The sequence below is a fragment of the Heptranchias perlo genome, chromosome 2, assembly GCF_035084215.1.
Source record: "Heptranchias perlo isolate sHepPer1 chromosome 2, sHepPer1.hap1, whole genome shotgun sequence".
Classification (NCBI taxonomy): Eukaryota; Metazoa; Chordata; class Chondrichthyes; order Hexanchiformes; family Hexanchidae; genus Heptranchias; species Heptranchias perlo.
In genome coordinates, this window is record NC_090326.1 from 73,418,205 (window position 1) to 73,663,278 (window position 245,074).

The 245,074-nt window shown below is 42.7% G+C and overlaps 3 protein-coding genes across 9 annotated transcripts; 2 read left to right on the top strand and 1 right to left on the bottom strand.

Moving 5' to 3' along the window:
* Positions 1–5,045: 5,045 nt before the first annotated feature.
* oxsm (3-oxoacyl-ACP synthase, mitochondrial) lies at positions 5,046–21,344 on the bottom strand. 5 transcript variants are annotated; one of them, XM_068002874.1, is made up of 4 exons: positions 21,249–21,344; positions 20,458–20,535; positions 16,346–17,415; positions 5,046–5,722 (listed from the first exon to the last, which is right to left on the bottom strand). In XM_068002874.1, exons 3-4 carry the CDS (start codon positions 17,326–17,328, stop codon positions 5,320–5,322), a joined length of 1,386 nt encoding a protein of 461 aa, XP_067858975.1. In that variant the 5' UTR covers positions 17,329–17,415; positions 20,458–20,535; positions 21,249–21,344; the 3' UTR covers positions 5,046–5,319. The 5 variants fall into 5 exon arrangements, with proteins under 5 accessions (XP_067858975.1, XP_067858982.1, XP_067858960.1 ...); XM_068002881.1 differs by having other exon boundaries at positions 21,236–21,343; XM_068002859.1 differs by lacking the exon at positions 20,458–20,535 and having other exon boundaries at positions 21,249–21,343.
* Positions 21,345–21,415: 71 nt separating this feature from the next.
* Positions 21,416–65,469, top strand: ngly1 (N-glycanase 1). 2 transcript variants are annotated; one of them, XM_068002839.1, is made up of 12 exons: positions 21,416–21,864; positions 22,688–22,802; positions 25,845–26,087; positions 28,491–28,653; positions 42,320–42,539; positions 46,441–46,562; positions 48,649–48,794; positions 57,659–57,769; positions 59,443–59,616; positions 60,487–60,672; positions 64,751–64,928; positions 65,034–65,469. In XM_068002839.1, exons 1-12 carry the CDS (start codon positions 21,767–21,769, stop codon positions 65,207–65,209), a joined length of 1,932 nt encoding a protein of 643 aa, XP_067858940.1. In that variant the 5' UTR covers positions 21,416–21,766; the 3' UTR covers positions 65,210–65,469. The 2 variants fall into 2 exon arrangements, with proteins under 2 accessions (XP_067858940.1, XP_067858947.1); XM_068002846.1 differs by lacking the exon at positions 21,416–21,864 and adding an exon at positions 22,148–22,509.
* Positions 65,470–69,970: 4,501 nt separating this feature from the next.
* On the top strand, positions 69,971–229,142 carry top2b (DNA topoisomerase II beta). Of its 2 annotated transcripts, none has more exons than XM_068002898.1 (37): positions 69,971–70,058; positions 70,240–70,759; positions 103,266–103,454; positions 104,840–104,930; positions 110,465–110,528; positions 111,504–111,649; positions 111,765–111,862; positions 123,953–124,165; positions 128,160–128,333; positions 128,490–128,591; positions 128,694–128,831; positions 130,493–130,631; positions 130,890–131,047; positions 134,490–134,615; positions 149,177–149,287; positions 149,400–149,505; positions 149,753–149,862; positions 150,265–150,357; positions 150,443–150,557; positions 155,600–155,721; positions 160,552–160,700; positions 161,147–161,378; positions 162,780–162,914; positions 163,628–163,828; positions 163,929–164,124; positions 166,198–166,289; positions 173,553–173,705; positions 173,789–173,872; positions 174,995–175,195; positions 178,878–179,016; positions 180,129–180,287; positions 187,977–188,163; positions 193,662–193,753; positions 204,578–204,697; positions 213,742–213,972; positions 214,072–214,163; positions 228,633–229,142. In XM_068002898.1, the coding sequence occupies exons 2-37, from the start codon at positions 70,718–70,720 to the stop codon at positions 228,810–228,812; spliced, it is 4,980 nt and encodes a 1,659-aa protein (XP_067858999.1). In that variant the 5' UTR covers positions 69,971–70,058; positions 70,240–70,717; the 3' UTR covers positions 228,813–229,142. The 2 variants fall into 2 exon arrangements, with proteins under 2 accessions (XP_067858999.1, XP_067859007.1); XM_068002906.1 differs by having other exon boundaries at positions 69,983–70,054.
* Positions 229,143–245,074: the final 15,932 nt, after the last annotated feature.

The window sequence follows — 245,074 nt, forward strand, 5'->3', positions numbered from 1 at the left end:
TGAGGGCAATGCAGTTGATGTGGTGTATATGGACTTTCAAAAGACGTTTGATAAAGTGCCACATGGTGGGCTTATCATCAAGATTACGGCCCATGGAATCAAGGGGACAGTAGCAACATGGTTACAGAAGTGGCTACGGGACAGAAAACAGAGAGTAGTGGTGAACGGTTGTTTTTCGGACTGGAGGGAGGTGTACAGTGGTGTGCCCCAGGGGTCAGTGCTGGGACTACTGCTTTTCTTGATATATATTAATGACTTGGACTTGGGTGTACAGGGCACAATTTCCAAATTTGCAGATGACAAATTTGGAAGGGTGGTAAACAGTGAGGACGATAATGATAGACTTCAAGAGGATATAGACGGGCTGGTGGTATGGGCGGACACATGGCAGATTAAATTTAATGCAGAAAAATGCAAATTGATACATTTTGGTAGGAAGAACGAGGAGAGGCAATATAAACTAGAGGGCACAACTCTAAAAGGGGCACAGGAACAGAGAGATCTGGGGCTGTATTTGCACAAATCGTTGAAGGTGAAAGAGCAGGTTGAGAAAGTGGCTAAAAAAGCATACGGGATCCTGGGCTTTATAAATAGAGGAATAGAGTACAAAAGCAAGGAAGTCATGATGAACCTTTACAAAACACTTGTTTGGCCCCAACTGGAGTATTGTGACCAGTTCTGGGCGCTGCACTTTAGGAAAGATGTGCAGAAGAGATTTACCAGAATGATTCCAGGGATGAGGGACTTTAGTTACATGGATAGACTGGAGAAGCTGGGGTTGTTCTCCTTGGAACAGAGTTGGTTGTGAGGAGATTTGATAGAGGTATTCAAAATCACAAAGGGTCTAGACAGAGTAGATAGAGAGAAACTGTTCCCATTGGCGGAAGGGTCAAGAACCAGAGGACATAGATTCCAGGTGATTGGCAAAAGAACCAAAGATGAAATGAGGAAAAACTTTTTTATACAGCAAGTGGTTAGGATCCCGAGGGGGTGGTGGAGGCAGATTCAATCATGGCCTTCAAAAGGGAACTGGATAAGTACATGAAAGGAAAAAAATTGCAGGGGTACGGGGAAAGGGCGGGGGAGTGGGACTAGCTGGATTGATCTTGCATAGAGCCGGCGCAGACTCTTTTTTTTAAATTTATCCGTTCATGGGATGTGGACGTCGCTAGCGACGCCAGCATTTATTGCCCATCCCTAATTGCCCTTGAGAAGGTGGTGGTGAGCCGCCTTCTTGAACTGCTGTAGTCCGTGTGGTGACAGTTCTCCCACAGTGCTGTTAGGAAGGGAGCTCCAGGATTTTGACCCAGCGATGATGAAGGAACGGCGATATATTTCAAAGTCGGGATGGTGTGTGACTTGGAGGGGAACGTGCAGGTGGTGTTGTTCCCATATGCCTGCTGCTCTTGTCCTTCTAGGTGGTAGAGGTCGCGGGTTTGGGAGGTGCTGTCGAAGAAGCCTTGGCGAGTTGCTGCAGTGCATCCTGTGGATGGTACACACTGCAGCCACAGTGCGCCAGTGGTGAAGGGAGTGAATGTTAAGGGTGGTGGATGGGGTGCCAATCAAGCGGGCTGCTTTATCTTGGATGGTGTCGAGCTTCTTGAGTGTTGTTGGAGCTGCACTCATCCAAGCAAGTGGAGAGTATTCCATCACACTCCTGACTTGTGCCTTGTAGATGGTGGAAAGTCTTTGGGGAGTCAGGAGGTGAGTCACTCGCCGCAGAATACCCAGCCTCTGACCTGCTCTTGTAGCCACAGTATTTATATGGCTGGTCCAGTTAAGTTTCTGGTCAATGGTGACCCCCAGGATGTTGATGGTGGGGGATTCGGTGATGGTAATGCCGTTGAATGTCAAGGGGAGGTGCTTAGATTCTCTCTTGTTGGAGATGGTCATTGCCTGGCACTTGTCTGGCGCGAATGTTACTTGCCACTTATGAGCCCAAGCCTGGATGTTGTCCAGGTCTTGCTGCGTGCGGGCTCGGACTGCTTCATTATTTGAGGGGTTGCGAATGGAACTGAACACTGTGCAATCATCAGCGAACATCCCCATTTATGACCTTATGATGGAGGGAAGGTCATTGATGAAGCAGCTGAAGATGGTTGGGCCTAGGACACTGCCTTGAGGAACTCCTGCAGCAATGTCCTGGGGCTGAGAAGATTGGCCTCCAACAACCACTACCAGCTTCCTTTGTGCTAGGTATGACTCCAGCCACTGGAGAGTTTTCCCCCTGATTCCCATTGACTTCAATTTTACTAGGGCTCCTTGGTGCCACACTCGGTCAAATGCTGCCTTGATGTCAAGGGCAGTCACTCTCACCTCACCTCTGGAATTCAGCTCTTTTGTCCATGTTTGGACCAAGGCTGTAATGAGGTCTGGAGCCGCGTGGTCCTGGCGGAACCCAAACTGAGCATCGGTGAGCAGGTTATTGGTGAGTAAGTGCTGCTTGAAAGCACTGTCGACGACACCTTCCATCACTTTGCTAATGATTGAGAGTAGACTGATGGGGCGGTAATTGGCCGGATTGTATTTGTCCTGCTTTTTGTGGACAGGACATACCTGGGCAATTTTCCACACTGTCGGGTAGATGCCAGTGTTGTAGCTGTACTGGAACAGCTTGGCTAGAGGTGCAGCTAGTTCTGGAGCACAAGTCTTCAGCACTACAGCTGGGATGTTGTCGGGGCCCATAGCCTTTGCTGTATCCAGTGCACTCAGCCGTTTCTTGATATCACGTGGAGTGAATCAAATTGGCTGAAGACTGGCATCTGTTATGGTGGGGATATTGGGAGGAGGCCAAGATGGATCATCCACTCGGCACTTCTGGCTGAAGATGGTTGCAAACGCTTCAGCCTTGTCTTTTGCACTCAAGTGCTGGACTCCGCCATCATTGAGGATGGGGATGTTTGCAGAGCCTCCTCCTCCTGTTAGTTGTTTAATTGTCCACCACCATTCACGACTGGATGTGGCAGGACTGCAGAGCTTTGATCTGATCCGTTGGTTGTGGAATCGCTTAGCTCTGTCTATAGCATGTTGCTTCCGCTGTTTAGCACGTATGTAGTCCTGAGTTGTAGCTTCACCAGGTTGGCACCTCATTTTTAGGTACGCCTGGTGCTGCTCTTGGCATGCTCTTTTGCACTCCTCATTGAACCAGGGTTGATCTCCTGGCTTGTTGGTAATGATAGAGTGAGGAACATGCCGGGCCATGAGGTTACAGATTGTGCTGGAATACAAATCTGCTGCTGCTGATGGCTCACAGCACCTCGTGGATGCCCAGTTTTGAGCTGCCAGATCTGTTCTGAATCTATCCCATTTAGCACGGTGGTAGTGCCACACAACACGTTGGATGGTCTCCTCAGTGCAAAGACGGGACTTTGTCTCCACGAGGACTGTGCGGTGGTCACTCCTACCAATACTGTCATGGACAGATGCTTTTGCGACAGGTAGATTGGTGAGGACGAGGTCAAGTAAGTTTTTCCCTCGTGTTGGTTCGCTCACCACCTGCTGCAGGCCCAGTCTGGCAGCTATGTCCTTCAGGACTCGGCCAGCTCAGTCAGTAGTGGTGCTACCGAGCCACCCTTGGTGATGGACATTGAAGTCCCCCATCCAGAATACGTTTTGTGCCCTTGCTACCCTCAGTGCTTCCTCCAAGTGGTGCTCAACATGGAGGAGGACTGATTCATCAGCTGAGGGAGGACAGTAGGTGGTAATCAGCAGGAGGTTTCCTTGCCTCGATGGGCTGAATGACCTCCTTCTGTGCTGTAACCTTTCTATGATTCTCTAAGTGTCCGAAAGGTTCAAAGTTGGCTCCAGCAATGCATTGTGAGGTGTTCAATACAGCCCAGGGAAGTCTCTGGTAGCTGATCTCAGACACAACAGCACTAAAGGCCCTAGTAGAGACTAGGGAAGCGAAAATATCTACAAGGGTTTGTGATCATAATTGCTGATCGGTGACTCTTCCGGGAAGCAGACACTTGGATGAGGACAGGATTGTACTTGGTTGTAATGTCCCTACAATCAAACCATCCTAATGGAAAGGGTAAGTATTCATGGGCCTGATAGATTTTACTTAGTATAAATAAGATTGTTCAAAAAATACAACTTCTGAAAAATAAAATAAGATAGTTTATTATTTGATGCACATTATCCCCTCTACTTACTCAATAGCATCTGCCTGACACCTGGCACTTGCTGGCAGTGGGACACATTGACTTATATCCAGCCTCAGTGGTGATGGAAAGAAATTGTCATTTACCAGCATCAGAAGCTGAGTGTGGAGTTATCCATAACTGCCATCTACAGAATTCTTTTTGATATTTTCTCTTAAATTTCATCCTGTTCAACCTGGAGAGTTTTGTGTACTTCTGGATGGGTCCCTGTCCTGCTGCTCTAGGAACAGCTATCATTATTCTATAAAAGTAAAAAGAAAATATTTGTAGGAAATGCAGTGAAGTTTTTATAGAGTGAAGCTTCTTACTGTTCCCCAGTCTGCTGCTGCAGAATGCAGGCTGAACTGTCTTTGCAGGCTGAACGAGTTTCCATTTTGTTCAGCTGCTTACACTGGTTACACCAATATCAGCACCAATGGGAATGCAAATGAGCTCACCCAGGAAACCTGTGTGACTACCAATGTAGGTGGATGCAATTATTTTTTTTAAGTTCAACAGTGTCATAACTCACTGAGGAAATTCTAGACCAAAGGATCTAATGTGAAATGAGTTTAGGCAATCATAACTAACTTCTAAATGGGTGTATTCCTACAGCACAAAACAACCCCTAATTTGGTACAAAATTGGTAATCTTACTCAAAGACGTTACATGATGGCTGGTGTGGGAATTGAAGTGTACTGAACTAGTGCGAGAAGGAGTGCTTTTGAGTTTGAAGAAGAGGCACATTGCTGTGCCTGTAGATGTGATATTCCTGACTTGAAAGCGCTTGATAGCTTGAGTTAAGAAAGTGTTCCATTTCTCAGACATCTCTCACTCTCATGACAACAAAACATAATGTTGGAAAAAAAAGTTTTTAAAAAACTACAAATTTCACCCAGTGCTTTTTAAAAAGTACTTTTAATGAACACAAAGCATGAGCATCATTTTTAGCAACTCTTCGTTCATAGATGAAGGTCTCTGATGTTACCAATGAGAAAGTAAATTAAGCTATACAGAATAGGATTGCTCATCAGTGCCATTAACATGTCCTTCTGTCATGATGGTGGAGTTCCTTTGGTACAAAGACACTTTTGTGCTGACACTTGCAGATTTTCCTGATGTCATGTGCTTCCCCAAATGCACAGCCAGACAAAACAAGCCTTCAATTATTTATTATTAAACACTCCCCAAGCAAAGTGCTGCATTAGTGCCTCCAAATCCAAATGAATTAGTCAGTGCAATACGTCTTTTTGAAGTTTTCCACTCTTGAGCTGTAATAGGGACATAATTCAAGTCAAAATCAGGGTCTGTCTTGTCAAGATTCACAGTAGGAGGTAAGATGCCGTGAAAGCAGGCCAGTGCTGTGAATGCAGTTTCTATGGCTCCAGCTGCCCCCAGGAGGTGGCCAGTAGCTCCTTTTGTGGAAGAAACAGCAAGGGAGTGTGAATGTTCTTTAAACAGTCTTTTGATGGCTTGGTTCTCAGCTGCATCCCCTAGTGGTGTGGATGTGGCATGTGCATTAATGTATGTAACATCTTCTGGTATTACCCCAGCATCATTCATTGCAGCAGACATACACCTGAATAAATCACAGATAATGCAAAATTATAGTCTCTCTGACTGACAGACAAATAACAATCTGAAGCAACATGCTATAAACAACTATTAAGAAGTAAAATTAAATAGCAAGAGCAAATACAGATTTCACAAAATGACAGTAAAATACTGCACCCAGTTTCAAAAATAAGCATCTCACAATTTTGAACACACATATCATAGTAGGTACGGCACAAGGAGGCCATTCGCCCATTGTGCCTGTGCCGGCTCTTTGAAAGAGCTATCTAATTAGTCCCATTCCCCTGTAAATATATTCCCTTCAAGTATTTATCCAATTCACTTTTGAAAGTTACTGTTGAATCTGCTTCCACCATCCCTTCAGGCAGTGCATTCCAGATCATCACAATTTGCTGCGTAAAACAATGTTTCCTCGTGTCCCCTCTGGCTCTTTTGCCGATCGCCTTAAATCTGTGTCCTCTGGTTACCGACCCTTCTGCCACTGGGAACAGTTTCTCCTTATTTACTCTGTCAAAACCGTTCATGATTTTGAACACCTCTATCAAATCTCCCCTTAACCTTCTCTGTTCGAAGGAGAACAACCCCAGCTTCACCACATAACTGAAGTCCCTCATCCCAGGTACCATTCTTGTAAATCTCGTCTGCACCCTCTCTCAGGCCTTGACAGCCTTCATAAAATGTAGTGCCCAGAAGTGAACACAACACTCCAGCTGAGGCCTGAAAAGTGTTTTTTTTAAAAAAAGCTTTAGCATAGCTTCCTTGCTTTTATACTCTATGCCTCTATTAAAAAAGCCCAGGATCCCATATGCTTTTTTAACAGCCTTCTCAACTTGTCCTGCCATCTTCAAAGATTTGTGTATGTGCATCCCCAGGTCTCTCTGTTCCTGCATCCCCTTTAAAATTGTACCATTTAGTTGATATTGCCTCTCCTCATTCTCCCTACCAAAATGTATCTCTTCACACTTCTCTGCGTTAAATTTCATCTGCCATGTATCTGCCTATTTCACCAGTCTGTCTATGTCCTCTGAAGTCTGTTACTATCCTGCACACTGTTTACTACATTTCCGAGCTTCGTGTTGTCTACAAACTTTGAAATTATGCCCTGTATACCCAAGTCCAGGACATTCACATTTATCAAAAAGATCAATGGTCCTAATACTGACCCCTGGGGGACACCACTATCTGAAAAACAATCGTTCACCACTACTCTCTCTGTCCCATAGCCAATTTCGTATCCACGCGACCACTGTCCCTTCAATCCCATGGGCTTTAATTATGCTAACAAGTCTATTATATGGTACTTTATCAAATGTCTTTTGAACGTCCATATACACATCAACCACTCTACCCTCATCAACCTTCTCCATTACTTCATCAAAGAACTCAATCAAGTTAGTCAAACACGATTTTCCTTTAACAAATCCATGCTGACTTTCATTTATTAGCCCATACTTTTCCAAGTGCCAATTAATTTTGTCCCGGATTATTGTCTCTAAAAGCCCCCCCCCCACCCCAACGTTATGCTGACTGGCCTGTAATTGCCAGGTTTATCCCCCTCCCCTTTTTTGAACAGGAGTGTAACATCTGCAATCCTCCAGCATCGTCCCCATATTTAAGGAGGATGGGAAGATTGTGACCAGAGTCTCCGCAATTTCCACCCTTACTTCCCTCAATAACCAAGGATGCATCCCATCTGGACCAGGTGACTTTTCTACTTTGAGTACTGCCAATCTTTTAAGTACCTCTTTATTTTTATCCTGTCCAATATCGCTACTACCTCCTCCTTTACTACTATAATGGCAGCATCCTCTTCTCTCGTGAAGACAGATGCAAAGTATTTATTTAGTTCCTCAGCCATGCCTTCTACCTCCACAAGACGATCTCCTTTTTTGTCCCTAATCGGTCCCACACTTCCTTTGACCACCCTTTTACTATTTATATGTTTATAAAAGACTTTTGGGTTCCCTTTTATGTTAGCTGCTAATCTCTTCTCATACTCTCTCTTTGCCCCTCTTATTCCTTTTTTTAGATCTCCTCTGTACTCAGCCTCGTTCTCTACTGTATTAGGAACCGTACATTAATCATAAGCCTCCTTTTTCTGTTTCATTTTAATCTCTATATCTAAGCTCTAGCTTTGGACGCCCTTCCTTTCCCCCTCATAGGGATGTGTCTACTCTGCACCCCAAATCAACTCCTCATTGAAGGCTTGCTGTTGTTCAATTACTGTTTTGCCTACCAATTTTTGATTCCAATCCACCTGGGCAAGATCCCTTTTTAACTCACTGACACGGACTGCAGCGGTTCAAGAAGGCGGCTCACCACCACCTTCTCGAGGGCAATTAGGGATGGGCAATAAATGCCGGCCTTGCCAGCGACGCCCACATCCCGTGAACGAATAAAAAAAAAAGCCCTCCTCCAGTTAAGTATTTTCACATTTGATTGTTCCTTGTCCTTTTCCATAACTATTCTAAACTTAAACCAAAACCATCTGTGAGGAAAAGCTTATGTGAACTGGGATAATTAGAGTGTTCGAATAAGCCACAGCTCATTCAACTGCCTGGTGATGCAATTTCATTAAAGAAGCCCTGATATGGGGCCCCAATTAAACTGCCTTGTTACTTTAAAGCCCAAACTAGGACAAAGGAAGATCAAAAGGGTGTCTTTCACAATCAGATACAGCTTTCAATCACAATAGGCATCAAAGGCACAGAAATTGTTCGATAAGTCTCTAATACAATATGTGGCTTTTTTCCATCCCTCTCAAGCGACTAGCTGTCTCCTTCTCACAATCTGGTAATCAATACTAATTGTCTCTATCTGAACTTTGTATCTAACACTAGTTAATAACACTAGTCCACCTGGACAGAGGTTATTAATCTTCCTCAGAAGTGGCAGTCTGTATATTCATATGCGTAGACAGGCCGATCTCAGTAAGCAGTAACCAACTTAAAATGGTCACCAGCTCTCCAGCTACCAAAATCTTACAATAAAGAATTAAAAAGAGAGCCTTATATGTTTTGCAACAAGACTGGTCTCCAATCCTTTAACACTTAACATTAGTTGGAATCAAAGCTATTGAATCAGACTTGAACCCATCTGGACGACTCCATATGGAAACTAAACTCCAATAATATAATGACTCCTTTCCATATATTAATCATGAGCTTTTTTTTCTCATGACTGAATATTTTTTCAGCTGTTTCCAATTTTAATCATAGCACTCTGTGCTCACTTACTTAGGTTACCTCAATAAAGGTGATACAGAACTCAAGGAAGAGTTGAACCTAGGAGAACTCTCCACCCCCCCCAGACTCCCGTTCAAACTAATGAATATTTAGAACAGATTCCTAGCAAAGGCAGATGATTCTGAATCAATTATTACTTCAAACAAAAGCTAGATCAATATCAAGTCAGGAATGGGATTGAAGATTATAAACGAGGGTGAATTTCCAGAGGTTCTCCCACTTGGAACAACCGTGGAAACCCCAAAAAAAAGGTGCAAATGGTATTCACACCACTTTTCCAGGATTCCGCTAGTTACAGCAGATGATCGAGAGAACCACCGTGGAAATTCACCCCCAACGTGCGTAAATTACATCCCCACAAGCTCAAAGACCTTAAATTTATACTGTGTAAAGATAAGTGTATGAATGTTTAATGTGCTCGAATTCCTTCACCTGCTATTTTAATTGAGGTCATATTATACTAGGTTATTGCCTGCTAAAATACCAGACAAAGGAATTTAATATGAACACATTAAGAATTCATACATCAATCTTCTCAGTGTATTCTCAAAACCCAATTCTTTCACTGACAACAGCTTTATTACTTAAATGAGAATGAAGCCATTGGGAACGCAGTCTTCCTTGCACATTGACTCTGCAAATGCTTTGCATACTCTGTACTCATCCTTTCACAACAGGCTGCTCAATGGGGTGTATTTCACGTCATATTGAAAGCATCTGTTTTTAAAGGAGAAGGCTGTCCCTGACCATCAAGAGAAAACCCGTGGACCAGTCAATCTGCATCACCTCACTTGCCATGAGGAACTGGTCCTCCTAATTATTGGTGCGGAGGCCTCAGGAGATGGAGGATATGTGGCAGCCCAAGTGTCCTCTTCAAATTTATCTTATTGCTAGCCCTTCAAATTCAAGCAATGAGTCACACCAGCAAATTTGTCCCTGAGCAACATGGCATTGTACGCAAGTAAAATACTGCGGATGGTGGCAATCTGAGATAAAAGCAGAAAATGCTGGAAACACTCAGCAGTTCAGGCAGCATCTGTGGAGAGAGAAACAGAGTTAATGGCTTCAATTTTAACACCCCACCCCCTCCCAACGGGCAGGAGAGGGGGAGTTAAAATATTAGGATCAGGCAACCTGACCCCATTAGATTTAAAAGTGCAGAAATCAGGCCATGGACGAGGCTCCCGCAAAAGGCAGGCGGGGGCCTAATTAACATACCAAATTCACGGCGACTTAAATTTAATAGTAACTGGCGGCGGGGGCGGGGGAGGGGCCCGAGCTGCAAGATTCCTGGCAGCTGATCCAAGGTGGGAGTAAGTGGTGCTTTTAGCACTCCTTGTGGGCCAGGAGGAACAGGAGTGCTTCCCCCCATGCCCCTCAAGGAAGCCTATGGCCTCCCCCTCCCCCCCCCCCCAGAGCTGATGCTCCCTTCCCAATGCCAGGGACCGTCCCCTGCCACCTTCTGCCATTGTTCCCTCCTGCCCGTCAGCCAGGCTGTCCATTTGGCCCTACAAAATGTTAACGAGGCCCTGCCGTTAAGATTCGATTTGGGTCTCCCTGCACCGTTAATATTGGGGCCAATGTTTCAGGACGATTACCTTTTTCATTAATGTCATCGACCTGAATGTTAACTGTTTCCCTCTCCACAGATGCTGCCTGTCCTGCTGAGTGTTTCCAATATTTTCTGTTTTTATTTTAAAGCGTGGTACTGGCCTTGCTACTGTATGCACAGCTATTCACCATATGCCCTAAGCTAACACATGATACCTCTCCATTTATGTAGGGGTTTCCAAGACGATGTAGCCGGCAACACAGCCAAGCAAGAAGCTTGCCCATTACATTACTAGCAGATGAGTAGCAATAAGAGCGAGGGCTAGAGCCATTCCAGTCTGCCTGATCTTGAAATAGTGCTGGGACCATGAACACAACAGTGCAAAATGAAGGCATTGTGCCTGCTATGGGATATCGCACATTATTCTGGTCCTGTGGTCTGATGCCATCTGTACATTGATGGAAGGAAAGCTTTTCCCATTCATATATATCACTGGGTTGTTAATAGGGGTCTTGGAAGCTACTGGTGTCCTATAAATGAGGCCCTGCACTTTAGGGAAGCCTGCCACCTGTTTCCTCTCATGCAGTTGCCTCCTTTCCATAGGTAAATGACAAAACTGTTCAGACTTCTACGATCTACTTCATACATTGCTGGACTGAAGTCTAATGTGCTAAAGGTCACCGATGGTGGGTTGAAAGGACCTGGTAGTATAAGAGCTCAATGTTGTGGTGACTTTCACACCAACAGGCAGAGCTGTCCCAGTGCTGGATCTTGTCTGTAGGTCAGTCTCCAGCAGACTGCATAACCCTGCCACAATTTCCCTCCTGATGTGGAGATGGTGAAGACAAGTCTCCTCAATCATGGCTAAGTAGGTGTGTCTAGACTGAATGCAGGCAGATGTCAGATACCAGAGGTGCAAGCGCACTTGCCTTTCTTCCCTTTTGCATGAATTCCTCCTCCTCCTCCAAATCCAGTCCAACAATGTAGCAAGTAGATCTCATTTGCCAAATGGAACAGTTTTGCCCATGGAAAGGAGGCAACTGCATGAGAGTTTGGGTTGTAAGTGCAGAGCCTTATTTATAGCACACAAGTAGCCTACAGTGGCAGAACAAATGTAACATCCATGCTGAGTAGTTTGGTTGGAGCTGAGGTTTGCAGTTGTGACAGCAATAAAGCTGAGGCTAGAGGTCTGTGAAGAAAGAGTCCTATATTTCAAAAGTCCAGAAGCAAGTGTATGTGCGCTGCCTGTAAGAAGCCGCTCGCTGAGCAGAACGTTGGAGAATTGGCCTACAGTGTCTTAGGATCTGAATTTGTACTCCAGCGTGAGTTTGATCTTTGTGTTGGTTCTGCGCCTCTGCCAGATTTTCTGCTCCAGGGACAAGGGAGGCTTGCACTGCTCCATAATTTTGAAGCTTGATACAACTGAAATATTTGTCCTCATATGCAGACACTCACCTTTAAGTGCACACAATGCTTTAATTTGGACTGGATAGCCAAAATTTCCACTTGCTGCATTGGGCTGAGTCCCAGCACTGGGCAACGCTGTGCAAACAACTAGGTACAATTACTCTAATGTCACACAAATTTCAGAGCAGTCTGTGCACTTCTGCATTAGACTGCACAGCCTATTGTTTTAAGAGTGCAATTTCAGGCCCTTAATGCCTACTTTACAAATTTTGAATGTTAAATCATTGGGGTCGATTTTAACCCCCTCTGGGCAGGAACGCTGCATGGGTGGGGATAAAACCAGCCGAGTCTACTTATCAGCCCTAGGTCGCACCATTCCGCTACAGGCAAGCGGGAGCCTAATTAAAATGTAAAAGTCATGGCCTGATGATCTCATGGGTGCCGCAATGCTATTTTTCCTGCAACTTGGAGGGAGGCCCACCTGGTGGCAAAGCCCCCCGAGAAACCTAGCGGGAGGCAGCACAGTGGCCAGAGGAGGCCACGTTAAATTTTAGTTTTTGCTGTTTGTTCAGATTCCTTGGGGACCTAGAGGGGCACTCCGGCTCCTCCGGGTACTGGCAGGAATCCTTGGACCTCCCCTGCTCCCATCCCCTCTCCATCCTCAAATCAGGGGTGTATATAGTGTCTCCAGCACTTAGCTTATGCCGGAGATTATGCCTTTGGGTACCCCATAGTATCTGGCTGCCGCCCACCGGCTCTGACATCATTACCAGCAGCTTCAGGCGGGAAACAGATTGAAAAATTTAAAATGAGGCCGAGCAGTTAAAATCATCCGGGCCTTGCTTCCACCAGTGTTCCTGCCCGGAGGGGGTTAAAATCGACCCCAATGATTTCCAGGTCCCTCCCCCCCCCCACCACTGCGGGCATCCTACGTACCAATCCCACCTCGAGTGAGTGCAAAAGACAAGGCTGAAGCGTTTGCAACCATCTTCAGCCAGAAGTACCGAGTGGATGATCCATCTTGGTCTCCTCCCGATATCCCCACCATCACAGAAGCCAGTCTTCAGCCAATTCGATTCACTCCGTGATATCAAGAAACGGCTGAGTGCACTGGATACAGCAAAGGCTATGGGCCCCGACAACATCCCGGCTGTAGTGCTGAAGACTTGTGCTCCAGAACTAGCTGCGCCTCTAGCCAAGCTGTTCCAGTACAGCTACAACACTGGCATCTACCCGACAATGTGGAAAATTGCCCGGGTATGTCCTGTCCACAAAAATCAGGACAAATCCGATCCGGCCAATTACCGCCCCATCAGTCTACTCTCAATCATCAGAAAAGTGATGGAAGGTGTCGTCGACAGTGCTATCAAGCGGCACTTACTCACCAATAACCTGCTCACCGATGCTCAGTTTGGGTTCCGCCAGGACCACGCGGCTCCAGACCTCATTACAGCCTTGGTCCAAACATGGACAAAAGAGCTGAATTCCAGAGGTGAGGTGAGAGTGACTGCCCTTGACATCAAGGCAGCATTTGACCGAGTGTGGCACCAAGGAGCCCTAGTAAAATTGAAGTCAATGGGAATCAGGGGGAAAACTCTCCAATGGCTGGAGTCATACATAGGACAAAGATGGTAGTGGTTGTTGGAGGCCAATCATCTCAGACCCAGGGCATTGCTGCAGGAGTTCCTCAGGGCAGTGTCCTAGGCCCAACCAGCTTCAGCTGCTTCATCAATGACCTTCCCTCCATCATAAGGTCAGAAATGGGGATGTTCGCTGATGAATGCACATTGTTCAGTTCCATTCGCAATCCCTCAAATAATGAAGCAGTCCGAGCCCGCATGCAGCAAGACCTGGACAACATCCAGGCTTGGGCTCATAAGTGGCAAGTAACATTCGTGCCAGACAAGTGCCAGGCAATGACCATCTCCAACAAGAGGCTAACCACCTCCCCTTGACATTCAACGGCATTACCATCATCGAATCCCCCACCATCAACATCCTGGGGGTCACCATTGACCAGAAACTTAACTGGACCAGCCAAATAAATACTGTGGCTACAAGAGCAGGTCAGAGGCTGGGTATTCTGCGGCGAGTGACTCACCTCCTGACTCCCCAAAGCCTTTCCACCATCTACAAGGCACAAGACAGGAGTGTGATGGAATACTCTCCACTTGCCTGGATGAGTGCAGCTCCAACAACACTCAAGAAGCTCGACACCATCCAGGACAAAGCAGCCCGCTTGATTGGCATCCCATCCACCACCCTAAACATTCACTCCCTTCACCACCGGCACACCGTGGCTGCAGTGTGTACCATCCACAGGATGCACTGCAGCAACTCGCCAAGGCTTCTTTGACAGCACCTCCCAAACCAGTGACCTCTACCACCTAGAAAGACAAGAGCAGCAAGTACATGGGAACAAAACCACCTGCACGTTCCCCTCCAAGTCACACACCATCCCAACTTGGAAATATATCGCCGTTCCTTCAACGTCGCTGAGTCAAAATCCTGGAACCCCCTTCCTAACAGCACTGTGGGAGAACCTTCACCACATGGACTGCAGCGGTTCAAGAAGGCGGCTCACCACCACCTTCTCAAGGGCAATTAGGGATGGGCAATAAATTCCGGCCTCGCCAGCGACGCCCACATCCCATGAACGAATAAAAAAAGTTACAATCGATCCCATTGTGTCGGCTCCAGCTAAAGGCAAAATATTTACCAGCTGAATAAGGTACTGACCTGAAACTTGCAATAACAGTTATTGCACTTCAAAAATAATTTATTACATGAAGTGCTTGGAGATGTTGGCGTGGTAAGGTGCTATATAAATGCAAGTATTTTATTTATCCATCATGTGTTTGGAAATGACTGATTCAGATCCTCAGATTTGGAATGCTTCAAACTATAACTGTACAATTGGAAAATGTGTAGGGCCCCAAAATGTTGGTGTTGAGCCCTGGATGTTTCCCACAGCACTGTAAATAGAATGGAGTGATCACATGCATGTCATCAACAACTTGCACGTATTGGTGTATGCAGGTAATAATGATGACATCCATGTTACATGTAACAACTGAAGCCTATTTTACAGGAAAAAAGCCAATAGGTCATATTCAGAGGTTCTAAAACTCCTGTTAGGATTTCCTAGAGGATCATATCCAGAAACTCTCACCACAGGTGAGGAATCCCTTCCATATATACGCTGACCACACTCAACTTTACCTCTCCACCATTCTTGATTACCGCTGTTCTATCCGACATCAACTTGTGAACGATTCACAATTTTCTCCAGCTCAACTGGTAGCAGAACTGTCAGCCATTATGCTCCTGGAATTTTCCTTCTAAATCTCCCCCCAATGTGCTACATCTCTCCCCACCTTCAACAGCCTCAACACCTACCTCTTTGATCATGCCATCATTCATCCCCTGAATTCTCTCCTCTTCCTACTTGGGTCCTCGGCTCCCTTTCCAGTGTCTTTGGATATTTTGTGAGGAGGAAAGATGCTATAAAAATGGAAGTAGTAGTTGTTGTAGAAAAGGATCATAATCCAGAGATCCAAATCTTAGATAAGGAATCACAAGATAGAGATGAGGAAGGCCATGTGGCCCATCTTAATTTGTCCACCTGGAAAGATCCTACAGTTATCTATCATGGTGCCCAACTGTTTTTTAAATTATTCCAGGGTTTTTGCCTCTATTACCCAATCCAAAAGTCCATTCCACCAGTTGATCCTTGTATGAAGAAGAACTTCCTGACATAGGTCCTAAATTTCCTTTTACGACTTTGAACCTGGGTCCCCTTGACTTTCTGTCATGGATTAGTTTGAAGTAATGTTCTGGATTTATCTTTTCTATACCATTTACTATCTTATGTACACCTATTAGATCACCTTTCAGATGCCAAATTTCAAGACTGAAAAGCCCAGGTTTCTCCAGTCTTTCCGCATAATGCAATCCTCTGAAGCCACCATAGGGGATCATACTGGAATCCCCAAACATGCATTGTAGAAGCTCTAAGGGAACAGGGTGGATTTCCGCTGGGGTTCTCCTGATCGTCCACATTATTTTAAGCAACAACGGTGTTTCTGTGATCCTATGCTGAAGTTACGACGAGCAAGCAGGAGAACCCCTACAGAAATTTACCCCCCCCCCATATTTAGGGCCACTGATTCAAAGTAATTGAATAAGTCAAATTATGTTTTTATTATATGAGATTCTGAGAATTTTACCAGTATTTTCGGAATCAATTTCCACTACCCCATCCATAAATCAATCTCTTTGATTCATATCCTCCTGCCCTAAACCTCTGGCGAGTAATTTCTGGAAGATGTCAAATCTCCAGTTTCCAAACCTCCAGTTTGGGACCTCTAGTTCCGATCCTAATAAATTTGCTCATATCCCTAATCAGAACATCAAAGTTTACCTAAATGCACCATCTCCATCAGTGCTGGGAGCTGTTATATGACTGGCATCCCCAGAGAGTCCATAACCTAATATTTCTGCATAGATTCGTGCTCCTCTGTCTAGAGCATGTTTATATTCCTCCAGTAGCAGCACTGATGCGCCCTCTCCCATTACAAACCCTTCTCTGTCAGGGTGGAATGGACGTGAAGCCAGTTTGGGGTTTGAATTGCAGCTGGTGCAGAGAGCACGTGCTCTTGCAAAGCCTGCGATAGATAATGGGTTGACAGAAGCCTCGGTTCCACCTGCCAGCATCACCTCTGCGTCTCCATGGAGGATAAATCTTGAAGCATCCCCGATAGCATGCGTTCCTGTGGTACATGCAGTCGATACGGCATGATTTGGGCCTTTAAGTTGATATTTAATACTGATCTGTCCAGCTGCCATATTGGGAAGAATCTTGGGAACAAAAAAGGGACTCACTTTTTTATATCCTTTGGTTGTAAACATCACAGCAGTGTTGCTAATTTCATCAAGTGGGACCATACCCATACCAATTGCTACTCCAGTGGTTACCTGGTCCTTTTCAGACTGTGGGTACCAGTCGGAATCTTTGAACGCAAGATCTGCTGCTCCTATTGCCATTACTGTAGCCTCTGACATAGACTTTGCCTCAGATTTTGAAACAAACTTTTCTTCATTGAACTCTCCCTCCCCATCACCACGAGGCACACAGGCAGCTACCTTACAAGGCAAGTCTCTGTATTTTGATCCATCTAAAGATATAATACCAATCTCTCCTTTCAGGATTCGGTTCCACGTGAGCTGAGTGCCGACTCCAAGTGGAGACACTAAACCAATCCCAGTAATGACAACTCGCCGTTGACGTTTTGGATGGGTTGTGCTAGTGATACATCTTGTGTTCGATTCTGTACTTGTATATTTGGCGTTGAACAGTTGATACTTTAAAATCTTCATGAGCAGCTGCTTCCTTTGTGGCAACATATTACCAGATCTTCACTACTTTAGAAGGAAAAAGCACGTGGTTTTACCTCGAACATTAAAGATGCACAGGAAAATCCCAAAACACACCTGCAAGAAGCAAGCAGATATTCTTCATGAAAAAGTGGCTTTCAAATCTTTGTACTATAACTTTTCTGGAGCACAAAATGTGTACTCACAGCAATAAAGTTTTACTACAAAGACTCACAATATGGTCATTCATTCCATTTAAAACTGTAATTTAACACTTAAAAGAGCCCACAAATTCAGCTAGATGTAGTCTATTATTTAAATAAATCACATTTAAAAACAATCTTACTTCTGGTTGCTATGCATTTATTTTGCTGTTTACTTTTCATTCAACTCTAAATTTCCTGAGATCTGTATATCATCATTCCCAGCAAAAAAAATGGGCAGTCAGATGTCCTGCTCCTGGGCCTCTCAAAACTGCTTTTGAGCCAACTGTTTGGAGATACACAGGCAGCCGAGCAACTTGCCTTTTGACTCTGCCTTCATTATGTGTGGTCAGCACTCTGATCTCTGCTCAGCACCCTATCCTGACAAGATCATGCTACATAGCAGATCAGTGTTGCGAAATGGGCCCTATTATTCCATGACACAACACGTAACATGCTGTGCTACTGACCTTGGATTTAGTTTAAAACTCTCATGTATTGTTACAACGTGCCAGTATCAGATCCATACTGCGCCATTAATATTAATGCAAATCATTCAGGACAGTCCTTCTATTACTCCTGACAATTTGAAATAATTTGTTGTAAACACAAAAAAAGCACTTTCAGCCTGTCCTCCTGCTTCAATTTTCCTTTTCAATTAACCATTTTATCTCTGAAATTAGAACAATGTAAACATATTTTTCAGGATAAACATATCAGTGAGATCGAATAATTCTACCAATACATTATTCATTTTACATCTTTATTAAATTATTTCTTCCATAAATATATTGTAAAACTCTAATTTTAGGAGGAAGGGACCAGTACGACTCAATATTCTCATTTCCCATGAGGTACTCCCATGCCTCTTAGCATCTCATTCTTGAGAGATCACTGGGTGCAACAGTTATGACTTTCCCCTTAATTTTCCTTCTCTCCAAGCAATCCAGCCAAAATTGGGAGCTCAGCAGAGTGGGGATTGAACCTGTGTCTCTCTCTCTCTCCTCAGCCAAATCCTCTGACTACTCTAGGATCATCTGACAGGCAATGACAACCCACAGCCTCTTTTCTCCATCACAAGCCATCTCTTCAAATCCCATTCCCCCATACTTCTACGCTCACCTCCAATTACAAGTGCGATGAGCTTATGCAATTCAACAACTCCCGCTACTCTATCTCCCTCTCCCCATAGAGTCCCACCACCCCATTTCAAATCACTCACGACTGCAGTTTCTCTTCCATCTCCCCCTGCCCACCAAGCTTATCTTTTCCATGAAACCCACCTCCTACTCATTTGATGCCCTCCACACTCAATTACCCCACCTGGTGCTCAAGTTTCCTGACATTGCATATGGCTCTTTACTCAGGCACCATCAAAACCACCCCATTTCTAAACTCTCTGAGGTCGTCAAACACGTCCCAGCTCTCTGAGAATTCCGTGTTTCAATTCCTGCAGCCTGACAAAAGTCACCAGGATCAACCTGGCCAATATCACGAGCGACCTTCCCTGTGACTACAGTGCATTATCCTTCTTTGGATTCTCCATAGCATTCGTTACTGTTGGCCATGACATTCTCCTCTATCGCCCATCCTCCACTGTTTAGCTCCTTGAGACTGTCCTCATGTGGACTCCTACATATCTGAACACATCCAGCACATATCCAGCAACAGCATCTCTTCTTACTCCTGTACCATCATTCCTGGAGTCCCCTAAACATCTTATCCTTGACTCCCTCTCTTCCTCATCAACGTGCTACCCCTCAGCGACATATCTGCAGAGTGGGTCAGCTGGCACATGCATGCTGATGACATCCAGCTCTACCTCTCCACCACTTCCCTCGATTCCATAAACATCTCTGTTCTGACAGACTGCCATCAAGTTGTGGACAATTCAAAATTTCCTCCAGCTGAACATTGGGAAGCCTTATTTTCAGCCCCATCATGAACTCTGCTCCTTTACCAATGAATTCAGCTCTCCATCTGGCCACTTGGTCAAGCTGAAATAGACCATGCATGAGCTCGAGGAACAGCACCTCTTCTTTCGTTTAGGCACTTTACAACCTTCCGGACTCAACACTGATTTCAATAACTTCAGATCATAACCATTAGTCCCATTTTTTCAGACAGCAAGTGCTGGTAATGGTTCGGCTGTTGCCATTTACTGCCACTCCTGACCAATCTTTTGTTTCTTAACCTGTCCCATTACCATCCCCCTTGCCTTGCACCATCAACCCTTTTGTCATTTAATCACTTTTGCCCTCTACGCTATCACAGACCTTCCTTTTTGTTCTTTCCTCCCCTCCCTCCCCCGGCTCTGTACTTGCTTAAAAACTTTAACTCTTTAACATCTTCCAGTTCTGACAAAAGATCTTTGACCTGAAACGTTAACTCTGTTTCTTTCTCCACAGATGCTGCTTGACTTGCTCAGCTTCTTCAGCATTTTCTGTTTTTATTTCAGATTTCCAGCACGCACAGGATTTTGCTTTTGATTTTTTCCATGCAAAACCTTGAAGTCCTGAACTGAGTTTCAATCCTCATCTCTTATTCATTATTAAGACCAATTAATTCAACTTCTGTAAAATCGCCCACCTTCATTCCATCTTACCCCCACTACACTGAAACCCATATCCACATTTTTGTCACCTCTAGGCTCAATTTCTTCAATATCCTCCTTGCTAGCCTCCCCTCTTCCACTCTCCATAAACTCAGCTTCCCATTCACCCATTACTCCCATCCTTGCTGACCTGTAGTGGCTGCTTTGAATGAAGTCCATTGAATTTAAAATGCTCATCCTTGTCTACAAATCCTTCCATGGACTGACTCCTCCCTACCTCTGCAACCTCCTCCATTCTGCATGCTAGCTTGCTTTTCTGAATTTAGATTAATGTGCACTCCCCATCATTCTAGTTCACTATTTTGACAGAACCACCAAACTCTCTCCATTTTCAAAACATACCTTTCTGACCTCACCTTGGGTCACTTCTTCCAGTCTCTGCACAGTATCTGAATTCCCCATCTCCAATCATGAAGCACCCTGGGTTTAGCAATGGTAAATATGTTGTATGACCTCAAGTTGTTGTACAATTAATGTAAATATTATGTTGACACTTCTTTAAAAAACAAGATATCACATATCATTGTGGGTTGGAGGATTTACAAGAACAGGTGTGTTATGCCGAATAGTATTACCAGCAACAGTATTATCAGCATTGGGAGCCCCAGCACCAAGAACTGTGGGAGGAGGGCCTGGAGAACTGCAATACTGGGATAGGGTCTCAAGGTCCAGCAGTATTCTGCGAGTTCCCAGAGCATGGAAGCACTGAAAAGGCTGAGGTTCCCCGGGTTCCGGCAACGCTGGAAAGTTATGTTCTGAGAGTGTTGGAGGCTCTGGGAACATGGTCTAAATGTTTCTGATGTGGAGATGCCGGTGATGGACTGGGGTTGACAATTGTAAACAATTTTACAACACCAAGTTATAGTCCAGCAATTTACCTGACGAAGGAGGTAGCCTCCGAAAGCTTGTGAATTTAAAATAAACTTGCTGGACTATAACTTGGTGTTGTAAAATTGTTTATAAATGTTTCTGAGCATTTTTCATCAGAACCCCTGTTAACACATATTGAAACTTGCTCAAATCAAATAATAGAGTTGGATGGGGACTGGATCACCTTCATTAGTTAGTAAAATAAACAAGACTGAGAAGGAACCGTCCTTTTGATGAAATATAAACTCACAGGAGCTCCTTACCGGGCGGCAGGCTGACGAAGGCCCAGGTCGTTTCAAACTTCCACTCCGCCTACCCGTGACGTCACGAAGTGGGCGGGGGCGGAGTCGGAGGTCAGCCCCCCCCCCGAACGCCAACGAGCACCGAAAAACGGCGTCAAGAGCGGCGCCTTAAAGGTCACCTCAGCGTCATCCATCTTCCGGAGGGTTGTGTAACAAATTTCGTCGCCGGCCACAACCGTCGGGAGACGCGCTGGAGAAATTTCACGTTAGACTGGGAGGGGAAGTCATTGAGTTTCCTTATTTCAGATCCCCGGCCCGTCATTTGAGTTTCGGTTTAGTTTTTCCCCTCCGATTTTTAATTGTGAATTCCACGGTTGAGTCAGCGCAAGTGTGAGAGGGACCGAGGGAGGGGAGTTGGAGACAGGTCCGGGCAGACACGACGCGGCAGGCGGATCCGGGATATCCTTCTCTTACTGCGAATCCGCTGCTCACATTTTGTAGAAAGGGCTGTGACCGGGCGGCAGCCGTCCTGTTCCGCCATGGAGTCGGCGGCTGTGACCGAGCTCAGCGAGAACCCGGAGCCGCTCTTCCTGGCCGCGGCCGAGCTGCTGCTGAAATATGCCGACAACATCCTACGGTAGGGCCCCGGGCCCGGGGGGTGGGGCTCGGGTTAGGTTGATTCAAAAGTGGTTTCCCCGGCCTGCCTCGGTGTCTTCTTTCCCCCCCCCCCAAGGCGTGTCACGGTGTCTTTCCCCATCTTGCTAGTATCCTGTTCATCATAATTTTTTTTTAAAGTACATGAAAACTGAGCACATAGGTAAAGGAACGCATAACAAAGGCTGCTAACTTAGTTTCCATGTATGGAATAGTGGAATTCAGTCTCCTAAAGACTAATTTTATTATAAATACGAGAATGAAAAAAGTTTAATTTATTCAGTCACAATAAATCAGTGGCTCTAATATTCTGTTTTGCATTACATGGCATAACATCTCTATTGCTATAAAACAGGAGAGCAAGTTTGTAGCATCCATCACAATCCGGATGTTATACTTGTATGAAACATCAACAAATCAAAAAAATACAAGACAAAGAACTAGTTGGTTCCTGTTGTTTGCTCTGACCTTGAGATAACTTGTCCCCCTCCCCAAGGAGAGAAGGCAAACTGCTACCAATCCAAAGAAACTGTCAACAATAATAATGAGCATCTAATTGACTTGAGATCTTGACAGCTTCCCCCAGGGAGTACAGTACCTGAGCAGTAGCCTTAAAAAGGCATACCAGGTTAGCAGATAAACATTACAGTCATGCTGCAGACATTGATAAGTAATGCCATGGAAAATCAGTTCCTATGCCAAGAAAATTAATTGCTGTGAGATGTCTTTGAAAAAATCTTTTCAGTCAAATGAGGACCATGTCTGTGTTCAGTACTTTGTCAAGTGATGTTCTCTGTCTTTAACAGGAACCCAAATGAAGACAAATACAAATCAATTAAGATTGGAAATCAAGCCTTTTCAAACAGACTGCTGCCAGTTAAGGGGGCTGTTGAGTGTCTCTTTGAAATGGGATTTCAAGAGGTACAGTAATACTTTTTGATTACTTGAGAAAGGATTACCTTTAATGTGATGCAGTTATTATTTGGGATGCAATAGACTAATTTGAGTGGGGGGTGAGGTCAAGACATTGAAAGTGAGAAATGTAAGACTTTCCCACATTTTGCACCTAATGTTTGCCTCAAACTCTGCAAGCATGTTTACAGGATAAAGTTCCTCCTCCTCTGTCCCAACAATGAGACTTAACCCCAGCCTCAGATAAGTACCCTCAACTTATTAAAATCATTGATATTCAATGATGGGATACTTTCCCTAAATTAATAGAACCCAGCTGTAATAATAACTTCAATTTTTCCCTCCAAATATAAGATATTGGGAGTCTGGTCTAGGCCTATCCACAGATTAACATTTGTTAATGGAAGCTAGGCTACTGGCATATCTGGCTGCATGTAGGCTTCAGCATGATGAATTTCCTTCTGCATGAGTCTTTGTACAGTTTTCCCTGTGGTAACGTGCTGTTTAACAGTTTCAGGCCTACCCATGTCTCTCTTCGATTATTTCTACCTTCCTACTTTTATGCCAGATTCCTCAGTTGCTTCTTCAGAAATGTAACTAATTGTCTCTTAAATACCATCTGCTTCAATGATCTTCCCTAGTAACTTGTTCAAGTCCATTACCCTTTGTGTGAAATTAAAAACTTTGGCTGAATTCCTGTTTAATTTTTCACATTTTTAAATTTTTAACTTGTCTGTTGGTATTTGAATCAGTTCCTTTCATGCTTTCATGACTGTCAAAACTTGAGGTCTCCTTTTTTCCAAAAAACACAAGCCCAACTTCCTTAACTTTTCTTAGTAAATTAAATTTCTGATACGTAGCATCATCTGTACTATTCCATGCATAACTATCATGGGTTGGTGAGAACCTGACATTGCCAAAACATGAACCCAGCCATTACTTTTGTTTAAATTTGACCAATTCCTGAATATTTTTGTTCAGACCAACCCATTCTTTCAGTTTCATTCTTGACCATGATAATCTGGTGGATAGTAGAGTTCCTGAAAGAAGCAAAGCTCAGAACGCTAGCATTTCTTTTCATCATTGATTTGCCAAATTATGTGGACTAACTCTCCAAAATTCAACTTTTACAACATTATGGAGGTGAAAGTAGTCTTTGTGTTGGAGAGTATATGAGTTCAGAAGCTCAGCTCTGGTTCGAATAGGATGCTGAAATTGCGAGTGGTGTGGTTTAGCCTGAGACAATGGCCAGGGAAAGGGACGGAATCGGTGACTAGATTTCCAGATAATGTTGGGGAGGGGTTGCGGGCACTGAGGGCTGAAGGTGATGGCTTCAGTTTTCCCAGTGTTTAACTAGAAGTAAATTGCGGCTCATCCGGGACTGGATATCAGACGAGCAGTCTGACAACAGAAGCAGAGGTGCTGTCGAGAGACTTAATGGAGAGGTACAGCTGGGTGTCATCAGTGTACATGTAGAAGTTGAACACGTATCTGCGGATGACGTCGCCAAGGGGCAGTATATAGATGAGAAAGAGGACGGGGCAAAAGATAGATCTGCGGGGGTGGGAAGAGAAGTCATTTTGGAGTTGGATAGGCAAGAGTGGAACCAAGAGGGCAATTGCACTGAGCTGGACAATGGAAGAGAGGCATGGGAGGATGGTGGTGTGGTTGACTGTGTCAAAGGCTGCAGAGAGGTTGTGAAGGATGAGGAGGGATAACCTACTATTGTCACGGTCACCGAGGATGTAATTTGTGACTGATTAGGGCTGTTTTAGTGCTGTGGCAGGGACAGAAACTTTATTGGAGAGATTCATACAAGAAAGATGGGCACAGATATGGGAGGCGACAGCACGTTCAAGGACTTTGGAGAAGAAAGTGAGTTTGCAGATGGGACAGTAGTATGCAGGGACAGAGTGGTCGACGGTGGGCTTTTTAAGGAGGTAGTGATGGTGGTTTTGAAAGAGAGGAAAGCAGTACCTGAGAAGAGGGAACCATTCACAAAGTCGACTGGAATGGGGGCCAGGAAGGGAAGTTGGGTGGTCAGCAGTTTAGTGGGAATGGAGTCAAGGAAGCAGGAGGTGAATGTCATGGACTGGATGAGCTCAAAGAATGCATGAAGGGACATGGGAGAGAAACTAGTGAAATATGTGGGTTTGGGGCAGCCAGATCTAGATAGCTAAAACAATTGTGTGCCAAATACACTCACTATAATTGCTAACGTGTCTAACCTGGGCCTTAGCATTTTGGAAAACTCTATCAAACCAGCACACACTCTTGAATCTGGTGAATTAAAACAAAATTCTTGCTTTCCTTTCCCACCACCAATGTTTACATACACCAATACTATTTAGAAGGACATAAATGAATTTTGCTCTGTACTAGCCAGGCCTGAAGCATTATATATAATCCCTATAGTCCTTGAGGAACTTTTGTTTTAAAGCAACATCAGCTGGTCCTCTGTCATTACATGTACAAATGAAGTATGGCATATTCCCAATCCATGATGTGAAGAGAATGCTAAATGGAAAGTGTGACATACCAAACCTACTGGGTCAAATTTGGAAGTGGTACAAATCAGGCTAGTAGAGACAGTTCATTTTGCCAATGTAGCCATCACAATATAGGCTGCAAAACGCTGACCACTGTATATATGTGTTCATCGTCTTTGTTGTAAATCGTTGTACCATGTGCTGTGATTTAGAATAATTGAATTAATTTGAGTGATTAAAAGGTTTTGGTAAGCAATGAGGATGATTTTTAAAATTAGTCAATCTTTCAAAATCCATATATAGTAGTAATGTCTAATGCAGCGTCCCATATTTTTATTTAAAAGGGACAACTTAGAGGTAACTTGAAACTTTTTTTTACATGCATGTGTACTCTTGGAGGGTGGTGTGAGTAAACAGGCAAATGCTTAAATTGTATATTCAGTTGTACCAGCATCTTTAGAGTATGAAGTGTAGATTTTACTAATGAAAAGATGATCACAGGTGACTCCTTTTATATTACAATTAGAATTGTATTTATGGTTAAATTTTTTTAAATCTGCAGGAGGAAACCCACCTTGTATTTCCTAAAAATGCTTCAGTAGAAAAGCTGCAAAGAATTAGAGACCTGATTGCTGCTGAAAGGAGTCAGAGGATGACTGCTATTAAATCCGTCCCAATATCTCAACCACTTTCAGCTTCTGCCCAGGCCCAGCCAAGAGAGCCTGAAGCTTCTTTCCGTGCACTGCCATTTTTCGATGAAGCTCCTAGGCAGGCGCCAGCTCAGATATTCAGGCCAGTGACTACGGTAAGATTTTCAAACAAAAGAATTGTTATATGTAGCAGGTAAAGTATTTGTGGAGCAGTTTAAACAGAATAATGGAGTTAATTAAAAACAGTAATTGAAGGGTACGGGAAGGGTCACAAAATAGGCAAAACAGGTTCATAAGCCATCTGAATAATCTGTAAAGTTACCTTACAAAATCTGTTTCTGCTTATGTTTCAGCTGTGTTTGTATTTTTTGACCACTGTAGCTATTGACATTGATCTCAAAGTTCATGCACTCCACAGTCATGGTGCCTGATAACTGTTAAACCTTTCAAGTGGATGTCATCAGAGGTTGCAGAGAGGTAGAGAAAGATGTGGAGGAATAGTGCACCATGCTCACAATCAGAGAATGTCCTTTGTGGCTTTGATTAAGGCCATTTCAGTGCTGTGGCAGGGCAGAAATGACAGAAGTTCAACATAATAACAATATACTTAAGACACTCTTAATTTACTTAAATCAACTGCCTTTTTCCCTAGCCTAAGTAAATGTTCAACATTTTCAAGAAGACTGTCTTCTCTTGAGTCTGAAGCAAAACATATTTATTAGTTACCTAATCTTTAGCGTGTAGACCTGGAGAACAAAAGCTCTTTTATCCAATTTCATGTGACTAAAACTTACATTTTGTTAGGTCGATATGAGGGGTCAAATGTGGGGTACCTTAGTAAGCTGCAGCTTCATTTATTTAAAAAAAAGGGATTCCAGATTTCCTAATGCTTTCAATATAGAATATTTGTCAGTGCATGTATTTTGAACAACAGCAACTTGCATTAAATCGTGCCTTTAACGTAGGAAAAGGTGGTTCACAGGATGGTAATCAGACAAAAATTGATGCCGAGCCAAAGAAGGAGATATTAAGACACGTGACTAAATGGTTGGTCAAAGCGGTAGGTTTTAAGGAGTGTCCTAAAGGAGGAGAGAGAGGTGGAGAGGCAGGGAGGACAAGAGGGAATTCCAGAGCTTGGAGCCTAGACAGCTGAAGACATGGCTGCCAATAGTGGGGGATGCTTAAAAGGCTAGAGTTGAAGGAATGTAATTTTAGGAACAGGGGTAGGCCATTCAGCCCCTTGAGCCTGCTTTGCCATTCAATTAGATCATGACTGATCTGTACCACAACTCCATTTTCCTGCCTTTTCTCCATTTCCCTTGATACCTTACCTAATAAAGATCTATCTGTCTCGATCTTGAAAGCTACAATTGTTCTAGCCTTCAGGAGAGAGAGTTCCAAACTTCTATTACCCTTTTTGTGAAAAAGTGCTTCCTGATTTCACCCCTGAATGGTCTAACACTAATTTTAGGTTATGCCCCCTTGTTTTTGATTCTCCCACCAGAGGAAATAGTTTCTCCATATCTATCCTATCAAATCCTTTTAACATTTTAAACACCTTGATGAGATCACCCCTCAATCTCCTATACTCAACAAATTTGTGCAACCTGTCCTCATAATATAACTCTCTAAGCTCCGGTATCATTCTGGTGAATCTGCATTGCACCCCCTCCAAGGTCATCGTATCCTTCCTGAGATACGATGCCCAAAACTGAATGCAGTACTCCAGATGGAATCTGAGCAAGCCTCTGAACAATTGAAGCATATTATCTTTCCCTTTGTATTCCAGTCCCCTTGAGATAAGGGCCAAGATTCTATTTGTCTTTTTGATTGCTTTCTGTATCTGGCTACTGTCTTTTAATGAAATTAATGATTTGGACTCCCAAATCCCTTTGCTCCTCTACCAATCCTAGTTTCTTATCATTTAGAAAATACTCTGATTTATCTTTCTTAGGTCCAAAGTGGAAGACCTCACGCTTGTCTATTTTCAACTCCATTTATCATAGTTTTGTGACTCACGTTATCTGTCTGTCCCGTTGCAACATCCTGCTCTCATCTGCACTACTTAGTGTCATCTGCAAACTTGGATATACAACTCTCAATTCATTCTGTGAAGCTAGAACTGTTGGATTTTATAAGCCAGTAATTAAACCTTAGGACAAAGGAATGTGGATCTCTTTCAGAAGGCAGTTTCCTCCCCGCTCTGTCCAGGTTTCTTCAATTGTAGCATTAATAACTTGTAATAGTTTGAAGTTTGTTGGAAACTATATGGGGTCTTGATTGGGGATAGCAAAGTTAAGAAGACCTACTTTAATTAGTATTTGTTTAAAATATTGCTTGGTGAAAATGAACATTATTAAGTAGTTACTTTGGTGACTTATCAGCCGGGAATGGTTTTAGTATATGTAATCCATCCCCTTCAATACTTCTGTGACTTATGAAAGGTGGCTAATTACACTGAGGTCATGTATTATCGTATGTTTTTATAGCATTTTGAGTTCAAGGTGTTAATGTGCAGCATCATTGAATTTTGTCAAACTTTTCTTTTACCCTTAAAGCATTCCGAGAGCAGCTTTTTGGCAACTTTAAAAACACATTTTCAGGAAGTCTTGATGTACGAGGACACTACACTTCAACAAAAAGCCCTGGCCCGTGTTCCCATCCAAGAACTGAGTAAAAGAGCTGACGAAAAGCTGTTGTGTGCCACAAAACTGGATTCGGGTATGTTCTTTTTTAAAATTCTAAGTGAATTTTTTCTCCCTTTTTTGTAGGTTCTACCTTGCCATGCACCTTTCTTTGGGCTGCAAGGATGTGTTGGAAAACCTACTTCTGCAAATGCAGCTTAATATCTACTACTGGAAAGGACACATGAAAGTGACCGAAGTACAAGATTTTTATTTTTCTCCATTCCTTTCTTAGTTGGAAAGCGCTAGCTGGTGCATCTCCATGGTGACAAAATTGAGACTACACTTCGGGAGATCAAGGGCACAAACTTGTGTTTTACCATTCCAATCTGCTGTGCCTTGGCAATCCAATGCGCTGCACCAATATGGCAACCGTTAATGCTTGTAATTAGATAAGTGTGTCAGCCACCAAGTGGTAGCTGTCTTCCTCTTTGTCCATGTATAAATGGTGTCTTCCTACCTGAGGTCATTTATTGCAAAGTATATATATTTTTTAGGTTAGGCCTATGAATGGTTGCATTGTGTAAGTCGAATTAAGGTATTTGGCAGTACAGTCTGTTTCCTATCCTGTTACTAATCTGTTTTTTTATGCTCTTATCATTTCTCTGTTAATGTTTTACCAAAACTGGTTATATGCAAGAGAAGTTGTATTTCTATTTTTAGTAATATATTTGTCTACATTGTATGATTTCACAACACAAAGTGATGGTGTGCTTATTTATTGGGTCTGGAATATGTATTTTCAAATAAAGGTGGAAGAAGTTAGCCAAATTGGGATGGAAGCAAGTAGAAACGAATTGCAAAACTGCAAATGGTGAAAATCTGAAATAAAAACAGGAATGCCTAGAAATATTCAATCAGTATTTGTAAAGAGAAAAGACATTTTAATGTTTTGGCTGTAGATCCTTCATCTGAAATAGGTACTGAAAAGCTGGAAAGAGATGAAACTAATAGATGATATGAGAAGATCTTAGAATCATCGAATGATGCAGCACAGAAGGAGGCCATTCATCCCAGCGTGCCGTTCCCTGCCCTATCCCCATAGCCCTCCTAAGTTATCCTCTTCAAGTATTTATCCAATTACCTTTTGAAAGTTGTTATTGAATCTGCTTCCACCACCCTTTCAGGCAGTGCATTCCAGATCATAACAACTCCTAAATTTCTCCTCATCTTGCCAATTACGTAAATCTGTGTCCTCTGGTTGCCGACCCTTCTGCCACTGGAAACAGTTTCTACTTATTTACTCCTATCAAAACCCTTCGTGATTTTGAACACCTCTATTACATTTCCCCTTAACCTTCTCTGCTCTAAAGAGACAACCCCAGGTTCTCTATCCATGTAACTGAAGTCCCACATCCCTGGTACCATTCTAGTAAATCTCCTCTGCACTCTCTCTAAGGCCTTGACATCCTTCATTGGCTTTGGCAGGAAGCAAAGGGTACTGGTCGACGGGTGTTTTTGAGACTGGAAGGCTGTTTCCAGTGGGGTGCCACAGGGCTCGGTACTATGTCCTTTGCTTTTTGTGGTATACATTAACGATTTGGACTTAAACGTAGGGGGCATGATTAAGAAATTTGCGGAGGACACAAAGATAGGCCGTATGGTTGATAGTGAGGAGGAAAGCTGTAGATTACAGGAAGATATCAATGGACTAGTCAGATGGGCAGAAAAGTGGCAAATGGAGTTCAACCTGGAGAAGTGTGAGGTATTGCATTTGGGGAGAGCGAACAAGGCAAGGGAATACACAATAAATGGGAAGATACTGAGAGGTGTAGAGGAAGTGAGGGACCTTGGAGTGCATATCCACAGATCCCTGAAGGTAGCAGGACAGTTAGATAAGGTGATTAAGAAGGCATATGGAATGCTTTCCTTTATTAGCCAAGGCATAGAATATAAAAGCAGGGATGTTATACTGGAACTGTATAAAACACTAGGCCACAGCTTGAGTACTGTGCACAGTTCTGGTCACCACATTACAGGAAGGATGTAATTGCACTAGAGAGGGTGCTGAGGAGATTCATGAGGATGTTGCCAGGATTGGAGAATTTTAGCTATGATGACAGATTGGATAGGCTGGGGTTGTTTTCCATGATAGAGGAGGCTGAGGGGTGATTTGATTGAAGTGTACAAAATTATGAGGGGCCTAGATAGAGTGGATAGGAAGGATCTATTTCCATTAACGGAGGGGTCAATAACCAGCGGGCATAAATTTAAAGTGATTGGTAGAAGGATTAGAGTGGAAATGAGGAAAAATGTTTTCACCCAGAGGGTGGTGGGGGTCTGGAACTCACTGTCTGAGAGGGTGGTAGAGGCAGAAACCCTCAACTCATTTGAAAAAAAAATTCCTGGATGTGCACCTGAGGAGCCGTGACCTACAAGGCTACGGACCAAATGCGGGAAAGTGGGATTAGGTTGGGTGGCTCGTTTCTCAGCCGGCGTGGACACGATGGGCCGAATGGCCTCCTTCTGTGCAGTAAATTTTCTATGATCCTTCCTAAAGTGTGGTGTCTAGGATTGGATACAATACTCCAGCTGGGGCCTAACCAGTGATTTATAAAGATTTAGCATAACTTTCTTGCTTTTGTACTTGATGCCTCTGTTTATAAAGCCAAGGATCCTGTATGCCTCTTTAACAGCCTTCTCAACTTGTCCTGCCACCATCAAAGATTTGTGTACATACACTCCCAGATCTCTCTGCTCCTGCACTCCCATTAAAATTGTACCATTTAATTTATATTGCCTCCTCATTCTTCCAACTAAAATGCATCACTTCATGCTTATCTGTGTTAAATTGCATCTGCCATGTGTCTCCCTGAAGTCTGTTTACTCACTGTTTACAACATTTCCAAATTTGATGTCATTGCAAACTTTGAAATTATGCCCTGTATACCCAAGTCCAGATCATCAATATATATCAAAAAGAGCAGTGGTCCTAATACCGACCCCTGTATACTTTCCTTCAGTCTGAAAAATAACTTTTTACCACTACTCTCTGCTTTCTGTCTCTTAGCTAATTTTGTATCCACGCTGCCACTGTCCCTTTAATCCCAGGGTCTTCAATTTTGCTAACAAGTATTATATGGTACTTTTATCAAATGCCTATTGAAAGTCCATATACACACCATCAACCTTCTTCGTTACTTCATCAAAGAACTCAATCAAGTTAGTCAAACGCGATTTTCCTTTAACAAATCCGTGCTGGCTGTCATTTATTAACCCATGCTTTTCCAAGTGACAATTTTGTGTCTGATTATTGTCTCTGAAAGTTTCCCCACTACCGACATTAAGCTGACTGGCTTGTAGTTGCTGGTTTATCCCTCCTCCTGTTTTGGAACAGGGGTGTAACATTTGCAGTCCTCTGGCACCGCTCCCATATCTAAGGAAGGTATCATCTCAATAAGGCAATGAACAGGCACTAAAAGAACAAAAGGGCATGAAAATAATTAACTATGGTGATTTAAATAATGTTTAAGTATAAATAACATAGTTCTGGAACATTTAATGCTAGAAAATGTTCCCATCACAACTATTTATTGCTAAAATTCTGTACACAGGGGAGGGGTGTCGAAGCCTCGAGGGCTGGAATTTTTCAGGCATCAGTCACAAAGGTGGCAAAGCTCAGAGTTTGTCATCAAGACTGGTGTCAACCTATACCAATGCTGAGCATTGTTATAAAGGCATCTGGGTTCTTGGCCAATGCAACATCGAGCTAGTTAGAGTTTCCTGTGCCAGTGGTACAAGACAACCTTTCTCTTCCACTGCTATCTGTCCAGATCAAGATATTTGACTCCAACGGAGTATCATCTTTCCTTCCATCTAGCAGATTGTGATTTTCCACAGTTGTTGATTTTATATTTGCAAATCTGTAACAGACTCATCTTGTCTCTGGGTTGTTTGCAGGTCATTAGCCTGTCTTTCAAATCCCTACCAGGAGGACCAGTGGACTGCCTTTTTTCTGGCTTCTACCTTTTGACCTAGGGCCACCCAAGCCCCATATCAGGAATTATGTTCTCCCCAACCTAGCTTTCAGAGTCCTAGAAGGATGCAAGCCTTCCCACCACATCAAGATCCTACATCAGGGATAGTGTTGCAAATGCGGGCTTCAGCCTGTTGAAACCTTTGCTTCTGCATCAGTAATTGGATTATAGTTCCAATTAACACTAATAAGATGGTTGCTGGGAACATTTGGCTGACACTTGGTATTGGTCATGCATGTAGTAATGTTGGAGAAGGAATTCAGTGACCCAGACATTTGTGAGAGCCCCTTCGGCCTATGATTATTGTCCCCCTCTTGAAAGAAATGATTGATTTTGTCCAGATGACTTCAGTGCAGCTGTAACATCTGGCTTTGGCACCGGTCCCTTTTGACAATGGCCCGGATTTCTTAAAAACGTGTGTTGTAGTAATAGCTCGTCAATGGTATGCGCCGTTATTCCAGCGTAGAAGTTCCAAAAATAACGACGTAAGTAAGTAATGCCATTATTTACACTGTGCCATAATTTCATTGGACTTCTGATCTGTTCTGCCAACACCCTCAATGAAACTGAGAAAAGTTCATTACCATAGCTCTGCCCACCAATGCAGTCAATGATGATTGTGAATTTCCTGGATTTACGTTCCTTATTATACCTCAGCCATTTAGACTGAAAAGTAATGGTACGTGTAACCTGGTATTGACCTGATTTATGGCCCTCACATGACTCTCAGCCTGAGAGGACAACAAAGGGACTATTAAAGTTGTAGAACCTCATCCCTTCAGTCTGGAAATTGTCCTTAGATTTTCTTTTCTGATTCTCTGTTTTGCCATCCAAAGTCCTGTGAGCATCTGAAGGCAATTCTTTCAGGACCCCCATTCCTCTACATGTTAAGAAGGTGAAAGGATTGCAATGGCCTATCCACTTGGCATTCCCCTGTTATTGATTATCATGGACAACATAGAGGGGGAGAAGCGGGAGGAGGCACGGCACCAGGGCCGGAGACCTCACTGAAGTCTTTTTTTGAGGAAACGCTGAAGTCCGAAAACTCGGAAAGCCCAGAAACTGCTTCTCTTGCCTGTCCTGGTCAGATCATTGTACTTTTTCTGGCACTGGTACCCTGAACGTGGTATCACCAAAGTGGCGCTCGGGGCCTTAGCCACATCCCTCCATGCCACCTGGCTCAACTTGCAGGATCCCTCCCCCTTGATGTCTTCTGTAGCTGAACTTCTCTATGCTCTACTTAATAAGGACCCGCAGGTGCTCAGCCCCATATTCGCCGCCCTTTTCTTTGACTCTTCCTGATCCAGCAACATATCTGTGGAAAAGGGGAATGTGCAGACATTGGATATTACTTTTCAGTGTTTTGCAACAGCTAACCTTCTTAAAAATTGATTTACAGTGGTTTCAGAACAGACAACTCACTTACTTCCTAATGCCAAACTTCACTGAGTTGTGGCATCTGTTCCCATCCTTTTATTGTGGCATGTGGTAGGCCTGCAGAGTAATCCATTGGCTGCGCTGCAGATGAGGTTCCTGATTCGTCAATGAACTTTCTGCGCTGTAGTCTAATCAATATTTTTTTTTCTCCCCCAGGAAATTTTGGCGTATGTATAGTGTGAGAAGAGTGTAACTGCCTGATTTACGGCATGCGTCGTATATCGTGGTGTTCCAGGAAATTAGAGGACAAAGTAATTGTTAGTATTGGTGCTATCGCCATTGTCAATGCACAAAGTCTTAGTCCAACCTGAAGCTGGTTGTCTTTCCTAAGTAGGAGAGTTTGGTCCAGAATTGCTGGACGTTTAAAATAACTTCCCCCAGGATGAAAATAAAATTGTAGGTAGTAAAGCTTTATTTTTGGGGGTGAGGGGTGGGGTGGGGTGTTGGATGGAAGGAAGGAGGGAGAGAGGAGTTTGTGCAGTAATCAAATAGCTGAGATTTTTTAAAAATGCTCATGTTTCACTTGGCAGATTTAATATAGAAAGCTACATGTGTTGTTTCCTCTGTGAATCACAAGTATTGGTAACATTGTGGCTCAGTAGCTTTAATCTTTGCTATGGCTACAACCTGCGCGGCATTGCATAATTACCAAGATTATTTTACCAATCATGATGCTCATGACATTGTGCTGTATAAGCTCAGATAATTGAGGACTTCAAGGTTTCCACCTGAAATGCATAACTGGTTTTTAACTTTCCCTTTTACAGGGGGAAAAAGTTATTTGTGGAAGAAATTATGGCTACCTTTGATTTATAAGTAGCACCACTGTTCCTATCCCCAGGAACACTTCCAAACACCATTCCTCCCTTAAAGGTTCTGTTAAGCCAAGTTAGTTCTTTTCCCGAAACTGCAGATTTGTTCCAGGGATCAAGATGATTGAGCAAAGTCAAACAGCTGGGCTGCACAAGATCATTCATTTCACAATAGTGAATTAGCGGGAAAGGTTTTTAAAGAGGAAGAGCCGGGATGCTTTAGCCTTCTTTAAGTTTAGGAACTGATGACTTCACTTTGAATTTTATCTTTCTATCTCAACAGATATCAACCTGCACCCTTTTAAACTTCGTATATAATTTGTACAAAGTAAAGATTGATGATCAAAGAAGAATTTTAGATTGCTCACTGTAGATGTACTTAGTTTTTCGAATGTATTACAATTTTTACATGTGTAGCTCCTTCCCTGCCTACTCCTCTATTCTGAGATGTTGCTGCAATTTTTCTTGTTGGGAGTAACTGAGAATTTGTTCAGAATAAAACCATTTTCTCCTGATTAGGGAGGGTCCTTTTAATATGCATTAAGATTTAAGGAGATTATGCCTGTATGTCCCTTCCCTCATCCCTTCTTGCCCTGTACAAGTGGATGGGTTATCATATTTGTTTGAGATTAGAACCATAGAAAAGATACAGCACAGAAGGGGGCCATTTGGCCCATCGTGTCTGCGCCGACTCGAAAAACAACCAGGTGCCCATTCTAAACCCACCTTCCAGCACCCGGTCCGTAGCCCTGCAGCTTACAGCACTTTAGGTGCAGATCCAGGTACTTTTTAAAAGAGTTGAGGGTCCCTGCCTGTACCACCAATTCGGGCAGCGAATTCCGTACACCCACCACCCTCTGGATAAAAAAGGTTTTCCTTATGTCCCTGCTAATCCTTCCTCCAATCAACTTAAATCTATGTCCTCTAGTTCTTGAACTCTCCGCTAGGGGAAACAGGTACTTCCTGTCTGTCTGGGCCCCTCATAATTTTATACACCTCAATCAAGTCTCCCCTCAGTCTCCTCTGCTCCAACGAAAACAACCCCCGTTTGTCCAATCTCTCCTCGTAGCTGCAATTTTCAAGCCCTGGCAACATTCTTGTAAATCTTCTCTGCACTCTCTCCAGAGCAATTACGTCCTTTCTGTAATGTGACCAGAACTGCGCACAATATTCCAGCTGTGGCCTTACCAGCGTTTTATACAGTTCCATCATTATATCCCTGCTTTTGTATTCTATACCTCGGCTAACAATGGCGAGCATTCCGTATGCCTTCTTCACAACCTTATCTACCTGTACTGCCACCTTTAGGGACCTGTGCACATGCACTCCAAGGTGTCTCACTTCCTCTATCCCCCTCAATATATTCCCATTTACTGTGTATTCCCTTTTACTGTTTGCCCCTCCCTAAGTGCATTACCTCACACTTCTCCGGGTTGAACTCCATTTGCCACTTTTCCGCCCACTCCACCAACCCATTGATATCTTTTTGGAGTCTACAGCTATCCTCTTCACTATCAACTACATGGCCAATTTTTGTGTCGTCTGCAAATTTGCCAGTCATGCCCCCTACATTCAAGTCCAAATCATTAATATATACCACAAACAGCAAGGGACCCAACACTGAGCCCTGTGGCACACCACTGGAAGCGGATTTCCATTCGCAAAGATATCCATCGATTTTTACCCTTTGTTTCCTGTTACTGAGCCAATTTTGGATCCAATTCGCCACATTTCCCTGTATCCCATGGGCGTTTGCCTTTCTGACCAATCTGCCATGTGGGACCTTGTCAAATGCCTTACTAAAATCCATGTAGACAACATCCACTGCACTACCCTCATCGATCCTCCTTGTCACTTCCTCAAAGAATTCAATCAGATTTGTAAGGCATAACCTTCCCTGAACAAATCCACGCTGAATATCCCTGATTAAACCATGCCTTTCCAAGTGACAGTTTATCCTATCTCTCAGTATTGATTCTAATAGTTTGCCCACCACCGAGGTAAGACTGACCGGCTTATAATTGTTTGGCCTTTCCGTCGTACCCTTTTTAAACAATGGTACTATGTTTGCAGTCCTCCGGTACCTCCCCTGTATCTAGTGAGGATTGGAAAATGATCCTCAGAGCATCCACTATTTCCTCCCTGGCTTCCTTCAATAGTCTAGGAAACAATCCATCCAGCCCTGGTGACTTATCAACTTTCAAGGATTCCAGTCCCTCTCGTACTTCCTCTCTCGTTATGTTTACCTTATCCGATATTTCACACCTCTCCTCTTTACTACGTCCGGATCATCCCTTTCCTTTGTGAATACGGAGACAAAATATTCACTTAAAACCCTATCCACATCCTCTGCTTCTACACACAAGTTACCCTTATCATCCCTGATAGGTCCCACCTTTTCCTTAGCTATCCTCTTGTTCTTAATGTACTGATAAAACATCTTTGGGTTTTCTTTAATCTTACTAGCTAATATTTTTTCATGCCCTCTCTTTGCTTTCCTTATTTCCTTTTTTACATCATCCCTGTACTTCTATACTTCTCTAAGCTTTCTGCAGTATTTAGTTTTCTGTGACCGTCATAAGCTTTCTTTTTCTGCTTTATCTTGCCCTGCATATTTCTCGACAACCAGGGGCTCTAAATTTGGCAGCGCCACCCTTTTTCTTTGCGGGAACGTGTCTGCATTGTACCCGTAGAATTTCACTTTTTAGTACCTCCCACTGGCTTGCCACTGCTTTCTCCAAGTAGTTGTGTCCTGTCCACTTCTGCCAAATCACCTCTTAGTTCTGTAAAATTTGCCTTCCCCCAATTTAAAACATTTACTCCTGATTTAACTGTCCTTTTCCATAATAATGCTAAAACTAACTGAATTGTGGTCACTATCCCCAATATGGTCACCCACTGTCACTTCACCCATTTGCCCATCTTCATTTCCCAGGACTAAATCTAGAATTGCATCCCCTCTTGTTGGGCTTGTCATGTACTGGCTAAAAATGTTCTCCTGGACATCGATCAGAAATTTTGTGCCTTCCGTGCCCCTCACACTGTTTGAATCCCAGTTGATGTTAGGGTAGTTGAAGTCCCCTACTATTATTGCCCTCTTATTTTTGCACTTAGAAATTTGCCTAGATATTTGTTCTTCGATCTCCCTTTCGCTATTCGGGGGTCTATAGTACACACCTTGTAGCGTGACTGCTCCTTTTTTATTTCTTAGCTCAACGCATATGGCCTCGATTGATGATCCATTTAGCATATCATCCCTTCTCACAACTGTAATTGATTCTTTAACCAATAATGCTACCCCCCCCCCTCCTTTTTTTATCACCCACTCTATCCTGCCTGAAAACTCTATATTCAGGGATATTGAGCTGCCAATTATCCTGCTCTTTAAGCCAGGTTTCCATTATAGCAATGATATCATGCTGCCATGTGTCTATCTGTGCCCTTAGCTCATCTGTTTTGTTTGTGATACTCCTTGCATTGAAGTATATACCCTTTAACCCCGTCAAATTCCTGTGCTGAACACTATTTAACCTTTGCTTCTTCTGCCTTTCTGAGTCGCTAACTACATCACTAACTGCTTTTCTACTTCCCGTTTCCTGGTCTGAATTTGTCCTATCTGTACTTGCCCTTTGGTTCCCATCCCCCTGCCATACTAGTTTAAACCCTCCATAACAGAACTAGCAAATACCCCCGCGAGGATATTGGTCCCGGTTCTGCTTGGGTGCAACCCGTCCAGCTTGTACAGGTCCCGCCTTTCCCAGAATCGGTCCCAAAGCCTCAGGAATTTAAACCCCTCCCTCCGACACCATCTCTCAAGCCACGCATCTGGTCTATTCTGCTATTTCTGCTCTCGCTAGCATATGGCACGGGGAGTAATCCTGAGATTACTACCTTGGAGGTCCTGCTTTTTAATTTATTTCCTAACTCCCTATATTCTGCTTTCAGTACCTCATCCCTTTTTTTTAAACCAATGTCGTTGGTACCGATATGGACTACGACCTCTGGCTGTTCACCCTCTCCCTTCAGAATGTCCTGCAGCTGCTCCGTGACATCCTTGACCCTAGCACCAGGGAGGGAACATACCATCCTGGAGTCACATCTGCGGCCGCAGAAACGCCTATCTGTTCCCCTTACGATGGAATCCCCTATCACCATTGCTCTCCCGTTCTTTTTCCTCCCCTCCTGGGACATTGGGACCGGTTCTGGGGAAGGTGGGACCTGTACAAGCGGGACCGATGTCCTCCCGGGGGTGTTTGCTAGTGCTATTGGGAAAGGTTTAAACTAGAATGGCAGGGGGATGGGAACCTGAGCAGGGAGACAGAGGAGGGGGAAACAAGGATAGAAACAAAAGACAGAAAGAGAAGAAGCAATAGTGGAAGGCAGAGAAAATCAGGGCGAAAAACAAATAGGGTCATTGTGCAAAATAAAACTAAGATGACTAGCAATCTTAAAAAGACAAGTCTAAAGGCATTGTGTCTTAATGCGCGGAGCATTCGCAACAAGGTAGATGAATTAACAGCGCAGATAGATATTAACGGGTATGATATAGTTGCGATTACGGAGACATGGCTGCAGGGTGACCAAGGATGGGAACTGAACATCCAGGGGTATTCAATATTTAGGAAGGACAGGCAAAAAGGGAAAGGAGGTGGGGTAGCGTTGCTAGTAAAGGAGGAAATCAATGCAATAGTGAGGAAGGATATTGGCTCGGAAAATCATGATGTGGAATCTCTACGGGTGGAGCTAAGAATCACCAAGGGGCAGAAAACGTTGGGGGTTGTCTATAAGCCCCCAAACAGTAGTGGAGATGTAGGGGAGGGCATTAAACAGGAAATTAGAGACGCATGCAAGAAGGATACAACTATAATCATGGGTGACTTTAATTTACATATAGATTAGTCAAACCAAATTAGCAATAATACTGTGGGGGAGGAATTCCTGGCATGTGTACGTGATGGATTTCTAGACCAATACATTGAGGAACCAACTAGAGAACAGGCGATCCTAGACTGGGTATTGTGCAATGAGAAAGGATTAATTAGCAATGTTGTTGTGCAGGGTCCCTTAGGGCAGAGCGATCATAACATGATAGAATTCCTCACTAAGATGGAGAGTGAAGTAGTTGAATCCGAAACTAGAGTCCTGAATCTAAATAAAGGAAATTACGAAAGTATGAGGTGTGAGTTGGCTAGGATAGATTGGGGAACTTTACTAAAAGGGATGGCGGTGGATAGGCAATGGCTAATATTTAAAGAACGTGTGCAGGAATTACAACAATTATTCATTCCTGTCTGGCGCAAAAATAAAACAGGAAAGGTGGCTGAACCGTGGCTTACAAAAGAAATTAGGGATAGTATTAGATCCAAAGAGGAGACATATAAAATTACCAGAAAAAGTGGCAAGCCTGAGGATTGCGAGCAGTTCAGAATTCAGCAAAGGAGGACAAAGGGATTGATTAAGAGGGGAAAAATAGAGTATGAGAGTAAACTAGCAGGGAACATAAAAACTGACTGTAAAAGTTTCTATGAATATGTCAAGAGAAAAAGATTAGTGAAGACAAATGTTGGTCCCTTACAGTCAGAAATGGGGGAAATTATAATGGGGAACAAAGAAATGGCAGAACAATTAAACACATACTTTGGTTCTGTCTTCACAAAGGAGGACACAAATAACCTCCCGGAAATGTTAGGGAACCAAGGGTCTAGTAAGAGGGAGGAACTGAAGGAAATCAGTATTAGTAAAAAAAATAGTGCTAGGGAAATTAATGGGGATAAAGGCTGACAAATCCCCAGGGCCTGATAATCTACATCCCAGAGTACTAAAGGAAGTGACCCTGGAAATAGTGGATGCATTGGTGGTCATCTTCCAAAATTCTACAGACTCTGGAACAGTTCCTACAGATTGAAGGGTAGCAAATGTAACCCCACTATTTAAAAAAGGAGGGAGAGAAAAAACAGTGAATTACAGACCAGTTAGCCTAACATCAGTAGTGGGGAAGATGCTCGAGTCTATTATAAAGGATGTGATAACAGAACACTTGGAAGGCATTTACGGGATTGGACAAAGTCAGCATAGGTTTATGAAAGGGAAATCATGCTTAACAAATCTACTGGAGTTTTTTGAGAATGTAACTAGTAGAATAGATAGGGGAGAACCAATTGATATGGTGTATTTGGATTTTCAGAAGGCTTTTGATAAGGTCCCACACAAGAGGTTAGTGTGCAAAATTAAAGCACATGGGATTGCGGCAATATACTGGCATGAATTGAGAATTGGTTGACAGACAGGAAACAGAGAGTAGGAATAAACGGGTCTTTTTCCAGGTGGCAGGCAGTGACTAGTGGGGTACCGCAGGGATCAGTGCTTGGGCCCCAGCTATTCACAATATATATCAATGATTTGGATGAGGGAACGGAATGTAACATTTCCAAGTTTGCAGATGACACAAAGCTGGGGTGGAATATGAGCTGTGAGGAGGATGCAAAGAGGCTCCAATGTGATTTCGACAAGTTGGGTGAGTGGGCAAGAACATGGCAGATGCAGTAACATGGATAAACGTGAGGTTATCCACTTTGGTTGTAAAAACAGAAAGGCAGATTATTATCTGAATGGTGATAGATTGGGAAAAGGGGAGGTGCAACGAGACCTGGGTGTCTTTGTACACCAGTCGCTGAAAGGGAGCATTCAGGTGCAGCAAGCAGTTAGGAAGGTGAATGGTATGTTGGCGTTCATTGCAAGAGGATTTGAGTACAGGAACAGGGATGTCTTATTGCAGTTATACAGGACCTTGGTGAGACCACATCTGGAGTATTGTGTGCAGTTTTGGTCTCCTTATCTGAGGAAGGATGTCCTTGCCATGGAGGGAGTGCAACAAAGGTTTACCAGGCTGATTCGTGGGATGGCAGGACTGATGTATGAGGAGAGATTGGGTTGACTAGGCCTATATTCACTAGAGTTTAGAAGAATGAGAGGTGATCTCATCGAAACATATAAAATTCTAACCAGACTAGACAGACTAGATGCAGGGAGGATGTTCCCGATGGCTGGGGAGTCCAGAACCAGGGGTCACAGTCTCAGGATATGGGGTATGCCATTCGGAACCGAGATGAAGAGAAATTTCTTCTCTCAAAGGGTGGTGAACCTGTGGAATTCTCTACCACAGAAGGCAGTGGAGGCCAAGTCATTAGATGTATTCAAGAATGAGATAGATATATTTCTTAATGCTGAAGGGATCAAGGGATATGGGGAAAAGCGGGAGCAGGGTACTGAGTTAGACGATCAGCCATGATCATTTTGAATGGCGGAGCAGGCCTCAAGGACCGAATGGCCTACTCTTGCTCCTATCTTCTATGTTTCTATGAACAAAATCCAACTTTTTTAAAGTTTACGTTGAAATAACATTAAGTACTGAAGCACTTTGAGGTCGTGAGGTTATGAAAGGGGCTATATAAATGTAAGTTTTCTTTCTTTTTAATAGGGGCCACTGTAAACCTAGAGGACTTTTTGTTGTTGGAGCTTCTACGGTGGTTTAAACGAGATTTTTTCCAATGGGTAGATTCTCTTCCCTGTAATAGCTGTGGAGAAGCAACAGAGTCATCGGGTTCACTTCCACCATCCAGTGAAGATTTAAGATGGGGTGCTGAAAGAGTTGAAAATCACCTTTGCAGTAAATGTCATACCAGCAATCGATTTCCAAGGTATGCATCACCGCAAAATGTGGTGTGCAGAATAATATGACTGCATGGAAATTTGTTCTACATGATTCAATTTTTTGGCTTCTGTATTATAATTCTGTAGTTGATTAGTATGTCACTGTGTACTTTATTTAAAGCGACTTTTGAACAGTAATTTAGAAGTTAAGTTGTCAAATACAAAATTGTAATGCGACTGACTCTTCATCAGCTAAAGCAAGTCTACGACAAGATAATTATTAAGACTTGCTCACTAAATAGCGAATCATTGTCAGAAATGAAAATTGAGAACTCCCTATAGTGAATTTTGTGATTTCAGTTTATTTTTGCATTTTACATGTGATACCTAATTTGGTTTGAGTTATTCTGTAGTCCCATGTAAACTGATTCAATTTAAAGAAAAAAAAAATCCAGCACAACTCAGTCATCAACAGGAATTCAGTTAAACTGGTTAAACACCAAAAGCACCAGTTAATTATTGGCTCACTTTAAAGGTATTGAGGACAGAACAGGAAAAAATTTGATGTATTAGTAACACCACCTTATTTCACTGCTTCTACTCAGTCTTAGAAACAATATTGTTAATGTAATTGCAAACAGCTAACAACAATATTCAATTCAATACATGGTATGTTCAGAATTACAGTACTGCAGCCTTAGTTGAGTTCATATCAGTATAACATTGCCATTCAATATTTAAAATTACAATATAGGTGTGGCAAAGTTAATTGAAAGTGTGCACTTCCCCTTTCAAGTCTATATCTTGGACAGTGTTAATGTAAAAACATACAACCTCTCTGCTAAAGTGACAGTAGTTCTCTACAATTCTTTTGCGTCCTGGTTATTAAGTATACTTTTCGTACAACAACTTGCATCAATATGGTGCCTTTAACGTAGGAAAATGCATCAAGGCGCTTCACAAAAGCATAACCAGACAAAAATTGATGACGAGCCAAACGATGAGATATCAGGAGAGGTAACTAAAAGCTTGGTCAAAGAGGTGGGTTTTAAGGAGGGTCTAAAAGGAGGAGAGAAAGAGAGAGAGAGGTGGCGAGGTTTAAGCTGGGAATTGCAGAACTTAGGATCTAGATGGCTGAAGGCACGGCTGCCAATGGTGAGGCGAAAGGAGTGGGGGATGTCTAAGAGGCCAGAGATGGAGGAACACTGAGTTCTAGGGGGGTGTAGGGCTGGAAGAGGTTACAGAAATACGGAGGGGTGAGGCTATTGAGGGATTTGAACACGAGGATGAGGATTTTAAAATCAAGGTGTTGGTGAACTGGGAGCCAATGTATGTCAGAGAATACAGGGGTGATGGGTGAGTGGGAGTTGGTGCGAGTTAGAATAGGGGTAGCAGAGTTTCGAATGAACTCAAGTTTATGGAGGATGAAAGCTAGGAGGCGGGCCAGGAGAGCCTTGGAATAGTCGAGTCTGGAGGTGACAAAATCACGGTTGAGGATTTCAGCACCGGGTGAGGCAGGGGCAGAGACGGGTGATGTTACGGAGGTGGAAGTAGGCGGTCTTTGTGATGGATAGATTATGGGGCAGAAGCTCAGCTCGGAGTCAGATAGGATGCCAAGGTTGTGAATAGTCTGGTTTGGCCAGGGAGGGAGATGGAATCTGTGGTGAAGGAACGGAGTTGATGATGGGGCTGACGACTATGGCTTTGGTCTTCCCTGTGTTTAACTGAAGGAAATTACAGTCCATCCAGTACTGGATGTCGGACAAGCAGACAGACAAAGTAAGGCAGTGAAGGGTAGAAATAGATGGTGGAGAGGTAGAGCTGGGTTTTGACAGCGTACATGTGGAAGCTGACGTCATGTCTTCGGATGATGTCATCGAGGGGTAGCTTATAGATAAGAAATTGGATAGATTCTTGGGGGGACTCCAGAGGTAATGGTGCAGGAAGTGAATTCATTGCAGGAGTTTCTGTGGCTACGATTGGGAGGTATAAATTGAACTAAGTTAGGGCAGTCCCGCTAAGCTGAACAATGGAGGAGAGACGGAGGAGAATGGTGTGGTTGACCATTTTAAAGGTTGCAGAGAGGACAAGGAGGGATAATGCACCATAGTCACAGTCTCAGAGGATGTCATTTGCGATTTTTATAAGGGCCATTTCAGTGCTGTGGAAGGGGCAAAAACTTGATTGACGAGGTTCAAACACAGAGTTGCAGGAAAGATGGGCATGGATTTGGGAGGTGACAACATGTTCAAGGACTTTAGAGAGGAAAGGGAGGTTTGAGATGGAGCAGTAATTTGCATGGACAGAGGGTCAAGGTTGGGTCTTTTGATGAGTGGGTGATGACAGCGTTTTGAAAGGGAGGGGGTCAGTACCTGAGGAGGGAACCAATTATAATATTGGCTAGCATGGGGGCAGGAATGGAAGTTTGGTGGTCAACAGTTTAATGGGAATAGGATCAAGAGAGAAAAAGGTTGATCTCATGGACAAGATGAGCCCAGAGAGGGCATGAGGGAAGATGGGAGTGAAGCTAGAGAAGGACGCGGGTTCAGGACCAGGGCGGCGGGAACTTTGTGGGAAATTTAGCTTGGACAAGGGGAACGTGGAGTTGCGGCAGAGGCAGGGTGGTCTCAATCTTAGTGACAAAGAAATCCTTGTGCTCCTCACACTTGTTATTGGAGGGGCAGGGGAGAGGAGTTTGAGGAAACGATTGGTAGTGGAGAAAAGAAGCCGGGTGTTATCTTTGCATTCTAGGATAATCCTGGAGTTTTTTTTCTAGGGGCGGTCGCAGAAGGAAGTTTGTTTGGAAAGAGGAAGGGGAACGTGAGGAATTGAAGGAAGTGATCAGAGTTGGCCTTTTCTGTGATTGAGATGCTAGGAATAGAGGCCACATAAGATGCCAAGGTTGAGAAGGTAGCAGTTAAGATGGGTAGGAACTTTTATAGGGAGAGAGAGAGGGCAGTGTACATGAGGGAAACTGAGATAAAGGTTAAAATCCACAGGATGAGGAGTTGCTCAATGCAGAGGCTAATGCTACATGCATTATACTGATTTACTCCTTTTGTTTTTCCCAACACATTATTGAATTAAATGTTGATTTACAATAAATTGTAGCAGCTACTATTGTTGGACGACTGTGTACTAAAATAGACACAAACTTGCAGTCTTGCATCTATTTTTTTCAGAGTTTTTCTCCTATTTACTAACTACTTCTTCCTCTTGTTCAAACTTGTAAAAATATAAAGATGCCATATCTCAGAATTCTCCTAATATTGAAAGATGCCAATATCTGAATGAATCTTTGTTTCATCATAATACAGAGATGATTTAACCTCTGTCAACTGCTTATACCTTGCAGATACATGAAACTTGTAAGGGTATATTTTTCAATGATTTCAAAATAATAATAATCTAACAGCAGTGAGCTTTATGTGTACCAATTTCAATTTGTGGTGGGCCTTAAGTATTCACGGTGAGTTCCCTGCCCATTTTGGACCAATGGGGAAGTGAGAGATTGTTCAAGGAAGCCTTTGTATTTCCATGCCAACAACAGAACAATTCAGTAAGTTGTAATAACTCTAACCATGTAAAAATTGTATCTGAAAGTTGAAGTAACAAACTGAAAAATGTTCAGTGTTAACTGAAATTTTAACTGAATTGAAGGCTTGGGCCTGGGCAAACGCTGGGACCCTGGACAATCTCAGGGACTCAATTTATAAGCAAGCTCATGAAACACATCACCTGTTGAGGCTACTCAGTTCCAATTTTTCTTATTGTCAGAAATTCCATAGGAAGTCAACTAGTACTAAATAGCATACACTTTGCCATAGTCTGCTTTTGTGAATTGAAGTCAATCTTTTGAAAGGTCTAGTTTTTTTTCTATATTAAAATTGTTTACACTGAGTTTGGCAGTATATTAAATTTGACATCTTTATGCTCTGCAATATGTAGGTATAATCATGCGGAGAAGCTACTGGAAACCAGGAGGGGACGTTGTGGAGAGTGGGCCAATTGTTTCACGCTTTGCTGCAGAGCTCTGGGGTTTGAAGCAAGATATGTCTGGTGTACAACAGGTAAAATACTGTAAATTTGTATAGAGCACAGCTATGTGTTTATTTTTCTGAATTATACACATTTACACTGATTTCAGGAAATTATATCAAAATAAATGTACAGCATTTCTCCCATGTTGAGCTTGGACAATTCATTGATGGCAAGACAACAGAAGCATTATAATGGTTTTTCGCTTGTCTGCATAACATGCCAATATCTTAATATCTACATTTTTTTTGAAAAAATACACATTTACTACTTGATAAAGTGGAAAATAAAACACTTATGTTTTAGTTTAAAAGAACTAAATTATGCTAATACAGGGAGTTAATGATATGATCATTACAATTATATCACACTCAAAATTTTTTTTTAACTTCCCAAAAAAGAAGCGTTCCTCATTTTGGCAGTGTTGCCACCTGCAGACTGCACTAAATAAATGCAAGTTCTTAACCAATTAACCCTCTTTCCATAGCAATGTGTTGTAAGCATTGGAATGTTTGCATGTATGTTATAGACTTGCTATTGTAACTGCCTGACTTGACCCTGTCCTACACATGTATGTCTAATATCAGTTGTATTATATTCATTCTATGGGCATGGGTTGTTATATATGTTCAGACTTGATTCAGCGGTAACACTCCCGCATCTGAGTCAAAACTATTGATTTAAGCTCCACTCCAGAGACTTGAGCACATAATGTAGGCCAATACTTCAGTGCAGTACTGAAGATGTGCTGCACTGTCGGATGTAACGTTAAACCAAGGCCCTGTTTGCCCTCAGGTGGATGTAAAAGAGCCCATGAAGAAGAGCAAGGAGTTCTTTGGTATCCTGGCAAACATTTATCCCTCAACTGCCATCACAAAACAGATTATCTGGTTATTTATCTGATTGATGTTTGTGGGACCTTGATGTACTCAAATTGGCTTTCATGTTTCCCTACATTACAACAGTGACAATGCTTCAAAAAGTAATTCATTGGCTGTGAAGCATTTTGGGACATCTTTGGATCATAAAAAGCACTATATAAATGCAAGTTCTTTCTTTCTCTCTATGTTCAAAGTAATACACTGATACAATACCAGTTGTTTACAGGTATCTAATACAAAATCTATGTTGTCTGCTTATCTGGCAATCAGTATTAGATGAGCAGAAATTTACTCCAATACTCCAAAGCCATTGTCTTTTATGAAGCACCTTGGGATATTTTACTATATTAAAGACGCTATATAAATGTTGTTAACTGCCTCTTGCTGCAACTCAGTTGTAATGTAAACCCCAAAGTTGACTTTTTAATGTACTTAAGTTTTGTGAATTCGAAAAGCACTATTACTAGGTCTATCTGTTTTTAAAAAAACGGCTGTATTTATTGACCATCCCGAGGTGACTTGAGAGCATTGAGTCAACCACGTAGTGTATAACTGGAGTCACATGTAGTCTAGGCAAGTGGGGGTGGCAGGTTCCCTTCCCTGAAGGGAAGATATTAGTGAACCAGTTGGGTTTTTGTGCCAATCTGACAGCTTTCTGTCACTTTCCACTAGCCCACAAATTACCAGATTTATTGAATTCAATTTCACAACTTGCCATGGCGGATTTGAACTCCTGACAGTTTGGATTGCTGGTCCAGTAGGATAACCGCTTAAGCTACCGTACCAATATTTGAATAACTGGCATATTAAGCAGTTGACTTGAAAAGTTAATTCAGCACTTTGTGTTTTTTTAAAAACGCAATTGACATATTTAAGTGTGGTTCTTGTGATCCTCAAGCCCTGGTGCATTGCAATCCCTGGTATCAGGCTTATGTAAATGAAGCAAACTCTGATTCTACTAAACTATTGCTCAACAGCTAACTTGCAAATACAGTATAAAATTATACTAGATGTGGATGATTAGGTTTCTTTTATCACAATATTGTTCTGCGCCAACTGTACAGGTGAGGTCATCCATAATGTAGATTGATGGGTGTGTAATGTCACATATGTAATGTAACAGAAAAGTGGGAGTGCGTGTTATACTAAAATGGTTTCAGCAAATTAAGATAGTTATTGCTGGTGTAACCAGAAGGCTAGTTTTAATAAAGTAACTGAGTATTGGTTGTCTTTTCAGATCACGTGTGGACAGAGGTGTACTCAAACTCCCAGAAAAGGTGGCTGCATTGTGATCCCTGTGAAAATGTCTGTGACAAGCCACTCCTGTATGAAATTGGATGGGGAAAGAAGCTGTCTTATGTTTTTGCATTTTCGAAGGATGAGGTAAAAATTTGTACTTGTGTAAATTCTAATTGGGCAACAATCCATTGAACAGGTTGCTCAATACTTTAAAGGATTTGTGAATTATGTCCCTCTGGTCTACGGCCAGAGAGGAAATATCATGCTTCAAAACAGAATGCAGATTCTGGGGATGAGTAGTAGACACCCAGCAGCAAAGTGGTAGTAAATATAATTTGAATCAGGTTAGTAACTTTCTATTAACATTAAAATTTAACTATGCAATTTAGTAAAGTACTGGTGCTGCAGAGAATATTGCTTACTTTACTTTTTGTTTTTGTCCTTATTTAAGCCTATTCTGTTCTTGCACCATTTCTAAACTGTTCCTTATGCTGTGCTAAGAGGCCAAAGAACAAGTGTCCAGACTGTAAGGAAGTGGAAAAGTTTTTTTTTATATATATTTGTTCTTGGGATGTGAGTGAAGGTGGCAAGTTTGAACTTCTTGCCCTGAGAAGTTGGTGATGGCCTTTCTTGAACTGTTGCATCCTTGTGTTGATGATCTTACGATGGTGTTGGGTGGGGAATTCCAGGATGTTGACCCAGAGATGATGAAGGAATGGCGATATATCAAGTCAGGATAGTGTGAGACTTGGAAGGGAGCTTGGAGGTGATTGTGTTCCCACAACATTGATGGTCTCGTCCTTCTTAATGATAGAGGTTGCAAGATAGGGAGGTGCTGTCAAAGTGGCTACATTGCATTCTGTAGATGATTCACTGCAGTCAGAGTGTGTCAGTGATGGAGGGTTAGATATTGAGTCCAATGGCAAATGCACCGATCAACGAGTTGCTCTGTTCTGAATGGTTTTGAGCTTCTGGAGTGTTGCAGCTACACCCATCCAGGTGAGTGGTGAGTTTTAAAAAATTTATTCATGGGATGTGGGCGTCGCTGGCAAAGCCAGCATTTGTTGCCCATCCTTAATTGCCCTTGAGAAGGTAGTGGTGAACCACCTTCTTGAACCGCTGCAGTCCGTGTGGTGAAGGTACGCCCACAGTGCTGTTAGGTAGGGAGTTCAGGATTTTGACCCAGCGATAATGAAGGAACGGCGAAATATTTCCAAGTCAGGATGGTGTGTGACTTGGAGGGGAACGTGCAGGTGGCGTTGTTCCCACGCACCTGCTGCCCTTGTCCTTCTAGGTGGTAGTAGTCGTGGGTTTGAGAGGTGCTGTCGAAGAAGCCTTGGCGAGTTGCTGCAGTGCCTGTGGATGGTGCACACTGCAGCACGGTGCGCCGGTGATGAAGGGAGTGCACGTTTAAGGTGGTGGATGGGGTGCCAATCAAGCGGGCTGCTTTGTCCTGGATGATGTCGAGCTTCTTGAGTGTGTTGAAGCTGCACTTGTCCAGGCATGTGGAGAGTATTCCATCACACTCCTGACTTGTGTCTTGTAGATGGTGGAAAGGCTTTGGGGAGTCAGGAGGTGAGTCACTCGCCGCAGAATACACAGCCTCTGACCTGCTCACGTAACCACGGTATTTATGTGGCTGGTCCAGTTAAGTTTCTGGTCAATGATGACCCCCAGGATGTTGATGGTGGAGGATTTGGTGATGGTAATGCCATTGAATGTCAAGGGGATGTGGTTAGACTCTCCCTTATTGGAGATGGTCATTGCCTGGCACTTGTCTGGCGCGAATGTTACTTTCATCACGCTCCTAAATTGAGCCTTGTAAATGGTTGAGAGGCTTTCCAGCGAAGTGAGCCACCTGTTCAAGAGTACCCAGCCTCTGCCCTGCTTTTTGTAACCACCGTGTTGAAGTGGCTGGTCCAGTTAAGCTACTGGTCAATGGGGACCAAGATTCTGATAGTGGAGGATGGTGGTGTCGGGGAAGATGTCTGGGCTTTCTTTTGTTGGAGGTGATCATTACATGTCACTTGTGGAATGAATGTTACCTATTACTTGTCAGTCCAAGCCTAGGTGGTTGTCCAGGTATGGGCTGCTTTATTGTTGGAGTGAATAGAACTGAACAGTGTGTAATCATCAGCGAACAGCCCCACCTCTGACCTTATGATGGAGGGAAGGTCATTGAGGAAGCAGCTGAAGATGGTTGGGCCAAGAACACTTCCCTGAAGAACCCCTGCAGCGATGTCCTGGGGCTGTGATGATTGGCCTCCAACAACCACACCCATCTTCCTTCGTGTCAGGTATGGCTGCAGGCACTGGAGGATTTTCGTTTTGACCCCCATTGACTACAGTTTTTCCTGGCCGAATTTTGCCTTGATGTTGAGGGCAGCTGCTGCCACTTCTCCTCTAGCATTCAGCTTTTAATCCATGTCTGGATTAAGGCTGTGATGGTCCTGGCAGAACTTAAACTGAGTGACAGTGAGCAGGTCATTGGTGAGTAGGTGTCACTTGATGGCACTATTGATGACTCCTTCTATCACTTTACCAATGATCGGGGGAAGTTGAAAAGACAGTAATTAGCCAGGATAGATTTAGCCTGTTTTTGTGGATAGGATTTATCTGGGCAATCTTCCACATTGTTGGGTAGCTGTTAGTGTCATAGCTGTACTAGAATGATTTGTTTCAGATGTTGGGGGAGAGGGGGTGGGAAAAAATCTTTGCAGATACAGAAATGCGACATTTGAATTTTGACCAAAGCCCCCTTGTTTATATCAACTCAAGCAGACCTTATGTCACCATCCAACGTGTTGTGTGGCACTACCACCGTGCTAAATGGGATAGATTCAGAACAGATCTAGCAGCTCAAAACTGGGCATCCATGAGGCGCTGTGGGCCATCAGCAGCAGCAGAATTGTATTCCAGCACAATCTGTAACCTCATGGCCCGGCATATTCCTCACTCTACCATTACCAACAAGCCAGGGGATCAACCCTGGTTCAATGAGGAGTGTAGAAGAGCATGCCAGGAGCAGCACCAGGCGTACCTAAAAATGAGGTGCCAACCTGGTGAAGCTACAACTCAGGACTACATGCATGCTAAACAGCGGAAGCAACATGCTATAGACAGAGCTAAGCGATTCCACAACCAACGGATCAGATCAAAGCTCTGCAGTCCTGCCACATCCAGTCATGAATGGTGGTGGACAATTAAACAACTAACGGGAGGAGGAGGCTCTGCAAACATCCCCATTCTCAATGATGGCGGAGTCCAGCACGTGAGTGCAAAAGACAAGGCTGAAGCGTTTGCAACCATCTTCAGCCAGAAGTGCCGAGTGGATAATCCATCTCAGCCTCCTCCCGATATCCCCACCATCACGGAAGCCAGTCTTCGGCCAATTCGATTCACTCCACGTGATATCAAGAAACGGCTGAGTGCACTGGATACAGCAAAGGCTATGGGCCCCGACAACATCCCAGCTGTAGTGCTGAAGACTTGTGCTCCAGAACTAGCTGCGCCTCTAGCCAAGCTGTTCCAGTACAGCTACAACACTGGCATCCACCCGACAATGTGGAAAATTGCCCAGGTATGTCCTGTCCACAAAAAGCAGGACAAATCCAATCCGGCCAATTACTGCCCCATCAGTCTACTCTCAATCATCAGCAAAGTGATGGAAGGTGTCGTCGACAGTGCTATCAAGCGGCACTTACTCACCAATAACCTGCTCACTGATGCTCAGTTTGGGTTCTGCCAGGACCACTCGGCTCCAGACCTCATTACAGCCTTGGTCCAAACATGGACAAAAGAGCTGAATTCCAGAGGTGAGGTGAGAGTGACTGCCCTTGACGTCAAGGCAGCATTTGACCGAGTGTGGCACCAAGGAGCCCTAGTAAAATTGAAGTCAATGGGAATCAGGGGGAAAACTCTCCAGTGGCTGGAGTCATACCTAGCACAAAGGAAGATGGTAGTGGTTGTTGGAGGCCAAGCATCTCAGCCCCAGGGCATTGTTGTAGGAGTTCCTCAGGGCAGTGTCCTAGGCCCAACCATCTTCAGCTGCTTCATCAATGACCTTCCCTCCATCATAAGGTCAGAAATGGGGATGTTCGCTGATGACTGCACAGTGTTCAGTTCCATTCGCAACCCCTCAGATAATGAAGCAGTCCGAGCCCGCATGCAGCAAGACCTGGACAACATCCAGGCTTGGGCTCATAAGTGGCAAGTAACCTTCGCGGCAGATAAGTGCCAGGCAATGACCATCTCCAACAAGAGAGACTCTAACCACCTCCCCTTGACATTCAACGGCATTACCATCGCCGAATCCCCCACCATCAACATCCTGGGGGTCACCATTGACCAGAAACTTAACTGGACCAGCCATATAAATACTGTGGCTACGAGAGCAGGTCAGAGGCTGGGTATTCTGCGGCGAGTGACTCACCTCCTGACTCCCCAAAGCCTTTCCACCATCTACAAGGCACAAGTCAGGAGTGTGATGGAATACTCTCCACTTGCCTGGATGAGTGCAGCTCCAACAACACTCAAGAAGCTCGACACCATCCAAGATAAAGCAGCCCGCTTGATTGGCACCCCATCCACCACCCTAAACATTCACTCCCTTCACCACCGGCGCACTGTGGCTGCAGTGTGCACCATCCACAGGATGCACTGCAGCAACTCGCCAAGGCTTCTTCGACAGCACCTCCCAAACCCGCGACCTCTACCACCTAGAAGGACAAGGGCAGCAGGCGCATGGGAACAACACCACCTGCACGTTCCCCTCCAAGTCACACACCATCCCGACTTGGAAATATATCGCCGTTCCTTCATTGTCGCTGGGTCAAAATCCTGGAGCTCCCTTCCTAACAGCACTGTGGGAGAACCGTCACCACACGGACTGCAGCGGTTCAAGAAGGCGGCTCACCACCACCTTCTCAAGGGCAATTAGGGATGGGCAATAAATGCCGGCCTTGCCAGCGAAGCCCACATCCCGTGAACGAATAAAAAAAAACCACAAAGCAACATTCCACCCAAAATGGCTGCTCACAGGCTGTAAGCATCGTGGTTATAATACATAAAAAAAACAAGAACAAGGGAAAATTGAGATAACAATTACCAGTCTATTGGAAAAGCAGCACCTGGCTAGGCAGCATTTATGTCAGGTGTGGCAAATTAGAAAACTGAAGTTAGATCAGTGCATTCAACTTCTGCTCATTTGAGCAAGGTACAGAAAGGAGCTCCATTCCCTTCCACTCGTCGCTGAAGCTGAACTGCCAGCATCACCTGTTCAATGATAAGCAGCTGCAGGACTCTAACCTGGGACGAGTATTCAGGCCACATTCTGTGCAGGGGGGAAACAACCCAACGGATGAGGATACCCATTCAACAACAACTTGCATTTATATAGCACCTTTAACGTAGTAAAATGTCCCACGGCGCTTCACAAAGAGTAATCAGACAAAAATTGACACCGAGCCAAAGAAGGAGACATTCGGTCAGGTGACCAAAAGCTTGGTCAAAGAGATAGGTTTTAAGGAGCATCTTAAAGGGGGAAAGAGAGGTGAAGCGTAGAAGTTTAGGGAGGGTATTCCAAAGCTTAGGGCCTAAGCGGTTGAAGGCACAACCGCCAATAGTGGGGTGAAGGAAGTGGGGGATGGACAAGAGGCCAGAATTGGAGGAACGCAGAGATCTCGGAGGGTTATAAGGCTGGAAGAGGTTACAGCGATGGGAAGGGGCGAGGCTCTGGATGGATTTGGACACATGGATGAAAATTTTAAAATCAAGGTGATAGTGGACATGAAGCCAGTGTAGCTCAGTGTGCATGTGGGTGATGGGAGAACGGGATTTGGTAAGAGTTAGGATACAGGCAGCAGAATTTTGCATGAGCTCAAGTTTATGGAGGGTGGAAGATAGGATTTGAGAAATGATTGTTGAAGAATCTGGATTTGGTGGACACAACAGTTCTTGCCAGCTGCAGGGAAAGTCACTGCTGTCCAAAAACAAACAGCTCATTCTACAAAGAACAGATTGGAGCCTCCAGATTCTCGCTCCATTCTTCCTTCCATCTACAACTCCTGCAATGAAAGGCTTGGACTGAGTTAGGCATGAAACCACTTGCAGCAGCCCCACCCCACCCTGACTCATGGGCTAGAACAAGCAGTGTTAAGAATCAGAAGAAAGCTTAAAATGTGAGTCTCATACAATGTACCAAGAAGGGAGGGGGGTTAAAGTTGTTCCCTCGGGAGAAGTTTCATCCAGGAGAATATCGGCAACTCTAAAATGACAAAAGTATTAAAATGCAAGAAAAATAGGATACTTGATTGTCAGACTATTCTATGGTATCTTTGCCCTCTGATGGCGTGACTCGGTGGCCATTCTCTTTCTCCTCTTTCTCCCCCCCCCCCCCCCCCCCAACTATAACTTTGTTGTAATATATGTTAAAATTGTACTTTGAGTTAAATTTAACTCAAGAGGGATTAAATTCACAGGACAGCAGAATCAGATGATTAGATTTCAGACAGGTTGTCTGAACAAGCGTGCTTCAGACAATGAAAGTTACTTGGGACATTTTGGTAATCGTTCACCCCTATTTTGGGTGAGATGACTCAATTTATAAAAACTCATGTTCTGGGTCAGTCAGGTCCAACTAAGTCTGTGAGAAGGCAGGTCTTGACCTGAGCTGGGAATTAAGATATAGCAAGCTGGTTTTCCTAGCCTGTAGCCAACCCAAAAGGAAATATTTTTTAAAAATCCATCCACGATTCAGTATTCAGGATAGAATGAAGTGGTTTTATCTTAAGCTGCTTCAGAAGAATTCCAGCCCCAACCAACAGATCTATCCCTTCATTTTGCATTAGTGAGTCAATTATTAATAATGCTCTGCGCCACTGCGGACCTGTCTTGTTCAGGCATCAGATTATTCAGTCTGTTATAAAGGGGTGATGTAATTCCAAACTTCCATCACAACATCTATCATCTTGGAGACACCTCAACCCTAACTCACTAATGCAAAATGAAGGGGTAGGTCTATCAGTTGGGACTTAGATTCTTCCCATGCAGCTTCAGATAACCCTCAAAATAATACCTGGAATAATAGGGTGGTTATAACTGGATAATTATTGGGGAATTTACCAGTGCTTTGTTCTGGTAAAAGACTTACACTCTCCAGCTCTGGTCTTTCCTCCTAGGTTGGCCCCATCTCCACTCCCTTAAGTCGAAGGGCCGGAGATTTCAACGTATGTGGCGCTGAACTGGCTTAGCCATTCATCGCCAGATCTGGCTGGACCACATCAAGCACTATCAGGCCATGCTCTCCTCTGCCAAAACTGCTTACTACTCAAGGGTCATTCTGGAATGCATTACCTCCTTAAAACTCCTTTTCCCTGCTGCCCCACTCTCACCTCCAACACCTAGTGTGAAGAGCACATGTACTTCTTGTCACTAAGATTAAAACCATTTGTTCAGCTGCCTCTGCTACATCACTCCCTTCCCCTTGCCCAACAAGCCAAATTTCCCCCATTCCTCCCTGTCTTAACCCTGAACCTGCATCTTTCTCTAGTTTCTCCCTTATCTCCCGTAATGCCCTCTCTGAGCTTATCTTGTCCATGCGACCTACCTCCGAATTGCTTGACCCTATTCCCACTAAACTGGTGACCACCCAACTTCTCTTCCTGGCCCTCGTGCTAGCTGACGTTGTAAATAGTTCCCTTTCGTCGGGTACTGTCATCGCCCCTTCCTCAAAAAAAACATCCTTGAGCCCTCTGTCCTTGCAAACTACTACCCAAATCCAACTTCCATTTCCTCTTCAAAGTCGTGCCCATCATTCCCACAACTCTGAGTTTGAACTGCTCCAATCAAGTTTCTGCCCCTGCCACAGCACTGAAACGGCCCTTATCAAAGTCACAAATGACATCCTGTATGACCATGGTGCCTCCTTACCCTTCTCGACCTCTCTGCAGCCTTTGACACGGTCGACATGCCGTCCTCCTCCAATGCCCCTCCATTGTCCAGCTGAGTGGGACTGCCCTCACCTAGTTCCACTCTTACCTATCCACTCATACCCAGAGAATCTACTGCAATGGCTTCTCCTCCTGCCCCCAATTATCTATTCTTGGCCCCCCTCCTATTTCTCATCTACATGTTGCCCCTCGGCGACATCATCCGAAGATGTCAGATTCCAAATGTACGCTGACGACTTTCAGTTCACTCTCACCACCACCTTTCTCAGCTCCTCCGCTGCCTCTGCATAGTCAATCTGCTTGTCCCACATCCACTCCTGGATGAGCTGCAATTTCTTTCAATTAAACATTTTAAGCTATTGTCTTCAGCCCCCACCACAAACTCCGTTTCTCTCACCACCGATTTCGTGCCCCTCCCTGACCGTTGTCTTGGGCTGAACCAGACTGTTTGCAACCTGGCATCCAACGTGACACTGAGCTGAGCTTCCGAATCCGTATCTTCTCCATCTCAAAGATCTCCTACTTCCACTTCTGTAATATTGCCAGTCTCTGCCCCTGCCTAAGCTAATCTGCTACAGAAGTCCTCATCCATGTCTGTTACCTCCAGACTCAACAGTTCCAAGGCTCTGCTGGTCACCCTCCCATCTTCCACTTTCCATAAACTTGAGCTCATCCAAAACTCTGCTGCCTGCATTAAGTCCCGCTCACCCATCACCCCTGTGCTCTCTGGCTCCCAGTCCACCAACACCTTGAATTTAAAATTCTCATCCTTGTGTTCAAATTCCTCCATGGCCTTGCCCCTCCCTATTTCTGAAACATCCTCCAGTCCTACAACCTTTCGAGAACTCTGTGTTCCTCCAGTTCTGGCCTCTTGCGCATCCCCCACTTCCTTTGCCTCACTTTTGGTGACCATGCCTTCAGCTGTCTAAGCCCTAAGTTCTGGAATTCTCTCCCTAAACCTCTCCACCTCCCTCCTTTTTAAGACCCTCATTAAAACTCACCTCTTTGACCATCAGTGGTTGCAAAACGTTTACCATGGTGTTCCAATTATCATTTCAGGTGGTAGATGTTAGCTGGAGATATTCATGCAAGCATGCAGAGCTTGTGACTCGCAGAACCCAACTTAGGGAGGCATTGCTACGAGAAACTATTAATAAATTAAATTCTGAGGTAAGTGTATAATCTTTAGTTTTTAACCTATTTGGAATACTATATGTGAAAACATATGTGCAAATGGCCTTTCTATTGAGAAAGTGAAAGTGTTATAGAAATGATGTATGCAAAAATTAGCGTGCCCACCCACTGGTTCATTGCCTTATTAATATATAAAATCTGCTCTTGCTTCAAAGTCATTTAAATAGAATTACCTGATTTTTATTTTTTGAGCACTAAATTCCTATTTTGCTGTTCCTTAATGCAAATTACTGTATAGTTTGAATTTGGCACAAAAATTGCTTTGAATTATCAGGAGTAGACTGAAGTGTGTAAGAATGTGTAAATGTAATGTTACTCATTTTAACACATTTAAATATTTACTTTGTTTCTGGCATTCTTCTGTTCACCATGGGAAAAATCTCCCCCACTCCCCCCACCAAAGTCCCTTACAACTGCACTCTCAAATCCCTCATCTTTGATGTTCTACTCATCATGACCCCCTGCAGCTGTCAAATATTTTAACTGTTCCTTCACCTCTATTTATGCCCTCGTGTCCAGCAAAACTATCCCTTTCCCTGGTACAATCCCCATCTTTGCTCCCTCAAGTCTGATGGTTACAAACTCAAGCATTCCCAATCTTCCACTTGGCCTTCTCAAACTTCATCTTGTCCATGAGACCCACCTCTCACTCCCTTGGTTTTCGCTTCCCACTCAAATCATAACTATCCAATTCCTCTTTCTGCTCTCCATGCTGGTAGATATTGTCAGTGGTTATGTAATCAATACACACTGTCTTTCTCCCCTTGAAAACTGCTGTTATCACCCCCCTTTTCAAAAAGCCCACCCCTCAAAACCCTGTCATGGGCAACTCCCACACCATCTCTAAACCCTGTTTCTTCTCGAGGTTTGTCACCTCCCAACTTCATGCCCATCTCTTCAGTAGCTCCATGATCAATTATCTCCAGTCCAACTTCTGCCCTTGTGCCACCAAAATGGCCCTAATCAAATTCACAAACAGCATTCCCTATGACCGTGGCGTATTATTCCTCTACAGCCTTTCCACATCATCTGATGTGGTTGACCATACCATCCTCCTCCAACACTACTTCTATGGCATTCAGGTTTTTGGAAGTGGCTTCGTCATTATGATTAATCTGCCCTGTTTATACTGCAGGGTGGATTCAAATGTGACTTCAGTGCTACTTTGGATGTGAAAATTTTGCATGTGTGGAGTTAGTGCAAATTGCATTGATGACATTGGCAGTCTGGCTGTGAAACCTCCCTGATGTCAGAGGAAAGCACGTTAACATGATGAAAACACAGACATTGTTAGATGTAGAGTCGGGTTAATTGCTCAACTGGCCCATGGCTCAAACCTCAAAGGTAGTGGATTCAACCTATGGGTCCCAGCTGAAGCTGCAGTGACATTCTGGTTGGAGGCAGTGAGTTAATTCCAGGAAGGTTTTGCTATCACTGGCAAAACCATCAGGTTATATATACTACAGGGTTGCTGCCATAAAGGGGAGAGCATTAAATTTACTTTTTTATTATTTTTGAAGTGGGACTTAAATGGATATGGACTTGAATTCTAGTATAATATGAATCGAACAGAATGGCTTTAACCAGGTGTACAAACTTGTCTGGTTAAACTGAAACCTGATTTCATACTGATTGTTTTACAATTTCAGAGAAAGCACTTCCTTCCACAAGACAGGAAGCAAGAACTTTTGGAAAGGTACATTGTTGAACTCGTAGAATTCATTTCGCCAAAGACCCCTAATCCAGGAGAATTTGGTGGGAGGACATCAGGCTCTGTAATATGGAGAGTAGCTAGAGGAGAAACTGGAGCCCTTGCTCAGCTGGTATGATCAATTAAACTTGGCTTTTTGGGCACTAACTCCTTTTTCAGCCCATTGTATTCTGATTACTAGAAACTTTCCATTGATTTTAAAGCTCTTTTGTATATTGTGGAATTCAGGATCTCTATCTATAAATTATTTTTTTTTGCATTGTAAATCTTTCATGTTTTAAGTGTGACAAATGAAACATTTCGTCAAGTTTGCAAAAACATGGCTGTCACCTGTCCCAGCTGAAAGCGCAAATTCCTTCAGGGCCATTACATTATAAATTCAGGATGACTCAGTGGTTAAATGTATCATTAGTATGATGTTGTACCACATGGACTAGTAAAATCCTGGATTTGATCCATGCTATGTGCTGAGTTATTTGTTTTCAGCTAGGTTGGAGTTAGGGTTGCTGTAACTGGCCTCAGTGCCCCTGGGCTGTGGAGGGGGAAAAAAAAATCAACAGGGTTCCATTCCTGATTGGCTCCTGCTGGAATGTCCACCTGTGTGGACACCTCCTAACAGGATCAGCCTTGGCTTTGTTGCTCCCTGTCCGCCATGATCAATTAGCCTGCCGCCCTCCTTTTCCAGGGTTGTGCATGAGAAATGAGAGTTGTAGCAGTGCAAATTTTACCCCCCCCCCACCTCCCCTAAACTACAAGTTTCATGGGCTAATATGCTACTTATTTGCATGTGTATTAATTTACCGCATGTAAAACATTTTCAAAAGTTTCTGAGAGACTTATGAAGGCAATTCTCTTTTAGATTTTTCTTTCTGTTCAGTAACTTCTTGAAGTTCCCCCAATAATATCATTAACACTGTTAATACAAGGCTTTTTTTGAGGTATGGGGCATGATTTTTCACCTTGTAGTTTTCTTTCTGCACAGAACACGGGATTCAGTTTTCTAGCTACTCAAAAAGAAAAAGCAACAAAGTTGTTTCATCTCAAATACAATGTAGCAGAAAATCACTATATCCGAGTCTCTAACAACAATGAAATCATTAATGACTGGGAAAAAGGTGTATGGAAAATGGAATCTGTGCATCGAAAAGTGGAAGAAGACTGGAAAATGGTATGCGTTTGCAGCAAGATTTGCTCAGATTTGTACATATCTTCTGTGAAGAGCTATTAAAAAGCCCTCATAGTTCCAGTAGGAATTCTAATAAATTTCCAACGAAAACTGGTTGGAATGGAAAGGGTACATCTTTTTAAAAAAAAAAATAGAAATAAGGTTGCCCCAATGGCTCAGCTAGTTGATGCAGTGGGTAGTTAAGCAGCACAAACCAGAAAGGTCCCGAGCTTGACTGTGATGACTTCTGATCAAATTGGACATTAACTGTCCAGGCTCACATGTGAATAATGGTCACCCATCAAGATATTAAAGGGTGCTTCAGTTGCTAGAAAGAGATCATTAATGAATCTTAGCATGACTTCTGGAAAAGAAGGTCCTGTCTCACCATCTTGGTTAAACATTTTGAGGAAGTTGCAGGATATTGGAAATCTTGATCATCTTGACTTTTTAAAAAGTCTTTAACAAAGTGCTGCACAAAAGGCTACTAAGCAAAGTTGAGTCTTGTGGGATTGGTGGGCAGATTTGTTCTTTTATTTCTATATTAAAATACTCCTGTTTTTTAAATGCTATGTTAAAGAGGAAAAGTAAACTTCAACCTCAACCATAAATGTTTACTTTTATTTACAAGTTCACTATGTGAACGTTACACTGAACTCATTATTCTGATACATAAATCTCAAGTTGAAAGACACTTGACCATTTACAGATGCGCACTGATTTGAGACTTAAATTATCACATTTTTAAGAGGCTGTTTATTTTTTATAACATCTGAATTGGTATAATTGCTGAAATATTGAGGCATATTAAAACAACATAGCAATTTAAAGATTATCTTTGTGTTATAATACAATGCTGCTTGTTCTCAACATTATGAAGCTATTTTTTTTAATCTACTACAGGCCTGTATAAATTTTTAACACAACATCTGCTTGAATGCCAAGAGCCCAACTTGGAAACCTTTGACTTAGCAGAGCTGTATTTGGAACTTTGTTTTCTGTAAATGATCCTTGTGGGTGTACAGCCTTGGCTGGGCTGTAGGAATGCTCGGTAGTTGCAGATGAATCATGATGTGAGCTTATTGTGCAAGAAATTGTTTTTCTAAATCCTTGAGGCACCTCAATGTTCCAATGTAACTAAAAATGAACAATACTTGCTTTATAAAATGGTCGTTTTAAAAGAATACTTGGACCTTTGTGCTCCCAATTGGTGTAGTGTGCTTGATTACTTTGCAATCCTTTGTTGTAGTGGGAACGTTTCAAACATGGAGTAGTTGTGTAATTGTTCTATAATGTGCATAGGGTGTGAACAAGAAAGCAGTTTCGCAGATGAGCCTGGCTGAGATCTGAAATTCATCATTGTGAGGATTGCAATGTGTATCATGTTTTTTTGTAATAGAATGTGTTGTCACACTATTTGTGGAAAGGGGCATATAATTTAGAGACTTAATGAACATTTCTAATGTTAATATAGGAAACCAGTTGTACATTTACCATTTATATTTCCCTTTTAATCCATTTTAAATAATTGTCACTTTCACCAAAGGAGTATCGAAGTTTTCAAATAGCACTTCATGAGAGTGTTGATTAGACCTCCCGTCATTTATAAACAAAAGGCAGTGGCATAGATCAGTGAAAAGATTTTTGAATTATTTGGCCATGCAGATGATGATACTTGTCACTCTAGTGCAGCTGAACGTATCATAGTATGACGAGGAGACGACGATTTGGCCCATCATGCCTGTGCCGGCTCTTTGAAAGAGCTATCCAATTAGTGCCATTTCCCTGCCCTGTAAATTTTTTCCCTTCAAGTATTTATCCAATTCCCTTTTGAAAGTTACTATTGAGTCTGCTTCTACCACCCTTTCAGGCAGTGCATTCCAGACCATTACAATTCGCTTCGTAAAAAAATGTTTCCTCACGTCGCTGCTGGCTCTTTTGCCGATCATCTTACATCTGTCCCCTCCAGTTACTGATCCTCTGCTACTGGGAATAGTTTCTCCTTATTTACTCCATCAAAACCGTTCACGATTTTGAACACCTCTATCAAATCTCCCTTTAACTTTCTCTGTTCTGAGGAGCACTACCCTAGCTTCTCCAGTCTCTCCACATAACTGTGGATCCTTGCATCGCAGGTACCATTCTAGTAAGTCTCTTCTGCACCCTCTTTAAGACCTTGCCATCTTTCCTAAAATGTGGTGCCCAGAATTTAACCAGTGTTTTATAAAGGTTTAGCCTAACTTTCTTGCTTTTCTATTCTATGCTTTTATTAATAAAGCCCATGATCCCATATGTTTTTTAAACTGCCTTCTCAACTTGTCCTGCCACCTTCAAAGATACACACCCAGGTCTCTCTGTTCCTGCACTCTCTTTAAAATTGTACAATTTAGTTTATATTGCCTCTTCTCATTCTTCCTACCAAAATGTATCACTTCACACTTCTCTGTGTTAAATTTCATCTGCCATGTGTCTGCCCATTTCACCAGTCTGTCTATGTCCTCCTGAAGTCTGTTACTATCCTTCACATTGTTTACTACATTTCCGAGTTTCGTGTCATCTGCAAACTTTGAAATTATACCCAAATCCAGGTCATTAAGATATATATCAAAAAGAGCAGTGGTCCTAATACTGACCCTGGGGAACACCACTGTATACTTCCCTCCAGTCTGAAAAACAACCGTTCACCATTACTCTCTGCTTTCTATCCTTTAGCAATTTTGTATCCACGCTGCCACTGTCCCTTTAATCCCATGGGCTTTAATTTTGCTAACAAGTCTATTATGTGGTACTTTATCAAATGCCTTTTGAAAGTCCATATACACAATATCAACCACACTACGCTTATCAACCCTCTGTTATTTCATCAAAGAACTCAATCAAGTTAGTCAAACACGATTTTCCTTTAACAAATCTGTGCTGACTTTCACTTATTAGCTCATACTTTTCCAAGTGCCAATTAATTTTGTCCCGGCTTATTGTCTCAAAGTTTCCCCACCACTGGTGTTATGCTGACTGGCCTGTAATTGCCAGGTTTATCTTTCTCCCCTTTTTTGAACAGGGGTGTAACATTTGCAATCCTCCTGTCCTCTGGCACCATTCCCATATCTAAGGAGGATTGGAAGATTGTGGCCAGAACCTCTGCAATTTCCACCCTTACTTCCCTCAGTAACCTCGGATGCATTCCATCTGGACCGGGTGACATTTCTACTTTGCGCACTGCCAATCTTTTAAGTACCTCTTCTTTTTATGTATTTTTATCCTATCCAATACTGCTACTGCCTCCTTCTTTACTGCTACACTGGCAGCATCCTCTTCTTTAGTGAAGATGAATGCGAAGTATTCATTTAGTACCTCAGCTATGCCCTCTCCCTCCACAAGAAAATCTCCTTTTTTTTAGTCCCTAATCGGTCCCAACCTTCCTCTAATTAACCTTCTACTATTTATATGTTTATAAAAGACTTTTAAGTTCCCTTTTATGTTAGCTGCTAATCTCTTCTCATACTTTCTCTTTGCCCCTTTTATTCCCTTTTTTAGATCTCCTCTGTACTTTTTGTATTCAGCTCGATTGTTCCTTGTCCTTTTCCATAACTATTCTAAACCTAATATTGTGATCACTGTTCCCCAAATGCTGCCCCACTGAAACATGCTCCACCTGCCCCACTTCATTCCCCAGAACTAGATCCAGCACTGCTTCATTCCTTGTTGGGCTAGAAACACATTGATCAAGAAAGTTCTCTTGTACACATTTCAGGAATTCCTCCCCTGCTTTGCCCTTTACACTGTTACTATCTCAGTCTGTATTGGGATAATTGAAGTCCCCCATTGTCACTACTCTATAGTTCTTGCATCTTTCTGTAATTTGCCTGCAAATTTGTTCTTCTACTTCCCACTATTTGGTGGCCTATAGTATACTCCCAGTAGCGTAATTGCTCCTCTATTATTCCTTAATTCTAGCCAAATAGATTCTGTCTTTGACTCCCTAATTTTTTTTTAGAATATAAATATGATCAGATTTGTTGTAGAAAAGTTTTACTGTATACAACTTGATGCAGAATAAGTTTATCATTTTTTTCTTGAATAGGTCTACATTGCTCGCACAGAAGGATCATCATCTGCCAAAGTCAGTTGGAAATTTGAATGTGGTTCAGTGGGTCTAAGGATTGACAATGTTTCCATTCGATCCAGCAGCCAGACATTTCAAACTGGAGAAGTTCGATGGCATCTAAATTCAAACTTAATCAGCGTAGATCTAAATGGAGGTATTATTGAATTTGACAATCTTTTCCCTTGATAAACACATAATTTAGGGATAAAAATCAGTACGTATTATGATCTTAATTATTACACATTTTTCTTTAAATTAGATCAAGACACTCATTCATTCCCTAATTTTAATGGATCCACCGAATTAATTTTGGAAGCTGAGCTAAGTGGTGGACAAGGAGATGTTGCATGGCAGCACACCCAACTCTTCAGACAAAGTTTAAATGATTGTCAGGAGTATCCCATGGAGATCGTAATAACTCTTAAGGACATTTAGATTAAGTGTGAATATCAATAGCATGAACAGAAGTTTTCAAATGACTCAAACCATGTATTTTTTTTATATTAATGTATTCATAGAACAGACATTTGCACTAAATATTTTCAGTACCATACTTTTGGATGCAGTTGAGATTTTCATTGAATCTTTTTTGGAGACTGTGACAGGAGCACTTGTGCACCATGGAGAATATCAGTAAAATATAAGATAGCTTTGCTTTCTTGTACCATATGACAAATAAAGATTGATTACTTGTGCTTTGTACAGTGTTCTCAATGTGTTGCAAAATATTCATTATGTTGTAGAAAGCTTCTCAAACTAAAAATGCCTACAGCATAAATTGGCTGCCACATTTACCCACAAGTGACAACATTTCAAAATTTCACAAGTAATTCGTTGGATGTTGAGTGTGTTTGAATGTCTTCAGAACACGGATTAGGTGCTATATAAAGGCAGGTTTTTAATTAGTCTTATTTTAAATGACTATTAAACTAACATACTTCAATAACTTTTATGGGTTTAAAAATAATAAAAAAGATTGGATAGACTGGGGACCTTAGCAGAGGGGTCAGTGACCAAGGGGCATAAATTTAAAGTAATTGGTAGAAGGATTAGAGGGGAGCTGAGGAGAATTTTTTTTTTACCCAGAGGGTGGTAGGGGTCAGGAACTCACTGCCTGAAAGGGTGGTAGAGGTAGAAGCCATCACCTACAGGGCTACAGACCAAGTGCTGGAAAGTGGGATTAAGCTGGAAACCTCTTTTACGGCCGGCACGGACGAATGGCCTCCTTCTGTGCCGTAACTTTCTATGACTCTAATATAACTAATGCTGGATATTATATTTTTGGGTCTGCTGGATTTTTTTTATGGGTTCAGCATCTCAGAGCCTTTGCTCCATATGACCTGGACTGTACATTTACCTGTCCATTGTCTAGGTAATTTGCAGTAAGACTAGGGGTCAAACAGAAAATCTCCCATGACCTTCCTTCACTTTGGAAGGTGGCAGAATAAACATCTTACTAGACCATGCCTTGGGCTAAATACTGCCAATTTTATTAAACAGTAACTGGATAAGTGTTGCTTTCCCCATTCAGATTTGATGTTTGTGAGTGCTGTAAATATTGTGCTGCATTTATTCCTAATGTGTTAGCTCAATGGCATTCCTGTTTTGCTAACCACAGTGATGTTCAATGATCATTTTGTACCTATTCACTCTTCACTCAGAGGGTGGTGAACCTGTGGAATTCTCTACCACAGAAGGCAGTGGAGGCCAAGTCATTAGATGTATTCAAGAAGGAGATAGATATATTTCTTAATGCTAAAGGGATATGGGGAAAAGCGGGAACAGGGTACTGAGTTAGACGATCAGCCGTGACCATTTTGAATGGCAGAGCAGGGCCGAATGGCCTACTTTTGCTCCTATTTTCTATGTTTCTATGCAGGGCAATACTTCTTTGTAATAGACATGCATTTTAGTCAGAAGTTGAATGCAATCACAATAGGGGATTCGTAGAATCATAGGAATTTATGGTACAGAAAGAGGCCATTTGGCCCATTGTGTCTGTGCCAGTTGAAAAAGAGCTTTCCAGACTAATCCCACTTTTCAGCTCTTGGTCCGTAGCCTTGTAGGTTACGGCACTTCAAGTGCACATCTAAATGCAACGAGGGTTTCTGCCTTACCACCCTTTCAGGCAGTGAGATCCAGAAACCTACCTCCCTTTGGGTGAAAAAAAATGTCCTCAGCTCCCCTCTAATCCTTCTACCAATTACTTTAAATCTATGCCCCCTTGTTATTGACCCCTCTGCTAAGGGCAATAGATCCTTCCTATCCACTCTAGTCAGAATCTAGACAGGATTGTAGTCAGAATACACAAAAAATATAGCCATGTATGAGTGGTTTCTCGGGATAGTAGCCTCCATCTCAAGTAGGCAACTGGGTATTCCTTCTCTCTCCCTCACAAATCATACCCAGAACACTAACTAGGCTGTGCTGCAAATGTTGCAGGATTCATCTAGTGCAAGTGAAAATGCAAGAGAATCTTTTAGCTCAGCTGAGATTCAATGCTGCCAGACAGATCCAGCAAATGACGACAAATTGATGACTCCATTGCAGCTCTCTAATTTTCTGCAGAATCCAGTTTCTGATTTTTGGTTCAAAGTTCTTCAATAAAGTGTCCATAAGTGTCACCACAATGTTTTTCACCACCCCTCCATCTTTTATTGTGCCAGAATCCAAGCAGCTTTGTAACTGGTAAAGATGTATTACGAAGATTAGAGAAATTGTTTCAGAACTGTTTCTTGATTAAAAGTTGATTCCAGTTGAGAAATTTCATGCATTTTTTTCTGCAAACCAATTCTAAACTTTGACAAATTCAGAATGTACATTTTCAAAATGTTTCTTCAAGTTACCCACGTTATTCTCAGCAAATTACTTTGCACAAAAGGCAAAATGACTTCATTTTCCGCAATTGTAAATTGAATTTACGTCCATTCTCGACCCTTTTTGACTCGAGACTCCACTGGCGCATCAGACAGTGCTCCAAAAGAAGAATTCACAGAAATGGTGTTATTTCTCGTTTACTTTATCCAAATCTATAAAATTGTTTATTTTACTTCACAAGGTACACCAGTCCTGCACCTGTACTCCATTCAGATGTGGTTGGATACTGCTTGCCCTTTGCCTTGACTTGGCCTGTTGGAGCTGCTCATTATTGGAATAGCTTGCTTTCTTCTGCTGGCCTGGAGCAGTTATTCCGATTGGTCGAGCTAGCCATGATGACCACTCCCCAATCCATGCAATGGTGCTGGTATTTCCATGGTGCTGAAGTCTGGTGTTCTCACCATGCTGAACATCATTTTAGCAGATAACCAATAAGCAGTAACCAAGGAAGTAAAGCACTGATAACGATCAGAAAACACTCTCACACTGCTTATCATCTTACCATGTTATCAACAAACGCACAAAAAAGTTAAAATTATGCATGCATATTCTGTGCAAATATGAGTATTGCGATTACATGCCCGATGATGGTGTCTATTACTCATTTTTTAATCAAATGCAATTTGTCACATATGGATTCCCAATTCACCCTGTGTGGCTAACATTGTCAACACTGGGATAGGCGAATAAAGTAAAAAGGATGAATGGATATTGGAACAGAGTGGGTAAATGCGATTAGGTCAATTTGGTCGCATACAGCGTAAACGCTGCACAGACTGGTTGGGCTGAATGGTCTGCTTCTGTGTTGTAACTGCTATGTACAACACTTAAACATTTTAAGTATGTTGTATTTCTCCTAACCTGACAGTAGGTAGCAAAGGTTTAAGTGAGATTATGTTTCTCAAAATTGCTAATTTGCATAATTTACAAGCAAAATAGTACAACTTACTTTTCTATAGCACTCTTCATGTAGAGAGACACCTCAAAGCATTTTACAGAGTGAAGGAAAAACAGGAATGGTGTGAAGGGATGGAGCTAAAAGTACAATTGATAAGATGCTTTTGGAAGGTGGCAAGGTCGGGAGATTTAGAGGGGGAATTCTAGAGAATAGAGGCATTACCCTCTTGATAGTAGAGCGGGTGACTGTGAGTAGAGTGGTAACAGAGGGGCAAAACCAAGAAGGGATTTGAAAGTGAGAATGAGAATCTTAAAATCAAATCACTGTGACATAGAGAGCCCTTGGAGTTGGGAAGGACAGTGGGGGCTGACTAGAGAGTGAGGAGTCCAGCCTTGAGGCAGTAACATCTTAGATTTGGATTGGGGAAAGGTAGGCAGTTTTATGAAGGTGAAAGAAAGTGGTCTTGGTAATGGAAAATATGTTGGGAAGGAAACTCGGGTTGGTATCAAGCAGAACTTGGAGGTGGCAGCTGGGGAGGCTGATGGGACACATGACACTTGGGTGCTGCCAGATGAAGAGGAAGTATTTGGATTTTCGCACATTATTACATAGAATCTACAGCACGGAAACAGGCCATTCAGCCCAACTGGTCTATGCTGGCGTTTACGCTCCACACAACTCCTCCCACCCCACCTTCATCTAACCCTATTAGTATATCCTTCTATTCCTTCCTCCAACGTGCTTATGTAGCTTCCCCTTAAATGCGTCTACACTATTCACCTCAACTACTTCTGGTCCCACATTCTAGCCACTCTTTAGGTAAAGATGTTTCTCCTGATTTCCCTATTTGGTTTATTGGTGACTATCTTGTATTTATGGCCCCCTAATTTTGGTCTCTGTAGGTAATTTCAGCTCATCCACATCTGAATGTTGGAGACTGGAGCATGGGATAGATGGGGAAGTGGAGACTAGAGGAGTCTTTGACATAAATGAAGAAACTGGCTTCCTGCTTCCCGATTATATCAATGAAGGGGAGCATATAAATGATGAAAAGGGAGCCAAGGTTAGCGTCCTGAAGTATATGGGAGATGGCTGTATGGGCTCCATTGGAGAAACTGTATAAATGTGCAATATACGTTAAAGATAATCAGTACAAACTCCTAGTATTCTTTGTGGAGGTGCGTTATAAAGAAATAAAGGTGTGAAGGGCCGGCACTCCCCACTAGCAACGCTCAACCAACTCCAGCGCCAATTGCCGCTGCTCTCCACCTCCGTCATCACTCGCGCAGCGGCACTACATTATAAAAAAGAGTCAACGACGTCACACCGGAACGGCCTCCTCGATTGGTGGCTCTGTTAGCCAGTTGAAGACGGAAGCAGGCGATTGGATAAGGCGGCCGGCTGTCCGTCTGCCTGCCTGGAGCCGGACTGAGCGAGCGAGGGACTGACTGAGTGACGGGGACGCGGACTCGGATGTCAGCTTCCTCCCGCTCCTATTGTTTAGGGTCGGTGCGTGAGCGCGCGCGGGCAGCGGCTGAGCGCGAGCCGACCGTTTAAGTATTAAATTAACGGCTGGCCCGCCATGAGATTTTGAACGCTCTTTTAACATTTTATGATACTCCATTTTATTCTGAAGAGGCGGCAGCGGCAGAGTGCTTTAAATACGGGTATTTTGTTTACGTGTTTGTAGATTCTCGGTCTCGGCTCCGGCTCCGAAGACGACGACGAAGAAGAGGGAAAAATAAAGCGGGCCGTTTCCCCTCCATTCCCGCACCTCCCCTGCTGAAAGTCCACATACGACCTCCGGGTTTCTTTAAAACACCAGCGGCGGCGGCGGCGGCACATTGAGGAGGAGACACGCCGCCTCCGGGCCGGATCCCGGCGCAGGCAAACAAACGGGAGGCCGCCCCGGTACAGGAGGAGCCGCCGTCCATCACATTTTATAAATTCTAGTGTTTAAACAGGGGGGGGGGGGGCTTCACGGACCTGCGGGGAGAGCGAGCGGGCGGGCGGCCGGGCGTCATCGATGTGACGGCGGCGGGTTGGAACAGCCGACGGTTTGGAGGAGCCGGTAGCCCCGGAGAGCGAGAGGATTTAAATCACATTTAAACTGCAACTGACACGCGCACCCACCTACCCGCGGCAGAGGGAGGGGAGCCTTCGGAAAGATGTCCAAGGGAGACGGAGAGTCCGGAGGTTTGACCTGGGTGGTAAGTGTCCGGTGTGAGGAAAGGCATTTAACGGGGGGAGGGGGGTCGATCCGTCCGTTCCCCCCCCCCCCCCCCCTGCCCCTGTCGGGAGATGAAGCGGATGTGTGTGTGAAACCACCTGGGTGTTCTCTACCCTAGGTAGCCATCACTGCAAGGCGCAGCCTGCTCATCAGGCCGACCAGTGGTCTTTATTTAAAGTCTGGGACGGATGGATGCAGGGACTGTTTCAAAACCGCTTCTGTGTCAATTTGTCATCACCGTTTTTGTACTCCTGGATTTTAAAAAAAAATTGAACCTTCATAAGTGGGTAAAGTTTCTATGCCGAGTTTGTGATTCTAATGTAGAGTCGAAAGTTATTTTTTTACTGTGTTGAGATCGACACTGTTTCCATCATCCTTATTAGATGAAACTGATTCCCTTCGTGTTAATGAGAGCTTGAAAACGATAGGGGAAGAAGTAAACTTTGATTGCAAAGACCGAACTACTTTTGCAATTCAAGATTTTTTTTATATTTGAGACCTTCAGAAAATGTAGATGACATTAACTTTAAAACCTTCTAAAACAAAAGTTGTATTCTATTAAGTTGCAACATTTTCTTTAGGTTAGTCCCCACTACATTCCTATTTATGCAATATACATCTTGAATTGTGCTATATATGAAATATGGTGCTCCTTTTTCACAACTCTTAATTTCTTTCATGTAATTTCAACTTTACAATCCATTCTTGACTTTTTAGTTTGCAACTTCACTGTATTCAGCAGTCTGGGTGATCATGCTTTTAATTTTCTTTTACATTTTCATATTTAAATTACTGAAGTAATGAATCGGTACTGATATCTAACCTTTATTTGACAGTGGAGTTAGACATGTTCCTTATTTAACAAAAGTGTAGATATTACGAGTCAAGGATTGCAGGTCTCTGGAACTATGGATAAGAGAGAACATGTCGTTGTCTATTAGTTTTTCAGATGACGATCTGGTTACCAGGCTTTAGACAACTTCCATTGCAGATTGAATTTCAATATCCTTCAGTTGCACATTGCCATTGCATAACCCATGGAGGTGCAACTGGTTTTTAAAAAAAAATGACCTAAGTAAGGGACAGGGCAGGAAAAGAGAGGCAAATGTCCATTGCGATGAATACCCCTTTTGTATTATGGAACTACTTCAAGTAGAAATGGCACTAATTGGCAGATGCTTTTGATGGTATGAAGTTTGCACTTTTTATGTTACATGGTGGATGCTACGGCACTGCCAGCAATAAACTGTACAGGTTCATTGCTTAAAAGTTCTGAATGCTGACTTTCATTTTTGGGCATTTATAGGGGACCATAGTATAGTGGTAGTTGTTCCTACTACATCTGGTTCCTCACTGGATTATTGCCTCCAGTTTCCCCATTTTATTTTGGATGCTGTGTACATTGCTGTACAGGCAGTTTAATTAATCTTTAATTCTTTTTACTTTTTTTAACAGTCCTTTTATACTTCTGTTATATAACTGTATTTATTCCTTGACCATTTATGTAATCTTTATTCTGTATCCTGGTCTGACCTTTACACTCATCTCCAGTTTTTTTTTATCCCTAAAATGTTGTGATGCTTCAGAATGACTATTACTCCAAGGTTTTAATTATGCTTCACCCCATTGAAATTAATTTATTGGAAGGAGGCTGTAAATATGAAAAATACACACACAATTGGTAGTCTTTAGAGGTTATTTCTTTTTGCGCACAAAGCACTAGGATCTTAGTTGGTGACCCATCATGTCTCCTTTTATTAGCTCTTTGATAAGAATAAGTGCAGATGAAAAGTAAATTTTACTTTGATATAAAATGCACTCATCTGCCCTATAATGTTGCTACTCAGCTGCAAAATAGTTCACTGAGGACATAGCTCCCAGGTTTAATTCCCAGTCCTTTTTAACTTGTTTTATGGTAGCTGGGATAGCCCTGCCTCCTAATTGCATTCACTGGCCACCTTTTTGCTAGAGAGCAAGAGGAGGCAACAGCTCTGAATATCAACATTCCACAGCTGAGTTGGCTATGCTTGGAGGCCCAAAGGCATATGGAGCAGAAAGTCTACTAAGGATTTGGGAGGGAGGAGAAAGGAGCCCTGACTTGCATAATTGTGTACCACAGATAAATAAATACTCTGCAGCAGGGCTGTTATTGACATTATTCCTGAGTATTTGTTTAAAAAGTACAGATCTGTGTAACTGAGGAATGAGCGAGTTATGGTTGAACTCCTTGTTGGTCCTCATAACACTTCTAAGGTTCAATATTCAAACGTGATTTCAGTGGAAAGCAAAGAGGATGTTAGAAGCAGGTACCAAGACTCATTGTGGATGCCTGTCTTGATCAGGAGGGCACCCGCTAAGTAAATTGTTTTGTTTTTTAAATCCACACCTCATTCTTTCAGACTGCAGTGGCCTTGTATTCAAATATTCATTTTAAAATTAATATTCACAATATGAACAAAACTTACCTCCAATTGTTTTTCTGTTGCACACTTCTTTTCCCCTTCTCCCCCCAAAAAGTTGCACTATGACCTTATCTCTGGAGTGGTGCTTTCAGGCAGTTGTGCCTCTGCTGCCTAATCATCTTTGCTGTTGAGTAAGGAAAGGCAGAGCTTTGTGCATGGAATACTGCTCCAGATTCTTGCCTGCCAGTGAAAAGTCTAATGATGGAACTTAGAGGATTGTCAGCTGTATTCATTTAATGGTGCAGTATGCTACCTGAGCTTTTCTTAAAATGGGAGGAAAGTCTAGGGGATTGCCTCTTGTTCAAAATGCTTCCTCTTTCTGACCAAGATACTCACTTAATGTCTACTCAAAGAAAAATTGTCATTTTTTAAAAAAAGTTTCTTGCCTCAGCAGAGACCCACTTTTTCCTTGCCTCTAGAAGCCCAGACGGCCCCCATTAATTGCAACTGAGGGGTCAGACTTTGGACTAACTATGGGGGTAATTTGGTGCTGCCTGGCCTTGATAAAACAGGCCAATGTCTGGGTACACTGAAAAGTTGGCGCGTTTTTCCTCGGTAGGAAATTCAGTAAAATATTGTCACGTGCATTGTTCTAATGCATGGAATAACCTTCAGATCTGGCAAATTTCTGAATAGCTAACTTCACATATATTGCTAAATGGTGAAAAAATAGAATTAATTCTTTCGCCATTTGAAATTGACTGTGGTAGCAATCCTGTACAAACAATGTTTAATTTGTTTTTGAACAGGAATTTGTCTGAATCTAGATTGCAGAGCAATATCATAAGAGCTGTTTACATTTAATCTTTACCTCCACATTTATCCTTGGCACGAATTGCAAAAATCCATGCAAAATATCAGTGGTGAGGCAGTACAAACTGCTTCTCCTGCTTGTGGAATTCTTTCACATAGTGTCACCTGGAATTGTCTCTAGTGTGCAGAGGTTTGAACTCGGTCAATCATCACTTGCTGAGTGGGGTTGCTGGAGCATGGATTAGGCACTGGTTATTCTGGTACAATTTCTCCCAGTCTTTCTGGGCTCTCGACCACTGGGATTGGCTTTGTGAAATGTATGCCTGTGTTAGAATTATCTGGCAGCATCCTGTTACACTACTGAAAATAATACAAAGTGAAAGAACATGTTCTACTTCAAACCCAAAGTATCCACTCCCTCCCCACCCCCGCCCCCTTCCAGTTTAAGTCATTCCATATGGAATGTTGAGATTAAATGATGGTCCGATGTGCCTATGGTCATGGATCCAGATGGTTATTTTTATGCAGTAAATGTAAGTAGGTTAACCAAAAATAGATTTCACTTTTTTCTGGATTTTTTCCAAAGATTTCTTGTTTTTCCTGATCCTTTGGAAAATTTCATGACCCCTTGTCTCCAAATATTTCACAATGACAACTACTTAAGCATAATTTTAGGGCAAGAATGGTCAGTCTCAGCCGAGATGGACCTTGCAAAGTCTCTCCTCATTTGGTACCCAAATTGGTAAAACTGTCTCACGTGCTAGTCCAGTGAAATACTCCCATAAACCAGCCTGACATTTTTGTACTCACTTCTATGAGCCAACATTCCAGACCTCTTCATTACCATCCCTAGGGTATGTCCTGACGCACAAGATGTGGGAGCACAGTAGTCAGGTAAAAGTTGTTCTGGGAGTTCCCAACATTGATTCTGGAATCTCTGAAACTTCCATAACAACTTGCATTTATATAGCGCCTTTAACATAGTAAAACGTTCCAAGGCGCTTCACAGGAGCGTTATCAAACAAAATTTGACACTGATCCACATAAAGATAATTAGGACAGGTGACCAAAAGCTTGGTCAAAGAGGTAAATTTTAAGGACTGTCTTAAAGGAGGAGATGAGAGAGGTTTATGGGAGCATTCCAGAGCTTAGGGCCTTGGCAGCTGAAGGCACAGCTGGCAATGGTGAAGCAATGAAAATCGGGGATACTCAAGCTACCAGAATTGGAGGAGCGCAGAGGTCTTGGAGGAGGTTACAGAGATGGGGAGGGGCGAGGTCATGGAGGGATTTGAAAATGAAAATAACAATTTTTAAATCGAGGCATTGCCACACTGGGACCTGATGTATTTCAGCAAGCACAGGTGTAATGGGACTTGGTGCAAGTTAGGATACGGGCAGCAGAATTTTGGATGAGCTCAAGTTAACGAAGGGCGCAAGGTAGGAGGCTGGCCAGGAGATCATTGGTTGATTATGGGACCACTTAACTGCTGCAGGCAGCCTCATTCCAATCAGTCAGAGCAAAGCTCTAGCCCTACCACATACAGTTGACAATGGTGGTGGACAACCAGGCTACCTGAATGTCCCTAACCTCAACGATGGTGGAGCCCAACACGTGAGTGCAAGAGACAAGGTTGAAGTATTTGCAGTTGTCTTCAGCCAAAGGTGCCAAGTGGACAATCCTACTTGGTCTCTTGATGAGGCTCCTGTCATTATTGATGCCAGTGTTAAGCCAGAGCAGAGGTGAGAGTAGCTGTCCTTGTCATCAAAGCAGCATTTGAATGAGTGTGACTTCCAAGTTGCTGTAGAAAAACTGAGACCAGTTGGAGTCAAAGGGAAACCCCTCCAGTACCTGGAGTCACACCTGTCGCAAAGACGTTTGTGTTTGACCAATGCCTAACGTTGCAGCCCGGGACATTGGAGACAGGAGTTCCTTTAGGAAGCATTCTTGGCACAACCATCTTCAGTTACTTCATCAATGACCGTCCCTCCATCATAAGGTCAGGAGTGGCCCTATTTTCTGTTGATTCCACACTGTTTAGCTCCATTTGCAACTCCTCGTATAATGAATCTGCCCATGCTGGCCTACAGTAGGAAGTGGACAACATTCGAGCTTGGGCTGACAAGTGGCAAGTAATCACGCCATATAAGTGCCAGGCAACAAGAAAAAGCCCAACCATCTCCACTAGACCTTCAATGGCATCGTCTGGGCAACATCATTTGGGGATCCCCACTGACCAGAAGCTTAACTGGACCAGCCATATCAACACAATGGCTAAAAGAGCAGGGCAGAGACTGGGCACACTGACAAGTGGCTCACCTCTGGACCCTTTAAAGCCTCTTCACCATCTACAAAGCTAAAGTCAATTGTGATGGAATCCTTGCCACTTGCGTGGATGGGTGCAGCTGCTGTATCTGCAAGTTATTCCCAGAGCTTTGCGGGACAGTGAAGATCTCACGGTGAGGTAATTCATTACTATCCTGCTTAAATTTCTTAGCAATTCTGATGGCTCTCAATGGAGACTATTTGACACTTCCAGTTTTACCAGTCTTCAGTCTCAATGCGTCTAGATGCTGTTAGATTCTTACACAGTTGCGGGAACCCTCCAGAGGACCAGCCATGCCAGCCAACCTGAAGTCACTTTATAGCTTAATGTTTGGAGATGTGCAGAAAAGGCTGACTACAAGGGGAAGAACTTAGAGGATTTAATACAGGGAGGAAAATGGCAATGGTGAAAATAATAGGATTTAAGCTAGACAAATCTCCAGAATCTGATGGTTTCTACCCCAGGATATTACAAGAAATGGGAGAAGAAATTGCAGATTTTGTTGGTCATAATTTTCCAAATTTCTCTAGATTCAGGAATTGTGCATCTGGATTGGAAAATTGCAAATGTCACTCCATTATTTAAGGAGGGAGGGAGAAACTAGGTAACTAGACCTGTCAGTTTAATATCAGGTGTGGGGAAGTTACTACAATTTATCAGACAGTGACTGAGCACTTGGGCAAGTATGAGCTGATCAGAGAGAGTCAGCATGGATTTGTGAAGGGTAGGTCATGTCTGATCAATTTAGTTAAATTTTTTGAGGAGGTCACTGGCACGGTGGATAGGGGAGTGTCTATATGGACTTGCAGAAGGCATTTGATAAGGTTCTACACAATAGATTATCAAAAATGAAAATGCAAGGAATTGGAGGTAACCTTGTAACATGAGTCGGCAATGGGGTGGGGGGTAGGAGCTAGAGAGCAGGGATAAAGGAAACAATCCCTGATTTAGCGGGAAGTGACAAGTGGTGTTCCCAGTGATCTCTACTGGGGCCTCAGCTTTTCACCATATGTATTAATGACTTGGATGAAGGAAAAGACAGTTGTGTATCCAAGTTTGCAGATGACACATTAGGACGCACAGTAAATTGTGTGGATGGGAGCAGGAAGTTACAAAGAGTCATAGACCGACCAGTTAAGTGAGTGGGCAAAACTGTGACAGAGTTCAGTGTGGGAAAGTGTGATGTCGTCCACTTTGGATCCAAGAAAGACAAATCAATATTTTATTAATGATAGATTAGGAGCTGTGGAGGAACAAAGGGATTTAGGTGTCCAGGTACACATCACTAAAAGTTAGTGCTCAGGTACAAAAAATTAATCAAGAAGGCTAATGTCTCAAAGGTGTTGGAATACAAAAGTGAGGAAGGGAAGGTTGTATCTGACTAACTTGATTGACCCTCCTTGTTACTTCCTCAAAAAATTCAATGAGGGTAACTCGTTTGATGTAGTGTACATGGGTTTTAGCGAGGCTTTTGACAAGGTCCCACATAGTAGACTGTTTTTTAAAAAAAAAGTAAAAGCCCACGGGATCCAAGGGAAAGTGTCTAGTTGGATCCAAAATTGGCTCAGTGGCAGAAAGCAAAGTGTAATGGTTGACGGGTGTTTTTGCGACTGGAAGGCTGTTTCCAGTGGGGTTCCACAAGGCTCAGTACTAGGCTGCTTGCTTTTTTTGGTATATATTAATGATTTGGACTTGAATATGGGGGCTTGATCAAGAAGTTTGCAGATGATACAAAAATTGGCCGTGTGGTTGATAGTGAGGAAGAAACTTGTAGACTGCAAGAAGATATCAATGGACTGGTCAGGTGGGCAGAAAAGTGGCAAATGGAATTCAATCCAGAGCAGTGTGAGGTAATGTATTTGGGGAGGGCAAACAAGGCAAGGGAGTACACAATAATTGAGAGGCTACTGAAAGGTGTAGAGGAACAGAGGTACCTTGGAGTGCATGTCCACAGATCTCTGAAGGTAGCAGGACAGGTAGATGAGGTGGTTAAAAAGGCATACAGGATACTTTCCTTTATTAACCGAGGCATAGAATATAAGAGCAGAGAGGTTATGCTAGAATTGTATAAAACATTGGCTAGGCCACAGCTTGAATACTGCGTACAGTTCTGGTCACCACATTACCGGAAAGATGTGATTGCACTAGAGGGTGCAGAGGAGATTTACGAGGATTTGTCAGGGCCGGAGAATTTTAGCTATGAGAAAAGATTGGATAGGCTGGGGATGTTTTCTTTGGAACAAAGGAGGCTGAGGGGAGATTTAATTGAGGTATATAAAATTATGACTGGACTAGATAGAGTGGATAGGGAGAACCTATTTCCCTTAGCAGAGGGGTCAGTGACCAGGGGACATAGATTTAAAGTAATTGGTAAAAGGATTAGAGGGGAGTTGAGAAACTTTTTCACCTAGAGGGTGGTGGGGGTCTGGAACTCACTGCCTGAAAGGGTGGTAGAGGCTGAAACCCTCAACTCATTTTAAAAAGTACTTGGATGAGCACTTGAAGTGCCGTCACCTACAGGGCTACGGACCAAGTGCTGGAAAGTGGGATTAACCTGGATAGCTCTTTTTTGTCTGGCATGTACACAATCGACTGAATGGCCTCCTTTTGTGCCGTAACTTTCTATGATTCTAAGTGATGCTTCAGTTGTACAAAGCCTTGGTCAAACTCCATCTGGAGTATTGCGTTCAGTTTTGGGCCACTTGAAAGATATATTGACCTTGGAAGGGGGTGCAGTGCAGATTCACAGAATGATACTGAGAAAAAAGGATTATATATGAACACCAGTTGCATAAACTTGGCTTGTATTCCCTTGAGTTTAGACAGTTAAGGGGTGATCTAATCTAGGTGTTTAAAATGATAAAGGGATCCTATAGGCTAGATAGAGAGAAACTATTTCGGCTGGTGGAGGAAATCCAGAACAAGGGGGCATAATCTTAGGGCTAGACCACTTAGGAGTTACATCAGGAAGCAATTTTGCACACAAAGGGTAGTGGAAATCTGGAACTCGCTTTCCCCCCCCCCCCCCCCCCCCCTGCCAAAAGGCTGGATGCTGGGTGAATTGAAATTTTCAAAACTGAGATCGCTAGATTTTTTTTTTGATTGGTACGGGTATCATTGGATATGCAGAAAAGGTGGGTACAGTCATACCTGTTTATTTGCAACTTGCTTAATTGCAATTCCTATTTTAAGGCAAACATTTCTATAGCCCTGTTTTTTGTTATACTTCCAATTTTGAAAAGTTTGTTTTATTGCAGTATAATTAATTGCAAGTGTGGCACGCAGAAATCTTAGGTTAACAAGACCTTTCATCTTTGAACCTGGGGCTTTCACCTTGCAATCTGATTGGGTGCTTTGGTCAACGTACCTATGAATCGAGTTGACCTAGTTTCCAGTCATCTCTAATGTTTGTCAGTGTTGTGTGGGTGAGGGAGGAATGGAAGTTGAATTTCAAGATGGCTCAAAAAAAAGTGCCGTGACTTGTCATTGTGCAAAAAAGTGGATATTTTGAACAGTGTGAAGGAATTGAAGATTCAAACGCTAGTCACACAGAAGCATGGCATTTCTGAATCCTGGATTTTAGAATTCTGAAAAGAAAAGTGGACTTCTTGAGGACTAGGGAAAAAAAATGAGTTCCAGGATAGGAAATTGAAGAGTGAAAGTAAGATGGCTAATGTTGACGAAACGCTGTTTAGGTGGTTTAATCACAAAACCGCTCAGAAAATCCCACTCGACGACTGCCTGTTGGCTTGTCAAAGAACTCGGCGTGGAAAGCTTTGACACATAAAATGGATTCCTGTGCTGCTAGAAAGTGAATTGCAACCTTGTTTACAAAAAAAGCTGTGCAGCGAAAAAGTGGACGGCAACAAACTCGCTGTTGATCAATGCACTGAATATGATGTAAGAAATTTAGGCAATGCATCAGACCAGCCTTGATTTTTGTTGCTTCCTACTATATAGAAATTCCTGCTTTATTGCAATTAACCAGGCTTGTCTGTAAATGGAGTTGGGTACAGATCAGCCATGATCTAATAGAATGGCAGAACAGGCTCGAGAGGCTGACTGGCCTACTCCTGATCCTGTGTTCCCCCATGAAGAAATGCCTTGCTGTTTGATTCTGAAGATTCCCTTTGTGGGAAATCACAGTTGTGTTATTGTATTGTTGGAAATACATTTTTTCAAGGAAGATTTTGAAAAGTCTGCATGTATATCCATTCTACAAAAAGACACTAATTTTTAAAAATTAAATGGTTGTCGTAGGTTATACCCCTTATTTAGATGCTGAAAGGTTGTTTCCCCTGTCTGGAGAGTCTAGAACTAGGGGGCAAAGTCACAGGATAAGGGGTCGACCATTTAGGACTGAGATGAAGAGGAATTTCTTCACTGAGGGTTGTGAATCTTTGGAATTCTGTACCCCAGAGGACACTGGATGCTCAGTCGTTGAGTATATTCAAGGCTGAGATAGATTTTTGGACTCTAGGGGGATCGGGCAGAAAAGTGGAGTTGAGGTTGAAGATCAGACATGATATTGAATGGCGGAGCAAACTCGAGGGGCCGAATGGCCTATTCCTGCTCCTATTTCTTATGTTATTGGACTTTATTTGAGGAAGGTACAGGTTGTCCTTTTAGAAAATTTTGCAAGTTATTCAACTGAATAATGTATTTGATTGCTTGTAACCGTATGTTTGTTTCAACTCAAATTGTTGAACTATTGAAGTTATAGTTGACAAAAATATCTTACTAACACCCCTCCAGGGCATTAGAGTTTTTTTCAGCCATTTTGAACATCTGTTATGCACGTGAATAGAATGCTTTGTGGTGCTCACCCTAGGCTAATGGCAAAGAACACTTGCTAATGACTGGTGATGAATGTTAAAATCTAATTTGTTTACATATTTCTCGAATAGTCAGCAAATTTTCAGATAGCTGAAAATTATTTACAAAAATAGAATTATTCCATTTTAAAAAAATAACTTGGAATTATACATTTTTATCTGTATAACCCACCCATTTGAGGACATAGATATGATTTTGTGAATGCCTTAACTCAAGATGTTGTCACAAGTAAGTTACAAGTTATTCACCCATTTCTGTAAGCATACACCAATGTGGAAATAAATTTAAGGCGACTAATCTTGCAATTAAAATTTTAATCTCAGTTAATCTTAGTTTAAATTACATATTTAATTGGTACAATTACTGCATCCATCTCTTTCAAGTTTGTTTTATACACATTATTTCAAAGTTGAAACAGAACCCCTTTAAATTCATGCAGTATTACTACAAACTGTTAGTAAATGAAGAAATGTCAGGAAAATGATTTGCATTTTAATAAAGAAAACTTAAAAAACAAGTCCCGCTAAATTGTAGCACTGTTTCAACCCCTGAACTGAGCCGTTGTTTGAAAAGGACATCTGAGCCTGCTGCTTGCTATTAGTCACATGACAAATCAGCCCGTTTTAAAAAAAAATCATTTCATTTAAACCTTAATCTTTATATTCAGAAGCTGCGTAACCTGTGCGCCAAGGGCTAGAGCCACCTGGAAATATGTTCACTGTATAAACAAAGTATTAAAGTTCTGAAAATAGTACAATTTTAAAGGGTAACAGAGACCTGGTTAGTTGGGGGGGGGGGGGGGTATGTACATGTATCTTGCAGCTGAGACGATCTGCTTTTTAAAAAAAAAAAAAATTCCCAATTTTGTCATAAATTCTGTCCTTTATTTTTATATAACACTTCGATTTTGTTATTTACAGTTTAGTAGCAAAACGTACAGCAACTTGGAAAAGAGTTGGTTGGAGCAAAGAGGTTCTCTCTAGTACAGGTTGAGGAGCTGGAAAATGCAAAACTGAGGTGCTACAGTGCCACCTCTAGTGGGAGGATGTAATTATAACATGACAAGTTTACATCAGTTATTATAAATTCCTCTATCCACATTGGTAATGAAAAAAGTTGACATGAGGTGCATGCAGATGTAAGATTTTTAGTAATATACAGCTTAGCTGTAATAGCTAAATCTATTACGAGCAAACCTCCCATGCAAGTGAGTTGAGGATACACTGCCATGGCAAAACACCCTTGTGTGTTACCAGGGCCACTGATTTATGGTAACTTAATTAGTAAAATTCTGTTATGTAGTATTCTGGAATTGAATTCTGCAGCCGTTCTTTTTCTGTATTCCTCCTAGTACTTTAGCTGGTCTCATTTCACCAGTGGTGCTCCAAGTAAGCTTTCACAGCCTTGCTTCTTCCCCTTTTTTTCTTCATTATCATTTTTGTAAGGTGTGTTGCCAACTTTATTTTTCTCTTGCCGTCCCTGCTCCCTTTCTCCCCCGTCTGGTCCCGTTCTGTCTTCAAGAGCCCTTCACCACATCACAGACAGCTCCAAATTAAACTTTCCGTCACTGGACCCCACAGACTCTGAGCTGGCTTTTCATTTTAACTAACTTTTAAATTGCAAATGCTAACAGTACTTCCCCGAGTTTGAAGGCTTACTGTCTTCACTCTTCTGCTGTTCTGTTCTTACCATCATCTGCCCTGAATTATCCTGCTTTCTCCTCTCTCTCCAGCCCCCAAAGCCTTTCTGTCTCTCCCACTTTCCTGTTCCCTTCTGCCCCCATATTGAATATACATGCATTCCCCCCTCCCCCCCACCCCCATTCTCTCCGACTACTCTTCTCCCTCAAGCTTTCTTCTTCCATGAGCATGTGCCTCCTTCCTTTATGCTTTATTCTACCTTTTTGTTGCCCCTACCCTGAGTGCCCATTTCATTCTGCAACTCACTATTCTTTTGTACTCCCTTCCTCCCAATTCTTACCACTCCATTTCACATGGTCTCCCACCCTTTGATACTCTGCTTTGAAAGCCTGTACCTTCATGCTTTTCACTTAACACTCATTCATGCTGCCTCCCACAGCGAGCACCCCTATCTTCCCTCTTCCCCATGCTCTCCTACCACCTTTGGTATTCCTTCTCTGGACCCCCCCCCCCCCCCCGGTAATACCTAAACCCAGAATGTACTGCAATACTGATAAGCCAATGAATTTCCCTCCCCATTCACTTTTTGTTTAACCATACATCTGCTACCCACCCGCAGCATCTTTCCACACCTTGTGTAGCCTTAAAGCCAGCTTAAGTGTGTTAGTACAGTAGAGGGTGGGAAACTGGTTGAATAGCCAAGGGAACAAAAATATCTATCAATTCCTTTTGGATGAACCAATTTTTCTGTGCACATTTTGCCTTATTTTTATTGGACCATACATTGGTGCTATATTTTGCCAGCATGTTGGTATACACTTGTGTTTTATATAGCATCGTTTAGACTGTTTACTGTGATTTGTAAAGGAAACTGGAGTTTAATTCCAATCAGAGCAAGCAGCAACAAAGTCAATTATCATCTAAAGTCAGAGGCAGATGTTGAAGGACTGTCTCAAAAAATGCAGTAGAGGTCAGTTGAGACTGCAGCTGCAAGATTCATGGTCAGTAAAACAAAAATCCTGAAATGTTCATATAGCATGAAGTTTCACTGGCTGATGATCAGTAACAGGGAAGTGGGTGAAATTTATTGGAATTATTAATTATCTATAAGGATATGATTCAAAGAGAACTCAAAGTTGTTGTCAGCAAGTCATTCATTGCTTGGAACAAGGCTAAAGAAAAACTAATAACTGTAGCCAAACCAAGGTTTCATATTTTGGAAAGTAAACTCAGTCAAGTTGTGAAAGCGAAGGGATCTACTGGTGTGCAGTTATTCATGACATCTGCATAATATGAAGCTGAAAATCAAACTTATCTAAAAAATCTCAGAATTGGCTTTCTTCTTCTCTAATGAGCAGGTCTGCGTGACTATGCTCTGCTCTTGTGAACTTGCTGAGAGAACATATCTAAGTGGGAAGATTGTCATTTTTCAAAAGCTGTCCCAATGGGGCAATATGAAAGTTGAATTTCATAGGCCAAGATTTTCTCACAGCAGCAGGAAAGCATTTCTTTGAAGAAATAGCCCAAGAAATTCATTATTCTAAATTCTTCATTTGTAATAGGAGATGAAGGAAATAACATGAATCATCATTATAAGCTGTCCATTTCTGTGCCTTATTGCAACAAAGCACATAATTCACTATATTGTTTCTCTGATAGCTGACATGAAAAATTCAGAAATATTCTGTTTCCCAATTTTCAACCAAAAAATCGATCTTTGGTGCTTCTGTGGTGTTGGGCAGCAAGCAGTGTTGTCTGCCTGGTGCTGATTGCATGTGGAGTGGTTAATGTTGATTCCAGAGATTGAGCAAGCTCTAGCAAATCAATTGTTCAATTTTGTTATCTGGTCAAATAAAAGGTTGCATCACTATGAATCTTTGAAAGCACTCTCAATAAACCTGACTTGAAACTCATTTCAGCCTGGTAGCACACTATGGCTTTCATATGAGCATGCTCACAGGTTTTGGTTAAACGCTATCTGTGCTTGTCTTCATCCAAGAAACATCATAATTACGCATGACCGTATTTCACCGAAGATTTATTACTTTGTCTGATTGTGAGTTTTTATTTGCTGTGTAGATTCTTTCCATTCCATCTCCACTTTCAAAGCAGCTTAAGGAGAAAGGGCTAAATTTTGTAGCTGCTGCTGCTCTTGGGTACCCAGAAGCTGTGTCAAGTAGCCAGAAGAAATTTTAAATGCAACAACTATGATAAAAGTTTTGATTGTATTGATGAATACAATGGACTCAAAAATCCACAAGAAATTTGGTAGGCTGCATATAAAGCTGAAATTCCTCAATTTGTTTGACCATATACTGTTCTGTTTATAAAGACAATTCTGAATCATGCAGTCATTTTGAATGACAGTTCATGCTTGTTGTAGCCCACAGTTTAATCCTTGATTCATTTATTTACAGTGAAGAATTGCAGTCTGCCATGATTCATCTGCAAAATCAGTTTTGCAGACAGCTGGATGGAAGTTGTTCAGGAAATGATGATCTTGACATTCAGGTTCCTAGTCCGTATGAAAAGATGAATTCTTGTAGTCAAGCAATGGTGTCTTGAGTAACGTGTCCAAATTAGTTTCTTCTGGCTACTTGATACAGCTTCTGGGTACCCAAGAGCAGCAGCAGCAGCTGTGAAATTTAGCCCTTCTGAAGCTTCTTTGAAAGTGAAGATGGGATGGAAAGAATCTGCTCAGCAAGTGAAGAAATCATAATTGTGCGCTGATCAGACGAATGAAATGATTAACCTTCAGTGAAATACCGGTCACATGTAGTCATGATGTTGCTCAGACTAGTCTGCTAGTAATTCCTGTTGGAACACCTGCAATTGAGCAGAATTTCGGCATGATGGAGTGAGTTCTCATGAACCTTTGTAAACGTTTGCTAATGATGTCAATTGCCTGTTTTGATCCAAGTGGCTCCATTCTGATTTGATCTTATTTTGGAACGAACTTTGAATATTTGGAGGAAAAGCCATGACCAATTGCTATTGGACTGAATTTGAAACTGTTTTATGGATTATATTTTCATTCAGAAAAATGTATTTAGAAATTTGAACATTTTTATGTATAAATGTTTTCTATTTGAAATTTCCTGGGGTGAAATTCACTCTGACTCCTCACTGTAAAGCAAAACATGCTAAAAGGTAAATGTTATATGTGGAACAGAAAATTACTACGTTTGCTTCACATTAACAGTATGAAAGTGTATTTGAAAGAAAGTTATGTTTGTAAGACTAGCTGAATAGAATTAATATGTATACTCTTATATCCCTGTTTTCAATTTTTATTGATGAATGTAGAAATTACATTCTCTGGAACTCAATTAATCTGTGCTGTACAACCATTTTTCATTTACAATCTTAATGTAGATATCAGTGCCACACCCAACTCTTATTACTAACATGCTGATTGCCTGTCAGACTTGGAACAGGATTCAGCTTAGTTGATTCGATTACTTAACTTCTGAACCTTAATGGGCAGTATTTTTCAAATAATAAATCTGTATAAATAAACAGAGGAATATTGCAAGGCACAAAGGATGATGTGGTGTCTCTGGTTTGTCCCAGTAGCTGAAACTATCAAGCAATGCTATCTTGCACACTTCAATCATTTTACTTCCTAAATATCCATCCTGCTCCCTCTTGAATTTACCAGACATCTTACACCTGCACTGTTTTCTTGACTGGTCTATTCCTCACATTCATCAGCCTCTGTAAGTGATTACATCTAAATAGTCTGTTGGCTTTTTCTTCTGCGATTGAGTACTAAGTGTTACAACTATCAGTTCTAGCGCTTGCTAGGATGAGTCCACAGTACAAATAACTATTATTTGACAGCCTAAGCTAGGTCACAATTGTATTGTTAATTATAACTATAATGGGGTAGAAATTGCTTGGAGCGGCGAACCAACATTGTTCACTGCTCCGTAGATTTATACTAACCCACAAACTTACCGCGGTCTTTTCTTCTGGCACTTCTCCGCTTCCTATTTGAGGAAGAGCCCAGCGTCAGTTCAAGCGAAGCTGGGACCCTGGGAGAAGAGAGAGGATCGATCTCTTCCCCTCGACCAATCAGATTGCAGCATTTTTGACAAGCTGCGTAACTCTGCAGGCTTGGAAACCAGGAAGTGAAAGGTACAACATTAAAATCATTGTAAAAACAGATATAGACAATGGGGGAAAAAAAGAGAAATAATTGAACTAAATAAAAGATACAGAAGGGGAAACGTTTTCTAAAAAATTTTTTAACATTTTAAATTAAAATTATTTTAATGACCAACTATTTAATAAATAAGGAGTAATGAGAGTCCACATTTTTAAAAGTTAATGTTTAGTTGCTTGGCAGTTAAGATTTACTGCGCTGTTAAAATTTAGTTTAGACCTGGTATTTTTAAGCATACCTGTTTTATGGTGTAATTAGTTACTTTCTAGCTGGGCAGATAAGCAAGGTGGCACTTTGTCAATGATTTTCCTGATTGCAGCGAGCCATATACCTTTAATTTCAAGCTGTCATATTACCAACGAACCAGCAGGAGCAAGTTCTGGATTTCCGCATTTCACTGCACATGTGTGCACGCTGGAACTTGCTCCTCCATTTCGCCACTAACAACGGTGAGCGCTGTTGAGCTCACTGTTATTTTGCAAGTAATTTCTGCCCCAAGATATTCCTCAAAGAATAGTAGAATGCTGTAGGCAGATTTTCACAAATGTAGAATGATAAATAACTGATGTTCATTAGTGATACATTATATTTACTTTTGGTGTATTGAAATATCAATACACTATTGAAATATTTTATAAGCCAGTCAAGACATTGTTGTTAAATGAACCGTTCAGTAAGTAATTTGGTATCATATCGCTAATGGTGTAAGTAAGGGTTAAATGAGCTCAAATATAAAATTTCTTCCCTGCCCCCCCACTTTCCACTTTTGGTGCTACTTTGTTCTCTTCCATCTCCAGCTGAACAAGTGAGAGGACGACTTTGTCATTTTTAATGGCTTACTAACATCTGTGGTGTTAATTACGTTAAGTTATGTTTTATAACAATGGGGTGTTATGCTAAGAAGTATTACGTGTGACACTGACTTTACCAGCTTTAGGAGTAGCTCTGGGAGTATTGGGAAGAAAGCCAAGAGTCTGGCAGTATTGGATCTGGTCATGGGGTGGGGAGTGCTGGACACCCGGAGTTCTGAGAGGAATCCTGGGGTATCTGGAATACTACGGAGGAGCTGCTAGTGTCTGGGCGTTTTGGAGAGGAAGGTCTCTAGATCTGGGAACATTGGGGCAGTCCTAGCATCAGATCTAGGAATTTATGAATGCTAAGAATTGTTACAAGGATTTGAGAGGGGGAGAATGTTCTGGGGTCCAGTGGAACTGGGGATGGAGCTTCAGAGCATTGAAGGCACAGATTCTGTCCGTATTGAGGGGGAAGGGGTTGCTGGGATTATGCACTGTTGGGAGGGGCCAGGAGAATGGGAGTCATACTGCTCTTGGCCCCTTTTTGATGCCAATACGTTCCTGCCTGTCAGGAAGCCCTACCCCAAACCATTTTTCTAGTCATCCTAGTAGCAGGAGTAGGCATTCAGTCAATCGGGGCTGCTCCACCATTTAATGAGATCATGGCTGATTTGCTCATCCACTCCATTTTTCCACTTTTGCTTCATATCCCTTGATACCCTTACTGTCCAAAAATCTATCTCTGTCTCGAAAGCTCCGATTGTCCTACCTTTTGGGGGAGAGTTTTCCAAATTTCTGCTACCTTTTGTGTGAAAAAGTGCTTCCTAATTTCGCTCCTGAATGGCCTAGCTGTAATTTTAAGATTATGTCCCCATATTCTTGATTTCCCCACCAGAGGAAATAGTTTCTCTATATCTACCCTATCAAATCATTTTAACATTTTAAACACCTCGATCAGATCATCCCTCGGTCTCCTATACTGGAGGGAATACAATCCAAATTTATGCAACCCTCTAAGCCCTGGTATCAGTCTTGTGAATCTGCGATGCACCCTCTCCAAGGCCAATATATCCTTCCTGAGGTGCAGTAGCTAAAACTGAATGCAGTACTCCAGTCATGATCTGACCAAGGCTGTACACAGCTGCAACATCATTTCCTCCCTTTTGTGTTCCATCCCCTTTGTAATAAAGGCCAACATTCCATTAACCTTTTTGTACCTGTCTGCTGGCATTTAATAATTTGTGTACTTGGATTCCCAAATCTCTTAGCTCCTCTAGTCCCTAGTTTCTCACTACATTGAACTCCATGTGTCATAATTTTGTCCACTCGCTTAATCTGTCTGTCTCTTTGCAACTTCCTGCTCCCATCTGCACTACTTACTGTCCTTCTTAACTTAGTGTCATCTGCAAACTTGGGTATACTACTCTCTCTCTTTCATCCAAGTCATTAATAAATATTGTGACAAGTTGAGGCCCCAGAACACATACCTGGAGAACACACTTATCACATCCTGCCAATCAGAGTACCTACCCTTTATCCCCACTTTCTGTCTCCTACCTCCCAACCAATTTCCAATCCAAGTCAAAAGGCTACCTCTGATTCTGAGCGCTCTCATTTTTGCTAATAATCACTTGTGTACCTTTATTGAATGCCTTCTGGAAGTCCCTATAGACAACATCAATAGAAACTCCCGTACCTACTTTATTAGTGACCACCTCAAAAAAAATAAATTCAACTAGATTTAATCTTTGTTCTAGACTCAAAGCAATTAGTGGACTTTTAAATGTTGCTGATTTATGCATTCTTTAATAGGTATTTTTGTTCATGGAAATTTATGCTAACAAATGTTCATAATTTATGCTGTTTCCCACTTTTTAAACATAAACAAATTCTCTGCCATCAACTAAAATGGAGGGGAGCAGCCTGTTACGAACAATGTACGAATTAAGAGCAGGAGTAGGCCATTCGGCCCCTCGAGCCTGTTCTGCCCTTTGATAAGATCATGGCTGATCTGATTGTGACTTCAACCCTACTTTCCTGTCTACCTACTATAACCTTTGACTCCCTTGTTAATCAGGAATCTATCTAATTCAGCCTTAAAAATATTCAATGACCCTGCCTCCACCACTCTCTGGGGAAGGGAGTTCCACAGACTCACGACCCTCAGAGAAAAATATTCTCCTCATCTCCGTCTTAAATGGGAGACCCCTTATTTTTAAACTGTGGCCCCTAGTTCTAGTCTCTTCCCACAGGGGAAAACATCCTTTCAGCATCTACCCCTTCAAGTCCCCTTAGAATCTTGTGTTTCAATAAGATCACCTCTCATTCTTCTAAACTTCAATGTATACAGGCCCAACTTGTCCAACCTTTCCTCATAAGATAATCCCCTCACCCCAGGAATCAGCCGAGTGAACCTTCTCTGAACCGCCTCTAAAGCAATTATGTCCTTTCTTAAATAAGGAGACCAAAACTGCACACGGTATTCTAGATGTGGTCTCACCAATGCCCTGTACAACTGTAGCAAAACATTTCTACTTTTATATTCCATTCCCCTTGCAATGTTGTGATTGACATGGACAGCAGCCATTCAGGAGAATACAATAATTCAAATACCTTCCAGTTGGGTTTACATTATTTGAAAAAAAAGCTGCTTATCCTTTAACCTTTCAACTGAAAAATATATTCTCGATTAAACAATCTTCTTTTCTAACTGTCAATAAATAAATCGCAGCTGCTCTAATCACATGCTGACTGAACAGTCACAATATTAAAGAAGCAGAAGTTGTTAAATTTAAATGTCATCACTTAAATGAAAGAAAAATTTGAGAATTAAATTTCCAGTTTCAGTCTTTTGGAAAAAGCAAAGATTGCATGCTGGGAATTGCTGCAAACTGCATATACTTAAAATGCATAGATGTGGTTGGAAGCTGTGTTTAACTGAATATTTTTACCTCAACAGTTAAAGTCTAGGCTTTTGAAACAGGCTGAGACCTTGAAATGTAGGGCAGTGGGAGTCAACTTCCATGAAAAGCAGGTGACCAGACTGCTTTAAAAAGTGACTGACATCATTGAACCAGAGTCGATATCTGCAGTAGACCTGAATTGTTAAGAGGGATATGATCTAGTAAATAGAACAGAGATGTGGCTTTGATTTGGACATGACTGGGAACTTAATATTCCTAGTTATAACATTTCAGAAGTGATAAGGAGGTGGTGCGGTAAAGGATTCTATTACTGCTAGAATATAAGGATATCCTGGGCATTATGTTAAGACAGAATACATACGGATAGAGTTAAGAAATAGGAGGGGAAATGATGCAACTCTTGGTGTGCATTACAGGCCACCAAACAGTGGAGATGAGAGAGAGTTAAGATCTGCAGACAGTTTAGAGCGATAAGTATGAACAAAAGGGCAATAATATTGGATGATTTTAACTATCCATGATAGACTGGAATAAAGGTAATGAATCAAAGGGCAGGATGTTTAGAGTGCATTCAGGATAAGAGATAAAATTGGTGAGCATTTAGAAGTGCTTTAATTGAGGACAACCAGCTCTAATTTGTTCACAGCGCATAGTGTTTGACGAGTTTTTTGATGGTGACTGATTGGATAGATAAAGGGAATGTGTTTGATGTAATTTATATGGATTTTTAGGAGGTGTTCAATAAGATGTCTAACAAGAGGCTTGTTATAAAAATTCAGGCATATGTTATAAGGGGAAAGGAGCAGCATGGATAGAAAGTTGGACAGGATACAATTAGGGTAATGCGTGTTGCTCAGATAGAAGGGTTGGAGGTCGTGTATCCCAGGAGTGAGTACTGGGCCCACGTTGTTCTTCTACATTATTCTTAGTATATTTAGATGATTTGAACTTGGGTTTAGGGACGTGATCTTGAAATTTGTTGTTGACACAAAAGTAGGAGGTTTGGCAAGTAGCGTGGAGGACTGTAAAAGACTTCAGGAAGACCGTTTAGCAGAATGGGAAAATAAGTGGAAGATGCAATTTAATGTAGATAAGTGTCAGGTCATATAACTTTGGGAGGAGAAACAAGGAATGGGATTATACATAATGGAAAGACACTGAAGGGTGTGGATGAACAGAGACCAAGGGTTCAATACATAATTAGCTGAAAGTACAAGTGAAGGCAGATATAGCCATAAACGAGCTAACAGCATTTTAGGTTTTATAAATAGGAGCATAGAATGCAAGAATAAAAGAAGTAATGAATTTATACAAAACATTGGCTGGGCTACAGTTACATACTCTGTAATCTTGGCACCACGTTATGGAAACAACAACAACTTGCATTTATGTTGCTCCTTTAACGTAATAAAACATCCTATGCGTTCATAGGAGTGATTATCAAACAAAATTTGATACCGAACTACATGAGATATTAGGACGGGTAACCAAACGCATGGTCAATGTGGTAGGTTTTAAGGAGCGTCTTAAAGGAGGCGAGGGGGGGGGGGGGGGGGATATTCCAGAGCTTAGATTCTAGGCATCTGAAGGCATAGCGATTTTAAAAATGGTGCACAAGAGTCCAGAATTGGAGGAGTGCAAAGATATCTTGGGTTGTAGGGCTGGAGGAGGTTAGAGATAGGTGGGGCGAGGCCATGGAGGGATTTGAAAATGGGACTTTGTGCCTGTTAGAATACAGGCAGCAGAGTTTTGGATGAGCTCAAGATAAATTGCTCTACCACTGGCTGTGGCTATGCCTTCAGATGCCTAGAATCTAAGCTCTGGAATCCCCCCCACCCCCCACCTCCAAACCCCTCTCCTCCTTTAAGACGCTCCTTAAAACCTACCTCATTGACCAAGCTTTTGGTCACCTGCCCTAATATCTCATGTAGTTCGGTATCAAATTTTGTTTGGGGATAATCACTCCTGTGAACGCTTAGGATGTTTTATTACGTTAAAGGCGCAACATAAATGCATTGAGGATGCGAGATGGGAGGCCAGCCAAGAGACCGTTGAAATAGTTGAGTGTGGAGGTAACAGAGCCATAGATGAGGGCTTCAGCAGTTTAACGACCATTAAAACCATGTAGGCATTAGCCTTGGCTCAGTGATAGCTCACTCAGCTCTGAGCCAGAAGGATGTGTGTTCAAGCCCCAGTCCAGAGACTTCGACACATAATTTAAGCTAACACTTCAGTGCAGTATTGAAGGAGTGAAGACGTCAAACTGAAGCCATGTCTTTCCTTAGGAGGATGTAAAAGATCCCATGCCACTATTCGAAGAAGAGTAGGGGAACTCTCCTGGAGTATTGGCTAACATTCATCCCTCAATTAACATCTCACAGATTATCTGGTCATTTTATTTTATTGTTGCTTGTGTGACTGCTGTGTGCAAATTGGCTGCTGCATTTTCCTACTTACAACAGTGACTGCACTTCAAAAGTACTTCATTGGCTGTGAAGTACTTTAGATGGGCCTGAGGTCATGAAAGGCGCTATATAAATCATAAAATCATAGAATCGTACACCACAGAAGGAGGCCATTTAGCCCACTGTCTGTGCTGGCTCTTTGAAAGAGCTATCTAATTAGTTCCATTCCCTGGCTCTTTCCCCATATCCCTGAAATTTCTATTTTTCAAGTATGCATCCAATTCCCTTTTGAAAATTACTATTGAATCTGCTTCCACCACCTTTTCAGGTAGTGCATTCCAGATCATAACAATTGGCTGAGTAAAATAATTTCTCCTCATCTCTCCCCTGGATTTTTTTTTGGACAATTATCTTAAATCTGTGTACTTTTGGTTACCGACCCTTCTGCCAGTAGAAATAGTTTCTCCCTATCTACTGAATCAGGGACAGGTACTCGATAAAAATTAATATAAGTAAAGCAACAGTAATGAAGAAAATAATAGCACTAAAGAGTGACAAATCCCCAGGACCAGATGGTTTCCATCCCAGGGTTTTAAAGGAAGTAGGTGAGCACATTGCAGATGCCCTAACTATAATCTTTCAAAGTTCTCTAGATTCAGGAACTGTCCCTTTGGATTGGAAAATTGCACGTCACTCCGCTTTTTAAGAAAGGAGAGAGAGGGAAACTGCGGAATTATAGACCAGTTAGCCTAACATCTGTTGTGGGGAAAATGCTGGAGTCTATAATTAAGGATAGGGTGACTGAATACCTTGAGAATTTTCAGTTAATCAGAGAGAGCCAGCATAGATTTGTGAAAGGTAGGTCGTGCCTGACAAACCTGATTGAATTTTTTGAAGAGGTAACTAAAGTAGTGGACAGAGGAATGTCAATGGATGTTATTTATATGGACTTCCAGAAGGCATTTGATAAGGTCCCACATAAGAGATTGTTAGCTAAGATAGAAGCCCATGGAATCGGGGGAAAATTACGGACTTGGTTAGGAAATTGGCTGAGCGAAAGGCGACAGAGTAGGGATAATGGGTAAGTACTCACATTGGCAGGACGAGACTAGTGGAGTCCCGCAGGGATCTGTCTTGGGGCCTCAATTATTCACTATTTATTAACGACTTAGATGAAGGCATAGAAAGCCTCATATCTAAGTTTGCTGATGATACAAAGATTGGTGGCATTGTAAGCAGTGTAGATGAAAACATAAAATTACAAAGCGATATTGATAGATTAGGTGAATGGGCAAAACTGTGGCAAATGGAATTAAATGTAGACAAATGTGAGGTCATCCACTTTGGATCAAAAAAGGATAGAACAGGGTACTTTCTAAATGGTAAAAAATTAAAAACAGTGGATGTCCAAAGGGACCTAGGGGTTCAGGTACATAGATCATTGAAGTGTCACGAACAGGTGCAGAAAATAATCAAGAAGGCAAATGGAATGCTGGCCTTTATATCTAGAGGACTGGAGTACAAGGGGGCAGAAGTTATGCTGCAGCTATACAGAACCCTGGTTAGACCGCACCTGGAGTACTGTGAGCAGTTCTGGGCACCGCACCTTCGGAAGGACATATTGGCTTTGGAGGGAGTGTAGCGTTGGTTTACTGGAATGATACACGGACTTCAAGGGTTAAGTTACGAGGAGAGATTACACAAATTGGGGTTGTATTCTCTGGAATTTCGAAGGTTAAGGGGTGATCTGATCGAAGTTTATAAGATATTAAGGGGAACGGATAGGGTGGATAGAGAGAAACTATTTCCGCTAGTTGGGAATTCTAGGAGTAGGGGGCACAGTCTAAAAATTAGAGCCGGAACTTCCAGGAGTGAGATTAGAAAACATTTCTGCACAAAGGGTGGTAGAAGTTTGGAACTCTCTTCTGCAAACAGCAATTGATACTAGCTCAATTGCTAAATTTAAATCTGAGATAGATAGCTTTTTGGCAATCACAGGTATTAAGGGATATGGGCCAAAGGCGCGTATATGGAGTTAGATCACAGATCAGCCATGATCTTATCAAATGGCGGAGCAGGCACGAGGGGCTGAATGGCCTACTCCTGTTCCTATTTTCCTACTCTTCCTATTCTATCAAAAACCCTCAGAATATTGAACAGCTCTATTAAATCTCCCCTTAACCTTCTCTGATCTGAGAACAATCCCAGCTTCTGTAGGCACCGCCCCCATTCAAAGTGGTGGTTCACTTCTGCCCACCGAAGTATAAATGCACTTTTCTATTCCTTTCATTAATTGATGTGATGCTTCCTGGGCCCAGCATTGGAACAATTTTGGAGAAAGGCTTATTAACATTACTGATCAGTGAAAGTGTGGGAGAGCACCATCACTCCCCTTCCCTGGGCTGTAAGCTCTGCCACACTCCCAATAGAGACTGCTGGAGACCTGCGTCTCTGCCATTGCATGCTAAATTGCTTGGAACTGTACTTGCTTCAAATAGCAGAGTTATGAGCAACCCCTCAGCTTTCCCTAAACCTGCTTCCCTGAGCTGACATTGTATAGGGCAATACCACTGAGAAGCTCCTGCTGCCCCTGAAAAAATACTCTGGCTTTCCCTCAGATATTTTGTCCTGTTTTCTATATCTGCCCCACCCCCTTTCCTGCTGGGACACTTTACACCCCTGTTCCCCCCGCCCCCCCACCTTCCCAAACCTTCTCTGCTCCAAGGAGAACAATCCCAGCTTCTCTAGTCTCCCCATATAACTGAAGTTCCTCATGGAATCATAGAATTGTTACAGCACAGAAGGAGGCCATTCGACCCATCGAGCCTGTGCCGGCTCTTTGTAAGTACAATCCAGTTAGTCTCATTGCCCCACTTTCTCCCCGTAGCCCTACAAAATTTTTTTCTTCAAATATTTATCCAATTCCATTTTGAAAGCCATGAAAGCCTGCATCCACCTCATCCCCGGTATCATTCTGGTAAAACTCCCCTGCACCCTCCCCAAGGCCTTGACATCTTTCCTAAAGTGTTTGGACACAATACTCCAACTGAGGCCCAACCATTGAATTATAAAGGTTTACCATAACTTCCTTGTTTTTGTACTCTCTGCCTCTATTTATAAATGTAAGGAGACACACAACATCCGGTTATAGTCCAACAGCTTTATTTGAAATCACAAGCTTTCGGAGCTTTGCTCCTTCGTCAGGTGAAGTGAAGAGATGCATATAGGCACAGCATATATAGTCAGAGAACAATGCCTGGTGATTACAGATAATCTTTCTAACTGCCCTTTATCACGCCTCGGCAGAGAGATAATCACAGCAATCAAAGGAGTGAATGGTGTTCAAACAGGTTAGTCAGGGAAACATTACATCCAAGAATACTGAGGTGGGGTCAAATGTAGCAGATGCTGGGGTTTGTATTAAAAACCGATAACTTTTCCAGTTCCATTCGCGATCCCTCAGATAATGAAGCAGTCCGAGCCCGCATACAGCACGACCTGGACAACATCAGGCTTGGGCTGATATGTGGCAAGTAACATTTGTGCCAGGCAATGACCGTCTCCAACAAGAGAGAGTCTAACCACCTCCCGTTGACATTCAACGGCATTACCATCGACATCCTAGGGGCCACAATTGACCAGAAACTTAAGCCATATAAATACTGTGGCTACAAGAGCAGGTCAGAGGCTGGGTATTCTGTGGCGAGTGACTTTCCACCATCTACAAGGTACAAGTCAGGAGTGTGATGGAATACTCTCCACTTGCCTGGATGAGTGCAGCTCCAACAACACTCAAGAAGTTCGACACCATCCAGGACAAAGCAGCCCACTTCGTTGGCACCCCATCCACTACCCTAAACATTCACTCCCTTCACCACCGGCGCACCGTGTCTGCAGTGTGTACCATCCGCGGGATGCACTGCAGCAACTCACCGAGGCTTCTTTGACAGCACCTCCCAAACCCGCGACCTCGACCACCTAGAAGGACAAGAGCAGCAGGTACATAGGAACACCACTACCTGCACGTTCCCTTCCAAGTCACATACCATCCCGACTTGGAAATATATCGCCGTTCCTTCATCGTCGCTAGGTCAAAATCTTGGAACTCCCTAAAAGCACTGTGGGAGAGCCTTAACCAGCCGGACTGCAGCGGTTCAAGAACGCGTCTCACCACCACCACCTCAAGGGCAATTAGAGATGGGCAATGAATCCTGGCCTTACCAGTGACGCCCACATCCCATGAACGAATAAAAAACATTTCAACTTGTCCTGCCACCTTCAAATATTTGTGTATATGAACCCCCAGGTCTCTCTGTTCCTGCACCCCCTTTAAAATTGTACCATTTAATTTCTATTGCCTCTCCATTTTTCCATCCAAAATGCATCACTTCACCCTTCTCTGCATTAAATTTTATCTGCCCTGTATCTGCCCATTTCACCAGTCTGTCTGTGTCCTCGTGAAGGGTACCTTTCTTTTATTCATTTGATATGTGGGCGTCGCTGGTGAGGCTGGCATTTATTGCCCATCCCTAATTGCCCTTGAGAAGGTGGTAGTGGTGAGCCGCCTTCTTGAACGCTGCAGTCCGTGTGGTGAAGGTTCGCCCACAGTGCTGTTAGGAAGGGAGCTCCAGGATTTTGACCCAGTGACGATGAAGGAACGGTGATATATTTCCAAGTCGGGATGGTGTGTGACTTGGAGGGGAATGTGCAGGTGGTGTTGTTCCAAAGTACCTGCTGCTCTTGTCCTTCTAGGCGGTAGAGGTTGCGAGTTTGGGAGGTGCTGTCGAAGAAGCCTTGGTGAGTTGCTGCCGTGCATCCTGTGGATGGTACACACTGCAGCCACGGTGCGCCGGTGGTGAAGGGAGTGAATGTTTACGGTGGTGGATGTGGTGCCAATCAAGCGGGCTGCTTTGTCCTGGATGGTGTCGAGCTTCTCGAGTGTTGTTGGAGCTGCACTCATCCAAGCACACTCCTGTCTTGTGCCTTGTAGATGGTGGAAAGGCTTTGGGGAGTCAGGAGGTGAGTCACTCGCCGCAGAATACCCAACCTCTGTCCTGCTCTTGTAGCCACAGTATTTATATGGCTGGTCCAGTTAAGTTTATGGTCAATGGTGACCCCCAGGATGTTGATGGTGGGGGATTCGGCGATGGTAATGCCGTTGAATATCAAGGGGGGGTGGTTAGACTCTCTCTTGTTGGAGAAGGTCATTGCCTGACACTTGTCTGGCACGACTATTACTTGCCACTTATGAGCCCAAGCCTGGATGTTGTCCCGTTCTTGCTGTATGCAGGCTCGGACTTCTTCATTATTTGAGGGGTTGCGAATGGAACTGAACACTGTGCAATCATCAGCGAACATCCCAATTTCTGACCTTATGATGGAGGGAAGGTCGTTGATGAAGCAGGTGAAGATGGTTGGGCCTGGAACAATGCAGCAATGCCCTGGGGCTGAGATGATTGGCCTCTAACAACCACTACCATCTTTCTTTGTGCTAGGTATGACTCCAGCCACTGGAGTGTTTTCCCTTGATTCCCAATGACTTCAATTTTACTAGGGCTCCTTGGTGCCACACTCGGTCAAATGCTGCCTTGATGTCAAGGGCAGTCACTCTCACCTCATCTCTGGAATTGAGCTCTTTTGTCCATGTTTGGACCAAGGCTGTATTGAGGCCTGGAGCTGAGTGGTCCTGGCAGAACCCAAACTGAGCATCGGTGAGCAGGTTATTGGTGAGTAAGTGCTGCTTGATAGCACTGTCGATGACACCTTCCATCACTTTGCTGATGATTGAGAGTAGGCTGATGGGGCGGTAATTGGCTGGATTGTATTTGACCTGCTTTTTGTGGACAGGACATACCTGGGCAATTTTCCACATTTTCTGGTAGATGCCAGTGTTGCAGCTGTACTGGAACAGCTTGGTAGAGATGCAGCTAGTTCTGGAGCACAAGTCTTCAGCAGTACAGCCGGGATGTTGTCGGGGCCCATAGCCTTTGCTGTATCCAGTGCACTCAGCCGTTTCTTGATATCACGTGGAGTGAATCGAATTGGCTGAAGACTTGCTTCTGTGATGGTGGGGATATCGGGAGGAGGCCGAGATGGATCATCCACTTGGCATTTCTGGCTGAAGATGGTTGCAAACGCTTCAGCCTTGTCTTTTGCACTCACGTGCTGGACTCCACCATCATTGAGGATGGGGTGATGTTTACAGAGCCTCCTCCTTCCGTTAGTTGTTGAATTGTCCACCACCATTCACGACTGGATGTGGCAGGACTGCAGAGCTTTGATCTGATCCGTTGGTTGTGGAATCGCTTAGCTCTGTCTATAGCATGTTGCTTCCGCTGTTTAGCATGCATGTAGTCCTGAGTTGTAGCTTCACCAGGTTGGCACCTCATTTTTAGGTACGTTTGGTGCTGCTCCTGGCATGCTCTTTTGCACTCCTCATTGAACCAGGGTTGATCCCCTGGCTTGTTGGTAATGGTAGAGTGAGGAATATGCCAGGCCATGAGGTTACAGATTGTTCTGGAATACAGTTCTGCTGTTGATGACCCACAGCACCTCATGGATGCCCAGTTTTGAGCTGCTCGGTCTGTTCTGAATCGATCCCATTAAGCATGGTGGTAGTGCCACACAACACGTTGGATGGTGTCCTCAGTGCGAAGACGGGACTTCATCTCCACGAGGACTGTGCAGTGGTCTCTCCTACCAATACTGTCATGGACAGATGCATTTGCGACAGGTAGATTGGTGAGGACGAGGTCAAGTAAGTTTTTCCCTCGTGTTGGTTCGCTCACCACCTGCCGCAGCCCAGTCTGGCAGCTATGTCCTTCAGGACACAGCCAGCAATGGTGCTGTTCTTGGTGATGGACATTGAAGTCCCCCACCCAGAGTACATTCTGTGCCCTTGCTACCCTCAGTGCTTCCTCCAAGTGGTGTTCAACATGGAGAAGGACTGATTCATCAGCTGAGGGAGGGCAGTAGGTGATAATCAGCAGGAGGTTTCCTTGCCCATGTTTGACCTGATGCCATGAGATTTCATGGGATCCAGAGTTAATGTTGAGGACTCCCAGGACCACTCTCTCCTGACTGTGTTTCACTGTACTGCCACCTCTGGTGGCACAGGACATACCCAGGGATGGTGATGGAAGAATCTGGGATGTTGGCTGAAAGGTATGATTCTGTGAGTATGGCTATGTCAGGCTGTTGCTTGACTAGTCTGTGGGACAGCTCTCCCAATTTTGGCACAAGTCCCCAGATGTTAGTGAGGAGGACTTTGCAGGGTCGACTGGGCTTGATTTGCCTTTGTCGTGTCCGGTGCCAGGTAGTCCAATGCCGGGTGGTCCGTGTGATTTTATTCTTATTATGGCTTTTTTTAGCGAGATTTTACAACTGAGTGGCTTGCTAGGCCATTTCAGAGGGCAGTTAAGAATCAACCACATTGCTGTGGGTCTGGAGTCACATATAGGCCAGACCAGGTAAGGACGGCAGGTTTCCTTCCCTAAAGGGCATTAGTGAACCAGATGGGTTTTTACGACAATCTGGTAGTTTCATGGCCACCATTACTGATACTAGTATTTTAATTCCAGATTTTATTTAATTAATTGAATTTAAACTCTCCAGCTGTCGTGGCGGTATTTGAACTCATGACTGTGGATTATTAGTCCAGTAACACAACCACTATGCTACCGTACCCTGTTATCCTCATTTAAATTATTTCTTTCTTTAGATTCATCAAGATGAGACAATATAGTTATTAGAAAAGGCTTGGAATATTTCCAGTGGAGTAGAGAAGGCTAAGAGAAGATTTAGTTACTTTTTTAAAGTTATAAACAAAGCAAAGTACCCAAGAGGGGAGAAATGAAAGGTGACATGACTGATTGTCAGGAAGGGGAGGCGATACAGTAGTCGAGAGGGGAAAATACAGAGGGCTGGATTTTGCTGTCAAAGTAACTGTGAGGCTAATGGCGCTCACCGTTATCTGTGTGGAGATAGCACAGCAACTTCAGGCGAGGTGCAGTTAAATGCCAATATCCAAAAGTTGCTGTCCGAGTTGCACCGCTCTGCCGTTAGCTTTGTGAAAACGGCATTTCATTGTCTGCCTCACGATTAACCTGCATTGAATGTTATGAAGTTGCTGTATTTGTGCGGTAGACACAAACTAAACTCGCCACAACGTTAAGTCTGGTCATTACAGGTGTAAGTACCCTTTTAATGACGTGATAATTGTTAATTACTGCCAAGGAAAAATAACTATTACAAGCGTGGAATCTCATTCTTTCAGGTATTGGAGATTTTAAAAATGTCAAATTTAAAATCAATTTTTAATTTTTCCTTTTTTTTTCTCCTCTCAATCCTATCTTTCTTTCCCCCTCTTTCTCTTTCTGTATCTGAATTGACATTGAATTCACCCACTCTAAATTACACTTCCTCTGGTTATTTCTCAGTTCTTCAATTTGGTTAAGGAGATCCACTGTTGGTTGCCCTGCTTATTCAGGTCCCAGCTGCCCTGTTATCAGCTCGCACTTCCAGCAACTTGTGACTCAAAAAAATGTAAAGCCTAAATGTGCATGAACAAGTCTAACTAATGGCAGACGCTGTTAGATGCGCTGTTACAGCAAAATCTGGCCCAATGTGTCTATTGACACTACTGCGACGGCCAAGGATTTGTACTGCATTGGCCAAGGAGTCCGGCGGGGGGGGGGGGGGGGGGGGATCTTACGGCAAACAGTCTATTTACAATAAACAAAGTCAATTTACTCAGCAAACAGCAAAGCAAACAAAGTTTATTTAAAGAGTCTACGAACTACAGCAAACAGAACTCAGTAACAACTTCTGATAAAAGCAGGGTGATTTCTCCAGCAAAATGCAGTGAGCGGAGAATAATTACATAATACAAATTACGTGCATAAAATCAATCCCAGTCACTTACAGCTGTATGGTCTCCAAGCGTGAATGGGCATCATCTCCATTCTGGCCAGGAATAGTGGTATCACTATATGCAGTTGGGGAGAAAAAGGAGGTAGAAGTAATGGACTTAGGTCTGGGGAGTGGTAGCCAAAATGTGCACGCGAATGGACATTGGGGGAATCGGGTTACATAGACCACTCTATAAGCGAGTCCTTGATCCATACTAAGCAAAATGTTCATCCCTATATCAGAAGAGGAGAATTGGGTGAACAATATTTCATTAGTACTGATTTGGTCTTAGGGCTGAAGACATTGCACAGCTGTTAGCCATTATCCAATTCTATTTACATGGGTGCAGCAATTCAGTTGTTGTTTATCTATCGGATAATTGTTCTAAGAATGATAGCATCGGGAAAAAAAATCACTTTATTTATCTAGGTATCTGTTTAAATGTAAACAATAGAGAGGACGTAGAGAACGAGGGTTCACCAAGACAGTCGTCTAAAACACTGAAGCCAAAAGTATCTGGAGTAAGAAGGGCAAAAAGACCTCAAAACATAAGATTCTATGTCCATTTAGTAATCAAATTAAAGTAACTTATCAAAATCCTATAGATTTTTGTTCATTATTACCTTTGTGATAGCCACAATAAATTTTAACTAAAGGATTTTTTTGTTTTTGTTGGTATGCATCTTTCTTGCTTGTCTTAATGACTGATTCAGTAGACAGGCACCTCCAAACAGACTGCTTGTCTATTTTTTGAAGGAACAGTGGCAGAAGAAAATCCTGAAAATGATTGGGAGAGTAAATCAAATTATTTTAACTGTTGTACTCTAATATTTCAAATTTTGGTTAGGTTTTAGTGAAGTTAAAAAGAAGCCTGAAATATCACAGCTGCTATTGACCACTTTCAAACTCCCTGATACTGATGGCAGCAGCTTAGTGAATTCCTACAATCCTCACTCTAAGTAAAGTTGTACCAATACTATTTTGAACTTATTAACAATGAATCAAAAAATTCTTCAATATGTTTACGGTACCTTAGGAATTGGACACTAATAACTTGTACACAGAATTTCACAATTATTTCTGTGTAACTGAAGTTTGGAGCTACGTAATATGCTGATCAGGACTAGATTTGATAAAGTACTTGACCTACACGCTTGCATTCATCTTGGAGCATTAATGTCTATATTATGTTTATCAACACCTTGCTGCAATCAAATAATGGTGTTATTGATATTTTATAGCAAATTTCAACAATATTTTTGTTTTGCAGACATTGTTTAGCAATCAGAAAAATCTTGCAAATAAGGAAGAAATAAATGCTAAAAGTGACACTTCAAAAAAGATGTCTGATGCTTCCAAGAAGATGTCTGTAGAGAGAGTTTATCAAAAGAAAACACAGCTGGAACACATCCTCCTCCGTCCTGACTCCTACATTGGCTCTGTGGCACCTGTAACCCAGGTGAGAGATTTTTACTATTTTCCTGTGGCATTCATTGCCTGTTGACATGAAATAAGTGTTTAATTATTTTAGTGAAGACTCCAATGTCAGTGAATGCCAGTTCCTAATAGGTGTTGTACCTACTTGAAAAAAAATGTTGTCCTGTAATGGCCATGTGTTTTGGGATGTTAGTGATCAGTAATCATCCCATCTTCTTTTCAGAACTTTATGGTACCTAGATTACACAGCATAACATGCAAGTATTGGATGGCGAGGGCAGGGCATTTGTGCAACAAGCAGGGTTGTCACTTGCCATATTTAGCATTTGATATCAACACACTAAAGGAAAAATTGCACTTAAGCCAATCCACTTTAATGTGGTGCATTATATGTCTGTATATACTACTCATTTCAAATTATAAATGACTTCATCCCGAAGATTTATGGATCAAAATAGCCTATCCGTACACAATCAAAGTTAAGAATGATAAAACCCATTGTTGTACTATTAGGTGTTTTTTACATTTAAGTGGACATAGTATGAAAATTTCACATTCTAATCATTATGCTATGCTGAAATTCTAGTGAAAATCTACTGTGTAGCGGCATGAAAATTTCATTCCACTTTTATTGAAATCCTACTGTCAACATTGATGTGACTACTTTTGATCAGCACTCAACTATATATATTGGGTGCACCATTCCTGTGTCATTCCAGTTTATTTTCAAATGCTGCAGCGACCCAAAAATTAGGGTGTAAACTGTAATGGCCGTAATCATTCGAATATGTAAGTTTTAAAATTTCAAACACAAATGTGAAACTTTTTACGTTAGGTGCAGAAAATGCCAGGATAAAGCTCATTAAATGTGTTTTCTGGGAGCCTTCTCTGTAGTAAATGTACTGGATAACTGTTCTTAACTCAATATGGCACAAGATCCATTTTAAACACATCCTGACTCCTTTCTGGATTGAATTTTCTGTGTAAGGAATAGTAACACAATGCAATATTCCAGAGGAGAAAAAAGTAAAAGTTTTGTGCATAGCCAGATTTGATTGCCCAAAGTGTTCACATACCAAAAGTGAAAACCTTTTTGAAATCAGTATTGAAATCTTACATACTTCACTTTTTAAGATATTAATGAAAGTATGTTTGGTCACAGAAAAAGGCACAAATATTGGAAAATTTCACGGTTGGGCAAAAGGGATGGTATTGAATTTTCAAATCAATCCGTTAAGAGAGCGAAATTGGTTTTATTTTGGGGAGAAGAAAAAACTATGACGATATGGTCCACGTTTTTAAATTTATGTATTTAATTTATGAAAAGGAAAACATTTTGTCGAGAGTTGGCTAAAAATAATAAATTGTAAAGTTGAAGAATTTATTAAAGTTGCATTTTCTTTTTAGCCAATGTGGGTATACGATGAAGATGTGGGTATGAACTTGAGGGATATTACCATTGTTCCAGGCTTGTACAAAATATTTGATGAGATACTTGGTAAGTAATAGTCTTTCTACCCTTGTTTCTCCTCTCTTTCTCCTCCCACCCCCCCCCACCACTCCGATAATTTTTAAGATAAATCAATTAATGAGCAATGTCAGACACTAGATCCTGGATTTTGCTCCAGGAAGGGGCAGGATTGCTGCCCACTTTAGCACCTGCTCACTTTTCTGCTATCACTTCCTGCAGGCAGCAAAAGCGCTTGCCCTAATACGGGTTGGTGTATTTAAGTGAGGCAGTAATGACCTGTCATATGTTCCGCTTTCCATCATTACCACCTCATTTAGCACTCAGTGACATTCACATCCATATAGAAATGAGCACCCAGGGTTATTTGGCGCTGATGAAAATGCAGAAGTAAATTTAAAGAGCCCAACGCACATTTCAAAGCTGCGCAGACTCCTTATTTCTCCATCAGTACTGGATTTAAAAAAAAATTCTTTTGCACCTGCTAATTACTTTACCATTTGCCTTTCTGTCATTTGCTCTGGGGCTGCCTCTTCTCTTCTCCCCTGCCCCCACACCAAAAATATATGGCACAAAATAAGTTTCCTATTGGGAGAAAAGGAGAGGGTGGCCAGGTTGGTGAGGCTCCACCAGAGTTTTATGGTACCTACTTTCTGAGGCGTACCTGAGGCGCTCCTTCATGCATTCACCCAAGGAGCAGCAGCCTGAAGAGAATGCAGAGGATGACCCTCTTCTGGCTGCAAGGCATGTTCGTGCCACACTGATGCAGTTGACCACCTTTAGGCTGCGACTGCTTGAACAGCCATGTGCACATCAAATCATTACAGCACAGGAGGAGGCCATTTGGCCCATTGAGCCTGTGCCTGCTCTTTATAAAACGATCTAGTTAGTCCCACTCCCCCTCCCCCCCGCCCCCCCCCCCCACGACCCCACCACTGCTCTTTCCCTGTAGCCCTGCAAATTTTTTGCCTTCAAGTATTTATCCAGTTCCTTTTTGACAGCTATGATTGAATCTGCTTCCACCACCCTTTCAGGCAGCCCGTTCCAGATCATGACTACTCGCTGCGTAAAATGTTTTTCCTCGTGTCGCCTTTGGTTCTTTTGCCAATCACCTTAAATCTGTGTCTTCTGGTTCTCGACCCATCCGCCAATGGGAACAGTTTCTCTTTATTAACTTTTTTATTATTCATTCATGGGATGTGGGCGTCGCTGGCAAGGCCAGCATTTATTGCCCACCCCTAATTGCCCTTGAGCAGGTAGTGTGAGACGCCTTCTTGAACCGCTGCAGTCCGTGTGGTGAAGGTTCTCCCACAGTGCTGTTAGGAAGGGAGTTCCAGGATTTTGACCCAGCGACGATGAAGGAATGGTGATATATTTGCAAGTCGGGATGATGTGTGACTTGAAGGGGAACGTGCAGGTGGCGTTGTTCCCAGGTACCTGCTGCTCTTGTCCTTCTAGGTGGTAGAGGTCGCAGGTTTGTGAGGTGCTGTCGAAGAAGCCTTGGCGAGTTGCTGCCGTGCATCCTGTGGATGATACACACTGTAGCCACGGTGCGCCGGTGGTGAAGGGAGTGAATGTTTATGGTGGTGAATGGGATGCCAATCAAGCGGGCTGCTTTGTCCTGGATGGTGTCGAGCTTCTTGAGTGTTGTTGGAGCTGCACTCATCCAGGCAAGTGGAGAGTATTCCATCACACTCCTGACTTGTGCCTTTGTAGATGTTGGAAAGGCTTTGGGGAGTCAGGAGGTGAGTCACTCGCCGCAGAATACCCAGCCTCTGACCTGCTCTTGTAGCCACAGTATTTATGTGGCTGGTCCAGTTAAGTTTCTGGTCAATGGTGACCCCCAGGATGTTGATGGTGGGGGATTTGGCCATTGAATGTCAAAGGGAGGTGGTTAGATTCTCTCTTGTTGGAGATGGTCATTGCCTGACACTTGTCTGGCACGAATGTTACTTGCCACTTATGAGCCCAAGCCTGGATGTTGTCCAGGTCTTGCTGCATGCAGGCTCAGACTGCTTCATTTTTTGAGGGGTTGCGAATGGAACTGAACACTGTGCAATCATCTGCGAGCATCCCCATTTCTGACCTTATGATGGAGGGAAGGTCATTGATGAAGCAGCTGAAGATGGTTGGGCCAAGGACACTGCCCTGAGGAACTCCTGCAGCAATGTCCTGGAGCTGAGATGATTGGCCTCCAACAACCACTACCATCTTCCTTTGTGCTAGGTATGACTCCAGCCACTGGAGAATTTTCCCCCTGATTCCCATTGACTTCAATTTTACTAGGGCTCCTTGGTGCCGCACTCGGTCATATGCTGCCTTGATGTCAAGGGTAGTCACTCTCACCTCACCTCTGGAATTGAGCTCTTTTGTCCATGTTTGGACCAAGGCTGTAATGAGGTCTGGAGCCGAGTGGTCCTGGCAGACCCCAAACTGAGCATCAGTGAGCAGGTTATTGGTGAGTAAGTGCCGCTTGATAGCACTGTTGACGACACCTTCCATCACTTTGCTGACGATTGAGAGTCGACTGATGAGGCGTTAATTGGCCGGATTGTATTTGTCCTGCTTTTTGTGGACAGGACATACCTGGGCAATTTTCCACATTGTCGGGTAGATGCCAGTGTTCTAGCTGTACTGGAACAGCTTTATCTAAACCCTTCATGATTTTGAACACTTCTGTCAAATCTCCTTTCAACCTTCTCTGCTCTAAGGAGCACAACCCCAGCTTCTCCAGTCTATCCACATAACTAAGTCCGTCATCCCTGGAACCATTCTAGTAAATCTTTTCTGCATCCTCACTAAGGCTTTCCTAAAGTGCGGTGCCCAGAATTGGATACACTATTCCAGTTATGGCCGAACCAGTGTTTTATAAAGGTTCAACATAACTTCCTTGCTTTTGTACTCTCTGCCTCTATTTGTAAAGCCCAAGATCCCGTTTGCTTTTTTAACCGCTTTCTCAATCTGTCCTGCCACCTTCAAAGATTTGTGTATATATACCCCAGGTCTCTCTGTTCCTGCACCTCCTTTAGAATTGTACCATTTAGTTTATATTGCCTCTCCTCGTTCTTCCTGCCAAAATGTATCACTTCGCATTTCTCTGCGTTAAATTTCATCTGCCGTATGTCCGCCCATTCCACCAACCTATGTCCTCTTCAAGTCTATTACTATCCTCCTCACTGTTCAATACACTTCCAAGTTTTGTGTCATCTGCAAATTTTGAAATTGTGTCCTGTACACCCAAGTCCAAGTCATTAATATATATCAAAAAAAGCAGTGGTCTTAGTACCAACCCCTGGGAAACATCACTGTATACCTTCCTCCAGTCCAACAAACAATCATTAACCACTACTCTCAGTTTCCTGTCACTTAGCCAGTTTCATATCCATGCTGCCACTGCCCCTCTTAATCCATGGGCTTCAGTTTTGCTGACAAGCCTATTATGTGACACTTTATGAAATGCGTTTTGATAGTCCACATACACAACGTTGACTGCATTGCCCTCATCAACCCTCTGTTACCTCATCAAAAAACTCAACCAAATTAGTCAAACATGCTTTGCCTTTAACAAATCCATGCTGACTTTCCTTTATTAATCCACACTTGTCCAAGTGACTATTAATTTTGTCCCGGATTATCGTTTCTAAAACCTTCCCCACAACCAAGGTTAAACTGACTAGCCTGTAGTTGTTGGGTTTATCCTTACACCCTTGTTCAAAAAAGGGTGTAACATTTACAATTCTACAGTCCTCTGGCACTACCCCTGTATCTAAGAAGGATTGGGAGATTATTTCCACCAGTACTTCCCTCAGCAGCCTAGGATGCATTCCATTTGGACCGGTTGACTTACCTACTTTAAGCACAGCTAGCTTTTCTAGTACCTCCTCTTTATCAATTTTTACCCCACATCTTCCCTCACTTCTCACCACTAACATGCCATCATTTGCAGAATCTTCCCAGTGTATACATCACAGAGCTTCCATTCATTCCATCAGATGAAAACAACTTCCAACCTGCAAAGAATGTCTATATGCAAAACAAATTTAGTGCAATCCAAATTTTAGTGTTGTCCCATTTTGTTTGAGTGCCTACTACCTCTTCCACTGTGCTTCCCCTTCAGCTGAGGGGTGATGTCTCCTGACTCTCCAGCTAGCAACATCTACTTCCTCGTGTCGCACCCTCCACTGCTGTTACTCACTTGTGATCAATGTTTCACTCTGCACTCACGCTTGACTCTCCACTCCTTCCAGATAGATGCGTCTGGGTTGGTGCTTCAGAAGGATGAGTGATGGTGTGTGCTCTAAAGTGCTAGGAAGGCTGGATGCAGAGGGGCCTGGTTACTCCTCCTTTGCTTTGGCCACATTGAGAGGAAAAAGAGAGATTAGAATGGGTTGCTGTGGAGCAGTGATCACATGTCGCTCTCAGTAGAAGGAGTGACATGAGTTTCATGATATATTTTGCAAACAGGTAGCATGAGACAGCAGCGGAACAGATTGTCATGCCAAATCTGTAGATGGCACATGCCTTCCTACTTCCTTATCTCTGAAACCCACTATGATCTCCCTCCACACTTCCTCTCCAAGATTGTAAGAGCTTTTGGCCCACTAACATTGGCATTCTTGTTCTGTTATAGGCTTAATTGACCTTTAACAAAAATTCAAAAAGTGTGAGTTGTCTTTTGGATATGCTAAGAGGCTATAAGATCCTGGTGTCAGCTAACAGCCTATAACAGGAATGCTTGGTGCACGCACCATGGAATTAGAGTCCATATGAAGCCTTTAGTGGGAAGTGAGGGGAAAAAACACTACTAGGTAATGGCTGGGAATGCAAGGCACACTATGCTGCCTCCTGAGTATTGATGGTCAGCAATTTATTCACTTGAATACAAAGTGAGGGGAGATCCCAAAATACCTAACATGCTTTAAATGGTGCATTTTTGCAGGGTGCTGCTAATTCCCCTTACCTTTTCTTCCTGGTAAGTTCATTACATTTTTTTTTGTGGCAGAGTTACTGTGGGAGATATGGTTCTATGTGTCCACTTCCCTAGTCATCGCCTGGTGTGTTGCTCTACTTTGGAGCCTGTATTTCTTCCCAAATAGTGGCCATCCTTTGCCTAACTTTGTGGAGAAGCACTTACACTGCTTCCTCACTGAACAAAAGGGTTCTTTGCCCTCTTGCAGATCTCACTTACTATTACTGTGAACATTTGGATTTATGCTGCCTCAAAGATTTTTGTTGTGGTAGCCCAGTTAAGTTGCTGTAGCCTTTAAATTCTGCAGCAGCCCACAAGTTCAACCCCCACCCCTCCCCGCCCAAATGGTGACTTCCTAATCGAAGATGATACTTTTGCTGGGAGCTTGCTAGGATTCTTAAAATTAGACAGAGACAGGAAAATATGATGTGGTCAGTCCACTTCAACATCAGTGGGCGTGAATGGTGTCCCACTATTCTAGATTTTTCATGAGAGGAAAGTCTAGGCAGAGCTATATTTTAATGGCTTTCTAAGTGGTAATTGTTTTATCCATTTTTTTTTTGGATTTGTATAAAATTATTTATTTTGTCTTCAGTTAATGCAGCTGATAACAAGCAGAGGGACAAGAATATGACGTGTATAAAAGTTTCAATTGATGCGTAAGTATTTGAATAAATATTGCATATGCCACATACGCCCTTTATCGTGTCCAGTTTGTACTGTATATTTTACTAGAATTCAAACTCTTTGACAGCATAGTCTTTTTTAACTAATTTGTAGGTTTTCTTATCATTGCAATTCTATCTATTCAAGATAAATTGTAGTAAAAGGCATCCATCACTTTTCTAGAGGAAAAAGAGAGATTAGAATGGGTTAGAAAGTGTATTGAGAAACATCGAATTCCTCAGTATATTAGAAACTGAATCAGAGCTCATTTAAAAGTCTCAAGGAGGTCCAGTGGACTCTTTGTGCACTTGGCTTGATACTGCACTGGGGTTATAGTCCCAGCCCCAAGATGGTCGCACCCAGAGTGGGGTCTCGCACCTCCACATTCTGCAATGCATTCAGGCATTGACGTTGATTCGACAGCTGTTAGACCTTAAGGGAACTTTCAAAAAGGAATTTGTATATACTTGAAAAGGAAAAATTTGCAGGGCTATGGGGAAAGAGTGTGGGAATGGGACTAATTGGATATCTCTTTAAAAGAATTGGTACAGGCATAGTGGGCCGAATGACCTCCTTCCGTACTGTGAGATTCTATGGGCATTGGACTTGTTTATGTATGAGCATTTCACATTGTTTTTTGAGTATCAGTAAGGATCAGTGGTGTCAGCAGTAAAGTCCTGTGATTTTTAGAAGTATCTTATTTTAATGCTTGTGAATCTCAGAAAATTTTAAATGTAGTTTTTGTATGTGGCTCAAAGATCTAATCCCCTGCTTCAAAACTTGGACCCCTGGGTTGGGTTCTCCATAAGAGATTTTGAGCATGTTCTTAACACATTGGTTTACTGACTAAAGTAAGAAAAATTGCAGTATTCTGTGTCTGTCCGTGCTTTTGAGTAAAATAAATAAATCACGGATATTCTTGGTTTGGAAGAGATATGCACATTTATAAGTCTGTTGTACTTTTTAAGGGATTCCAACATCATTAGTATTTGGAACAATGGGAAAGGCATTCCAGTAGTGGAGCACAAAGTAGAAAAAGTATTTGTACCTGCTTTGATTTTTGGGCAGCTCTTAACCTCAAGTAACTATGACGATGATGAAAAGAAAGTCACGGGTAAGAAACTAGTGTATCACTACATTGTATTGTGAAAAATATTATTTTCAACCATTGAGGGGTTTGATGCTTACAGCCTTGGTGAAGGAAAACTGTTATTGCTTGCATTTTGCAGGTGGAAGAAATGGCTATGGTGCTAAGCTCTGCAACATATTCAGCATCAAGTTTACAGTTGAAACAGCCTGCAAGGAATACAAAAGCAGCTTTAAGCAGGTATGTGGCAACTTATAGGCCATATCAGTTTTGTAGAGATGGAAGTAACTATCTTCCCAATTTAGGAACTGCAATGAAAATGAGCTGTTCATTCATCCACATACCAATTGTCCCATCACCCCAACAAGGGAGGAGTGGCACTATCAAAGAAATGCGGGTAGCGGTGTTTCCATTTTAGTCAGCTGATCTCCCCAGACTCTAATTGTCTTACCTATATTCTGAGCCATTGTCTTTATTCTGAGCCATTTTGCTTTTCTTCTCTCCTCCCTTTCCCCTCCTCCCTCCCCTCAATGGTAACAGTCCTGCTGCTGTTATGCATACCTTGCCTGAAAGGTGTTTACTTTATCATAGAAAGTTACGGCACAGAAGGAGGCCATTCGGCCCATCGTGTCCAAGCGGGCCAAAAAATAGTTTTCTAGCTTAATCCCACTTTCCAGTAATTGGTTCGTAGCCCTGTAGGTTACGGCACTTCAAGTGCACATCCAAGTACTTTTTAAATTAGTTGAAGGTTTCTGCCTTTACTACCCTTTCAGGCTATGAGTTCCAGACACCTACCACCCTCTGGGTGAAAAAATTTCTCCTCAGCTCCCCTCTAATCCTTCTACCAATTACTTTAATTCTGTGCCCCCTGGTCACTGACCCCTCTGCCAGGAGAAATAGGTCCTTCCTATCCACTCTACTGAGGCCCCTCATAATTTGGTACACCTCAATTAAATCACCCCTCGGCCTCCTCTGTTTCAATGAAAACAACCCCAGTCTTTCCTCATAGCTAAAATTCTCCAGCTCTGGCAACATCCTCGTAAATCTCCTCTGTACCCTCTTTAGTGCAATCGCATCTTTCCTGTAATGTGGTGACCAGAACTGTAAGAAGTATTCGAGCTGTGGCCTAACTAGTGTTTTATACAGTTTTAGCATAATCTCCCTGCTCTTATATTCTATGTCTTGGCTAATAAAGGAAAGTATCCTGTATGCCATTTTAACCACCTTATCTACCTACCCTTTCTATCTAAGTTTGCCGATGACACAAAGATTGGTGGCATTGTAAGCAGTGTAGATGAAAACATAAAATTACAAAGCGATATTGATAGATTAGATGAATGGGCAAAATTGTGGCAAATGGAATTCAATGTAGACAAATGTGAGGTCATCCACTTTGGATCAAAAAAGAATAGAACAGGGTACTTTCTAAATGGTAAAAAGTTAAAAACAGTGGATGTCCATTTGAAGTGTCATGAACAGGTGCAGAAAATAATCAATAAGGCTAATGGAATGCTGGCCTTTATATCTAGAGGACTAGAGTACAAGGGGGCAGAAGTTATGCTGCAGCTAACAAAACCCTGGTTAGACCGCACCTGGAGTACTGTGAGCAGTTCTGGGCACCGCACCTTCGGAAGGACATTTTGGCCTTGGAGGGCGTGCAGCGTAGGTTTACTAGAATGATACCCGGACTTCAAGGGTTAAGTTACGAGGGGAGATTACACAAATTGGGGTTGTATTCTCTGGAGTTTCGAAGGTTAAGGGGTGACCTGATCGAAGTTTATAAGATATTAAGGGGAACAGATAGTTTCTCTCTATCCACCCTATTTCCGCTGGTTGGGGATTCTAGGAGTAGGGGGCACAGTCTAAAAATTAGAGCCAGACCTTTCAGGAGTGAGATTAGAAAATATTTCTACACACAAAGGGTGGTAGAAGTTTGGAACTCTCTTCCGCAAACGGCAATTAATACTAGCTCAATTGCTAAATTTAAATGTGAGATAGATAGCTTTTTGGCAAGCAAAGGTACTAAGGGATATGGGCCAAAGGCAGGTATATGGAGCTAGATCACAGATCAGCCAAGATCTTATCAAATGGTGGAGCAGGCACAAGGGGCTGAATGGCCTACTCCTGTTCCGATGTTCCTATGCTACCTTCAGGGATCTGTGGACATGCACTCCAAGGTCCCTCTGTTCCTCTACACCTCTCAGTATCCTCCCATTTATTGTGTATTCCCGTGCCTTGTTTGCCCTCCCCAAATGCATTACCTCACACTTCTCTGAATTGAATTCCATTTGCCATTTTTCTGCCCACCTGGTCAGTTCATTGATATCTTCCTGCAGTCGACAGCTTTCTTCCTCGCTGTCAACCACATGGTCAATTTTTGTGTCATCTGCAGACTTAATCATGCCCCTTACATTTAGGTCTAAATCATTAATATATACCACAAAAAGCAAGGGACCTAGTACTAATCGCTGTGGAACCCCACTGGAAACAGCCTTCCGGTCACAAAAACACCCATCAACCATTACCCTTTGCTTCCTGCCACTGAGCCAATTTTGGATCCAACTTGCCACTTTCCCTTGGATCCCATGGGCTTTTACTTTTTTGACCAGTCTGCCATGTGGGACCTTGTCAAAAGCCTTGCTAAAATCCATGTAGACTACATCAAGCATCCTACCCTCATCAGCCCTCCTTGTTACTGCCTCAAAAAAATTCAATCAAGTTAGTCAGACAAGACCTTCCTGTAACAAATCCTACTGACTGTCCTTGATTAATCCATACCTTTCTAAATGACGATTTATATCACGTCTCAGAATTGTTTCCAATAATTTGCCCACCTCCGAGGTTAGGCTGACTGGTCTGTAATTAATCTGTCTAACCTTTTCTCCCTTTTTAAACAACGGTACAACATTAGCAGTCCTCCAATCCTCCCGCACCATGCTTGTAGCCAGAGAAGATTGGAAAATGATGGTCAGAGCCTCCACTATTTCCTCCCTTGCTTCTCTTAACAGCCTGGGATAGATTTCATCCGGGCATGGAGTTTTATCTACTTTCAAAAATCTTTCTCCTCCCCCCCGCCCCCCACCTCACTGTACTACTTTTTCTTTGCTGTAAACAAGTACATTTGGTAGTTCAGAATTTTTGTAATAGGCTTGAAATAATTTCTTAAGTGCATTTTTATGCCTTTCTTTCAGTCATAGCACAAATTTTGTTTGGATCAATACTGCTTGTGCTTTCATAAAGGGACATTGAGACTTATGTTGATTGGCTCAGTTCTGGATGACTCATTCTTGAACGTCAGTAAATGTCAACCCTTGGTTTAAAAATTTCCTCTAATCCTTCCCATTGAATACTCATGACACCGGCTTATAACATCTCAACTCTCAAAAGTGTGAAGTATGCTCCTGTTTCAATAGTAGACTGCCTTATTAGTTGGCAGTCTATCGTGGCTGCAAGAAAGCCCAAGCTTGATTCTTCCAGGCACAAAGAAACCTCAGTTTCCAGTTCACTGAAAGGTTGGAACGTATGGGATCCAAGTAAGCTTTTCTGCCGCATACAGAAATTAAGCACAAGGCATCATGTTTACAAATTAAAGGCAACAAAAGGAAATCCAGGAGGAACCTTTTTACTGAAAAAGGATATTAAGTACGTGAAACAGATTGGTGAAACAAGAAAACTTAATGAGTTTCAAGAAGGAACTAGATAAGTTCTTGTCAAAAAATGGGATTCAGAGTCATTAGAAATGCACCAACGGAAAATGTGGATAAGTAAGCAAGATGGACCAGAGGTCTTTTGCTGCCTGAAGCTGCTATTACGTTACTATGTAATGAAGCATTGTACCTTCAGCAAGTTAAATAAGGAATTGATTACAGGCAAGGAACAGTCCTAAAATGGATACTGGCTGAGCATACTATATCCTGAGGTAGAGGGTCCTTCAAAGTGCATGTAACCTCATTAGGCACAAGCCTGTTTGAACTTAGGATATGCGGTCAATCCATTGGCACCCAACACCAGTTCAAAATGAGTAACTAGGGTGACAGTTTGAAATCACCTTCAGCACAATCTTATGCATCTTCTGAAGCAGCCACCTTGGCCTTGGCAACAGTTTCGATCCAACTGTGGCCTAAGGGCTTGTACAGGGTCAAAATTACCTCCTTGCTTTTGTATTCTATGCCTTTAGATACAAAATCAATGATTCTGTTCGACTTTTTATGACCTTTTCTACTTGTGTGCCACCTTTTAATGACCTGTGTACATAAAAGGTTTCTCTGCTCTATTCCATTTAGAATCTTGTCACTTAATGTGTACTTCCTTTCACCATTCTTAGGAAGTCTATTACTTCACATCTTTCTACATTGAAGTGCACCTGCAACTTGTCTGTCCATACCAATAGCCTATATATATGCTTCTGCAATCTTTCATAATTTGCCATAACCCCTTCCTATTTGGTGGTGGTGGCAAATTTTGATATTCTCCCAGTTTTCAAGATCATAGTACTTGAGTGCAACCTGAACACCTGTGGAAGGCCACTCGTCACCAGATTGAGAAACTTTCTTTCGCCCCTATCCTTTGCTTCCTATCTCCAACCATCTCTGTGGCAACATTCCCCTTAATCCTATGTGCCATAAGTCTCCTTTTGTGGTGCCTTATGAAGTGCTTTTGAAAATCCATTTAAATCACATTCACGGCATTCCTTTATGTATTTTTTTTTAAAAGAATTCTCCAAATTTGGTACGGCATGACCTGCCTTTCAGAAATCCACACTGACTGGTCCTTTTAATTTCTGTTTCTCTAATTTCTTGGTAATTTCATTCATAGTGTTGATTCTCAAGGTTTACCAGCAACTGAAGTCAGACTAACTGGCCTATAATTTCCTGGCTAATCCCTATTACACTTTTTTGAAGAGAGATGTCGACATGTGCCACCTTCCATTCCTTTGGTGAATTTTCCTATCCACAGAATTTTGGAAAGATCTCATCAGAGCCCCCACTATTTCTTGCCTAGCTTGCTTCAGGATGCTTGATTATAAATCATCAGGTTCTGGTAGCCTGGTAGTATCTTTAGTATCATGATTGTCTATCAACAAATAATCTAATATAAAGGCTTATGGCTTTAGAGAGGAAGGAATTTACAGGGGCATACAAAAGTGAGGGGCTTTTGAGGGCAAATGGATGTTATTAGACCCAGTAAATGAGTCACCACAGACCAGTGAAATGGCTGGGCTAACACCAGACCTGGAGAGTGAACCATCAGAGATTGGAGCCTGGGACCAGAATAATCTGGGGACAGCATTGTCCTGCCATAGAGACAAGTACTGAGAGAAGCCAAGGAAATAGAGATAGTGGATGGATTAAGGTTGGTAGAAAGAGTAATAAAAATAAGAAAGTCTGTGCAGCTCCCCAAGCGATTACATTCATCAACTGATACCAGGCTCTGTCCATCAATTTAGAAGAAAATGAGGGAAGGGGGGAATACTAACCAACTCCTTACCCCCAGGACAGGTGGGGGGGTTAAAGGAAAGAAACCCGTTTCCAACACAGCCAGTTCCGGTTTTAATGGAGGTGGAATGGGGGGCAGGCAACTAACCTGTTCTCCCGAGCCGGGTCCTTAATTTATACATTTTAATGAGGCTGCGTGGCTTTCCAGGGCTCGGAAAACCCGACAGCTGAAGGGAGGCGAGAACGGCTGGATCCAACAGTGCCTTTCCAACTCTGCTTGTGAGCCAGGAGGAGTGATCAGACCCCCGTGATCTATCCGGCCCCCGGATCTCTCTGACCACCCCCAAACCCACCCCGGATCTCTCTGCCGCCGCCCCCCCCCCCCCCCACCAAGACATTCCGAGATGATATACGACCAAGGTCCATTTAGTTTGCCTTCTACCATCTTGGTAGTTGCATGATACAATATACAATATTAATGGAGATGTTGCCTAATCGTAGCAATCAATCTCTATCAATTAGTCTACAACAGACCTAGAAATGGCACAAGGAAAACCCCAGTGGTGGAGAGTTTTGGGAGCCATAGGTCCAAAGTTACCTTTTTCCTGTCGAGCATGATACATTTTTGAATTTCAAAATATACTTTATTTCTTAAAATTTAAAGATACACACAGTTCAATGTAAATACACAATTACAATTCAAAAGATACAATACAGATCGTACATACTCTGATCCTATCATTACCATTTAAAACACAGTACATATCTTCTGATACATTCTGCACAATACAAAGTGGGATGTCCTTACACAATGGCCTTTCCCCATAGAGCCTTTGCTTAGGCTGCACCTCACTTCAGTGTGTCCCGCAGCACGTACTCCTGGACCTTGTAATGTGCCAGTCAGTAACACTCTGTCCTGGACAGCTCCTTCAGTTGGAAGACCAGCAGGTTTCGGGCGGATCGAAGGGCCTCCTTCACCAAGTTTATGGTCTTCCAGCCGCAGGTGATACCTGTCTCGGTGTATGTCCCAGGGAACCGCCCGTGGAGCACAGCATCCTGTGTTACTGAGCTGTTGGGGATGAACCGGGACAGATACCAATGCATCTCTCTCCACATCTTCTGCGCAAAGGGGCAGTCCATCAGAAGGTGGATGACAGTCTCGTCCCCGCTGTAGCCTCGAGGGCATCTCGCGGTGGCGCTGAGATTCTCTGTGTGTAGGAAAGACTGCACTGGTGATGCCCTTCACACCACCATCCAATCTATATCCTGGTGTCTGTTTGGTTAGTTCCGGTGATGAGACATTCTGCCAAATGGCTTTGACCGTCTGGTCGGGGAACTGCCCTATCTGCTCCATCCTCTCCTTTCCCTGCAAGACCCCCAGAACGTTCCGTGCCGACCACTGTCTGGCGGCCTTGTGGTCGAAGTGGTTCCTCCTCAGGAACTTTTCTACCTGGGACAGGTGGTAGGGTACGGTCCAGCTGGATGGGACGCCCTGCGTCTGCTCGGTCAGACCCAGTCTTCTCCATGGTGGACAGGTAGAAATTCAGCATGTAATGAGATTTGGTGTTTCTGTTCTGGGGCTCCACACACATCCTGAGGCAATCACACACATGAAGGTGACCATCAGGATCAAGGGGAGATCCAGGATGCCCTTTCTTCGCCCCCCCCCCCCCCCCCGACCTTTTTTGTCGGGGGGCTTGTACATGATGTTCCTGCAGATGCAGACTACCTTGGACCTCCAGACAAAGTTGAAGATTACTCGTGTGGTCTCACCAAAACCCTGTACAATTGCAGCAAGACTTCCTTACTCTTGCACTCCAATCCCCTTGCAATAAAGGCCAACATACCATTTACCTTCCTAATTGCTTGTTGTACCTGCTTGATAACTTTGAGTTTTGTGTACAAGAACACCCAAATCTCTCTGAAGGCTAACATTTTAAAAGTTTCTTACCATTTAAAAAAAATTATGTTTTTCTATTCTTCCTACCAAAGCGAATAACCTTACATTTCCCCACATTACACTCCATCTGCCACCTTCTTGCCCACTCACTTAACCTGTCTATATCCCTTTGCAGTCTCTTTGTGTCCTCACAGCTTACTTTCCCACCTAGCTTTTTATCATGAGTAAACTTGGATACACTACACTTGGTCCCTTCATCCAAGTCATTAATATAGATTGTAAATAGCTGAGGCCCCAGCACTGATCCTTGTGACACCCCATTAGTTACAGCCTGCCAACCTGAAAATGACTCATTTATTCCTACTCTCTGTTCTCTGTTAACCAATCCTCTGTCCATGCTAATATATTACTCCCAATCTCCTGAGCCCTTATTTGTGTAACAATCTTTTATGTGGCACCTTATCGAATGCCTTTGAAAATCCAAATACACTACGTCCACTGGTTCCCCATTATCTACCCTGTTAGTTATATCCTCATAAAAACTCTAATAAATTTGTCAAACATGATTTCCCTTTCATAAAACCATGTTGACTCTGCCTAATCATATTATGATTTCTAAGTGCCCTGTTACCACAGCCATAATAATGGAGTCCAGCATTTTCCTGACGACTGATGTGAGGCTAACTGGTCTGCCCCTCCGTGTTTTCTCTGCCCCTCCGTGTTTTCTCTGTCCCTCCTTTCTTAAATAGCGGTGTTACGCTTCTACCTTCCAATCCACTGGGACCGTTCTAGAACCCAGGGAATTTTGGAAGATCACAACCAATGCATCCACTATCTCTGCAGCCATTTCTTTGAGAACCCTCGGATGTAGGCCATCAGGTCCAGGGGATTTGTCGGCTTTTAGTCCCTTTAATTTCCCCAGTACTTTCTCTTAACTAATTAATTACTTTAAGTTCCTCACACTCATTAGACCCTTGGTTCCCCACAATTTCTGGTATTCTTTTTGTGTCTTCTACTGTGAAGACAGGTACAAAATATTTGTTTAACGTCTCTGCCATTTCCTTATTCCCTATTATAATTTCTCCTGTCTCAGCCTCAAAAGGACCCACGTTTACTTTTGCTACTCTCTTCCTTTTTGCATACTTGTAGAAGCTCTTACAATCTGTTTTTATATTTCTTGCTAGTTTACTCTCATTCTATTTTATCCCTCTTTTTTTGGTCATCCTTTGCTGGTTTCTAAAACTCTCCCAATCCTGAGACTTACTGCTCTTCGCAACATTATAAGCCTCTTCTTTTAATCTGATACTGTCCTTAACTTCATTAGTTAGCCATGGATAGATCACTTTTCCCCTGGAGTTTTTATTTCTCAATGGAATGTATGTTTGTTGAGAATTATGAAATATTTCTTTAAATGTTTGCCATTGCTTATCTACTGTCACCCTTTCAATCTAATTTCCCAATCTTCCATAGCCAACTCATACCCCAGACCTATGTAATTGGCTTTAAGTTTAAGACTCTAGTTTCTGACTTAAGTACGTCATTCTCAAACTCTGTGAAATTCTATCATATTATGATCACTTCTCCCCAGAGGATCCCTTACTATGAGATTACTAATTAACCATGTCTTCTTACACAGGTTACGATCTAAAATAGCCTGCTCCCTGGTTGGTTCCACGAAGAATTGTTCTAGAAAACTGTCTCGAATGCATTCCATGAACTTGTCCTCCAAACTACCTTTGCCAATTTGATTTGTCCAGTCCATATGAAGATTAAAGTCCCCCACGATTATTGCATTACCTTTGCTACAAGCTGCTTTTATTTCTTGATTAATACTCTACCAATAGTATAGCTACTGTTAGGGGGCCTATAGACTACTTCTACCAGTGTTTCCTGCCCCTTGTTATTTCTTATCTCCACCCATACTGATTCTACTTCCTGATCTTCCGAGTCTAAATCCTTCCTCACTACTGTCCTTATGTTATCCTTTCTTATCGGTGCTACACCCCCTCATTTTCCATTTTGTCTGTCATTTTGAAATGTCAAGTACCCTGGAATATTTCATTCCCAACTTTGGTCATCTTGCAACCACGTATCAGTAATGGCTTCTGATCAAACCCATTTATCTCTATTTGTGCCATTAATTCATCTATCTTGTAACGAATGCTTCATGCATTCAGATAAAGCGCCTTTAATTTTAGCTTTTTATCAGTTTTCCTTGAAATGACTTTTTTTATTCGTTCATGGGATGTGGACGTCGCTGGCGAGGCTGGCATTTATTGCCCATCCCTAATTGCCCTTGAGAAGGTGGTGGTGAGCCGCTTCTTGAACCACTGCAGTCCGTGTGGTGAAGGTTCTCCCACAGTGCTGTTTAGGAAGGGAGTTCCAGGATTTTGACCCAGCGACAATGAAGGAACGGCGATATATTTCCAAGTCGGGATGGTGTGTGACTTGGAGGGGAACGTGCAGGTGGTGTTGTTCCCATGTATCTGCTGCTCTTGTCCTTCTAGGTGGTAGAGGTCGCGGGTTTGGGAGGTGCTGTCGAAGAAGCCTTGGCGAGTTGCTACAGTGCATCCTGTGGATGGTACACACTGCAGCCACTGTGCGCCGGTGGTGAAGGGAGTGAATGTTTAGGGTGGTGGATGGGGTGCCAATCAAGCGGGCTGCTTTGTCCTGGATGGTGTTGAGCTTCTTGAGTGTTGTTGGAGCTGCACTCATCCAGGCAAGCGGAGAGTATTCCATCACACTCCTGACTTATGCCTTGTAGAAGGTGGAAAGGCTTTGTGGAGTCAGGAGGTGAGTCACTCGCCGCAGAATACCCATCCTCTGACCTGCTCTTGTAGCCACAGTATTTATATGGCTGGTCCCGTTAAGTTTATGGTCAATGGTGACCCCCAGAATGTTGATGGTGGGGGATTTGGCGATGGTAATGCTGTTGAATGTCATGGGGAGGTGGTCATTGCCTGGCACTTGTCTGGCACGAATGTTACTTGCCACTTATGAGCCCAAGCCTTGATGTTGTCCAGGTCTTGCTGCATGCGGGCACGGACTGCTTCAATATCTGAGGGGTTGCGAATGGAACTGAACACTGTGCAGTCATCAGCGAACATCCCCATTTCTGACCTTATGATGGAGGGAGGGTCATTGATGAAGCAGCTGAAGATGGTTGGGCCTAGGACACTGCCTTGAGGAACTCCTGCAGCAGTGTCCTGGGTCTGAGATGATTGGCCTCCAACAACCACTACCATCTTCCTTTGTGCTAGGTACGACTCCAGCCACTGGAGAATTTTCCCCCTGATTCCCATTGACTTCAATTTTACTAGGGCTCCATGGTGCCACACTCGGTCAAATGCTGCCTTGATGTCAAGGGCAGTCACTCTCATCTCACCTCTGGAATTCAGCTCTTTTGTCCATGTTTGGACGAAAGCCGTAATGAGGTCTGGAGCCGAGTGGTCCTGGCGGAACCCAAAGTGAGCATCAGTGAGCAGGTTATTGGTGAGTAAGTGCTGCTTGATAGCATTGTCGACGACAACTTCCATCACTTTGCTGATGATTGAGAGTAGACTGATGGGGCGGTAATTGGCCGGATTGTATTTGTCCTGCTTTTTGTGGACAGGACATACCTGGGCAATTTTCCTTATTCGCTGATGCACTATTAGCGTTAAACTCTCCGTCCCTTCCTGTCTCACTCTGCTTACCTTTACCCGAATCGCTACACTGCTCTAATGCCTTGACTTTTCTCTTTAGATTTCTAAATTTCCCCTCATCTGAACCCCCCCTTCCCCTGCCTTTTTTTAGTTTAAAGCGCTATCTACAGCCCTAGTTATTTGATTTACCAGGACACTGGACCCAGCCCAGTTTAAGTGGAGCCCGTCCCAAAGGAACAGCTCCCTCTTTCCCCAGTACTGGTGCCAGTGTCCCATGAATCGATACCCCTGTCTCCCACACCACTCTTTTGAGCCACACATTTAACCCTCTGATCTGCTTGTCTTTATGCCAATTGCGCATGCGTTCAAGTCTTTGGAGTAGGGCTTGAACCCGCAGTCTTCGGACTCGGACAAAAGTGCTAACAGTGAGCTAATGTAACAGTGGGCTGATGTAAAATCCAGTATCTATAATTGGAAAACCCATGGCCACTGAGTTGTCAGTCAAAGAGGACTGCAGCCAGCTAAGGACTTTGGTTCTTTCTCAAAGTTCTCAGACTCGACTGTCAATCAAACCTGCTACTCCCGCCCAAGCCCAATTCTTTGGTCTGAGGCAAGATGGCTTGAACCAAATATGATCTCCATTTCTGATAGTCTAGAGAAACATCAAGCAGCCTCACTTTCTGTAACTGAAATGTCAAACTGAGTAAGTTAAATAGAATGACACCGTAAGCAGTAAGATGTGACAGTGATCTGAGGAACAAAGCATCTGAAATAATACCTTTTGCATGCTAAACTGTATGTAAATTTTCTCCATCTTGCAGAAAACAGGTAGCCGTTACTGATCTTACCCCTGTGTGACCTATTTTGGCCCCTTTCATATTGATTCTAGCAATATAAAAATATTGAAAATTAAACATAGACAAAATGTACTTTTGTCACTGTATCTTTTCCATTTCTTTAGATAGTTCCAATTGCTGATTTAGAGTTCTATTTGCCAATTTTTAAATTTTTTTTATCTGTACCGATATTTTTATAGCATTTCGGCCTGATGCTGTAGAACACTGTTTTTCCTTCGTAAGCATCTATTATTTTTAAACTAAAGCCTTTACTTTATCTGCGCTAATATGTTATGTGACTCCTTTTATTATTATTCCTTTATACATGGATGAGTGATTGTCCATAGTTGTTATCCTATTAACAAAAGCAGACCATGTAAAATGATTTTGTAATCATATTCACGAGGGATAACTTCTGTAATATGAAAACAGCAATATTTGTTAATTTTGTACCTAAGCCATGAATAAAATGGAATTTAACAAAACTACTAAATATTTTTGTTTCCCTTAAACAGACATGGACAAACAATATGAACAAATCATCTGAGGCGAAGATTAAATATTTTGACGGTGATGATTACACATGTATTACATTCCAACCTGATCTGTCAAAATTCAACATGGAAAAACTGGATAAAGATATAGTGGCACTCATGACTCGAAGGGCTTACGATGTAGCTGGGTCATGTAAAGGAGTCAAAGTCATGCTCAATGGAAAGAAATTGCCAGTAAGCATTTTAAAAAAGTAGTATTAATATTTGTAGGATGTTTTGGGGTACTTGCACTTTGCTTCCAACTAGAAGATCCAAAGTTTTAAGTTACATTCATGCCAGCTGTTCAAATTAACTTTAATTTGTGTGAGTTTGTTTTATTTTTTCAATTGTTATTTGTGCCTTAAAGAAATCTCGTAGGCTACAGGATCATCTTGTACCATTACAGTTGTGCAAGAGTGGGCCAGGATGACTGGCTTTTAGATTTCTCTATGCTTCCTGGTGGAGAAGTGCCTGGTATTGTGCTGGATGCTTCACTACAATTACATGGCTAAAATGTTAACTGAGCATAAGAGAATTACAATTGTGAACCTGTGTCTTATCAGGGAGTGGCACTTTCAACATGATGCGTTCTAAGTTTCTCCCTTGTGAAGAAAATTTCTAAACTTTAAAAAATATATTTTTTTCCTAGTTAAATTTTGTTGCATTCTAGATTTCCCAAACCATTAATTAAACATAATTTTTTCCCCCATTCTACAAATGCACTTATTAAAATTAATTATTAATTGATCTCCTGTGGCATTGCTTATAAGTTATACCATATCGTCTCCATCTTGGCACACTATTATCTTCATGTTGCTGCTCCTTGCTGTTTTTTTCTCTAGCTCATCCCTGCTTTGCTCTGTCCTTTTCTGTTTCTATATTTTTCTTTTTGGGTGAGAGATGCAACATGGTGGGGAAGGGAATCAGAACCATGAGACACAGGTGGACAGGGAAGTTTTACAAAGAGGAACATAAGGACAGCATTAGGATGGGTGCAGACGGGAATGCCAAGGCCCATGAAGATATCCGATGGTGGGAAATTGTTGGGGGTATGAGTAAAATTCTGATTGTAGAGGATAGGGGTAGGTACAGGTGCAGTCAAGGCCTGAGAGGAGGATGCCCAGAAATGACTGAGTTGGGACCAGTGGGAAAAAAATTAATTTTAAATATACTTAACAATTAAAACTCTCCTGAAAGCTGTATTAGCCTGAATCTGGTCTTTATGGTGCCATGTAAGCTGGTGACAGTTGAGAGGTCTTAAAGATAAGGCAATAGCGCTACCCACTTTCAAGACCAAATGTGCAAGACTTCAGGGTAAGTGAAATCAATAGAAAACTGCTGGAAGTAGAGTAATGGAGGTAATGTGACGGTATCAGAAAAAACTTGACATAAAAAATGATGCAGAAAATATGTTGCAAAAGATGGAGTGCCCCTCGCATTCCTCACTCTGCCCCTTTTTAACCCCATCAACTCATCTCAACTCCTCCCTTACCTCCTGACCCCCCCCCCCCCCCTCACTATTCTTTCATCCCCTCCCTCAGCCTGATCTGAAAGCCTCTTAGCCCTATGTTGGAAAACTGGCACTTTGTCTTTTTAAACACTTGTATAGTGCAATAAATAGACTATAGTGCTACAAGTGCTTTTTAAAAAAAAAACAAGTGGCTGTTTCCGAGTTTGATGCTGGAGATGAGGATCAGGGAGCATGGGAACAAAAGCCACTGAGCAGGCTGGGAAGTGGCTACAAATGGGCAGACTGGGGAGTGGCTAAAAACGGGTGTGGGAGACCAGTGGTGGCCAACAATAGATGGGGAAGCAGAGGTGGGTGTGTTGGGGGGGGGGAACTTTTTTTTAAAAGAAGGCCTGAAGCATTGCTACCTTGGCTGGAGAGTGGGATGTCTCAAAGCTTAGTTGATATCAACATCAGTACCTTGGAGACCAAGTATTGCAGAGCTCAAGGGGTAAGAAAAATGATCAAATCAGCGTGGTGGTAATAGCAGTGACACAATTGTGTCTGAAGGCGGTGGGGGGGGGGGTGGAATTGTGCACAATGCAAGACTTTTTGGGTCTTTATGCAATACTATATTTTGAATAACCCATAATGCAGCACTTGAAGGGGAAGTGAAGTGGTGCTTTGAATTTTTTTCCCCCAAAAATTATTTGCTTTTTTCTGTATTCAACTTGTTTAACCAGTAATCATGCTTCTTCTGAAGTATTTAACTCAGTCAAATTATAGTTTAGGATAATCTAGTCAGTGAATGATGAATGTGCAAAGTGGAAAATTGTTTCATTATCCAGTGTTAACATTGCTCACCTGGAGTACAGAAATTACAAAAAAAAATTTTAAAGTCAATCGAAATTCTCCCAATATTGGTAAATAGTTGATGTAGCCATCTGTCTTCTCACAAACAGTTACTACGTTAAATTCTTAAAATTATCTACAATGGTTCATACTCCAGTTTTTGTAATAGTCAAATTAGCGACTTTGACCTAAATCATTCAGGAAGGATAGTATTTACTAAGACAAGAGGTGAGGTTCGTGAAGTGTTGATCCCTGTAATGAGGGAGTCGGCTGTTAGCGAGTTTTTGCTAGATTAGAAACAAGCAAACCTGATGCCAATTTTCAGAGGGTGACAAACAAACAACTAAAAATCAATCAGCTTCACATTAGTAACTGGTAAAATAATAGCATCTATTATCAGGAGTATTGACTATTAATTCTATAATCATAACTCAGTAAATGGCAACTGACACTTTCAGAAGGGGGGAATTTTGCCTCACCAACCTCCTTGACTGCATTTTGAGAAGGTTAATCCCTCAATGTGGTGTACCTAGCTTTCTAAAAAATACTTGAACAGAATTCAGACAGGCTGCTGCTTAAGCTTAAGGCTACAACTTAAGTTTAAAGCAGTGGGGATTCAAAGTTAAACCTGGGAATGAATAAGAAATTGGCTGGTGGGGAAGAAGTATTATATGCTTGTTCGGGGAGTAAAGTTCAGGTGCGGCTGCTCCCCAGTGGATTGTTCCAGGCATTGATGTTGGGATTCCTACTATCTGATTTACATTAACGACTTGGATTCAGAGCTCTATGCAAACTCATGAAATTTGCAAATGATGCCAAACTAGGAGGGACAGTTGAATCTGAGGAGACAGCTCATGAAGTACTCAATGAATTAGACAAAGTATGTAAGCGGAAAGAACAGTGACTATTGAAGTTAAAGATTGATAAGTATAAACTGCTGCACATAGAAAAAATAGGCAGCATAAGTACTCCTTGAATGATGTTGAAAGAGATGTAGGGATATTAATAGACACTGCATTAAATATGTCCAATTAATAAGGAGTAGCAAAGAAGCAAATGTAATCCTGAACTAAAAACAGTAGATTATAAATTGAAGGAAGTCGTGCTTAAACTGTTCAGTGCCTTGCTGAACCGTGCCCAGAGTAATGTGTCCATTTGTTGGTTACTGGGACGCAAGGGGGAGACATTAAAGACCCACAATACTGATCCATGCCATTAGAAAAACTGGAGAAATATGGGCTTTTCAACTTGGAAAGAAAGTGACAGATGACTTTCTAGAGATGTATATGGTAGTTAATGGTTGAAAGAAGGTAAATCCAGAACACTACTTCAAATTAAAATGCAAAAGGACTAAGGAAGTTGGCTTCAAGCTAGTGAAAGGAAGATTTTGGATTGATTATAGGAAGTTTGTCATGCATTAAGTCGAATGTGGAAATATGTAAGGAGCATTTGGATGCTGTGATAGGGAGATCTGAGTACTTTCTAGAAGCATAAGCTAAGATGGGCTGATTAACTCTTCTCATCCATGTTTGTCTTGTGAAAAATGCTACCAGAATTTTTGTAACTTTAGTATTTTTCACATCTGTTTATGTGGCACTCCATTCAGCACCTCCCCCACCCCAGCATCACTCCCCTAACCCATAGCATAATCACTCAAAACCGTGGCTTAAGAAATTAATGGTTACAGAAAATATAGCTTTTGGTGTAAGGGGTAGTTTACATTAAGGGTGCATGTGAATGAAGAATTACAACAAGCTTCAAAGGATGGACGCAGCAGGAAAAAGGAGGGAAAAGGAATAAAGGATTGGAGGTGAGGAATAGGCAAACTAGTGGTATATGTGTGATGTATGCTTTGACTTTGACTTAAGTGTTTTATTATTTGCCCTATAGATAAATGGGTTCCGGAGCTATGTTGATCTTTATGTGAAAGATAAATTGGATGAAACTGGCATTGCACTGAAGATGGTTCATGAATCTGTCAACGATCGATGGGAAGTGTGCCTGACCATGAGTGAGAAAGGCTTCCAGCAAATCAGCTTTGTAAATAGCATTGCTACCACAAAGGTTAGTATTTGAGAACCAGTGCAGTTTTGTGTGTTATACATACATTCAACCATTGCTTTTTAAAAATACAAGAAACTTTGTTCATGGATATATTTTTCTTATTTGCAAATTAGAAATATTAAGATTCTGAATTTAATGCAGATCCTATTTTCACAGGGTGGTAGACATGCTGATTACGTAGTTGATCAGATTGTTAGTAAACTTATTGAAGTTGTCAAAAAGAAAAACAAAGCTGGAGTATCCGTGAAACCTTTTCAGGTAAGATTTTTTTTAGCAGAATTGTACTTAAACCTTAACATGAAAAAAAAACTCATTAATTTAGGAAGAAGATAAATACAGATGTTTTCTCCTTTTACATAGGTAAAAAATCATGTATGGGTCTTTGTCAACTGTCTGATTGAAAACCCAACATTTGATTCTCAAACAAAGGAAAATATGACTCTTCAACCTAAGAACTTTGGGTCCAAGTGTGTCCTTTCTGAGAAATTCTTCAAAGCGGTTAGTATTTCAATGTTAATACATCGATATTTACAATGTTCTATAAGTTTTAGTTTGCTTTCCAACATCAGGTGTAAGTAGAAATTTTTCCCAACTTGATTTTTTTTTTAAATGGTTATTCTGAAAATAGAGTAAGTGATCTATTAAGAAGGTTTTTATAACATATGTAACGCATGTACCGGCCATTTAGAGCATCTACTTTGCTCTACCGTTTCGGTCCTTTTTCAGGATCTGACCAATTTATCCCTTGCTTTTGTTGCCAAATCAATTTTTACTCCAACCCATATTTCTCTGCTTTGTTGAATCTAGCTTCCTTTTGAATGCATTTGAATGGTGAGCTTAAGATCTAGGAGTACTTAAATGCATAAGGAAAGTCAGGAATGGGGAAAGGCCTATCGAAGCACATCCATCTAGTATAACTTCACCCTCCTTTCATAAAGTTGGCTCCTTGTTTTCATTTTTTGTACCTAGAAAACTAACTTTTTTTGCCCCTGACCTTTCATGTTACTCAAGCTTGTATTTCTTTGTTTTTCTGACTTGGATGAAATCTGTAGAGCCGGTTTTCATCTCTTCTACTGGCTGGGATTGGGCTGGTACTGCAATTTAAAATAGCGATGCAGCACTTACCACCCCGTTCCCACTGATGGGGCTCTGCCATTTTTTGGTTGGGGCCTTGAAATGGCCAGGCCAGGCCAGGCTCCTGCTGGTAACAGGCAGGTTCCTCATTATCCCGTGCAAACCAGGGTCCTATGATGCCAATTGGAGCCCCATGAAATTTTGAAGTACCAATCGGTGGAACATGCACCATGCTTGCTTCCACTCATTGGTATTTGGCTTTGAGTGGCCTAACTAGTGGCCCTTAAAGGCTGCTCAGAAAAAGTTTAAAAAGCAGTTTGTAGGTGATTTTGTGGGGTCAGGAGGGTCATGAATGCTCTCATGACGACTGACCTTCCACAGCCCTCCCTTGGGATTGCCTCCCTACACTTAACTTACCTGGACCTGGTAGGATGATATTTACTAAGACAAGAGGTGAGGTTTCAAAATGTTTTGGCTCAAGCCATAAACTCCACACCCTTGCCACCGACTCCATCCTGCTCCCCAGTTATTCAGTCAAGCTGAAACAAGTCGTGCAATCCTCAGTGGCCTGTTTACTCAGAACTGAGTTTCAGACCCACATCCTATCCATCAGCAAAACTGTTTTCTTCTGTCTCCAGTGTCTCCTTAACAACCCCAATCCCAATGAAAATCTTTATCTCTAAACTCAATCCCCTTCACCCACATATTACTATTGGTAGCAGCTTCATCTCTACACTCTTGAAATTCCCTCTCTAAAACCCTCTACGTCGCCTCTCTTGGGTTTTAAGGAGTTTTTTTTAAAACCCATCTTTTCCACCAAGCTTATGGTTTCCTCTACCAACTCCCACCATGGCTCAGTTACTTTCTCTCCCCTCTAGGATGATTCTCTGCATTAAAGACACTATATAAATGACAGTTGCTTATGTACTAGGAAGTGTTTTTCCAACCGTCATGGGGTTTCTCAAGATTTCAGCATTCTTTGGTTTCTTTGCATTTTGTATTGTTAAAATGTACAGAATGTTTTGGCATCAAGATTGACATATTCACAGTTGTAAAGGGAATGAAAATCTGTTTGGTCCTTCCAGGCAAATAACTGCGGCATTGTTGAAAGTATACTAAATTGGGTCAAATTTAAAGCCCAGACCCAACTTAACAAGAAGTGTTCCTCAGTAAAACACAGCAAAATTAAAGGCATTCCAAAACTGGATGATGCCAATGATGCAGGTACAGTAAGTGTTTTTGCTTTCATATTTACTAGAATAGAGATAACTTAAGCTACCTTTTAGAGCCTTTATTAAAAATAGAATGGTTCATTCCTATTATGGTCATTAGTGAAAGCTTGTCTTAAGTTTGGAGCTACAGTAGTTGCCAAAAGCTCATTCAGATATTTGAGTATAAAATGCTTTTTTTAAATTAGTGTAACATCAGTCTTTAATAAGAAAAACTGTACAAGTTACGGACATGTATGTATTTCTGAAACAGGTGGCAGACATTCTTCAGACTGTACATTGATTCTGACAGAAGGAGATTCAGCCAAATCCTTGGCTGTGTCAGGTCTGGGTGTCATTGGGCGTGATAGATATGGTGTGTTCCCACTGAGGGGTAAACTTCTCAATGTTCGAGAAGCTTCACACAAGCAGGTATGACTGCACACAGGTGATAGAATCTAACAATTCATATTGCATTACGCTTTCACATTTTGAATGAAGTATATGCCTTTTTGACCCTCAGTCAGATAGAAATCTCTTGCATGTAAAACAACTGTGAGTAAAGCTGTTGAGATGTAACCTCAAAATGAAAGTTCTGGCAAGATATTATCATTGGCGTGCTAATTAAGAAATAAGTTTTTAAAATATTTGTGTATATGTGTGAGTGTATATATGTTGGGGTGTGTCTGTGCACATTAACCAGTGCGACATTTTCGGACGGTTTCTACCTTTCTTCAGATTATTTTGTTTCTCTTATCATAGATACGGGTTAAGTTACGAGGAGAGATTACACAAATTGGGGTTGTATTCTCTGGAGTTTCGAAGGTTAAGGGGTGATCTGATCGAAGTTTATAAGATATTAAGGGGGACAGATAGGGTGGATAGAGAGAGAAACTATTTCCGCTGGTTGGGGATTCTAGGAGTAGGGGGCACAGTCTAAAAATTAGAGCCAGACCTTTCAGGAGTGAGATTAGAAAACATTTCTACACACAAAGGGTGGTAGAAGTTTAGAACTCTCTTCCGCAAACGGCAATTGATACTAGCTCAATTGCTAAATTTAAATCCGAGATAGATAGCTTTTTGGCAACCAAAGGTATTAAGGGATATGGGCCAAAGGCAGGTATATGGAGTTAGATTAAAGATCAACCATGATCTTATCAAATAGCGGAGCAGGCACGAGGGGCTGAATGGCCTACTCATATTCCTATATGACTCACCCACGAGAGAGATCTAACTCCCCATACATTTTGGGAGAATGTATCCCAGCTTTGAGATCCATGTAACCTTTCTGTAATGCATCCTGGTTAACTAAAGAAAATTATGTTCATTATTTATTGGCCCTATCCAAACTTTGATAGGATCTCAGTTGTCTTCAGTAAACGAATGGAGCATCACACCTACAGACCTCATTATAAGTTTAAAACTATTAAGCAAATTCACTTAGCAAAAAGGCAAACAAACAAATAGTGGAAGTAGTTTTTCCAATTTCCTTCATCAAAACCTCCTATAATTTTGAATGCCTCTCAAATCTTCTCTTTGCTATCTTAGTTCTAAAGAAAGGGGCGCCAGTTTCTCTGATCTCTCCTCATAACTAAAGCCTGTCATACTTGGTATCACATTAATGAATCTTTTCTCCATGACATCTTTTCTAAAGTAAGGCACCTAAAACTGTTTCTTTTCTTAATTTTTTTCACGACTGCCAGGCGTCTAACTGTTGTTAGAAATTTCAAACTGGCTGTCCAATTCAAGCAGAATAGTGTTACAGGGATTTTGTGTAGTTTGAATAATTGTCCACTCAAATTTTAAAATATTGTTGTTGTATGCAAACCGAACCAAAAGCATGGCCTTGTTAAATTTGAATTTTTTTTTATTCGTTCATGGGATGTGGGCGTCACTGGCAAGGCCAGTATTTATTGCACATCCCGAATTGCCCTTGAGGAGGTGGTGGTGAGCCGCCTTCTTGAACCGCTGCAGTCCGTCTGGTGAAGGTTTTCCCACAGTGCTGTTAGGTAGGGAGTTCCAGGATTTTGACCCAGCGGTGATATTTCCAAGTCGGGATGGTGTGTGACTTGGAGGGGAACGTGCAGGTGGTGTTGTTCCCATGCACCTGCTGCCCTTGTTCTTCCAGGTGGTAGGTCGCGGGTTTGGGAGGTGCTGTTGAAGAAGCCTTCGCAAGTTGCTGCAGCGCATCCTGTAGATGCTACACACTGTAGTCACAGTGCGCCGGTGGTGAAGGGAATGAATGTTTAGGATGGTGGATGGGTTGCCAATCAAGCGGGCTGCTTTGACCTGGATGGTGTCGAGCTTCTTGATTGTTGTTGGAGCTGCACTCATCCAGGCAAGTGGGGAGTATTCCATCACACTCCTGACTTGTGCCTTGTAGATGGTGGAAAGGCTTCCCTTATCAAGCCTGTAACCAACAAAGCATACCACATTGAGTCGAGTTAAGTTTGGTAAAGGAATCTGGATGGCAATAGTTTTTTAAAAATTGGTTAGGTACCATGATTAGATTTAGAGGAACAGCCACCAAACAAAAACTGGGAACAAATACTTGATTTTTGTTGCATTACTTCCCACTCCCCTCTTTGAACTCAATGCTTGTTGGTGTCACTGATTTGGCGCTTGTGAGGATCAAAACTAGATTCATTCCTGATGTTACAGTGCATCGACACTCCTGTTTTGGAAACCACTACAATGTTGCATGACCATATTGTGTCCTCACAAACAATGCTGCATTGCAAAAGACATGCATTTTTGTCACAGGTTGACTGTAAGGGACTGTGATTAGAACACACCGTAACCTTCAATTCATATAAGTACAATTGTAGCTTCTGTATTACCAAGACTGCACTTAAACATTGTTTTTCAATTGCACATTAATCTATCTCTTGTGATATTAACTTGGGACTTAGATAAACAACTGGGTATTCCTCCCTATAGTCATTTCCTTGGCTCAGTACAGTCTGTGCATCGGTATGGACCATGAAAGCAAGAGAATAATCAGGACCAGCTAGTATGAGTTTTGTGCACATGGCATTTTTTTGTATACCCATGTCATTATAACAAGTGCAGAGTGCAAAAACCCTTCAGGCTTAGAGCCTTCACATACCTGGTGTCTTCTAGTTTTTCTAGAATCTCCTCCATTTGAGGCATGGTGTCGGCTTTATCCTCTGTGTAGTCATTTAGCTTATAATCTACACAGATTTTTTGGTCTCTCTTTTTTAATGTACTGCTGCCATTGGGGATAACCTCTCTGGGATTACCATATTGCTCCCAACGCAACATCTCCTGTACCTCCTTTATGTGTAATGGTGCACTTTTCTCTTTTCCCTCCTCCACACCCAGTAGCAATAAGTTCCCTCACACTGTGTGGTCAAGGGGTATGTGTAATGATGCCCTGAAGTAATGCAAATAGTGCGAACCTTGTAGATTCTTGGCGTACTTTACAATACTTTTGATTTGTGAATTTTAAAAAATGGGGGGAAATTGTATATAATTTTAATTGGATATAGCTCCAGTAATTTAATTTATTTTTTTAAAGCCCTGGCACTCAAATATTAGATGGATACCTGAAATTCTGTAGCTAATTGAACGGTTTTACACATTTGATGTCTGAATTTGTCAAGACTTCAGCTCTTGAATTAATTTTAAGGCATCACTGAAAGTGCCACTTCTTGTAATTTTCATAACAGTAGTTGAACTAATTACAATTGCTGTGGTTACTGTTGTAAGTGACTACCTGTGTATATGTCAAATGTAAAAAAGATTTCAAGTGGATATGGTGCAAATTCCAGTCTGTTAATTAACAGCATGAAAGTTGTGAAATATTGCAATTCTACAAAAGCAGAGGTATGAATGACTTTTTGTCATGCAGATAATGGAGAATGCAGAAATCAACAACATTATCAAGATAGTTGGCCTTCAGTACAAGAAAAGTTACGATGATGCAGAATCTCTGAAATCTCTTCGCTATGGCAAGATTATGATCATGACTGATCAGGTCAGAATGTCAAGTTAAATTAAAATGTTTAATTAAAACAAAATATGAATATTCATAGTCCTCTGTTAACATTACAGAAAATCTGACATTGTGAGCACTATAATGCTGCTGCATGCAAATATTTAAAGTACTAGTTGATCTCCCGGGGTATTGCACACTGAATGTCGGAGAATATGGTCACTATTGCCTTACATGCTGCTGTTTCTCACTGTTCTCTTCTGCTTCTGTCTCTTGCTCTTCTCTTTTCTTTTAATTATTTTTGTTTCTCTCATCTGTTTTTTTTTCTTTTTATCTTTCCTTTTGGGTAGGGATGGTGGGTGGCATGGCAGGGAAATGTGTCACAATAACTGCAGGTTGCATTTGGTGTATGGAATGCTGGTAAAATGTAGCTTTCTGGTTTCCTTTCCATCCCTTCCTCTACTCCTTCATCTCCCAAATGCACACCTCTTTCCTACCATCTCCTTACTACCATCACTACCTTTCCTCTTTTTTCCTTTGAACTGCCTACTCAACCTCTGAATTCTGCCTTTCTTCTCGACCTGCTGTCAGTCTCCTTGCCCTTCTATTGATTAACCCCGTCCTACTTGCTCCCTCCAAGGGCAAGTGGTGAGAGGCCAGAGGTCCACTCACATGCAATTAGTTTAACTCAGCCCCTTTCCCTCATTTTCTACTTATCTGTCTTCCTCAAAGAGGCTTTGATTGCTTTCAAAATTCAACTTCCTTTATATAAAAAAAATTAGAATGAGGAAACAAACACTCTTTTTCTCTTTCTCAAACCGATCTCCTCTGTCTCATAGTTAGAAATTAGAATATCTATTTCACAGGTGTAAGCAAGGCAAAGTTAAAGAAAGAGAACTTGCAAATATATAGTGCCTTTCACGAAATCAGGATGTCGCAAAGAACATCACAGCCAATTAAGTGCTTTTGAAATGTAGTCACTAGGAAATATGGCAGACAGTTTATGCACAGCAAGGTTCCGTAAGCAGCAGTGAGATAAATGACTAGATAATCTGTTTGTGTTGTTGGTCGAGAGATAAATATTGGCCAGGCCACCAGGAGAACTCCCCTGCGCCTCTTCGATTAGTGTAATGGGAAGTTTTATATCCACTAGAGAGGGCAGACAGAGCTTACGTTTAATGCCTCATAAATAGTCTGTAGCTCCGACAATGCAGCACTCCCTTAGTACTGTATTGAAGTACTAGCCCAGATTATGTGCTCAACAATAACTTGCATTTATATAGAGCCTTTGATGTAATAAAATCTCTCAAGACACTTCACAGGAGCTTAATCAGACAAAAATTAACACCAAAGAATACGACATTAGACGTCTTAAAGGAGTAGAGAAAGGTGGAGAGATAAAGGGTTTTGGGAAGGAATTCCAGCGCTTAGGGCCTAGATGGCTGAAGGCACAGTCGCCAATGGTGGGGCAAAGGAACGGGGAGATGCACATGAGGCCTGAGTTGGAGGAACACATGGAGGGTTGTAGGTCTGGAGGAGGTTGCAAAGATAGGAGGGGTGAGCCCATGCTGAGAATTGAACACTAGAATTATAAAATATGTGGCGTTGATGGACCTGAAGCCAGTGTAGATCAGCAAGCATAGGGATGATGGGTGAAGGGGACTTGGTGCGAGTTAGGATACAGGCAGAAGAGTTTTGGATGAGCTCAAGTTTATGAAGGGTGGAGGGTGGAAGATGGGAGGTCAGCCAGAAGAGCATTGGGGATGAGGGTTTCAGCAGTCGATGGACTGAGGCAGGGACGGACATGGGCGATATTACAGAGTTGGAAATAGGCGGTCTTTGTGATGGAGAAGATATGAGGTCGGAAGCTCAGCTCTGGGTCAAATACAGACAGGCAAAAAGGAAAAGGAGGTGGGGTGATGTTAGTAATGGATGAAATCAGAGCAATAGTGAGAAAGGATATTGGCTCAGAAAATCAAGATGTAGAATCAGTCTGGGTGGAGTTAAGAAGCACCAAGGGGCAGAAAACACTAGTGGGAGTTGTCTATAGGCTTCCAAACAGTAGTGGTAATGTAGGGGATGGCATCAAACAGGAAATTAGAGATGCATGTAACAAGGGTACCACAGTAATTATGGGTGACTTTAATCTTCATATAGACTGGCCAAACCAAATTAGCAATAATACTGTGGAGGATGAATTCCTGGAGTGTGTATGAGATGGTTTTTTAGACCAGTGTGTTGAGGAGCCAACCAGGGAACAGGCTATCCTAGATTGGGTATTGTGCAATGAGAAGGGGTTAATTAATAATCTTGTTGTGCGGGGTCCTTTAGGGAAGAGTGACCATAAACATGATAGAATTCTTCATTAAGATGGAAAATGAAGTAGTCTAATCCGAAACTATGGTCCTAAATCTAAACAAAGGAAACTATGAAGGTATGAGGAGTGAGTTGGCTATGATAGATTGGGAAGTTTCATTAAAAGGCATGACGGTGGATAGGCAATGGCTAACATTTAAGGAACGAATGCATGAACTGCAATAATTATAAATTCCTTTCTGGCGCAAAAACACAAAAGGAAAAGCAGCCCAACCATGGCTAACAAAATAAATTAAGGATAGTATTAGATCCAAAAAGGAGTCACATAAAGTTGCCAGAAAAAGTAGCAAGCCTGAGGATTGGGAGCAGTTTAGAATTCAGCAAAAAAGGACCAAGAGATTGATTAAGAGGGGAAAAATAGAGTATGAGAGTAAACTTGCAAGGAACATAAAAGTGGACTGTAAAAGCTTCTATAAGTATGTAAAAAGAAAAAGATTAGTGAAGACAAATGTTAGGTCCCTTACAGTCAGAAATGGGAGAATTTATAATGGGGAGCAAGGAAATGGCAGAGCAATTAAACAAATACTTTGGTTCAGTCTTCACGGAAGAGGACACAAATAACTTCCCAGAAATGCTAGGGAACCAAGGGACTAGTGAGAAGGAGGAATTAAAGGAAATTAGTATTAGTAAAAAAAATAGTGCTGGAGAAATTAATGGGACTGAAAGCCAATAAATCCCTAGAGCCTGATAATCTGCATCCCAGAGTACTAAAAGAGGTAGCCATGGAAATAGTGGACACATTAGTTGTTATCTTCCAAAATTCTATAGATCATGGAACAGTTCCTGCAGATTGGAGGGTGGCAAATGTAACCCCATTATTTAAAAAAGGAGGGAGAGAGAAAACAGGGAACCACAAACCGGTTAGCCTAACATCAGTAGAAGGGAAAATACTAGAGTCTATTATAAAGGATGTGATAACAGGACACTTAGAAAATATCAATGGGATTAGACAAAGTCAACATGGGTTTATGAAAGGGAAATCATGTTTGACAAATCTATTGGAGTTTTTTGAGGATGTAACTGGTAGAGTAGATAAGGGAGAACCAGTGGATGTGGTTTATTTGGATTTTCAGAAGGCCTTTGATAAAGTCCCACATAAGAAGTTAGTGTGCAAAATTAAAGCACATGGGATTGGGGGTACTGTATTGGCATGGATTGAAAATTGGTTAACAGACAGGAAACAGAGAGTAGGAATAAATGGGTCTTTTTTGGGGTAGCAGGCAGTAACTAGGGGGGTACTGCAGGGATCAGTTCTTGCGCCCCAGCTATTCACAATATATATCAATGATTTGGATGAGGGAACCAAATGTAATATTTCGAAGTTTGCTGATGACACAAAACTAGGTGGGATCGTGAGTTGTGAGGAGGATGCAAAGAGGCTTCAAGGTGATTTAGACAAGTTGAGTGTGTGGGCAAATACATGGCAGATGCAGAATAACATGGATAAATGTGAAGTTATCCACTTCGGAAGGAGAAACAGAAAGGCAGAGTATTATTTAAATGGTGATAGATTGGGGAGTGTTGATGTACAAAGGGACCTGCGTGTCCTTATACACCAGGTGCAGCAAGCAGTTAGGAAGGCAAATGGTTTGTTGGCCTTCATTGAAAGAGGATTTGAGCAGAGGAGCAAGAATGTCTTACTGCAGTTATACAGGGCCTTGGTAAGACCACACTTGGAGTACTGTGTGCAGTTTTGGTCTCCTTTCCTAAGAAAGGATATACTTGCCATAGAGCGAGTGCAGCGAAGGTTCACCAGACTGATTCCTGGGATGGCAGGGATCTCATTGAAACATATAAAATTTTGACAGGGCTAGACAGACTGGAAGCAGGGAGGATGTTTCCCCTGGCTGGGGTGGGGGGGGGCATCCAGAACGAGGGGTCACAGTCTCAGGATACGGGGTAAGACATTTAGGACTGAGATGAGGAGAAATTTCTTCACTCAGAGGGTGGTGAACCTGTGGAATTCTCTACCACAGAAGGCTGTGGAGGCCAAATCACTGAATGTATTTAAGAAGGAGCTAGATAGATTTCTAGACACAAAAGGCATCAAGGGGTATGGGCTCGCAGGGCCGATTGGCCAACTCCTGCTCCTATTTTCTATGTTTCTACAACAGTTACGAGGTAAATAAACAATCTGGGTGAAATTAATTGCTCACCACCTTTGTCTTCATGTCATGCAGATGTGATAATGGTGTTGTCAGAACCTCAAGACTTATCAGCTCAATCTTCTCCAGTGTTCAGAACATCATAGGAGGACCTTGTTGCTACTTCATGGGAGTAGATTCTCCATTGCAAGTTGGCTTCAACATTTTTGAAAAAATGGATTATCCGAAACAAATTGTTGCTAAGGTTATGCTGCAGGAGTCCGTAGTTCGGGGAGCAGACAGGTGTTTCTGCGGTCGCAGGCATGATTCCAGGATGGTATGTTGCCTCCCTGGTGCCAGGGTCATGGATGTCACTGAGCGGCTGCAGAACATTCTGAGGGGGGGAGGGTGAACTGCCAGAAGTCGTGGTCCTTATTGGGACCAACGACATAGGTAGAAAGAGGGATGAGGTCCTGCAGGCGGAGTTTAAGGAGTTAGGAAAAAGATTAAAAAGCAGGACTTCAAAGTTAGTAATCTCCGGATTACTCCCAGTGCCACGCGCTAGTGAGAATAGAAATAGGAGGATAAAGTAAATGAACGCGTGGCTGCAAGGGGGAGGGCTTTAAATTCCTGGGGCATTGGGACTGGTTCTGGGGAAGGTGGAACCTGTACAAGCCAGACGGGTTGCACCTCAACAGGGCCGGGACCAATATACTTGTGGGGAGGTTTGCTAGTGCTCTCGGGGAGGGTTTAAACTAGCTTAGCAGGGGGATGGGAACCTGAGTGTGGATTCAGATGGGATAAAGTCAGAACTGGAAATGGAAGGCAGAAAATTAGTGAGTGAGTCAGGAAGGCAGAGGGAACGAAGGTTAGAAAATAAACAGCAGAGGGGCTTGGCAGTCCTTAAATGTATTTACCTCAATGCAAGGAGTATAGGAAATAAGGCAGATGAGCTGAGGGCACAGATAGACACGTAGCAGTATGATATCTTAACTATTACAGAAACTTGGCTTAAAGAGGGGCAGGACTGGCAACTCAACGTCCCTGATTACATGGTTTTCAGATGCGATAGAGAGGGGAATAAAAAAGGAAGTGGGGGGTGGCAATTTTGGTTAAGGAAGCAATTACAGTTGTGAGGAGGGATGATATTTTAGAACGAGCATCAAATGAGGCCTTATGGGTTGAGCTAAAGAACAAAAAAGGGGCAGTCACATTACTGGGAGTGTACTATAGACCTCCAAACAGTCAGAGGGAGATAGAGGAACAAATATGCAGGCAAATTTCTGAGAAGTGCAAAAACAATAGGGCAGTAATAGGAGATTTCAACTACCTTAATATTAGCTGGGATACAAACAGTGTGAAGGGTATAGAGGGCACAAAATTCTTAAATTGCATGCAGGAGAATTTTTTTACCCAGTATATAGCAAGCCCAACGAGAGGGGGGCAGTTCTGGATTTAGTTCTAGGAAATGAAGAGGGGCAGGTGGAAGAAGTAGCAGTGGGAGGGCATTTTAGTGGTAGTGATGATAATACAGTTAGTTTTAGCATAGTTATGGAAAAGGACAAAGACAGAGCGGAGTTAAAGTTTTCAGTTGGGGAAAGGCCAATTTTACTAAACTGAGAAGTGATTTAGCAGAAGTAAACTCGAAACAGCTACTTGAAGGTAAATCAGTGTCAGAGCAGTGGAAGGCATTCAAAGAGGTGATTCAAGGGGTTCAGGGTAAACATGTTCCCACAAAGAAAAAGGGAGGGGCTGCCAAATTTAGAGTCCCCTGGATGTCAAGAAGCATTCAGGGTAAGATAAGGCAGAAAAAGAAATCCTATGATAGACACTGGGAACTCAATACTACGGAAAGCTTAAAGTAGTATAGAAAGTGCAGGGGTGAAGTTTAAAAAGGAAATTAGGAAAGCAAAGAGAGGGCATGAAAATATATTAGCAAGTAAAATCAAAGAAAACCCAAAGATGTTTTATAAATATATTAAGAGCAAGAGGATAACTAAGGAAAGAGTAGGGCCTATTAGAGACCAAAAAGGTGAGGAGGCGGAAGATGTGGGTATGGTTCTTAATGAATACTTTGCATCTGTCTTCACAAAGGAGAGGGATGATGCAGGGATTGAAGTTAAGGAGGAGGAGTGTGAAATATTGGTTGGGATAAGCATAGTGAGAGAGGAAGTATTAAGGGGATTAGAATCTTTGAAAGTGGATAAATTACCAGGGCTGGATGAAATGTATCGCAGGCTGTTAAAAGTAGCCAGGGAGGAAATAGCAGAGGCTTTAACAATCATTTTCCAAACTTCACTGGATAAAAGTGTAGTGCCAGAGGATTGGAGGACTGCTAACGTTGTACTGTTGTTTAAAAAGGGAGCAAAGGATAGACCGAGTAATTACAGGCCAGTCAGCCTAACCTCGGTGGTAGGCAAATTATTTGAATCAATTCTGAGGGACAGGATAAACTGTCACTTAGAAAGGCATGGACTAATCAAGGACAGTCAGCACAGATTTGTTATGGGGAGGTCGTGTCTGACTAACTTGATTGCATTTTTCGAGGAGGTGACATGGAGGATCGATGAGGGTAGAGTAATTGATGTAGTCCAAGTGGATTTTAGCAAGGCTTTTGACAAGGTCTAACATGGCAGATTGGTCAAAAAAGTAAAGGCCCAAGGGATCCAAGGGAATGTGGCAAGTTGGATCCAAAATTGGCTCAGTGGCAGGAAGCAAAGGGTAATGGTCGACAGGTGTTTTTGCGACTGGAAGGTTGTTTCCAGTGGGGTGCCGCAGGGCTCGGTACTAGGTCCCTTGCTTTTAGTGGTATATGTTAACGATTTGGACTTAAACGTAGGAGGCATGATTAAGAAATTTGCGGATGACACAAAGTTAGGCATGTGGTTGATAGTGAGGAGGAAAGCCCCAGCTATTCACAATATATATCAATGATTTGGATGAGGGAACCAAATGTAATATTTCGAAGTTTGCTGATGACACAAAACCAGGAAGATATCAATGGACGGGTCAGATGGGCAGAAAAGTGGCAAATGGAGTTCAAATGGAATACTGTGTACAGTTCTGGTCACCCTATTATAGAAAGGATATTATTAAACGAGAAAGAGTGCAGAAAAGATTTACTAGGATGCTACCGGGACTTGATGGTTTGACTTATAGGGAGAGGTTGGATAGGCTGAGACTTTTTTCCCTGGAGAGTAGGAGGTTAAGGGGTGATCTTATAGAAGTCTATAAAATAATGAGGGGCATAGATAAGGTAGATAGTCAAAATCTTTTCCCAAAGGTAGGGGAGTCTATAATGAGGGGGCATAGATTTAAGGTGAGAGGGGAGAGATACAAAAGGGTCCAGAGGGGCAATTTTTTCATTCAAAGGGTGGTGAGTGTCTGGAACGAGCTGCCAGAGGCAGTAGTAGAGGCGGGTACAATTTTGTCTTTTAAAAAGCATTTGGACAGTTACATGGGTAAGATGGGTATAGAGGGATATGGGCCAAGTGCAGGAAATTGGGACTAGCTTAGTGGTATAAACTGGGCGACATGGACATGTTGGGCCGAAGGGCCTGTTTCCATGTTGTAAACTTCTATGATTCTAAGTGTGAGATGATGCATTTGGGGAGAGCAAACAAGGCAAGGGAATACACAATAAATGGGAAGATACTGAGAGGTGTAGAGGAAGTTAGGGATCTTGGAGTGCATGACCACAGATCCTTGAAGGTAGCAGGATAGGTAGATAAGGTGGTTAAGAAGTCATATGCAATGCTTTCCTTTATTAGCTGAGGCATAGAATATAAAAGCAGGGATGTTATGCTGGAACTGTATAAAACACTAGTTAGGCCACAGTTCTGGTCATCACATTACAGGAAGGATGTGATTGCACTAGAGAGGGTTCAGAGGAGACTTAGGGGGATGTTGCCAGGATTGGAGAATTTTAGCTATGATGACAGATTGGATAGGCTGGGGTTGTTTTCCTTGGAACAGAGGAGGCTGAGGGGTGATTTGATTGAGGTGTACAAAATTATGAGGGGCCTGGATAGAGTGGATAGGCAGGACCTATTTCCCTTAGCGGAGGGGTCAATAACCAGGGGGCATAGATTTAAAGTGATTGGTAGAAGGATTAGAGTGGAAATGAGGAACATTTTTTCTACCCAGTGGATGGTGGGGGCCTGGAGCTCACTGCCTGAGAGGGTGGTAGAGGCAGAAATCTTCAATTCATTTAAAAAAAAAACCTGGATGTGCACCTGAAGAGCCGTGATCTGCAGGGCTATGGACCAAATGCGGGTAAGTGGAATTAGGCTGGATGGCTTGTTTCTCAGCTGGCGCAGACACGATAGGCCGAATGGCCTCCTTCCATGCCGTAAATTTTCTATGATTCTGTGAGCCAAAGATTATGGGCTCGATTTTACCGTCGGGTTTCCTGTGGGTTTCCAGCGGGGGGGGCCCCGAAAATCCCGATATCCAGTCACGTGACCGGATCGCGCCGAGATCCCGGCCACTTCCGGGTGCCGCGCTGACGTGCGGGGCTGCGTGTGCAGGCCCCGCTGGTGGGAATCCCACAGGCAATTAAAGCCAGCGGGGTTCCACTTGAGTGTACTTACCTTGCTTGTTGAGGTCATTAAATGAGCTGAATCAGCTGTCAAAACAGGAAGTGTGGGATTTTAGCTTCAACGCAGTGTGTGAAACACACTGGGGGAAACAGTCTCCCTTCAACCGGTCGTGTTCCAGCCAGCAGCCTGTGGCAGCTGCCAAGGTGCACTCCACAGCGGGTGGGAGAGCCCTCACCCACACAGGAGGCCACCGCGTCACGTAGGGCAACCCCTGCCCTCCACCACCCCCCGCCAAGCCAGAGGACAGACCGACGTGAAACCGCAGCCCCAGTGCGAGGAACCACCTACCTACCCTGCACAACCCCTCAGACCAACACCTGCCAGATGGGTGGAGCGTTGACATCCTCGGAGGACGAACAGCATGACCAGCCTCGCAGTCCACGCCGTCCACCTCGGAGACGTGGAGCCCCCCAACACGGTGCTGTGGCACACCCACCTGCACAGCAGGAGGGAGGGCAACCACAGAGAGAGATGCGTCGCAGGAGGCACTACCCTCCGCACAGGGTGTACGGACCGAGGCTCAGCTTCATGGACCTCTCCGAGGAGCAGTGCATACGTCGGCTCAGAGTCAATCGCCAGGTAGTCGCCGACATCTGCAGCCTCCTTAACGACGAGCTGCTCCCTGATGGACCAAGCAGCATCTTCTTACCTGTCGCCGTCAAAGTCACCACTGCCCTCAACTTCTTTGCATCCGGATCCTTCCAGGGTGCCACCGGGGACATCACTGGGGTCTGTCAGTCGTCTGCACACAAGTGCATAAGGCAGGTCACCGATGGGTTGTTCCGCAGGGCCTCGCACTACATCAACTTCGCCATGGACGAGCGCAGCCAGATGGAGAGGGCGGTTGGATTCCATGCCATGGCTGGCTTCCCACGGGTACAGGGTGTAATCGACTGCACCCACATCGCAATACGGGCACCTCCGCATGAGCCAGGGCTGTTCATCAACAGGAAGGGGTATCACTCCATGAACGCCCAGCTCATCTGTGACCACCGCCAGAGATTCCTACACGTGTGCGCCAGATACCCCGGCAGCTGCCACGATGCCTTCGTCCTCAGGGAGTCCACCGTCCCGCCCATCCTCCAGGCACCCAACGCCGGCAACAGCTGGCTCCTCGGCGACAAGGGGTATCCCCTACACACGTGGCTCATGACACCTCTGAGGAACCCCATCACCGAGCCGGAGCGTCGGTACAATGACAGCCACACTGCTACCAGGTCTACAATTGAGCAGACCATAGGGCTGCTCAAGATGCGCTTCAGGTGCCTTGATTGTTCTGGGGGAGCGCTCCAATACACACCATTCAGAGTGGGACGAATCATAGTTGTCTGCTGTGCCCTGCATAACATGGCACTACAGAGAGGGGTGCCGCTGGAGGAGGCCCAATCCACACCCGCCACCCACATTGAGGACGGCGATGAGGAGGAGGAGGAGGAGGACGCGGACGCGCCAGAGGATGGTGGACGACCCATGCGCCGAACCACGACTCACCGGGATGCTCGCCGGGCCAGGGAGGCACTCATACGTCAACGGTTCTCCTAGAGTCAGACAGTGCGAGGCGCTCGCATCTCCTCACCTGCACATGCGAGGGACCATACCAGCCCCCTCCACTGAAGACTGTTGCCAGTACTCCTGCACCCACAGCAGTGTGCCCAATGGGTGGCAGCAGGTGTTCGCCGTCATGATGGGCTGCACGGAACGCACCTATTGCACAGGCCGCGGAAGAATGGACGAGAGGTGGCAGGAGTGGTGAGAATATAGTGTTTAATATGTACAATGTGAGATAATATAAACAAAAAGTGTACAAATTAATAGATACCCTGGTGCATTCCCTTTGTGCTTATAACGCCTTTGGATTTCTTTTGCGGGTACCCCTACGTGGTGCTACCCCTGTGGCTCCAGCAGAGGTAGTGGCAGGTTGCTCCTGTTCTCGCCCTGACCGGGTAGATGCTTTGGGCGGACGGCCCCTGGGTCACGGGCACCTCCACAGACTGCTCCTCCTGCACCGGGGCAGGGGCAGACTCAGCCACCTGGAGAGGAGGCACCATTGCGGGTACTGGTTGAGAGGGGGGCAACGGGTGGGACGTGGGGGCGCCTTGAGAAGCGTCCCCGCTTCCATGTCCCCGGTCACCATCATCCCTCTCGTGGCCTCGGCCCACATCACCCCTTCCACCCTGCTGGACGGCAGTTTGGATGGCATGTGTGAGGCCTTGCAAGGCCACCCCTAGTGTATCCGTCAGCCTGTTTATGGCGGCGGAATGTTGCTCACCCTGAATCCGTACAGCCGTTGTCAGGGCCTGCACGGACTCAATGTGGAGCTGTGCGTGACGCTCGAGGGAGGCCAGCCTGTCCTCCACCGCAGACGCTCCCGCACCTACCTGCGACACTATGTCGCCGGTACCCTCCTGTACCTGCGCCACCAATGCCCTCATGCAGGAGTTGGACTCCTCCATCGCCTGCGCAATTGTGGACAATGCGCGCGGCACCTCTCCCAGTACCTCAGCAATTAGCTGGTGCCCCTCGACGACTCTCCTTTTCACTGGTGGCCCCCTGGGTTCAGCATCTGGGTCCGGCTGAGCAGAGCCTGGAGATGAGTGCTCCCACCGACGCGGACCCTCCGCGGCTGCCCCTGCCACCAGGGTCTGCTCATGCTCACTCATGCGCGGTGAATCACCAAGTGCTACCCCAACTAGTTGGCGAGGGGGACCCACCGAGGTGCGTGTCTCTGCGCTGGTGGATGGTTGGCTCAGATGTGACGATGCAGCCTCAGAGACCGCCATGTCCTCTGAGGAATCGCCCTCCTCAATCGCAGCGCTCGCAGACGGCCCTGCAAGAGAACAGAGGGCACTATGAGGCATGTGCACCAACGTTACGGTGCGCCTGATGGCAGGTGATGATACGGTCACTCGCGATCATGGGTGTTGAGTGTCAGCTTTCCCTTACCGGCCGTTTCTGCAGCGACAGACTCGCCATCTGCGACCGACAGGCAATGTGGCGTGCGGGCGAGGTCGAGCGCCTCCACCTCTGCGTCTGTGAGGTCTACCAGGTGCGGCGGGCCACCTCCGGTGCGTGCCCTTTCCCTGTTGTTCTTGCTTCTCTTCTGTCAAGGCAAAACACAGATGCGTGAGTGGGTGCGTATTACATAGTGACACGCATCGAGCATCGGTGTGGGTGGGTTGAGCGTGGGGCAGATGGATGGGAGGATGTGTGTGCCACATGCCCATCCCATTGCATGGGGATTGGGGTGTGTGGTAGTGTTCGGGTGGGGACAGGGACGGTGGGTACTTGCGGGCACGGCGAGGATGGTGAGTGAGTGGCTGTGAGGATTGCTGCGGGAGCGCTGTGGTGGCTCTGCAGGAGGGGTTGTGATCTGTTTGGCGTGATGGTGGGGACGGGTTGTGGGAGGGTGCGTTGGTGTACTCACCTTGCCGGACCTAGTGAGGTCATTGAACCGCTTGCGGCACTGCTCCCATGTCCTTGGGGTGTTGGCCCTGCTGCTGACCTCCGCCGCCACCTCTGCCCATGCCTTCCTGGTGGCGGCGGCAGGGCACTTGCGTCCATCCGCAGGGAAGAGCGTGTCCCTCCTCCTCCTCACGCCCTCCAGCATCAGCTGCAGCGCAAGGTCTGAAAAACGTGGCGCAGCCTTTCCCCTCGGGTGAACCATCATCTCTAGCCTACTGATTGCAGCAGGAGGGGCTTTGGGAGACTGCCCCTTTAAGTGGAGCTCCTACATTGCGTCGACGGTACTGCGCATGCGCAGCCGGCCGGCACGCAGCTGGGGAGCGGAGAACCCGGAAGCAGGGCTTAAGCAGTTCAATTATCGCGCGGGGGACGCACGCAATTAGCCGTCCGCGTTTTCCACGCTCCCGGAGGACCACCCGCAGGCCTGCTAAAATCGAGCCCTATATATTTTAGGAGTCTTATTAATCTCCTGGATGGGAGCTTTATTTTTGCCATCCCTTCATTTCCTTTCATTGCTGAGAAGTACTTTTACTGACAGAGGAAAAGTTGTTTTTTTGGGACTTATGGAATTGGCCCATTCAGATAAGATCTGTTAACACAGATTGAGAGCTACAAATGGCACAGTACCCTCACAAACTCCATCTGATGGCTTAGGTCTACAGAGGGCCAGTCTAATTAAAGTAGAATTTCTGCTTTCTGTGGTTGAAACATTCCTTGCATCTTGAAAAGCTGCTGATTTGAATGCACCCATGCCAAATGGAAAAAAAAGTAGTTCGTTGGTGTTGCGACCACCACTTTAATCACTTGTGATTAGTATCTGCCAGTTAGTGGATTCATTGTGTTCGGCTGCACGTTTTCTGTGTAGTTTTGCTGCTCCAATTGCATTCATTTTATGTGGCCTCCACGTTTACCTTCCTGTTGTATCAATCATGTGATGTGCCTTGAAGGGGACAATGTGGTATGAAGGAGGGTGGCCTGTTTAATTTCATTGGTATTCACTGAGATGTTGAGAGTGGCCTTCTGGATGGTTTGAAGTTATGCTCATTGCTGCTTGCAATGAAACCACACCAGGATACTCCCCATAATTGACATTACTGGAGCAGCCTAGCAAAAAGAGATCTCATGCTGCTGCTGTCACTCGCTGTGGCTCCAGTTCCTGCTGAACTTTTGCCAGGGCTCACTCCCCTGCTTCAATCTCAGCTACTGCTGCTGTCCACGACTCCAAGCCCTGTTACTGCAGCTTACCAACTTCCAGCCTCAGATTTCACTGCAGGAAAAAGTAGAAAGGTGGAGACCAGTTGGCAGTGAAACATGCATGCCCTCCCCCTTCATTTCTTGGGAGAGACCAGATCATTTCCTGATTCTTGCTCCAGGTCTATGTAGGAGATGAAAGAGACCAAGGCATATAGAAAGAAAGGCAGAGAAATGTGAGGGAGATATAGAGATAAAGGGACAAAAAGATATGGAGAGAAATGTACAAAAGAACAAGAGCAGGATCAGGGGAGTTCTCCCAGTGTTCTGGCCATTTACCCTTCGACCAAAACAGGTGAATCGGTCATTTATCTCTTGCTGTTCATGGGACCTTGCTGCGTGGCAATTGGCTGCCTCAGTTGTTACCTTTACAGTGACTACATGCCAAAATAATTCATTGGCTCTAAAGTGCTTTGGGTGGCCTGAGTGAGAAAGGCACTATATAAATGCAAATTCTTTCTTACATTAATGTGTTTGCTGTGAGAGTAATGCTCCCAACTGTGAGCCATGGATCATGGAATTTCTCCCTATGATGGGGGGAGAGCAGAGAAAGAACAACGGTTAGATACAGAGACAATAAGAGAAACTTTGAGAAGTATATAGAGAAAGAGGGGCAGATCAAGTTGCAGATAAGAGAAAAGAAAAAGATTTAGTATGATACAAACAGAAAGATTTACAGGAAGAGGGATTTTTAAAATGTTGTGAGGACTGCTACGGGAGATTAAGTAGTTAATTCACGAATTGTACAACAAAAAATCTTGGAAGTTTATCACAATTACTTAATTGAAACAGTTAATACGACAATTGCATATCTTTTTAAATTTTATAGGATCAGGATGGTTCTCACATCAAAGGCTTGCTGATTAACTTCATTCATCACAACTGGCCATCTCTTCTGAGACATCATTTCTTGGAGGAATTCATTACTCCTATAGTAAAGGCTAGTGAACCTTCAGATCACTGCAGATTTCACAGAACAATCTACAATCCTGTTGCTGTTGATGAAAATAAAAATGTGCAGCACTGATTTTAATACTTTTTTTTAAATAAAGGCTACCAAAAATAAACAAGAATTGGCATTCTACAGCATTCCTGAATTTGATGAATGGAAAAAACGTGCAGAAAACTACAAATCTTGGAAAGTAAAATACTACAAAGGTTTGTAATGTAAAAGTTTAACTCAAACAGTCAAAAGTAGAAGCCACAGGAGGTGGGGGATAACCTGACTTTATTTAATTTAGTAATTCTGTATTTTTGTGCAGCTGCCAACAAGTTCTCTTAATGCTGATATGCTCTCGAGCTGAAGTTGAGTTACATTCTGCAGGTAACCATTAGAGCTAATGTTAAGTAATAAGCATAGTAAATACACATATAAAGTGACTGGAATATATGATGTCTCACACAGGTCTCGGTACCAGCACAGCAAAAGAGGCAAAAGAATACTTTTCTGATATGGACAGACACCGCATAATGTTTAGATACGCTGGTCCGGAGGATGATGCTGCAATTACCCTGGTATTATATATAACAGTGTTGTGGAAGATTTCAACTTGTCTATTTTTTAAATGAATTCAGATAAAAGGTTTCAGGGCAAAAGCCATATTCAGCCGAAGTGTTGTATTTAAACATCGTGATCGCACTATTGCCATTCATTTCAGAGAATCGTTAAAATAAACTCCTGGGGATTAAAAATACTAAAATTAACTGTTTTTGGTCCAAAGAATTCTATTGGCAGACAGTTTTTTTTAAGTTAAGTCATGATTTGATTAGTTCATAATTTAGTTGTGTTTGGTAAAGCATTTCTTAGTGGTATTGTGACTTCATGGATAATCAGTAGCTAGAAACTGTAACATGGTGACCTTTCTACAGTGTACCAGCTGTCTTTAATGCTACAATTAGAAAATGTCAATATCTCAGGCTTTCAGCAAAAAGAAGATAGACGATCGAAAAGAATGGCTGACCAATTTCATGGAAGACAGAAGACAGAGAAGGCTACATGGTTTGCCAGAGGTCTGTGGTATTGAATTGTCATTACTATCTAATGTTCTATTCTATTGTGTTTATGATTATGACTTTTCAAAATCTAATTTTACAGCAATACTTATATGGAACAGCAACAAAGTACTTGACCTACAATGACTTCATCAACAAGGAATTAATCCTTTTCTCAAATTCTGACAATGAAAGGTCCATTCCTTCTCTTGTTGATGGTAAGCATTTGATTATAAAGTTAATTTCCCTTTTTCCTAGAAAAACAGTATTAAAGTGATTATTTATTTATGGTGTGGGTTTATAGTTATCAGAATTGTGTCCAAAAGTGAAGTCTGTGTCTTTATCAACATCTTATAATAAAATAAGTCCCAGTTTTCAGTTTAGCTGAAGACATGGGGCTCAATTTTAAAAGCAAAGTCCGGGTACGTTGAGGGCTGGAGGGGGGCAAAGAAGATCGTTTTTTTTTGAGCGGGCAGAAATCCTGGCTGAAGGACGCGCACGACCCAGAGTCATCTGGGTGCGCGCGCTGTTCCTGAACCCGGAAGTCCTGCCGGCAATTAAAGCCGGTTGGACGATATTTAAACCACTAAATCAACTTGTTAAAGTTGCTTAAATTTAGATTGAAGGCAAGCGATTTCAAAGCTGCCTCAACGTGTTTCCCATACTGTGTGAAACACGCCATGGTGAAGGAGTCGTGTTTCAGCTGGCGACCATTTGGATGTTTAAATGCCTGTTTGACAGATGGAGATAAAAGGTGAGTTATTGCAGCAGGGCACTCAGTTCTCTCAGACAAACTTTTGGCTGGCAGATCTTTGTGTTAAGACAGAGAATTCTTGGTTTCCACTGAGACATTGTTCTGTTTACACATATTTACCAACTTTCCAGACCCCCTCAAACTGACACTCAGGATGGGGGTGCACAATGGCTGCATTCACCACTACGGCCGAGGACGAGGAACGTCACCATCCTTGCCAGGCACGGCGTGCACTTCCGCCACTTGGCCCTCCACAACACAGTGCTGCACCACAGGCACCTGCACAAGAGCACAGAGGGGAACAACAGAGGGAGTGATGTTGCAGGAGGCACTACCCTCGTCAGAGGGTCTACAGACTGAGGCTCAGCTTCCTGGACCTCTCTGAGGAGCTGTGAATACGGAGGCAGAGAATGAGTCGCCAGGTAGTTGCAGACATCTGCAGCCTCCTTCATGCCGAGCTGCTCCTGGCTGGGCCTGGCAGCATGTCATTACCCGTCGCAGTTAAAGTCACCACTGCCCTCAACTCCTTCGCCTCCGGATCATTCCAGAGTGCCACCGGTGACATCACCAGAGTCTCTGTTGTCTGCACACAAGTGCACGAGGCAGGTCGCCGACAGATAGTTTCGCAGGGCCTCGCAATATGTCAACTTCCCCATGGAAGACCTCAGCCAGATGGAGAGGGCAGTGGGATTCCACTCTATGGCTGGCTTCCCACGTGCACAGGGTGCAATCGATTGCATGCATATAACAATCTGAGCACCTCCACACATGAACAGTCCTGGCCCCAACAGAAAGGGGCATCAGTCCATCAGTGCTCAGCTCATTTGTGACCGCCGCAAAAGATCTCTTCACGTGTGCGCCAGATTCCCTGGCAGCTGCCACGATTCGTTCATTCTGAGGGAACCCAACATCCCGGGCCTCTTCCATGCACCGAACGTGCAATTGGGCTGCTCAAGATGTGATTTTGGTGCCTCAATCGTTCTGGGGGAGCTCTTCAATGCGCACCAGCGAGAGTGGGTCGCATTATAGTAGTTTGTTGTGTCCTACACAACATGGTGCAACAGAGAGAGGTACCGGTTGAGGAGGCCTCATCCACCATCCACATCTGCCACCCACTTTGAGAAGGAGGAGGAGCAGGAGGACGAAACCACAGGCAGAGCAGCGGCTCACCTCGCTGCTCATGAGGCCAGGGAATCACTCGTGAACGGTTCTTGTAAGATCAGAAAGTGTGAAGAGTCCAGTCCCCCCTCCATCTGGGAAAAAAACAGCGCCAACACCAGCCCCGCCGCCGCCCCCCCCCCCCCCCCCCCACCCCGGCTCAATACAGCCATGCAACTACACATACGCCCACTGTAAAGTGACCTACTGGTGGCATCAAGTATTGCCGTTCATGATGAAGCACATTAAAGGGCCCTTTCACAAAAGCTAGTCAAGAATGGGCAAGACATGGCAGTAGTGGTGAGAATGACAACATTTAATGTGACCAACAAAAACCAAATATAAATGAAAAACATGACAGTATGTCAGTCACCCTTGTGCTCACCCTTCATGATCACAAATCCTTAGCCTTTCTCTTCCTACCGCTTCTACGTGGTGCATCCCCTGTGGCTGCAGCAGAGGTAGTGGCAGGTTGCTCATGTCCATGGCTGGACTGCTTAGATGCTTTCGGCCAAGCCCTCCGGGTTTTGGAGCCCAGGAGGGCCCCTCCAAAGACTGCTCCACCTGCACCTGTGCAGGGGCAGACTCGGCCATCAGGAGAGGAGGCAGCATTGTGGGTACTGGTTGAGAGGGGGGAGCCGGTGAGACGTGGGAGTGCTTTGAGTGGCGTCCCCACTTCCATGTCCCCTTTCATCATCATCCCTCTCCTGGACCAGGCCCACGTCACCCCTACCATCCTGCTGGAGAAAAGTTTGGAGGACATGTACGATGCATTGGAAGCCCAGTTGTAAAGTTTCTGTCTGCTTGTTTAAGGCAGCAGGATGTTGTTGGTGGAGAGAAATCTAGAATGCTAAAGGGAAAAGACAAAGAAGCAGTGCAGGAAAGTGATTGATTGGGGTAAGGATAACCAGATTGTGTCAGGAAGAGACAGAGCGTACAAACAAAAGACAACAACTAGGGTCCGGTTAAGAAAAAATGGTAATAAGACAAATAGGGCCATAGTACAAAAAAATGTTAAGATGTCTAAAAATGTTAAAAAGACAAATCTAAAGGCACTGTATCTGAATGCACGAAGCATTCGTAATAAGGTAGATGAATTAACAGCGCAAATAGATGTAAACGGATATGATCTAATAGCAATTACAGAGACATGGCTGCAGGGTGACCAAGGCTGGGAGTTGAATATCCAAGGATATTCGGTATTTAGGAAGGACAGCCAAAAAGAAAAAGGAGGTGGGGTGGCGTTGTTAGTAAAGGATGAAATCAGAGCAATAGTGAGAAGGGATATTGGCTTAGAAAATCAAGATGTAGAATCAGTCTGGATGGAGTTAAGAAGCACCAAGGGGCAGAAAACACTGGTGGGAGTTGTCTATAGACCTCCAAACAGTAGTGGTAATGTAGGGGATGGCATCAAACAGGAAATTAGAGATGCATGTAACAAGGGTACTACAGTAACCATGGGTGACTTTAATCTTCATATAGACTGGCCAAACCAAATTAGCAATAATACTGTGGAGGATGAATTCCTGGAGTGTGTACGAGATGGTTTTCTAGACCAGTATGTTGAGGAGCCAACCAGGAATAGGCTATCCTAGGTTGGGTATTGTGCAATGAGAAGGAGTTGAAATGTTTCAATGAGAGGGGATCTTAACCCAACTAACTGACTACTAGGACCCACTGAGGTGTGAGTACCTACGCTGTTGTATGGCTCACTAAGATGTGTCGGTCCGGCCTCTGAGGAATCGTCCTCTGCTGTCACCGGTCGTTGAAGGGCCTCTAAGAAAACAGAAGGAAATATTAAGCATCATCACAGATGTGTCATGTTGCGATGAGCATACTGAGGTGTTCCACATTGCAAGCATTGTTAACATCAGTTCATGTTGTGTGTGATGAATGTTAAAGTTGTGTCACCAGACGTTTGTGGGGTGCCAGCCACGGCATCCCCACGGACAGGCACGCGAGGGTGCAGCTGATCTCCAGCGCCGCCACCTCCGTGTCTGTGAGGACCACTATTTGTTGTGGCCCCCCCCCCCCCTCCAGTCCTCGCCCTCTCGCGTGCATTTTGCACGCTCTTCTAGATGGGGAGAAAGTACAGATGTGTGAGTGACGGTGAAGTGGCCAACCATGAACGCATTGCTTTGGGTGAGGCTAACCATGAAAGAGGTGCATCAGAGGGTGAGTATGAGACAGAGACATCACATTGCATCAGGATTGGGGTGAGTGGCAGTGGTGGGGTCACAAATGGGGAGGTCAAGAAGTGCTGGTAAGTTGAGGATGAGCCTTAAGTGGGTGTGAGGAACGATGTGATGGAGTAGTATTGGCAGTGCAGAATGAGTTGGGAGGGCGGGGGTGATGTGCAACACGGAATACAGGAGAATCGGTAAGTGTACTCACTTTTGCTGACCTAGTTAGGTCATTGAAACGCTTCCTGTACTGGACCCAGGTGCGGGATATGTTGCTGCTGGTGACCTCCTCTGCCACCTTGAGCCAGGCTTTCTTGGTGGCAGAGGCAGGGCGCTTCCTCCTGTTGGCTGGGTAAAATAGTTCCTCCCTCCTCCTCACCCCGGCCAGTAGCAGCTGAAGTGAGGCATTGCTGAATCTTGGAGCGACCTTGCCCCTCTACTGCTCACTTGGGTCTTCTTGCTCTTTGCTGCAGCAAAATCCATTGGAGCAATGGCCCTTTAAATCTAGACGCTGCAGCTGACGGCCTGTCATGCGGGTGCGCAGCTTTCGGACGGCAAACCCGGAAACAAGATTAATGGCCACCAATTAAGTCGCGATTGCGTGGGGAAAGATAAGTTTTTATTCGTCAGGTTTGCCGCTTATTGACCGTTGCCATCCCCCTGCCCTTTCAAAATTGAGCCCATGTAATCTAAAGTCTGTTTACTCCTTCCCCATGGCAACCAGCTTGTCGACCTCAAATATTGGGAAATTGTAATACAGGAATCCTATGATTTCAGGCTGTTTAGAACCTACACACAAGATATAATGAAATACAAACAGAATTAGAATAATCTAACTTGTTTCGTATAGTTTTTTTAAAAATTGGTATATCTTTTTGACTTAAAACAAGTTTTATTTTTGATGAATTTGTTTCCCAATCAGTGCTAATGGTAAATACACCATCTTATCATGACTTAATGGAATACATACATTTGACGGATATTGTTCTCTTTTCCCAGCTTTGGAAAAAAGTTCCCAGCCTCATGCCCTTGGATTATTCTAGCCCCATGAAATTCAAGCTTTGTATAGACATGGCTCAACATGTAGAACCAGCATTTAGAAGAAGTAAAACTGTATCTTAAAGCTAAATAGTATTGTAACTTTTGTATAAATCTTTTATTTCAGGTTTGAAACCCGGGCAGCGAAAAGTCTTATTTACATGCTACAAGAGAAATGACAAACGAGAAGTTAAAGTTGCTCAATTGGCAGGTTCAGTGGCTGAAATGTCAGCCTATCACCATGGTGAGGTAAGTGAAACAGCAACATTTTTCTGTGCTGCGTCTGTAGTTCATCTCACATAACAATTAGACCCGGACATTAGGTTTGTAGCATAGTTTTTGCATAAGCGTCTGCCACGAGTGCAGAGGTAAATTCAGAACCACTTTTTGATCACGTATGTTTGTATTCACAGAAGGCCAGTCTTTATTTTGTATCCAAAAAATGGACTGACTACTTGGCTGCAACCTAGGCATCGAATTAGGACATGACGATGACACAACCAACTCAGTTGACCCTGCAAAATCCTCTTCACTAACATCTGGGGACTGGTGCCGTTGTTGGGAGTGCTGTCCCACAGACTAGTCGACTAACAGCCTGACATATAGTCACACTCACAGAATCATATTTATCAGCCAATGTCCCAGACTGCTCCATCACCATCCCTGGGTATGCCCTGTTCCACTGGCAGGGCAGACCTACCAGTGTTGACACAGTGGTGTACAGTCAGATGGTAGTGGCCCTGAGTGTCCTCAACATTGTCTCTGGACCTCATAAAGTCGCATGGCCTCAGATTAAACATGGGCAAGGAAACTCCTGCTGATTACCACCTACCACCCTCCCTTGGCTGATGGATCATTACTCCCCATGTTAAACACCATTTGGAGGAAGCACTGAGGGTAGCAAGGGCACAGAATATACTCTGGGTGGGGGAATTTTAATGTCAGAATTTTAATGTCTATCACCAAGAATGACTCAGTAGTACCACCGCTGACTGAGCAGGCCGAGTCCTGAAGGACATAGCTGCCAGACTGGGCTTGCAGCAGGTAGTGAGAGAACCAACACAAGGGAATAACTGGAAGACCAAATCCCATCTTCACACTGAGGGCACTCCCCAGTGTGTAATGTGCCACTACCATTGTACTAAATGGGATAGATTAAGAACAGATCTAGCAGCTCAAACTGGGCATCCATGAGGTACTGTGGATCATCAGCAACAGAATTGTATTTCATCACAATCTGTAACTTCATGGCCTGCCATATCCCTCAAACCTCCATCATTATCAAGTCTGGTTCAATGAAGAGTGTGGAAGAGCATGCTAGGAGCAGAACCAGGCGTACCTGAAAATGAGGTGATGATGTGGTGAAGCTACAACACAGGACTTACATGCATGCTAAACAGCAAAAGCAGCATGCTATAGACCGATCCAAGCGGTCACACAACCAACGGATCAGGTCAAAGCTCTGCAATCCTGTCACATACAACCATGAATGGTGGTGGACAATTAAGTAACTAACAGAAGGAGCAGGCTCTATGAACATCCCCCATCCTCAATGATGGCGGAGCCCAGCACGTGAGTGCAAAAGGCAAGGATGAAGCATTTGCAACCATCTTCAGCTAGAAGTAGAGTGAGGTCCTCATCATAACAGATGCTAGTCTTCAGCCAGTTTGATTATTTCCATGTGACATCAAGAAATGGCTGAGTGCACTGGACACAAGAAAAACTACGAGCCCGACAACATGCTGGCTGTATTGCTGAAGACCTATGCTCCAGAACTAGCCGTGCCTCTAGCCAAGCTGTTCCAGTACAGCTACAGTGCTGGCATCTACCTGATAATGTGGAAAAAAGCCTAGGTATGTCCTGAACACAAAAAGCAGTACAAATCCAACTCGGCTGAAAACCACCCTGTCAGCCTATACCCAATCATCAGCAAAGCGATGGAAGTAGTAATCAACAGTGCTATCGAGTGGCACTTACTCGCCAATAGCCTGCTCACCAATGCTCAGTTTGGGTTCCACCAGGACCACTTGGCTCTAGACCTCATTACAGCCGTGGTCCAAATCCTGAGAATGAATATTTTTTAAAAAACTATACATCAATGGAGACGATTTGTAAAAATGTCCTGGAAGCAGCCAGGGAACTGGGTAGTAGCAGTTGAGGTTGCATACCATTTGCTGTTTAGCAAGTCATTGCTTTGATACTGGGTTACATAGAATCCTGGAGTAATAGATAACAGTGTATTAGACATAGATGGAAATGTTTTTGGTGAGGTGGGTAAAAGGAAGCGATTACAATTTTTCTGCTCCAAATCCAATTGGAAACTATCATTCAACAAGAAATCTTGGTATATTTGAGGAGCAGCTTGATCAGAGTGCCAAATTAAGTAGTGCTAATTGACTGCCAATGGCTGAATCACACCAACAGTTGAGCTGAAACCAGAGCAGCCAAGTGTATTTGATGAGTACTTCAATTTTCAGGTGCTTGGAGATTTGATCTGCTTGTGGAGGACTTAGATTAAGGTCAAAATTTGGAATGAGAGGCAACTGTTGGGCTTTTATTTCCAGATTGCTTTAATGAAATGAAACACTGGTGGATGCTCTCCTAATGAACTTGATGGAAGAGGATCATAGAGGACTGAGATGGATTTCAGCCACAGGGAAAGATGCTGTGGATACTTGAGAACAGAAACATAGCAAAGGAGAGGGGAATTAATACTTTGGCCTTCCTGAAGGCCTGTCTTAATCTACAGTGTTTGCTAATGTGAAAACAAATGAACACGGGCTGTCCATGTGTTGGATCGAGCCCTGCTGAAAGATTTGCCAATCCTGCAAGTATATCAGCCTGAGTGCTATCTCTGAAATCAAATGCAAACCCTGTATAGATGTCTACGAATGGAGTGAAAGCACATCAATGTGGGATTGCCTTTGGTTCGTACATGGAGTAAGGCTGAAGTAAGATAATGGATTCTACACATTCTGTTTATTTTGGATGTGACCTTTTTGGAAACCTTGAGGAAGGACTCCACCACTGACTTAGGGATTTCTGGAGTTAACCTGTTCAAGACCAGGGCTATCTGGCATTAAAGACATCCAGGTGTGATCTTGGGCACAACAACAGTGAGATTCTAGATCAAAATCTCTAGGTCCTCCTCATCTGACATCTCAGAAATGGACTGCCAAATATCCTTATGGAAATTTGGGATGGGGTTGATAGAACTACTGGAAGGTTTTTGATGATCTGTTGAGGTATGGATGTTCTGGGCACTGTTGGGCGACCAGGTTCTCAAACCACAATCTCCAGAACCTACGGGGATTGTGAAAAGGTAGCCAAAATTGATGCAAGACTTTCTCTTGTGCATCCCGCTTCACCATTGGCGGCTGTGCTTTCAGCCACCTAGGCCTCACACTTTGGAATTTCCCCCCTAAACCTCTCTGCTTCACCTTTCTCTCCTCCGTAAAGACCCTCCTTAAAACTCACCTATTTAGCAAAACATTTGGTCATCTTTCCGAATCTTTAGCTTGGTGTCCATTTTTTTGATTGTACCTTTGTGACGCTAAAGAATATAAGCTGTTGTTGTCAGAATGGCACAAACCCTCGTCTGTAGCAGCTGAGGAGAAATTTGTGAGCCAGATTTTTGATTGTGACTTTTCCCCAATGCAGGTACAGCACAGAGCACATCACCCCACAATCTGGCACTTTCGGATTGAGCAGGGAAGGAAGCATATAGATAGCAGCACTCCAAAAGATTCTTTTATGGGAATTGAACACAACTTTTGACAGAAAACTCACCAGCAGGTCCCATAAGGAAAATGAGTGGTCATTAACTCCTTCAGCCAGTGTCAGATGCATTATTGCTGGTACTGGTCATTAGAAATGTAAAAAAGATTCATTTATGTAGTGCTTTTTATGACTTCAGGGTGCCCCAAAGCACTTCACAGCCAATGTAGTTTTCAAGTTTAGTCACTGTTGTATGTAGTCCTGGTCAGTGCTGAGGGCTGGCAACGAGTGGGGAATCCCTGCCAGCAGCAGCTGCAAAGCAACGCCACTCTTTTGAGGGGATTCCACCAATGCCAGATGTGTGGAGGGCTGAAGTCAGTACCAATGCTGGTTCCGATTCGGTACTGAATGGGAGCGGAGTTAATTTGAGCTCTGAGTCCACTGGTGGACTTCAGAGTTTGAAGCCGTGTAAAGACTGAAGGCTGGGATTACAGACGCCAATGCCACTACGTTGAAGGAATTGCCCCGTCAGACTTTAAAGGTAGTAGTTTAGATTGAGCAGATGGGCTTTTGATTTTGTGAGTCATTAATGTTTCTCGTAGAAATCGAAGGAGGAGGCAGCTGTCATGATCAAGATCTGTTCAGTTATAAGTAGCTGAGGGGGAATAGATCCTATCTATGCTATATGCAGCTTGGGCACTAGGAACCAAGGTGCTTTATCCATGCTTATGAACTCCCAAGTAAGCATAGAATGGAGGCGATGAAGGTACTCGCTGTGTGCAGATGGAAAATAATGGTGATCTTGCCATATTGTGTTTGCTATGAGGCATTTCAAAAATTTATTGCGCCCATCTGCTGAAAGATAGACACGAGACAGCAAAATGCAGTGCTTAAAGCCATTATTGAATATTTTATTGAAAATCCATCAATGTCGAAGTAGACCTTAACTATGCTATTACATAAGACTGACAAAAAATAAAGTTTTGAAGTAATATTTTTGTCTGAAACATGAAATCTGACATGACAGCATGTGGAATGTTTTACTCCGAAGTTGGGGGGAAAAATTAACCAAAGCCTCTAAGGCGAGGCTACCTTATGTTGAGTGGGAAGAAGTCATAAGGGGGCACCTCTGATGCCAGTGCCATTACATTACAAAACTCTTTTAAAGGGGAGATTGTACTTTTTTGATTTCCACCCTCCCCCCATCCCCCCCCCCCCCAAAGTGCTGGCTAGCTCCAGCAGTATGTGAGGATATGTATTGAATTGAAATTAAATACTTGTGATTATTGTCTATGAAGTTTCAGTTGCAACACAGAATTGGCTTGCTTATTTATTATATAAGGAACTTTTTTTTCTTTTCAGCAAGCACTTATGATGACCATCGTAAACTTGGCTCAAAACTTTGTAGGAAGCAACAATATAAGTTTGTTGCAACCAATTGGTCAGTTTGGTACCAGACTGCACGGTGGCAAAGATGCTGCCAGTCCTCGTTATATTTTCACCATGTTAAGGTAAGTCGAAATAAAAGCATCTAAACGCTGATTTGAAAACAATAGGTTCATGTTTCACGTGTACACGTTTCACCATAACTCTTGAAACACTAACTAGTCTTTTCTCTCAAATACTGGCAGACCTGCTGTGTAGTTCCAGAATTTTATCACATTTTCGGTTTTTTCTTTTTGCAATTACTAATGTGCTGCATGTGTATTTATCAGTATTACATTTCACCTTTCTAGCCAGTTTATTTTCAATGCTTTGACAAAATTATACGTAATTGTACTTTTAAGAAGTTTCCGTTGTAATTATATAGAAACGTGATTATTGAATTCTTAAAAAATAATTTTATTTTTCAGACAGTATGTGGTTAATTTACAATATAGTGGCTAATTTTTCTGACTATTAAATCTTTACTGAAGTATCTTAATTTTGAGGTTAAACTTGTTGCATTTTATTTTAGTCCATTGGCACGTTTGCTTGTCCCTCATGTGGATGACAATTTACTGAAGTTCCTTTATGATGACAACCAGCGAGTAGAGCCAGAATGGTACTGCCCCATAATTCCCATGGTCCTCGTTAATGGAGCTGAAGGTATTGGTACAGGATGGGCTTGTAGAATTCCTAATTATGATACCAGGGAGCTAGTCAACAATGTCAGGCGGATGCTGGATGGCCTGGATCCCCTTCCTATGGTAAATAGTGGAGAATATATGTGCCATTTTGTTTAAACTAATTTTTTTGTCAAATTTAACACAATTCACCATGTTTTATACATGTAAAATATGTGTTTTGCATAACTTTGGACTAGTATATCGTTCAAGAAAGTATATTTTTTGATAACTGAAGAAGACCTTGTAAGATATTGGGAATGAAATTGGTCTATGCCAGTATGGGTGTGTAATGAGTTGGCAGCCTGTTTTACACCATACCTAATCGGGACTGTGTAAAACGGACTGTCGACTTGCTATGGCTCCATTTCGCACTACTGGTGCAGACCAATTTCAGTCTCAATGTTTTAAGATGAGAACTAAGGGTATAAAGTCATAATTCTGCCAACCTAGCCAACCGTTTACTTAAAGTGAAAAGCTTAACTGAAACATGGGGTAGTTTCCGCTAGTTTTGCACCCAGATTGCAGTGCAATTGGCCGAACCAGCGCAAAACATCAAGGAATTTTATACATGAGTTACGCCCAAAACCACTGTGATTATGCAAATGCATTTTATCGGAAATTTGAACTGCAACCTAACAAGCGCAATTTCCCAATTGCACCCAAAGCGGAAACTCTACCCCTTTATCTTGAACCCCTTTATTGGAAACCAAGATGTCAGCCTTGGCTCAGAGGCAGCACATCTGAGTCAAAAGGTTATGGTTTCAAGCCCAGCTCCAGAGACTTGAGCACATAATCTAGGCTGACACCAAGTGCAGTACTGTCAATGGTGCCGTAGTTTGGGTGAGATGTTAAGCTGAGGCCCCGTCTACCCTCTCGCATGGATGTGAAAGATCCCATGGTACTTTTCGAAGAAGAGAAGGGGAGTTCTCCTGGTGCCCTGGAAACATTTATCCCTCAGCGAACATCACTAAAACAGATTATCTGGGCATTTATCTCATTGTTGTTTGTGGGACCTTGTGTGCAAATTGGCTGCCTCATTTCCATACATTATAACAGTGGCAACATTTCTAAAGTACTTCATTGGTGGTGAAGCGCTTTGGGACGTCCTGAGGTTGTGAAAGGCACAATATTTGTTCTTTACCACTTACTATTCTTATCATGGAGAAATTGTCCTTTGTATATCTGAAAATAAACTTCCTAACTATTTAAATGCAGATGTAAAAGTTTGTAATGAGGCTTTCAATAGGATTATTTGAGCAGGGCTGTTAATTTGTTAGAAAAGATGACAATACACTTTTTCACGGCATCATTACGTTGTTCTTGTACAACTTTATAGTTAATTTATAAATCTTTGTAACATGTTGGATCTTGTTGACTTAGAAATAGCTTTCTACACAGTGAGATTACAAAGAAAGCCAACCACTACCCTTAAGGTTTAATCACTCTCAAATATTCTTACTATTCTGCTTTGATTCTCCATAGCTTCCATGCTACAAGAACTTCAAAGGAACGATTCATGAACTGGGCCAAAACCAATATGTTGTTAGTGGTGAGATCTTGGTTTTGGATCGGAATACAATAGAAGTTACAGAACTTCCAGTTAGGACTTGGACACAGGTAACGCTTACAATTTTGAAGTAAGTTTTAATATGGCAGTAAGTCAGGTATTGATGAGGTCAGTAACCACTGTAGAATATGGATACATCCATGCCCATTTTATTTCTCTAGAAACTATGGACAACTTCTCATCTCTGTGAAGGATTATACTCGAATGCATCTACAACATGTTGGGTGGGGGTGGGGGGGGGTAACCTGAGTAGGTTGTAGTGGCAGTTACACAACATATTGAGTTTTGTTAATTTAAAGATTACATTTTTCCATTCTTTTTTGTTTCCTTTCTTTATACATCCCTGTTCAATTAAGCTTTGTGCCTGAACAGAGTCCTGGACAACGCTTAGTCAAGAAAACCCCAAGTTTGAATTAGGACCTATTAACAATTATTGCTCTTCAGGGAATGTTTCAACATAACTATAGTCCCTTACTCATTGTACTGGGATAAGAATTTTAAGACAGACGTTTCTTACTAAAATGCATTGCCAGCTATGGGGGGATATCAGTAAGTGCTTCTGTATTTAAAAACTGTAAAAAGAGATGAATTAAAATCGGCTTGTGTTTCTGAAGGAAGAATGAGGTGTCACTTTTAGTTAAAGACATTTTCTTTTACGATTTCTCAATACTTTCTTGGGAGCTTGTTTTTTTTAAATATTTTTCCTTGTGTATGCTGATAAATACTTATGCTGGATTGAATAAAGGTTTTTTTTCCCCTACAGGTATACAAAGAGCAAGTTCTCGAGCCTATGCTCAATGGGACAGAAAAGACGGCAGCTTTGATAAATGACTACAAAGAGTATCATACGGACACGACAGTCAAATTTGTGGTGAAGATGTCAGAGGAGAAACTTGCACAAGCAGAAGCTGCTGGCTTGCACAAGGTGTTCAAACTACAAACAACTCTCACTTGCAACTCTATGGTAGTGTCCTTTTTAAATATATATATTTATATGTAAAATTATTAAATGCTGGATGTATTTATAAAATGTTCAAACAGCAATAACATTATGATAATTGCAGGTACTATTTGATCACATGGGTTGCTTGAAGAAGTATGAAACTGTACAAGACATCTTGAAGGAATTCTTTGATCTGCGTTTACATTATTACAGTCTGAGGAAAGAGTGGTTGTCAGGAGTGCTGGGAGCAGAGTCTGCAAAACTAAACAACCAAGCTCGGTTCATTCTAGAGAAAATACAGGGAAAGATTACAATTGGTAAGGATAGATAAGATTAAAGTACAACACAAAAATTCCCATAATAAAACTTAAAGTAATTAAATGTTGTGCTGCATTAGATGCTGTTGATCAATTGTTTGCAAGTTAAATAATACTGAATAAATTATCTGAACGAAATTCCAATCCATGCTATCTCAGTCAGGAGAAGCCCCATGGATACTTGCTCTCGTTTTTGCATGAAACTCCTAATGAGTCAGCTAAAGCAGTGAAGGAAGGGACACTTCCTATTTTCCTTCCCTTTCTTCTCCCTTCTTAGCTCCCTTCCCCCCCCCCCTCCCCCCGCCCCCCTGCTGGTCAGATGCAGATGGACCTGAAAATCTTATACTGTTAAAAGGCTAAATGCAAGTTAAAACTAGGATTCTAACTCAGGCCTTCTAGTTAAGAGCCCAGCATTGCAGCTACTAGATGTATCATTGTCAAATTTTCATTGTGATTGTCAATTCTCAAACAATTGTAACTTGCTAGATTGTTGTTCAACCCTGTTAGCTCCAAAAGTGTTACACATTCCCATTCGCAAACTAGTGTTTTAAACAGTTCTGGCAAAAATGTAAAAGGAATAATTTAGGACAGAGGTTCACAAACTGGGTGAGGGAGGCGGGTGTGACACCGGCTGTAATGCACTAACAGGTAATGTCTGCAATATGTATTTTCTCCATTGGTGGCACTGTAGGACTTCCCTCAGCCCCCTTGGGCTGATTCCCAGCTCAGCTGCTCCAAAATGCTGGCATCCTCTGTAAACAGTTCCAGCTTACAGGTATTTTCAATATGTCTCAGCATAAATATGTATCATGCAGTTAAAAGAAAAGTTGCATGCCTTCTGGTTGGTATCTCTGTGCAGCGCAAATTTCTTTTTGGACGTGCTCCCCAGCCTTGGGGTCCCCAGTGCCACAAAGAAATAAATTGCAGCAAGTTGCTGGTCACACCCCCCCCCCCAACCCCCTCCATGACTTTACTGAAATCTGCTAAAAGGTTCATTGCCCCATGTTCTGCAGCTCTGTGAAACATACTTTTTTTTGATGGGTGGAGGACTGATCATCCTGCACCCACCTTGCATCCTCCACAGAAAAGAGAGGAGAGGCCCGCAGTTTTCCTTTCAGTGAAGTTGCTTACACTGTCATAGTAGCTGGAAATACCTCCAATCTGCTCCCGCTTCACTGGTGTTATTTCTAAGTAACGCTAGCAAAGTGGGAGCGTATCCCAGGAATTTCCTGTCCAGTGATTTCTAATGATTTGTTTGGATTTCATTATTAAAACCCAAATGTGTAAGGGAGAAGAATTAAAACAGATGAAGTGACAAAACTGCTGAAGTTTGGGTTACCAGCTATATCTACACTAATAATTTTGAAAAGATATTGTTTCTTGGAGCATTGGACATGAATCTCAAAAGGGGGGCTCAGCAAAAAAAAGTTTGGGAACCTCTGATCCAGGATATCCTTCTTCGGTACACTTATTAAAGATTGCTTTAATGCTAAGATTAGTCACATATTAAAATATTAAATTCTGTTCACATTTTGTATGTTCTAATCTGAGCTATCATTTTCTCATTCACCTACTTTGGGGAAAATAGCATTGTATAATGCTGCTTCAGTATTGAGCATACTTCTTTCCCCTCTTAAGTCCTAGATGTTGCTGCTTATATTCTCCACGTGTCCTGTAATATTGAAAATATATGGAGAATGATACCCCATTAATCTGTTTCAAACTGAAAGATGTAGGAAAAAAAATCAACTCAGCTGTCAGAAAACTAAATTGCTGCTTATAATTGTGTAAGGTTATAAAATGGGAATATTTTGGTAGCTGTATGACAAAAGGCTATTCTGGAATATTCCTTTAATGTTCACAATTAAAGATTTGCTTTTTTTGTTGGAGACAAATGCTAACATTTTGTCTCCAAAACGAAGTATGTTCTTGCATTACAATATTACTTGTAGCTGATGTTTTGTCTTCTTTACGGCAGACAGAAGAAAATTTAGATTATGGGCAAAATTATTTGTGATTCATGCATAATTTTTTTTTTGAAATATAAAACTTTTAAAAATAATTTCTCTTTAGAGAATAAATCGAAGAAGGACCTTTATCAAATGCTCATCCAGCGGGGCTATGAATCTGATCCAGTCAAAGCCTGGAAAGAAGCACAAGAGAAGGTAAAATATTGCTTTCCCAATCAGTCTCAAAAATATGCCAACCATTAATTTAAATCTAATGTAAATCATTAATTTGCATGTTTAAAATTATATTTTGAACAAATTTTATTGTTAAAAATAGAACTAGTTGATGGAATTTCTATAGTGTGAGTAGGTTCATGGCTGTGATTCCCCACATGGGAGTTCCCAATCACAGTTGTTGCACAGTGAGATACTTCGAAGCACCGGTCATCCAGAAAACTCAAGCATTTTGTAGCGGCCAAATTTTCAGTGGCGTTGGCATCCCAACGTTGTGCAGACGAAAATCAAATAAATTGGTGGCAAAAAAAAGTGATGTATCTTAACCATTTAAGATAATTGCTCTTTTATTGGCATGCTGAATTTTTAGATACACGTATGGCCTCAAAGTGATTGACAGAAGGTAAATGGTAATTGGGAAAATTACAATGTATTTCTCAAATGATACTGATATGAATACGGATTAGTTGAGAGCCTAAATGTTTTGGGCAGTGCATTTCATTTTGACTAACACCTGCAGGCGTGTCCAACTTTAACTGGTGAAAAGTCAACATGGTGTTGGTAGATGGAATGATTCAACTTTCAAAAAAATATAATGGGCACTTTCATTAAGATATTAGATAAATTTTATTAGTAATGAAGGACTTAGCACATTGGGTTAAGACTGGTCGTTGTGGGATAACAGTAGTAGAGAAAGCGTAGATTCAGAAGGGAGAGAAGCAGAGCTGGAAATGGAAGATAAAAAAATTAGTAAGCGAGTTTGGAAGGCAGAGGAAACAAAGGTTAGAAACTAGATGGCAAAGAGTTCGGCAGTGCTTAATGGTATATACTTCAATGCAAGGAGTCTAGTGAATAAGGCAGATGAGCTGAGGGCACAGATAGACATGTGGAAATATGATATCTTAGCTATTACTGAAACATGGCTTAAAGAGGGGCAGGAATGGCAGAAACGTTCCTGGTTGCAGGGTTTTCAGACGAGATAGAGAAGAGGATAAAAAAGGAGGGAGGTGGCGATATTGGTTAAAGAAACAATTACAGCTGTGAGGAGGGATGATATGTTAGAAGGATCATCAAATTAGGCCATATGGGTTGAGCTAACAAACAAAAAAGGGGCAATCACACTGCTAGGAGTGTACTATAGACCCCCAAACAGTCAGAAGGAGATAGAGGAGCAAATATGTAGGAAAATTTCTGAGAAGTGCAATAACAATAGGGCGGTAATAGTAGAGGATTTCAACTACCCTAATATTAACTGAGATACAATCAGTGTAAAATGTATAGAAGGTGCAGAATTTTTAAATTGCATTCAGGAGAACTTTTTTAACCAGTACGTAGCAAGCCCAACAAGAGAAGGGGCAGTTCTGGACTTAGTTTTAGGTAATGAAGCTGGGTAGGTGGAAGGAGTATCAGTGCGAGAGCATTTTGCTGGTAGTGATCATAATTCAGTCAGTTTTAGCATTGTTATGGAAAAGGACATAGAACAGGAGTAAAGGTTCTCAATTGGGGAAAGGCCAATTTTACAAAGCTGAGAAGTGATTTAGCAAAAGTGGACTGGAAACAGCTACTTGAAGGTAAATTAGTGTCAGAGCAGTGGGCGGCATTCAAAGGAGAGATAGTGAGGGTTCATAATAAACATGTTCCCACAAAGAAAAAGGGTGGGACTGCCAAATCAAGAGCCCCCGGATGACGAGCATACAGGATAAGATACAGCAAAAAAGGGAAGCTTATGTCAGATACAGAGAGTTCAATACTGCGGAAAGCCGAGAGGAGTATAGAAAGTGCAGGGTGAAATTATAAAGGAAATTAGGAAAGCAAAGAGAGGCCATGAAAAAATACTGGCAAGAAAAATCAAGGAAAACCCAAAGATGTTTTATAAATACATAAAGAGCGAGAGAATAACTAAGGAAAGAGTAGGGCCTATTAGAAACCAAAAAGGTAACCTATGTGTAGAGGCGGAAGTGGTGGGTATGGTTCTTAATGAATACTTTGTACTTTGTGTCTGTCTTCACAAAAGAGATTATAGTTGAGGAGGAGTGTGAAATATTGGATGGGATAAACATAGTGAGAGAGGAAGTATTAAAGGGTTTAGCATCTTTGAAAGTAGGTAAATTGCCAGGCCCGGATGAAATGTATCTCAGGCTGTTAAGAGAAGCAAGAGAGGAAATAGCGGAGGCTCTGACCATCATTTTCCAATCCTCCCTGGCTACAGGCTTGGTGCCGGAGAATTGGAGGACTGCTAACGTTGTACCGTTGTTTAAAATGGGAGAAAGGGATAGACCGAGTAATTATAGGCCAGTCAGTCTAACCTCGGTGATGGGCAAATTATTGGAAACAATTCTGAGACGTAGTATAAATCGTCATTTAGAAAGGCATGGGTTAATCGAGGACAGTCAGCATGGATTTGTTAAGGGAAGGTCGTGTCTGACTAACCTGATTTAATTTTTTGAGGCGGTAACAAGGAGGGTCGATGAGGGTAGCGCGTTTGATGTAGTCTACATGAAATTTAGCAAGGCTTTTGACAAGGTCCCACGTGGTAGACTGATCAAAAAAGTAAAAGCCCATAGGATCCAAGGGAAAGTGGTAAATTGGATCCAAAATTGGCTCAGTGGCAGGAAGCAAAGGGTAATGGTCGACGGGTACTTCTATGACTGAAAGGCTGTTTCCAGTGGGGTTCCTCAGGGCTCGGTTCTAGGTCCCTTGCTTTTTGTGGTATATATTAATGATTTGGACTTGAATGTAGGGGGCATGATGAAGAAGTTTGCAGATGATACAAAAATTGGCCGCGCGGTTGATAGTGAAGAGGAAAGCTGTAGACTGCAGGAAGATATCAACGGACTGGTCAGGTGGGTAGAAAAGTGGCAAATGGAATTCAATTCAGAGCAATGTGAGGTGATGCATTTGGGGAGGGCAAAGAAGGCAAGGGAATACACAATAAATGGGAGGATACTGAGAGGTGTAGAGGAAGTGAGGGACCTTGGAGTGCATGTCCACAGATCCCTGAAGGTAGCAGGACAGTTAGTTAAGGTGGTTAAGAAGGCATACGAGATACTTTCCTTTATTAGCCGAGGCATAGAATATAAGGTCAGGGATGTTATGCTAGAACTGTATAAAACACTAGTTAGGCCACAGCTTGAGTACTGCATACAGATCTGGTCACCACATTACAGGAAAGATGTGATTGCACTAGAGAGGGTACAGAGGAGATTTACGAGGATGTTGCCAGGACTGGAGAATTTTAGCTATGAGAAAAGATTGGATAGGCTGGGGTTGTTTTCTTTGGAGAGGGAGATTTAATTGAGGTGTACAAAATTAGGAGGGGCCTAGACAGAGTGGAAAGGGAGGACCTATTTCCCTTAGCAGAGGGGTCAGTGATCCCCAGGGAGCATAGATTTAAAGTAATTGGTAGAAGGATTAGAGGGGAGCTGGTTGTTCTTCGAGCCGGCGCGGACACGATGGGCTGAATGGCGCCCTTCTGTTCTGTGTCTTTTCTATGGGAGCTGAGGAGAAATTTTTTCACCCAGAGGATGGTGGGTGTCTGGAACTCACTGCCTGAAAGGGTGGTAGAGGCAGAAACCCTCAACTCATTTAAAAAGTACTTGGATGTGCACTTGAAGTGCTGTAATCTACAGGGCTACGGACCAAGTGCTGGAAAGTGGGATTAAGCTGGATAGCTCTTTTTTGACCAACATGGACACGATGGGCCGTATGGCCTCCTTCTGTGCCGTAACTTTCTATGATTCTAAAAGCTTTTTGTCCTCCTTTTCCCTTCCCTTCTCCTCTCCCACCCCCCCTCCCCCTGAACCCAGAGACTGGTTTCCTGGTCTTGGCTATGTCACTTTGTAAGCACTGAACAGAATCAGACACTTTACTTGAGAAAGAATCAGAAGGAACGGGTGGAAATTTTGTATTAGAGCTGCTCTAGTGCACCTCTTAGCAGCTGGTTATGGCAGAGGCATGGAAAATTATCATCTGCCCACCCTATCAGCCACCAATGATTTGTAGTCCATGAAAGAAATAGAAGGCAATCAACCACAATTAAAATTTCTGTTTGGCCTCTTGAATTGTGTTTCAAATCCAATCTCAATGCCAACTATAAAAGTGCTACATGAAGAGAGCTTGGCCCATCTCAATTCGCTGAGTCACAAGTACACAGTACAAAACTGTCCCCAATTAATTGACACTCTTATGATGTATTTATATTAGAGAACTATTTTGGAAATTGGTTCTGCAATACCAGCTCTGGTCCTGGCGCTATAAAGAAATAATCTGGTGCGAATTCCACAGTAGCCAGATCAGCATAAAACAACATGAGGTTCATGACTGTAACCAGCCAAAGTACAGCTATCTAATGGATGAGGATGGTCCATGCAGGCCAGTGTTACATTTTTGGATATTCCCTTCTTGCTCTAGATTTTTCTGTAACTATATTTTAGATCACTCATAGGTGAGTCCCAACTCCCTGTGCTTTCGAGGACATCTTCACTAGTCTTAATATCTAGGTAAGCTTTTGGTAACAGGCAAAATATAATGAACAGAGCTTTCGTGTAATTATTTTAGCCTCTGGAATTAAACCATATCTCCACAGGATTTCTCTCCAGTCTTCAATGCGCAGTAGAGGATCACAACATCAGATTTTGTTTTAGGCTTAGACTGTTAAGTGAATTTATTCATCAAAAGATGAGCACACAAATAACTAATAGTAATATATGTATATTTACAATAGAAGTCTTTCTATCTACTCCTACAAAAAGAAAAGAAAATGTCTTTTATAGATAACTCTTATACATGCAATGTTTCGTTTGTATTTCTTACCACTACAGGAGCTGAGCTATATGCCTTGGAAGTTTTAAACTTTTGTCTGATTCAAACAGCTCCCAAAATATCCCTAAAAAGGGTAATGGGACTTCCTAGATTTGAGTAACTGGCTTTTACAATAACAAGTTGCATTTGTATAATGCCTTTAACATAATAAAACATCCCAAACAAAATTTGACACCGAGCCACATGAGATTTTAGGACAGGTGACCAAAAGCTTGGTCAGAGAGGTAGGTTTTAAGGAACGTTTTAAAGGAGGAGAGAGATGTAGAGAAGCGAAGAGGTTTGGGGAGGGAATTCCAGAGCTTAGAGACTAGGTAGCTGAAGGCACGGCTGCCAATGGTGGAGCGATTAAAATCGGAGTTTCACAAGAGGCAAGAATTGGAGGAACGCAAAGATCTCGTAGGACTGGAGGAGGTTACAGAGATAGGGAGGGGCAAGGCCATGGAGGGATTTGAAAACAAGGATGAGAATTGTAAAATTGAGGCGTTCCCTGTCTTGGAGTCGATGTAGGTCAGCAAGCGCAGGGGTGATGGGTGAACAGGACTTGGTGCGAGTTAGGATACGGGCAGCAGAGTTTTGGATGAGCTTAAGTTTATGGAGGGTGGAAGATGGGAGGCCAACCAGCCAGCAGAGCATTGGAATAGTCAAGTCTAGAGGTAACAAAGGCATGGATGAGGGTTTCAGCAGCAGATGAGCTGAGGCAGGGGCGGAGATGGGGGATGTTATGGAGGTGGAATTAGGCAGTCTTGGTGATAGAGTGGATATGTGGTCGGAAGCTCACCTGAGGGTCAAATAGGATGCCAAGGTTGCGAACGATCTGGTTTCAGCCTCAGATAGTGGACAAGGAAAGGGATGGAGTCGGTGGCTAGGGAATAGAGTTTGTGGCGGGGACCAAAGACAATGACTTCGGTCTTCCCAATATTTAGTTGGAGGAAATTTTTGCTCATCCAGTACTGGATGTCAGGCAAGCAATGTGACAAATGAGACACAGTGGGGGGGTCGGGACAGGTGCTGGTGAGGTAGAGCTGGGTGTCGTCAGCGTACATGTGGTAGTGATACACCTAACTGAATAAAATAGTCCGTGTTCGTTCAAAAGTTGCTTGGTTCCTCCCTCAAGCTTTACAAATATCTGACAAAGCTTGCAACATTTGTATAGAGTTAAGCTAGGGTTAAGATTCTGACAGGAGCCATTTTTTAAAACTCCTTGTGACCAGTGACTGAATTAGAGAAATCTCCATAAAGCTAACACAAGACAGATGTGCTTCAGTTTTGTCACAACTATAAGTGCAAAACTGCTTTACCTGCCTGTGGCATAAGGTCCTACCACAGTAGTCTTTTCATTTATATATTTGTATGAGACCCTAAATATTTAGTGTGTTTTTAAAACAAAAATGTGTTGGACCAGAAACAGCTGTCAAAATAACGATGAGGCTAATGGTGCTCGCCATTATTTGTGTGTAAATGGTACAGCAACTTCAGGCGAGGGGCAAATGCACGGTTAAATGCCAATATCCAAAAGTTGCTGTCTGAGTTGCGCCGCTCTGCTGTTAGCTACGAGAAAATGGTATTTCGCTGTCTGCCTCACCATTGACATGCAGTGAATATCGTGAAGTTGCTGTATTTGCACAGTAGATACAAATTAAACCTGCCGCCGATATTTAGGGCTAGTAATTAGAAGAGTAAGTACACTTTTAATGACATGATGGTTAATTACTGCCAATCAACCTCTCTGGCACTATTACAAGTGTGGAGTCTCATTCCTTCAGGGTTTTAATTTTTCGGGGGAGATTTTAAAAAGGTCAGATTTAAAAAAAATTTTTCTTATTTTTCCTGTCTCTTATTTTCTCGCTCTCTTGATCCAATCTTTCTTTGCCTCTCTTTATTTCTCTGTCTGTACATGATTTGATATTGAATTCACCCTCCTTCTCAGTCCTTCCGCTGTTTATTTCCCAATCCTTAAATCTCATTGATTAAAGAAATACCCTCTTGGTTGCCCTGTTTACTCAGGTCCCAGATGTCCTATTTCCCTTGCTGCATCGTTACCAGCCTGCACTTTCAGTGACTTGGTGGGCAAAAATGTTTTGAGCTGAAGGGTATAGCGACAAGTCTAACTCATGGCAGACGCCGTTAGATGCCCTGCTACTGCAAAATCTGGCCCAAAATCTTCCTGACTTTGGGGTCCAACACATGATTGTTGTTCATGAGGATTGGAATCGGAATATGTTGTTTCGTTGTTTGACCTTGGTTCTCTGGCACCATATGCATTTGCATTGATTGTAATGAGTGAAAGTTGGAGGAATTTTGGATTCCATAGCAAAGTTAATATTTTGATTAATGTCATGATTCCATGATCCTGTATCAAGTTCTACTTTAAAATGAATCTGGGTATTCTTCCTCACCACCTGCATGCATCTTTTTCGTTTGCAGTCAGCAGAAGAGGATTTGTTGGAACTAGATGATGGCACTTCAAGTGTTTCAGGCACTGGATCTGGGCCAGACTTCAACTACATCTTGAACATGCCTCTTTGGTGCCTTACAAAGGAGAAAGTAGATGAACTACTGAAACACAGGGATTCAAAAGTAATGCACTGACTTCAATTATTTTCATACTTACAGGCCTGTGACTCTGAATACTGTGCCAAACTATTTTTTATATGTTGTAGGAAAAGGAGCTTGAAGATCTGAAGAGAAAGAGTGGTCCTGAACTGTGGAAAGATGACCTTGCTGCCTTTATTGAAGAGCTTGATGTAAGTTTAACAAAAGCAGGCCAACCTATGTGCATTCCTTATTTTAATGAGGTTTAAACAAGACCAAATGGCGCTTCCATTTTTTTTTTAAATGAATTCTTCCATTTACATGTGCTAAAATTATTTGTTGTCCCAGTGTTTATTTTTTTTAAGATGCATCTATGACAATTGAGAGTGTGCTAATATTACAAAAATTACCTCCTGACACTAACCGGAAGTAACAAGTGATATTTAACACACTACCTTGCCACTCCTTTTAAATTCAAAATGATAGACTCTGTTGAAGAAACTTTGGGTCAAAGAGCATTTGAAAGACAGAAAGGTAATGAAGAAAAAACCTAAAGCAAGAATCTGGAATTGAGCATTGTTGTGAATTTGAAAGCGTGGCTCTATAATGAAGTAGTGGCAATGTAACAGCTGATTACTACTGTTGTGAGCTGTAATTCTGTTGAATTCAAAATGTAAAGCTGGTCATAGCTCAGGTATTCCAAATGATGTAGTACTTTTTTTTAAAATAGCAGATTTCATATGCCGTTGCTTACACTGAGCCCAAAGCTGTGCTGTTGCAAGGGGAGGGGGAGGTTTGCTGGGGTATGGAAATGAGGGCGGAGTGCACAACTGCAAGAAAAGAGATTTGAGAGAGATCTCCTCACAGATGGTTCCTGGAAAATAAATGTCATTTTCTTTATCAAAGTAGATGCATTTTATCTCATTCTGTACTTACATGAATAGACCTCTGCATATAATACATAGAAGCAGGTCTTTATTGTCTGCGAGAGGCTGACTGCCAAGCTGACACTTTCTCTGAGCAAAAACTAATATTGGGGGTTTGCCCTGAAAAGGAGTTCGTAGCTGTGTGGTAAGTGTCCTGCTGTAACCGAAGCTGTGCGTCTGTATAGGGAGCTTTAATGAAGCCTCAGTTCAGACCGGGGGAAACAAATGTTTTTAACAGGAGGATTAAAATGATCCAATGAGATTTGAATATAGTTGGTTTGCCGGTGAAATAATCAGCTGAATTCTGGATGGCTTTTTAGCTTCAAATGCAGAGCAGTTTATTTGTTCCTTTTTAATGGTATGATTAGTCAATTGTTCAAACGGACCTATTTCTCTGTTTTAATGCAGCGTGTGGAAGCCCAAGAGAGAGAGGATGTTCTAGCAGGAGTTGTTAGCAAGGCGGTTAAGGGAAAGGTTGGTAAACCGAAAATGAAAAAGATGCAGCTTGAAGAGACTTTGCCCTCAGTCCATGGCAGGAGAATTGAACCAGTCATTACCTTTGCTATGAAGGCAGATGCTACAAAAAAGATGATCAAGAAGAAAGGAAAGGCAAGTAAAAAAAAAATATAGGTCCAAATGTATTCAAACTGTGTTTGGAGTACTGTAAAATTTTGGTCTTTAATTTATTTCTGCATTTCATTAAATGGTTTGAATTGTTAATACTGTGGAGTTACGATATGGATTTAAAATGTGCATTGAGTTTGGGTTCAATGAAACAAAAGCAAAATGAGTTGGAAACTTCATCTGATTAACTACTCTCTCATGTCCACCTTTGACGCCCTTGTGCACAGCAAAACCTTTACTCTCTCATCCTGGTTCTTTCCACTGATATAAAACTTATCTTCACTTTGTGAAGACCACGGGGTGTAGCCTTGAGCGTATCTGCCACACAACTGGTTTAGCCATCCATCACCAGATGTGGTTGGACCACATCGAGCGCTATTGGGCTGTGTTCTCATGTGCTAAAACTGCACACCAGGATCATTCTCAGAGCAAAGATAACACCTGGCTTCTTATCTCCACTCCCAGCCATCTCCTTAAACTCCTACCTCCTCCATCCTCAGATCCAAACTGTGAGACACTCAATGGACTTCTTTAGCACAAGATTGAGACCAGCTGCCTTTGGTGCTTCCCCCAATTCCCTTGCGCACCTAGCCAATGCTCCCCATCTTTCCTGTAAACTATATATGGATCTCCAATCTGTTTCCACCCCTGCCACAGCACTGAAACAGCACTAACCGAAGCCACAAATGATAACCTCTGTGACTGTAACCATGGTGCACTTTCCTTCCTCATCCTACTCTATTTCTCTGCACCCTTTGACATGGTCAAGCATATCATCCTCCTCCAACATGTTTCCCCTGTCGTCCAGTTTGGTGAGACGGTTTTTGCTTGGTTCCACTCTTATCTGTCCAATTACAGCCAGAGCATCTCCAGCGATGCTTCTCTTTCCCCCCCATCGTTACCTCCAGAATCCCCCAAGGATCTATCCATGGCCCCCTCCTTTTCCTCATCTACATGCTACCCCATGGTGACATCATCTGCAGCCACATGATCAGCTTTCACATGTACACTGACGGCACCATGCTCTACCTCTCCTCCACCTAACTTGACCCATCTACTGCCTCTGTGTTGTCTGATATCCAGTCTCGGATGAGCCATAAATTCCTCCAGTTAAACATGGGCAAAACTGATTCCATAGCCCTCGTCACCGATTCCATCCTCCCCTCCAACAATTGTCTCTGGCTAAACCAAACTATTTGCAATCTCGGTGTCCTATTTTACCCCAAGCTGAGTTTCTGAGCCTGTATACTCTCCATCACAAAGACCGCCTGCTAAAACCTTTCACAGCCATGCCCCTCACTAATTCTTAAACCGGCTCCAGACCTACAATGCCCACCTTCCCCTACCCCTCACTCCCTTCCGGACTCTCCATTTCTCTGACTGGCCTTTTGTGCATCCCCACTCCCTTCACCCCATCATTGACCGCCGTGCCTTCTGCTGTCTAGGCTCCACGCTCTGGTATTCCCACCCTAAACCTCTCTGCCTTTCCACCTCCCCCCAACTCTTTTAAGGCCCTCCTTAAAATTCATCTTTATTGACCAAGGTTTTGTTCACCCTTTCTAATATCTCCTCCTTTGTCTTATCATCCATTTTTGTCTGATTACACCTTTATGTAGCGCCTTAGGACATTTTTCTAATTTAAAGATGCGATATATCGGCAAACAGAGCAATGGCAAATTAAATTTAATGCAGACAAGTGTAAAGTGTGAAGAATGAAAGAAAAATGGGCGACACGTTTATGCTATTAATGGTCTTGATGTAGCTACGGATGAGGTTGATAGGGACCTAGGAGACTTGGTAAGAAATAGAAACAGAATATGCTGGAAATACTCAACAGATCAGACAGCATATGTGGAAGAGAGACAGAGTTAATGTTTCAGGTAAATGGCCTTCCATCAGAACTCCGGTGGGCTATCTGCCTTAAATTCTAACTCTGTTTCTCTCTCCACAGATGCTGCCTGATCTGCTAATTGTTTCCAGCATTTTCTGTTTTTATTTTAGATTTCCAGTAACTGCCGCATTTTGCTTTAGTAAGAAGTTGGTAAGAATATTGACAATAGTCATTTGAAGAGTGCAGAGGATGTAAAGAATAGGCTGCCGTACAAATCTGCTGGCATTATTTGTGAAGGTGACTAAGTTGCTGATGAAGATAGTTCTGTGATTATAATGCGCCATAATTTGCTGTAGCAGGGCATCTAACGGTGTCTGCCATTAGTTAGACTTGCCCTTGCATTTAGATTTTTAATTTTTTTGCATGGCAAGTTGCTGATAACATCGCAGCGAGGGAAACAGAGCATCTGGGACCTGAGTGAATAGGGCAAGCAACTGTGTATCTCCTTAACCAATCAGATTGAAGGATTGTGAAATTAACAGTACAAGGACTAAGAAGGAAGTGTAAATTAGAGTGGGTGAATTCAATGTTAAATCAGGTACAGGAAGAGAAATAGAGAGATTGGATTGAGAGAAAAAAAAGTTTTAAAAAAAATTAAAAATTTTACATTTTTAAAACCTCCAACAACAATTAAAACTGGAAGGAATGAGACGCCACACTTTTAATAGTTAATTTTCACGCCGTTCAGTGCGTTTCATTGGTGAGGCAGACAGTGAGATACCTTTTTCCACAAAGTTAACGGCGGAGACGTGCATCTCGGACAGTAACTTTAGGATTCCCATGCTTAATCTCGCATCGGCCCCTCGCCTGAAGTTACTGTAGCATATATACATAAATAACAGCGAGCGCCATTAGGCTCACCATTGTTTTGACAGCAAATTCTGACCCTTTGTACTTGGATTTCTGGAAAGCATTTCACAGGGTTTAACCTATTTTGGCTCATGGAATGATAGCAAAGTGGAAAATTGGATTGAAAACCAGTTTAGCAACAGAAAGCAGAAGGATAAGAAAAGCCCTGATGGAGGCAGTGACAAAATTAATTCCATACAAGTTCTATTCTGGTTCATTAAGAGATATGTGGGGTAGCAAAATAGGATCAAAATTTATGCTATTAAATAATATGGATAAGGGAAACTACCCCATTCTATACCAGGACACATGAGCAGCTGCTGATTATGCACATAAAATAAACGATATTCCACATATCTGTACTTGATATTCCCCACGTATAGATACATTGTACATAGAAACATGGAATGGGGCCATTTGCCCCCATCGTGTCAATGCCAGCTCTTTGATCGAATTATCCAGATTAAATTACATCTGCCAGATTTCTGTCCATTCTACAAACCGTCTGTGTACTTCTGAAGTCTTTTACAGTCCTTCTTGCTGTTTGCCAAACTTCTACTTTTGTGTCGTCATCATATTTCAAGACTGTGTTCCATATTATATATATTTCCTTTTATACACCTGAATTTTTCCAACACCTTATCAAATGTCTTCTGGAAACCCATATACAACACATCTACAGCACATCTATACAATCAGTCACTTCAAAATTTCGATTCAATTTGTCAAACGCAATTTACCTTTAACAAATCCTTGTCTGCTGTACTTGATTAACTCATGCATTGAAGAAATAAAAGCAAATTATTGTTCCTTTTTTGGCAATTCTACAAACTTCATAGAGCGTGGCTCTTTTTAAAAAAAAGTCTTCGCACCAATTGTGGTCTGTTATATTGTTCACTTCTGATAATCATTGATTATTATTTGCAGGGTGATGCGGATGCAATAAAGCTGGAATTTGATGATGAAGTTGGGGCAGCAATAGGAGAAGGAAATGGAGAAGATGTGTTGAACATAAGTGAGCCCAAAGTCAAAACTCCGCGACCGAAGAAAGAAAAAAAGGAACCTGGTGTGTTAACACTAATTAAGGTGTTCTCTACTTTATCCAGTAAACCTGCAACTGTATTAACCAGAGCGAGAATCAACCAGTGTCCATTAACTCATTCAAACAAATCCAACATTTATTTAAATGTAGCCTGTAATAGTTATGCCAAGTCAATTCCTAGATTATGTCAAAGCAATTCTAAATTTAATGTAATGTTGACCACGATAATAAAAATTATTAAAATTTGAAGAATGTGTATTTTTGCCATACATTTTCATCCTAATTTAAAATAGTGCTATTTATCAAAAATCTAAGCTACAATACTTGAGGCATCACTTCTGTATTGAAAGGAATCTTTGTAGGTTGCTATAAATTTAATGTCCCACAGAGCTGTTTGACTTTTTGTTTATCATGGGACCACTAGCTCAACCTGATTGGCTGTGACATTGAAGCAGGCAAACTGTTAATGAAACCATACACTGCTTTATTAAAGGCAACTTTCTACCTAGGAATGATGTGAATAGCATCCTGCTCTGATAGCTTCGTAACATTAATATTGTACAACCTCTAAGAACTTCCCATGTTATTTTGTAAATCAAAAAATACTGCCCATCAAGTTGTCATCTTATGCAGTAGTCAAGTTTAGCTTATGTCCATTGGCACACCTGAATTTCTGAATAATATATTGTGACCTTTAGGTACTTTTATTTGAAGGGTGAAATCTGATTTGTATCTGGACAAGGTTTGTGATGGAAATGAAATTACTGACCTAAGTAAATTGTAGCTCCACTTTTCCCTCCTCTCCCCACCCCCCCACCTTTTTAAAAAAAAACCCTACTGTGTGGAAGCAATTGCACAGGCTGTTACTGAACATATTCAATTTAGTCCATGATAGAATATAAAAGGATTGCTGTTACAACATGTGCAGATATTTTTTGTAATTACACAGGGCATCTGAAAACCTTGTGTGAATATCTCACTATTTCGTATTACTGTATACAGTACATTGAAAATTATGCGTCATTAAGATAACATGCAGATAAATTTTGTAGGTCTAGATTGTACATAAATATATAATTGTATGTGATTACAAAATACAGTCCCTTATGGCATAAATTTCTACGTTTGGTTCTCAGGTGCCAGAGCAAGGAAAACACCGCAGACTTCCAAATCTAGTGTCAAGAAAGGAAAGAAAAAGAACCCCTGGTCTGAATCAGAATCCAAGTCGGATAGCGACCTGGAAGAACCTGACTTGACATTTATTCCAAGAGAAATCGCGCCTCGTAGAGCTGCAGGTGATTAATAACATTAACTTCCTAATATATGGGACTTAGTAGAAAAATTAAAGTCTCTCTCTGTGTGGATGTAAAGATTCCTATGTGAAATTAACCTTGATAGTCAGCCCAATTCCTAGTGGGCACAGGCCTACAGCCCAAAACAGCAGCCACAAGAATCCTTCTGAAGCTGAAATTAATGTACATTGTTGGGGACTGTAGAAGAAACTTCCCTCGGCATCTGACCCACACTACAGATGCACATTTGGTGATGAAGATGGGTGCAAAATGTGTTCCCATCCCTTGTACTAATTTGCCATATAGATTTTAAAAAGTTGAATTTGAAATAAACAAATTGCTGGAAATACACAGCAGGTCCATCAGTAGGTGAAAAGATGCTAACCTTTTGGATGGAGACTAAAAGACACAGGATCTTCATGTGAAATCGTAACCTGTCCTTGTTTTTCCTTTTTCTGATGTTGAGAGATGTTCATTATATTTCCATGATGTGGCGATGCCGGTGATGGACTGGGGTTGACAATTGTAAACAATTTTACAACACCAAGTTATAGTCCAGCAATTTTATTTTAAATTCACAAGCTTTCGGAGGCTACCTCCTTCCTCAGGTGAACGATGTGGACCTGAGGAAGGAGGTAGCCTCCGAAAGCTTGTGAATTTAAAATAAAATTGCTGGACTATAACTTGGTGTTGTAAAATTGTTTACAATTATATTTCCAGCAATTTGTTTTTTTTATTACTAATATCCCTCACAGCACAAAAAATTAATTTTAAAAAGTTTTGATTACCTAACCAGTTTTCAGTTGAATTGCTCTACTATATGATATAAATTGATGTCTGCATGGCTGAGTTTGGTAGTGATAAGAGAAATAATAATCCGCATGACCATTCAGTCCTAAACATGGCTTCGAGTAATATTTTTTTGTTTCAAATATTTTGGCTTTTGTGATCTTATTGTTAGCAGGGATACTGTTAGGATTCACAGCTGTGCCTGAAGTCTTAAAAGAGAGTGTTGCTGGGGGGAGGGAAAAGGAGAGAATATTTCAATTTTAATGTAAAATTATACTTTCCTCTTTCTAGAGTGGATGGAAGTGAAATTCCAACCATAAAAGAGTTGCCTTACTGAACTGAGCCCTGACCACGAGTGGCTGTTTCAGAGCAAGCATGAATTGAAATGGAAACACTGAGAGGAGATTTCCATCCCATTAGTTTGTGCTGGTTTCACAAGTGGGTCCCAAATGTGAAAAATACAGCATGTAAACCCAGGCGTATTTAATAATTTTTGTTTTCGTGGGGCACATTGGTGTATGCCATGGAACCTAACGGACCACATGTAAAGCTCAAGTCAGTATTTCCATTAATTTGCATATATCTTAAGCTGCGAATACTTTCAGATCTCGGTGTTCTGATTTAGGAGTTATCCTCCAATGAGGCAATAACACTAAGCCCTTTCTAAACCTTTGGGCTCACAAAATTCAAACAGGACAAGCCAGCAAGTAAGTGATACAAGGACAAATAGTACTGAGTTCTTAGGCTTTATGGACCAGATTGTGGCTGAGGTTTTGTCGTCTCTGCGTTAGTCCATTGCGGCAGTTAATGCAAATTCTCAAAAGTTGTACCAGACACTTTGGGCTCGATTTTAAAAGTAAAAAATGAGTGGGGTTGGTGGGGGGGGGGCATTGAAAATTGCCACCATTTCAGCCCTGCCTCCAACCCGCCCATTTCCGGTTTTCACAGGGGCAGGCGACCAACCCGCTCCCAGGAGGCAGGTTGGGACTTAAAACCTTTCAAGGAAGCTTCAGGCCTCCATTTTTTAACTAATTCCCCATTTCAACCCCAGGGGGTCGAGATTCCCGGGCCTTCTGTTTTGTGCCTGATGAAAGGTGGTGAGAAGGCCCGAGACTGCAGGTAAATGCCTAGAAAGGCACAGCTTGTGGGCCTGGAGGAGCAGGAGTGCTTCCCCTAGGCTCAACAAGCCTACCTGCACCGAACCCCCCCCCCCCCCCCCAACTAAAAATAATAAAAGACGTCCTTATGTCAAAATTGTACAGACGTCCGGGAAACCCGTACTATTGGGTTTTCTGACCTCAAGTTGATCCCCCACTCCCTTCTCAGCTCCGTTTGAAAATTGAGCCCTTTTTACGTGCTTGAAATCTGTTGGCTCCTAACTTAATATCCAAAAATGTGTTTCTGCAAAAGGTGTTGATTGTCTGTCTGTTTCTTTATACCTGGCTTATGTACATGGTTCTCCATTTAAGTATTATTCACTGTCAAAAGATTATTTTCATTTTTTAAAAAAAAGGTGAAGATTAGAAGGGAGGAGAATTAATGTTGCATTTTCAGAGTGAAAAGATTGTAATAGTGTTGTAAAGAAGGTTGTGCTTTAAATACTTTTCTAATTCTGTTTAATTTAAAATAGTGTAATTATTTATGACTTACCTATTGGCAGTATGCTGGAGGAGAATCTGGAAGAAACAACAGATCACACCAGACGCTGTTTCTATGTGTAGTTGAAAGAGGAACACAGAGCCAAATTTCGTTATATAACTTTTTTCATTCGTTCATGGGATGTGGGCGTTGCTGGCAAAGCCAGCATTTATTGCCCTTGAGAAGGTGGTGGTGAGCCGCTGCCTTGAACCGCTGCAGTCCATGTGGTGAAGCTTCTCCCACAGTGCTGTTAGGTAGGGAGTTCCAGGATTTTGACCCAGCGACGATGAAGGAACGGCGATATATTTATAGGAACATAGGAACAGGAGTAGGCCATTCAGCCCCTCTTGCCTGCTCCGCCATTTGATAAGATCATGGCTGATCTGTAATCTAACTCCATATACCTGCCTTTGGCCCATATCCCTTAATACCTTTGGTTGCCAAAAAGCTATCTATCTCACATTTAAATTTAGCGAATGTAAGGAATCTTTTATTATTGATACTAGCTCAATTTGAGCTAGTATCAATTGCCGTTTGCGGAAGAGAGTTCCAAACTTCTACCACCCTTTGTGTGTAGAAATGTTTTCTAATCTTGCTCCTGAAAGGTCTGGCTCTAATTTTTAAACTGTGCCCCCTACTCCTAAAATCCCCAACCAGCGGAAATAGTTTCTCTCTATCCACCCCATCTGTTCCCCTTAATACCTTAAACTTCGATCAGATCACCCCTTAACCTTCGGAACTCCAGAGAATACAACCCCAATTTGTGTAATCTCTCCTCGTAACTTAACCCTTGAAGTCCGGGTATCATTCCAGTAAACCAACGCTGCACTCCCTGCAAGGCCAATATGTCCTTCCGAAGGTGCGGTGCCCAGAACTGCTCACAGTACTCCAGGTGCGGTCTAACCAGGGTTTTGTATAGCTGCAGCATAACTTCTGCCCCCTTGTACTCTAGTCCTCTAGATATAAAGGCCAGCATTCCATTTGCCTTCTTGATTATTTTCTGCACCTGTTCGTGACACTTCAATGATCTATGTACCTGAACCCCTAAGTCCCTTTGGACATCCACTGTTTTTAACTTTTTACCATTTAGAAAGTACCCTGTTCTATCCTTTTTTGATCCAAAGTGGATGACCTCACATTTGTCTACATTTAATTCCATTTGCCACAGTTCTGCCCATTCACCTAATCTATCAATATCGCTTTGTAATTTTATGTTTTCATCTACACTGCTTACAATGCCACCAATCTTTGTGTCATCGACAAACTTAGATATGAGACTTTCTATTCCTTCATCTAAGTCGTTAATAAATATTGTGAATAATTGAGGCCCCAAGACAGATCCCTGCGAGACTCCACTAGTCACATCCTGCCAATGTGAGTACCTTCCCATTATCCCTACTCTCTGTCGCCTTTCGCTCAGCCAATTTCCGAACCAAGTCTGTAATTTTCCCTCGATTCCATGGGCTTGTATCTTAGCTAACAGTCTCTTATGTGGGACCTTATCAAATGCCTTCTGGAAGTCCATATAAATAACATCCATTGACATTCCTCTGTCCACTACTTTAGTTACCTCTTCAAAAAATTCAATCAGGTTTGTCAGGCACGACCTACCTTTCACAAATCCATGCTGGCTCTCTCTGATTAACTAAAAATTCTCGAGGTGTTCAGTCACCCTATCCTTAATTATAGACTCCAGCATTTTCCCCACAACAGATGTTAGGCTAACTGGTCTATAATTCCCCGGTTTCCTCCTCTCTCCTTTCTTAAAAAGCGGAGTGACATGTGCAATTTTCCAATCTAGAGGGACAGTTCCTGAATCTAGAGAACTTTGAAAGATTATAGTTAGGGCATCCGCAATGTGCCCACCTACTACCTTTAAAACCCTGGGATGGAAACCATCTGGTCTTGGGGATTTGTCACTCTTTAGTGCTGTTATTTTCTTCATTACTGTTGCTTTACCTATGTTAATTTTATTGAGTCCCTGTCCCCGATTCAACATAAGTTTTCTTGGGATTTCCAGCATGCTATCCTCTTTTTCGACTGTAAATACTGACACAAAGTAATTGTTCAACATGTCCGCCATTTCCCCATTATCAATGACAATATCCCCACTTTCAGTTTTTAAGGGGCCAACACTGCTCTTGACCACCCTCTTTTTCCTAATATAACTATAAAAGTTCTTTGTATTGGTTTTGATATCCCTTGTGAGTTTCTTTTCATATTATTTTTGTAGCTCTTACTATCTGTTTTGTGACCCTTTGTTGATCTTTGTATCTTTCCCATTCGCCAGGATCTGTGCCATTTTTTGCCTTTTTGTATGCCCTTTCATTATGTCTTATACTGTCCCTTACCTCTTTAGTTGTCCATGGCTGTTTTTTTTGGCAAGTAGAGTTCTTGCCCCTCAGGGGTATAAACCGATTCTGTTAAATGTTCCTTTAAACATTTCCCACTGATCATCAGTCGTTTTACCCATTAACAGATTTGCCCAGTTTACTGTGGACAGTCTCTGTCTCATCCCATTGAAGTCGGCCTTGCTCAAGTCTAGAATCTTAGCAGCTGATTCACTTTTTTCCCTTTCAAACACTACATTGAACTCGATTATGTTATGATCACTATTGGATTGATGTTCACGCACAGTTAAGCCGTTAACTAAATCTGGTTCATTACTCATTACTAAATCTAGTATGGCTTGCCCCCTTGTTGCCTCTAGGACATACTGCTGCAGAAAACTATCCCGGACACACTCAAGAAATTCACTACCTTTCTGACAGTTGCTAGTCTGCTTTTCCCAATCTATGTGAAGGTTAAAGTCCCCCACTAAGACCACTATGCGTTTCTTACACGCTTGTCTAATCTCTGCATTTATACAATCTAGCACTTCAGAGCTGCTGCCAGGGCTCCTATATACAACTCCCACTATAGTCTTAGATCCTTTCCTATTTCTCAATTCAACCCATAAGGTCTCTGTTGGCTGCTTACCTCTCGTTATATCCCCCTTGATCATTGAAGTGATTTCATCTCTAGTCATTTCCAAGTCGGGATGGAGGGGGACTTGCAGGTAGTGTTGTTCCCATGTGCCTGCTGCCCTTGTCCTTCTAGGTGGTAGAGGTCGCGGGTTTGGCAGGTACTGTCGAAGAAGCCTTGCTGCAGTGCATCCTGTGGATGGTACACACTTCATATATTTTGCATTTATTTATCGAATTCAAACCTCTATATAATATGAAGACCTTCTAATATATAATTTTCTCCCCAATTTTCAATCGTTTACATTAGTTTTATTATTTCTATATTGCTCTAAAATTAGACATTCCTTATTGTACCATATAATCATCCTGTCCCTATCAAACAACAAATAGTCCGCCTTCCTGTGAGTAATGCCACAGGAGATAGACTAGATTTATATCAAAAATCGTGATCTGTGTGCACTTCCTGTTAATTTTTTCTATTTTAAATGTTTATGTTCACATTTATGATGTAATGACACCCTCCTGCCAGTGAAAATTCTTACATTATTGGGATTCCTGATTGTAGTTTTAATGTGCTTGTATTAACATTGTTTGTTTTAGCAAACTGCTTACAGCAAACAATTGAATCCACTGGACAATATTATGTAAAGTGCATATATAATAAATAGAATAGTTCTCTGTGGCAAAGAATCTGTAATATAAAGTACTTTACCCCCTATGTAACCTATATGCAGCATTTTAAAATTTTGCTGGCATGTTAACATTTTTTTAATTCGTTCATGGGATGTGGGCATCGCTGGCAAGGCCAGCATTTATTGCCCATCCCTAATTGCCCTTGAGAAGGTGGTGGTGAGCCGCCGCCTTCTTGAAGCGCTGCAGTCCGTGTGGTGAAGGTTCTCCCACAGTGCTGTTAGGAAGGGAGTTCCAGGATTTTGACCCAGCGACGATGAAGGAACGACGATATATTTCCAAGTCGGGATGGTGTATGACTTAGAGTGGAACGTGCAGATAGTGTTGTTCCCATGTGCCTGCTGCTCTTGTCCTTCTAGGTGGTAGAGGTCGCGGGTTTGGGAGGAGCTGTCGAAGAAGCCTTGGCGAGTTGCTGCAGTGCATTGCAGTAACATTGGCAATAACATTTGTGTAACCAGGAAAAAGTAATATGGGAAAGGGTGTGGATGTTTTTTTTTTCAGACTTTTTAAATAAGTTGGACATATCCCTTGTGATATGTTTCTTACTTTATTATCAAATTCATTTCATTTCACATTGACAAAATATGGAATAAGGCTTCAGATGAGTAAAAGGTGAATGCCAAGTGTACTGCATTCATGCCAGATTGATTATAGTCTGCCTTTGATACATTTACATCAACTAGAGGCAAACCTGTAGCATATCTCCTATCCTCTGCTGCATTGATGGAGATAGCTGATTTTGTGTGTCCACTCACACTTCGATCCACTTTGATTTTGAAGCCGAGTATCCTGCAACAGCATCTTCCACTAATTCCACTGATGTATCAAACTGGCCTTGTCGTTAGATATGAGTCCGGCAATGTTGGTAATGGCTGGAAATGCAGCACCATTGCAGCACTAGGTCTTTCATGAGCCTTCAGGACGCCTCTTGTAATATATTGTTCCAGCAGCTTCAAATATAAGTGGAGACTTGAAGTGAAGTAGTTGAAGACTACTTTACTAAATTGAAAAAAATTCCAAGTTGCTCATTTAAATTTTTTCTTTTATTCATTGGATGTGGGCGTTGCTGGCAAGGCCAGCATTTATTGCCCATTCCTAATTGCCCTTGAGAAGGTGGTGGTGAGCTGCCTTCTTGAGCAAGATTGTACAACTGAGTGGCTTGCTTGTTGATTTCAGAGGGTGATTAAGAATCAACCACATTGCTGTGGGTAAGGACGGCAGGTTTCCTTCCCGAGAGGACATTAGTGAACCAGATGAGTTTTTACGACAATCTAGTAGTTTCATGGCCACCATTACTGATGCAAGGTTTTTTTAATTCCAGATTTTATTTAATTAATTGAATTTCAATTCCACAGCTGCCGTGGCGGGATTTGAACTCATGACTCCGGATTATTAGTCCAGGCCTCTGGATTACTAGTCCAGTAACATAGCCACTATGCTACCGTACCCTTAAAATCATACAGATGGAGGAGTATTTTGTACTGAAATTACTTTCCCAGGCTTTCTTTCAGTTCTTTGGTTTTGTGACTGTTCAAAGAAATGATTAATTTCCAATGTGCAGGTAATGTAAATTTATAAATGTAACTTAAATATAACTTTGTTTTCTTAGCTGAAAAGCCGAAGTATACATTTGATTTTTCTGAAGAGGAAGCAGATGATGATGAGGATCTGAAGATGAAATCAGAATCTCCGAGTGTGGAAGAAAGAGATGCTGAATTTGTTCCGTCAGACAGTGGTGGGAAGGATGAAGATGATGAGGATTTCTTCTCCACCAAATCAAAGCAATTGCCATTGCAGTGAGTAATTGAATTTATTCCATATGCCATGTAAATAACCTTCAGATTTTTCTTTCCTAAAGATTTCCAAACCACTACACAGCTACCACTGCTGCTGTCTCATGCAATTGTGGGAGAGGAGAAGAGATAGGTTAGATAAAGCATCGCCTCTTGGTTTTTTGTTTGGAAGGAATAGCACTTGGTTGACCTGCCCAGAGCACAGTTCTGTTATGTGGATAGAAGAACAAACTTTTATCAATATAGATATATTTTTGTTTCTATGGAAACAAAACCTTGGGGAACCCCATTACTAAGGTAGAAATTTGCTAGTGGTAAGCTCCCTACCTTATCCTTTGTTCTCTGTTTGGTCAGGTGGCTTGGTGCCCTGCTTTATTTTAAATAGATTTATGCTAATGTAGTTACTGTTTTGCTTTAGCGATGCTGCTTCCTTAGTTCTTCCTGTTGCATAACTCTCACCGTCGCTCCTTCAAGACCATGGGGCGCAAACTTGGGTGTATAACTGGCTTAGCCGTCCATCATCAGATCTGCTGGACCATATTGAGTGCTATTGGGCCATATTGCCCTCTGCTAAAACTACCCACTACTCAAGGATCATACTGGAGAGCAAAGAAAGCACCTGGCATCTTCACTGCCAACCGTCTCCTTAAACCCTTCTCCCCTTCCACTCCAACAAGTGCGAGGGACTCATGGATTTCTTTATCCCAAAGATTGAGACCAATTGCCTCTGGTGCTTTGTGCTTCCCGCTTCCCCTTGCCCACCAAGCCAAACCTCCAAGCACAAGCACATGTTCATCTCTAGTTTCTCTCCCACTTCCCCTCAAGCCCTCTCCAAGCTCATGTTGTCCATGAGACATGCCCACCCCACGCCCTTGGACCCCATTCCCACTAAACTGCAGGCCACCCAACTTCCCTTCCTAGCTCTCATGGTAATTGATATTGTAAATAGTTCCCTCTCCTTAGGTACTGTTTCCCTCCCTTTCAAAACTATCATGTCTCCCCTCCTCAAAAAACCCAACCCTTCTGTTCTTGAGAAGAAAGTGAGAATGTAGTTTTCAAGTCCTTAAGTGTGTTATCCACTCCTGAATCCATACCAATTTCTCCTGCAACTCCTTGTTTCAGTCCCTCCAATCAGGTTTCTGCCCTCGCCAAAGCATTGATACAGCTTTAACCAAAATCACAAATTACATCAGTGACTGTGATTATGGTACATTATCTCTCCATGTCCTCTTCGAGCTCTCTGTAGCATTTGGCACGATTGACCCCACCATCCTCTTCCAATGCCTTAACTCTCCTCCAGCTCAGTGGGACAGCCCTGTCTGATTGTTGCCAGTGCATCTCCAGCAAGGCTTCTCTTCCTGCCCCAACACTGTTACGTCTGGTGTCTCCCGAGGGTCTATCTTTGACCCCATCCTCCTCTTAATCTACCTGCTATCCCTTGCCAATATTATTCACAGACATGAGGTCAGATTGCATAGGTACACTGAAGACATCCAACTCTACCTCTCCACTGCCTCGATTGTCAGACTGCTTGTCTGATATCCAGTCTTGAATGGTTCGCGGTTTCCTCCAATTAAACATTCGGAACACCCATAGCCATAGTTTTTGAACCCTGCCACAAACTCTTGTTACCAATTCCACACTCCTTCCCGGCCATTGTTTCAGGTTGAATCAGACTCCTGGCAATTTCTGCATCCTACTTGAACCTGAACTGAGCCTGAACTGAGCTTCTGACCCTATATTCTCTCCATCACAAAGACCACCTACTTCCACTTCCGTAACATCGCCTGCCTCTGCCCCTACCTCAATCCATCGGCTGCTGAATTTTAAATTTGAGGCTCGACTATTCCAATGCACCCCCCGGTTGGCCTCTCATCTTCCACCCTCTGTAAACCTCTTCATCCAAAACTCTGCTGCCCATATCCTGTGCCATTTGCCCAATACCCATGTCCTTGTTGAACTACATTGGCTCACATTCCCCCCAACACGTCATATTTAAAATTCTCATCCTCATGTTTAAATCTCTTCACGCCCTTGTCCCTCCCTATCTCTGTAACCTCCTCCATCCTATGACCATGCTCCCCTCCACCACCCCCCACCCCCATACTCTCCACTAGTCTAACTCTGGCCTCTTGTTCATGCCCCATCCTTTCGCCCCACCGTTGGCAATTGTGCCTTCAGTCACCTAGGCCCCACTCTCTGGAATTCCTTATCTAAACCCCTCCACCGCTTCACCCTCTCCTCCTATTAAGACCCTCCTTAAAACTCACCTCTTAGACCAAGCTTTTGGTCACCCCATCTAATATCTCTTCCTTTGGCTTGACTTCAGTTTTTGATTGCACCTCTGAAGTGCCTTGGGACATTTTTCTATAATAAAGGTGCTATATAAATGCAAGTTGTTGATCATCTGACTCTCCCAAGGTACAAATTTTATTAAGGGATAATATCCCTTGTGACTTTCACTCGTGAATAGATGTCAGTTCCTTACGGTGTGCGTGGAAACTGAACTTTTTTCAAAGAGCGAGAAAGACTCTGGTAACTAATCTGGCGTCCTGCGGAATTGCCACTACTCATTCTGTAACTCTTCTTAACTAGTTTATATTATCAAGATAATTGCTTTGCCTTGTTTCTACGATATGACGCCTAGTTAGAAACAATCTTATAATAAGTAATACTGAGAGTCATTGTCAGAAAAAGATGGTATTTTGTAAACTTTAATCATGGTCAGAAGGTATACCTAGGTCTGTCTTAGGGGTAGGGGATAGCACCAGACCAAGATTCCCCCACATGGCTCAAAGTTGTTAAAGGGACAGTGTATCTAGGTGTGTTCCCCTGATTGGATAGCAGAGTATTCATTTACATGTGGAAGTTGAGATCATGAGGAAAATAATTAATGCATTGCAGGGTATAATGCTTTATAGTCTAATCAGGGGTTTCAAATGGTGATGTAGACTGCAAGAGCAAAGCTCAAACAGTTTATAATCATCTAAATACAGACATTAGATTGCAACCTTGAGCTTTTTTCCCAGTACAGTAATAGATACATTTTCATTTGGAGCACTTTCCAGTAGATTTTTTTTGGTTACTAGTAGCCTGAATGTTCGACATCCTTGTTGCATCATGCACTCAAGAGATTGTTAGTGTTGTGAGGTTCATAATTAGATTTATCTCACAGTAGTTTACATTGTTACATTACGGTCAGGACTGGGAACTGAATATACCAGGTTATAAGGTCAATAGGAAGGATAGGGAAACTGGTGGAGGGGGAGGAGTAGCCTTTGTGATTAAGGATGAAATGACTTCAATGATAAGAGGATATAACAAGAGGTAAGCAAGCAGTGGAGACTTTATGGGTAGAATTAAGAAATAGAAAAGGATTTAAAACTGTAGTGGGAATTGTGTATAGGACCCCAGGCAGCAGCTATGAAGTGGCAGAATGTATAAATGCAGAGATTAGACAAGTATGTAGCAATGGCAGAGTGGTTTTAATGGGAGATTTTAACTTTCATGTTGATTGCAGACGAGCTCATGTCAGAAAGGTAGCGAATTTCTTGTGTGTTCAGGTCAGCTTTCTGCAACAATATGTCCTAGAACCAACAAGGGGGAAGGCCATTTTAGATTTAATAATGAGTAATGAGCCAGATTTAGTTGATAGCCTCACGGTGTGTGAACATTTATCTAATGGCGATCATAATATGATCGAGTTCAATGTTGTGTTTGAAAGGGAGAAACCCGTATCAGCTACTAAGATTCTAAATTTAGGTACGCTGACTTCAATGGGATGAGACAGAGACTGTCTACAGTAAACTAGGCAAATCTGTTAATGGGTAAAATGATAGGAGATCAGTGGGAGGTGTTCAAAAATGAATTTAACATGACACAGAACCAGTTTATACCCCTAAAGGGCAAGAGCTCTACTTGCCAAAAAAAAAGTCATGGGTAACAAAAGAGGTAAGGGGCAACATTAAACTAAAAGAAAAAGCATACAAATATTTAAAAAAAGTACTGGGAGAGATACAAAGAACAGCAAAGGGTGACAAAACAGATAGTGGAGGACTAGAATACAAGGGGGTAGAAGTTATGCTACAGCTATTAACAACTTAGATGATGGGATATAGAGCTACATATCCAAGTTTAACGATTATACAAAGATAGGTAGCGTTGTAAGCAGTGTAGATGGAAGCATTAAATTACAGAGAGATATTAATAGATAAGTCAATGGGCAAAACTGTGGCAAATGGATTTCAGTGTAGGTAAGTGTGAGGTCATCCACTTTGGACCTAAAAAGGATAGATCAGAGTACTTTTTAAATGGAGAAAAGCTCGAACCAGTGGAGGTCCAAAGAGATTATGGAGTCCTTGTACATAGATCATTAAAATGTCATGGACAGGTACAGAAAGTAATCAAAAAGGCTAATGGAATGCTGGCCTTTGTATCTAGAGGACTGGAATACAAGGGGGCTAGAAGTAATGCTACAACTATACAAAGCCCTGGTTAGACCACATCTGCAGTACTGTGTTCACTTCTGGGCACCACACCTCAGGAAGGATATATTTGCCTTGGAGGGAGTGCAGAGTAGATTTACTAGAATGATACCTGGATTCCAAGGGTTAAATTACGAGGTGAGATTACTCAAACTAGGGTTGTATTCCCTGGAATTTAGGAGGTTAAGGGGTCATTTGATCGAAGTTGGCAAGACATTAAGGGGAACTGTGATAGGGTTATGGGGTTAGGTCACAGATCAGCCATGATCTCATTGAATGGTGAAACAGGCTCGAGGGGCTAAATGGCCTACTCCTGTTCCAATGTTCATCCTACTCTGTGTAATATATTTTTATGAACATTAAAAATAAAAGCTGTATTATTCTCAAAATAGACAAATTGGTTGGATAGATTTGTTCAACAGCAGACCTAACTGAAAACCCGTTAGTTGCACCAGATCCATTATATCTAAAGTCCCCATTATGTTTTATGTTTATGGAATGAGTATAAAAATAACATTTATAACTCTGGCTGGGAATTAATGGACTTAGTGATGTGGGCGGCATGATCTCAAAACAACGAGGAAAATATTTGGTTCTGTTATCAGCGTTGTAACTGTAAGAACTATTTTACTTGGTTAGTTTAAGGCTCCTGTTCACTGTTGACAGGTTAGTTGCTAAAGGAACATTTATTTAACATTTTTTGTAGCGAGTGATTGCAAAGGAAGCAGCTGTTAAAATGTAACCATCCAGTGTGTTCTGTGATTTCTGTAAAGGAGCAAAAATAATTTGTGGTTTTCTTTCAGCATTTTTGAGCTGAACATTTTGTTCCATTACACAAAATCTTAAGCTCATCCTAGGAGTGGAGTCCATATATGCTACTAAATTTATATTAAAGATATTACACTTTTAAAACCCATTTAGCGGTTAATTGTCCTGAAAATTTGAATTAATAACAGTTAGAATAAGGTATTAATACATATTATTTTTCTACAAATTAATATTTTTTTCTTTATCCAGTGCTCGGAAAGTTACCCCACAGCCCAGAAAAAACCATGAACCAGAAAGTATATTCTCCTCACCATCGTATCATGAGCGATCAGAAGAAACGGGTAGGTCAAATTAATGTTAATAGAAGAAACTGCAAAGCTGTGTTTTTACTGGGGGCAGAGGGAAGAAAGAAATATTCCAGCTTTGTTGAGTTGGAAGTATCTAATGTACATTGTTGTCTGGGATATGATTAGCATTTATGTACTGACTTTTAGGAGTATTTTTTGATAAAAGTGCGCACCAAATCACTTTCCATCAGATTTTGTTTATTTTTGAATGGACCAAATTGACGACATTGCCATGAAGATTGCTCATGAGGATAGTTGCTGGTAAGCCTGTAGTCTCTAACATTCAACAAAGGTCTGACAACATGATACTCTCCAGGCTGATGGTTGATATCTAGTCAGATCTCTGATATCTGCAAACTACACCAACATTCCTATCATTACTTAACTATTCTGTTCTTTGAATAACTAAGTGGAATGTGGCACTATGATGTGCACATATTTCGACTGCTATCTCAGTTTGTAAATTTATTGGAACTGGAGGACAATAGGAGTTTAAATTTGCCATAATATTTTGGTTATATCATAACTCTGCAATAACAAAATGACTTTTTACTTGATTTATTGAGGCAGTGCATAGTTTTAAACTTCATGATACCTGGTTGAATTTGTCTGTGCTGTTGAGTAATGAAGTTACAAAAATCTTGTGGTAAATGGTTTTTTATCTAGATTTTTTGTAGCGATGGCATAATTAGCTTTGTTCATTAAGAAATGTTGTCCTTGAAGGCTTTAGAAACAATTGAACTTGAGCCACTTATCACACATTCAAACTCTGCTACGCAGCCTTTGGCCCTTAGCCTTTAGCCACGATACTTTTGGAGTTATTGATTTGTTCAACCACTTTCTCCCCTCAATCCTGTTGTCCTTACCAAAACCTTAACTGCCTGCTATCATTGTCATTCACCTGGTACAGCCCCCATCTTCTCTCCCTTAAGATCAAGGATGTGCAAACTTGAGCATACTGGGCTGGTACAAATTTTGTATCTGTATTAGATATTCTTGAGGGTTCAGTGTCTCTAGTCATTCCATAAGCCGACCTCATGTTCCTCTACAATCAAGTGTATACTTTTATTGCCCAATTTCTAGTTGTATGATAATGCGCTCCGTGGTGCTGTAACAATGAACTTGTCTGTGCTGGATTCTGTGATCTTGCACTTGCCACCACATGTGATCCTCCTATCTTTTGAAAGATCGACCAATAAACATTCTAGTGAGACAGAGCCAATTGTAAACCAACAAACTGGTTTATTTTAATGAATGAATAGAATGCTATTTTCAGAGTGAGTTTTACCTGTTTCCTAATGCTTCTTGTAACATCAAAAATAATTAATTTTTCAAACTTTTATCTTGATATGGGCTTACTTCACTTTATAAGTTAGCATCATTGACTAACTGGCATTAACTTAGAAAACAAGGCCATTTTTTCTCTCTGATTGTTCCAAGCTCAAATCTGCTGCAGACTGATCTTTTTCCACACTGAGAGGAAACCAAAAGCTTAATGTCTGCCCCTTCTCCTGCTTCCTCTGTTGAGGATTGTCTCACTGAGCTGCGAATCAAAGCTACCACCTAGAATGAGGAACCTCTCCTGTTTAGCTAGGTGTTCTGCTGTGCTCAGGAGTGAAACCAAGCCAACATTATAAGTACAAATCTCTCTGGTATCTGCTAATGCTCCCCCTAATAGGGTATTATGAATATACACAATTCTGTTAGTTACATTTTAATTTGTATATACCTTGTGTATATCTGGGTGCTAACCCCTTGAGTTAAATTTAACTTCATAGCAACATCTAATATAAATTAACCCGAAAATGCCTTCAAGGCCAAATAGGTAAAAATCTTGAAATGTGACACCAATGCACAAGTAATTTGGTCATCCATCGCCAGATCTGGTTTGACCACACCAAGCCTTGCTCTCCACTGTCCTTCTAGGTGATTCTAAATTAGTGAGCAATTTTGACAAAGATAACCTCAGGCTCCTTTCTCTCCTCTGGACTGCCTCCTTAAACCCCCACTCCTTCCCCCTCCATCTGTACTTCTAACAATAAGTACAAGGAACACAGATTTCTTTATCACCAAGATAGAAATCATATGTTCAGCTACCTCTGCTGCTTTCCCCTTGCCCACTGAACCAAATCTTCCCCCTTGCACTCTAGCCTGAATCCCCAATCTCTCTGTAGTTTCTCCTTCACTCTCCCATGCCCTCACCAAGCTCATCTTGTCAATGTGACCTATCTGTAGCTCCTTCAACCCTCATTGCCACTAAACTACTGACTGCTCAACTTCCCTTCCTGACCCTCGTGCTATCTCAAAGTGTAAATGATTTGACTTTATTCAGGCACTGCCCCCACTTCCTTTGAAAAAACTGCCGTCAATCCTCCCCAGCCCCCAACCAATAAACCAACCTTTGATCCTTGTGTCCTTGTTAACTTTGAGCCCATTTTGAGCCTACCTTTCCTTTTCAAGGTCATTGAACATGTCTCTCAGATTTGTGCCCATCTCTTCAACTCCCTGTTTGAATCACTGCGCTCCAATACAGCCCTAACAGAAGTCACTAATGACATTATTTGTGACTGTGGTGCATTATCCCTCCTCATCCTCTCTTTGACACAATTCTCCTCTGTTGGCCAGCTCGTTGGGACTGTCCTCACTCTGTTCCACTCTTACCTATCCAGTTGTAGCCAGGTCGTTTCTAGCAATGGCTTCTCTTGTCACCCTGCACCGTCATCCTCTGGAGTTCCCCAAGGATTCCTTAGCTTCTGCTCTTCCTCATCTATACACTATCCCTAGGTAACATCATCCATAGACATGGGATCAGCTTCCACATGCATGCAGATAATACCCAGATCTATCTGTTTACTTCCTCTCTTGACCATTCCACTGCCTTCCTGCTGTCAGACTTTGTGTCTGACATCTATTCTTGGATGAACTTTAACTTCCTACAGCTAAACATTGAGAAGACCAAAGCTATTGTCTTCAGCTCCTGTCACAAGCCTCTTATTGTCACCACCAACTCCACTGCCCGCTTCTCCAGGGTGAACCAGACTGGTCTCCACCTCGAAATCCAGTTTGGCCCCAAGCTAAGCTTTCTAACCCAATATCCTCCACATCACAAAAACTGCCTACATCCACCTCTTTAGCATTGTTCACCTGTGCCCCTAGCTCAGCCCATCTGTTGATGAAGCCTTAATACTTGCTTTTGTCACCTCCAGATTTAATTATTGCAATGCTCTCCTTCGGCCTCTCATCCTGCACTTTCTATTAATATCAGCTCATCCAAAATTGCTGCCCTTTTCCTATCCAGCACCAATTCCTGCTCACCGCCACTCCCCCCCCCCCCCCCCCACCCCCGACCGTTGCTTTCCAGTCTCCTAATGTCTCAGATTTAAAATTCTTCTGCATGCATTTAAGTCCCTCCCTCACGTTCCTCATCCCTGCCTCTAGCCTCCTACAGCCCTACAACCCCTCTCAAACTCTCCATTTCTCTGACTGGTTTCTTGTGCACTTCGTCTTCACCCCACCATTGGTGGTCATAACATACAGGGTGGATAAAGGGGAACCAGTGGACGTAGTGTATTTGGACTTCCAGAAGGCATTCGACAAGGTGCCACATAAAAGATTATTGCTCAAGATAAAGAATCACTGGAGTGGGGGTAATATTCTGGCATGGGTGGAGGATTGGTTATCTAACAGGAAGCAGAGAGTTGGGATAAATGATTCATTCTCGGACTGGCAACCAGTAGCCAGTGGTGTTCCGCAGGGGTCGGTGCTGGGTCCCCAACTCTTTACAATCTATATTAACGATTTGGAGGAGGGGACCGAGTGTAACATATCAAAGTTTGCAGATGATACAAAGATAGGAGGGAAAGTAGAGAGTGAGGAGGACATAAAAAACCTACAAGGGGATATAGACAGGCTGGGTGAGTGGGCGGAGATTTGGCAGATGCAATACAATATTGGAAAATGTGAGGTTATGCACTTTGGTAGGAAAAATCAGAGAGCAAGTTATTATCTTAATGGCAAGAAACTGGAAAGTACTGCAGTACAAAGGGATCTGGGGGTCCTAGTGCAAGAATATCAAAAAGTTAGTATGCAGGTGCAGCAGGTGATCAAGAAGGCCAACGGAATGTTGGCTTTTATTGCTAGAGGGATAGAATATAAAAACAGGGAGGTATTGCTGCAGTTATATAAGGTATTGGTGAGACTGCACCTGGAATACTGCATACAGTTTTGGTGTCCATACTTAAGAAAAGACATACTTGCTCTCGAGGCAGTACAAAGAAGGTTCACTCGGTTAATCCCGGGGATGAGGGGGCGGACATATGAGGAGAGGTTGAGTAGATTGGGACTCTACTCATTAGAGTTCAGAAGAATGAGAGGCGATCTTATTGAAACATATAAGATTGTGAAGGGGCTTGATCGGGTGGATGCGGTAAGGATGTTCCCAAGGATGGGTGAAACTAGAAGTAGGGGGCATAATCTTAGAATAAGGGGCTGCTCTTTCAAAACTGAGATGAGGAGAAACTTCTTCACTCAGAGGGTAGTAAGTCTGTGGAATTTGCTGCCCCAGGAAGCTGTGGAAGCCATATCATTAAATAAATTTAAAACAGAAATCGACAGTTTCCTAGAAGTAAAGGGAATTAGGGGTTACGGGGAGCGGGCAGGAAATTGGACATGAATTTAGATTTGAGGTTCGGACCAGATCAGCCATGATCTTATTGAACGGCGGAGCAGGCTCGAGGGGCCGATTGGCCTACTCCTGCTCCTATTTCTTATGTTCTTATGTTCTTAAGTCATGCTGTCAGTTGCCTCAGCGGTTCCATTCCTTGGAATTCACAAGAACATAAGAAATAGGAGCAGGAGCAGGAGTAGGCCATACGGCCCCTCAATAAGATCATGGCTGATCTTCAACCTCAACTCCACTTTCCTGCCCAATCTCCATATCCCTTGATTCCCCTAGAGTCCAAAATCTATCAATCTCAGTCTTGAATATACTCAACGACTGAGCATCCACAGCCTCTGGAGTAGAGAATTCAAAAGATTAGAAACCCTTTGAGTGAGGGAATTTCTCCTCATCTCAGTCCTAAATGGCAGATCCCTTTTCCTGAGAATATGCCCCCTAGTTCTAGACTCTCCAACCAGGGAAAACAGCCTCTTAGCATCTACCCTGTCAATCCCCCTTAGAATCTTATATATTTCAATGAGATCACCTCTCATTATTCTTAACTCCAGAGAGTATAGGCCCATTCTACTCAATCTCTCCTCATAGGACAACCCTCTCATCCCAGGAATTAATCTAGTGAACCTTTGTTGCACCGGTTCTAAGGCAAGTATATCCTTAATGATACCAAACCGGTACACAATACTCCAGGTGTGGTCTCACCAAAGACCTGTACGATTGCAGCAAGACTTCCTTACTCGTGTACTCCAACCCCCTTGCAGTAAAGGCCAACATACCATTTGTCTTCCTAATTGCTTGTTGTACCTGCATGTTAACTTTGTGTTTCATGTACAAAGGACACCCAAATCTCTCTGAACACCAATATTTAATAGTTTCTCACCATTTTAAAAAATATTCTGTTTTTCTATTCTTCCTACCAAAGTGAATAACCTCACATTTCCCCACATTTCCCGCATCTGCCACCTTGCCCACTCACTAAACCTGTCTATATCCCTCTGCAAACTCTTTGTATCCTCCTCACAGCTTATTTTCCCACCTAGCTTTGTATCGTCAGCAAACTTGGATACATTGCACTTGGTCCCTTCATCTAAGTCATTAATATAGATTGTAAATAGCTGAGGCTCCAGCACCGATCCTTGTGGCACCCCACTAGTTACAGCCTGCCAACCTGAAAATGACCCATTTATTCCTACTGTCTGTTTTCTGTCCTTGAACCAATCCTCTGTCCATGCTAATATATTACCCTCAACTCCAAGAGCCCTTACCTTGTGTAACAACCTTTTGTGTGGCACCTTATCGAATGCCTTTTGAAGATCTAAATATACTACATCTACTGGTTCCCCATTATCTACCCTGCTAGTTACATCCTCAAAATACTCTTAATAGGTTTGTCAAACACTATTTACCTTTCATAAAACCATGTTGACTCTGCCTAATTATATCATGATTTTCTAAGTGCCCCATTACCACTTCCTTACTAATGGATTCCAGCATTTTCCTGATAACTGATGTCAGGCTAACTGGCCTGTAGTTCTGTGTTTCCTCTGGCCCTCCTTTCTTGAATAGCGGTGTTACGCTTCTACCTTCCAATCCACTGGGACCGTTCTAGAATCTAGGGAATTTTGGAAGATCACACCAATGCATCCACTATATCTGCAGCCACCTCTTTTAGAACCCTAGGATGTAGGCCATCAGGTCCAGGGGATTTGTCGGCCATTACTTTTTCTTTACTAATATGAATTACTTTAAGTTCCTCACTCTCATTAAACCCTTGGTTCCCCACTATTTCTGGTATGTTTTTTGTGTCTTCTATTTTGAAGACAGACACAAAATATCTGTTCAACGTCTCTGCCATTTCCTTATTCCCCATTTATAGTTTCTCCTGTCTCGACCTCTAAGGAACCCATGTTTACTTTTGCTACTCTCTTCCTTTTTATGTACTTGTAGAAGCTCTTACGATCTGTCTTTATATTTCTTGCTAGTTTACTCATATTCTATTTTCTGCCTCTTTATCAATTTTTTGGCCATCCTTTGGTTTCTAAAACTCTCCCAATCCTCAGGTTACTACTCTTCTTAACAACATTATAAGCCACTTCTTTTAACCTAATACTATCCTTAACTTCTTTAGTTAGCTGCAGATGAATCACTTTTCCTGTGGCGTTTTCATTTCTCAATGGAATGTACATTCGTTGAGAATTATGAAATATTTCTTTAAATGTTCGCCATTCCTTATCTACCGTCCTATCTTTTAATCTAATTTCCCAGTCAACCTTAGCCAACTTGCCCCTCATATTGATGTAATTGGCTTTGTTTAAGTTTAAGAATCTAGTTTTGGACTTAAGTACATCAATCTCGAACTCAAGGTGAAATTCAATCATATTATGATCACTTCCCCAGAAGATCCCTTGCCATGAGATTACTAATTAACCGTGTCTCATTACACAAGACAAGATCTAAAATAGTTTATTCCCTGGTTGGTTCCACGACGTGTTGTTCTAGGAAACTGTCTCGAATGCATTCCATGAACTCGTCCTCCAAATACCTTTACCAATTTGATTTGCCCAGTCTATATGAAGATTAAAGTCCTCCACGATTACTGCATTATCTTTGTTACAAGCTCCTCATATTTCTTGATTAACACTCTGTCCAACAATGTAACTACTGTTTCGGGGCCTATAAACTACTCCCACCAATGTTTTCTGCCCCATTTTATTTCTTATCTCCACCCATACTGATTCTACTTCCTGATCTTCTGAGCCAAGATCCTTTCTCACTACTGTCTTTATGTCACCCTTTATTATCAGGGCTACCTTTTTTTTTATTCGTTCATGGGATATGGGCATTGCTGGCAAGGCCAGCATTTATTGCCAATCCCTAATTGCCTTTGAGAAGGTGGTGGTGAGCCACCTTCTTGAACCGCTGCAGTCCATGTGGTGAAAGTTCTCCCACAGTGCTGTTGGGTAGGGAGTTCCAGTATTTTGACCCAGCGACGATGAAGGAACGGCAATATATTTCCAAGTCGGGATGATGTGTGACTTGGAGGGGAACATGCAGGTGGTGTTGTTCCCATGTGCCTGCTGCCCTTGTCCTTCTAGATGGTAGAGGTCGCGGTTTGGGAGGTGTTGTCGATGAAGCCTTGGTGAGTTGCTGCAGTGCATTCTGTGGATGGTACACACTGCAGCCACAGTGCGCCGGTGGTGAAGGTAGTGAATGTCTAGGGTGGTGGATGGGGTGCCAAGCAAGTAGGCTGCTTAGTCCTGGATGGTGTTGAGCTTCGTGAGTGTTGTTGGAGCTGCACTCATCCAGGCAAGTGGAGAGTATTCCATCACACTCCTGACTTGTGCCTTGTAGATGGTGGAAAGGCTTTGGGGAGTCAGGAGGTGAGTCACTCGCCGCCGAATACCCAGCCTCTGAGCTGCTCTTGTAGCCACAGTATTTATGTGGCTGTCCAGTTAGGTTTCTGGTGACCCCCAAAATGTTGATGGTGGGGGATTCGGCAATGTTAATGCCGTTGAATGTCAAGGGGAGGTGTTTAGACTCTCTCTTGTTGGAGATGGTCATTGCCTGGCACTTGTCTGGCGCGAATGTTACTTGCCACTTATCAGCCCAAGCCTGGATGTTGTCCGGGTCTTGCTGCATGCGGGCTCGGACTGCTTCATTATCTTAGGGGTTGCGAATGGAACTGAACAATGTGCAATCATCAGTGAACATCCCCATTTCTGACCTTATGATGGAGGGAAGATCATTGATGAAGCATGTTGGGCCTAGGACACTGCCCTGAGGAACTCCTGCAGCAATGTCTTGGGGCTGAGATGATTGGCCTCCAACAACCACTACCATCTTCCTTTGTGCTAGGTACAACTCCAGCCACTGGAGAGTTTTCCCTACCTCCTTTTCTATTTTGTCTTTCTTTTCGAAAAGTCAATTACCCTGGAATATTTAGTTCCCAACCTTGGTCACCGTGCAACCTTGTCTCAGTAATGGGTACTACATCAAATCCATATATCTCTATTTGTGCCATTAATTTATCTATTGTGTTACGAATGCTTCGTGCATTCAAATAAAGCGCCTTTAATTTTAACTTTTTACTGTTTTTTTTCCCTGATTTGACTTTATTCACTGATGTACTATTACCGTTAAACTCTCTGTCCCTTCCTGTCACACTCTGCTTATCTTTACCAAATCGCCATACTGATCTATGGCCTTGACTTTTCTTTTTAGATTTATAAATGTACCCTTACCAGGACCCTTCTCCCCCTCCCCCCACTTCTTTTTAGTTTAAAGCCCTATCTACCACCCTAGTTTTCGATTCGCCAGGACACTGGTCCCAGCCCAGTTTAAGTGGAGCCCATCCCAACAGAACAGCTCCCTCTTTTCCCAGTGCTGGTACCAATGCCCCATGAATCGAAACCCCTATCTCCCACACCACTCTTTGAGCCACGCATTTAACACTCTGATCTGTTTGACCCTATGCCAATTTGCGTGTGGTTCAGGTAGTAATCCAGAGGTTATTACCTTTTGAGGTTCTGCTTATTAATTTGGACCCTAGCTCCTCAAACTCCCTCAGGAGAACCCCATTCCTAGATCTACCTATGTTGTTGGTTCCTACATGGACCACGACAACTGGATCCTCCCCCTCAGACTCCAAGTTCTTTTCCAGCCGCAAGGGGTTATCCTTAATCCTGGCACTGGACAGGTAACACGGCCTTTGGGACTCTCTGTAGTGGCTGCAGAGAACGGTATCTATCCCCCTGACTATACTATCCCCTACCACTACCACATTCCTTTTTGCTCTCCCCACTTGAATGTACCACAGTGTCATAGTCAGTTTGCCCATCCTATCTGCAGTCTTTGTTCTCATCCATACAGGTAGCAAGTATCTCGTACCTGTTGGACAAGGTCAAGGGCTGAGGCTCCTCCATCACTCGATCTTGGGTCCCCATACCTTCCTGACTCTCAGTCACATCCTCCTGTCCCTGACCACTGACCAAATCTAAACTACTACTTAACCTAAGGGGCGTGACTGCCTCCTGGATCATAGTATCCAGGTAACCCCCTCCTTGATGCATCGCAATGTCTGTAGCTTGGACTCCAGCTCAAACTCTGAGTCGAAGTTCTTCGAGCTGCAGACACTTACTGCAGATGTGGTTGTCTGGGATCATGCTGGTCTCCACAAACTCCCACATGCTGCAGTTACAACACACCACCTGTCCTGCCATCCCTATCTAACTTTGTTTTATATATTTAATTAGTTAAAGTGTTTATTCATTTGATATTTTTAGTTTTATTAAAAACTATTAATTTAATAAAGTAATAGTTGTAGTTTCCCAGTTCTTAGTTTAAACCACTGTCCTAGCTTAGAGAGCAAAAAAAGGTAATACTCACCAACCAGTCACCTACCTGCTATCCTGTGACATCACTCCTTGATTATTTTTTGCTCTCTCTCATCGCTGCACTTTAAACCCCCGCTGCTCTCGATCGCTGGTCCTGCTTTTGCTGTGGTCTCGGGCCTTGGGCCACGGCGCTTTATACCCCTGCCGCTCTCGCTGTGCTCTCAGGCCTTGGACCGCCGCGCTTTATACCCTGAATGGATACATTTGGATGAATCCATCTCTAAGCCTCTGCTTCTGCACCTTCCTGTCCTTATTTAGTCCCCCCACCTTAAAACCCAATTCCTTGACTAAATATTTGGTCACCCTTCCTAATATCTCCTTTGCCTTGGCTTGCATTTTTTGGATTATAAATCGACTTTGACTCAGTACCTGTTTTCCTCCTGCCTTTGTAAAGTGCCTTGGATGTTTTTCGACATTAAAGCAATTTTTGATGATGTGGAGATGCCGGTGATGGACTGGGGTTGACAATTGTAAACAATTTTACAACACCAAGTTATAGTCCAGCAATTTTATTTTAAATTCACAAGCTTTCGGAGGCTTCCTCCTTCGTCCTCCTTCCTCCTTCACATCGTTCACCTGAGGAAGGAGGAAGCCTCCGAAAGCTTGTGAATTTAAAATAAAATTGCTGGACTATAACTTGGTGTTGTAAAATTGTTTACAATTTTTGATGGCAAGTTCTTGTTATTGAGCATGTAAGCTTGACTCTTTAATTTGTTAATTCATGATGTTGAATGATTTTCTTCTCTACAGATATCTTAAAATCAGACAGTGACGAAGATTCCTCTCCAGTACATTCATCTCTCAGTAGTATCAAAAGCTTGCATAAGCCTCCTGCCAAATCGCAGACACTTATACCTGCTGCTAAGAAGGGTAAGCAGCTTTTTATCCTTTTGTTTGCTACCAAATTGAGGATTGCAAAAAGCGGGGCCAGAGCTACCAAATAAAATCAGTGGCAAGGGTGAGCGAGATGGGCCAGCAACAGCAATAACAATTATAGAACTTCTTTTTTGTTGCCTGAAGAAACAAAAATTAGTTTTTAGCATCAGTACTAACCCTGTATAAAAAAAAAAGTGAAAAAGCCTGCAGTAAAAACAGTAAATGCTGGAAATATACAGCAGGCCCATCAGCAACTAAAGAGATAGATTAACATTTTGATTAGAGGCCCTTCGTCACAAACTGAAAAAGGCTTTTAGCTCACTCATTTTAAACTGAAAGTAAAATACTGCAGATGCTGGAAATCTGACCAGCATTACCTAAAATGTTAATCCCCACCTTCCTCCCTTCGGATTCTATCTGGCCTGCTGCGTGTTTCCAGCATTTTCTGTTTTTATTTCATTTCAAACTGATACAGGCCTCACAATAATTGATTCAGTTAGCCATTTCTGCATAATCTTTATTGGGATCTAAGCTTCTGCCCCACTTCCCTAAACCAGAAATCCATCTTGCATTTTTCTGTCAGAAGACTTTTACCATCTCAGCATTTACTGATCTAGGTAATAGATTATTTCATAAGTAACCATCTCAAGGTGAGAAAAAAACTTGACTCCTTATTTATAGTGTTCCTCAATATTTATGTATACTGTTTGTACATTAAGGCTCATTGGCAGTACACACACCTGAGTAAGTAGGTTCAAGGCCCATTTCAGATTTGAGTACATACTTTAGGCTGACACTTCAGTGCAGTATTGAGGGAGTGCTGCACTGTCGAGGTGCTATCATTTGGATTAAACATTTAACTGAGGCTCCATCTGTCCCCTCAGAGGCACGTAAAAGATCCCTTTCAAGATGGCAGGACAAGTTGATATGGCTATTTAAAAAGCATACGGGATCCCTTAGCTTTATAAATAGAGGTATAGAGTACAAAAGCACAGAAGTTATGCTAAGCCTTTATAAAGCCCTATTTAGGCCTTAGCTTAAGTATTGTGTCCAATACTGGCCACCACACTTTAGGAAGGATGTCAAGGCCTTGGGAGGAGATTTACTAGAATGATACCAGGGATGAGAGGTTTCAGTTATGTGGAGAGGCTAGAGAAGCTGGGATTGTTCTTCTTACAGCAGAGAAGGGGGGGGGGGGGGGCGTAGGAGTAGAAGGAGAGTCAAATGTCTTAGCGGGTGGGGGTGAGGGGAGGAAAGAGAGAACAGCACAGTAAAATATCTGAGGGCAAGCCAGAGTGTTTCTTGCAGGGGAAGGGTGGGTTTCTCTGGCTTCTCTCACAACTCTGCTATTTGAGGCAAGCAGTAGTTGCAAGCAGTTTAACATGCAATGGCCGAGACACAGCAGGTCCGCAGTAGTCTCTGTTGAGAGCCTAGTAGGGCTATGGCCCGGGGAAGGGGAGTGGTGATGCTCCCCTGACCCCACTTTCACTGGCCATTAATGTCAATAACCTTCTCTGCTCAAATGCTGGGCCTGGGAAGCACCACATCAATGAACTGAAGGAATAGAAAAGTGCATTTATATTTTGGTGGGCAGAATGGACCACTGCTTGGAAATGACGCGGTGTCAGTTCAGTGCGCTTGAAAAAAATAAAATCTATATTACTGATCATGTACTAGAGGAAAAAATCATCGCAAACTGCTAAGAGAAAACTTACAAGAAAGGTTAATATTGACATATTTCCTAAAGTAAACCTACTGATGTGGGGCCACCTGATTGTGTATAAGAGCATGGAGAGTTAGATGTTCAGTTTACACTAGCAGGTTTTGCTTTGTCCAAACTAATGTTACATGACCAATCTTTTTAACGTTGTATGGCCTCATCACCACACCCCATCTATAGCTGTGACAGGTACTACAGGTAAATGTGGGCACTTTTTTATGCTGATTGAGATTTTCCATTTAATTTGAAATGGAATGTTGCGACTCTCAGCATTTTTAATATATAATTTAGTGAACAGAGCTACTTGCAGTATTATCTGTCTACATTATAGTGTAATCTCAATACTTCCTTAAACTTCAGAGGGTGGTGAAATTGGTCTTTGACGGTTGTGCAAAACAGGCAATAACAATTACTTGCATTTATAACGTATCGGTGACCAGTTTTAGACCCTGCCCTCTTCCATTGTGGGAAAGGAAGATCGGGCGGGGTGTAAAATGGGCTGCCGATTTGCTATCTCCCAAAAGGAAATATGATATTAAAAAAAATTTGCAAGGACTATCAAAGTTAATAGCAAAAGAGTGATGAAGTACAAGGGAACCTAACAATAAGGCATGGGGAGGAATTTAGTGGACTTAATATAAGTTGTAAAAAATGGTAATAGAGAAAATAGTACACAAGATAAGGGCTCATGGGTTTGGGGGTAATATATTAGCATGGATAGAGGATTGGTTAAAGGACAGAAAACCGAGTAGGGATAAACAGGTCGTTGGCAGGCTGTAACTAGTCAGGTGCCGCAAGGATCGGTGCTTAGGCCTCAGTTATTTACAATCTATATTAATGACTCAGATGAAGGGAACCGAGCATAATATATCCAAGTTTACTGACAATATAAAGCTAGGTGGGAAAGTAAGCTGTGAAGAGGACACAAAGAGCCTGCAAAGGGATATAGACATATTAAGTGAATGGGCAAGAAGGTGGCAGATGGAGTATAATATGGGGAAATGTGAGATTCACTTTGGTAGGAAGAATAGAAAAAGAGTATTTTTTAAATGGTAAGAAACTGTTAAATGTCGGTGTTCAGAGAGTCTTGGGTATCCTCGAACAAGAAACACAAAAAGTTAGTATGGAGGTATAGCAGGCAATTAGGAAAGCAAATGGTATGTTGGCCTTTATTGCAAGGGGGTTGGAGTACAAGAGTAAGGAAGTCTTACTACAGTTGTACAGGGCTTTAGTGAGACCTCACCTGGAGTCTGCGTACAGTTTTGGTCTCCTTACCTAAGGAAGGATATACTTGCCTTGGAGGCAGTGCAACGAAGGTTCACTGGATTAATTACTGGGATGAGAGGGTTGTCCAATGAGGAAAGATTGAGTAGAATGGGCCTATTCTCTCTGGAGTTTAGAAGAATGAGAGATGATCTAATTGAAACGTACAAGATTATTAGGGGACTTGACAGGGTAGATGCTGAGAGATTGTTTTCCCTGGCTGGAGAGTCTAGAAATAGGGGGCATAGCTGCAGGATAAGGGGTTGGCCATTCAAGTCTAAGATAAGGAGGAATTTCTTCACTTAGAGGGTTGTGAATCTTTGGAATTCTCTACCCCAGAGAGTTGTGGATGCTGAGTCATTGAACATATGCAAGGCTGAGATGGATAGATTTTTGGACTCTAGGGGAATCTAAGGATATGGGGATCAGACGGGAAAGTCTGAGATTGAAGATCAGCCATGATCTTATTGCTCGAGGGGCTGTATGGCCTACTTCTGCTCCTATTTCTTATGTTCTTATAATGGGACTTAAAATAGACAAATCTCCAGGACCCGATGGTTTCCAACTCAAGGTATTCTGACTCACTGTGAAAAAAATAGTGAACAATTCATATCAAACCTTATCTCACCAACTGTTTGCTTGGTCTGTCTTCAGAGAGATTGAAGAGGTATATATGTGAAAATATGAATATCCAGTGCAGAGTTATACAATGGGTTATGCTATTGTGCAAGTAGATATAGGACAGTGTGAGTCAATGTTTGATTATAGTAAGATGATCAGACCACTTACAGAGCAACTAATGCCACTAAGCTTGAGGAGGTATCCAGGGGAGACCTGAGTTTTTAAGTTATATTTATTATTTTTACACCTAATATAATTATCTTGTGTTTAGAAATATTCAATGCTTTAGGTGCTCAGCTTGTCTGAATTCTGTTTGAATATTTGGCTTCCTAATTCACAATACATTTTGTGTAGTTGGCAAACATGACCATTTTTCGTACGACTTCCACGTACAACTGATTACCCTATCAAATGGTAAAACTACTGAGGTCACTATTGTAAGAGTTAATGGTTATTTTTTCATAGTTTGAGTTTCATTTTATGTCAGAGTTTTATCCACCAATGTGTACTTCCTCCATTAAAAGAGAGCCAATTTGTTGATTATAAAAATTTTAAGCAGTCATATAATTTTACAAGTGTTCCTTTGGGCAAATGTGCCTGTGCTGGTTCTCTGAAGAGCTATCCACTTATCCCATTCTCCTAACTTTTCTCCATACCCTTTTAATTTTTTTCTTTTAAATATTTATCCTCCTCCCCCATAAAACATACTATGGCATTTCCTTCCAGCACCGTTCCTGGTAGGGCATTCTGTGTCCTAAGAGCCCTCTTATCCTTCTCTGATCTTAAGACTCACCTCATAACTAAAGCCTCTCATTGCTGCTGTCATTTTAGTGAATCTCTTCTCCACCCTTTCCATGGCTTTGACATCCTTTCTAAAATAGGGTGCCCAAAATTGAACCAAGAATTGTGACTGCAGCCTAACGAATAATTTGTGTAGCTTTACATTACCGCCTTGTTTAACTGCCCCTTTTTGTAAAACCTAGGATTCCATATGCTTTTTTTTTTACAGCTTTATAAGCTTGTCCTTCAGCTTTTCCAGATGTGTATTTGAATTCCTAAGTCTCTCTGCTACTTTATTCCTTTTAAAATGTTACCATTTGGGTATATTTTCTCTGACATTTATCAGTTCAATCCACCAATCTGTCTGTCCTCTCCTGAACTTGCTACAGTCATATTCACAGTTTTTGTAATCTGCAAATTTTAATATTACGCCTCTTATTCTGACCACTTTTTTCATCCCTCCAATCCAAAAAGGATCCATTAACCACTGCTCTTCATCAACAAGCCACATTTGCGGCATCTTATCAAATACCTCTTGAAAATCCACAAACACAACACTTCATTTCCTTTTATCAAAACACTTCATTAAGAATTCTACTAAACTGGTCAGACATGACTTGTCTTTTAGAAATCTGTGCTAGCTGTCCTTAATTAACCCTATCTTTCTAGGTGAGTTTTAATTTTATGCCACATAATGGCCTCTAAAAGCTTACCCACTAACGATGTTAGGCTGACTGGTCAACTGTGGACTGGTTTATCCCTTTCTCCCTTTTTGAAAAAAGCCCAATGCATTGGCAAATCTCCAGTCCTCTGGCACAACTTCCATATTCAAGGATGTTTGAAAAACTGTGGTCAGAACTTCTACTGTTTCCTCTCTGACTTCCCTGAGCATTCTAGGATGCATGCTTCAGGGTCTGGTGTCTTTTCTATTTTTTGTTTCCACCAATTTTTTCAGTATTTATCTATCTAATTATTTCACCACCTCCTCTTGTACTTCCACTAACACAATCTTCTATAAAAACTGCAGCAAAGTACTCATTTAGTACCTCTGCCTTTTCTTTATCCTGGAGAAGATTTCCTTTTCATCTCTAATTGGCCCTACCCTTTCTTTAACTATTCTTTTACTTTTTACATGTTTATAAAATGCTTTACTATTTCCTTTTGTTATTTGGCTGTCTTTCTTTTAGCCTCTCTATTCTTTTTTTGCTTTTCCTCTATATTTTCTACATTCAGCTTGATTTTCTTTTGTATTAGCCCAGGATTTGCCATCTGCCTTGTTTTTAAGTCTCATTTTGATTTTAATTTCTCAACTCATCCAAGGAACTCTAGGTTTTGCTGCACAACCTTTCTCTAAGTGCCTTTAATCTTTGATCACACTTTTTTAAAAATCAAACCTGACTATGTCCTGGTCACTGTTTCTTAGATGCTTCCCTACTTTTACGTTACTTACTTGCCCTGCTGTTGGACTAAAAACATACTGATCCAGAAAGCAGTCCTGGACACATTGTAGAAACCGCTCCCCTTCTGTGCCACATATCAATCTATCTTTGAGTAATTAAAAGATGCCCACTTTTATAGGCCAATTGTGTCCCTGCATTCTTCTCTAATTTATTTACATTTCTCTTCTATATTTCCTTTCCAACATTTGGTAATCTATAACATATTCCCAATAGAATAAGATTTCCCTTTTTATTCCTTAACTCTGACCAGATAGATTCAGTATTTGCACTATACCCTATATTTTTTTTATTCGTTCATGGGATGTGGGCGTCGCTGACCAAGGCCGGCATTTATTGCCCATCCCTAATTGCCCTTGAGAAGGTGGTGTTGAACCACCTTCTTGAACCGCTGCAGTCCGTGTGGTGAAGGTTCTCCCACAGTCCTGTTAGGAAGGGAGTTCCAGGATTTTGACCCAGTGACAATGAAGGAACGGCGATATATTTCCAAGTCGGGATGGTGTGTGACTTGGAGGGGAATGTGCAGGTGGTGTTGTTCCCATGTACCTGCTGCTCTTGTCCTTCTAGGTGGTAGAGGTTGTGGGTTTGGGAGGTGCTGTCAGCGAAGCCTTGGCGAGTTGCTGCAGTGCATCCTGTGGATGGTACACACTGCTGCCACTGTGCACCGGTGGTGAAGGGAGCAACTGTTTAGGGTGGTGGATGGGATGCCAATCAAGCGGGCTGCTTTGTCCTGGATGGTGTCGAGTTTCTTGAGTGTTGTTAGAGCTGCACTTATTCAGGCAAGTGGAGAGTATTCCATCACACTCCTGACTTGTGCCTTGTAGATGGTGGAAAGGCTTTGTGGAGTCAGGAGGTGAGTCACTCGCCGCAGAATACCCAGCCTCTGACCTGCTCTTGTAGCCACAGTATTTATGTGGCTGGTCCAGTTAAGTTTCTGGTCAATGGTGACCCCCAGGATGTTGATGGTGGAGGATTCGGCGACGGTAATGCCGTTGAATGTCATGGGGAGGTGGTTAGACTCTCTTTTGTTGGAGATGGTTATTGCCTGGCACTTATCTGGCGCGAATGTTACTTGCCACTTATGAGCCCAAGCCTGCATGTTGTCCAGGTCTTGCTGCATGCGGGCTCGGACTGCTTCATTATTTGAGGGGTTGCGAATGGAACTGAACACTGTGCAATCATCAGTGAACATCCCCATTTCTGACCTTATGATGGAGGGAAGGTCATTGATGAAGCAGCTGAAGATGGTTGGGCCGAGGACACTGCCCTGAGGAACTCCTGCAGCAATGTCCTGGGTCTGAGATGATTGGCCTCCAACAACCACTACCGTCTTCCTTTGTGCTAGGTATGACTCCAGCCACTGGAGAGTTTTCCCCCTGATTCCCATTGACTTCAATTTTACTAGGGCTCCTTGGTGTCACACTCTGTCAAATGCTGCCTTGATGTCAAGGGCAGTCACTCTCATCTCACTTCTGGAATTGAGCTCTTTTGTCCATGTTTGGACCAAGGCTGTAATGAGGTCTGGAGCCGAGTGGTCCTGGCAGAACTCAAACTGAGCATCGTTGAGCAGGTTATTGGTGAGTAAGTGCCGCTTGATAGCACTGTTGACGACACCTTCCATCGCTTTGCTGATGATCGAGTGTCGACTGATGGGGTGGTAATTGGCCGGATTGCATTTGTCCTGCTTTTTGTGGACAGGACATACCTGGGCAATTTTCCACATTGTCGGGTAGATGCCAACGTTGTAGCTTTACTGGAACAGCTTGGCTAGAGGTGCAGCTAGTTCTGGAGCACAAGTCTTCAGCAGTACAGCCGGGATGTTGTCGGGGCCCATAGCCTTTGCTGTATCCAGTGCACTCAGCCGTTCCTTGATATCACATGGAGCGAATCGAATTGGCTGAAGACTGGCTTCTGTGATGGTGGGGATATCGGGAGGAGGCCGAGATGGATCATCCACTCGGCACTTCTGGCTGAAGATGGTTGCAAACGATCTTGTCTTTTGCACTCACGTGCTGGACTCCGCCATCATTGAGGACGGGGATGTTTGCAGAGCCTCCTCCTCCCGTTAGTTGTTTAATTGTCCACCACCATTCACGGCTGGATGTGGCAGGACTGCAGAGCTTTGATCTGATCCGCCGGTTGTGGAATCGCTTAGCTCTGTCTATAGCATGTTGCTTCCACTGTTTAGCATGCATGTCGTCCTGAGTTGTAGCTTCACCAGGTTGACACCTCATTTTTCGGTACGCCTGGTGCTGCTCCTGGCATGCTCTTCTACACTCCTCATTGAACCAGGGTTGATCACCTGGCTTGTTGGTAATGGTAGAGTGAGGAATATGCCGGGCCATGAGGTTGCAGATTGTGCTGGAATACAATTCTGCTGCTGCTGCTGGCCCACAGCGCCTTTTGGATGCCCAGTTTTGACCTGCTAGATCTGTTCTGAATCTATCCCATTTAGCACGGTGGTAGTGCCACACAACATGTTGGATGGTGTCCTCAGTGCGAAGATGGGACTTCGTCTCCACGAGGACTGTGCGGTGGTCACTCCTACCAATACTGTCATGGACAGATGCATTTGCGACAGGTAGATTGGTGAGGACGAGGTCAAGTAAGTTTTTCCCTCGTGGTTGGTTCGCTCACCACCTGCCGCAGGCCCAGTCTGGCAGCCATGTCCTTCAGGACTCGGCCAGCTCGGTCAGTAGTGGTGCTACCGAGCCACTCTTGGTGTTGGACATTGAAGTCCCCCACTCAGAGTACATTCTGTGCCCTTGCTACCCTCAGTGCTTCCTCCAAGTGGTGTTCAACATGGAGGAGGACGGTAGGTGATAATCAGCAGGAGGTTTCCTTGTCCATGTTTGACCTGATGCCATGAGATTTCATGAGGTCCAGAGTCAATGTTGAGGACTCCCAGGGCCACTCCTTCCTGACTGTATATCACTGTACCGCCACCTCTAGTGGGTCTGTCCTGCCGGTGGGACAGGACATACCCAGGATGGTGATGGAAGAGTCTGGGACGTTGGCTGAAAGGTATGATTCTGTGAGTATGGCTGTCAGGCTATATCATAAGTTCCAGTGCTGATCTTAGATTAACAGCGTTGCCCCTTCTCCCATTTTTATCTTTGGTATCCTGCCTTAATATTTGTTTTAAACATGCTTACTTATATAAATGTTTTTAATTCAATCTTTTCTTTCCTCTCCAGCTGTAAAAAAAACACCCACCACTGATAGTACATCTAAGCCTAAGCGACCACCTAAACCTAAGAAATCAGAGCATGTCGATTCTGACTCCGACTTGGGCTTTGGCATGCCAAAAAAGGCAGCATCAGCAAAACGGAAGCAGACGCCTAAACCTAAGAAAGCAGAACGTGTCGACTCTGATTCCGAGTCAGACTTGGGCTTTGGCATGCCAAAGAAATCGGGAGGAGCAAAAGGTATGTAAACATTGACTTTTGTACCAACAAAACAGCTACCACGTTTTTCAATTCATCTTAAAATCTCTCTGACAATAATACTGAGCGATTTCCTATCAGGTAAAAGCCGAGGAAAGAAGAGAAAACAATCTGGCTCTGAAGATGATGAATATTCTCCTGTGAAGAAGTCTAATAAATCATCAGCAAGCAAGGTTTGTACATAGTGTTGCTATATTACAAAAATTGTGTGTTTTTTCTAGCCCTCTTTCAAAGTTTGTCGATAAATAAGCCAGTTTAAAAAGTCTATACAAACCAGGGGTAGTAACTTTTCAAACTGTGATATGGACCTTATCACTAAAATGACCTAGAACTTATTAAGGCTAAATGTCTTTTGTCTGAAAATATAAATGTTAACTAAAAATTTATACTTATACAAATGTGTGACATAGAATTCTCCAACAAGAGAGAGCACAGCCACCTCCCTTTGACATTCAATGGCACTGCCATTGCCGAGTACCCAACCATCAACAGGCTGGAGGTCAACATTGACCAGAAACTGAACTGGACCAGCCACATAAATGCTGTCGCTACTAGAGCAGATCGGAGGCTGGGTATTCTGCAATGAGTGGCTCATCTCCTGACTTCCCAAAGCCTCTCTACCATCTACAAGGCACAAGTCAGAGGTGTGATGGAATACTCTCTACTTGTCTGGATGGGTGCAGCTTCAACAATACTTAAGAAGCTCGACACTACCCAGGACAGAGCAGTCCACACCCCATCTACTGACTTAAAGATCCACTCCCTCCACCATTGGCATACCGTGGCTGCAGCACGTACTATCTACAGGATGCACTGCAGCAAATTGCCACAGCTTCTTCGGCAGCACCTCTCAAACCTGCGACCCCCACCACCTTGAAGTGCAAGGGCAGCAGCAGGTGCATGGGAACACCATCACCTCCAAATTTCCCTCCAAGTAACGTACCATCCTGACTTGGACATATATCGCTGTCTCTTCATTGTTGCTGGGTCAAAATTCTGAAACTCTCCACCTAACAGTGTTGTGGGAGCATCTTCACCACACGGACAGCAGTGAAGAAGTCCCACTACCACCACCTCAAGGACAACTAGGGATGGGCAATAATTTCCAGTCTTGCCAGTGATGCCCACATCCTGAGAATGAACATAATAAATATGGAGTCCTTCATGTCTCAATCTGTTAAATGCTGCAGATGCACCTCTGGTTCTGTTGTTTCAGCAGGTTTCCTCAGCCTCGTCTATGATTTTATCAGCCCAGGCTCTTTGATCATTCCTTATAGCTCGCTTTTCTGGAAGTTAACTTCGCTGTAGAGAGCTATGTTCCCTGCAAGGCATGCAGCACATGTTCTTTCAATGATGTCTGGAATATGTGAAGAAAGCCACTCCTTAGCCATTCTCTAGATCCATTACAGAGGTCAAACTTTCTTCCTGCTGCTTTCATAGTTGGAGCTTTCTACAGGTGTGGTGAACAAATGGACACCACTTCAGGTCTGTGATCAGAGTAAAATTCTAGAGACCAGAAGACTCTGCATTGCCTAACTGATTTCCACCTATTCCCTACCAGAATGTGATCATCCAGCAATGAATAATCTTGTGTTTGAGCCAAGATCGTGCAATGCTAAGGTTGTACTCCCGACCTCTCATTTAAAGAATGTGGGCCACCGCACCACTGTCCCCCTTCCTGACTTCCGATTTCCCTGGCCTCCTTTCAGCGGCCCGATCTTGGTTTACTGTTCGCCAGCTGTCTGTTTGCGCCACGCCAGCTCCATTGAAATGAGGCCAAATATCGGGTGGTGGGGGTGGGGGGGACGGCGCGACACATTCAGGCGCAGGGAATAGATCTTGCGTCCGAATTTCTACCCCATAGACTCCAAGAAACTTTCTATAGTAGCCTACTGTTCTGAGAAATAGTCTGGTATTCAACATAGTCTTAGGAATTGTAGTTAAAACTGTTACATTTCCAGGATCTGGCTTATTTGACAAGGGCCCAAAAATTCCTCAGCCTTGGAGGATGGAACAAGGACATATAGCAAGCAAGGGGACTTGGTTTCATCAGGTCACTACCCTTCTTAATGTTGGGAAATTCTGTCCTGAAGGGATGGGGCTAGCAGTATGACGTCCCCTGCCAGATATCACACCAGTTCCTGCGGTCAGGGGAAAGTTTGGCTGCATGATGCAGGCGTGCTTGTTGTGTAAATATGGAAGTGGATGGCTCACATCAGTTTTCTAAATGAGCCCCCTTTTCATTAATGGCCCCATTCCTGGGATTTGGGACAGTGTTAACATCAGGCCGGCTGGAAGTCTCCCTCTTCTACGTTTTCAGTGGTGGAAAGGACATAAGGAATTTTGACTCCCATTATGTCCAGGAATGTTATTTCCATCCTCAAAAATGTTTTAATTTTTGCAGCCAATCCTGCTTTCTGCAGCCAGGAGAACACTTGCCACAGATCTTTCTAATGTTCCAGTATCGCCACAACAAATTAGTTCAGATACACTACACAACAGTTGTAAATCAGACCAGCCAACACATGATTTATAAGATGCTGGAATGTAGCAGGAAATGTTGTACAAGCTAAATAGTAATACCTTGAATTGGAACAACCCTCAGCTAGAGTAAAATGCCTTCTTGGACCTGCTGTCAGAATGTACAGCAACTTGCAGATATCTAGAAGCCAGGCCCAGTGTGATTTACTTTTTGACAAAGTCTAAAGGGTTATCCACTCGAGCCATAGAATATCTGTTTTTAACAGTCACCCCATTCAATCTTCTGTAGCTGGCGCAGAATCTAGCTTCCAGATGGTTTTGGGACAGTGACCACAGGACAAGCCTGTGACTTGCTCAACTATACCTTCAGCTAGTATCTTCTCTATGTTTTTTTCATTGGTGACTCGTGATATGGGGCTATGGCAAAGGGAGAAAACTTTCTTGTGTTGTTGTATGTAATCATATCAGTCTGCTCCAGTTGTCAGAAAACAGCAAATAATTGCCTAGCTACCTTCTGTTTTAGCTCTCTGTTCGTTACGGAGCAAACGGAGCTAAGGGAATTTGTGGTCTTACAATTTGTAGTTCATTAGATCTATCAACAGATTTCTATCTGACTGAAAACAGTTTATGAAGAGCCTTCCCATTATTTGTTATTGAATTAAACCTGGTCATACAGATCAGGCTCTGAAATTCTCAATTAATGGATAGTCCTGATTGAATTTTTCCCACCAGCATTCAGATGTTCTGTTGGCTACTCCAGTGGGTCTGGTGCTCATAGAATTTGCCACTGCAAGGATTGGGCCTATATAAGGTCTGGTGATTAACTGTGAAATATTGATGAGTTTTGCTGTTATCCCAGAAAATGTGGATTCCTGTTTGTCATTCTTTTCCCTGAATAAATTTAAAATATGCTGTTCTGCCCCTTCTTGTGCTGGTCTCCTTTCCTCAGGAAATCCTAACAGGTTCTTTCCTGTCAGTAGCTGCCCTGGCTATAATTAACTCTTCCCCTGGGTGAAAAATGTTTGAGGAGTTATAGTGCAGGCCAGCTTGTGAAGTTGGGTACACCACAACCAAAACATTTTAGCTGCCAGTCCCTTGCTGGAGATGCTGACATTACTTTGCTTTTTCCCCATTTTTGGTACTCTAAATCTGCTATACACCATAGCAGATTATACCAGTACAGGCATATATGTCAAATCTATAGTTCCTAGTACAATTTGTTATTCACGATAGGCCTTCTCTGAATTACTGAGATTTGATAAGCGTCTGTGAAGGATGACACACAAACTTTTTTTTAAAATTCGTTCATGGGATGTGGGCGTCGCTGGCAAGGCCGGCATTTATTGCCCATCCCTAATTGCCCTTGAGAAGGTGGTGGTGAGCTGCCTTCTTGAATCGCTGCAGTCCGTGTGGTGAAGGTTCTCCCACAGTGCTGTTAGGAAGGGAGTTCCAGGATTTTGACCCAGCGACGTTGAAGGAACGGTGATATATTTCCAAGTCGGGATGGTGTGTGACTTGGAGGGGAACGTGCAGGTGGTGTTGTTCCTATGTACCTGCTGCTCTTGTCCTTCTAGGTGGTAGAGGTTGTGGGTTTGGGAGGTGCTGTCGAAGAAGCCTTGGCGAGTTGCTGCTGTGCATTCTGTGGATGGTACTGCAGCCTCAATGCGCCGGTGGTGAAGGGAGTGAATGTTTCGAGTGGTGGATGGGGTGCCAGTCAAGCGGGCTGCTTTGTCCTGGATGGTGTTGAGCTTCTTGAGTGTTATTAGAGCTGCACTCATCCAGGCAAGTGGAGAGTATTCCATCACACTCCTGACTTGTGCCTTGTAGATGGTGGAAAGGCTTTGGGGAGTCAGGAGGTGAGTCACTCGCCGCAGAATACCCAGCCTCTGACCTGCTCTTGCAGCCACAATATTTATATGGCTGGTCCAATTAAGTTTCTGGTCAGTGGTGACCCCCAGGATGTTGATGGTGGAGGATTCGGCGATGGTAAGGCCGTTGAATGTCAAGGGGAGGTGGTTAGACTCTCTTGTTGGAGATGGTCATTGTCTGGCACTTGTCTGGCGCGAATGTTACTTGCCACTTACGAGCCCAAGCCTGGATGTTGTCCGTGTCTTGCTGCATGCGGGCTCGTACTGCTTCGTTATTTGAGGGGTTGCGAATGGAACTGAACACTGTGCAATCATCAGTGAACATCCCCATTTCTGACCTTATGATGGAGGGAAGGTCATTGATGAAGCAGCTGAAGATGGTTGGGCCTAGAACACTGCCCTGAGGAACTCCTGCTGCAATATCCTGGGTCTGAGAAGATTGGCCCCCAACAACCACTACCATCTTCCTTTGTGCTAGGTACAACTCCAGCCACTTGAGATTTTTCCCCCTGATTCCCATTGACTTCAATTTTACTAGGGCTCCTCGGTGCCACACTCGGTCAAATGCTGCCTTGATGTCAAGGGCAGTCACTCTCACCTCACCTCTGGAATTGAACTCTTTTGTTCATGTTTGGACCAAGGCTGTAATGAGGTCTGGAGCTGAGTGCTCCTGGCAGAACCCAAACTGAGCATCGGTGAGCAGGTTATTGGTGAGTAAGTGCCGCTTGATAGCACTGTCGACGACACCTTCCATCACTTTGCTGATGATTGAGAGTAGACTGATGAGGTGGTAATTGGCCAGATTGGATTTGTCCTGCTTTTTGTGAACAGGACATACCTGGGCAATTTTCCACATTGTCGGGTAGATGCCAGTGTTGTAGCTGTACTGGAACAGTTTGGCTAGAGGCGCAGCTAGTTCTGGAGCACTGCAGCCGGGATGTTGTCGGGGCCCATAGCCTTTGCTGTATCCAGTGCACTCAGCCGTTTCTTGATATTAAGTGGAGTGAATCGAATTGGCTGAAGACTGGCTTCTGTGATGGTGGAGATATCTGGAAGAGGCCGAGATGGATCGTCCACTCGGCACTTCTCTCTGAAGATGGTTGCAAACGCTTCAGCCTTGTCTTTTGCACTTACGTGCTGGACTCCACCATCATTGTGGATGGGGGGATGTTTACAGAGCCTCCTCCTTCCGTTAGTTGTTTAATTGTCCACCACCATTCACGACTGGATGTGGCAGGATTGCAGAGCTTTGATCTGATCCGTTGGTTGTGGAATCGCTTAGCTCTGTCTAAAGCACATTGCTTCCGCTGTTTAGCATGCATGTGGTCCTGAGTTGTAGCTTCACCAGGTTGGCACCTCATTTTTCGGTACGCCTGGTGCTGCTCCTGACATGCTGTTCTACACTCTTCATTGAACCAGGGTTGATCCCCTAGCTTGTTGGTAATGGTAGAGTGAGGAATATGCCAGGCCGTGAGGTTACAGATTGTGCTGGAATACCATTCTGCTGCTGGCCCACAGCGCCTTTTGGATGCCCAGTTTTGAGCTGCTAGCTCTGTTCTGAATCTATCCCATTTAGCACGGTGGTAGTATCACACAACACGTTGGATGGTGTCCTCAGTGCGAAGACGGGACTTCGTCTCCACAAGGACTGTGCGGTGGTCTTTCCTACCAATACTGTCATGGACAGCTGCATCTGCGACAGGTAGATTGATGAAGACAAGGTCAAGTAAGTTTTTCCCTCGTGTTGGTTTGCTCACCACCTGCCGCAGGCCCAGTCTGGCAGCTATATACTTCAGAGCTCGGTCAGTAGTGGTTCTACTCTTGGTGATGGACATTGAAGTCCCCCACCCAGGGTACATTCTGTGCCCTTGCTACCCTCAGTGCTTCCTCGAAGTGGTGTTCAACATGGAGGAGGACTGATTCATCAGCTGAGGGAGGGCGGTAGGTGGTAATCAGCAGGAGGTTTCCTTGCCCATTGAGATTTCATGGGGTCCACAGTCAATTTTGAGGACTCCCAGGGCCACTCCCTCCTGACTGTATACCACCTCTGGTGGGTCTGTCCTGCCGGTGGGACAGGACATACCCAGGGATGGTGATGGAAGTGTCTCGGACGTTGGCTGAAAGGTATGATTCTGTGAGTATGGCTATGTCAGGCTGTTGCTTGACTAGTCTGTGGGACAATTTTGGCACAAGTCCCCAGATGTTAGTGAGGAGGACTTTGCAGGGTCGACTGGGCTTGGTTTGCCTTTGTCGTGTCCGGTGCCTAGTGGTCCGATGCTGGGTGGTCCGTCTGGTTTTATTCTTATTATGACTTTTTTTTAAGCGAGATTTTACAACTGATTGGCTTGCTGGGCAATTTCAGAGGGTAATTAAGAATTAACCATATTACTGTGTGTCTGGAGTCACATATAGGCCAGACCGGGTAAGGACGGCAGGTTTCCTTCCCTAAAGGACATTAGTGAACCTGATGGATTTTTACGACAATCCAGTAGTTTCATGGCCACCATGACTGATACTAGTATTTTAATTCCAGATTTTATTTAATTAATTGAATTTAATTAATTAAATAAAATCAGCTGCCGTGGCGGGATTTGAACTCATGATTCCGGATTATTAGTCCAGGCCTCTGGATTACTCGTCCAGTAACATAACCACTATGCTACCATACCCGTTGCCACTGCACAGACATGTGGGTAGTGATTCCTCAGGCCCATTGCTTTGTAGCGAGGGTTTCCTGTAGGATACGGGGATCCCTGTTGGGGGTTAAGAATGCTTGTTTAAGTAATTTGGACACTTCCAACTATTTTGTAATTTCCCTTTGGCAAGCTGAACCACTGATGATGAAGGATTTAGGAAATTATCCAGATGATGTTGTTCCCCACCATTTCCTTATATATTGACTTCTGATTTAGCCAGTCGCTTGGTGTATGTCATCCATCGTTATTAAACACAGTGGGATTCTTATTGTTGTATTCAACTGAACGCGGTGACTACCACAATGGCAGCCAACGACTGGCTTCTATCAGGGGATGTGCTGGCAAATGTGTCTGGTTCCCCATCTCAAATTGAGCCTATCTACCAATAGAGTTCTGGTTGGGATACTTGTCACATGGCTCCCCCAGCTCCTGTCATTGATTTAATTTCCCCTTCTAGAGCTGCTAAATCCTGATGCCAAAGGTTTACGTATTCTCCTTTGATTATGGGTTTTTTTTCCAACCCCTCCCAGCTACTGCTTTGTAGAGTTTATATTCCCTTCCCACCATGAATCGGCAACTTTACAGCAAAATAAACAGAGATAAAGTATCTTTACCAGGCTTCAGTTTACACACAATCATCGAATCATACAGCACAGAAGGAAGCCATTCGGCCCATCATGCCTGTGTCAGCTCTTTGAAAGAACTATCCAGTTAGTTCCACTCCCTGCTTTTTCCTTATAGTCCTGCAAATTTTTCCTTTTCAAGCATATATCCAATTTCATTTTGAAAGTTGTAATGAATCTGCATCCACCACCCTTTCAGGCATTGCAATCCAGATCAACATTCTGCATAAAATAAATTCTACTCATCTCCCCTCTGGTTCTTTAGCCAATTACCTTCACTCTGTGTCCTCTGGTTACTGACCCTCCTGCCAGTGAAAACAGTTTCTCCTTATTTACTCTTATCAAAAGCCTTCTTAATTTTGAACAGCTCTATTAAATCTCCCCTTAACCTTCTCTACTGTTAGGAGAACAATCCCAGCTTCTCTAGTTTCTCCACATAACTGCAGCCCCAGCTCTTTCTAAATGGTAAAAAGTTAAAAACAGTGGATGTCCAAAGGGACTTAGGGGTTCAGGTACATAGATCATTGAAGTGTCATGAACAGGTGCAGAAAATAATCAAGAAAGCTAATGGAATGCTGGCCTTTATATCTAGAGGACTAGAGTACAAGGGGGCAGAAGTTATGCTGCAGCTATACAAAACCCTGGTTAGACCGCACCTGGAGTACTGTGAGCAGTTCTGGGCACCGCACCTTCGGAAGGACATATTGGCCTTGGAGAGAGTGCAGCGTAGGTTTACTGGAATGATACCCGGACTTCAAGGGTTAAGTTACGAGGAGAGATTACACAAATTGGGGTTGTATTCTCTGGAGTTTCGAAGGTTATGGGGTGATCTGATCGAAGTTTATAAGATATTAAGGGGAACAGATAGGGTGGATAGAGAGAAACTATTTCTGCTGGTTGGGGATTTTAGGAGTAGGGGGCACAGTCTAAAAATTAGAGCCAGACCTTTCAGGAGCAAGATTAGAAAACATTTCTACACACAAAGGGTGGTAGAAGTTTGGAACTCTCTTCTGCAAACAGCAATTGATACTAGCTCAATTGCTAAATTTAAATCTGAGATAGCTAGCTTTTTGGCAACCAAAGGTATTAAGGGATATGGGCCAAAGGCAGGTATATGGAGCTAGATCACAGATCAGCCATGATCTTATCAAATGGAGGAGCAGGCACGAGGGGCTGAATGGCCTACTCCTGTTCCTATGTTCCTATGATCTCTCTTCCAGCACCCCCTTTAAAATTGTACCATTTAGTTTATATTGCCTCTTCTCACTCTTACTTCCAAAATGCAGTACTTCACACTTCTCTGCATTAGATTTCATCTGCCATGTGTCTGTTTATTTCACCAGTCTATCTATGTCCTCCTGAAGTCTGCTACTATCCTCCTCACTGTTCACTACATTGTGTCATCTGCAAACTTTGAAATTATATCCATGTCTTGGTTATTAATAAAAGGAGCAGTGGTCCTAATACCAGACCCCTCAGGGACACTACTGTATACTTCCCTCCAGTCTGAAAAACAACCATTCATGACTAATTTCTCCTTTCTGTCTCTTAGCCAATTTTGTATCCATGCTGCCATTGCCTATTTAATCCCATGGGCTTCAATTTTGCTACCAAGTCTATTATGTGGCATTTCATCAAAAACCTTTTGAAAGTCCATATACACATCAATTGCACGACCCCCATCAACGATCTCTGTTACTTCATCAAAGAACTCAAATCAAGTTTGTCAGACACAATTTGCCTTTAACAAATTAGTGCTGGCTGTCATTTATTAGCCCATGTTTTTCCAAGTGACAATTTAAATATTTTTTCAAAAATCGTTTTTATCTCTGGCTCTGTACAGTGGCTGTGAAGCAGCTGCCATTATGACAGTTGAACTTTAAATCCAATTAACATTGAAAACCTAAACAAAGCCCAAGATTCAAAAATGAGGATAGGTGAATAGCTATCTCAGGAAGCTGACAAAGGCATGATGGGTTGAATGGCTTCCTGTGCTAATCCCAGATGAAAACCTAATTGATGCAGGAGAGGGTGCAGGATCTGCTGAATAATTTCTTGGCTTTCTGCTGGTATGCTGCTGATATGTGATTGTGAACTTGAGGTCCCCAGAAACTGCTACAGTTATATTTTGTACAGCCACTAGAGGCTCTAATATGGCATTGGACTCCGATGGAATATAATGTGGGAAAATGTTAAGTTATCCACTTTGGGAGGAAAAATAAAAAAGCAAAATATTATTTGAATGGAGAAATACTACAAAATGCTGCGGTACAGAGGGATCTGGATGTCCTCGTACATGAAACACAAAAAATCAACATACAGGTGCAGCAGGTAATCCGGAAGGCAAACTGAATATAGGCCTTTATTTCTAGGGGGATGGAGTATAAAAGCAGGGAAGTGATGCTACAACTGTACAGGGTGCTGGTGAGACCACACCTGGAGTACTGTATACAGTTCTGGTGCCCTTATTTAAGGAAGGACATACTTGCATTGGAGGCAGTTCAGAGAAGGTTCACTAGGTTGATTCCAGGTATGGAAGGGTTATCTCATGAGGAAAGATTGAACAGTTGGGTCTATACTCATTGGAGTTTAGAAGAATGAGAGGAGATCTCATTGAAACATACAAGATTCTGAGGGGACTCGATGGGTAGATGCTGAGAGGATGTTACCCCTCATGGGGGAATCTAAAACTAGGGGGCATAGTCTCAGAATAAGGGGTCGCCCGTTTAAGACGGAAATTAGGAGGAATTTCTTCTCCCAGAGGGTCGTGAATCTTTGGAATTCTTTACCCCAAAAAGCTGTGGCGGCTGAGTCACTGAATACATTCAAGGCTGAGTTAGACAAATTTTTGATCGGCAAGGAAGTCAAAGGATATGGGGAAAGTGCGGGAAAGTGGAGTTGAGGTAAAAATCAGATCAGCTCCTATCTCTTATGGTCTTATAATGGTCTGCCGCATTACCACCGCTGACCTGAGAGGCAGATGTTTGTGATGTTGCTGTTTAAAGGCAAGTCCTCTGATTGAACAGTACAGTATAAGCAGGAACAAACTCCTGCAAAGTCCCTGAAACTATCCTTAACCATTGTCTGTAATCTTGTTCCATTAAAGCTGGTGACTTGATTGGGGAATCAGCAATGAGAGGTCATCAATTTAAAACTGTGAGAAGGGTTAGGAGAAATTTCTTTATACAACATTGTTAGAGCATGGAATTATTTGCTGCAGGGAGTGGTTGGGATGGAGACCATTGCATCTTTTAAGGGAAGTGTATATTCATGCTAAGGGATCTGTGGTGTTACAATTTGTGGTTGTCAATCTCTGTATATTTATGTCTGATTGAATTTTTTTTTAAGAAGAGGCAGATATAGGGCTTGGGGAGAGAGCAGGGCAGTAGGATTGGTTTAAGTTTGCCGAATCAAAGAGACGCTGGGCTGAATGGCCTTTTGTGCTGTAAACTTCTGTTATTCTATTCCATCTTGGAGTACCGTTTGCATTACATTAAGTGGGGGAGAAATATTAAGAGAAGCCCTCCAGTGGTGTTGTGCATGTACCCATTGTTCCCACCGCAGATTCCACTGATACAGCTATTGTTAATAGTATTCAGCTAACACACACGCTCTGTGATGGCACTAGTAAGGCTGATCGGGTAGTAGGAAGCTGCATGCATAACTTACACATGTTCCATCTATGTCGTACAGGGAACCCAAATGGCCATGCTGGGACTCTGAAGGTCCCTTTGTCAACCTCTATACCTAACCCTTCTTCATCTGTGCTGTATGCATCACCTAATAATGCCTCTTCTGAATCACTGTACAGGATGTCCTTGGTGGGTGTTTGCTTGCTTGAGTTAGTGCTGGTGCTATTTGCATTGTGGGCTACAGCAAGGCTCTGATTTGACTCCACTTGTGAGGATTCCGCTAAAAGACAGGACATTCGGAGTTCACACATGCTGAAGGCAGCATTTACTATAATAATATGTGCTCCGTAGACACTAACCGTGGTTATGGGTTTCACAACTTCCTCAACATCAACCTCATCCTCTAAGATCTTGCATTGGCAACGCGGTTGTTATGTGGATCGGGGAGGTGGGGAGGAGGAGGGTGTTTGCTTGCTTCCATTCACTTGTTGCTTTCTTTTAATAAATGTTATGTTAACCTGTAGGGGAAAAAGCAACAGGTCATGTTGCAAAGTATGATTAGTAGGCTTCTGTAGTGCTATTTGAATTAGCTATGAGTTTTGACCTAGGTGAATTTGCGACAACACTTCCTGTACAGGTCACTTTCTGCCTGCCCTTATAAATGACTACCTTGCATTTCTCTTCGGGTCATGTATCTTTTCTTACATTTCCTGCCTATTGCCCTGGGTAGTTGTTATGCTTGCTGTCTTCACTGCACTGTTCTGATCCCCCTTAGATGTCACATTTGTTACTGTCCACTCCAAGTTGAAATTATGCACTCCATTGTCATAAGATCCAAAGTTTGGCTATTTGAACCCCTTAATGGCCTTACTAACAGCTGTTTGGAAGTTTGTGAGTTGTATTGAAGTTGTTTTCATTTACTGCATGGAACTTCATAAAAGTTAATGAAACCATATGCAGCTGAGATCAGTATCATTAATCTGATCTGTTACTGCAGGTTGTGTATAAATACTGCTGTCTTAGAAAAGAAAAATAATGCTCACTTACTAAGTGCAATTTGAATTCTATGATTATTGGTGATAAGTTTCTTATACTTAAAGCTGATTGCTAGACCTCATTTTGGCACAAAGAGTTAGTGAACAGCTTTGTTATTGGGCTCATTATATTGTTTGATTTCTGCTGAAAATTGTATGAGTTTCATGTTGCAGGAAACCACTACGCTGACAATTTACTCACTATATCATTACTTCCACAGAAAAAAAATTAGCATTTTTACAGCACGAAAGGAGGCCAATCGGCTCGTTGTGCCTATGCTGGTTTTCTTTTTTTTTCCTAACAAGCCCTGCCTGGAGAACCCCTTCAGTTTCCCCACCCGCTACTAGCCCAACTTGTACCTTCCGATTCATGTCGTCTTTATGTACATAGAGCTTCTACTGGTTAGAACCAAAAGTTATACCAATCTAGGTAATTGTTTATTTCCAGTGGGAATATAATCCTGACTGAACTCCTCACCGGGCGGAGGTTAGTGAATTTGGGTAATAGTGTATCTTTGTTATCCCCAGAAAAGACCGAACACACCAGGGAAAGTCAATACTATATTTATGCAGTTACCACCTCTTGAATGATCATCCTTGAAATGATCTATAAAATAGTTTTTCAGCAATTTGTATGTTTTAACCAAGTAGTAGTGTTTTGATCTGATGGTTCAAGACAAGAACTTCAGCGATACAAGCCAGGTTGATCATGCAGAAGAATCCTAGTTTACCTATCACATATATACTGGTCCTTATTCGGTAAAAAAAAAAGTTGAACGTTCACACATTTCCCCTTAAAACTCTTATTTTAATGCTGCTTGGCCTCTTTGTGCTAAACTTTTCTCATGTTGACCTCAAAATTTCAATGCTGGCTTCTCCAGTCAAAGAACTGCAGGTATGGTCAGAATATGGACTTGTAAACAAGGGAGTGAGTGGAGGGGAAGAGATGAACAAAATGGCAGTGTGGTGGAGAGAATTTTGTTGGTGATTTTTCTTTCTGCTGTAGAGTGATGGCAATTCCTATTTGTATGTGGAAATTGAATTTATTTAAAGAACGAGTAAGATGATGTACTGATAATGTCACCTTAAATGGCAAGGGTCTATTTATTAATCTCTAGATCAGTGCTAAAATTGAAATTTTTTTTAAAAAGAAATATTTGGTAGATATAGTATTTTCTTTTATAAATGGAAGACTGGTTTCAACAAAAATATCCTCCCTATATTTTCCTTCCTTCCTTAATGGTAAATGAATTTAGATTGCCCAGACGACAATAATCAGTGTATTTTGAACGGCTGCTAATTTTTCTATAAATTATTAGTAAAATGAATAATGTAGAATGATATTAGTTCAAACATGAAAAGCTGTTTATTCCAGACTGAAATCATATAGAACCATAGAAAAGATACAGCACAGTAGGTGCCCATTCTAATCACACCTTCCAGCACCTGGTCCTTAGCCCTGCAGCTTACAGCGCTTTAGGTGCTGGTCCAGGTACTTTTTAAAAGAGTTGAGGGTCCCTGCCTCTGCCACCAATTCGGGCAGCGAATTTCATACACCCACCACCCTCTGGGTGAAAAAGTTTTCCCTCGTGTCCCCTCTAATCCTTCTGCCAAACAGCTTAAATCTATGTCCTCTAGTTCTTGAACTCTCCGCTAGGGGAAACAGGTACTTCCTGTCCACTCTATCTGCGCCCCTCATAATTTTGTACACCTCAATCAAGTCACCCCTCAGCCTCCTCTTCTCCAAGGAAAACAACCCCAGCCTATCCAATCTCTCCTCGTAGCTGCAATTTTCAAGCCCTGGCAACATTCTTGTAAATCTTCTCTGCACTCTCTCCAAAGCAATTATGTCCTTCCTATAATGTGGTGACCAGAACTGCGCACAATACTCTAGCTGTGGCCTTACCAGCGTTTTATACAGTTCCATCATTATATCTCTGCTTTTGTATTCTACACCTCAGCTAATAACGGCGAGCATTCCGTATGCCTTCTTCACAACCTTATCTACCTGTACTGCCACCTTCAGGGACCTGGGCACACGTACTCCAAGGTCTCTCACTTCTTCTACCCCTCTCAATATATTCCCGTTTACTGCGTATTCCCTTTTACTGTTTGCCCTCCCTAAGTGCATTACCTCACACTTCTCCAGGTTGAACTCAATATGCTACTTTTCCGCCCACTCTACCAACCCATTGATATCTACAATAATCTTTTCCTTCCCTTCCAAGTATGTCAAAAAATATGCCAAATATGCAAATGGTTCTGATTTGATTTTTAAAGGTATCTATTTTTGATATATTAATCCTAGAAATCTAAAAAGTCAATATACGATGATGAAGATGGTGAAAATGATTTTGCGACAGCTGACAACGTTCGATCAAGCACACATTCTGATGCATCTCAATCAAGGCTGGGCCGAGCCAAGAAAGAGGTGAAATATTTTATAGAATCAGATGAAGATGACTACGACGATGATATGTATGATTAAATGTTTTAAAAAAAACAAAACTCCAGCAAAATAATGTATCTTGTCTTTTTATTTTTGTCTCTTCTATCTGATTCTTTTGTACATTTTGGCTCGTTTTTTGTGAAATTGTACCTGTTTTTATTGTGTAGATGTTTTTAACATTTTATCATGCATACATGCAATTTTATTCACTTTTTTACTTATTATAAAATTCATGTCTGTTTTGAGTAGCCTTGTAGAAATGTGATAGAATGCTGAAAGCACACATTTTAACTGTTCAAGTGAAAAAGAATTGCAAATCTGAATGCGCTTTTTTTAAAAATGATCTTGAAATAAACTTTTAGAAATGGACCTTTGTGCAGTGATCTCATTAATGCTAGATAAATAATTGGGTATGAAGCTGAAAGTATTAATTTATATCAGGTGGTGTTATTTTTGGGTGGGATGGCTGGGAGAAACTCACTCAACTTTCCAAAGCCAAACCAAAAAAGCAAATGGACCCAATGCATTTTTTTTTAAATTCAAGAAAATTTAACAGCGACTTCAGTAAATCGATCAGAAACTCTTGGATTTTAATATTTTGAAACTGATGAACTTTGTTTAAATCAAAGCTACAAAAACCTAACAAATTAAGAACACATTGATTCAGGCTGTCAAACACAAAAATAAAATTATCTTGAAATTTTCTTAAATAATATTAGCACTTGAATTCATTAAGTGGTCATGCTTCCTCTAGTTACAGAAAATGGTAGTGTAACGTCTAAAGAATAATTTGAGCCCCTGTGCTTGCTTTCTTTACATTTAGAATTCAGAACAGCTTTATTGTACAGTTTTACATTTAATCTATTAAGTTTTTTTTATTTGAGAGACGCACACCAAGAAATAGATAAATTAAACGAGAAAAATACTGCAGATGTTGGAAATCTGAAATAAAAATTGAAAATGCTGAAAATACTCAGCAAGGTGGTCCTGCAACCTCTTCCCCCCCCCCCCCCCCAAAGGCCAAAGATTAATCGTGTTGGATTAAAGTTGAGCCTAAAGTTCAGCAGTCCTCTTAAATAATGGAACATGGGCTGCAACCTCTCACACTCCAGGAAAATATGGAAAAGGGTTTCCTCCTGGCCACATAAATATATATTCATGAAATGGCACAAAAAGGTATTGGTTTCCATTGGTCTCCCCAAGGGTGCAAGGATGAATCCCAGAAAACAGCCTTTGATTGGAGGCCCATGCTGCACTGCAAGATGTTACGCCGAGGCATATCCAGATAGAAGACCAGAGCAAGAAGTGGAGAGTGTGCAAGAGCAACCTATGCAAGGAATCCCTCCATGTAGAATGGAATGGCATGGAGGGAATTTTCGAGAGAAGGTTCAAGTTGTGAGGCAGAGGCTCCTGAGGGAGGATTCGGGGTCTTGCGTCAATGAGTAACTCCGAACGGAAGTAAATTTGGATGGAATTGCTCCGTGTGCTTGAGCTTCCTCAATACACCTAGTGGAATTGGGGCCGAGTGTGCCTTTCAGTGTCTGGATGGCTTTGGCCGCAGGCCAGACGTAACGCTAGGACATCCGGGCAGCCAATGCCACTGCTGTCATCCAGTACGTTAATTACTCTGGCTGCCGTCACAACCAGGGCTGGCCTCTCCGCCACCAATATTGTGGAAGCCGACAACGCGGAGATGTGCGATATAGAAGAGGAGCCGCTCTAATGAGATAGTGTGTACCTTGGACGGGGGAGAGCTCCTGCTGGAGGCACCCGTATTCGACTCTAATTGGGTCCCGGTAGAAGAAATGCAGCTTCTGCGAAGGTGTGTGTATTCTTGTAATTTCTTGAAGTAGAGCTGCCTGTCATAGTTCACAGTAAAATGTTGACTCTTTTCCCTCCAAACTCTGTTACTGGAAATGTGTACCCCATTCACCTCAAGTTTTTCTAGCGCAGTGACATAATGCCTATCAAGTGTTTCCAGACCCCCATTCTCCATCCTAGGTCCAGCTTTCCCCTCACACCCAGAGTAAGCTGGACACTCCCCTTCCACACCCACTCCAACTTTTATGAATGTGGTTTTATGAAAGGGAAATAGTGTTTGACAAATTTATTAGAATTTTTTGAGGGTGTAACTAGCAGGGTAGATAAGGGGGAACCAGTGGATGTAGTATATTTGGATTTTCAAAAGGCATTCGATAAGGTGCCACCTAAAAGGTTGTTATACAAGATAAGGGTTCATAGGCTTGGGGGTGATATATTAACATGGATAGAGGATTGGTTAATGGACAGAAAACAGAGTGGGGATAAACGGGTCATTCTAAGGTTGGCAGGCTGTAACTAGTGGGGTACCGCAAGGATCGGTGCTTGGGCATCAGCTATTTACAATCTAAATGACTTAGATGAAGGGACCGAGTGTAATGTATCCAAGTTTGCTGACGATACAAAGCTAGGTAGGAAAGTAAGCTGTGAGGAGGACGCAAAGAGTCTGCAAAGGGATATAGATAGGTTAAGTGAGTGGGCAAGAAGGTGGCAGACGAAGCATAATGTGGAGAAATGTGAGGTTACTCACGTTGGTAGGAAGAATAGAAAAACAGGATATTTTTTAAATGATGAGAAACTATTAAATGTTGCTGTTCAGAAAGATTGGGTGTCCTTGTACAAGAAACACAGAAAGTTAGCATGCAGGAACAGCAAGCAATTTGGAAGGCCAGTGGCATGTTTGCCTGTATTGCAAGGGTGGTGGAGTACAAGACTAAGGAAGTCTTACTACAATTGTACAGGGCTTTGGTGAGACCGCACCTGGAGTACTGTGTACAGTTTTGGTCTCCTTATCTAAGGAAGGATATTACTTGCCTTAGAGGTGGCACAACAAAGGTTTACTAGATTGATTCCTGGGATGAGAGGATTGTCCTATGAGGAGAGGTTGAGTAGAATAGGTCTATACTCTCTGGAGTTTAGAAGAATGGGAGGTGATCTCATTGAAACATTTAAGTTTCTGAGAGGGCTTGACAGAGTAGATGCTGAGAGGTTGTTTCCCATCTGGAGAGTCGAGAACTAGGGGTTGTAGTCTCAGGATAAGGGATCGGCCATTTAAGACTGAGATGAGGAGAAATTTCCTCACTCAGAGAGTTGTGAATCTTTGGATTTCACTGCCCCAGAGGGCTGTGGATGCTCAGTCGTTGAGTATATTCAAGGATGAGATCAATAGATTTTTGGACTCGAGGGGAATCAAGGGATATCGGGATCAGGCAGGAAAGAGGTGTTGAGGTCGAAGATCAGCCATGATCTGATTGAATGGTAGAGCAGGCTCAAGGGGCCGTATGGCCTACTCCTGCTCCTATTTCTTATGTTCTTAACTCCAACTCTTGCTTTCTCCCGGCTACTCCTCAGCCAATAGCTGCCAAGTTCATTTACATGGCAGCAGTGACTGGACTTCAGAGTAATTAATTGTATGTGTAGCACTTTGGGATATTCTCAGAGATGTGTTAAATACTACATAAATACAAGTTCTTTCTTTTTCAATTACCCATATTGCAGCAAGTCTCTGATAGCTGGACCCTATTTCTAGCTTAGTACATGTCACATCAAAATCTCTATCTATGCTGGGCTTTACAAAGGTAAGTGATAGATATTGAGTACATTAGTAAAGAAACACGTTTGAAAGCCACACAGTGAACACATACAAAAGAGAAAGACAAGGGAAAAGACTTACAGAAGGAGTCAGACAGAAACAATTGACTTGGATAATGAATAAAAGTGAAAAACAAAGACAGTGTGACACAGAATGGGAAATAAACAGACACAGTTAAGAAAGAGATGTTTTTATCTATAAGCAATGACACAGTAGATCAACTATATTATAGTACATTAGTTATTTAAATAGCGTATCCTCCAACAGGCCAAGAGCAAGACTTCCTATTTCTTTTTTAAAATATTTTCACCAGCAGAACTCAATGTTTAGATTTCAGATAATAGCTACTGTAATATCACTGACTCTGGCCACTAGGTGGGACTATATACAAACTTCTGGTTTCTAATCACTCAATGGCATTGCACAATATAAACCCATGATGCATGTTATAATTCCTTCTTTCTGAATAGCGTGAGCGGGTGTCAATGATAAGTTACTAAAGCAACATAATGAAATGTACTTATTTGTTCATTGGTCATCTAAGTGGAACTTTCTGCTGGTGTTGACCAATAAACAATAGGCTCCAGATCTTGGAGCAATTCAATTTTTGGACCATGTAATATCACTCTGGGACCAAATGTTACTTGGGTTTAATTGAGCAACAGAAGATAAGTTAGTACTAATAGAATAGATCTGAGATAATAACCAGTTTAAAATGACATGGAGAAAGAGGAGTGTTATTCACCACAGTAAATCTTTTTTCTCCAAAGGAGAATCTTCCACACAGACTGGTCTGCCCTTCTACAGCTGACTTGGAGATTCTTAAAGCTTGCAAACCCCTTTAGGTGTTAGAACTCTATCCACAATTGGATGCTTAGTTCATTCATTCCATATCTACATTCAAATGAGCAGGGCATTGTCCAAATAAGAGGGGAAAGCCACTGGGACACTACTCGTTTAAGAGATTTGCATCATACAGGGCCATATTTGTTGCATGTTCTTCCCCACTTCTGTGCATCTTAACTTTTTTGTCAGGTTATTTCATGGTAATTACTTTGTGGAGTCTTTTTGTGAAATTAGTAAAAGTAATTCTGAAATTTTTGTTGGGTTTTGACTTCTACAAGTTATCAACATTATCTTCCAGGCTTGCAGAGTGTTTATTTTCAGCCTTTTAAGTTCTTTAGTTCTGTATTTGTCGAACCAGTGCCCAGGTCTGTGCATCCAGTAACTGGCACCTTTGAAAATTGTCTGCATTATTGTCTTCCAATTTTTCAGTTGCCACATGTTTATAGTCTATTCCAGGTTTGGCAGTAGGGCTTGCTTTAGTATTTAACTCACAGGAAGGAGATTTTGCAGAATTGGATGGTTTCAATTAATTATTTGCTTTGAAAGAGTACAGATCATTGTGAAAAATAAATGCCGCAACATTGGTTAAACAGGGATTATAATACATGTTAACAAATCTCTAAGAACAATCCAAATCTCAAACAGCAGCTGAGTCAAGTCCCATCTCACTTCATAGAGCCATAAAGGTCTTGGGTCATCTGGGACTCACAACCGTTTCCAGTTCTAGCCTAAGATTTCACTATTTGTTCCTGTGTAGTTCTGGTGCAATCCCACAGCACAGCAAAATATATTGCAGGATTGTCGAACGCGGTGCGCCTCGTTGATGCTACTTCTACTATTAATGAGGGGTTTTGATAGAATAGGTAGGGAGAAACTCTTTCCACTGGCGGAAGGGTCGATACCCAGAGGACACAGATTTAAGATCATTGGCAAAAAATCCAGAGGGGAGATGGGGAGAATTTTTTTTTACGCAGCGATTTGTTATAATCTGGAATGAACTGCCTGAAAGGGTGGTGGAAGCAGATTCAGTTGTAACTTTCAATAGGAAATTGGATATATACTTGAAAAGGAGAAATTTGCAGGGCTATGGGGAAAGACTATGGGAGTGGGACTAATTGGATAGCTCTTTCAAAGAGCCGGCACAGACACGATGAACTGAAAGGCCTCCTTCTGTACTGTATGATTCTATAATGTGTCAGCAGTCACCTTGGCCAATCCACAATGGACAGTGCAGCACTGACTGTTAATTCAGTGCCAGCTGATGCTGATATCTCCCTTTCCTTGAGCATTTATGGGTCTATCTTATTTGGTTCTGGTGTCTATTTTTAAGTTCTTAGACCCTAATATCTACAATGAAATGGGAAATTCTCCTTTAATGTTTTTAAAAACTACATAAGCAAAGGATCTTGAGTTGAATAAAAACTCAAGTTACTGGAACCTGGGTCACAATGATAGCGTTCACTGCTTTCCTGCGTTCGGTATATTTTACATATTTAACCCCATAACACAACGCAAAAGCAAACTCACTATATATAGAGACAATACTTAGATAAAGCGCCTTAGCTGGGTCTAATCTCACAGGCAAGCTCAAAGCCGGTTTTATAGGAGAAATCCACCAACATTCATCGATTCATAACGCTTTGACAGTTTATTTCTACATTGTTTACTTTATGTTGAAAAAGGCCGGACAACCCGCCAGAAATGTTAATGAACAAAAACTTTTTTTTAAGTGCACAATCCTAAAGGACTGTAGTTCAGAACATGGACTCTCCATTTTGCAAAGATGTGCGGGTAGAATCTGAAGTGCAATCGGTTTACAGGTTAAAATGCGAGAGACTGAAAAATATCCATTCTGAAATCACCCAAATCAAGATTAACCTAAAGGAAGGACCATGACACCCATGTTTCGGTGTTTTAATATTCCATTGTTCTAGCTAAATATTGATGCGTCTTAAATTGTTTATGTTCCTCAATAAACCGAAGCTGGTAGGTTTAGACAAGATCATCTCTTAAATCTGGATCTCCTACAAACCAATTTTTTAATTTAAAGAAAATAATTACACTCTTTAACGAGTAATCAAAAATATTAGGCAATTTTTACAGAATCATGGTGTTTGAAAGTTTATGAAACAATTAAATATTAACCATAAAACATATCTAACAGACCAAACCGAACACACAAATTTTGATCACTGGTTTTATAACAATCTGATCAGGAAATGTTGTCAAATGAGCAGTACTGCTAAACTTTATTAAACTTACACTGTGTTACAAGTTGAAAATAATCCTTCCTAAAATATTTAAAAGGACTTACATACCCTTTATTTTGGGGTCATTCACGTTTACACAATGCTATTAATGCTATAAAAATACAGTATAACTGCTGAATATTTTATCTCTGGCCAAATGAAGAGGCAATTGAATGAAGGGAAAAAAAATAAAGTTCACTTTCAAGTTGTATTGGAACCTTCAAAGCTAACTCAGAACACAAGAAAGAAATGATTATCTCCTGCTGTCAGTTTATTTGTGAATCAAATAAAAATTGTTTCCCCACAGTTTGACATTCTCACCGAGTACAGATCCTGGTCCCGAACAGCTTCTAGATTTTTGGTTCTGCCCAAGATCACAAAATAGGGAAATTCACTCGATCAAATGAACAAACACATAGCACAACTATTTTTTTAAACACAATTCATACAAATATAGTTATTATTAGGGCTTTAAAAAGTTACTCAATTCCAAGATCCTGACAGTTAAGTGGTTTTTTGATATTCAATGTGCGAGTGCAATGTCTGTGATTTCCTGTTTTAAACAAGTATTCAAAAATATATGATTGCTTTGTAAATATCTGGAATATATGAAAAAGTAGTGAGTTGTGCATCATTAGCCTACACCACATTAAAATGTATTGTATTTAGTTTACTCACTAATATCAGCCCACAGTAATTTCATGAACCCACTGCCCTCACTGCTTTTTATTAACAACAAGCAGTTGTATGAAGCGGGACAAAAGGGTTAACGCACTTTACTGTGCCCAGAACTAACCTTTGCAATCATTATTTACCAGTGACAATGACACTGGAATAAATCACACATTGCCTCTGTCTCACATATCAGGTGTTCTGCTATTGATATCAAAAAATAAATATTTTTCTGCTTTTTCTGAGCAGTGTTTCTCTGGGGCACCTCATGGTTTACAGCTCTCAGACCTTTAAAGGTTTATTCAAAACTTTAAATGGACATCACCGAAAACAATGATCCAACTCACTACTTGGCTATGTTAGAATTTTCACAAGTGGCCACATGATAACTAACATTTTCAATAAGATGTTTAAATTTGTGAAGAACTTGGCACCCATCAAGGAGGACTGAAGAGTCATAGAGTTATACAGCACGGATAGAGGCCCTTCGGCCCATCGTGTCCGCGCCGGCCATCAGCCCTGTCTACTCTAATCCCATATTCCAGCATTTGGTCCGTAGCCTTGTATGCTATGGCATTTCAAGTGCTCATCCAAATGCTTCTTGAATGTTGTGAGGGTTCCTGCCTCCACAACCCTTTCAGGCAGTGAGTTCCAGACTCCAACCACCCTCTGGGTGAAAAAGTTCTTTCTCAAATCCCCTCTAAACCTCCCGCCTTTTACCTTGAATCTATGTCCCCTTGTTATAGTACCCTCAACGAAGGGAAAAAGCTCCTTAGTATCCATCCTATCTGTGCCCCTCATAATTTTGTACACCTCAATCATGTCCCCCCTCAGCCTCCTCTGCTCCAAGGAAAACAAACCCAATCTTCCCAGTCTCTCTTCATAGCTGAAGCGCTCCAGCCCTGGTAACATCCTGGTGAATCTCCTCTGCACCCTCTCCAAAGCGATCACATCCTTCCTGTAGTGTGGCGACCAGAACTGCACACAGTACTCCAGCTGTGGCCTAACCAGTGTTTTATACAGCTCCATCATAACCTCCTTGCTCTTATATTCTATGCCTCGGCTAATAAAGGCAAGTATCCCATATGCCTTCTTTACCACCTTATCTACCTGTTCCGCCGCCTTCAGGGATCTGTGAACTTGCACACCAAGATCCCTCTGACCCTCTGTCTTGCCTAGGGTCCTCCCATTCATTGTGTATTCCCTTGCCTTGTTAGTCCCTCCAAAGTGCATCACCTCGCACTTTTCCGGGTTAAATTCCATTTGCCACTGATCCGCCCATCTGACCAACCCATCTATATCGTCCTGCAGACTGAGGCTATCCTCCTCGCTATTTACCACCCTACCAATTTTTGTATCATCAGCGAACTTACTGATCATACCTTTTACATTCATATCCAAGTCATTAATGTAAAGTGTCAGGACTGTTAATTTAGAGTCGTAGGGGCAATGTGGCCGGTTTATGCGAATCTGCGAAGTACTAAATTCAGGGGTTGACAACTGATGTGATTCACTTGGAATGTAATAGTCCCATTTTGCCTTTTCTTTCTCGTGGCAATCGCGCGTTGCTATCCACCACGCATTTAACACTTGTAATCCAACATGGCCACTGGAAGTTATCGAGTGACATTATTAGGAACACCCTATTTACAGCAATCAGACGCTTTGGTTTCTCTAGAATTGGTTTCGGCCCATTTTCAGAATAGTCGGCGTGCTCCTAGCATACACCAGAAGGCAGAGGCCTGAGGCTGGCCCGAAATTAATAATTGTGATCAGGCAGCAAAATTAATAATTGTGATCGTTTCTGATCACATGATGCTTGCCTACAAATGTTATTGCATTTACTTTATAACGGTTGGGTCCCCTGTAATTGAGTGTCTTTGCTTGCTGTTTTGCGTGAGAAGTTCCAAGAACCTAGAGGCAGTAGATGGGCACAAATCACGGATGCAGAGTTCTACTTTCCTCCTAGGTTTCTATCATCAGTCCCCGGCCGCTTCATCTTCCATTCCTGGAGACGCTCATTCAATCTGGGAGGGTTGGCAACCCTAGCTGTAATTCCTTGTTTTTTTCTGATATTTTCTGCCTTAAATCGGATGATGTATTAGCACACAATAGTTCTTGAGTATCCTTTCCAATTTTGCGATTCAACCGTACATTCAGTGAGATTTAAAGGGATGGCCTTACTATAAAATGTTGGGGTATTAAATACCATTTATTTTCTTGCAATGTCTGTGTTGAGTTTTATTTTAAAAAAGCTGGTTGGTGCAAATTAAGTAGCCACAGCCGTACGGTCATGCTGCTGTACTCCAGCGAGCTAAACTGAAAAATGTGGATGTAAAATGTGCTGATTTTGTGCCCAAATCTCAAACACTGAATTTTAAATCATGCAGTTTTAAAATATAATGGTGCTCCAATCATGATTCAAGGTTTTCCTAACTTGTCTCGTGAATCGGGAATAAGAGACCTTAATTGCCACTGTTGAACATTTAACTACTTAATATTCTAGAAGAAATCCAATCAGCATTGAGGGGGGGGTGCAAGGGCAGAAGGGCCTGGGGGTGCATATTCACAAATTTTCGAAAGTGGCAGGGCAAGTTGATAAGGCGGTTAAGAAAGCGTAAAGGCTTTGTAAATAGAGGCATTGAATACAAAAACAAGGAAGTCATCCTAAACCTTTAAAAATCACTGGTTGGGCCTCAACTGCAATATTGTGTACAATTCTGGGCACCGCAATTTAGGAAGGATGTCAAGGCCTTGGAAAGAGTACAGAGGAGGTTTACCAGGATGATACCAGGGATGAGGGACTTCAGTTATGCCGAGAGATTGGAAAAACTGGGATTGTTCTCCTTCGAGCAGAGAAGGTTAAGGGGAGACCTAATAGAGGTTTTCAAAATAATGAGGAGTTTTGATAGAGCAAGTAGGGAGAAACTGCTTCCTCCGGCAAGTGGGTCGGGAACCAGAGGTCACAGATTTAAAATAATTGACAAAAGAACTAGAGGGAAATGAGGAGAAATTTTTTCACACAGAGGGCTGTTAAGATCTGGAACATACTACCTGAAAGGGTGGTGGAATCAGATTCCATAGAAACTTTCAAAAGGCAATTGGACATGTATTTGAAGAGGACTAATTTGCAGCATTCTGGGGAAAAAGCTGCTGACTGGGACTAAAATGGATAGTTCTTTCAAAGAGCCGGCACAGGCAAGACGGGCTGAATGGCCTCCTTCTGTGCTGTAAGATTCTATGATTCTTCTTCTATGATTCATTGAGTGCAGTCACTGGTGAATTACACTCTGGTGTGCTGGGAGGCACTACATCTCCATGTTACAAGTAGCACATTAATACAGGAAGCTAAATATGACATGGCAACTTATAACAGATTACTAAAAGAAAGAAAGCAAGACTTGCATTTATATAGCACCTTTCACAACCTCAGGACGTCCCAAAGTGCTTTACAACCAATGAAGTATTTTTGAAGTGTAGTCACTGCTGTAGGAAATGTGGCAGTCAATTTGCACACAGCAAGATCCCACAAACAGCAATGTGATAATGACCAGATAATCTGTTTTTAGTGATGTTGGTTGAGGGATAAATATTGGCCAGGACACCGGGGAGAGCTCCCCTGCTCTTCTTCGAATAGTGCCATGGGATCTTTCACGTCCACCTGAGAGGACAGATGGAGCCTCGGTTTAATGTCTCATCCAAAAGATGGCACCTCCGACAGTGCAGCACTCCCTCAGTACTGCACTGGTGTGTCAGCCTGCATTATGTGCTCAAGTTTCTGGAGTGGGACTTGAACCCACGACCTTCTGAGTCAGAGGTGAGAGTACTACCAACTAAGCCACAGCTGACACAATAATAATAAATTCAATTATTTAAAAAAATACAAATGGAATTAACGTTCAGACTTAAATTTTAAAGTTACGTTCAGGTCTGAGATTCTTACACTTTCAGCTAGTGTCTCACTAATTGCATTTGACGACTGACTTAAAATTCCACACCAAATTATGTGTAAGGATGAATGGATGATTGACGTTGAGGAGTGGGCCAGAAAGTAAGGACAGCGCTGACAAATCGGCAAACTCCACCACCACCATCCGGTCTGAAAAGGCGAATGGGCAGGTCAGAGAGTCCTGTGGGAAGAAAGTGTGCAGGTGCAAATCACAGGGGGGAAGGCTTTATTTTTCTCCAGGGTTGCTCGTAGCAGTGCCCGGGAGATTCCTGGACAATCCAGGCGGGTTGGCAAAACTAGGAAAAAAGGAGAACAGCAGGGGGGTTAGTGAGAGCTGGCAGTGGCCCTCAGTAGTGCTGTGGAGTCTGGAGGAGCGCTCCTGCTCCACATGAAGTTAAGATTTTCTTTAAAAAAGTACCGTTTTGTTGGCAGCTTACAGCGGTCCTTTTAAGAGATGTTGGTTAGGCTGCTGAAGCACCTAAAAAAACTGAGTAGAGCAATATGGAGTCGGATATTTTTCAGGTATCCTTGGGGCGCAGGAGACATCACTGTGAAATTGGTGCTTTTTGCCCCCATTCTGCGCCCAACAAACAGGCACAGCGAGGTCCGATTCCTAGGCCAGTAACCTTAAATGTGCTGGCTAGGTTAACCACAGCTCCATTTTGGTAGCAAATATAATGTCTCTTACATACTAAGATATCCAAAGCAATAACCGATGAAGTAAATGACAGTGAAGCTATTACCTGGAACAAAGCTGTCATTATAACAATGGTCTTCTTTCTCCCAATGTACCTACTGTATTAAAATCAAAATCCTGCTGTAATTCATCCTTCCCCAGGTGTTCAAAATTGTGCAACTCGTTACCACTTTCAGACTTTCCTTCCTCATGCAATCTTCAAGTTTTTAATACTCGAGCTTAGCATCACCAAATCACTACTTTGTGATTTGCCTTATTACTCTATTAGTCCTTTCAATCTTGGTGTATATGGATGTTGGCAAAATAATGGTAACTTGTTCATATGGTTCATGATGCCTAAGCCTACCAAAGGCATTTTATGATATCCAAAGCAACTGATGAAGTAAATGAAAATAAAGTTATTACCTGGACCAAAGCTGGCAGTATAACAATGGTCAGATACAAAATATTGGGCCATAATTTGCTGTGGCAGGGCATCTAACAGCGTCTGCCATTAGTTCGACTTGCCCCTGCACATTTAGGTTTTTAATTTTTTTGTGTGGCAAGTTGCTGAAAGTGCGAGCTGATAATATCACAGTGAGGGAATCAGGGCATCTGAGGCCTGAGTGAACAGGGCAAGCAGCAGGTTAATTCTTAACCAATTGGGAAAGGGTTGTGAAATTAACAGCACAAGGACTGAGAAGAAGAGTAAATTAGAGTGGGTGAATTCAATGTCAAATCAGGTACAGAGAGAGAAATAAAGAGAGGAAAAGAAGATTGGATTAAGAGAGAGAGAGAGAGAGAGAAAAGAGACTCCACACTTGTAATAGTTAATTTTCAGTGTTAGAGAGGTTGACTGACAGTAATTAACACTTATCACATCATTAAAAGGGTACTTAGACTGAAATGGACAAGACTTAACTTTCTGTGGCAAGTTTAGTTCATATCTGCCATGAAAATAAAGCAACTTCACGCCGTTCAATGCATCTCGGACAGCAACTTCTGAATTTCTGTGTTTAATCACGCATCTGCCCTTGCCTGAAGTTGCTGTAGCATTTGAGCATAAATAATGGTGAACACCATTAGCTTCACCGTTATTTTGACAGCAAATTATGGCCCAATGTTCCTTCTACTGTTCCCCAACATTGTGGCTTAACCCCCAACCTCAGAAGAACAGCTGCTTCTGCATCAGTGTTGAGTCACTGTAAAGATAGAGATCTTTTCAGGCACTACGCGGCCTCCTAAGGTCCCGGAATGCGTGTGCACGCACACTTCTAGTTTGATGCACGCTACATGCCATTTTGGTAAAGGGTTTTGTGCATGCGCAGATGATGAATGCCAGCATCATGTAAAGTAGGGAGAATATACGTTAGATCAGTGTGCAACGCTGATTTAAAGGGATAGATACCATTTTGGCACTCAATGCTCCAGCCAACGAACTTTCTTAACCACGAACAGCTGAACACGTCTTAGACGGCCTGGAGGACCCCCCACCAGCGCTATTTAAAGGGATCATGCAGGTGTTGCAGGTTAGTGGCTGGATTATTGCTTCTGGCTGCTGGTACAATTGTATGTTTTTGTTGAAGCTTCCTTTACTCAGAGAAAGTTGCAATATTATAGAGAGTGGTCTGGCAGGTCCTGCATTATTGTTGGTGGCATTTAAAACAGTGTGCTGAACAAGGTATCTGCCAACCATGGGTGGCCTGCTAGGGCTCCCACTGGGCACAGGACACAACTGGGAGCATGCAGAGAGGCAGAGCAGGTCAAGCTGCGGGGAGAGGGAGGAGGAGGAGGAGGAGGAGGTCATATCCCACGGGGGCATTCAGGGAACAATACTCTTACCTCAATCTGAGTGAAGACCAGTGCATCCGATGGCTGCGATTCACCAAAGAGGTTGTGACGGAGATATGTTAACTGCTGCAGCCACAACTGCAGACTCAGAGCAAGGCACGGACAGCATTGCCTGTGGCTGTCAAGGTAACCGTGGCGCTGAACCTTTACGGCTCTGGATCTTTTCAGGTCTCTGCTGGCGATATGGGCAACATCTCACAGTGTGCAGTGCACTGCTGCATAAGGGAAGTCACGGAGTCACTGTACGAGGTGCGCAACAGGTTCATCACGTTCCCACTTGACAGAGAGAAGCAGAATGAGCGAGCACGAGGGTTTGCTCGCATTGCAGGCGGTGCAGGGTGCAGGATGCCATTGACTGCACGCATATAGCCGTGTGTGCTCCATATTTCAACTCTGCCATCTTCGTGAACAGAAAGGGGTTCCAGTCCCTCAATGTGCAGCTGGTGTACGACTGCACGCAGCACACCATGGAGGTCAATAGTCATGACACTTTCATTATGCAGCAGTCCAATGTCCCAACTATCTTTGAACCAGCTCGGCAAGTCAAAGGCTGGCTACTGGGTGACAAGGGCTATCTCCTCATGAGGTGGCTCATGACCCTGGTCAGGCACGCACGCACACGTGCAGAGCGGGCCTGTAACGAGAGCCACACGACCACATGGAATGTCGTCGAGCACACCATAGGCATCCTAAAGCAATGCTTCCACTGCATCTGGAGGAGCCCTGCAGTACTCAGCTGAGCGGGTCTCAAGATTTGTCGGTGTATGCTGTATGCTGCACAACCTTGCCCTTATGAGGAGCGTGTAGATGGCCTTGGAGGATGACCTCGAGCAGCTCTGGGCCGGGAGGGCCCGGCTTCAGACTGCACCATCTCAGCACTGGCTGCAGCGGTCTGGCCTGGCTAGCTGACAGGCAACAGCAAGGGCACTGGCGGAGTGGCAGGGGCGGGGGCAGGAATGCTGTTGTCCGGAAAGAGGACAGCAGGTTCGACTGCCATGGTGCTACTGCTACTCTCCCGGGGCGGTGCCTCAGCACGCCTGGTGATCAGCTGGAGAACGGATTGCTGGAGTGCTGTGATGCCCTGGAAGCCCCGGTCCACGGTGGTATCCAGAGCCACGATAGCAGCAGTCTGAGCTTCCATTGCAGCAGTCTGAGCTTTAACTGTAGCTTGCAGACCTTTGATGACATTGGTTTGTGCTGCAATGGAAGCCGTGACATCAGTCATCAGACGCTGCATCATGGTGGGTTCCACAGTTGTGCTGAAGGAGATGACCACCCGTTCCATGTGGGTAAGGATGGGCTCCAAGCTCTGCGCATACCCTGTGCCAAGTTCAAGGTGGACTCCTCCATGCCCCTTGATATTGTACGCAGGCTTTCTGATAGGCTCTCCAGTGCACCAAACATATGGTGGTGTACGCCCATCAGCCGTCTTCTAAAACCTGGCCTATCGAAGTCATCATCTGACACCTCGGAAGCAGAACCATTGTGCGACCTCGATATCTGGTGAGCTGGCACCTGTGGTATCCATTCTCCCCGCCCTGGCTCCTGCGCACTTGTGCCCGGTGTCTCAATGATGTATTCAAGAAGGAGATAGAAATATTTCTTAATGCTAAAGGGATCAAGGGATATGGGGAAAAAGCGGGAACAGGGTACTGAGTTAGACGATCAGCCATGATCATTTTGAATGGCGGAGCAGGCCTGAAGGGCCAAATGGCCTATTCTTGCTCCTATTTTCTATGTTTCTATTTTTTTTAATGTTTCACCACATGCAGATCCCTCCTATTTCCCAGCCTCTACACTACGCGCAGCGTCAGTATCTGAGCTGGTGGATGCGAGCGTCAGATTAAATGACAGTGTGGCTTTGTTATTGGTGTCTTTCTCCTCCTCCACCTCAGATGGTGTCGGCTCCAGTTCTTGGGTATCTACGATGACAAAGGGAGACTGGTTGAGTTGTAAACGGGGAGAGGAGCAATTAAGACGTGCGTTCTGACACCATCTGCAGCATGTGAGTCAAAAAAGATTGTGGGATGAAGGAGATCTGGGAAATGAGAAGGAGGATTAGGTATGCAGAGATCCTCATCATCGATCCCTCCAGTACCGCCAGTGGCCACGGCCTCAGCAACGTCCTGCCCAATGATGCGTAGCATGGTCTCCTCCATGGGGGTGAGGACATGTTGGCGTGCCTGTCCTCCCTCGGGTCTTTCAGTCTGCTGGCTGTTATGCGCCACCTTCTCCTGCAAGACAAAGGGAAGTGTGTCAGTGAGTGTCCGGTTAACAGTGCACTGCGACCCCCGCGCCCCGTATTGGGCCTTATCGAATTTAACCCCCAGTGGGTCTAATCCGGTTTGAGGTCTGTAGGGTTTTCATGGCCTAGCTGGAAGCTTGAAAACTCCAGGAGAACATGTAAATAAAGTTATATTCTGGAGA

Bases quoted from the DNA above. Each gene is read 5' to 3' on its own strand.
- oxsm (XM_068002874.1), bottom strand. From the start codon at position 17,328: ATGTTGCCACAAAGGAAGCAGCTGCTCATGAAGATTTTAAAGTATCAA. The intron at 5,723-16,345 runs GTAAACTTTGAT...TGATTTATTCAG, and splicing joins GATGGAGATGGTGCATTTAG to GTGTATGTCTGCTGCAATGA.
- top2b (XM_068002898.1), top strand. From the start codon at position 70,718: ATGTCCAAGGGAGACGGAGAGTCCGGAGGTTTGACCTGGGTG. The intron at 111,650-111,764 runs GTAAGAAACTAG...TGCATTTTGCAG, and splicing joins TGATGAAAAGAAAGTCACGG to GTGGAAGAAATGGCTATGGT. The intron at 214,164-228,632 runs GTTTGTACATAG...TATTAATCCTAG, and splicing joins ATAAATCATCAGCAAGCAAG to AAATCTAAAAAGTCAATATA.
- ngly1 (XM_068002839.1), top strand. From the start codon at position 21,767: ATGGAGTCGGCGGCTGTGACCGAGCTCAGCGAGAACCCGGAGCCGCTC. The intron at 22,803-25,844 runs GTACAGTAATAC...TTAAATCTGCAG, and splicing joins TTGAAATGGGATTTCAAGAG to GAGGAAACCCACCTTGTATT. The intron at 60,673-64,750 runs GTATGCGTTTGC...TTTCTTGAATAG, and splicing joins TGGAAGAAGACTGGAAAATG to GTCTACATTGCTCGCACAGA.